At 38.9% G+C, this 288358-nt stretch overlaps 3 protein-coding genes across 4 annotated transcripts; 2 read left to right on the top strand and 1 right to left on the bottom strand.

The window, feature by feature from the left end:
* The first annotated feature begins 31833 nt into the window (after positions 1-31833).
* On the top strand, positions 31834-33083 carry LOC149258204 (uncharacterized). The gene is made up of 3 exons (XM_089406427.1): positions 31834-31893; positions 32254-32840; positions 32948-33083. The coding sequence occupies exons 1-3, from the start codon at positions 31834-31836 to the stop codon at positions 33081-33083; spliced, it is 783 nt and encodes a 260-aa protein (XP_089262553.1).
* A 24307-nt stretch (positions 33084-57390) lies between these two features.
* LOC149258203 (RAD3-like DNA-binding helicase protein) lies at positions 57391-192575 on the top strand. 2 transcript variants are annotated; one of them, XM_089414906.1, is made up of 10 exons: positions 57391-57693; positions 64880-65467; positions 85493-85581; positions 151574-151777; positions 152049-152369; positions 152462-152719; positions 152844-153065; positions 190823-191393; positions 191804-191959; positions 192140-192575. In XM_089414906.1, exons 1-10 carry the CDS (start codon positions 57552-57554, stop codon positions 192223-192225), a joined length of 2637 nt encoding a protein of 878 aa, XP_089271032.1. In that variant the 5' UTR covers positions 57391-57551; the 3' UTR covers positions 192226-192575. The 2 variants fall into 2 exon arrangements, with proteins under 2 accessions (XP_089271032.1, XP_089271029.1); XM_089414903.1 differs by having other exon boundaries at positions 57392-57693; positions 151574-151924; positions 192140-192574.
* Positions 192576-220274: 27699 nt separating this feature from the next.
* Positions 220275-221642, bottom strand: LOC149258202 (uncharacterized). The gene has a single exon (XM_089414899.1). The coding sequence runs from the start codon at positions 221534-221536 to the stop codon at positions 220343-220345; it is 1194 nt and encodes a 397-aa protein (XP_089271025.1). The 5' UTR covers positions 221537-221642; the 3' UTR covers positions 220275-220342.
* Between the last annotated feature and the right edge of the window lie 66716 nt (positions 221643-288358).

Below are 288358 nucleotides of genomic sequence, written 5' to 3'. Positions count from 1 at the left end.
GAGAGTATTGTTTCACGAGCACACAATGCGTCATAAACAAGCATCAGTTGAGAAGCTTTTCATCCTTTGGAGATTTTGCATCCATATATCAATGTTTCCTCAAACCTTGCCTTAACTCCCTTGTTGAAGGAATCCATGATCAGAATGAAAAGAAGCAAAGATAGTGCACATCATTGGCGAAGCCCCCTATAAATTTTAAAGAAATGATTTGGCACCCCGTTGATGAGAAAAACCATAGACGTTGATGTTATGGAAGATATTATCCACTTCACATGCTTGTGCAAAAAACCATTTTTATACAGGATCATTGAGAGAAATTCCCTATCCACACAGTCATACACCCTGTGGAGGTGAACTTTCATGTTCCATTTTAATTTCTCTTCGATGGGAGAGTTTATAAAAAAAAAATGAACATAATAGATGTTGGTACATAATTCAAACTTCTTAGTTTAGTTGTTTCACTTGAAGTAATCTTTAACAAGCTTTTTTTTCCTCCATTACCAACCATAGTATTATCAAATTCTCTAGCATTGCTTTGTAAGTTTATATGAAACATGTTTTAAATAAATCATTTGATTTTAACCTACATGTTTGAGGTATATATTTCTCATCTTCACATGTTTGTATTTCTTTCATTGTCTCGAGTAACATCTCTATCAATCTCATCAACAAATGTTTTTTTCCTTCTAGAACCCTGTGTTAGGGAGAAAAGTGTGCAAAGATAGATGATGTATATGACTGCTTATGAGTGACCATCCTCTCCAAGAAATCCATTTCATACCCCAATGTATGTCCAAATGCATATTGGATTTGTTTGAAAGATGGACCAATTGGATGGCCCAACCTTAAAGTTGTTAATTTCAATGTTGTTTTGAACTCATTTGTGATGTCTTCCATCCATTTTTGTAAGATTGGATATGTTTGTTTGTTGGGATATATGTTTCAATTATGAATAATTCATTTGTTTTGAATAAAAAGAATGCAACAATAGTTTTGAGAAATAATTTATGTGTCACTCAATGGAATTTATTATTGTGATTTTGATTAACGTAAAAAGAAAAAAAAATATTAATGTTAAAGAAATATTATCATGACATTATGTATTTATGATTTTCTAGATCATTGTAAAATGTAAATTATACTAGAAGTATATTTTCGAAGGATAAAAGTATATTTTCCTTGGATGTGAGATTTTAGTGACTCATTTTTTTTTTACATATAGAGAATGAGATATGGATTTTTTAAGATCAAAGAAATCTTGATTGAAAAATTACTTGTATAGTGTTAAAAAAATAGGATTTCAAATTTATTCAAGTAATTTTTATTTTATATATTTTTCTTTAAAGGAAATTATTATAGTCTTAATTTTTTGTTAAAATTCATTTATTTCTATGTACAACTGTGAACTAACAAATGACATGATTATTTCAAAATTTAACATAATTGTAATAAAGTTAAATAGGGGTTAGTAGAATCATAGAGTATTATAGCCAATAATATTTTTAAGAGAAAATGGGTTGTAACTAAAACACTAAGGTTTTGGATTAGTATTTCAAGATATTGCAAGCCCAACTTAACAAACACTAAGCCTATTGTTGAGAACAAAAATGTACCATGGAATCTTTAGGATATAGGGTGGCTAAAAAAATAGATACTTATATAAATATAATACTCAATGCAAGAAGAAACACATAAATGTTGTAGCTTACAAGACATGGAATAAAAATGTCAACTTTTAATGATATTACAAAATTAGGGGAGAGGCATTTCGAGAATAAATATTTGGTAAATTATCTACAATTATTAGGAATATGAAAGGAAACTCATTGAAATAAATATGTATAGAATGATGTTGTCTACATTATTTTGTGTGGCATTTCACAATGATATGAGAAATCCCACTCATGATATGAGTTTTTATAAATTAAATGTTAAAATGAATTGTTATTAAGAAAATGAGAACATTAAATAACTTTACAAAAGAAAAGATACCTCCAAAACATTAGGAAGAGAAAGAATCTATGAATGTAACAAATTAAGGTTTAATTCATAATATGACATCAAAACTCATAATGATTTTTTTTTTGTAATGACTAAGTAGTCTAGAAGGCCTACATATTTTATGTAGAGTATACTTATGAGTGTGTAGCTTTTTTCGTCAATACTTCATAAAATTTAATTATTAATAAATATTATCTATTTATAATATATTTCATTAATTAGGTATTATGATTAGCTTTATTCTTAAAGTTAGGTATTTTAAAATAAGATTGGAAAGATGATGTACTAATTCTTATCCAAAATAAAATATCTTCTAAACATTATAATACTTCATTTACTAATTTTTGTAAACTATTATAATGGATAAAACCAAACTAAGTTAACATTTTAATCAAAATGTTTCCAGCCAAGTAAAAATTATTCACATATTTTTTAGATAAAATATTCTAACTTAATTTAACAATGAATAAAAATACAATCCTAGTATACATAAACTCATCAATTATAATTTTCCCATTTAACATTCAGCTTATAATATCATAATATATTATATGAGTTTGATAATAAATAATTTATTATTAATTACCATATATGTTTAATTATAATGTATACTCTATACAAACATAACTCAATGTTGTTGCAACCACAATTGTGTTAGAGAAAAAAAATTGTGATGCTTTAAGGACTAGCTAATTCACAATTTTCTTTAAAACAATATACATTAAACCCATAAGTTATCCTATTCCGCTATAAAAGATGATATTATGGTATTCCGACCTTGTCACTATTGTGATATTTCCACAGCCGAAGATAATCAAGCTTTTATAGTATACTGGGAAATGTTAATTAAATTAAATTGAAGTTACACTTAAATAAAATATGTTTTTAAATATCATTACCTTTAACAAATCCTTTGATGACATATAAAATTGCTAAATTTGGAATTTAAATAATATTGATATACTTATAATTTAATATAAATAAATAAAAATAATTGATATTATCAAATATCATGATAAAAAATTACACCCGTGATGAAATTTAAACATATATTTCCTTACTTTTATTGAAATGAAAATCCAAAAATAATGCCCAAAAAAAAACATCTGAAGGAATTAATTCATATAATTCAAAAATCAAATTAACTTTAATATAATAGAATTTTTAGAAGTTTGCATTTAGATTCAAGGCCCACCAGATTCACACAAGCTATCTTGAGATAAGATAATTCTCTCCTGCGAGATTTAGAGTTATAAGAGAATCTCCAAACTAGCATGTCTATTTTTAATTTTGGATTACACTGGATGGAGATTGTGTGGAATATAACTCGGGCCTCTAAATCAATCTAACCAATGAGCAAAATAATTACTTAACCAACAAAATTGAAAAGTAGGGTGTTAAAACACTCAATCTTCCATAGCTTTAATCTCTCCCATGCTAGCATTGCAAAGAAATAAAAACACTAAGAAAATTAATGAAATTAAAATACTAAGTAAATTAATGATATCTTTGTGCACATGCTACACTTTAATGAGCCCCAAAAATGGATAATTATTTGGGCTCATTCAACCTCCTAATTTGACTTAATCCACCATTCTCATTAGTTTATTGCATGTTTTTTATTATATTTATGCTAATAGAGTGAATTTGGTTAGTCATTATGCCAACAAGTCTAATGGGTGCTTTGTGTAGCCTTTTTGGTCAATTTGGAGACAAAATTGAAGGTCTTAATGAGCACTTGGCAGCCAAATTCGTGGGAGAACAAGGGAGAGGATTTGTAGGAAGGTGTCCCCTTCATTTATGGGCCCTTACCTCGAATTCTCCACCATCAGCTCGGAGTTCAAAGGCCACCAAATCAATTAGCACAAGGGCAGCCAAGCAAGTCAAGTAGGACTGCTGTTAACTACAAGTTTTGGGCAGCCGAGTCCCTAAATTTTAGGAGGACTGTTGGGGTCCTCAATTTGTATAAATAAGAAGGCTTAGGGCCTCATTTTGGGTTAGCTAGTGGTTAGTCATTTTGTAGCTGGTAGTTAGTCATTTCATATTCTTGTTGTAGTCATTTAGTAGTTCGATTTTTAGGCAATAGATTAGTTTTGCTGTCAGCTCATTTTCAAGTTCTCCTTGTGGACAGTTTTGATGTAACTCTTCATTTCTTGATCAATAAAGATGAATCCAGCTTTGCACCAGCTCTAAATCTCCCTTAGGAGGCTGTAGCTCTTGGGGTTGCGCCCATCTCAAGCGCCCAGTACCTCCTTTGTTTACTTTCATGTGTTTTTGCTGCATTCTTAGAATAAAATCTGCTATTTAGATCTAACTCTTGTTTTGTTATTTAGTTTGTTTTTTTTTATGTGTAAAATAGCTTTTCATGCTCAGATTTAGTTGATAGGTTGTTAACAGAAAAAGCTTCAAGAAAAGGGCCAACAAACATCTGTGGTTTCACCTCTCCCTTAGTGGGATCAGGAGCTGTGACTAGGATGACTTTGCTGCCCACAAAAGCACTGACTTTGCTTTGCCATACAATCATTAGTGTTTGGTTTTCATTTGCAGAAGTTGGTTACATGTTCAGATATTTGAATGCTTCATTGCACAGTTAATATACATGGTTTCCTTGCAAATAAAGCTGTTGTCCATTCTTGTTACTGTTAGCTAGATCATATTAGGGTAGCATAACTAGATCTTTGTTTTCTTGCATGTCTTTGTTGGTTCAATTGGAAACATAACTTGCAGAGCACCTGTTATCCTTCTCTATCTACCCATAATCCATCATATAATCTGCTCCAACCCTTAGTCCATGATTCGTACCCTTCATTTGCCATACTTTCCCCACCTTGCCCTAATTCCTACATTCTTGTGCATCATCGCTTCCTCCATCCTTGAACAAATCCAATCGCTCCTTAGCCTCATCCACCAAGTCCTAGGCCTCTTCACACCCCTATTTCACCTCCATACTCATTCCTCCATCTTTTTCCCTCCATCCATGCTCCAAAATCCCATTTCGAAAAATCCTGTAGAAGAATTACAGAACATCCTGTAGAAATCCTAAACATCCTGTAGAACCCCTGCAGACTTCCTGTAGAAGCTCATAAACACGGTTTCTTGGTAGCCAAACTTTGTGAGACTCTCTGGAAGGGTGTTAGGGACCCCTTAGACCCTCTCTGAACCTTCCCAACCTTTTCCAAGCATTTCTCCTCCTTGATCCACCTCTGCACAGTAAAAAATAGTTAGAAGCACATGCATGATAATTCCAACAACTTAAACAAAAATACAAAAAGATGTTTTCTTCAGATAGAGGTAGTCTAGACACACGTATTTTACCTTCATAGAAGTAATGGCATCCCTTTTAGTAGGTTGCATGCTCTCCTTTGCGTCAGTAGGACTAGCTGGTAGAATTAGGGTTTGCTAGGGTTTGCATTTCTTTTTGGCTTTCAGTTTCTTTTTGCAATTAGATTAGCTTCATTCGAGTTAGCTTTCATCCATCAATTAAAAATCTTCTTCTAAGAGCTCATAGAAGTTGGCTTAAGCTCCTAGCGGACTTGTGCCAGCTGACCAAGTGACAGCTGCGGCAAGAGCTAGTACTTGTGCATACAGCACCGTCGCTTCCAAGTTTGTTACGAACTACCGGGTTGATAAAATTAAAGAAGGGAGTTCCAGGAGTTGTAGCATTATTGCTACAATACTGGGGCCCACCATCTTTTTGGCGCCGTTGCCGGGGAAGCGTCAGAGTATTGGTGATTGCTGCTATTCTTCTATTTTCTACTACAACCTTCTGCTAAGTAGTTTATTTCATTTCCATTCTGCAATTTCATTTCCGTAAAAGTAGCGTAGACATTTCCTGCTTTCATAGATTAGCATTTCAATTCCGCAATTTCATTTCTGCAAGCGTAGATTAGCATTTCAATTCCGCAAGCGTAGACTAGCATTTCATTCCTGCAATTTCATTTGAGCAAAATAGATTAGTCCTTTCCTGCTTTCATTTCAATTCCGCATTTTCATTTAGCAAGGTAGTTAGTTGCGGTTCAATCTATTTCAGTTTTGCAAGTAGAAGTAGAAAAAAACAAAAATCAACCAAAAAGATTTCATTTCATGCCTTGTAGGAGTAGAGATAAGTTAGAAAAGTGATTGCACAACACCCCCCTTTGCTTCACACAGCCAACCTTCTCTCTTCTTCGATGGCTGTGACTAAGAAGAACCCCTGGGTGGACATCAAGACATATCTGAAGAACCTCTAGGGGAGAAGAAGAAGAAACCATTCCTTTGGAGCAAATGGCTACAAGCAGAAATGTTGAGAGCAGTCCCTTGTCCAAAGACGAATTTGAAGATCAGATAGAAGATTTCAAGAGTGATATGAGGCAGTTTCTTGCCATGCAATTGGATACCCTGTGGATCCAAAAGAAGCAAGAGGAAGCCAAGAGGGCTTTGGTCATCTTTTGTCCTAGGTGGACTAGAAAGCATCCTAGGAACGAATGTCCAATGCACTCCCTAGAAGTGTGTTTTGTCTGTGAAGAATACCATCCTACGAATCAGTGCCCTTCCTTGCCTGGACTTAAAGTTGCACATCAAAGAGTTAAAGGAGCCACTGAATCACTCTATTATATGAACCAAAGGAGGCCACATGAACCTAGATCTTATCAGCAGGAAGTGCAAGGGACATCCGAGACCTATTATGACCCCTATCAAGCCACTTTCATGCCTTCTTGGGGTTCCCCTGCTCATCCTTCCTGGTTTACACCTCCTCCTTTGTCATATTCTCCTTGTTCCTTCACAGATCCATATTATGCCCTACCAGTTGCTCATTCATTTCACTCTTATGCTCAGCCACAGCCTCAGTGGAATGCACCTTATCAGGAGTGGAGGCCCCAGTACAACTCTCATCCCGCTCATTTTCCTCCACCACCTGCTCATCCACAACCATCGCCTCCTCCTCCACCAAGGCAACCCCAAATGCCTACCCAACCACAATGTCATCCATCTCCATCTCAATTTCACACCTCCACTCAACTACCCGTACCATTTCCAAAGCCATACCATGGAGTAGCTCAACCCAATTGCAAAGCTGAGGAACAACATGTGCAAATGACTCCTCTTGAGCTCAATGATGTTCACCAAAGCTCAGGAAGAGTGTTGCAAAACAGAGATTATATTGACAACATTGAAGGACCAAAGGAAAAACAAGATTCAAAAGAGGAGATCAAAGAACCATGGGCTGCACTTGATGAAGAGAATAGATCAGAATCAAAGATCGAGAGAGTTTCCTCATGGTTACCATCAAATCTTCCATGTATTCAAGAGAAAGATCAGCAAAAGGAGGAAGATGAGAAAGTCATGATAGAAAGTGACATGAAGAATGATCCAGATCAGCAAAAGGAGGAAGATGAGAAAGTCATGATAGAAGGTGACATGAAGAATGATCCAGATCAGCAAAAGGACCAAGGATATCAAAGCTATATTGAGACATGGTTCCAGACAGTCACTAAGTTGCAGCGGTACTCTCTTCCTCAGCTATGTTTGATCCCTTCAAGGTCAGATCATTTGGTCTCTGAGATCTGGATACCTATCAAAGCATGCATTTCGAGCCTTCACATCATTTTTTCTCTAATCTCGATGTGCACATGGCTCCATTGGAAGTATTCTTATACTTGAAAATGATTTTGTTTTTTAAGTAGGGTAGGGTAGAGAAAAAAAAAAAATGAAAATAAGAAGAAAAAATAAAAATCTAAGGTGAAAACCTCCTCAGAGGCGCCTTAGATTGGCTCATTGATTGAAAACCTCCATGAGGCGGTCAATGGGTTGGGAAAAAAGAGAATAAGATCTCTGGGTGAAAACCTCCCTTGGAGGCGCCGAGGGCAGGCAATTAGGGTGAAAACCTCCATGAGGCGCCCTAGTTGTTTTTCAAAAAAAAAAAAAAAGAGAAAAAGAAAAATAAAAATAAAGCTAATCTCCATTGAATAATTTCATGTTGCAGCAATGACATTGCAGGTCAGGAGGATCACTCAAAACAAAGACAAAGGAGTTTTTGTGCCTTCTAGAGGAAGTTCTATATTTCTACAGGAAACATCCTGTAGAACCTTCAAGCGAGCCAGGTTTGATTTTGGAAGGGGATCTAAAGCTTGGAATCCATTGGTTATGCCTGCAAGCATCCATGTTCCCATTCCTCACCCTTTTCCATCATCTTTTCCACCTCCTTGTGCTTCTTCATTATGCTTCTACAGGAAGTTCCTGTAGAAATTGTGGGAAACTAGACATGGATTTCAAAAAGGCGGTTTGGCGAACATGGTAGCTTCCTCAAGGGTTCAAAAGTCCTCCTGCAATCTTCAAACTCCTCCTCCATCATCTCCATACCTACATCACAGCCCAAGCTCAGTTTTCCTTTCCATGCAAGAATTTGCAAAATGCCTTGAAGCAAAAATACCTAGAACAAAATTTGTTTTTGCCATAACTTGAAAACCATGCATCCATTTGAAAAACTGTTTTATGGGGAATTGTACAAGGGTGATGGCAACATGCCTGAGCAGTTTCAGCCAATTCCGGTGCATGGTTTCCAAGAAATCAGCCTCCATCACCATCAGCCATTTTTGCATTTTCTCCATATCCGTGCATCTGTTTCAAAACCTGTTTCATGGGGATATGCATATGAGTGATGGTAACCTACCCAAGTAGTTTCAGCTGATTCTGATGCACGGTTTCCAAGAAATCGATCTCTGAAATCTTCAGCCATTTTCCATTTTTCTCGAAATCCGTGCATCCATTGATCACGATTTTGCTATGGGAGGTGCATAATGATGATAGGAACATGCTCAGCAAGTTTCAGATTGATCCGGTTTACCGTTTGGGATCAATGGCGAAAATAAGTTCTGGTCTGGTGAAAATTCAGCAGCAGCAGCTTCAAGGTGCAGATCTGAGCGTGGAAATGGACTCCTGCAGCATGCATCTGGTCAGAGGACACCTGCACAAGGAAAACAACCAAAAATCAACATCCAAGCCACATGCAATCACAAAAACAAATGCATGCAGCGAATGAAAGATCTCAGCTTCAGAGCAACCATGCACGACTTCAGGTACGTGACTAAAACTTGTTCCTCTGTTGCATGAATCTAATTGAAGAAATGCTTAAACAAATGGAATGGTGGAATTAAAGCACGAATATAGCAAGATTGAGCCAATAAGTTCCTTTTCCAATTCTCTAGCAATCAGCCAAAAATCACGCAGCATACGTGTATGGTCATTCACGTGAAATTTGAAAAAACACAGACAGTTGTGGATATTCCAAACTCCAGTGCAACTAATGGTAAGTGATTACAGGCAGAGGACTACAGTTCATAATTACACTACAGTGGGGACCAACAGTCTGCATGGGGCCAACGTGCAGTTGGCCAGCTCACCCTCCATCAACAGAAATCTTCATAATGGCCAATCGAACTCTCACCAATGTTGTTTCCAGTTTATCACATTCCTTGCAGCTGCAACAAGCTCCATACCAGCCCCATAGCAGCAAACCAAGCTTTCTCAGCCATTTTTTTCTTAAACCCACCTATGCAAGGGCGTTCTACAGAAAACGGGTGGGTCTTCTACAGGAAGTATGACACAACGTTTTGGAACAAAGAAACCTGAGCTTTCCCTCATCAAATTTGGAGTTCCGAGAAGGGTAGGCTCGAAAGCACTCTTCCACGCATGATATATATTTTGAAAGGTGGTGAATTGAACTATCTGGAGCAGGAGAATTAGAGACCAGTTTGCCTGTAAGTCAAAAATAGCAGTGTGATTGTGTGCTGCATGGAATTTCTCAGTTTTTCTGCATCTCTCCACGTTTCTGGTCTAAAATTCTCTTATAAAGAAGGCATATGCAACTGTGAGAGCTAGCCTGTGGATGTAACTTTTAAAATTTTCATATCTGAATTTGTCCTGAGAAGAAAACTTGGTCTCTGTCCTCTATCTGTAGAAGCAAACTCTTCCTCTCATAACCAGATAGCTGAAGAATTCTTAATGTCCTTCAGATCTCTTTCTACCAAAAAAGAAGAGAACAGAAGAAAAAATGTGGTTAGGGTCTTTTGCATGCACGAACATAATTGTTAAAACAGAGTAAGGTATCATATCAGAATTTTATGCAGGTGATCCAGGATTGTAAAGGGATTATGTCACAGATCCAAGCTAGTTTGGAGCTGTCTAAATCGAGAACAGGGGAACACTACTTTGAGAGTGCTTATAAAAGCGATCAGGCTGGGAATGAAAAATTTATTTACTGTGACAGATCAGGTTTGGCAGCTGACAACCAGTTACAGCAAGAAGGATTAATTGAAGGTGGCCAAAATTGCACAAATGAAGAGTTAACAAACATTGGTGCGACTTAAAGTTGACCATAAGACTAATGAGATGAAATAAGTGTAAGGTGGAAATCAATCATAGGTTGGACCATTCAAGGCATGTAATTAACCAACCAAGAACAGCAAGTTTGTGTCTTGTCATAGTACAGTCATACAATGAATAGGTGGGATCTTTTACATGATCAAGAGAAATACAAGGAGCCAAATAAAAGCGAGAGGGGGAGGACAAGGCTGGATACTCAAAGAACTAATGTTGATGAGTTAGTGGAAGTGCTGAAGAAAAATAAAGGATGGCAAGGAAGAAAAACACATTGAAAAATATGAGAAGACCAATGATGAAGAAATGCAAGACATTCAAGCAAGGCAAGAACAGAGAAGAAAAGGAGCAAAGGCCAAAACTGTGGGAGGAATGAAGGCACTAACACCCAGGGAGAAAAGACTACAGAGCAGGATGGAAATGACTGAAAAAGCCCACATCAGTGAGGGCACCTCTAAGGCAGCCACAGCCAAGCTGAAAGGAAAATCACCCACAGCCAAGCATGATACAGTGGTGCTGTCTGTTCCTACAGGAAGTATAGAAATGGCTTCTACAGGAAGCCAGAACTCAGCTACAGGAATTTCTACAGGAAGTTCTGTATTTTTACCAGAAACATCCTGTAGAAGCCCTTGGGTAGGCTAGAATCAATTATGGAGAGGGATTTGAAGCTTGAAGACTGTTGAGGAGACATGCAACCACTCTTTTCTTCCATCCTCCACTGGTTTCATCTCCTTTCGCCACCATTGCTGCCATCAGATTGAATATACTTGCACACTCAGGCTGAGAATTCACTAGGAAAAGGAACAGGCAGTGGGAAGAAGAAAAGAAGCATGGTTTCATGACAGAAAAGAGGACATCACTTCAGAAGCTTGGCATGACAAGGAGGCCACCAGGGCCATCAAAGATGAGGAGAGAGATTGGTTGCTCAGAGGATGAGCAACACTTTCAGTAGGGGGGTGATGATGAGCCCCAAAAATGGATAATTATTTGGGCTCATTCAACCTCCTAATTTGACTTAATCCACCATTCTCATTAGTTTATTGCATGTTTTTTATTATATTTATGCTAATAGAGTGAATTTGGTTAGTCATTATGCCAACAAGTCTAATGGGTGCTTTGTGTAGCCTTTTTGGTCAATTTGGAGACAAAATTGAAGGTCTTAATGAGCACTTGGCAGCCAAATTCGTGGGAGAACAAGGGAGAGGATTTGTAGGAAGGTGTCCCCTTCATTTATGGGCCCTTACCTCGAATTCTCCACCATCAGCTCGGAGTTCAAAGGCCACCAAATCAATTAGCACAAGGGCAGCCAAGCAAGTCAAGTAGGACTGCTGTTAACTACAAGTTTTGGGCAGCCGAGTCCCTAAATTTTAGGAGGACTGTTGGGGTCCTCAATTTGTATAAATAAGAAGGCTTAGGGCCTCATTTTGGGTTAGCTAGTGGTTAGTCATTTTGTAGCTGGTAGTTAGTCATTTCATAGTCTTGTTGTAGTCATTTTGTAGTTTGATTTTTAGGCAATAGATTAGTTTTGCTGTCAGCTCATTTTCAAGTTCTCCTTGTGGACAGTTTTGATGTAACTCTTCATTTCTTGATCAATAAAGATGAATCCAGCTTTGCACCAGCTCTAAATCTCTCTTAGGAGGCTGTAGCTCTTGGGGTTGGGCCCATCTCAAGCGCCCAGTACCTCCTTTGTTTACTTTCATGTGTTTTTGCTGCATTCTTAGAATAAAATCTGCTATTTAGATCTAACTCTTGTTTTGTTATTTAGTTTGTTTTTTTTTATGTGTAAAATAGCTTTTCATGCTCAGATTTAGTTGATAGGTTGTTAACAGAAAAAGCTTCAAGAAAAGGGCCAACAAACATCTGTGGTTTCACCTCTCCCTTAGTGGGATCAGGAGTTGTGACTAGGATGACTTTGCTGCCCACAAAAGCACTGACTTTGCTTTGCCATGCAATCATTAGTGTTTGGTTTTCATTTGCAGAAGTTGGTTACATGTTCAGATCTTTGAATGCTTCATTGCACAGTTAATATACATGGTTTCCTTGCAAATAAAGTTGTTGTCCATTCTTGTTACTGTTAGCTAGATCATATTAGGGTAGCATAACTAGATCTTTGTTTTCTTGCATGTCTTTGTTGGTTCAGTTGGAAACATAACTTGCAGAGCACCTGTTATCCTTCTCTATCTACCCATAATCCATCATATAATCTGCTCCAACCCTTAGTCCATGATTCGTACCCTTCATTTTCCATACTTTCCCCACCTTGCCCTAATTCCTACATTCTTGTGCATCATCGCTTCCTCCATCCTTGAACAAATCCAATCGCTCCTTAGCCTCATCCACCAAGTCCTAGGCCTCTTCACACCCCTATTTCACCTCCATACTCATTCCTCCATCTTTTTCCCTCCATCCATGCTCCAAAATCCCATTTCGAAACATCCTGTAGAAGAATTACAGAACATCCTGTAGAACCCCTGCAGACTTCCTGTAGAAGCTCATAAACACGGTTTCTTGGTAGCCAAACTTTGTGAGACTCTCTGGAAGGGTGTTAGGGACCCCTTAGACCCTCTCTGAACCTTCCCAACCTTTCCCAAGCATTTCTCCTCCTTGATCCACCTCTGCACAGTAAAAAATAGTTAGAAGCACATGCATGATAATTCCAACAGCTTAAACAAAAATACAAAAAGATGTTTTCTTTAGATAGAGGTAGTCTAGACACACGTATTTTACCTTCATAGAAGTAATGGCATCCCTTTTAGTAGGTTGCATGCTCTCCTTTGCGTCAGTAGGACTAGCTGGTAGAATTAGGGTTTGCTAGGGTTTGCATTTCTTTTTGGCTTTCAGTTTCTTTTTGCAATTAGATTAGCTTCGTTCGAGTTAGCTTTCATCCATCAATTAAAAAGCTTCTTCTAAGAGCTCATAGAAGTTGGCTTAAGCTCCTAGCAGACTTGTGCCAGCTGACCAAGTGACAGCTGCGGCAAGAGCTAGTACTTGTGCATACAGCACCGTCGCTTCCAAGTTTGTTACGAACTACCGGGTTGATAAAATTAAAGAAGGGAGTTCTAGGAGTTGTAGCATTATTGCTACAATACTAGGGCCCACCACACTTAAAACAAAGAGTTGCAACAAGGAAAGAAAATACAAATGCAAGGAAAAACATCATGTTTACCAAAAAAAATGAGCATGATAGATTTTGGTACATAAGTCAAACTTCTTAGTTTAGTTATTCCATTTGAAACTATTTTAAGAAACTTTTTAGATCCTACATTACCAACCATATAATAAATAACTTCCTTGGCATTTCTTTGCAAGTTTAGATTATACATGTTCTAAATTAAAACATTTCAAACTAACATTCACATTTGAGATATATAATTCTCACCTTCATATGTTTGTATTTCTTTCATTGTCTCTTGTAACAGCACTATCAAGCTCATTAGCAAATGTTTTTTTCCTTCTTGAACCTTGTGTTGGAGGAGGAAATTGTGCAGAACTAGATGATGTATATGAGCGCATACGAGTGACCATCCTCTCCAAGAAATCTCTTTCACGCCCAAGTGTATATCCAAATCCATCTTGTACTTGTTGGAAAGATGGAGCAGCTGGATGGTCCAACCCCAACGTGGTTGATGTCAATGTTGTTTTGAATTCACTTGCAACATCTTCCATGCGTTTTTCTAAGAAGTGCAAATTTGACTCATCACCATGTAATTGCATAAGTGACTCAAAAATATGCCTAATATTTTGTGATATCTTTTCTTGTTTGTGACTTGGATCAACATTAGTGGAAGAATCCATGGAATAATTAACATTATCATTTACCTACAAAGAAAAAACAAATAGTCATAACAACAATCAAAGAGTGATAAAAAACATAATAATCATTATCATTTACCTACAAAACAAAATAAAAAATAGTCATAACAATAGTAAAAGAGTGATAAAAAACATAAAATTAACCAAGTTATGAAATTATTACCATGACATCAACATAAGAATCCATGGAAGCATTAACATTATCATTTACCTACAAAGAAAAAAAACAACTAGTCAGAACAATATTAAAAGAGTGATAACAAATATAAAATTTAGAGAGTTATTAAATTATTACCATGACATCAACATCCAAGTTATCCACACTTTCAAAGTCATCATTTTCACGTATCTGTGAACAAAACATTGTATGGTATTAGATCACAATGACTATTATTTATTATTATTGATCTACATATTCAATGAAATACTCAAATCACCTGGTTTTGGGTTGTTGCATTGATTCTTGCTTCTAGGTTTTCTTGTTCCAACCTTATTTTTTCCCTCATCATGCTAACCTTGATGACATGTTTGCAAAGATATCCATTTTTCACCCAATCACAATCACACATAGCAAAACTTGAACTTGAATGGCATACCATATATGATTTATCTATATGATGTTGGCTTTGCACCCATGCTATTGAAGAATCTGAGTGGTGCAGTGTCACATTACAATCTGGAATAGATTGTGCCCTTACCCATGAATGAGCTTCTATTTTCTCCACCTTATAGTTTCTATGGAAACCATTTTCCTTTGCACATTGACGCCACCAATAAAAAATGTGGACCATTGAACACAACTGATACACCAACCAATCCACTTGACGATGTGAAGCTACTCGTATTGACTTCAAAAGAACTTGTTTCAAATGTGAATGGTAGGACTCAATAGCGCCATTTGTTTCTTGTCCGGCATGCTTTAAGTGGCAACAACATTTTGCCCACATTTCTGATTAACACAAAATAAAGTATGTCAATAGTCAATACAATTATACCAAAAATATGAAAATTAAAGCTATAGAAATCAAACCTATTATGTCCAACCATCGTGCTCGAAAGTAGTCAACAAAGGTGGTTTCCTCTTAGAAGTCATTTAGAAATTTGTTGGTCTCCTCAAGTGCAGAATTTGCATTTTTGTGGCTGTGCATAATGTCACCTAGACGCTTAAACATGGCACGTCTTGTAGTATCATCTTTCACTTTCATTACAAGATTTTTTAACCATGCCCTTCTAACATGCCAAATGCATAAGTAGACTTCACATTGAAATATCGCCCTATTACACATAAATGTCATACAACGTTAAATATATATTTATATAGTGAGTCTACAATTATGTATATAACATTTCATTTTGAGAAATGAAGAAAAAACACACTCATATCTCTATACCTAATTGCACCAATCTCAACCGCTGCATCATCTACCATGAATGCATTTAACTTCCACTCCAACATACCCATGTGAACTTTAAGAAGTAGCATCTCCATCCACTTGGTGATATCAGAAGTCATAGATCTTGACATGAGAACCCATGCCACTGGAACACCATTATGTTGGGAATCAAATGCCAATAATGTATAAAGTTGAAACTGCATAAAAATAAATAAAAGATTAGGTATATCCTTGGATTATCTTATAAATAACAAATGATGGTAAGAAAATATATAGCAATGTAAAATAAGAAATTAGCTATATACTTGGATTATCTTATAAATAGAAAATGATAATAAGAAAATATATAACAATATAAATATACCTTAAATCACTTATTATGTTTCTGTAGAAGCTACACTGTAAAATATATATATATATATATTACAATAAGGCACCATAATCTCTTGAGCGAAAACACTTTATTTGAGGGAATTTTCACTCATAACTATTTGTTTTTTTAATGGAAAGTTAACTCCGGGGATTTGATTGTAAAAGAGTAAAAACCACACCGTAGAAAAAACATATTACAATTGCTTCAATGACGGCACTTAATTTTAGGGAATTTTCACATAGTACTATTTTTTTTAATAGAAAAGTAACTTGAGGCCTTCTGTTGCAAAAGAATAAAAAAAACACCGTAAAAAAATATTGTAATATATGGGTATAAAAATTTAAATACCGTTTAAAGCCGTCTGTGTTCTACGTTTAAAAATGTCTGTGTTCCGTATGTGTTCTACGTTTAAAAATGTTTGTGTTCGATGCAAAAACATGGAAATTTTGTAGAGGAAAACGTAGCAATAAAGGAGTTGCTCCCAGGGAACATATCGCCTTGACTTCAACCGTTCCAGTGTCTTTTGAATGAATTTTGAATTTAAAATTGGTGAATTAGCTCACCACTTTCGGCCACTTTTTTTTCAGACAGAAAAAAATCATCATAGATTTATATTAAGATAATATAAAGATCTGCATTACATTGTTTCGGGACAGTGAGAGCTGCCCATAACCAACACAACGTATGGAACGGATTTGACCGTTTCAGGGAAAACAGAGACAAAAAAGCTACACATGTATTCAAAAGTTTAGTTACTACACCTTCTGAGAACAGGAATTAAAACACAATAAGTCACAATAAGTCACATTTCTATGGTGCTGAAGATCAATGAACTGGCTTTCTAAGCAATAGAAAGGAGTCACATTCCCTTGATACTGAAATCCTGAATAAGAAAGGAAGATCCATCATGGATAACTGTCAATGACCACAATCCCGGCTTCATAACAAGACCCTCCTTGGAGAGAGAGTCAGCCTGGACATTCCTGGAACGAGGAATATGCTGGAAAGACATCTGGTTCATGGTGTTTCGAAAAAACATGATTCTGCTTAGCCAACCGAGGAGATGTGGACTGCTAATGTGGCCATTCCCATTAACATGATCAATCAACGATTTTGAGTCACCATAAATTGAAATTCCTTGGATGCCTAAAAAGTCACAAAAAGCAAGCAGCCCAGAAAGGGCCCGGGCCTCGGCCATAGTGTTAGAACCATGCCCTCCATGCCAGGATAGAGAATATTGAAGGTTGTCGTCCATTACGATGTAAACTCCACAACCGCAGCTGTTGTATCGTTCAGCTCCATCAAAGAAAGCCGCAGGTACCTGGAAAGAAGAGGCTTCCGGCACTTTCTTACAGTATTTTTTTGTCTGAACATCGTCCTGATTGAACGAGTCATGGCATGCCAATATGCGATGCAGGATTGACTTGAGAGGTTCCTTTGAGTCTTGGAAGATTTGAGCATTTCTCCATTTCCAAAGAAACCAACAGGTTATGATAAACAAGGATCTCCAGGATAGACTTTGCTCGCTCCACCATTTAAACACAGCCTGTACAGAGGGAAAAATAATGTGAGGAAAACCGAAAAACAAGGATAGATCATACCAGATCTGGAGAGACGGGACACATTGGAAGAACATATGCAGGTTTGTTTCCTCAGCACCAAGACACATGGCACATCTACTCGGACCCTGCCAGCTTTTCCTTCGGAGGACTTCCCATGATAGGTTCCTGTTGTAAAAGACCAACCATGAAAAAATTATCATTTTGAGAGGGCATCCTGCCTTCCAAAAGCAAGGAGGGAAAAGCGGGCTGGAGCATGGAGAAGGAGCTGAGATCATGTTCGCATAGATGTCCTTTACACGAGCAGGAGACTTGGCTTTAGGCACTGTCCAAATCAGATGATCACTGGTCCCCGAACGGAAAATTCCCAAGCTGTTAAGATCTTCTTTTACAGAGTTCCAGAGCGGGAGCAGAGCGGTCGGCAAGTTCAGGTCACATCCATCCTTCCACACTGGAATAGGACCTCTCCATGAATCGATCAACTTGTCCCAAGTAAACCAGCCCATTCTATGAAGGAAGCATAATAGGGATGGAGGAAAAGAAATATCTTGACCGTTTAAAATAGGATCAATGCCAATTAGCATTCTGGAACCCGAGGAGAGGTTCCATCTTAGATTTTCCAAAAAGAAGAGCTGGATTTTCCTTAGGCTGAGCCATATAGCCGAGCCTTTTCTTGCGCCAATAGATCTTCTTCTGTACCAGAATTCTAAGTTTCTAAAGGAGTGCATGTCAAGAAGGCCCCATCCGCCTAGCTTCCTGGGCTTAGAAATTGTTGCCATCTTTATAAATGAAACTTGTTCTGTATTGATTTCCCTCGCCAAATGAAATTAGCCGCAAGACTGTTCATTTTGTTTATGATACTTGCAGGGAGAAAGAAAATATGAGCCCAGTAGACCGCCAATTGAGATAGGACTGCCTGAACTAGAATAAGTCTGCCTGCTAAAGAAAGAGACTTGAACTCCCAACCTGATATCTTTTTATAGAATCTGTCCAATAACCATTGCCAGTCAGCTTTCGAGTAGCCCTTTGCCTTTAGATTGAATCCCAAATATTTCATTCCATCCCTGATCAAAATCGGAGCAATGCCCAGCAGCTCAGCAATCCATAAGATCATTTCCATGTTTGTGTCATTATGAAACAAAGAAGATTTTGCCTTATTTATGACCAAACCTGTTGCTTTCTGGAAATTTTCAAGAATTTCATTAAGGCATATCCAGGAGGCCCTACAGAGCATGGCGAAAATGAGAACATCATCGACGAAGAGATTGTGTGATAAAGAAATGTCCTTGCATATCTTGACTGGACTGCATCTCTTTTCATCTACAGCCTTGTTAATCTGTAGACTGAGAGAGTTCATTGCCAAGATAAATAGCAGAGGGGAGAGGGGACAACCTTGTCGAAGTCCCCTCTCAGCTGAAAAGAAAGAAGAGGGGATTCCATTTATGATGACCAAATATCTGACATTCTCAACACAAGACATTATCCAGTCGATGCCCTGAGTTTTCAACCCAATTTTTGCCAGCATAATTCTTAAAAAACCCTAGTCTAAGCAGTCGTAGGCTTTTTGCAAATCTATCTTGAGAATAATCGCATCCATCTTGTTAGAAATCAATGAAAACAGACTTTCCTGGGTCATGGCCACTGCATCCAGTATGTTACGACCTTTTAAGAATGCATGTTGATCCTTTGAGATGAAGGAGGCCAGAATGGGCTTCAGCCTTTCAGCAATAATTTTAGAAATGATTTTGAACAGGATATTGCAGAGCGATATTGGTCTAAAATCTTGGAAGGTGTCCGACTTGGCCTTTTTAGGAATTAGGGCAATCAGAGTAGAAGAGATGATGTTATGTATACTTCCTGACATCCGGGATGCCTCCACCATCCGCAGCAAGTCCACTTTGTTTTCACAGAGTATGATATTATGACCCTATTTTCACTGAGCGTGATATTACAACATCTGTTGCAGGTTTATTCACTGCGTATTATGTAACACTGATTACGAATTTCTTGATGAATGAGAAATTTGGAGGGGAAAATGAATAATTTGAATTTTTTCAAGATGGCAGGCACGCTGGAAGAGAAGGGACAGACCACCAAGGCGAGCATTAATTTAAATAATCAAATCAACTTTAAATGACACTTACCCAGTTCGGAAGTTTTAAAACATTTCAGTCACGACATCCGGAGGGTTTATAAACGGAGACGTTAACGGAGATGGAGAGACCCAGTGAGCCAGGTAGACAGGTCTTTGCAACCTGTAATCGAGATAAGCTCGGCGCGCCATCACCGTCGCCCACGCTGAAAGGTATAGCCGTCCACGACGGACGCAACCGAACCTACCACACCGCCCACATTAATTTTGCATGCATAATTTTAGATGTTTCTTCTTGTTCTATAGATTTGTTTTCTCTTTGTCTGAGGAATGCAAGCCAAGGCCAAAGCCAAAGGATGTCGTGTAATAGAAATGTGGGATTTATGTTCTCCACTTATTTGTTTGATCTCTGTTCTACTGTCTGCGAATATCTAGTCTCAACAACTGTCATCGGAGCTAACAAAAGGGCTGTGAGGGATCGAACCCTGTCCACAAAACTTTCTGTCTGCTGGCTTCCACAAAGGGTAATTCCCGGTATTCTTCTAATTTCACCCACCTGTAAGGAACAGTTGACACCCCTCTTTCCAATTCAGGGAAGGGATGTACCTCTGGTCTCGGATGTCGCTGTCTACAAATTTGGTGTGATTCTGTCCTGGAAACTTTTCCATCACGGGGAACAAAAGCCTGCAATATTTTTTCGGCAACGAGGGCGCAGAGTCCACCAAGTGTCAGAGGCTATTCGCAATGGCTCCTGGCCGAGCATTGGGAATTAGGGACCGCGGACAACTGTGAAGAGGTGGAATAAGACCGTCGTTCATGAAAATGAAATGTTCGATGGTCGTTGATTTGGAACACGAAATTGAGGCGACAAGCCTTAAATTCTAGAGCTCGAGCACAAATGATCGGCACCTCGAGAGCCATTTGGATTCCCTTTAAGTTTTGTCGTAAGGGTTCCTTTAACTTTTATTAAGGAAGTGGAAATGGGTATGTTTTATAAGTTTAGATCTTTATATGTTTAGATTTTTAAAAGGGAAAGAAACGTCTACTTAAATTAAATAATTAAAATTAAAATTGAAGAAAAAAAAAATAGGAGGATGATCCGGATTTAAACAGGAACACAACAAATTACAGAGATAACCATATACACAAAGATGCAGCGGAAATAATACTTCATTTCATTAATGGAAAATACTGAAATATGCTTACAACCAGAAATGGAAATAAACCAGCTAGGGCGATGGTAGCTTATCTCTGAGAAGAGATGTGGTGGCTACATGCCTCTGAACTGTGTTACAATGAGGCTCGAAGGCCTATTTATTGTTGAGAAACAATAGAAAACCCTTAACATTCCAAAACCTAACCCTAGGAGATGAAACGCCAAACTGTGGGCCCCGTTTGGGTAAATTGGTACATCAACTTCCCGGGGTCATAACTTTGGCATACGCTCTCCGTTTGACGCGTACAATAGCTCGTTAGAAAGATCTATCCGAGCACTACCACTTTGGGAAGGGAAACATCAGTCCATGGACCCATGTTGCCCCTAGATTTCCCAAAAAAACGTCGTTTAGGGCCTCAAAACGGCTCCAGAAGTTCAGGACCCGAAAAACTGCTAAAAATAGTAAGTTGTGCTACAATTAAGGAAACTGAAAATGCTGAGAGAAACAATGGTGGGGGTCCAGGTGGACTTGGCAGGTGGCCACCAATATCCACTTGGATCATTCCTCCCCCCTTAGGAAGCAATGGTCCCCATTGCGTTGAGTTCCTCCATGAGATGAGGAAACTTTTGCTGAACTTGTTCCTTGGTGAGCCACTTGCCCTGCTGAAGGAGTTGGCCTGCTTTGACAACTCGATACAGTTGGATATTTTGTTGGCGAGTGTTCTTGATCTGTGTGTCCATGATCCGATCAGTTGCAGCTTGTTCCATGCAATCTGGATTTAATTCTGTGGGTTTGAGCTGTTCTGCAATGTCGGATGTGTCTAGCAATGGTGGAAAGTATGGCCGAAGGCGGTCCACATTGAACACTCGTTGCAGGCCAAGGAATGGGGGAATGCTGAGCTCAAATGCATTGTCTCCCATAGCCTTAGTAATGGTGTAAGGACCATATCGGAGTGGTCTCAATTTCTGATAGGCTCCAGTAAGGCTTTCCTTTTGCAAATGCAACCATACTTTGTCGCCCACCTGAAACTTGTGTGGCACCCGATGTTGATCATGTCGTTGCTTGTACTTGGCATTTGATTTCTCAAGAATGTCATGGACCTACTGGCGAATATGTTGGATGCGCTCAATGAAGCTGGTGGCCTTATCTGTTTCGGACTGGACATGAGCTGAATTTATGTGAGTAGCTGCAAGTGGCATGGCCACATCAATGGGGCATAGTGGTTGGAATCCCAAACCCACCTGAAAAGGGCTATGGCCAGTGGAGCTGTGAAGAGCTCGGTTGTAGCTGTGCTGAACATAGGGGAGGCTCTCGTCCCATGTGCGTGGATGCTTTGAGTTATACATGCGCAGAATGTGCACAATCATCCTATTGACAACCTCTGTCTGGCCATCAGTTTGAGGATGGAAGGCTGTGGACTTCGTGAGTTTGGTGTCCAGCATTGACCAGAGACTGGACCAAAATGTGCTGAGAAACCAACTGTCCCGATCTGAGATGATAGACTGTGGGATCCCAAAGTGCACCCACACTCGTTCAAAGAAGAGTTTAGCAGTGGCTTCTGCTGTGATATTCTTCTTGCAGGCCGCCATGATGGCCATCTTCGAGAACCTGTCGACGACCACAAAAACACAGTCATTTCCATGCTCAGTGGAAGGAAGGCCTGACATGTAATCCACGGATATAGATTCCCAATGTCGACTAGGGGTAGGCAACGGGGTATAGAGGTCGTGCTTCTTAATGGTCGGTTTGGCAATGGCACAGGCAGTACATGATCTGATGTACTTCCCAACATCCTGTCGAAGATTCGGCCAATAGAAATAATTTTGCAGTACTGCCACTGTTTTCTCGACCCTGAAATGCCCAGCAGCCCGACTGTAGTGTGCTTCCCAAATCATCTTGGCACGCTCGCTTGAAGGAACACAAAGGTGACCCAGGTGGCATAATAGGGCATCCTGGAGGTGAAAATCTGGAACATGTCGACCCTCCAAGAGTATCTGGTATGTGTGGCCGAATTCTGGGTCACTTTTGTAGAGAAGTGGCCAATCAGAAGTCTCGTGCCCACAAGAGTTGAGCACGGTGGTTAACGCCATGATCGGTGGTCGACTGAGGCAATCTGCAACATTATTGGTGCTGCCCTTCTTATACTTAATATTCAAGTGGAACTGTTGCAGGTATGTAGACCACTTCTGATGGCGATCATTTTGCAATTTCCCTTGGGTCTGTATGAACTGCAGGGGTCGGTGGTCTGTGTGGATGACCGTTTCCTTCCCCAAAATGTAATGCTTCCATTGTCGGCAGGCCTGTATAATGGAATACATCTCTTTATCATAAGTGGGGTACTTCCGGACTGTGTCTGAAAGTGTTTCACTGTGATATGCCACTGGATGTCCATGTTGAGTAAGGATTGCCCCAATAGCATAGTCAGAGGCATCTGTCTTGACCTCAAATGGTTGTTGTAAATCTGGTAACGCGAGCACTGGTGCCGTGCAGAGGCGATCCTTCAACTCCATGAATGCCTTCTGTTGAGATCCAGACCAAAAGAATTTTGCTTTCGCCTCTCCCTTGGTGACTTGACTCAAGGGCCAAGTAATATGAGAAAACCCCAACACGAACCTGCGGTAGAAGTTGGCAAGACCTAGAAAGCTGCGGAGCTCTGTTAGAGTGGTTGGAGATGGCCAATCCCGAATGACTTGGATCTTGGCTGGATCGACATACACCCCCCGTTCATCAATGATGTATCCCAGATACTGAACCTGGGTCATGCCAAAAGTGCATTTCTCCAAATTGGCACATAGCTTGTATTGCCACAGTGTTTGGAGAACCTGTCGGATGTGGTGGAGGTGCTCTTCCCAACTCTGGCTGAAGATCAGAATGTCATCCAAGTATACTACTACAAAGGAGTTGGTGAATGGCCGCAAGATGTCATCCATTAGCCTCATGAAGGTTGCAGGAGCATTCGTCAATCCGAAAGGCATAACCAACCATTCGAAAAGGCCCTCCTTGGATTTGAAGGCAGTCTTCCACACATCAGAGGGTTCGATTGGTACCTGGTGATATCCTGACTTCAGATCGATCTTGCTGAAATATTTCGCCCCCTTTAGTTGGTCCAGGAGGTCATCAATCCGCGGGATCGGGTACCTATTGCGGACAGTGATCTTGTTCAGTGCCCGATAGCCAATATAGAGTCTCCATGTCCCATCTTTCTTCTGTACCAACACGATCGGGCTCCCACAAGGCGATGAACTCGGACGGATGTGACCTTTCTGTAGGAGCTCCTGAATCTGCCTCTTGATTTCATTGTTCTCCAGAACGGAGCGCCGATAAATCGGTCCATTGGGTAGCGGCGCACCTGGGGTCAGATCGATGGAGTGCTTGACCTGACAGTGCAGAGGAACCCCTGCAGGGGAGGTGAAGATGTCCTCGTACTCCTCCACAACCTTGTCCATCTGTAGTTGTTGTGTAGAGGGACCCCGTCTGGAGGCCGCGGCCACCGTCTTCTTCTTTCCTTGAGGGTGTATCATCAGGAAAACAAATTTCCTGGTTTTGGAAATGATCTTACTGCATTGTTTTGCAGTAATCAAAGAGATGGCAGTAGGTGGTGCTACCTCTGGTATCCTGTACAACTTATTTCCCAATGTAATAATAACAGCACGGGGCCTTGATTCATACACAGCATGTCGCTTCCACAAGTATGGATGTCCTAATAATACATCACAAACTTCAAGGGGAGCAATGTCACACAATACCTCATCCGTGAAGGGCTTGATGTTGTATGGAAGGCGACACTGTTGGCTCACGCGAAGATCTCGTCCTTGGTGAAGCCACCCAATCGTGTATGGTTGTGGATGTGCTGTGGTCGGTAAGCCCAACCGCTTCACGACCTCTGCCGAAATGAGGTTCTTTTGACTCCCGCTATCAACAATGAACTGTATCGGGGAGCCCTTTACCCACATCTGGGAGTGGAAGAGACGCTCCTCCTCCTCTGGATCTTCGGGTTCATTTTTTTGGATCTTGGCGGTAGCAACAGTGGCGTTGGGATCTGCATCAATGATTTGCTTCCCTTTTTCATTCCCCTTATCGGGTTCTGACTCAGAGTCGGAACATGCATCTGATTCTGAAACCTTTAGCTCAGCCACCAGTGACTGCTTGGCCCGACACTCACTTGTGTTGTGAGTGGAGCTCTTATGGAACTCACACCATTTTCCAGTGTCCTTTTTCGGCTTCGCGGCGTTGTTCTTTGCTTGCAGCTTCGGCGGGTTGTCTTGGGTTGTCCCTCCTTGGCTTTGTCCTTTGTTCTGTGGTTTAGGGGCACCTTTCCCCTGCTTTGGATTCGCAAATCCAAAGTCTCGCTTCTTTTGTTTAAACTTTTGCTCGACCTTGACGGCATATCGGTATGCTGCACCAAGCGAGGAGATGTTCAGGAATTGTATTTCTTCCTGGATGTACTTGTGCAGGCAGCCACGGTATTTGAGTATCAAATGTTGCTCTGAATCCTTGATACCCAAATTTGTGCGAAGGGTATGGAAAAGATTGGTGAACTCTGGCACGTCTTGGTCCCTTCCTTGCCGCAGCGTGGTCCACTTTATGTATTCATCCTCATAGCTTCCGACAGGGTAGTACTGCTCCTTGCTGGCATCCCAGAATGAATTCCAGGTGGGTGCGGCTTAAAATAGTGAGCCAGTAATTTCATCCTTCTGCTCGCAGTAGGTTTCCCACCAGTCCTTGACGTGGGGGGCTGCTTTGAGAAGAGTGAAAACAATCTTTTCCTAACTCGAAAATTCATGAACAGAAAAATAACCCTCTAGCAGATTTAACCATTTATCTACGGCATCTGCGTCTATCTGACCCTCGAATATGGGGATTTCAAAATTAACTTGTACCTTAAAGGGCATGGCGTTTCCAGAGTAGCTGCTAGAAGCCGATGCATCGCTTCTGGGTAGCCGCTGAAGGATCTGGGCAAAGTTGTCCATCATCGCGTTCCGTTGTCGCTCAAGGGCTTCTTCGAGCAAGATTTTGATGGGATCTCCTGCCCCCTCGTCTTTCTTCTCATCCGCCATGGGAGGCCATCGGGATTTGCGAGGCTGGTCTTGCAAAGGTTCGACCAGTTCAAGCCCCAACTCCTTATATCCCGACCTTGTTGGGGACATGCAAAGAAAAACAGAGAAAAAGCAGACCGCTCTGATACCACTGATCCGGATTTAAACAGGAACGCAACAAATTACAGAGATAACCATATACACAAAGATGCAACGGAAATAATACTTCATTTCATTAATGGAAAATACTGAAATATGCTTACAACCAGAAATGGAAATAAACCAGCTAGGGCGTGGTAGCTTTTCTCTGAGAAAAGATGTGGTGGCTACATGCCTCTGAACTGTGTTACAATGAGGCTCGAAGGCCTATTTATTGTTGAAAAACAATGGAAAACCCTTAACATTCCAAAACCTAACCCTAGGAGATGAAACGCCAAACTGTGGGCCCCGTTTGGGTAAATTGGTACATCAACTTCCCGGGGTCGTAACTTTGGCATACGATCTTCGTTTGACGCGTACAATAGCTCGTTAGAAAGATCTATCCAAGAACTACCACTTTGGGAAGGGCAACATCAGTCCATGGACCCATGTTGCCCCTAGATTTCCCAAAAAACGTCGTTTAGGGCCTCAACACGGCTCCAGAAGTTCAGGACTCGAAAAACTGCTAAAAATAGTAAGTTGTGCTACAATTAAGGAAACTGAAAATGCTGAGAGAAACAATGGTGGGGGTCCAGGTGGACTTGGCAGGTGGCCACCAATATCCACTTGGATAAGAGGAGGAAAAAGTTGTGAATTTTATTTACAATCGCAGTAATTATTAATATGGAGAAGTTGACTGGGGCTAATGTTGTCTTATGGAAATCATAAATGGAGGATATAATGATTTTAAAGGATCAATATTTGTTGATTGAGGGTGTAACAAAGAAACTGTCATCAATGACAGATGAGGAATGCAATCAGATAGATAGAAAGATGATTGCGACAATCTGCCAATATCTAACAAAAAATGTGTATTTTAATGTGTCTGGAGAAAAGACGACAGAAGGATTATAGAAGAAGCTCCATGATCTATATGAGAAGAACACGACATCAAACAAAGTGTTCTTGATGAAGAAGCTTTACAATCTCAGGATGAAGGAGGGTGCTTCAATCACTGAGCACTTGAATGAATTCAATATTATTACTAGCCAACTTACTCTATTAAAATCGTTCTAGATTATGAAATTAGAGTTATTTTGTTATTATGTTTTATGCCAGACAACTGGGAAAATTTAATTGTGGCTATGAGCACTTCAACACCTGCAGGGACCCTAAAGTTTGATGATGTCAGCAACAATTTAATGAATGAGGAGCTGTGAAGCAAATATATTGCAGAAAACCAGGGAAGAGAATTTCTAGCTCTAGCTAATCGTGTTAGGAGAATTGATCGAGGCCGACAAGGGAAATCAAGACCGAGAGGTTTATCAAAATCAAGGAGGGTAAGATCATTTGATTTCATTGTGGTAAACCTGGGGACATGAAGAAAGAATTTCGAGTCTGGAAGAAAGGACAAAAGGATCAGAGACCGACCAGTACAAATCACAAGTCATCCAGCACAAATGAAGGTGAGACTACTGCTATAGCCACAGATAGTGACGTGTTGTTTATTGTTTCAGTAGAGGATGCATATTTATATACATCTAGGAGTAGCTTTGATTGGATCCTTGACTCTTGGGCATCTCACCATGTAACCCCATGCAAAGATAGTTTTGTTGCATATAATCTTGGTGATTATGGTAGAGTGCATTTAGGGAATAATCATTTTTGCAGTATTGTTGGAGTGGGAGATGTCTAAATCAAGATGAAGGATGGACAAGATATATTGTTGAAACAGGTCAGGCATGTACTAGAAATGTGCATGAATTTGAATAGGACGGTTGGATGATGAAGGATATTCCACAAGCTTTGGAAAAGGAGGTTGGAAAATTAGAAAATGAGCATTGGTTGTGGCCAGAGGACCCAAGACAGGAACATTATACACATTAAATGAAATGATACGATAAACAGATTTGGCTGTTGTCACAAAAGAATGAAATTTAGCATATCTATGGCATAAGTGCTTGGGTCACAGGAGCAAGAAGGGCTTAAACATCCTTGTTGGTAAAAATTTATTGCCAGATTTGAAATCCTACAATCTTGATCTTTGTGAACATTGTATATATGGTAGACAAAGAAGGGTTTGATTCCTTAAAGGTGGCCATGACATAAAGAAAAATTTGTTAGAATTGATACACTCATATGTGTTTGGTCTTGTTAACATCAAGTCATTAGGAGGAGCGTCATATTTTGTAACATTTATAGATGATGCACCCAAGAAGGTTTTGGCCTATCCTATGAAAAGTAAAAGTGTAGTGTTTGAAATATTTCAAAAATTCCATGTTGTTGTTGAAAGAGAGACTAACAAATTGCTCAAGTGTTTGAGAACAAATAATGGTGGAGAATATTGCTCAAATTCATTCAAGGAATATTGTAACAGGTTTGGCATAAAGCATGAGAAGACTGTGCATGGTACTCCTCAACAGAATGGTGTCGCAGAAAGGATGAATCGCACCATTATGGAAAAGGTGAGAAGTATGTTGTCCAATTCTGGTTTGGAGAAGAATTTTTGGGTAGAAGTTGTAAGGACAACTTGCTACCTTATAAATCGATCTCCAACTACAACCTTGGATGGCGGCATTCCTAAAAAAGTTTGGATTGGTAAGAAGTTGAATTATTATCATTTGAAAATCTATGGATGTGAAGCATTTATACATATTCCCGAAGAAAATAGAATTAAGCTAGATGATAAATCTATGAAATGCATTTTTATGGGATATGCGGATGAAGAATTTGGTTATCCTCTATGGGATCTAGTTAAACATAAATTATTAGAAGCGGGGATGTTATGTTTAATAGGACTATAGGTGAGTTGGAGGTCAAGAAAGTTATTGACAAGTTTGAAGAGTAGCATGAAAACATCCTACCAATGCAAGAAAATGGACAACATATTCCAGAGTGGGAAGAACAACAAGTGGAAAATGATGAACATCAAGAAGAAGGAATCTTGCAGGAACCTTTACAGGAAATTCAACCTGATAGTGCACCACCACAGTTGGTTCGCGGATCTTTTAGGCCTTATAAGCCTTCACAAAAGTATCCTCCTTCAAACTATATTTTATTGACTGATGAAAGTGAACCTAGTTGTTTTCAAGAAGCTTGTAAAGTTGAGCATAGTAAAGAATGGAAGAAAGCAATGGAGGAAGAAATGAACTCTTTACTGGAAAACAAAACTTGGGAGTTGGTAAATCTTCCAAAAGGTAGAAAGGCTCTACAAAACAAATGGGTTTAGAGGATTAATCACGAAAGTGATGAAAAGAATGAGAGTTATAAAGTAAGGCTTGTGGTGAAAGGATTTGCCCAAAAGGAAGGTATCAACTTCACTAAAATTTTCTCACTCGTTGTCAAAATGTCATCCATCATAGTCATTCTTGGTCTTGTTGTTGCTTTAGACTTAGAATGTGAACATTTAGATGTAAAACTTGATTTCCTTCATGGTAAATTGGAGGAGGAAATTTATATGGAGCGGTGAGAAGGCTTCATAGAAAAAGGCAAGGAAGACCTAGTTTGCAAGTTGAAGAAGAGTCTCTATGGGTTGAAACAGGCACCTCGATAATGGTACAAGAAATTTGATTCATTCATGTTGGAACATGGTTTTCACAGGTTGGAAGCTGACCATTGTGTATATATTAAGAGGTATGATCAAGGAAAGTATATCATATTACTATTATATGTGGATGATCCAGGTGGATCTTCAGATACAATGGCATGGAAAAACTCAGAAATCAAAGTGAGCATAATGAAGTCAACTCAGGACCAGAGCAGAGATCTCGTCTTCATGATTCCAACGGCGCAAACGGTACTTCAATCTGAGTCTGGATGATGAAGTTGTCGCACAAAAAAAGATTCTTTGATCCTTAAGAAAATGAAGATTTTCTTTTGAAAATGGGTCTTAAGCTTTTAAGGCCAAATCGAAATCGGAGGATGCATAATGGTGAAATTAGGAAAGACGTTGAGGAAACCCCGATCGCCGATCTCTGATTAAATCGGATCGGCGAGCAAATGGTTCGGAGGCCTTACATATCGGCAAGCGGACAGTGCGATCGGCGATTAAACCAATCCGCATAACCGTTATCGGGACATCGGAGCAGTATATAAACAAGACATCGATATCGGCAATCGACGGTTGGCACTTCCCTGTGGAACAAGACCTTGGCAACAACGATGTGCCGATTGCGACTATAGGTCGGACCCGATAATCATATAAGCCCAATTTAATGATTCTTGAAATCCGGGTAATTGGTTTTGGGGCAGTTTTCTAGTGTTTTCCAGATTTTATAAGGCCTTATCGCCTCAACGATAAAAAGGCCATTTAAAGAGGTGGTTGCACCCGCCGATCATTCCATGACACCAGCTCCTATTATGAACCCAGAAAGCCCCGATTCAAAAGGGCTTCTGTCCGAAACCCATTTATAAAACCAGATCGATGGAAAGATGAGGGGCATTGGTGGCAACACACTATTTCGTTGGCAGGAGGCCGAGAGAGAGCATTTTTCGTCTATTTTAGACAATTTATATGACTCCAGCCCCTTCCATTGCTGAGGGACGCTTTGGTGCTGCTTACCTCTCCATATCAGGCATCCATTTCATAGGCCATCTTGCATATTAGAGATATAAGCCTCTTATGGACAGTTGATGATTGTAATTCTCTTTTCTTTAATGCCATTTAATAAGAAAGGCCTCCCCATTGTTGAGCTGGGCCCGAAGACGTAGTCCGAATTGAACGAACTCCGTTATCAAACCTTGGTGTCTTCTTTTGTGCCTTTTATGTGTTTACTTCTTCTTTTCTTATGTGCACATTTTTGTGTTAAACTGCAATTTTACATGTAATTCTTTTCTATACATCTATAAGCGAAAACATCCTAGATCAAGTGGTATCAGAGTAGGCCTTTTTAGATGTGAATTGCATGTTTGTATGCTAACAAGAGGTAGGCTTCAAAGAGGCGAAGGGAATCTAGAACCTTTCGATCTAGAGGCAGCGCATGCATCTCAGAGAAGAAACATGGCTGAAGAGGAAGCTCGTATTGAAGAGGAGTGCAATTTCAGAAATACTTTCTATTCAATGGCCAAAAATATCAGTCAGCTGGTTATAAGACTGGAAAAAGTAGAGGAGAGAAATCCAGAAGGACAAGGTTCAGCACATGGGAATGGTGGAGAAGACCCCCCTCCTTCTCCTTCTGGTAGTGAAGGTTCTTCTTCCTCTCACCACTGTAATTAGAGAAATCCAAAGGATGCATCTAAGAAACCTTTTTTTAAATTAGATGTTAAATTTGATATTCTTGTGTTTAATGGTGAAAGTAACGCATAAAAGCTGAACAATTGGATCAGGCAGATTGAGGTTTACTGCAGGATTCAACAAATCGTAGAAGATGAGGCAAAAATCCAGCTGGCCTCTCTACGGTTGGGCAACATAGCTCTCGTTTGGTGGGAGAGAAAATTGCAGAGCAGTAAAAATGTGGGTAAGCTCTTTTCCTCATGGTCTGATTTTACTTCTACGATAAAGGAACAGTTTTATCCCTTAGGATACAAACAAAAATCTTTGATGAATTGGCAATATTTAAGGCAAGGCAAAGGGCGGGATGTTCAATGTTTTATAGAAGAATTTAGGAAGCAAGCACTGAATTTGGGTATTGCACTTGATACACCTGAAGTTGTAACTAAGTATATTGGCTCACTGCATAGTTATATTTGGAATTCATTATTGTTGTTTGAACCAGCCACTGTTGACATAGCTAGTGTGAAAGCAATTCATATTGAGAACAGGGGCAAGAATGAAAGAGAGGATCAGTCTAGAAAGCCACCGTTCAAACCTCCCAATGGAAAATCCAAAGCGAAATGGAAAGGGAAGGAGAAGAAAACAACAACAGCCAAAGAGGGAGAGCGGCCTTATTGCAATCATTGCAAGAAAGAAGGCCACGATGACGATCATTGTTGGAAGCAACACCCAGAAAGGCGTCCAAAGAAGTATGGAGGAAAAGGTAAGTAGAAAACAGTGGCAGCGGCACAGCAAGACCTTGGATCAGATTTGGGAGATGAAGCACTGGTCACAACAGTGGGAACAAAAGGTACACTTTCACCTGCTTGTGGATTCTAAAGCGCATGAAAGCACTAGTTCTGTAGATGAGTCCCTTTCGAATGATAGAAAAAGAATTGAATTATTTCATATCAGAGTTGTAGTAAATGACACCAAAGTAGAAACTCTATTTGATACTGGGTCCGAAGCAAATTTACTTGCAGAATCCTTGGTAAAGAAGCTTGGCTTAGAGACAAAACCACACCCAAAGCCTTACCCGCTAGGATGGATACATGATAAAGCTAAATTGAATGTAACCCAACAGTGCAAGGTAAAATTTGTGATTGCGTCTAAGCTGGTAGACGAAGTAGAGATGGATGTTATACCGCTGGATATCTGTGGCATGGTATTAGGGAGCCCATACCTGTATGACAGAAAAGCGGTCTTTTTCTGCCATGAGAATAAATATCACATCACCAAGGATGGGATAGAATACATAGTGCGGGCTCATCAAAATAAGATTAATGCCATCCTCGTAAGTGTTGGGCAGATGAAACCACTGGTGAATTTCAGTAAAACATGCATGCTTATGGTCGTAAGGGAGAAAGAGGTCAATTTAGTTGATGTGTTCCACGGTTGCGATGGGAAGCATAAACAGGGATTAATGGAATTGATTTCTGATTATAATGAACTATTTCAAGAGCCGAAGGGACTACCTCCGAAGAGGGAAATCCAACAATTGCATGACGCCCCTTTGCCAAATATCAACATGTATAGGATGTCGGCAGTTGAAATGGAGGAGAACAAGCGACAAGTGCAGGAATTGCTGGACCAAGGCATCATCAAGCCAAGCTCCTCTCCATGCGGTTCGTCGATTGTTCTAGTGCCAAAGAAAGATGACAGCTGGAGGATGTGCGTGGACTACTGCGTATTCAACAAAACATCGGTGAAAAATCACTATCCCCTCCCATGCATAGATGATTTATTGGATCAATTAAAAAATGTTGTTTATTTCACAGAGTTGGATTTGTGCAGTGGCTATCATCGGGTCCGAATTGCGGAGCAGGATGTGTGGAAAACTGCGCTGTTCGAATGGATGGTGATTCCATTCGGGCTTTGCAACGCTCTAGCCACCTTTATGCGGATTATGAATAATATATTTCAGCCTTTCATTGATGAGTTTGTTCTTGTATATTTAGATGATATACTAGTTTTTAGTAAGAGTTGGTTTGAACATATGAGTCATGTAAAGAAAGCGCTTGATGTGCTGAAAAAGGAAAAACTCTTTGTAAAATTGTCAAAGTGTGAGTTCGGGAAAACCTCTTTGGGTTACCTAGGTCATATTGTTGGTCATGTTCAATTAAAAATTGATCCCTCTAATGTTGAAGCAATTGTAAATTGGCCTAAGCCTACTAGTGTAACTGAGGTCCGTAGCTTTGTTGGTGCAGTCCAGTATTGAAGGATATTTATTGCTAATTTCTCTATTATTGCAGCACCTTTGCACACATTGACAAGTGTGAAACAGATCTTCCAATGGGGAGGAAGACAACAGAAGTCCTTCAAGACATTGAAGGAAAAAATTAGCACCGCGCCAGTCTTAGCCTTACCCAATCTCCAACAACCATTTGAGATCGAAACCGATGCCAACGGTTATGCCATGGGAGCTGTACTGATGCAGCAAAAGAAGTCGATTTGTTACCATTCTGAGAATTTTTCTCAAGCTGTGATAAACTATCCCACCTATGACAAGGAGCTCTATGCCTTGGTACAGAGTGTAGAAAAGTGGAAACACTACCTAATCGGCAAGGAGACCATCATCCATGCAGATCATCAGCCCTTGCAGTACCTTCAGTCACAAACCAAGTTGCAGAAATCTCGTCATTTCAAGTGGATGGGCTTTCTTCAACAATTTCATCTGGTAATAAAGTATAAGAAGGGCACTAGCAATAAAGTGACCGATATGATATCTCGCCCTCCTATTTCTGCTTCTATTATTTTGCATAATGCTTCGTTATCTTTTGAAAGTTATGCTGAACAATATGCTAACGATGATGACTTTAAGGAGGCTTATGCAAAACTAACCCATGGTTCACAAGTGGACAACTATCACTTGCAGGGGAAATTGTTGTATCACCTTGGTAAATTGTGTATTCCTACAGGAGAAAGAGTGCATGTAATTCGAGAGGCCCACACCTCTCTTGTGTCTGGACACTTTGGTGTCGAAAAGACTTTATGTCATGTACAAAGATTTTTTTTTTTGGCCTCATATGAAAAAACATTGTGACTCGCTATGTAAAGGGTTGTGTGATGTGTTCTGTTTCAAAGACCTCTAATAGAAAACTTGGGCTCTTCACACCACTCCCTATTCCGAGTCATCCATGGGAAAGTGTGTCAATGGACTTTGTAGGAGGTTTACCTTTGTCTAGGAAAAGTCACAACTATTTGTATGTCGTCGTTGACCATTTCAGCAAAATGTGTGTTCTTATGCCTTGTAAAAAGCAGATTACTGTAGAGCAAACTGCTTCTCTTTTCTTTCAACATGTTTGGGTCCACTTTGGATTACCCACATCAATTGTGTCAGGTCAGGACTCTCGCTTCCTTGGAGAGTTTTGGACCAGCTTGTGGAGGATGATGGACACCAAACTGAAAAGAAGCACGACAATTCACCCGCAGACCGACGGACAGGCAGAGGTTGTTAACCATACCGTGGTACACTTATTACGAAGCTATTGTGGGAAACGTCCCAAGTTATGGGATGAACATCTCCTCTATATACAACATTCCTACAACCGAGCAGTGCATTCATCGACACAGCGTTCACCATTCGAGACATGTTTTGATTACTTGCCAAGGGACCCTTTTGATATGGTCTTTCGAAGGGAGGATGGCTCTAGTGGACGTAATGATAGAGACAAAGCTCAACAGTTCATTCAATGAATCCAACTGTTTCACCAAGCAGTGCAAGAGCAGTTGGAGAAAAGTCAAACCCGTTACAAGGCTCGACATGGTAAACACCGAGTCGACCATCAATTCCAAGTGGGCGACAAGGTGTGGTTCCACATCAGCAAAGATAGGATGAAGGGAGAAGGAAAGAAGTTGCGGCCAATCCGGTATGGACCATTCACCATATTGGAGAGGATTGGGAACAATGCCTTTCGTCTTGACTTGCCGGTATACATGCAGATGTATTCAATAGTGAATGTGGATAACCTAAAGTTGTATGAACCACCTTTGATCATGGACACTGATGAGGTGGGCACAGTCCCTACCGTCGATGATTTTTCACCAGAATATCTCGATTAGTTGCCCAAAGACATCATCCTCGACAGAAGAATACATTCGAGTTGGATTCAAGGGAAGGCATCCCAGCAAGGCCAGATCACTGGAGAAAGAGAAAGTGAGGGAATAGTTCCCTCACTTGCCAATTGAATAATGAAAAGCTTTTGGCAGTCCAAAAGCTCCTCAATGGGGAGGATTGATCCAGGTGGATCTTCAGATACAATGGCATGGAAAAACTCAGAAATCAAAGTGAGCATAATGAAGTCAACTCAGGACCAGAGCGAAGATCTCGTCTTCCTGATTCCAACAGTGTAAATGGTACTTCAATCCGAGTCTAGATGATGAAGTTAGCACACAAAGAAGGATTCTTTGATCCTTAAGAAAATGAGGATTTTCCTTTGAAAATGGGTCTTAAGCCTTTAAGGCCAAATCTCAATCGGAGGATGCATAAGGGCGAAATTAGGAAAGGCGCTGAGGAAACCCCAATTGCCGATATCCAATTAAATCAGATCGGCGGGAAAATGGTTCAGAGGCCTTACATATCGGCGAGCGGATAGTGTGATTGACAATTAAACCAATCGGTGAAACTGTTATCGGGACATCGAAGCAGTATATAAATGGGACACCGATGCGATCGGCTGATGCCAATATCGATGATCAACGGTTGGTACTTCCCCGTGGAACAGGACCTTGGCAACAACAATGCGCTGATTGCGACCGTAGGTCGGACCCGATAATCATATAAGCCCGATTTAATGATTCTTGAAATTTGGGTAATTAGTTTTGGGGCAATTTTCTAGTGGTTTTCAGATTTTCTAAGGCCTTATCGCCTCAACAATAAAAAGGCCATTTAAAGAGGCAATTGCACCTGTCGATCATTCCATGATACCGGCCCCTATAATGAGCCCGGCAAGCCCAGATTCAAAGGGGATTCTGTCTGAAACCCATCTATAAAACCAAATCGATGGAAAGAGTTGAGGGGCATTGGTGGCAGCACGTTGTTTTGTTGGCAGGAGGCAGCGAGAGAGCATTTTTCGTCTGTTTTAGACAGTTTATATGACTCCAGCCCCTTTCATTGCTACGGGACGCTTTGGTGCTGCTTACCTCTCCATATCAGGCATCCATTTCACAGACCATATTGCAAATTAGAGGTATAAGCCTCTTGTGGACAATTGATGATTGTAATTCTCTTTTCTTTCATGCCATTTAATAAGAAAGGCCTCACCATTGTTGAGCTGGGCCCGGAGACGTAGTCCGAATTGGATGAACTCCGTTATCAAGATTTGGTGTCTTCTTTTGTACCTTTTATGTGTTTACTTCTTCTTTTCTTATGTGCACATTTTTGTGTTAAGCTGTAATTTTACATGTAATTCTTTTCTATAGATCTATAAGTGAAAACATCTTGGATCAGTGGTTGACATGTTGATTGTTGGGAATGGTAAGAATATGATCAATAGGCTGAAGAAGGATTTGGAAACAAATTTACAATAAAGGATTTGGGACCAACACAACATATATTGGGCATGAGGATTATGCATGATAGGAAAAACAAAAGGTTGTGACTGTCACAAGAAAAATATATCAAGAAGGTGTTTGACATGTTTAATATGAAGGATGCTAAGCCAGTTGGTACACGCCTTGCAGCCCACTTCAAGCTGAGTACTGAATTATGTCCTAGTGATGGCAAGGAGAAGGAAGAGATGAGCATAATTCCTTATGCTTCAACTGTTGGGAGCTTGATGTATGCCATGGTATGCACACGGCCAAGCATTGCATATTCAATGGGAGTAGTGAGCAGGTTCCTTGCTAATCCAGGCAAACAACATTGGCAAGCAGTAAAATGGATTTTGAGGTATCTCAAGGGTATAGTCATTATTGTCTATGATATGGTCACAATGAGATTATGCTTGAAGGATTTACAGATGCAAATATGGTTAGAGATATGGGCACCAGAAAGTCCACTACAACTTATTTGTACACATTTGCAGGGGCAACAGTCTCTTGGGTGTCAAGACTACCAATAATAACTCTCTCTATAACAAAAGCAGAGTACATCGCTACAATAGAAGCTTGTAAAGAGATGTTGTGGATGCAGCGATTCTTAAGAGAGATAGGAATAAAGCAAGACAAGTATGTGTTCTATTGTGATAGTTAGAGTGCCATTCACTTGGCGAAAAACCCAACATTTCACTCAAAAACCAAGCACATTGACTTAAAGTACCATTGGATTCGTCATGTATTGGAGGAAGGATAGTTATCCTTGGAAACAATCCATATAGATAGGAACCCTGCTGATATGTTCACTAAGATTCTACCAAGAAATAAACATAAGCTATGTAGAGGCATGGTAGGACTCATTGTGACTTGATTCATGACTCTTATTTGACTTCAAGTGGGAGAATGTTAAATGTGAAGCCAAACCGATGCACACTGCTCCAACGCTGACACCGTCACCAACCACCGCCATGCCGAAACGTATCGCCGTCCACGATCGACGTAGTCGAACCTACCACACCGCCCACATGAATTTCACATGCAGAATTCTATATGTTTCTTCGTGTTATATAAATTTGTATTTTCTTGCCTGAGGAATGCAAGCCAAGGCCAAGGCCTGTTGTGTAATAGAAATTTGTGATTTATGTTCTCCACTTATTTGTTTGATCTCTGTTCTATTGTCTATAAAGATTTTATCTTTTGTTGCGAATATCTAGTCTCAACAAAAATAACATTGGTTGTGAGAAGAAGTGGTAAGACCAAACGGTTGTAACACTAATGACTATAGTAATCGTGTATCAGAAGAAACCTCAAGGTTGTGTAATGATAAAGAAAACATGAAGTCTTCTTGGCATGATATACTTGTGAAAGGAAGGTGATTATTAAACTCTTAAAATATAATAGTACTAGCATACCTCGAAGTTTGTGAAGCGAACCTCAAACAAAGACCAAATTTTATATGTTGTGAAATATTGAGCTTCTTCTTTCAAATTTATCATATTAAAATTTTTTTTCGATTTTTAGAACCAACCATTGCGGCCAATAAAAAAATGTCAAAACCCCCTTCTCATTCAGGAGTTAACTAAAAGCTAATCTTTTCAACTCCTTTGACTACATTTAAATTAATTTTAGAAACAAACTATTTTATTTTCTTAGATTAATTAAATGAAATTCATCATGTTGATTCCTTAAAATTTAGGGTTCCTTCCTATATATTATCTTGGCTTGATTATATTTTAATTATCTACTTTTCTCATAATGAATGCTTGGTTGAGTATTGGCACAATTTTTTTTAATGTGATATGATTTCGAAAAAGAATCTCAACATAATTCAAATTACACTAGTCTTATTTGTAAAATATTTTTGGATTTTAAAATAATCTCTCTCTCTCTCTCTCTCTCTCTCTCTCTCTCTCTCTCTATATATATATATATATATATAACATAAGAAATATTACATACATTTTAAATACAATTGTATTTCAATATAGCCGCAATATATCAACAATGAAAAAAATTACATTTATTTATATGAGAAGGTAGCATAATTCAAAACCATGACATCCAAGTATATGTCAAGTGCATTTTATAGCAATTATAATAGTAAGTACATGTGTGTAAAAAATGGATAGAAAATATGGTTGTCACGTAAATAAATTAACTTAGAAAAATAATAAATTGAATAAAATTTGGGTCTCCTACAAGTTGAAATTGTATATTTCAAACTAAACTATTAATGATTTTTTATTAATAACAATATATATTTAGTTTTGTCTTTACAACAAAATCATTATTAAATATTTCTTCTATATCAGATAATAATAAATTTTATATAAATTAAAACAAAAATTATGAAATTTAATTCTAAACTATTTATTACTTTATATTTTAAAAATTATAATTATTTATATATATAAAAGATTCTCATAAATTCTCCTAGCCTCGTCTCTCATACCTTCTCATACCCTTCTCATAAATTGTAATTTTCTATTTATATGATAATTCATATGCATTCTACACATTGTCTAATATGAGAAGAATTTTTTTCTTTTATAGAGTTGCATACAATCTCATCTTCCTTTTTTCATTATTAGAATTTTCCTTTATATTTAATCTTAGTTTCTTAGCAATAGAAACTTGCAACTCCTTAATTAAAGTTCTAAGAAATAGTAAATCAAAGAGCGACATCAAAGATACCACTAACTACTCCTTGTAGGTGTTGTACATGAATTTCAACAATGATGTCTTTCCAATGCCCCCATGTCGTACACGACAATGACACGAGCTTGGAAACAAGGATCGTTGAGCCAAGTCTATATCTAATCATGAGCAGTTCGTATTCTTAACCCTTTGAAACTAAAGTCTAACACAAGTTGAAGCAACAAGTATGCCCGAGGTGCTGCAACGGACACAATTTGTGGAGTCGTGACATTTATTAAGTAGACCGTACCGAACTCTTGAAGGAGAGAATCATATGTGGCCTTCCAAACTCTAATTTCCATGGGAAGGTTGAGATTACAGTGGAGGCAACACTAATGCTGATACCACACTCTCTCTCTTTGTCGATTAGCCTGCTTGATCAAATCTTCAGCCTCATTAAGGGCATTCTATGTCTTTGTTAACCATTTTTTCAATGGATTTTGCTACCTCTTCTACTAATCTTGATGTTGGTTGTGAATATTGTTCAACATGTCCTGCGTAGTGCTAAAGTGGGTTTCCAGAATTTTGTTGTTTCTCTCCAACATCTTAACATCTTCCAATTTTTGGAAAATCACATTAAAACTATTGTTTGCAACATTGGCCTCTGCTCCCCCCCATAAGCTCTTCTATTATAGTTGGTAGAGATATTGCAAGTTGTAGTGGAGAAAGAATTGTAATGTGAATGGCTAGAACAAGTGAAAGGGGTGAAAAAAATTGAAGGGTGTGGAGCAAAGTTATGTCCTCGACAACGAATAAGTGTGATTTATAGTTATTTTATTTATTGTGATTTAATTGATTTTAATCCAATATAAGTCAAAAAAATTAGAATAACTAAACTACTCCATCCAAATACATTGCATGCACCTTTTTCTTTCTTTTGTCTGAGAGAAGAAGACACACTAATTAAAGTAGGTAGCCATTATTGTACCACTTTGACCCTAATTTCCAACCATGTTTCTACATTTTTCTATTTATTCATAGGCCGAGTCAATAAAATATTAACCCTTATAGCAAGGGAATCTCAAAATTATTATTACACCAAAGGTGTCTCCCTACGAGGTTGAACTAAGGAGACATTGTCAATCCCAGCCAATAAGATCCATCCTTTTTCATCTCCCTCCATCAAACCATTTTTGACCATGTGGCACTCTAAAGAGTGAAATACATCAACCTTACTTCCAACAACTCTTGGCACCATGAATTGTGTAAGTTATCAACCTCACCACTAACAACTCTGACCTAGTCAATGTAGAACTTTCCAAGAATGCTTGAAGAAGGCAAGTGGGAAGCAACCTCACACATTGGATATAAAGATCCTAATTATAATTTGAATCCATGCTCCCTCCTATAATCCTCTGAGGCATGATTCTCTTATAAAGTATCTAGAAAATTTGCATGAGGTCCTCCAAATGCCATCGAAACCCTAAACCTTTGGGTAGATCCAATAGCCATATGTACTATGAACTCCCGTGGAGACTTCAACATTAACTAAGCCAACAAATGTGACCATGACAACCTTATCACCATTGGCATGTGCATTCCCCACAAAATCAAAGTAATCCCATACCTCCCCTTTGATTCTAGGATATTGGACTAGAACCCCAAAAACATCCTTGGAATTACTGTAATCAAAATCCTTCAAAACAACCTTCAAGACCTTCATATCAAGGGCACGTACCAAAATTGACATGGCCTTTGTTGCCACAATCCTTTCTTTGTGAATAGAAGTGTTTGACATGCGTAAGCTGATGAGATTTGTAATCATTATTTGGGAAATCAAGAGTGGCTCCATCGTCCCATAGACAATCTTTTCCTGGTCAATTTTTTGTCTAGCTCTTTGAAGTTGTCCTCTGAGTTGTATTAACCTGACTGATAAAAGAACCAATGTGAAAACTGAGCCATTTTTTCTTCATAATTTTCCCTGACCAACATGGCAACGTAATAAACGAACAATTTCCTCATCACTCAAATAATAAATAAGGAATTATATAACTTTTGTGGTTATTTAGCTATTTACCTATGTAATTTTTCATTAGTCATCTTACTCTGGAGATAACCAAATTTTGCAATGAAAAATTTCCATCGACTAGTAAGCAACCACTGAAATAACAAGTTTCTCTTTGTAATCCAACAATTTTTGTACTTTCCTTGTAATAAGAACATAGCTTCATTCCTTAAGTAATGTCGAATAGATTATTGGAATCTCGTAGGAGGACCCATTATGTGGCCTTGAGAATGAGTCACTGACCTCTAGGACCTCGATGAAGATCGCTATGCATTCTACACATTGTCTAATATGAGAATTTTTTTTTCTTTTGTAGAGATGCATACAATCTCATCTTTCCTTTTTCATTGGTACACCTTTCCTCTATATTTAATCCAAGTTCCTTAGCAATAGAAACTTGCAACTCCTTAATTAAAGTTCTGAGAAATAGTGAACCAAAGAATGACATCAAAGATACCACTAACCACTCCTTGTAGGTGTTGTACATGAATCTCAGCAATGATGTCTTTCCAATGCCCCCCATGTCGTACACGCCAATTACACGAGCTTGGAAACGAGTATCGTTGAGCCATGTCTATAGCTAATCATGAGTAGTTCGTATTCTTAACCCTTTGAAACCATAGTCTAACACAGGTTGAAGAAACAAGAATTCCTGAGGTGCTGCAACAGACACAATTTGTGGATTCGTGACATTTATTAAGTAAACTGTACCGAACTCTTGTAGGAGGGAATCATATGTGGCCTTTCAAACTCTAATTTTCATGGGAAGGTTGAAATTCCAGTGGAGGCAACACTAATTGTCGATACCACTCTCTCTTTCTCTTTGTCAATTAACCTGCTTGATTAAATCTTCAGCCTCTTGAAGGGAATTCTACGTCTTTGTTAACCATTTTTTCAATGGATTTTGCAACCTCTTCTACTGGCCTTGAAGATGTTTGTGAATATTGTTCAACATGTTGTTATGCAACCAACTCACAAAATAGAAGAAAAGATAGATCAATGACTTCAAAATCAGCCCCTTCGAGGTGGCAACCTCCTTCACATTACACAAATGAACAATTATTGGATGATACAAATGACAATACCTCCTTTTTACATATAGGAGTCTAAGGGGTCACAATATAATCAGAACCGACATAATAATAATAATGTAAGGGCAGAACAATAACAATAGTGGGCTTCTATGGGGCATAATAATAACAATATGGGGACAACATGGGCACAACAATAACAATAAGGGGCTACAATGACAATAATAATAAGGGAATACACCAGTATTATAGGGACCTAACATGCCCCTCTCCTTCAAAAAAGTATTGTCCTTAACGCTTGAGTAGTTATGGATGCTTCTGTATAAAATTCTCATCCTCCCATGTGGAATGTTTAGCGGGTAAGTTCTTCCACTTGATGAGATACTCTGAAATTGATCGATTTCATTGCTGTCGAGTTCTTGTTTAAGTGACTGCTTCAGGTTCCAATATGATTTTTCCTTCCTCGTCAAGTTATGGAAATATTGTTTGAACTAGGAGCTTGTCAGCTATAAACTTCTTTAAGCATGAAACATGGAAAACTAGGTGTACTCGGGAAGATGCATGAAGTTCCAGTTTGTATGCCATAATACCAATATTTTGCAACACCTTGTATGAACCATAATACTTTGGTGATAATTTATTATCCTTCTTAGCTTGCTTGAGGGACATTTGTTTCTATGGCTGTAGTCATAGAAATAACCAGTCATCTACATCAAAACTTCTTTTGCTGCGATGTTGATCTGCCTGTTGTTTTATTCTATTCTGCGCCAAAGTGAGGTTATCCTTTAAGAGTTGGAGAAATTTTTGTTGATGCTCGATGTGATCTTCCACTGCTTGAACCTTATAATTTTCTGTTAAATATGATGTGATGGGCAATGGATGATATCCATAAAGTACCATAAATGGGGTCATTTTTGCTAGGCCATACCACCATTCAGCCAGAGGCAACCATTTGACCCATTGTGTCTGTTTATCAGATACAAAGCAACGAAGATATCCTTCCAAACATTTGTTCACTATCTCAGTTTGCCCATCAGATTGAGGATGATAAGATGAGCTATGAGCTAACTGAGTATCGAGATAAGAAAATAATTCTATCCAAAAATTTCCAGTGAAAATAAGATCTCTGTCGCTTACAATAATCTTTGGGTTTCCAAGTAGCTTTTGAATTGTTTCCATAAAAGTAGTAGCAACTGTACTAGCTTTAAATGGATGAGATAATGCACAAAAGTGTGCATACTTGGTAATTCTATCAACTACCACCATGATGACACTCCTTCCTTTGGACTTGGGTAAACCTGTGATAAAATCCATTGAAACCTCCTCCCAATGTTGACTTGGAATGGATAAAGGTTGCAATAGATCTGGGGTCTTAATTGTCTCAACTTTATTTTGTTGACAAACCAAACATTCCGCCACAAACTTTCGAATATCAAATTTAAGGCCATCCCAAAAAAAGTCCTCCTTAACCGAGTGGTAAGTTTTTAAAAATGATGAATGTCCTCCTAAGGGACAGGTATGCAATTCCAAAAGAATCGTTTGTTTGAGTTGGGAATTCTTACAGAGGTATAAGCGATGTTTATACCATAACAAATCATTTTTCCAGCTAAATGTATCAGATGTACTGGGATCTTGCTGCAACTTTTGAATGAGTTCCCACACTTCTTCGTCATTCTTCCATTCATCCCTTGCTTCGTTTATCCAATCTGGTTGGATAATAGAAATGACACAAAGCAATGCTTCCACAGCCTCATCCTTTCTTGAGAGTGCATCTGCAAGACAACATTTTGCTTCCCTTTTTTGTACATGATTTCAAAATCATAACCCAACATCTTTGTGACCCATTTTTGCTTCTCTTCTAAAGATAATCTTTGTTCTAAAAAGTATTTAAGACTATCATGATCTGTTTTTACCTTGAAGTGTCTTACCATTAGGTAAGGTCTCCATTTCTTAAGTGCATGTAGTATTTCCAACATTTCCTTATCATAAACGGCTTTGTGTAAATACTTTCCTTTGATTGGACGACTTTCAAAAGCAATGGGTCTTTCTTCTTGCATTAAAACAACATCGATTTCATTTCTTGAGGCATCACATTCCACAATAAAGGTTTTTGTGAAGTCTGGCGTAGCTAAGACCGGTGCTTGACACATTGACTCTTTAAGATGTTCAAAGGCTTTCGTTGCTTTTGGAGTCCAAGAAAAATGCATCTTTCTTCAGTAATGTTATTAGAGGTGCATTCTCCCATAATTATTAACAAACTTGCAATAATACCTTGTTAACCTGAGAAATCCTCGCAGATGCTTTATGGATGTGGGGATTTTCCATTCCTTAATGGCTTTAATTTTTCTAGGGTCTACCTTAACACCTTCATGAAATACAATATGACCCAAATATTCCACCTCTTGTACTCCAAAGAAACATTTGGAGGTTTTTGCATATAATTGTTTCTCCTCCAATAGTTTGAGCACTCTATCAACATGTTGAACATGATCCTTCCAAGACTTGTTGTAGATTAGTATATCATCAAAAAATACTAACACAAATTTTCTAAGGAAGGGTTTGAAAATGGAATTCATCAAACCTTAAATGTAGAAGGTACATTGGTAAGGCCAAAAGGCATGACCAAAAATTCATAAAGACCCTCATGAGTTATAAATGTTGTTTTCAGAATGTCTTTAATCTTCATTCTAATTTGATGATATCCTGGACGAAGGTCCAACTTGGTGAAGTAAATTGCTACGTGCAATTCGTCCAATAATTCATCAATGACAGGAATGGGAAATTTATCTTTAATAGTGAGCTTGTTGAGCTCCCTATAATCCGGACACATGCACCATGATCCATCCTTCTTGTGCACCAATACTACTGGAGCAGAGAAAGAACTTTAACTAGGTTGAATTATACCACCTATAGCATTTCTGTAACATACGTTCAATTTCACTCTTTTGGACATAGGGATATCTGTAAGGCCTGATGTTTGGAGGAACACTTCCTGGAATCAAATAAATATCATGATCATGATCACAAATAGGTGGGAGGCCTTTGGTAGTCTCAAATACCTTGGAATGATTGTCCAAGACGTTTTGGAGATTTGGAGAAATAGATGATTTCGATGTGGGAACCTCTAGAGAACATGTTTGTGCAATTATGCCACATTGTTCTTTCTTTAGAAGCTTTGTCATGTTGTTAGAGTTGATTATCTTTCCCGGTTTCCTTGCGATACCCCTTAATTCAACTTCCTTTCCTTTTGAACAAAAAAAACAAGAAAAGTTTTTGAAAATTAAAAGCTATCGTACCCAAATATTGTAGTCATTGGACTCCTAGTACAACATCAACACCACCAATTGGAACAGAAAGCATTGGACTATTCAACACATATTCTCCCATGGATAGCTTGATATTATGACACTTTCTAGAGCAATTTATGGCTCCTCCACTTGCAACCATCACTTGACACTCTGGTGTTGGATATAGGAAGCAATTCAATTCCTTCACTGTCTTACAATGAATAAAATTATGGGTACTGCCCGAATCAATCAACATTATTACCTTTTTCTTCTTGATATGTCCTTCTATCTTGATAGTCTGAGGAGTGGTAATTCCAGCCAATGCATTACAAGATATGGTCAGATTCATTTCTTCTTTCTAGGGTTTGTTCCTGGTGTGAATCCTCTTCTTTTGATGTTTCTTGTTCCTTTTCTTCTTCCTCTTCACAATCAATGTAAAATAATTTATTCTCAGCACGCTTATGACCTTTAGTGTATTTGTTATCACAACTGTAACAAAACCCTTTTGCTCTTCTTTTTTTTTCCAATTGTTGTAGTGTCAACCTTGTAGGTTGTGGAAGGCTAGGGGCAACAACACTTCCATCTTTATAGTTGTGATTGGTAGGCTTCCTTGTTTCCATAATTTTCCTTTCATTTTTTCTTGCCAAAGTGAATACCATCTCCAATGAATCATGTTCCCAAAGGCGAACCTCATGTTGGATGCTATCCTTTAAAGTCCCTATGAACACATCAATCCTATGCTCTTCTCGAACATCTTTTACCCTTATATTCAATTTTTGGAAGTCCTCAATGTGCTCCACCATTAAACCCTTTTGTTTGAGATTTATCAATTGGATAAAAAAGGTGTTGTCTTTTGTATCCTCATAATGTGCTACCATTTCTTCCGTAAAAATTGCCCAAGTAACAATTTGTTTACTAGATAAAAGCCATCGATAACATACAAACTGATTGGGTTCCAAATATAAAGTCGCAATGTGTACCTTTTGTGTGTTTTGCACATTATGGAGATCGAAATATTGCGCCATCTGTAGTATCTATGTTACGGGATCCTTGTCATCAAAATTCCTCAAATCGATCTTTGGAACATGGTGGGTCTTTAATCCAACGTTAAATTTTATGAAATCATGACAACCATTTCTTTTGTTCTCATTATGAGTTTCCTCTACTACATTTTCATCATTAGGAAGCATTTCTTGTAGCAACTTTGGCAAACCTACTTTCAAACCTTCCATGTCTTTCTTAAAATCTTCAATGTTTACTTATAAACCATCCATCTTAGATTCCACGCCATTCATCTTAGCTTCCATGCCTTTCTTTAAACCATCCATCTTAGCTTCTGTTACTTTTTGTGAGAGTGAAATTTGCTGCACTTGGTCTCATAATTTTGATATATCATGTTGCATTTCTTCCTCTTCTTCATGAGTCATGCTAGAGGTTTCAAGTTGATTATTAAGTGTTTCCATTTTCTTTCTTCAAGGCATCAATTAATGATAATTATGCTTCACTATGCCCTTTGAATTCCTTCAAACTAATTTTTCAAACCAAACTTATGCAAAATTTTAAAATGACTACACACCTTATTCCGCTTTGTAGGAGCTCGATATTGAATCTGTTGTATCTCTGTAATTTCAGATCTCTAAGTTCTAAATTTTCTTCCCGAGGTAGCCCTCTGATTCCTATTTCCAACCTCACAAGTTTGATCAAGATTGGATTCTCCAAGAAAGAATTATTTCAAATCTCCCACGATGTCTTGATTATAGACTGGTTCAGTTGAGCAAACGTGTACAAAGTGCCATGTGTCACTGTTTCGACCTTCGAACTTAGAAACAATACACAGAAAACTACAGTCCATCTTATTTCTATACCTTTTGATGAAATTTCAATTTGATTCTTAGAGAGAAAGTTATGACGTTTTTCCCCAGGTCGCCTTTTTGAGATATAATTTGGGAGCCTGCAAAAACCCTAACTTCCTTGGATCATATCTATGAAAATATAGCGATACAAGATCTGAAATTTGTACCCGAGGTGCATCAATATTTCGGCTCAAATGAATTTTAATTTAAACTTCTGAAACTTTTAGAAAAAAAAAGTTATAGTGAAAATTCCACAATGACTTGTTTGAAGTAGAGAAACCCTGGAATCCAAACCTCTTATACCAAATGTTATGCAACGAGCTCACAAAATAAAAGAAAATATAGATCAACAACTTCAAAATCAGCTTCTTAGAGGGGGAAACCTCCTTTACATTACACAAATGAACAATTCTTGGATGATACAAATGACAAGACCTCCTTTCTATATATAAGAGTCTAAGGGGTCACAATATAATTAGAGACGACATAACAATATTAATGTAAGGGAACAACAATGATAATAGTGGGCTTCTATGGGGCACAATAATAACAATATGGGGACAACATCAGCACAAAAATAACAATAAGGGGCTACAATGACAACAATAATAAAGGAATACACTAATATTATAGGGACCTAACACATGTCATGCGTAGTGCTAAAGTTGGTTTCCAGAATTTTGTTGTTTCTCTCCAACATCTTAACATCTTCCAATTTTTCGAAAATCAAACTAAAACTATTATTTGCGACATTGCCCTCCGCTCCCCCCATAAACCCTTCTATTATAGCTGGTAGAGATATTGCAAGTTGTAGTGGAGAAAGAACTGTAATGGGAATTGACTAAACAAATGAAAGGGGTGAAAAAAATTGAAGGGTGTGGAGCAAAGTTATGTCCTCAAGTAGTTTAGTTATTTTATTTATTGCGGATTAATTGATTTTAATCCAATATAAGTAAAAAAATTAGAATAACTAAACTACTCCATCCAAATACATTGCATGCACCTTTTTCTTTCTTTTGTCTGGGAGAAGAAGACACACCAAATAAAGTAGGTAGCCATTATTATACCATTTCGACCCTAATTTCCAACCATGTTTCTACATCTTTCTATTTATTCATAGGGTGAGTCAATAAAGTATTAACCCTTATAGCAAGGGAATCTCAAAATTATTATTACACCAAAGGTGTCTCCCTACGAGGTTGCACTAAGCAGACATTGTCCATCCCAACCAATACGATCCATCCTTTTTCATCTCCCTCCATCAAACCATTTTTTAACACGTGGCACTCTAAACAGTGCAATACATCAACCTTACTACCGACAACTCTTGGCACTATGAATTGTGTAAGTTGTCAACCTCACCACTAACGACTCTAACCTAGTTAGAGTAGATCTTTCCAAGAATGCCCGAAGAAGGCAGGCATGAAGCAACCTCACACACTAGATCTAAAGATCGTAATTATAATTTGAATTTACACTCACTCCTATAATCCTTAGAGGCATGATTCTTTTATACTCTTGCGAAGTATTCAGAAAAGTGGCATGAGGTCCTCAATGTAGGTTTTCTTGTAGATTCACAGCTCATGTAATGTACTAAAACACAAGATAAGAATCTACTCTACTCTTTAAACAACAAAAACCAAGAATCGATGAAAACAATAATCGATAAGAGGAAGATAATCAAAGACACATAACACAATTGTTTCTCTGGGGAAAGCCACTACTCAAAACCCCGACTATCTATTGCATTAATTAGAAATCTGAGTGATAATACAAAGCTTGTTCTCACAAGAACAATTCCGCACAAGTATGATAAACTCTCTGCCTCACAAGCCCACACTGACCAACACTTAACCAATTTTTGTTGCGTGCTAAGCCCCTATTTCCTTGCGCAATTCTTGAGAGGAATATCCCATATTTAATTGGGAATTCCTTCTTTCGTAATTGCGCAATCCAAAACTAGGTCCTCTTCTAATTGCATGCATGATTTGTACAACTCAGATCATTCTAAAAATGATAGTACATTGTCCCTGCATTCTAGTCTCAACTGGGTCTTTCTCTAAACTGACATGCATGAGTTTCTCTTTAATGAATCTCCAGTTAGCTGGAGTAGCACTGAGGATGCACCAATGCACCAACTCACTACTAGACCTCTATTCCACCAATAGTTAGAACTAGTTTAATTGTCTATAACTCAGTCAAACTGAGTTATGTAATTACAACTCAAATAAACTAATCTCGGACCCCTAAAATTTGGGGAGAACATATACATGACTATATAAAGACTTCCAACTCGAAATTCCTAAGCTAATTAAGTCAATTAAACTTAATTAACTCTTTACAAGTTGCTATGAAAATAGAATTCGATTTTAATTCACAATTTAATTCAAGGACAAATTAAACTAGAATTTCTTGTTTCCATTTCTCAACACTCCCTCTCAACAAGAAAGGGATTATCAGCTACCCCGATCCCGTCTCTCTGAAACTCAAATTTACATCTTGACAATTCCTTTGTCAAAATGTCAGCATCTTGCTCCTCCGTGGGAATGTACTCCAACAACATAATCAGTCTCAATACACAATCTCGAACATGATGATATTAAATATCTATATGCTTGGACCGATCATGAAAAAATGGATTTTCAGAGAGTTTGATACAACTCTGATTATCACAGTAACTCACAGTTGGATCCATCTGCTGACCAAACAAACCAACCAAAATCTTCCTCATCCAGATGGCCTCACATGCTGCCTACCTTGCAGCCATGTACTCTGCCTCTATTGAACTAAGTGCAACCGATCTTTGTTCCCTATTGTACCAAGAAAATGCCACTGACCCAATACTGAGATCCCTCTTGATGTGCTCTTCTGGTCGGATGGACTCCCTGCCCAATTTGCATCAGTGAAACCTTGAAGCTTCACTCCCTCTGTCCGTATGTACCACAATCCATACTGAGTAGTGCCCTTGAGGTATCTCAACGCATGCTTTTTCGCCTTCCAATACATCTTGGTAGGCCTACCCATCACTTGACTAAATTGGCTAACTGCATAGCACATTCAGTCGTGTGTTCACCAAATACATGAGTGAACCCACAAGCTTCCTATAAATAGTGGCTTTCACTACTTCCCCTGAAGTAGCATCCTCCTTCCTCTAGTTTCCTGCTAGAGGAGTCTCCATGGGTTTGTTGCTCTCCACGTAGAACCTCCTGATTATCCCATTGGCATACTTACCTCGAGACACAAATGATTCCCTAACACCCTGCCACGTTTCCATGCCCAAAAAGTAATGCATGAGCCCCATGTCCTTCATCTCAAACTCTCTTGCAAGGTCCTCCTTGCAAGACTTGATCAGTTGATCATCACCTGTCAAAATCAAATCGTCGACATATAACACAATGATCAACAATTTACCTTCCACCACTATGTGGTACAGGTTCACATCTGCTTCACTCTTGGTGAAGCCCAACCTAGTGAAGTAGCTATTGATCCTAGTGTACCAAGCATGAGGTGCTTGCTTCAGCCCGTACAACGCTCTCTTGAGTCGACACACATGCAGCTCACGATTGAAGGTCTCAAAACCTTCAAGATGCTCTATGTACACCTCTTCCTTAATCATTCCATTAAGGAAGGTTGTCTTTACATCCATCTGATGTATCTTCCAACATATCTACGCTGATATTGCCAATGTAGATTTGATCGATGAGTACCTTGCAACAAGAGCAAAGGTCTCATCATAGTCAATCCCCTCTACCTGTGAAAAGCTACCAGCCACAAACTTGGCCTTACGTTTCTTCACACTACCATCTGCAGCTTGCTTTCTCTTGTAAAGTCATCAGGAGCTCACCATTGACTTGTCCTTCGGTCTCAAGACCACATCCCAAACATTGTTACGAACTATGGAGTCATACTCCTCCACCATGGCATCAACCCAAACCGGTTTTTGCACTGCTTCCTCAAAGGAAGATGGCTCTATCTCAACACATCCGCTCATAAGAGCCATTTATCCAGTGTACCTCTTAGGTGACCTCCTTTTCTTGTGTTGAGGTGTGGGTGTTTGCACATTCTGTCATGCATCATGCAATGGCTTATGAGCCTCTCTGGTGTGCTTTCTCCCATCTCTGGAAGACTCTACCTGAGTAGTTGCCTCCACTCTCGAATCCTCTGCATGTGGCTGCTCTACATCAATCTAAGGCTCCTCAAACTTAGGAGCCAAAAGCTCCTCAACCCCATGTAGCTCAAGCTCTCCCTCAAGGGAAACTCACATGGCCTTCCCCTCATCGAATATGTCATCCCTGTGAACCACTGTCATCCTGTTGGTAGGCAAGTACACCCGATAGTTGTGAGGTGTATCAGTGTACCCCACAAAGATCCCCAATTATGTTGTCGGCCCAAGCTTCTTCCGTACATATTTGGTCACATGGAAATATAGTGATGACCCAAAAATCCTAAAGTGGCCAACATCTGGCCTCTTACCGGAATAAGTCTCCTTTGGTGTCTTCATCCCAAATATCTAATGCGGCCTATAGTTCTACAAATAAACCGTTGTGTTGCATGCCTCAGCCCACAAGTGTAGTGATAGCCCCTGATCATGCAACATTGCCCGTGTTGCCCCAATACTTCTGTTCTTCCTCTCGGTCACTCCATTCTGTTATGGGTTATGGGGAGGTGTAAACTCCCGTTTAATCCCTTCTGCTGCACATAAGTTCTTAAACTCATTTGAGACATACTCACCACCGTTATCACTCCTCAAAGCTTTATCCTTATTTCCAGAATATTTGTCGGCCAATGCTTTAAATTCACAAAACTTTGTGAAAGTTTGATCCTTCTTCTGCATGAAAAATATCCACCATTTACGAGAAAAGTCGTCAACAAATATAACATAACACCTATTTTTGGCCGTGGATGCTGTCGAGAATGGTCCACAAACATCTGAATGGACTCGATCTAGAATTGCTTTTGCTCGACTGTCTCTGTCGTGAAAGAAAGCCTTGGTGTATTTCCCCAAACTACACCCCTTGCATGTATCAACTTGCTCTAGTGTACCTTTAGGAAGACCAGTAGAGATATGCTGCATGATTTTCAAAACCCCATGATGCAAGTGGCCCAATCACTTGTGCCAAAACTTGCCAACGTCTCAACTATGCATCTTCTCTGCTTTCGTGCTCAAAGCAGCACAATCCTCTACCTCCAACTTATAGAGATTCTTAACTCGAATCCCTATCTTCTTTACTTGACCTATGGCTATGTGTCGAAGGAACACCTTTCCTTTTGAGAAAATCACATCGTAGCCTCTATCCTCAAGCATGGCGACCGATACTAAGTTCTTCTTCAACCTTGGCACATACATAACATCCTTCAAGGTGAGAGGAGCACCTTGCTTGCTTTGAAAAGTAACCGTGCCCAATCCAGTAGCACTATACCTCCCATCATCACCCATCTCGATATGCATCTGGAGATCCTTCTCCTCCAGATCACTGAACAACTCCTTGTCACCAGCCATGTGGAATGAAGCTCGATTGTTAATGTACCATATACTACCCATCATTGATGACACCATGCATGCAATGAGAGTAAAGTCCAATTCGAATTAAGAGGCCAAAGCCTCACCCACCTCTCCTCCTGAGGACTTTTTCTTAGACTTCTTGAGCGAACAATTGGTAGCAAAATGGCCTAGCTCGTGACAATGAAAGCACTTAACTTTTGTCATGTCTTTCTTCTTATCTCCATGGCAAGAATTCGATTTGGAATGGGACACCTTCCCTTCCCCTTCCTTGACTTACCCACTTAGGCACAATTTTCCTCATCACTAGTCTTTGATAAGGAACCATCTTTGGTGTTCCTTTTGATCTCCTCCTACATCAAATCCGACCAGAGTCGTTCCCAATTTGGTAGATTCTCCCTCCCATTGATAGAGTAGTAATAGCTATTCCAACTCTTGGGAAGGCCTAGGAGAGCTAGGCTCACCGTATCATCCTCAACAATGATTATTCTCACACTTCTAAGCTCATCACGACAATGAGTGAACTTGGTCAAGTACTTTAGAATGGTCTCACCTTTCTCCATCTTGATTTTTCGAAGTTTGTGTTTCAGTGCCAACTTCCTATGGTCGCTGATGTTTTGGAATAGGTCCGTCAATGCTTTCCACATAGCATACAGAGTTTCCTTCCCATGGAGACTCGAGACAATGTGGTCTCGAACTCCGTCGAGGATTATCCGCCTCAACTTTGTCACACACTTCCTCCATTCAACCAGATTCTATGCATCCAATGCTGTTGGCTTATGAATGTCTTGATCAACGAATTCCTGCAAGCCATTATCCTCTAGCACAACCTCCATTCTGTCCTTCAAGGCTATATAATTCAAGCTGCGTTCCAAGGCATACTCGAGCCGCAAACCCTAGAACGACATCTGCTGATCCTAAAGTATGTATTGCAAATTCGAATTTCACCTATAACCCAAAACTCAAAACTTTGAAATCTCCTCTAGGTTTTCCTGTAGATTCACAACTAATGTAATGTATTAAAACACAAGGCAATAATATACTCTACTATTTAAACAACACAAATCAAGAATTGATGAAAACAATAATCGACAAGAGGAAGATAATCAAAGACATATCACAATTGTTTCTCTAGGGAAAACCACTTCTCAAAACCTCGACTATCTATTGCATTAATGAGAAATTTGAGTGATAATACAAAGCTTGTTCTCACAAGAACAATTTCGCACAAGTATGATCAACTCTCTGCCTCACAAGCCCGCACTTACCAACACTTAGCCAATTTTTGCTGCTTGTTGAGCCCTTATTTCCTTGCGCAATTCTTGAGAGAAATAACCCATATTTAATTGGGAATTCCTTCTTCCATAACTGCGCAACCCAAAACTAGGTCCTCTTTTGATTGCATGCATGATCTTTACAACTCATATCATTCTACCACTGATAGTACATTATCCATGCACTCTAGTCTCAATTGGGACTTTCTCTGAACTGACATGCATGAGTTTCTCTCGAGTGAATCTCCAGTTAGCTGGAGTAGCACTGAGGATGCACCAGTGCACCAACTCACTACTAGACCTCTACTAGTTCCACCAACAGTTAGAACTAGTTTAACTGTCTATAACTCAGTCAAACTGAGTTATCTAATTACAACTCAAATAAACTCAGCTTGGACCCCTAAAAATCAGGGAGAACATATACATGATCACAGAAAGACTTCCAACTCGAAATTCCTAAGCTAATTAAGTCAATTAAACTTAATTAACTATTTAAAAGTTGCTATGAGAATAGAATTCGATTTTAATTCATAGTTTAATTCAAGGACACATTAAACTGAAATTTCTTGTTGCCATTTCTCAACACTCCAAATGCCATCAAAACCCCAAACCTCTAAGCAAATCCAATAGCCATATCTACTCTGAACCCCCCTGAAGACTTCGATATCATCTAAGCCAATAGATGTGGCCATGACACCCTTATTGCAATGGCATGTGCATTCCCAACAAAATCAAAGTAATCCCATACCTCCTCTTTGGTTCTAGGATATTGGACTAGAACTCCAAAAACATCATTGGAATTATTGTAGTCAAAATCCTTCAAAACAACCTTCAAGACCTTCATATCAAGGGCACATATCTGAATCGACATTGCTTTTGCTGCAACAATGCTTTCTTCATGAATATAAGTGTTGGACATGGGCAAGTCGTTGAGATTTGTAATCATTATTTGGAAAATCAAGAGTGGCTCCATCGTCCCATAAACAATCTTTTCTTGGTTAATTTTTCGTCTAGCTCTTTGAAGTTTTCCTTCGAGTTGTATTAACCTGACTGATAAAAGTAACATTGTGAAAATTGATCCATTTTTTCTTCATAATTTTCCATGCCCAACATGACAACGTAATAAACCGACAATTTCCTTAATACTAAAAAAATAAATAAGGAATTATATAATTTTTGTGGTCATTTAACTATTTACCTGTGTAATTTTTCATTAGTCATCTTACTTCGAACATAACCAAATGCTCCAACAAAAAAAATCCATCAACAAGTAAGGAACCACTAAAATAAAAGGTTGCTCTTTGTAATCCAACAATTTTTGTACTTTCATTGTAATAAGAACACTAGCCTCATTCTTAAAGTAATGTCAAATAAATTATTGGAATCTCACAGAAGGACCCATTATGTGGCCTCGAGAATGAGTCGCTAGGCTCTAGGACCTTAATGAAGATCGCTCTCATGCCTTGGCAAAAAATCTAGGTTTTGCGGCATTATGTGGCATAGAAAAGATAGCTAGCAAGGTGTGACACACATGTGGCAAGGTTTGTCAACACTTTGTGCTCATGCATAGGTTGTGAATAGTGGGCTCACCTCATGGCACTTGCATTAGAGATTTTGGTAGACCTTATGCGCGTGCATTTAATAGTGGGATCTATTCACATCACTTAGAATGGAGAGTTTTGCATTAATTTATATTATAAAACAATTTTATTAAATTAAAAAATGCTCTCTCTACAAATTTAAATGATGTGTGAGTGATGTTGTTGGCAATTTGGAAGTCATCTAAATTTGATGCCCTTTGTTGAAAATGCCCCCATTTTTGTTCTTTTACTTGAGTTTTGGAACAACTAAACGTCAGCTGGTGTAAAGAAATAGAGCTAAGAATCACTGCCATTTTCGAAGACTATGTATTCACCAATGCAATGAGATAGTAGTGCTGCTAGGTGTGGAACATCTAATATTTTTGGAGAAGCTTGATGCATCTAGCTATCCTAAAATCAAGTGGGGTGTGGGAGTAGTGGAGCATAATAAATCCAGGATCAAGTCGATTCACTATTAAATATACACCATATGAAGAAAATCCTTGACATGAGTGAAAACAAAAATCGTCATCCTCACGAAATTTGTTGTCGCTACACATTTATGAGGTTGATTATTTAGTTTCCACTTTGAAATAAGGTTAGCATTATCTACTAGACATTGTCATTCATTTAATCAACTTTACATTAATGTAATACATACTACACCAAGTTGAACCATTAGATGTACATGCACTGGTACATTTTATATATCTCAAATTTTTTCCAAATACTCATTTTATAATATTGATTATATTATAAATAAGAGTTTTTATATTTAGTGATTAATTTTTTCAAAGATGATCTTCTCAAATCTTCTATAAGAGATAAAAACTTTTGTTATGGATAAGTTCCTCAAGCATACTTGGGATAGGAAGCTTTTTCTATAAGAGATAATTTTTTTTGTTATGGATAAGTTCCTCAAGTATACTTGGGATAGGAAGCTCAGGAGAAAGAAAAAATACTACATAAAGGCCAGTGTTTTTTGAAGAGCCAAAATTCTTATTACTCAGTTAAGGACTAATTCTCATCAACTCCGTTGTGAAACAGGGCGTTGGAAAAAGCCAAAAGAAGTGTGGGAGGAAAGAGTATGTATTTTTTGTTCTTCCGGAAAAGTGGAAACATAAAATCATTTCATTTTAGAATGCAAGGCCTTCAAAGACAACACAAAAAATTATGTAGATGTTCTCGCAGCTAGCTCTTGAGATAATCTATTTAGTGAGGGGTTTGTCGAAAAGTTGGAAGTGTTTATTGTGAGGCTTCACAGGAAATGGCTGAACACATCAACCAAATGAAGAAGTGATCTCTGCCATAGGCTATCTTTGACGTTAAAATAATTTTCTTTTTTTCTTCCATTTAATATACTTTACACCTTTAGGAAAAATTGCTAGTAACTACTTTATTCATCTTCAAATATAGTATTCTGACCCACTCTACAAATATGCCCAGTCTGCCCTGTCACGTCAAGGTACTCATAGGATACACGCCAGATTGAAATGCCATGCTGTACAGTGCAAATCATGTTGATCGCCACGTAAGATATAGCGCGGGAAAGAGAAGAGAAAATGGACTAAGAAGATTAAAGCCAGGAAGGACTTACAGCATTGCAGTGGTGGAGAGGGTATGAAGGAGGAGCAAGGAATGGAGGATGAACACCGATTTCCTGCATTCCCTTTCAAACCTTATACCATTCAATTAAATTTCATGAACACGCTCTACAATGCTCTGGACAAGGGCGGCGTCGCCATTCTCGAAAGCCCCACAGGTACATAATTCTGTTCTCTTCACTTCATTTGGATAAAAATTCCATTGCAAAACGTTAACTTAATCTTTAAAAACGATTAACCCGGAGAACTCATCCTCATCATTACTGGTCTTTATTTATAAGTGTCTCATTAAAATTCAAGAGAAACATTAGAATTAGTTCGAAGAAGCTGGGCACTATACCACCAGATCACTGAAGACAAATACTTTCATTTAACTAAATTGCAGGAGAGGGGTATTTGTCCGTCGCAATCCTCCGAAAATTACACATACCCAACCCACTTATTCATACATGCAAGAGCGTAAATCCTTGTGAGCGACCTGCCATTCTACCATCTTAACCACGTGCCCACGTAAAGGTTTCAATCTCCTTCTAAGTCAATTGTTTATCTCGAAGGGTATTGCTTTACGGAATGCAATCCAATACTGTAAATAGATTAAAATTTCATCGAATCAACGCTGCAAGAATATAGCTGTCCTATTAGCGACTTCACACTCTGAGATAAACCAATGCAAGTTTAAATGCTTTTGGAAGGTTTTTTAATCCAGGTCGGCAATTGCATTTTGTCCGGCAATTCTGGTGCGTGTATATTTGTCTGGCATATTAAGAAAGCTGATGCCAAAAATTATATTTTGTTGTAATCCAATTGGAAACTAATTCCTAATTCTCAGAAATGCCCGTCAGTCAGATTGGAATTATCATGATTTGGTCAGTTACATTCATACATTTGGTTTTTGAAATAAAATGCTTTGGTAATTTATGAGAGTCAAGGTCATTCTGCACTGGTAACTACATTAATTTTTTTTAAATAGAGATTGGTCTAGAAATCGCATCTTCAGATAGTAATCTGTTAAGCTTTCCGTTTTAGTAATTGACATAAAATGAAGTAAATCATGTATTGACAATCCATTTATCCGTAAATCAGTTCTTTAGTAATTGACATAAAATGAAGTGAATCATGTATTGGCAATCCATTTATTGAAGAGAAAACTTGTCAAAATTTATTTTGATTTCTAGAATTGAAATCTGTTGTTTTAAGCTTCCACATCGCATTGGATTGTTTTTATTGGTTAACGGATTCATGATGTTATAAAAATCATGGTTGATTTGTAGTTATAATAGGTTACCGATCAAGAAAGAAGGTTAAATTAACCAAGAAGGGGAATGCAACTGAACACAACCACACAAGTAAAAAACTCAAGATTTACGTGGTAAAACCCTAACAGGGTGTCAAGAAAACATCCACGGGGCAAGGGATTGGAATCTCTATTCAATCAATAAATGATTCTCCTTACAATAGTTCGGGCATTCATCAGTTTTATATATGAGCCTCCTCAGTTACATAACTACTGATTCGGTATGAAACTAACTTGTCAATAACTAATACAATTTACCCAAGTTTACATTAATTAGTTGTCAATTACCAACAAACTCCACCTTGACAACAATTTTCCCAATCCCTTGCCCATGCCCATTCACCATCTCTTCTGCAAGCCAAGAAAAGCTAAACACCATCACACCTTCTCTACTGTAACTAGCTTTGTGAATATGTCTGCACAATTCTCCCGTGTATGCACCTTTTGAAGAGCTACTTTTCTGTCATCGATCACATGTCTCAGAAAATGATACCTTACACCAATGTGCTTGGTTCTACTGTGATAAGCAGGATTTGTCGCCAAGTGAATAGCACTTTCACTGTCACAAAGTACATTCACTTTCTCCTGCGTCCTTCCAATCTCATCAAGTAGACCCTTTAATCGGATTGCTTCTTTACTGGCATCTGAAGCAACTATATATTCTGCTTCGGTAGTGGACAAAACAACTGTTTCTTGAAGCTTTGACATCCAACTAATTGCTCCACCTGCAAGAGTAAAGACATAACCTGTAGTAGATCATCTTTTGTCTAAATCACCTGCATAATCAGCATCTACATATCCGCAGACTGATCCTTCACTACCATTAAAGATGATGCACTGGTCACTTGTGGCTCTTAGATATTGAAGCACCCATTTCACTGCTCTCCAATGTTCTTCACCTGGATTTGCCATGAACCTGCTGACAACTCCAACTGCATGTGAAATGTTAGGTCTTGTAGATACCATCACATACATTAAGTTGCCTACAACATTTGCATATGGTACATGAGACATATACTACTTTTCTTCATCAGTTCTAGGACTCAAAACCGAAGAAAGCTTAAAATGGGAAGCTAATGGAACATTAACAGGTTTCACATTGTTCATACAGAACTTTTCAAGTACTTTCTCCACATACTTTTGCTGTGATAACCAAAGCTTACCATTTTTCCTGTCTCTGTGTATCTCCATGCCCAAGATATGTTTTGCTGCTCCAAGATCCTTCATATCAAACGTCCTAGAGAGCTGAGCCTTTAACCTGTTGATCTCTTCCATGCTTTTGCTTGCAATAAGCATATCGTCAACATACAAAGCTAAGATAATGAATATGCCATTGAAACTTTTGAAGTATACACAATGATCATACTCACTTTTAATAAAGTTTTGGCTCACCATGAAGGAGTCAAACTTCTTGTACCATTGTCTGGGAGACTGCCTCAGACCATACAATGATTTCCTGAGCTTGCAAACTAATCTTCTGCTGCGACCTTGTACAAAACCTTCTGGTTGTTCCATATATAACTCGTCATTCAAATCACCATGTAGAAAAGATGTTTTAACATCTAGCTGTTCTAACTCAAGGTTAAGTAATGCAGTTAGTGCCAACACAATACGAATAGAAACAAGTTTTACAATTGGAGAAAAAATCTCATGAAAGTCGATACCTTCAACCTAAGAATACCCTTTTGCTACCAGTCTCGCCTTATACCTTTCGATACTTCCATCAACTTTCCGTTTCAGTTTGAAGACCCATTTGCATCCAACAACACTTCTCCCTTCAGGAAGTTCTACAAGATCCCAGGTATTGTTCTTGGCTAAGGAATCCATTTCTTCTTCCATAGCCGTTTTCCATTTTTCGCTATCCGTATCATCTACTGCTTCCTGATAACAAGAAGGTTCCCCATCTTTAGTAATCAAAGCAAAAGATGAAGCAAAATCTTCATACCTTTTGGGAGTTTTTATTTCCCTTGTAGACCTTCTTAGAGTGATTGGTTGTTGAACTGGTTCAGAAACTTCAGTAGTTTCCTTTGTATCTTCAACATTTTTTTCTCCAGAAGTCTCTTCTTCCTTTTGACTGTCACCGAAAGGTCTAGCCTCCAACTGAATTTGTTGATTTGGCGATACCTGTTCCTGTTCAATTCTTTCAACATTTGATTTTAAAAAAGAAGATTCATTAAATGTTACATCTCTACTAATGATTATCTTCCGCGATGTAGGATCCCACAACCTGTATCCTTTCATTGCATAGTCATACCCAACAAAGACATAACATTTCGATTTTGGATCTAATTTTGAACGCTGATTTTTAGGAATAAGAGCATAAGCATCACAACCAAATATCCTTAAATGTGAATAATCACAAGACTGACCTGACCAAACTTCTTCAGGAATTTTACAATTAATTGTCACTAAAGGTGATCTGTTAACTAAATAACAAGCAGTGGATACTGCTTCTGCCCACAACTCCTTTTGCAAGTTAGCATTGCTGATCATGGTTTTGGCTCTTTCCATAAGAGTATGATTCATACGTTCAACAACACCATTTTGCTGAGGAGTATAAACAATAGTTTTATGTCTAACAATTCCTTCATCCTTACAATATTGTTCGAATTCTATTGAAGTGAATTCACCACCATTGTCAATTCTTAAACATTTAATTGATTTGCTTGTTCTTTTCTCTACCATTGCTTTAAATTGTTTAAAGATATTGAATACGTTAACTTTCTTTTTAAAAAATATAGAGCACCTTCATATGATACAACATGAGATGGTTCCCACAGATCAGAATGAATATAGTCTAAAATATCTTTACTATTATGATTTCCAGTTTTAAATCTCTGTTTACACTGTTTTCCATACGCACAATGTTTACAGAAATCCAACTTCAAATATTTCAGATCAGGAAGAGATTTACGTTTCATTAGTATCTGAAGACCTTTCTCGCTCATGTGACCCAATCACTGATGCCATAGGCGAGTACTTTCTTCTTCTTTTTTCTGACACAATCGTTGCTTCACTGACCTGAGTACTTCCTTTGAGTCTGTAAAGATTTCCGACCTTTTCTGCTTTCATAACAACTAGGGCGCCTTTAGAGACTTTCAGCACTCCATTATGACCTATAAACTTATAACCATCTGAATCCAACACTCCTAAAGAAATCAAATTTTTCTTCAATTCAGGTACATGTCTAACACTAGTTAATGTTCTAACTATGTTATCATACATTTTAATCTTGATATTTCCCATCCCAACAGTCTGACATGTTACATTATTACCCATAAACACAGAACTACCATTTACCTCTTCATATGAAGTAAACCAATTTCTGCGTGGACACATGTGATGAGAAGCACCAGAGTCTAATAGCCAGCTTTCAAAACCCTGAGAGACATTACATACAGGTGAAGTTTCATCTATCATACATAATTCTTCAGCAGATAAAACTTCATCTATCATACCTGAATCAACCTGATTTGCTTCCTTCTTCAGGTTATCAGACTCTTTTCGTTTCCAACAGTGTTTCTTGAGGTGTCCAATTTTATTGTAGTGCCAACATTTTTCCTTACACTTCTTTCCCTTTGATTTAGATCTGGAAGACCCCCTTGTTTTTTCTCCTCTTTCCTTTGACCATCCTCTAGCTATCATGGCTTTTGATGCAACTGTTTCAGTACTGGATTTCCTTCGTACTTCTTCAGACAAGAGAGCTCCCACAACTGATTCAAATTTCAAAGAATCAGTGGTGCTCAAACTGATTGAAGTTACGAAGTGGTCCCATGACTTGGGCAGAGAACACAACAAGGTTATAGCTTTGTCTTCTTCCTGAATTTTAACTTCCATATTTGATAATTGACATATAAGTGTATTAAAAACATTTAAATGCTCTGCAAATTTTGAATCTTCCTTCATTCGAAGACTGTACAATTGTCTTTTCAAATAAATTCTATTGGTTAACGACTTTGTCATATATAGTTTTTACAGTTTTTCCCATAAGTCTGAAGCTGTACTCTTTTCAACAATGTTGAAGAGAACTTCATCCGTCAGGCATAACTTGATGGTACTGAGAGCTCGGGCATCCAAGTCCTCCCAGTTCGAATCTTTCATGCTTGCAGGTTTCTTATTTGCCCCGTCCAAAGCTTTGTGCAACCCTTGTTGCACCAACAAATCCCTAACTTTTAGTTTCCATAGAGCAAAGTTGCTCTTGCCGATGAATTTCTCCACCTCGAACTTTGCATTCGACATCTTGGCCATTTCTTTCCTCCTAGGGTTTCAGTCTTTCAACTAGGGTTTCCAAAAAAAAATTACTTGGATTGTCTTCTTCCAACAAAGGGTTTTCCAAGTTTTAAAATTTTTTTTCCTACTTCAATTTTCCGGAAAAATTTCACAAATTCCCCAATAAAAATTCAGAATCTTACTTTCCCAAATTTTCCAAATTGACTTAGAAAACCTACAACATTTTTTTTTGAAAAAATCCCTTTTGTTTAATTTCAGTTTCCTGAAAAAAATCTTTGTTCTTCAATTCAAAGAAATCTTTCAACAAACCCTGAATTTATTCACAAATTTTGCAAAAAAAAAAATACCTGGCCTTCCAAGATGATCTCTCTTAGACGGGTAGTTTTCATGCAGCACAGCCTCTGATGCAATGGTAACATGTAGGTGGCCAGCAACAGGTATGCAGCCTGGTCCACGCTTCTCCTCGTCGACACGCAGGTTCTGGACAACGAAACCATGCAGCCATTGGACAGGTTCTAGAAGGCACGAGGGCCCCGGCCAATGGAACCACGCAGCCCTTGCTCCACTTCTGGACAAGCAACGGGCCTCCACGATTTTGCTACGCACTAAACGGGCAGCAACGGTGGTCTTCACACAGGCTACGCAGTAGCATGACGACCTCCTCAGTCCACGTAGAGAACGACTCTGTCTTCCTCGACTAGCACGCACAGGGCAGAGGGTTAGGTGGTCTGGTAGCGTAGAATTGGGCCTCAGGCAGCAAACGGCCTCCCCATCAGTCCATTCCGTTCCACGCTCCTCATGGGTTCTCTTCCTCAACTAGCACGCAGAGGGCACTCCGGTTCTGCTCGACGGATGGCAATAGGCGGGCCTCCTCGCCAGTCCACGCTAAAGAACCTTCCTCGACGTTGCCTTGTTGCCACACACACGCAACCTTTGATGGGCATGAATAGCACTCTTGGTTCATACGCACTCTAGACTCAACTCAAAACCTTGCTCTGATACCATTTGTAGTTATAATAGGTTACTGATCAAGAAAGAAGGTTAAATTAACCAAGAAAGGGAATGCAACTGAACACAACCACACAAGTAAAAAACTCAAGATTTACGTGGTAAAACCCTGACAGGGTGTCAAGGAAACATCCACGGGGCAAGGGATTGGAATCTCTATTCAATCAATAAATGATTCTCCTTACAATAGTTCGGGCATTCATCAATTTTATATATGAGCCTCCTCAGTTACATAACTACTGATTCGGTATGAAACTAACTTGTCAATAACTAATACAATTTACCCAAATTTACATTAATTAGTTGTCAATTACCAACATGATCCATCATTAGGACAAGGGACGAGAGAGATAGAGAGATCAAGGATACTTCAGGAATGTTGGGATTCATGAAGTTCTTGAAGTGTTCTTGGTCTCTCTACCTCTCTCATCCTTTGTTCGGATCATCCTTTGTTTGGATGATGCATCGGTTACTGCTTCGTGAACGTTAAAATAATTTCTTTCTTTCTTTGTGCAGATCTAAAACATCGACCATGATTTCTGAATCTCTAGATCCTTCTATTTCTCTCCTTTTCCTGATCACCTGATAATGGACCCCATACCATGGAGCTGAAACGTCGACCATCATTTTTCTAACACAGCGAGTCCAGAAACCAATAAAAACCATAGAACTAAAATATCAACCATCTTCAAGTTGTCCTCAGCCAATTTATGATAAAGAGCCCCAAATGTTTCTTTGCTTAATACTTTTGTCAGAACAAAGTATCCCTTACTGATATGATCAATGTTTACATATGCTTTGCATGCTGTCAGGCACAGGGAAAACACTCAGTTTAATCTGTAGTACACTGCAATGGTTAATTGATGAAAAATTGCGAGCCCCAGTAGAACAGTCGAAGCAACCATCTGACTGTGCTGATGATGAACCAGAGTGGATGAGAGATTTTGCTGCAAAGAAAGAGGAGAAACAGATCAAATGCACTACAGATAAGAAAGAGAGATGGAAACCCTCTAGGAGGATAAAATCTTCTATGGTTGACACGCTTTTCTTTGGAGACAAGAATCTGGATGAAAATAGAATACAAGAAAAAAGTGCTGGAAGGGCCTCTAATCTCTCAGAAAAGTTTGATGATGAATCAGATTATTTGATTGAGGAATATGAGAGTGGAGAGGATTGTGAAGATAGCAAGAACGGAAAAAGAAAATCTGGCTATATGTCTTCTAGCAGCAATGAAGACTCAGGAGATGAGGGTGTGGAGGAAGAGCCTATAAAGGTTTTCTTTTGCAGTCGGACTCATTCACAGCTGTCCCAGTTTGTCAAAGAGCTGCAACGCACAACTTTTGCTTCGTCCTTGAAAGTTGCCTGTTTAGGCTCTAGAAAGACATTATGCATCAATCCAGGTATTGTCTCCATCAAATGTTTTATGTTTCCAGTGAAATATTTGCTGTGCTCGGACCCTCTAGCACAACATCATCATGTATAACATATGAAGTAATCTTAATGATCCATTAAATTTACTTATATGTCTCAAGTTTTAACTAATCCTCGAGGACCGTTCCAGGGCAGTCATTGTGTGGCTCATCACTTTGGAAGCAGCGTGCTTCCCCAATGTTTTGTATTTTGTGCATAACTGATGATATTTAAATTTCTTTCTGAGCTTTGCAGCTCCTTTCTGCATATTTCATAACATTTCTGTTATTTTGGTATATTTTGCTGTAATGTCAGTTTTTGTACAATCTGGAGCACTAAAGTTTTTATTGTTTTGACCATGCCATGGAAAATTGTTTTTGGCATGGAATAGTTTCAAACTGATTCGCTGTTATAGGTGTCATGTTTTCTGTCCTTTTTATAGGACAAAATAAACTTTGTACTCGTATACTTGTTATCAAATAACCTAGACAGTGAAATATAAAGTCTTAAAAATTTAGATATTTTACAGGAAGTTGCTTCACTAGTTGACCTTTTATTTAGAATGCAGGATCCATGGGACTACAGATTTAACTATGTTGGATTGCCACTGAATATTAGTTTAAAAGCCTTTAAATGCTTTGGAGTTCTTATATTTTATCAACAAGACTGTATGCTTTGGTGTTCCTGTTTTCCATCAACGAGAATCTATGCCTAAAGCAGACCAAGATGAGGCTTCTTAATCCCGAGGTCTAGTAAAGAAAACACAATCTGTGAGCTCTATAAAATGCTTTTCTTATTGCTTTCCTGTCAAGAATAGACTCTGCTTTGCATTTTAATACTCAATTATAATGGCAAAGTTTGAAAAAGTGTTAAGTTCAGGGAAGAAAATGGTTCATTACTGAATTTTGGTAGGAAACTAAATGTTTGCCTTATCCTATCTTAGGTGCTACGTAGTCTTACATGTTTAAATTGAGCAATACGTAATCCTATCACTATCCTTTCAACATCGACTTTTATTTGTTCTTTCCCAGTTGTTCATATCTTGCACAAATATGTAAGGAATTTCTTATATATGATTAGTCATTGGTAAAGATTATGTATAGTATCTTATATATGAAGAAATGGCCCGTACACGTGTCCTTTGTTGCATACATGTACTGTGTGGAAGAATCACACGGGCTTGCACCCCAAAACATAACCAAATTAAGGAGTATCAAGGCCCAAGTACACTTAGCTTACAAATACTCACTATAAATCATTATTCTGCTACATTCAGACTCTATTTCAATAATTTCTTCTTCACCCTATGCTATCACTATCCTCAAACTAAAATCCAACATGAATTTCGAAAGCCTATCCAAAGAAATTGTTAAGTGTTTTCTGCTTTCCTATCAAGCTATAAATAACTCTTACCTAGCAAAATGATCTTTTATCATTTTTGGGGTGTTTATTGCTTAGCTTAGTTGTGCTTGTTGGAACATCCCCCTGTACCTCTAATTTTGCCTTTAGGACTCAAACAATGGTTGGTACTATGCCTACCCTTGTTACGAGAAACCCTACACATGGAACAAGGGAAATAGGCCCAATGGTCAAGCCACTTTGGTAGATGTTTCAATTCACAATGAAGCTTTTGAAGGTATAGATTGACAAGCATGGGAAGGCACTGTTGCTTCAGAATCTAGTAGGCCTTGTGAGAGGCCCCACAAGACAAGGGCCAAACCTTGTTGCAACAATGAGGGAGATTGCCATTGTCACCTTAGCAATCTTCCTCCTGCTCTTTAGTGGAATTGTACCATAAAGGAGGCTTTCCAGTGAGCACCTAAAAGGTATTCTATGTTATATGGCTCAATGTGATGTAAATGTAGACTAGGCAAAAGATCTTCAAAGGACAAAGACCCAATTCTTTTTGTATGAGAGCAACATATCATATACCAAGTTCTAAAAGAGGCATGTGTAACCCTGAGTTTTAAGATGATGATCAACGAAGGAATATCAAGGCGTACAAGCACCCAAGAAAGGGTTTGCTAATGATATAACTAACAAAGGAACAACAAATCCTCAAATTAAGCCCTAGCTAGGTAGGGTTTTCCTACGACACAAACTAGGGAAAACTATGTTAGCTCTTCTAGGGCAAATTTAACCATGTAAAATGCTATATTTTGAGTTGAAAGGATCAACAAGGTAAAATCCAAGGCTATTAAGCTCCAACGTCTATCCAAAAAGGCTCTAATTGAATTTGGCAACACAAAATAGCCCAGAGGCTTACCTTGAAGGTCTTGGAAAAATAAGGAAAGGAGAAAATATTGAAGTTTTTGTAAATTTTTTACCAACACAAGGATTCCTAGTGCCTATTCCCACTTGGGTGATCGAGTCTTTAGAGCTAGATTTAAGAGAAAGTGAATGAATGCTTGGAGTAAGGGGAAAACCCTAGTTTTCACTTGTAAAACCCTAGCTATCTTCTTTGTGAGGGGAGAATTGAATAGGGGAAGCTCTCTAGGAGGTACCCTATGGATTTCAAGGAAGATAAATTTAACATGCAATAATAAACTAAAATTTCCCATAAATAATATGCATTTAGACATGAGTTTCATCCATGCCCTGCGTCATCTCCAAGGGGACCATCAAGGGAACATGTAGAGATTCTCAAGCGTTGGGGCTCCATGAGGTGGCACAACCCCTCCTTAACCATCTTGTGGATGACCATCATCATCTGGACTTTGGATAAAGCCATGTCCATCAAATAGTGTCAAGGCCAGCCTGGGGGCATGTTGGTTCATAGGAGGTCTAGTTAGTAGGTTTGGATCCTCCATAGGAGGTGCAATTTATTTGCATGGATCAACCATAGGGAGGGAAATTCGCAGGCATGGATGAAACTCTCTACAGGTTGTGACAAGCCCTAGAGGTCTGGTTCTTGCAGTATAGTATACTTTGTTACCTATGTGTTAAGATTTGTAGCTTGGGAGGTACTCCAAGCCCTAGGGTTCGGAGTTTGGAGGTTGGAGCACCACAAAAGTGCTTTGTGGGCTGGGAACCCAAGATGTGGGCTTTGCACCCAAGCTTGTGGGCGTGAATCCGTGAGGAGATTTCAACATGTGATGATTTGAGTTGATGGAGGACTTCGAGAGTAACCAGACACAACAAAAATCACTTGAATCCGAATTGTAGAAGTGAAGATATGAATTTTTGAAGTTAGAGTGTGGGTTTGTGGCTCATTTATGAGGTCGGCTAGAGTCATAATAGGTCTTATGACAGCTAGACAAGCCCACTAAGGAAGCCGCATGAGTTAGTATAAATTAGACTCATGCCTGAGGTATAAATGATAATCCAATAAGCATCTAACATCATAGCTTAGCTCTGAAATTGGTGCGGACCTGAGGCAAGGAGTAGGAGGCATGAAGGACGAGTTTTTGAAGTTTTTCTTTGTGGTTTGGAGCGGACTTCTTGTAGACTTGGCCACAGTTGTCTTAGGCTTGTTCCAACCAGCATGGAGGCTTGAAAGGGCAGTGAAAGGCAGCGGATCCCTTCAAGACCAAGCCGTAGGAGCAAAGGTGAGTTTAAGTGGTTTTCAGTGCATGTTTTATAGTGGTATGGTATTCTGTTTGGGCCGCAGGTGTAGTTGATGCTACAACAACTTGTGGAGGACTATTTGGGAGAGCGAGGGGGGCTAGGAAGGGCCATCCAACCCAGTTGTAGTCATCTCTAGGAGGCCGCAACTCAAACATAGTCTCATTCCTTGGTTTTGAGGGAAGATTGTCTTGCTGTCATGGACATCCACCTATAGGGTGCCTTGTGTGGAGTTTACAAGGGCCAAAACATTGTTTGTGGAGTCTACAGTGGACAACAAGTAAGAGCAGACCAGTGGGAGAAGAAACACAATGATTGGAGGATTGTTGTAGCAGATATTGGAGGGTTGTTGGGTGCCCTAACCAGTGATAGGAAGCTAGAACAGTGTGCACATAATCCTAGGCAAGAGGGCAGTAACAATATGGTTGCAGATGGTCTCTTGATGATGAATGGATGTTGGTGGGTGGTGTCCTAGCAGAGGAGACGTGTATTGGACAACTCGAGGTCTGGTGGAGGGTAGTGTGAGAGGGTCCAAGTTTGGAGTCCTAAGTGCAACGTCCTAAGAAGGACTTTAGGCCTGCTATGAGTGGGAGAGTTGGAGTAGCTTAAAGACAACCTGGACGATTGTAGAGGCTTGCTTCAAGCCCTATGTGCACCATCTTGATGGACAAAGGTGGTTGCTAGAGTGGCAGAAGATGAGCTCAAGGTTCTGATCAGCCAGGAGCAGTTTGAGTTTGCCTTGTGGGGAAGGACCTCTACAACAGAAGTTGGGTAGTCCTCATAGCCCGTGTTCATTGTGGGAGGACATCTTGCAGTGATAGGTGGAAGCCCTCTGTGCCCCATGTTAGTCTTCATTGGAGCAACGCAGGAAGACTATAGTGGGCTGAAGTCCCTGAGTAACTGAGGAGCAACAATGGGCAGATGAGAGTTGTTCACAAATAGAGTTGTGAACAACTCGAAAGGAGTCTTGAGGTGTTGATGCGTTGAAGGACAAACAATCAACGAGAGAGCAGATTGTTGAGCCGAGATTCAATGGCTAGATGGACTTGGTGCATTGATAGAGGTGGATCCTACATATGGGAAGACAAAGGACTAGGCAGATGTGTACAGGGTATGACCAAGGCACCTGTGAGGAGCTCTACATCAACTAGACAGTTAGAGTATCTTGTTCAGGGTAGATTGGTGGTCATCACGACAGACACCAAACCCTAGTTGTTGTATATATTGTATCAATGGATGTATGAAGGTCATTATCCCTGGTATGGGAGCCCTAAACTGTTGTATTATATCAGTTGGATTAATATAATGAAGATTGGGTTATTGTACGTATTTGTGTATATTTTGTGCACTAGTAGATTTACTGTTGTTTATATTCCGCTGTGCAAAGTAGCTTCGTTGTGATTCTTGGTTTGATAGCGTTAGTGATTTAAGATTCTATCCTAGACACCAGGATCATGGAAAAACAACATGGTATCAGAGGTACTTTGAAGGGCCAATGAACAACAACTCAGAAGGAGTTGGGTTGTCTAGATCATGGAGCAGAGGGTTCAACTGAAGACATGGAGATGTGGTCTTGATAGGTTACATGGTGAGATGGGATGGGAGTTATGGTGGATCGGTGGTGAACCTGGTGCACTACAATATGTTGTGTGGCGTTTTACAGATCATAGACTTCCTATGTCCTGTCATGGATCATTGGGACAACTTGAGGATTGCTTTGGCATGGACAAGATCAGGTTGATCGAGATTGCTTCATGTGATGGGCTGCAAATTGACAGGCTAGAGTCTTCATCAGATCGTGATGTTGTATATCCGAGATTGGAGGGATTTGCACATGTTGTGTTTGATCCAGGAGGATGAGTGCTTGTAGGACTGGGTTGTGGTGAGGTGATGTTCCATGTTCGACCGCAATTCGGACTAACGTTGTAGGACATGAGATCTTTGATAGGTTGAGCCACTAGAGATCATGTAGACTCAAAATGGAGTCTAGCTTTAGAGGGAGCAACCCTATGGAAGTGTTGAGGTCTTCAGGTTCAGATGAGATGAGGTAGAGGCATTACCGAGATTGCAAAGTTCATTCTACAGAGTATGCTGCAGTGACCGACGCCAGATGGGCTAGTGTCGCCAGGGATGATAATGATGGAGACTTCCTAGTGTTGGAAGTACCTCCCTTGCTAAGAGGGAGTGTTGAGATTTGTAGCTTGGGAGGTGCTCCAAGCCTTAGGGTTCGGGGTTTGGAGGTTGGAGCACCACAAAAGTGCTTTGTGAGCTTTGTACCCAAGCTTGTAGGTCTGAATCCATGAGGATATTTTTACATGTGATGATTTGAGTTGATAGAGGACTTCGAGAGTAATTAGACATAATGAAAATCACTCGAATCTGAGTTGTAGAAGTGAAGATATGAATTTTTGAAGTTAGAGTGTGGGTTTGTGTCTCATGTTTGAGGTCAGCTAGAGTCATAATAGGTCTTATGATAACTGGACAAGCCCACTAAGGAAGCCACATGAGTTAGTATAAATTAGACTCATGTGTGAGGCATAAATGATAATCCAATGGGCATCTAACATCATAGTTTAGCTTTGAAATTGGTGTGGACCCGAGGTAAGGAGCAAGAGACGTGAAGGACAAGTTTTTGAGAAGTTTTTCTTTGTGGTTTGGAGCGGACTTCTTCCAAACTTGGCTGTTGTTGTCTTAGGACTGTTCCAGCCAGCGTGGAGGCTTGAAAGGGCAGTGAAAGGTAGTGGATCCCTTGCAGACTAGGCTGCAGGAGCAAAGGTGAGTTTAAGTGGTTTTTTGTGCATGTTTTATAGTGGTATGGTATACTGTTTGGGCTGCACGGGTAGCTGATGCTACAACAACTCGTGGAGGACTGTTTAGGAGAGCGAGGGGGCTAGAAAGGCTCATCCAACCTTGCCGCAGTCATCTCTAGGAGGCCGCAACTCAAACAAAGTCTCCTTCCTTGGTTTTGAGGGCAGATTGTCTTGCTGTCATGGACAACCACTTGTAGGGTGCCGTGCGTGGAGTTTATAAGGGCCAAAACAGTGTTTGTGGAGTCTAGAGTGGACAACAAGGCCAGACTAGTGGGAGAAGAAACAAAGTGATTGGAGAATTGTTGTATCAAATCTTGGAGGGATGTTGGGTGCCCTAACCAGTGATCGGAAGCTACAATAGTGTGCACAGAATCCTAGGCAAGAGGGCAACAACAGTATGGTTGCAGATGGTCTCTTGATGATGAGTGGATGCTAGTGGATGGTGTCTTAGGAGAGGACACATGTATTGGACACCTTGAGGTCTAGTGGAGGGAAGCGTGAGAGGGTCCAAGTTTGGAGCCCTAAGTGCAGTGTCCTAAGAAGGAATTTAGGCTTGCTATGAGTGGTAGAGTTGGAGTAGCCTAAAGACAATCCACATGATTGTAGAGGTTTGCTTCAAGCCCTATGTGCGCCATCTTGATGGACGAAGTGTGAGAATTTCTGAATCTAACACATAAGAAACCCCTACTGCAATTATTGGTTTACAATCTCCTACTTGTTTTTTACATTAGCAAATTATTTAATTGCATAAACATCGAAGTAAACACTATTGCAGCCTTCACAAATATATAGATCATGCACTGAAATAAATTGAGACAATAACACAAGGGACACTGTTATTTTTGGACAATTGTCCCCGGAAAACCCAATTTGGGAAAACTGGTGCAGCATATAGAGGGTTTGTATTATTAAGTAGATTTCTTGAATACAACTAGGGTGCCAAAAATGGCTCACCCAATAAAGAATATCCTCGGCAGTAGTACTTCTATCCGGAGACGAATATTCCGGCAAATCAACAACAGAATGATCAAACTCCACAGCGACTCCAACTGTTCCCTATGCCGGACAGCGAAAGATGCTCCAAGCACTGCTCTGGAACTGCTTCACCCCTCTCCCGGCTTAGAATCTGCTGATCTGTTCCCAATCTGCCCCACAAAATCTCCCTAGCGTTGCCTCTAAGGCCTAGCGTCAGCCTCTGTGACTTCTGCGTCTCACTGCGTCAGCCCTCTGTGTCCTCTGCGTCAACCCTTCTATGACTTGCGCTGCCTCTCCCGGCATTGCGCTGTCTCTCCAGGCACTGCGCTGCCTCTCCCGGCACTGCGCTGCCTCTCCCGGCACCGCGCTGCCTCTCCCGGCACTGCGCTGCCTCTCTACTATGTATTCTTCAGCCTCAGATGAAAATCCCTTGCTGAATTTCCCCTCGCTGCAACTCTGATCACTAACTCGATCTCCTCAACAAACCTCGCCCCAGAAAATCAAATTCTTTGATCACTTGGTGTATCTCCAACTGACCCTCAAGCCTCCTCTTATACTTTTCCTATTGATGAATCAACGATCGAGATTAAGTCCCTAATCAACGGATAAGATTAGAACTAGCTTGATCCTCGTCACTTAGAACTTTCTCACCCATATTTTATTAATACACATTAATATTTTTATTTTCCGAAGTTTAGACTTAGGAACCCATTAAAAATATTATCTATTTTAATAACTCCTCATTCGGGTGGAATTTCTCCAAACGATTTCTGGGTCTTGGAGATCTCATGTGCCTTAGCCTCTCCACCAATTGTGAAGGCTAGAGCACATCCGATGCTATCCAAAATCAACACGAAGGTGGATGCTAGAGTGGCAGAAGATGAGCTCAAGGGTCTGATAAGCCAGGAGTAGCTTGAGTTGCCCTAGACTTGCCTTGTGGAGAAGGACATCTACAACAAAAGTTGGGTAGTCCTCTTAGGCTGTGTTCATTGTGGGAGAAGGACATCCTGCAGTGATAGGTGGCACCCCTCCTTGCCCTATGTTAGTCTTCATTGGAGTAACACGGGAAGACTATAGTGGGCTGATGTCCCTGAGTAGCTAAGGAGCAACAGTGGGAAAATGAGAGTTGTTCACAAACGGAGTTGTGAACAACTTGACAGGAGTCTCGATGTGTTGATGCATTGAAGGAGGAACGATCAACGAGAGAGCAGATTGTTGAGCCGAGATTCAGTGGCCAGATGGACTTGGTGCGTTGATAGAGGCAAATGTTGTAGATGGGGAGCCAAAGGACCGAGCAGATGTGTACAGGGTATGACTAAGGCAGTTGTGAGGAGCTCTACATCAGCGAGATAGTCAGAGTATCTTGTTCAGGGTAGATTGGTGGTCATCACGACAGTCACCAAGCCCTAGTTGTTGTATATATTGCATCAGTGGATGTGTGAGGGACATTATCCTTGGTACGAGAGCCCTATACTGTTGTATTATACCAGTTGGATTAATATAACGAAGATTGGGTTATTGTACATATTTGTTTATATTTTGTGCACTAGTAGATTTATTGTTGTTTATTTTCCACTGTGCAAAGTAGCTTTGTTGTGATCCCTGGTTTGGTAGCGTCAGTGATTTAAGATTCTATCCTAGACAACAGAATAGTGGAAAAACAACATGTGTAACAATGAGTAATTTTTTGGTATTGATATGAGCTTCTACATTTGTAGTAGGCAGGTTGTAATTTTTAGCTAACATCAACTCTCATCCACCTGAAGAGTTAGTGGTTAATTAGGTGGTTGGTGAGGTGATTTACTCGACATTGTTACCTTACAAACTAGCTCTTTAAAGTTAAAATCTAAAAGAGCATTGTTAGCCTATGGGTAACCTGGAGAGGTTATCCATTGTCACCATAATAAATCTCCTCTCACACTTTAGGTTGGCTCTTCTCCAACTTAAAGGGGGCTTCTCTAACTTAGGATTACTAAAACTTAATCCAAGGAGGCTCTGGAAAAGATAGCTTTAGTAACAAATAATTTTTAGAAGAGATTTAATTAAAGGGTGATGGAAAGATCAAGACTAGTGTTAAGTCCATTGGGCAAGTGGACTCGAAGGATTAACCATGAGGGCTATTATTTTATGTGATTATGTGATTATATTTCTCAAGTGAATAACCAATCATAATCCTATCTTGCTGTCCACTAAAACAAAAATAAATTTGTAGGAATGTAAATTAATAAAGACCTCCAAATGTATAGTAGGTGGTACCAACTAATTGGAAATGTAGAATGTAGCTAATCCGAATTAAGAAAGAAGATACATAGTGACATTTCCCAGAAATAGACACAAGGATTAAAGGGAGATTGAATCACAATGAAATTTCTTCTTAACAAAGGCACAATATTCTTCATCAGAAATTGTTAATTTTCCATGAAACTTTGCAACTACTTAGATGAATAACTGAAAACTAGGCAATTGAAAAATGAAACCAAATTTACTTTCACCAAGATACATAGTTTCTTAATAAATTAGAAGCAATGGAATAAAAACACCAGAGATAAAAACACATCACACAAATTGACAGGTTTGTTTACCTAGGAAACCCAAAAGGGAATACTTGCTATCTTTGTTGTGGTATTTTATTGATTGTTCTTGATCAATTGATCTGTTACAAAGCAATCTGTCTCAAAAAGTGTTTTGCTTCTTCTCACTAATCTCGGCTGATACAATTGATCTCGCCCTCCCTTGATCTCTGCTTGATCTTGATCCTCTAGAACACAACTGATCCCTTACTGAACTAACTTGACTTGCCCTTCCAATCCTTGATCCTACTCCTTGATCTTTACGCACTAGCAGCCCCTAATTCCTTGCGCACTAGGTTCCTATTTCCTAGCACACAAGAGGCTCCTAAATCATTGCGCAAATCTGCCCCTATTTCCTAGCGCACAAGTCCCTATTTTCTTGTGCACTTGAGGCTCCTATTCTCTTGCGCACTTGTGACTTCCTATTCCTTAGGACACATGCTCTCAATTCTACACACGCACAACCAAAGAATAATCTCACAAACTTGTGAACGAACTTGTAAATTCCTATATCTTCGTCCTCCTCTTTATAGACCCAATTCAAGCATGCAAGGGGATCCAATTCAAATTTAGAAGCTTGAGTTCTGATTGCAAGTTAACTGAGAGTGTTACTCTTTCTCTCTCTAATCAACACTTGGAGGATTAACTCGTTCTTCCTTCAAATAAGACTGAAGACTAACTCGGTCTAACTGAATTTGTAATTGCCACCTCGTTCTGTACTCAACTGATGAAGACTCCACTTAACTGAGGCTCCAACTCTATGCATGCCATCTTGATGATTATTCCAATAAACTGGAAATAACTCATCCTAACTGAAGTCTAACTCTTGAGATTGCACTCATACTGAGAGAAAGACAAATTGAGGTCTTCACTGGCTAAGGCACAAGCCAGAAGACCTTTACTCATTACATTTTCAACGCTCCCTCTTAGCGAGGAAGGTACTTTTGGAAGAACCTCTGCCACCTAGATCTTCCTCCTACACCACCACGTTATCCACTGTTGTAGTTGCTCCCTCTAAACTAGAAGACTTCCCTCCTTCTTGCTGTGGAATCTGATCTAAACACCTGTTCCTTCCAACCATGCTCTTAGGCTCTGAGTCTATCACCTCAGTCATAAGTGCCATGTACCCTATATATCTCTGTGGCTATTTACTTTGTCTAAATGTAGTACTGGTATGTCCAACTCTCTCCTGATCCCCCCCCTAAACAACTAATCTGCCCCCCTGGCTCGAACTCTCCCTATACTGGAGTCACTGACTAAGTGGTTGCCTCCACTTGTCCTGGTCTCTCCTCCTCATCATCCTGCTAGTTGGCCCACTTGTTACCTGGATGAGACTTAATCTATGATATTGGCTAAGGCTCCTTCTTAGGAGCGAGTAGCTCCTTCTCAGGTACCCTAACCTGCTCTTGCCCTAAGGTTTCCCTTAGAGCTTTGCTCTCCTCAAACTTCATGTCTCTACTTTGCACACTTCCTGCCTTGTTGCTCAAGGCTGCGCCTGTCTCAACCTGCAGCAAGTACAAATTCTTCATCCTCACACCTATCTGCTTCACACATCCCGAAGCTAAGTGCTTGAGGTAAGCCTTACCTTTGCTGACGATGCCATCATAACCCTTGTCATCTAGGGTAGCTATTGAAACAAGATTCTTCTTTAGGCCAGGCACATATAGGACATCTCTGAGATGGAGAGAGCTGCTCGACTCCCTCTTAAAATTGATAGTACCAACTCCCCTGATTGCATACTTGCCATCATCTCCTAGTTCAATGTGAAACTACATGTCCTTCTCCTTCAACTGGCAAAAAGTTTCCTTGTTCTCGGTCATATGGAAGGATGCTCTTGAATCTATGTACCATACATTGTTACTTACTGAGCTTGCCATGCAAGCTATCAATGAAAAATATTTCTTGAATTGAGAAGAAAACGCATCTACCTTAGTTGATGCAGCCACATGATCCTTATTGGACTCCTTCTTCCGATTAGGACACTTAGTGGCATAGTGCCTGAACTCATGGCAATGGAAGCACTTGATCTTGCTTAGATCCTTCTTCTTCTTCTTGCCCTTCTGGCTGGACTCGGCCTCTCCTTAGCCCTTCTTGCCCTTGGCTTTGCTACCTTTGCCCGCGAGGGAAAAGTTCTCCTCGTCCTCTGTTGGAGCTGATCTCCTAGCTCTCGTCCCTCTGTGGATCTCTTCTTGGATGAAGTCACTCCATAGCCTTTCCCAATTGGGAATATTCTCCCTGCCACTAACTGCATCCTGGAAATTCTCTCAAGATTTATGAAGTCCTAGAAGCGCAAGATTCACAAGGTCACTGTCTGCCAATGTTTTAAAACTTGGACTTGGACTCAGAAACAACCGAGGGTCAACTCCGACTCAATATCGACTCAAACTAGTTGATTCAAATGACTCTGTCTTTGTAAAAAGTACATTAAATATTTAATTTTAATGAAAAACATATTTTTAAAGATTTTCATTCATGTTTCCAAACTCAAAGCATTAGAATAATAGAGAGAAGACAACATATGATCAAAGTATGCTCATGAATATATCTATTATATCAAAATGGCACCCAGTGCACTATCCAATACATGTAATATATAGAGATCAGAACAAAAACACATAACCAAGGAGGCTCTAAATGGCCTCTACAACAAAACAATACAACTGTAGGACTACAAGTCACTAATACATAATACTATCTAGTGATCACTAGTCACTACTACTAGACAAGGCAACATCATTTGGCTCAGACTTTGAATCAGAGTCAGAGGGGGAAACCCATGGCTCCTCCTCCTCTTCATCAAGATATCCAACTGCAACTGTAGAAGTAGTAGCGCTAGCACTAGCTGCATGTTGAGATAGATGAGCTATGCACTTGCGTCGTGGCTGAGTAAAGAAAGTTCCTGCAGCTGGAGCACTTAGGGATGGTACTAGTGGATCTGCATCTAGCGAACAGTCCCCAATGCATCCAACTCCATATCAACATCAACATCAATATCCTCGTCAGGGTCAAACTTTGTTGGTTGAGTCTCCAGTACCTAATTTGATGTTGGATCAATATCTTCCAACACAATGGGATGTGTATTAGGTCTTTTGTTCGATAATTGGTTGTGTCTTAGCTGGAGGTTGTATTGGACAAAGACTAGATTATTTAACTGTTTTTATTCTAAATGGTTTCTCTTCTTCGTTTGAATCCTCTCAAAGACAGACCAATTGTGCTCACACCCAGAAGCACTGCATGTTTGACTCAAAATTCAGATTCCAAACTTTTGCAATTGAGGACCCTAGCTACCAAATGCCTCCCACTAGTGTGCTGCAAAAACCATAGTTGTGCAATGAGTTAGTTCAACAAATTATATCCAACTTTCAAATTATAAACAATTTAACAAAATAAGCATTTGAAAATTGAAATTGTTTACTTGGCTCATCTGCTTCCCTTGTAATCCTTGCTAGGTTTTTTCCAAAGGTACTTATGGCTCTACTGAAACAAGTGATTTGTCGGTGTATCTCCAGCTGCACACTTTCATCAAGGACCATGTGCTCAAGGCACTCATACAATCCATCTTTCACTTCCCCTGTCAAATCTTCTCCCAGCTAAGCTTTATAATGATACCTTTGGTTCAGGAAATACCCAGCTACTTGTATAGGACGATGAAGTTGATTGTTTCATCTTTGATCAATGATCTCCCAAATAGGTCCATACTTAGCCACTCTATCCTTGTATTTTGCCTTTATTTGCTCCTTTGCCTGATCCATAGCCTCATAAATGAAACCCATAGCCAATCTTTCCCCATCCACCAACCGCAACACCTTAACTAGTGGCTCAACAATTTTCACAATCTCTGCTGCCTTTTTCCAAAATGTGTCATCATTAACTTTCTTTCTTACATCTTTGCCATCCTGTTTGCGGGCCCATTGACATCCATTCCATTCATCACTAGAAAACATCTTTTGCAAGTTTTTATGTTGGGAACACATATATTGCAATGTCAAAAAGTGAGTTGCAAATGTAGTGATGGCAGGCCTAACAAGATCCTTGCCCCCTATGTTTTTCCTCATCAGGTTGAAAATCCATGAGTGGTTGTAGATATACTTTGTTATGATTTTGGCATGCTCTATAGTGTTCTTGATCCAGTTTATTTTACCAACATCCTCAAGCATGAGGTCTATGCAATGTGCAACATATGTGGTCCAAAAGATGGTTTTGTGTTTTTCCTCTAACATTTTACCAGCAAGAACATAGTTATAAACATTATCTGTGATGATTTGAACAACATTAGTCATGCCCACCTCTTCAACGACCTCATCCAAAAGCTGAAACAACAAGTGTGAATCTTTCACCTTATCAGATGCATCAATTGATTTTAGAAACATGGTTCCTTGTGGGCAAAAGATAAGAAAATTTATGATGGTACAATTCTTTTGATCAATCCATCCATTTGACATGATGGAACATCTTGTTTTCACCCATGAGCTTTTGAAATCTTTCAAATATTCCTCAATGGATGTATAGGCTCTTTGTGCAAAAGAGATCCCCCTTAATTCATTCAGACTAGGGCCTTTGAAGCCCTTACCAACAATAATGATGGCATCAAACATAGGTTCATAATACAGTGAATGGGCAACATTGAAGGGGATATCAACATCATACCACCATTTAGCTATGTAATCACAAGTAATTTCTCTCAATTCCCTCTTCCAGTGATCATCTAAAATAGGTTGGATTTGACTTTGATTAGCTTGAGGACCATGTGCACTATCAAAGGGAGAGGAGGGTGAGAAATAACTTTTGATACCACCCTTCTTTTTACCCTTACCCTTTTCTTGAATAGACTCCAAAGAGGGAGGAACAAAGCGAAAGGGGTTGGATGCATTAGTACAAGGGATAGATGAAGAGCCCTCATAATCAAAATTGGGGTTGGCAACCATCATTTGTTTTAGACTCCTCTTCCTCCCTATTTCAGCCTCTATTGCTTTTTTCCTAGCTTTGTCTTCCTCAAACTTCTCAAATTTTTCTAGCAACTCCTTTCTAATTTCCCCAATCTGCTCTAGTGGTGCTGCACATGGGACAATTTGGCCTCTAATACTAGCCAAGTGTTGTTTCAACCTGTGAATCCCCCCCCCACCTCCCTTAATTTTTTAATGACAAAATTTGCAATACATTTGATTGTCAATCATCTCAGCATATGCCCAAGCAATGTCTTTCACTCTAGGAGCCATTTTTTGATAATTGGAATTGGAAATGAAAGGGCAAAAGTATAAAAATGAAAAGAAAGAAAAAACAATGCTTAATTTTTTCTAGAACATTTACTCGTTTCAATTTCCAGATCTGAAAAAAAGAAAAGAAAAACAAGTGTAGATTTGAGAAGTGAAAAAAACATACATGTAGCCTCCTCAATGCTACTCCAAAAACCAACTCCTCAATGGCAAATGCTACTCCAAAAACCAACTCCTCAATGTTGCTCCAAAGATTGCCCAAGAACCTCCTCAATGCTGTTCCAAAAACCAACTCCAACTGCTCACAAACTCCTCACAAATGCTCACTCAAATGCAATGAGATAGCTTCGAGCAAATATGAGGGGGTTGGGTCGCCTTTATAGGTGTGGGAGAGGGGTAGAGGGGCTAGGAATTAGTTTAACCAAAAACATTGGATTTCAAGTCCGCCCAACCCGCCTTTTTTTTCTGCCACCGATCTGACCGGTCCGCTATCGAATCGGCCAAGTCGGTGACCAACTTGGCCGGTTTGGTAACGAACAGGGCACCGAACTTGTTACTTCGCCGAGTCGGTCTGTGCAGGAGTATGGCTTGGTCAACCAGGATGAGTCCGAGTCAGACCGACCTGGTTTTAAAACACTGTTGTTTGCTACAGTCACGCCCACTCCACCTAGCTCATCCTAAGCCTGAGTGAACTTTGAAAGATACGTAATGATGGGATCCCCTTTTCTCATCCAGATACTTCTTAGCTTCTCCTTCAAGGCAAGCTTATTGACATCATTGGAACCCTGATACAAATCTAAGATGGATTTCCACATCTCATACGCTGTCTTCTTCCCATGGAGATGAGGGATAATATGGTCTTTGGTCCCCTCAAGAATGATCCTCCTCACCTTGGTGTCATTCTTGTTATGTTGGATCAACTGTTGGGCATCTTGAGGTGGATTTATTTGATTTGCCACAAATTCTAGCACCCCATTATCTTCCAACACCACTGAAATTCACTCTTTCCATGAGCAGAAGTTCAAGGCTCCCTTTAAACTTTGATCTGCCCTTAGTCCTAGGAACACCAGACTGTTATTGAAAGATATTGCTCTTCAAAACTATAGCTCAAGCCTTCTGCCTAATCTGCGCTCTTAACTGACTGATCAATTTTGTGTTGGTCTTTATGCTAATCTATGTTCTGATAACATGTTAATTTTCCATGAAACTCTACAACTAGTTAGATGAATAATTGAAAACTGAAACCAAATTTACTTTTGCCAAGATACAAAGTTTCTTAACAAATTAGAAGCAACAAAATAAAAACACCAGAGATAAAAACACATCACACAAATTAACATGTTTGTTTACCCAGGAAACCCAAAAGGGGAACCTGCTATCTTTGTTGTGGTATTTTAGTGATTATTCTTGAGCAATTGATCTGTTACAAAGAAATCTGTCTCTGAGAAAGCGTTTTGCTTCTTGATAATCTCAGCTTATACATTGATCTCGGCCTGGCTTGATCATTGCTTGATCTTGACCCTCTAGCACACAGCTGATCCCTTGCTGAACTAGCCTGACTCACCTTGCAAATCCATGATCCCGCTTCTTGATCTTTGCACACTAGTAGCCCCTATTTCCTTGCACACTAGGTCCCTATTTCCTAACACACAAGAGGCTCCTAAATCCTTGCGCAAATCTGCCCCTATTTCCTAGCACGCAAGTCCCCATTTTCTTGCGCACTTGAGGCTCCTATTCTCTTGTGTACTTGTGACTTCTTATTCCTTAGGACACAAGCTCTCAATTCTGCACACACACAACCAAAGAATAATCTCACAAATTGGTGAACAAACTTGTAAATTCTTGTGCCTTCATCCTCCTCTTTATAGACCCAATTCAAGCATGCAACGAGACCCAATTTAAATTTAGAAGCTTGAGTTCTGATTGCGAGTTAACGGAGTGTTACTCTTTCTCTTTCCAATCAACACTTGGAGTATCAACTCGTTCTTCCATTAATCAAGGCTAAAGATTAACTCGCTCTAACTGAACTTGTAAATTCCACCTCGTTTTGTAGTCAAACTGATGAAGACTCCACTTAATTGAGGCTCCAACTCTACACATGCCATCTTGATGATTATTCCAGTAAACTGGAAATAAACTCATCCTAACTGGAGCCTAACTCCTGAGCTCGCATTCATACTGAGAGAGACAAATCAAGGTCTTCACTGGCTAAGGCACAAGCCAAAAGATCTTTACTCGCTAGATTTTCAACAAGAATAGTGTTTGCCATGCTTTTATCCCTTTATAATACATTCGATGCAAAAAAATTCAGCCTTAGCATTCAACAACTAAAGTCCAAATATATTATACCTCACAAGATAAATCTCTTGCTTGCATTACCTGCAAGATCTTTGACAATGCTCATGGGGAAAGTCTCCAAATCTAACCTTGCCAATGAATGAAAGAGCTACTCTTTAAATAGAGTAAACTCCATCCGTTTCACAAATAAACAAGTAATTGTTCCCCTAGATTCATTAGTTCTCCAAGTAAAACAATTAAATAATCTTTTCTCACCTATCCAACTCATGAGCCAAGTCAAACAATAATACAGTAATGAGTCGTTAGTTGTATGTAGCAACTTCCAACAAGATAGGCTTATGCAATGTGCCAATTGTCCTCCTCCTGTACAAAACTCTAGCTTTGAGATGACCACTCTTTGACTAAGGAAAATATGCTTCATGCCATGTGTTTGGCCTTCATGTGGAGCACTTGTCAAGATAATGCACCATAACCACCTCTGAGAAAGATAATATAAATGCCAAGTTCATGAGGAAGAGCTCTCTCCAAGATAAGTGAATGAATTCCAAGTGCACAAGTCTCATGATGTGTGCATTCTCCTAAGTAACCCCTTTCGTGATGCAAAACAAGCTCATGAAGAGGTACGCTCTAGGAAAGAGTGCCATGATAACCCCTTTGACCAAGTCAATATCATGAAGAAGCGATCACGAGGAGTGCGCCTTAGATAATTGTGCAAAGTAGTTAAGCTCTCATGATAAATGTGCTAGATGTATCAAGAGGAAGGGAGCGCTCCAATATTCAAGTAATTTGTCATAAATGCAAACCAACTAGATGCCAAAAACAATCGAGGAGGCTAGGGCACTCTCTCCAATGAAGCAATAGAATCCAACAAGAAGGGATGACCCCATCACCTAGAAATAAAATAATGATAGAAATGTGATGATGCCTCCACATGTGTGCCAACAAGGTAAATGCTCCAACAAACCACAATCTAACCATACAAATGAACTCATAAAGTGTGAACTCAAGTCAAATGCGCCAAGTCACTCATGCACAAGCCACTTAGAGGTCAAAATACTCCCTGAATAGTTGTTAAAAGGGAGCACTCCATCAAAAGGGTCATATCAATAACAAATAAAGTGTAATGTGTGTAAAACCCACCTAAGCTAGGGAGCTCACATAAGGAAGCTCCAACCACATTAACCATGCCAGTTGGACCAATAGATTTTGTTGGAACAATGTGAAAAGGGGGTAAACATAAGAAAAAGGGGACCATGTGGGACTCCCCCTCCTAGAGTTATTAATAATATAACATAAAGATGCTAAATCACTAGGATACTCATCACCACTATCCAACCCCTTCAGTGACTAGAACCATCATACATGAACCAAGGTGTAGCATCCTCTAGTCAAGATGAACAATTATAACAAGAGGGTGATCCATAAATCATCAAGCATGATCATGAAACAAGGAGAAGTGAATTAGCTCAACTAGGAAAAGCATCATCTCCCGACAAAGAATGAAGTGTGTACCCCAATCCATCAAAAACTACATGTTACCACACTGCAAATAATATCTTGTGATGAATTTCAAGTCACCCTCATACAATACGAGGGGTAACAGACATCATCCTTGTCAATTAGATGTTGTGTGGTAAAAATTACTTTTCATTTGTCTACAATTTCAATATTTGAATTTTGGAGTGAATGTGAGAAGAAAGTTGAAGACATCTTGAACTTGTTTCATACAAATAAGTTTGCATTGCAGATAGATGTTTGTTTTCCATGTGATAACTAAGGGAGGGTATTAGAGTTATTATAATGGTCATATGCTAATTATGGTTAAGATGTATTTTAGGTCAATAAAATGACTTATATTAATAAAGTCACATATCATTAGTGTAGCGCAACCATTTACTTAGTTTCTAAGTAAGAGAATATGAACAATCAATCACTCCATTTACCCACATAAATGTGATTTAGAATATGAAGTATGCTATTTGAATTGTTCTTGCTCTCATTGTTGGTGTACTTGTTTTATGCAATTGTTGTATGTGTCTATTGATAGCCTTATTCATGAGATTTACTCTAAATGCAAGGAGATGTTATTTGAAACCTATGTTGATTGTTGGGTCTAATCATGTGGCCTCATATTAATGCAATCTATGTTTTGGGATATTATTTAACTGGTGTATTACTACTCTCATAATATCAATTGTAGCCGTTGGGGCCCCATTCGCTAAGATGGGTCAAAAGAATGATGTGATTAATAGGAAAGGACTAGGAGATCTTCACAGTGTTTGAAGCCTAAAGGCTACCATGATGTTTTTGCTTATTTTTGGATTTGTTTTTTATTAGCTTCACAATGTGAAAGTATGAGTGGAATGAGTAAAAAAATTAGAACATGTCAAGGCATTTTAACATTTGCATTAATTGTGAATTGCTACTTTGCATTTCTATTGCTTAGATGGATCTTATGGGAAATAATTAGTTTTAACGCACCTTTGATAGGATTGGGACTCAATTGATTTAATGGTGCACCAGATATATGCACAAGGTTTTGTCTTCACAATTTAAATAAAGTTCTCCATCTTCATTATTGGCAGATGTTTCAAAGCTTGGAAATTCAACTCGGATCAATGAGCGTTGCTTGGAATTACAAAAGAATAAAAATTGCAAAAGATCTACGAGCAAGGTGGTAGTAGTGTGCCTTTTTCATAATATACTAGCCCATTGTAGGCCTCTTTCTGTCATAATACAAAGTCTTACAACTATGTGAATCTTTATCTAATTTCAAGGCTACTTTTTTTGATATATTTACTAAACATTAACTTGATTAAGTGATTTGCTGCACGACATTTCTTTCAATAGGAGAAGTTTTTTTCTATTAAAATGGTTTTCTGCCCTAAAATATGTGAAAATTTCAAGACTGAAATCCTATTGCAACAACCGGAATTTATTTTTCTGATTGCTATTTATTTAACAATTTATTTGCTACAACAAATATCAAATAAATCACACTGCAACCTGCACAAATAAAATACTACGGAAATACTATCGCTAGAAATTGGGAAAATACTAGCACACACAATAAAATTGACACCGTTATTTTTGGACAATTGTGCCCAGAAAAACCCAGCTTGCGAAAACCAGTGCAATTGTGAGGGTTTTTTATTATTATGCAATAGTGAAATTCTGAGTACAATCTATGGATACTCAACTGGCAATCAAACAGTAAAAAAATATGGGCAAAATACCCTTCTTCCACAAGCAATCCCGACACAACTTCTCTTCAGAAACTCGTCCTCCTGGACCCTTTGTGTCAGCCTATGTGTTGCTCTGCGCAAACCCTATGACGTCTAGCCTTCGAACTGCCTCTGATGAAGTTTTTCTCCCTGTCTCTGCTGAGGAAATCGCTTCTCCGACACTCTGGACCCTCTGCCTAGCCTCTGGAACTGAAAATGAATTTCTCTCTAGCTAAATCGAATTGTTTCTCTGAAGCAATTACGTAGTCCTCTGCACTGCCTCACTGGGAATAACTCGTGCCCTTGCTGCTGCCTCTCCAGATCTGGAAAACTTCCTCTGGATCACTCTCTCTGCCCCTCACTGTCTCTGCTTCAATTTCTGGCTCTTCGACAACTGCTACTGCTCTCTGGAAATCGATATGCCAAGGAAATCAAACTGCTGGTGTCTTCTCGAAGTACCCATCAATCCCTTCTTATATCTTCCTGTTGGGACTCCAACGACCAAGATTAAATCTTAATCGATGGCTTAGATTGTTTTTGGATCGATCCATGTGAGTTTCTAGAGAATTCTCATCTTGACTTAATTAATTTTGATTAGTTAACGAGTTTTCCTAAGTTTAGACTGAGGAAACATTAAAAAAATAGGTTAATAATCTAATTAAGTCATCTCTAGGGGGATTTTTAGAAACGATTTCTAGGTTTTGGAGATCTCATGTATTACCCTCTCCACCAAATTTCGTGGCTAGAACACATTCGATGCTACAAAAACTAACACTCCCTCTTAACGAGGGCTGTGTTCTCTCTAGTGCTGCACAAACTGCCACAACACTCTGTCTCTGTATCACCTCTTGTCACATTGCTGATGTCTGGCTGCTACTGCCCACCAACTACTGCGCAACTCTGATGCTGCATATGTGCTGCTGCTGACACTCCAACCAACTCTGCATCTCAATTGCAACTGCCTCTCATTTACTGCTGCTGTAATTGCAACTACTGCAACTGCAAAGAATCTGAAATACTGAATCAACTGTGTTCAGTATGATGCCGCTATCTCGCGAGTCTCCAACTGCTGCTAGCATCTGCACTGTCATTGAAGAATCTGCGCTGCTGCCAACTCTGTACTGAGCCATCTGCTCTGCTGTTAACACTGCACTGTGCTCATCTACGTCTAACTACTACTAGTTTGCAACTGTCACTCTGGCACTGACTGCATCAATTGCCACTAATCCATCCTGTTACTGAATACTCTGGGCCCCCGTAGTTGGGTAATGATCCATGAGGTGGACTCCTTAAGGACCCTGCCTAGATCTCTGTAGCTCTCTGGAGCTATAACTCCAAGTCACCCCACCTCACTCCTGGAGGTATCGCTGCCATCATCGCGAAGTCTTCCTCCAACCTGGAGGAAAGCCTATCTATCTCAGCATGTGTTGTTGCCTAGTCCTGCTTCTCCTGCTTGTCCTTCTTCCTGAGAGGACACTGGGTATTGTAGTGGCCAAACTTGCCACACCTGAAGCACTTGACCTTAGATAGGTCCTTCTTCTTCTTCTTCTACTCCCCTTGCCCCTGACTGGGACCCTTTGATGCAAGGGCCACATTCTCCTCCTCCTTCACACCCTTCGATCCGCTGCTACTGCTACCACTGATGGAACTGTTTCGAAGAGCTCGCCTCAACTCCTCCTGTTGTAAGTTAGCCCACATTCTGTCCCATCCTGGTAGCTTATCTCTGCCCAATATACTTTGGACAAAGACTTGCCAAAGTATCTAGTGCCAACCGTACTAGCTTTGAAGGTTGAGGTGCTGCCCCAACAACTGCAAGCTGGTCTCGGACCTCTTGAATCCCGGTGAGAAAAGGATCTATGCCTTCCCCCTTCTGCATCTTGATGCATCTCAAATTTTCTTCCAGGAACATCTTCTGTTGCTCGGACATACCCTGGTATAGCGTGGAGAGAGCATCCCACATTTATTTGGCCGTTCCCTTGGCTGCTATATGTGAGACTATATGATCCCGGACTCCATCTAGGATCAACCGCTTTGCCTTCGCCATTTCCTTCTTGTACTCCTTTACTTGATCTGCATCCTGGGGAACTGCCACCATGTTATCTATGTAGGATTTCAGGCCATATTCATTTAGAAGGAAGGACATCCTAGCCTTCCAGATGACATAGTTGGAAGCTCCATCTAACCTATCCTGATCTCTAAGCCCAACATTGGCCATCTCAGAAACTGTCGAAAACTCCCTCTTTCCCTTTGCTCGGCTGCAACTTTGCTGCTCGCACTCCCTCCTAGAATGCAAAAATCTGCTAACTACTACTGCCAATCTGCCTGGAAATTCGAACTTCTGAGATTCGAAGTTCCTTGAGAGAAATTTTCCCTCTGCTGTGTGTGCTTTTCTCTTCCACCTGACGCAGATTCTACTACTACAAAACCCTTTGCGTCCAACCAAAAATTTGCTCAGCGAAATGTGAGCTGCTGCTGCTCCCTCTGACTATTGGAATCACCATCTCTGGCAATCGACTTTTTTGCAACCCTGCAACTGAAAAACGAATTCTTGCCCCAGCAGTTTGGCCTGCCTGTTTGAGCATTACGCTGCCTCTAAGAATTTTGGTTTGCTGCTCCCTCTGAGCAGTAAAATTCTTTCCTTTGCTTCTGAGCTTCTCGGCTGATCACTCATGCTACGATACCATGTGAAAATTTCAAGACTGAAATCCTATTGCAACAACTGTAATTTTTTTTTTTTGTTTGTTAATTATTTAACAATTTATTTGCTACGACAAATATCAAATAAATCACATTGCAACCTTCACAAATAAAATACTGCGAAAATAATGGCGCTGGAAACTGAGAAAATACTAGGACACATACAATAAAATTAACACCATTAGTTTTGGACAATTGTCCTTAGGAAAACCCAGCTTGGGAAAACCGGTGCAACAGTGAGGGTTTTTTATTATTATGCAGTAGTGAAATTCTGAGTACAATCTATGGATGCTCAACTGGAATCCAAACAACAAGAAAATATGGGCAAAATTATATGAGGGAATTAATAGTCTTCCACAAGCAATCTTGACACAACTTCTCTTCAGAAAATCGTCCTCCTAGATCCTTTGCATCAGCCTCTGCGCTAACCCTATGACGTCTAGCCTACGAATTGCCTTTGACGAAGTCGTTCTTCCTGTCTCTGTTGAGGAAATCGCTTCTCCACACTCTGGACCCTTTGTCCGGCCTTTGGAACTGAAAACAAATTTCTCTCCAGCTAGATCGAATTGCTTCTCTGAAGCAACTGCGCAGTCCTCTGCGTTGCCTCATTGGGAATAACTCGGCCCCTTGCTGCTGCCTCTCCGGATGTGGAAAACTTCCTTCAGATCATGTCTCTGCCCGTCACTGTTTTTGCTTCAATTTTTGGCTCTCCGGCAACTGCTGCTGCTCTCTAGAAATCGATCTGCTGGTGTGTTTTGTCCAAGTACCCATCGATCCCTTCTTATGTCTTCTTGTTGGGACTCCAACGACCAAAATTAAATCTTAATCCATGGCTGAGATCATTTTTTGATCGATCCGTGTGAGTTTCTAGAGAATTCTCACCTTGAATTAATTAATTCTGATTAATTAACCAGTTTTCCTAAGTTTAGACTTAGGAAACATTAAAACTAGGTTAATAATCTAATTAAGTCATCTTAGGTGGAATTTCTAGAAATGATTTCTAGGTTTTGGAGATCCCATGTATTCTAGCCTCTCCACCAAATTTCATGGCTAGAATACATTTGATGCCACAAAAACTAACAAAATATACATCATTTGCAGTGATCACTAAAGGATTTGCCCATGTATTAACATCACCCAAAAAATGTCTTTTGGATTGCCAATTTCTATCCATCCTACTAGACATGGATGTTGAAAGAAGTTATCATTGATGTCAAAGACCGTCCAAATGAAAGAGAAAGTTACATATTCAAATAACGCATTTTGAAATATTGTTTTCGGATTTTTGATGCCCCATTTGGATACCCTATATTTGAATGCATTTTTACTCCATTTACCTCGCTCAAATGGATGCATACCATATATTGTTGGAAAGCTTATTTCGAGACCTTTCCAATGGTATATGGCACTCCCTCTAACTCCTCACGGTTGAGGAGAAATGATTTTTCGAATATTCACTATACATTTTGCGAGTTGCACAAGCCAGTCCAACTAGTGGACAAGTCGGCCTAGCTAGGGGACAAGTCGGCCCAATCTAGACCCCGAATGCACTAGAAATCATAAGGCAAAATCCTCGTGCAATTTTTTCCTTTGAATATAGTTTATACAAAATATTGAAATTCTTGATAATATGTCCTTGCAACCAAATGGACACTACCACTACATTGAACTTTGATAATAGCAAGTTTAAAATAAATAAACAACAAAGAGATATAGGATTGGGGACATTTACATACCCAAGAATGTAATGCACTTGCAATTCCTTAAAAGATGGAGGGAGACATCTCCAAATGACACATTGAAATGGGTAACAATATTTTATTTATTACTAAAAGAATGTTGATACAATAGAGAGGAGGAAACCTTTTTTATACAAAAGATGGACTAAAACCCCTATTTGTGGTCAAAATTATTAGCAACTAAGCTTTAATCATGAACACGATATTTATTTATTTTATTGAAATAATGGTAATATTTACTTGTCTTTTCAATTGATTGCACTCATTAATTGTATCATTAGGTTATGGCTAAGAGCTAATCTAGTCAACATTACTTTACATTTCTTTAGGTAAGCATTTATGTGGGCGAATAACCCCCCAATGGAAGGAGACAACCCATCTCATGAATTGTGTATTAATACATTACTATTATATATGTAAATAATAAATATAAAAGGAATAAATAAATAAACAAATTTACAATGAAAGTAATATTTAGATAAGATATAATAAGTAATAATAATTAGACAACACAATTTTGATGAATAGTATCAAGGCATTTTTGGGCCTTCACTGTAAAAGGCAAAACCAATTTTTCATATATATATATTCAATCATTCTAGCAACCATTCTAGCAACACAACCAAATGCACACAATGCATATTGAAACCCATAATCCACATCCTTTGAGCTCAACCACATCATATGCCACTAGCTAAGGCAGAGGTACCACCTACAGGAGAGGAAGAGGCCATTCGAAAGCGAATTAGCAAAAGAAGCACTTGAATTTGGAATGAGCAATTGACATTGTTTCATTAGTATAGGCATAGGCATAAGCATAAATGGGTGAAGGACGATCAACATCAAAGCACATAACATAGTACATGGCAAAGGTAGAAATATTTCCAAAGCCAATTAATGACCTAGTTTCAATTTCACTTGTTATATTATATAGGTAAATAATAAATATAAAAGCAATAAATAAATAAACAATTTTACAGTGAAAGTAGTATTAAGACAAGGCATAATAAGTAATAATAATTAAAGGGCATAATCCTTAATCGAAAGGTCTGAAGGCACCTTGGGGCCTTCTTTTAAAAGGCATCATCAACTATATATATATATATATGATAAGGCGATCTGATATTCAAGATTTTTGGTGTTTGTCGCACTACAATATCAAGCCTGTATCTTTTTCCTTTGTCTGATATCCTCTCTATCTCGTGTTGGAGTCGAGGTTTTCTTGGTAGTTTTTTCCCATTTCAACAGTCTTATTGGTGGCAGGTGTTTTTTTCCTCGGAAAAAGTGTAATTTTGATTAAAAAGATAAGAAAATTACATGTTGTATGATACTGCAAATATGAATTGCTGTCAGCACAAAGGGAGTACTGTTTAGAGCTATTATAAACTTTACAAAAACTATTATGATTCTTACTGATAATAAACTTCTGAGAAGTCCAGTAAGTTTATGAGAATACGAGTTTTGTCAAAAAATATACTGAAAACTGGTAAGTTATATACATAGAAGGAGAAAGTAAAAGAAAATTTGCTGAATGATCTAGAGATCATTATGATAGGAACCAATCATGTCCATAAAAGGACGATGATAGTAACTGTAGAAACTGCCACCCCTGTATTCCTATATCTGCCATTGACCTCTGTTCAGCTGTGCTGCCTCTTTGGATAAACGATCAACGATCTCATTCCTTTCCCTATATATATGTGAGCATGCAAATGAATCAAATTGGGACTTTAGAGAAAGGATATCAGTCAAAATATCTCTAAGTGTGTGCAAGTGACAATGATTAACTTCATTTGTCCAGTTAATTATGAGCTGTGAGTCTCCGAATATTTGAAGTTGTTGGCAATTTTGTTCTTTTGGAAAAAGGAGAAGGTATTTTAGACTGCTCAATTCAGCATAGTTGTTGGTGCCTCTGCCAAGGCCGACCTTGATTCTATAAGACACTATATTATCCATATGCAGCGCCGCCCCTCCACCACAATCTTCAGCTTGTTCTGAGCTGTCAAAATAACCCCGGGGGGAGTTTATGTCTATGGATTCCTGGGTAATGATCCAAGGGGGTCGGATGTCCTAGTCCTCTGGGAGTGAATTGTATAAAGCCAACAACGAAATACTGGAGGAGTCCCAATCTATTTTGGCATTCTTGAAAATGGATTTGTTCCTGTTAAGCCAGATTCCCAAGCAAATTAGTAGTGGAAGGCATCTAGGTTTTTGAGAGTTGGCTTTTATCCACCATCTTTGCCAAGCCTCTTCAATATCTCGTCCCAACCAATCAATATGTAGATTTAGTGAAGTGAGGATCCTTTGCCAGAAGGCTTTCGAGACAGAACAAGTAAAGAAGAGATGAGAAGTATCTTCCTCTTGCATCCTACACAGACAGCATCTAGAAGGCCCGCAGTTTGCACGACGCCTCAGCATTAGTTCAGTGGGAACCTTGTCTGTTAAAATGCACCACATGAAAAGCCTAGATTTGGGAGGGGCCTTTAATTTCCAGATATGACTCCACCACCAAGAGAAATCACCCGTGTGTCTGGTTGCCATTGTATAAGCATAACCTGATTTGGGGGAGTATCTGCCTTGGGGATCCAATGCCCAGATAAGGACATCTTGATTGTCGTTTATATGCACATTGGCCTCCTCTAATGAGCCTATGAATCTCTGCCAATCATCGACCCAAACTGCCGGAATGTTGAGCGTTCTGTGGTCCTTCCAGGTCTGGTTTTGCCACCTGTCCTGAATATCATCTGCTATATGTGATAAGTGGGTGATGCCTGAGTCTTGAAGGAAATTGCAAAGAGGACAGGGGAGAATATGGCCATTCCCACATCCACTCCACGCGTCCAAACCAATCCTCACTTGAACTCCATTGCCAACTTTCCAAGCCAGACCATGCTTGATCAGAGAGATAGACTGAGATAATGCTTTCCAAATTATGGAGGATCCAGCCGTAGGAACTAAAGGTCTACGGATCCATTCCAGAATTGAGAGCGGATATATGTACTTATGATAAGTGATTTCCTGCCAAAGACTTCTGGAATTAATAAGTTGCCAGCCCAGTTTTGCAGCCAAAGCCTCAACGAATAAATGCAATTTTTTTATGCCCCAACCCCCCAGTTTTTTGGGTTTGTCAATGCTGTCCCAACGGACCCAAGCAAAAGTTCTCCCTGGAATTTGTCCGTGCCAAAGGAAGCGACAACATAATTGTTGAATTCTTTTTAAAATGCCTTTGGGAATCTAGGCCAGTGACATCCAGTAAACCGGAATAGCTTGTAGGACCGACTTGAGGAGAGTTAGCCTACCTGCTCTAGAAAGCCATCTCTGTTGCCAAATATTGATTCTGCTTTCAATCTTGGCTATAAGCCAAGTCCAATCTGCTATGCAATAACCATTTGGTTTCAATCTGAAACCCAAATATTTAAGACCATCATCCAGATCTTGACGCTCATATTCAAAAAATTGGCTAGCTAATCTTGCTTCATTCAGCTGGTAGGAAACTATGATAATAGTTGATTTTGCAATATTTGGCTGCATGCCTGTAGCTATACAAAAAAGATATAGAATAGCCTTGAAAGCATATGAGTCTTGAAAAGATCCATTTAAAAAAATCAGAACATCATCAACAAATAAAAGATGGGTTATAGAGGACATATCCGAGAGCCTGACTGCAGCCAAAGAGTCTTCCTCTTTGCGTTTTGTTATCAGTTTGCTGAAGCCTTCCATGATGAGGAGAAAGAGCAGTGAGGAGAGAGGACATCCCTACCTAAGGCCTCGTTCCGCATGAAAGAAACCCGAAGCCGTTCCATTGATGAGAATACTAAAGGAGACTGAAGTAAGACAACCCATGTTCCAATTGATGAAAGCAAAGGGGAAGCCAATGTGAGTGAGAGTTATCCTGAGGTAGAACCAACAGGTATGATCAAAGGCTTTGGAAAGATTAATTTTTAGGATGACAGACTTTTTATGGAGCTTCTTAATCGAGTGAAGAGCTTCCTGAGCAGTACCAATTGCTTCATCGATTTGGCGATGGCTGAGAAAGGCAAATTGGTCCTTAGATATCATTCAGGAGAGAAAGGGTTTAATACGGAGGGCTATTGTTTTGGATATGATTTTGTAAATGCTATTGCAGAGGGATATGGGTCTGTAATCTTCAAAAGAGGAAGGGTTATCAGATTTGGGTATAAGGGCCAAGAAAGTCGAGTTGAAGGCCTCCAAAATTCTGCCAGACTTTCGGCTTTCTTCAATGGTCTGGATGAGATCATCTCCAATTAAATCTAAAAAGGAATTGAAGAATTCAACCGGCCACCCATCAGGACCCGGGCTCTTATCCTTATGAAAGCACTTCAGCACAGCTTCAAGCTCTTCTCTAGTAACCTGAGAGTTTAGTTCTTCAATTTCCTCCGGCTCGATGAATCTGGGCAGAGCTTCAGCAGTGCGAATGATGCTTGGAAGGGTTATTCCAATGGGGGCTTTGTAGATATTAGAGTAATGTCTAATCCCCATGTCAGCCAGTTGTTCAAAATTGCCTGCTTTCCTTCCTTTCGAGTCTTGTAATTCCTAGATTGAGTTAATGGCTTTCCGACCCCTTGCATATTGTTGAAAGAACTTTGAATTTTCATCACCTTCTTTGAGCCAGATTGCTCTGCTCTTGAGCCTCCAGGTTTCTTCTTTTAAGCGAAGAAGCTTTATTCTGTCAGTTTCCAGCTGAATCAGTTGCAACTTTTGTTCTGCCGAGTTCGATCCTGTGGGAGTTGATTCTTCGAAGGCTAGTAGAGCCTTTTCAATTCTTTGAAGATCTTCATCTTCTTTTCTTTGTTTTAATCTGGCCCAGGTTATTGTTTTGCCTTTTAGAACTGCTAGATTTTTTGCAAAGAGCTCCCCTGGGGAGGAGGTTTCATTCTGGGAGCAATGGATCCAAGTGGCCGAGACCAAGTTCCTGAAACTCGGCTCCAGCAACCAGGAGGAGTTAAATTTAAAAGGTGAAGAGGGTTTAGAAATATTACCCTTGAGCTCCAGAAATATAGGAGAGTGATCAGAGATCCCACCACTCCCCACCCATTGACGAAAGAGAATTAAACTTGCCATAAGAGGGGCTTTGATCAAGAATCGGTCCAATCTTCTAGCAAGGGCATCTACCCCCAATCTGCGATTCCTCCAAGTTGGCTTGAGTTTAACAGGGTCAATATTTAGAAATTCGTGAGCATCCAACAAGTTTTCAAAAAATGTTGTGAGATGATCACTTTGACCCCTGAAACCCCAGGATTCCGCTGATCTGAGGGAGAAATTTAAATCTCCACCAATAATGATATTATCTTGATTCATAAAATTAGCCTCCATGATTCTGTTCCAAAAGAATTCTTTGTTCTGGCAAGGGCCATAGATGTTGATGATCCTAAATGGTCTGCCGAGCTCCATAGACCAGATATCTGCACCAAGAAAACCTTCTCCTCCCCAAAAGTTGAGGATTTTTGTAGAACGAGTGTTAAACCCCAAGGCGCAGCCACCAGAGCGACCCTTCACATCCAAAAAATGAAAATCCCAGGTTGGGAGAAAACTTAAGAGAAGCTTATTTATCTGGTGACCTTCCCCCAGAGTTTCTTGAAGGAAAATAGCATCCAGCTTTTCAGACAGACAGAGCCTCTTGAGAGCCAGCTTTTTGTCAGGGTTGGCTAGACCCCTACAATTAAAGGAAAGATAGATCATGGGGGAGAGGAGTGAGGGTTGCTCTTTGCTCTAAGAACCCAGTCGATTGGGGATTGGACCCCGGAGGCTACTTCAGCACTAGCCCTTTTAATAGCCTTAGAAATTTTTGATTGACGGCCTCTCGGAGGCTTGAGAGTAATTGAAGGAGGGGGGTCAAGGTCCAGGCCTAAGACCGAAGAGGGAGTAGCAGGAAGGGATCTGAGGAAATATCGGTGAGGCCCACTTGATAGTGGGCGATCATCGAGTGGGCAGGTGGTCCTATCCACAGAGGGTTGGGGAATGGGGGAGGACAGTGAGGGAGGCACAACGGGAATAGGACAAACCGATGAACATAACTTATTAACTTCAGCTTGAGAGATGACACAGTTCAAAGAAGATGATAAATTTACTGAACCTTCAATAGAATGAGAAAAAAGAGGAAGAGTGGAGAAGGGAGTACCCGCGAAAGCCGTGTCCCGGGATCTGGATTTTTCAGGGGGTCGATCCGATGCCCTTGCGAAATGGTGAGCTACGGCCTGCTGCGGAGTCAGACTAGAGGGCGGAGTACTTTCTTGGAGGTCCAATTGAGAATCGAAATCTGAATCCAGAGTTTGAGTGGAGGCTGAGACCAACACTTTGGCCGGGATCTGATTCTGCCCTGAAATTCTTGGACAGTCTTTGTATAAATGCCCCACTTCGTGACATTTGCGGCAACGGAAGGGAATGCCTTCATAATCTAGAATTTGCCTTCGAGTGATGTCGCCCATCTGAAGCAGGTAGCTCTCTACCAGACCTTCTTTGGTATCTAGATGCACTAGAATACGTGCCAATGCTAGGCATCCTGTGTCTTGGTAGGTTCTATCATGATCTAGATAGACACCCAAATCATCTCCTATTACCTTGAAGATTTCTTCCCCCAAAATTGTAACGGGAGAGCAGGGAATCGGACCCAGATTGGCCTTGCTCCATGATTTTCCTTTTCTGGGTCAAACATTGGCGACCATCGCTTCAATAGCACTGGTGTCATCTCGATGTGCCGGTACCGCGTGAGGACCCAGTCTACTTGGTCCGAATGAGCGAAAATCAGAGCAAACCAGCCCTCGAAAAGCGAGAGGATACCTGGGAGCTCTATGAGGAGATTCCCCCAAATTTCTGTTGTCCACTTTTGAAGGCGTATCGAGGAGTAATTTCGGCCTCTCACCCTTCCAACTAACACCATGCTCTCCGTGAGGGCTGCTTGAGCCATAGAGATTCCTTCTCCGAAGATTAACCGCCTATCCCTTTCTCTGATTTTTGAATTCCTTGATTTTTTTGGATGTTTTGGCCGTGCTTTAGCTGCTTGCTCTCCTTCCTCAAGGCTGGTGTCTTCTGAATCAGAATGATTTCCTTCCGAAGCGTGGTCCAGTCCGGGAATGCCAATGAAGTAGCCTGAAGGAGGGGCTGAGCCGACTGGTTGGAATGCTGTATAGAAGGGGGCAGTCCCGAGGATTCCTACTTGTTCAGGCAGCAATCCTTGTGCTGTTTGACCCAAGTTACTTGGTCCTTCTCTTGAAACACTCGCACCACCTTGGGTATTTGTTGCTACCAGGAAGGCCTGCGACCATATGTTCAGGTTTGACGAGGAAGGAATGGGTAGGAAGGGTAACTCCGGGCCTTCTTTCAGGATGAATATTCCTTTTGTAACTGTCGGGGGCAGAGTCAATTCTAGGGTTCGCGGAGAGACCGCCATATCTTCCATTTGAGTTATAGCTGCCTCAACCCTTGTGATCGTAAACTGGCTATCACCGACGTAGTCAATGCTGGAGCCGGTCGAGAGAAATTGACCCAAATATCCTCAACAGCAAGGGAGTCAGGAGTGTAGTCAAGTAGCTGTTCATCCATCCAGGAGCCAATTGCTCAAGAAAACAGTGCACCATTTCGCGGCGTCTTCCTGTTGGGGTTACACTTGCCCGAGACCACCATTCTTGGCAAAACGCCCTTGTGCTGTGCTTCAAAAGCTCTTGCAAAAAACGGATTTTCATTGGTGGCAGGTGTTGTTTGTTAGTAATTTGGGCATTTTTCAAAACCAATGAAGTAAATGGAGTCGAACTTGGTAGATTATGAACCAGATGGAAGAATACGAAGTGGATTACAATTTGAGCCCTAACACGGGGCAAATATGGTGAAGCTCCTCCGAGTCTTTTCAAAAGCACTCCAAAGTACTGATGGTGACAATAGGTACTTAGATGGAGGAATGGCCATGCGAATGCACTAAAAACACACCTTTGGCAATGAATTCTCTTAAGTAATTCAGCAACAGAAAAATCCAATCAAGTTGCTCATCCACCTCCCCCCACTCCATAGGGGATTGCAAAAATCCGTGGCCCTAAAGGTATTCACTGAGAAAATCAAGTAGAAAATTGGTGTTAGGCGACATAATAGAATTGGATCAGGTGCCATTCTTCCTGCAAAAAGCTGTAGTAGGTAGGTTCTTTGGTAAGTCTTCATCCATTGCGGTGACCAGGAAGTGGATATAGGCATAAGCATAAATGGGTTAAGGATGATCAACATCAAGGTACACAACATAGTACATGGCAAAGGTAGAAATATTTCCAAAGCCAATTGATGACCTAGTTTCAATTTCACTTGTTATATTATATATGTAAATAATAAAATTAAAAGCATTAAATAAATAAACAATTTTACAATGAAAGTAATATTAAGACGAGACATAATAAGTACCAATAATTAAAGGACATAACCCTTCATGGAAAGGTATCAAGGCACCTCAGGAGCTTCTTTTAAAAGGCATCGTCAACGATATATATATGATAAGGCAGCTTGATACTTGGGATTTTTGGTGTCTGTCGCACTGCAGGATTGAGCTTCTATCTCTTTCCTTTGTTGGATATCCTATCTATCCCATGTCGAAGTCGAGGTTTTCTTGATAGTTTTTTACCCATTTCAACAACGTTATTGATGGCAGGTGTTGTTTGTTAGTATTTTGGGCATTTTTCAAAATTGGCGAAGTAAATGGAGTCGGACTTGGTAGATTATGAACCAGATGGAAGACGACATGGAAGAATATGAAGTGGATTATGAATTGGGCCCTAACATAGGGAAAATATGGTGAAGCTCCTCCGACTCTTTTTGAAAGCACTCCAAAGTACTGATGGTGACAACAAGTACTTAGATGGAGGAATGACCATGTGAATGTACTAAAAAACACACCTCTAGCAATGAATTCTCTCGAAGTAATTCCACAGCGGAAAAATCCAATCAAGCTGCTAGTCCACCTCCCCCTCCTCTTCATAGGGGATTGCAAAACGCCGTGGCCCCAAAGGTATTCGCTGAAAAAAATCAAGTAGAAAAATTGGTGGTAGGCAACAAAATAGAATTGGATGAGGTGACATTCTTCCTGCAAAAAGTTGTAGTAGGTAGGTGCTTTGGTAAGTAGCTGTCCATTGCAGCGACCAAGAAGTTGATAAAAGAGAATTGGGAGTCGGCGCTGGGTTATAGGCCCTCCTTTTATCTACTGGTGCATGGATGGTTTTGTTTCCTAATGAACTCACAACCCAACATGGAGAAAATTATGGAGAAACAATGGTTGTGGGGGCTCTCAGGCTTAGTACTCCAACGTTGGTCAGTAAACTTTGATGTAGAGTGGGAGGCTCACAACCTACAAAAGTTATGGGCAATTTCGCTAGGCCTTTCGCTCAGATTTTGGGAGGAATCCACCTTGTAGGTGATAGGGAACAAAATTTTAAAATTCACAAGACTAGAATGAGACTGGGATTCCAAAGTGGACTGTAGGTGGGCATGGTTGCAGCTCCTAGGTTGAAGTGGACACTAGGGATGGGTTGCTTACTGAATTAACGCTAGAAAAAGGTGGCAGAACGTGGGTGCAAAAGCTTGATTATTGGCGGATCCCTTTTCGGTGTTTCAAATGCCATAAGGAGGGTCACCTATTGGTTGGCTGTCCTAAGAAGGAAGTGGGGTGCATGTGGAAAATATGGAGGAAAAAGTAAACGAAGCAGACAAAAGAAGCTCCCTCCAACTCAACGGACATGACAGACCCAGTTTTTGGATCCCTAGAGGAACAACCTCTCCTTGACACATCGTCTCTAGAAGATGGAAATACCTCATCCCCTAACAAAGGTCCTTCTTTTCTTCATGGTGATTCTCTAAATGAACAAGTGGTTGGCAGCTTGGTTTCACCCTCCTCAAAGGTGGGCCCTCCCCAACCTATGCCCCCTCCCCTGTTTTCTCCCGGTGTTGAGGCTAAATCTCTTGCCAACTCTTCTCCTAAGCCCTAAGAAAAATTGCCTCTTGGTCAGAAACCCCATCAGGGCCATAATCTAAGGTTGAAATCGGTTGAGTCCGAAGCTATTGCCTCGTTGTGGGGGTTAAGCCTAGATTCCTCTCTCTCTTTGACTAGAGGGCGAAAACAAACCTCAAAAAAGCTCAACTTCAAGCTTCTCAAGACATTAAGTCTAGATAGAAAAAAAAACTATCTCTCGAGCCCTTGGACCATCTGCTCGTCCAAGGGCCCCGCAATGAAGTGCCTCTCTTTTAATGATAGGGGGTAGGGTCAGTGCCCAAAATTCTGGCCCTAAAAAGGCTCTTTTGAGCTTTAGCCCTTGACATCCTCCTCATTCAAGAGACGATGATGCTAGGGGACTGAGCTAAAGCGGCCCTGGAACCTTGGTTACTAGGATGGTCTTTTCTTACGTGCAATGTTGAAGGTCATTCCAGAGGTCTTCTAATGGCTTGGAGGCTATCTCTTTAGGTTGTGGCCTCTTCTTCCTGGAACTCAGCTAATAGTGTTGATTTGGAGGTCAGGGAGTTAAGGGCCACCATAAGAGTGTTGAATGTTTATGTGCCATTCGTGGGGAGAAAATAGTTCTCGGAACATTGATTTCATCAAGACTCATGGATGCCCCCCTCCTTTTGGGAGGAGATTTGAACCTCACCCTCTCAATTCGAGAGGTTTGGGGTCATCATCCTCGTCCGGAGAATTTAAGCAATTTCTTCATCCATTCTTTCGAGTCTCATAATCTGGTAGATATAGAGTTAGTCAAATTAATCCCAACATGGAGGAACAATCAGAGTGATGGGTAGGGCCTTGCAAAAAGGTTGGATCGCTTTATAGTGTCAAAAGCTCTGAAGAAAGGTTCCTTCCTTTTGAAGTCCTTGGAGGAATTCCAAAGGCATTTCGGATCATCAACCAATTCTGTTAACTATAATCCTCGAAGAAAGGAAGTTGTTGGTGCCCTTTAAATTCATTCCTACTTGGCTACAGGAGGAAGCCTATAGGGCCCTCATTACGGATATGTGGAGAGTGCTGACAAAAGATAGGGAAAGATTGCACATGCAACAATTTGTTGATAATTTGACCCTAGTCAAGAATGTGTCCAAAACATTCTAAAAATGATAGCTGGCCTCCCTTCTAGAGATTGAAGGACAATTCAAGAGCCTCCTTGAAGCATGTAAAGTGTTATCCTCCAAGAAAATCCAGAGGCTAAAATCTTTGGAAGAAGAAAAACCCAAGATTCTAGTTCAAAAAGAAGTAAAGTGGTGACTAAAGAGTCAAGCCCTTTGGATCAAAGAAGGGGACAATTGTTGAAATATGTAACCAGGTTCGGTCTTCATAATGACATATGTAATCATGATTTTATCTATTTAATGGAAAGAGAAAAATAAATTTGTAAATGTTATTCTTGAGGCATGGGTTTCATGCTCAAGGAAATTTATTTTATAGGTCAAGCACCCATTGAGTGCTTCTAGGTTTGTCGTAAAGTCAATTGAGTCAAAATAAAGTCAAATGACCCTACAAGACCTCATCTTGGCACAAAGATCAAGTTGGCCTACATGAAGGGACAAGTCGGCCTAAAGATAGCAATTTGTACCCCTCAAAAGCCTATATATAAGAAGGAACTTGACCTCATTTGGACACACTCTCAAGCAAGTTCAATCTCCTCAAGATAGAAGCTGGAAAAGGACGAAGAATGAGAAGAAGAACAACTTTGAAGTTTTTGGGCCTCTCTCTTTTTCTCTTTTGTTAGGGTTTCTACAGTTACTGGGCAAGACGAAATTCTGACGCTGCATCGAAGCTGCGAAGCAGCAAGGTTGAGGCTGTGAAGTTGCAAGGTCAAAGATGTGAAGCAACAAGGTCGAAGCTGTGAAGCTGCTTCTAGGTCGAAGCTATGAAGCTGCTGAAGTTGCATCAAGGTCGAAGTTGTTGAAGTTGCTAGGTCGAAGTTGCAGAAATTATTGCTGGGGTTGAAGTTGTTGGAAGGTTGAATTTTGTTGCTGGACGCTGTTCAAGACGGAAAGTTGACCTAGTCTTGGTCAAGGGTCATAGGTCTTGGAATTCGTCAATTGAAGTTTTATAAGAAGAGAAACATTCTTGTTGGTTTTTCTCTCAGTTGGAGAGGTTTTGGCCTTGGCTGATCGCCTATATCTTGTGTCCTGTTGTCTCATTGTTCTTTTTGGTAGTTGTTTGATGATAGAGAACACTAATAATAATAAAGGAAAGAAGAAGTTAATCAAGTAAAGTAAAAATACATTACAAGCATTGATCAAAGAAGAGAAATCACCTACACTTGCTGCTCCTTAGATTTCTCAACAACAACAACACGAAATTATTCCACAATTATGCGAACTTAAATACAATATGGGATTTGAAGAATTTAGGTGGGAATGTGACATCCACTTTTGACTAGAAGGAAGAAGTAGGAATAAATTACTTATACCTACTGTTTCAGGGACCATTCAGATGCCCCATTTGGAAATTCTTGAGGTGGTGAGGCTCTTCTCCATAGTTGTTTAAGAAGAAATGAATGCCTCTCTCTGGGCAGAAGTATCTAAAGAAGAGCTCAAGTATATCTTGTTCTATATGAATAAAGGAAAAATCCTAGGTTTGGATGGGCTAATCGTTGAATTCTACATGGGGTTCTATGACCTGATCAAGGAAGATCTCCTAAGGTGGTTAAGGGATCTCAAGCTTCAGGTAAAGTTCTAGGCCAATTCAACTCAACCTTCGGATGGGAGTAGACTATTAGGTGATTAATTGGATCATGGGTTGTATTTAGTCGACTTCCTTCATGGTTCTAATTAATGGGGTCCCTTCAAGGTTCTTCAGAGGTTCCAAGGGGTTTTGCCAAGGCTGCCCCTTGTCGCCTTTTCTCTTTCTCATCATTGCTGAAGGGTTGAGTTTTCTATTGTCCTGTGCAAAAGCTTCTGGAGATCTAAGAGGAGTCAAGGTTTCAAGGCATGAAACCCTCACTCATTTACAATTTGTGGACGATGTTTTCCTATTGGGGGATGGGTCAGATAGAGATGTTATAGCAATAAAATATGCTCTGACTTTGTTTGGTAAAGCAACAGTTATGATAGTAAACAACCACAAGTCATGCGTTTTGCATAATTGGCTCAACCAAGAGCGTGTCATCTATCTTCAAGCTCAACTTTGCTTTTAGACCAAGCTGATCGTCGAGGGCTCCAAGCACCTAGGATTCCATTTAAAATCCAACTCATATCGATTCATCAACTATGGCTCTACAAAAAGGTAGAGGAATGTCTAGCTTGTTGAATGAATCAATTCCTCTTCTGGGGAGGATGTTTGGTTTTACGGAAGCAATAATCCAGAGTATTCCAGTCTATTGGTCCTCAATTGCTTCCATCCCCAAAGGGATTCTCAATAAAATCAGGAGAAAAGCCTTTCAGTTTTTATGGACGGATAGTAGGTAAGTAGAAGGCATTTCACTTGTTAAATGGACTAGAGTAGTTGCTTCAAAGGACATGGGGGGTTGGGAGCTAAAAACGTCCATGTTTTCGCTTAGGTTTTGGTCACGAGAACCCTATGGCACCTTGCAAGTAACACAACTCTGTGGGGGCGAGTAATGAAGTCCAAGTACATCTCGAGCGCCTCTATGATAGGCTAGTTTTGCAATCCAAGAAATACGATAAAGAATTGCTTGATCGTATGGAAGGCACCCATGACCTCATTTCCTATGATTGGAAACTGGACAACTTGGAGGGTGGGAAATGGAAGAAACATATGCATAGGCAAGGATCTGTGGATAGGAGTAGAGGACTCCTTTCGCTTATTAGAAAATTTAGTCAGAGCTCTTGAAGTGCAAGATGTTGTTCTTCTAGTGGATGCAAAGGCTCAGGAACCCCAAGCGTGGGGTAGAGTGCTGGAAATGAGCTATGGATTTGGGTCTCGTAGGAGAACCGATTGATGAATGGGAACAATTTGTCAACTTGCTCTATACTAATTTCATTCACCTTAATGAAGAGGATGAGGATATCCTCTCATAGTCTAAAAACTCGGCAACGAGAGAATATATAGCCAAACAAGGGTACCATGATTTTTATGACTCAAGCCCCCCAAGAGAAGAAATGGTGGTGGGGCACCCTCTGGAGTCTTCCAGGCCCTTTAAAAGGCAAAGTCCACCTATGGTTAGCCCTCAATAACAAAATGCTCACTTGGGATAACAAAATGAAGAGGGGTTAGATTGGGCCCAAGGACTGTATGTTGTGCAAATCTGAAGCAAAGTCAGTTTCTCATTTATTTCTTGCATGTTCTTATGTAGGTAGAGTCTGGGGTCATATGTCACTAGCGAATCTCCCTCTTCGTTTGGGATGGTGCTTGTCAACCTCAGGGGGTGCCCCTAGTCTTTATACTTGTTGTCTAGACTACATATATGCAATAAAACACTCAAAAAACAACAAGACAAAAGCTGTTTGACAAGCAAGTTACTAGCCAAACAAGTGATTGAAAATCCTTAGGTTAGTGTGGAATAGTCCTTTGCAAATCAGGCTTATGTACGGAAAAATAATATGAGAAGAAAATGTATCTAAGTGGATAATTGACCAAATAAATAGCATAAAACTTTTAATAATCTGCACAATATAACATTGAATCAAGCAAACCAAAGTAAGTAGATAAAAACTGAATTTTATTCCGTGGGAGCCAAAAGTTTGGCTGCACCAACATGACTATCATAGAACTTGAATACCATGATGTCCAAACAAAATAATAGGTGCTAGAGGAGAGGGAAGAATGATGGAGAGAAGAAAGTATGGCTGCTTGCTCTTGCTCAAGAAAATTCGAGTTAGAAGGTTGGCCTTCCACCCATTCAAATAGTTTTTCCCTTTGCAATTTGTGGGAATGAGGAAAGGTCAAATTCTTCCATTTCGATATTTGGAAAAGTACATTGACAAAAGGTACGTTGACACGTCGCCTAAACTTGACATTTGAGTAACCTTGTTACTGATCAAAAGTGGGTGACCCCATAGGAGAAATTTCCTCCTAGTTATCTCTTTTGCCGGTAGCCAACAACCCCTGACAGCCACCAGTGTAGCTGATACATTGGGCCATTTGATCTTCGCTCCTTGCATCGGTCATATGTCCCCTCGCCCATTTGTTGAGAGCATATGTTAGAAGGTGGGCGATCCAACCCAAAAGTGATGTTTTTCATTGTGTAATCGGGTGCTTATGCTTGTTTTTCTTGGGCATGGATTATTGGGTGTCTTGGAAGAAAGAAGGGCTTTGACCATGGTTTTGTTCCCTCACTTTAAATGGGGGGTTAATCCTCAATCCTAGTCTCGTGGGATCTCCCCTATTGACTTGTGGTTTTCAAAAGGGCATTACTTGGGAAACCTCGACTTTGGTTGTGTGGTCCCATTTTCTTGTTCCACATTTTTCATTCCCCTTCGCACATTACAAGCCATATTTCATCATTTTCCTTCTTTGGGTCTACAAGGCACTGACACTCCCCCTCCCCTTGTCCACATAGCTAGGTTGGGCCTAGAAATGTTGCCCGAAGGTTGATGCAACTAAAAGAAAGTTAAAAGCATATCATGGCCACAAGCAAAAAATAGAAGAAAAGAATATCATAAAATGCAAAAGATAGCCAAGACATTTAATATAGCACATGGGCAAAAGCCAAACATGAGCTCTACCCTTAATCATGGCCACCACCCCAGTTCCTAGGGCCCCATGAGTGCCCCCACATCATTAAGGAACCCATGCATGTCCCACCCCCTAGTGAATTATAAACTGACTCGCCTTAAGGGGGCAAAAACTACTTTATATCATTCACAACATGCTCTAATTTCCTGGAGCCCGAGCAGTGATACAAAGAAACATTAAGAAAAGGCAACAAACAAATAAAGAGAGGTGGAAAAGCAAACGTTGGGGTAACTCATGTATCCACAATTGCTCCCTCCTACATCTATACACCCAATATGTGGACATCCCTCATTATTGCTATCCTTGTACCCATGGCATTTGGCCTGGAGACCCTTGTAACCCTATCCATTTTATCATCATTCATATGCCACCTATCACTTGAACGGTGTACCAGGTACTTGTGTTTCCCCTTAGGGGCTAGGAACACCTAATAGGGTTGTTTATTAACCACTCCTACCTAGGGAGGTAACACTATTACGAGATTAAATCACCAAATTTGGAAGGGAACCCCAATATGAAGTCCTAATGTGCCCTTGATTAACATCCTTGGCGCACTTAGATGCACTAATGAATTATTGTAACTGATGGTGTGAATGCAGCATTGGACATTATATGTAATTGGTAGATGGTTTCATAATGGCCTGGGAAACTTAACTAGGGCCCATGTGCACCAAAGGATCATATTAACACCCCAAGTGGAAGTGTTGAGAGCCATGGGACTCCCATCATGTGCATATCATCATTTAATGCCATGGGCACCTTCAGCATCCTCAACAATCTACTCATTTTCCCACTATTCACGAGATGATGCAATTGGGTTAGTGTGCCCTGATCAGCCTAGCATTATGCAACAACTGATCCAAGGCCTAGAGGAGGTTTGTCTCATCCCTTGAGACATGGGAGGGCAAGCTCCATCAGCAGAACCTACAATATTGGAGCATTACGGGCTCTTCCATCATCAGGAGACCCATGATACCAACTTTTGCATCCCAAACACAAGTTGGGGTCCCACATGATGACCTACATGGAGATTGAGAGGTCATCCCCTTGTTCGAGATTTATGGAGCCATCTCACTCATTTTGGCACCAAGAGGACTCAATGTGGCCTTCCAATGGCCCTACATTAGCATGACGTCATCATTTTGGCTACCATATGGTTGTCTAATTCATATTTTGTAAAAGCTACTTGGTCAGTATGTGACCAAGGCATGTATCTTGGTTAATTTAATAATGTTAGGGCACTCTTAGGCTACTAATTCGACGTTCTAGGTCTCATATCAATAAAACTTAACTTCATTTGTATTGAATCATCATCACACTTTGATTCGTTCTCTTGTAAAGAACTCGCACTTGTTTCTTTGGATATTGGAGACTCTTTGGATGCATTTCAATGTGTGGAGGTGATTCACACTTGTTTTTTGGAGCTGCTACTTGGATTTTTGGACGGATATATTGCATGTCATTTTGTAAGTGCCTCATGTTGATGGGATTTTTCTCTTGAATTTGTTTAATGTATGGAATTGTTGCTCTAGAATATGCTAAAATTGTGCCCTAATTGTTGAAAATTAAATTTGAAAAGCTTTCTAGTAGAGTATTGCATATGTTATCCAATGTATGGCATGTAATGAATGTTCCTAGTGGATGAATATCTTTGAATTCTCCATGAAACTCCATTATCTCTTGAAGTAGGTAAATGTTTGAAATTGGTACCTAGGGCATCAATTTTTTGAGTCCCTTTAGGGACGTTTTATCTCATTTTAAACATCCTAAGACTCCATATGCCCAAAGGACAAGGCACTAGTCCAAGCCCTTGGTGGTCAAACTTCCTCTTTCTCCATAATTTTTCCTCTTAAAATTCAGTCCTTTAGGGCTAGGGCAAAAATCTAGGGCTTGCATCAAAATTTTAGGGAGGAGATTTTCTTGGAATTTAAGAGCCTAAACATCAAGCTTTTAGGGTCTAGACTACGTATGCTCCAAGTTTGATGGGCATCCACTTGAGTTTCATCCATAAAACCTCTTGCCTTAGGTGTTGCTCCAAGAGGGAAATCCTAGGTTCTTCTCCCTCAACTTGAGGACTTCCTTGAAGGCTATATGAGCTTGGTACTTGTTGAAGTAAACCATAAAAAGCCTTTTCTCCTAGACCTTGACCTTGTGAATGCCTATTACCATCGAAAAACCTTAAAACCTTGGGTCTTGTGCCTTCTTTTCCAGGGCTTTTCTTACAGAGCGAGTTGCTTCTTTAAAGCCTTGTACCTTTGTTGAGCTTCGCTTTCGAATGAGCTCTAGCTTGATCACTTCATGCTCTATACCTAGCATATTTATTATAAGTGATCTCCTTCCTACTAGGACTCCTCCCTGCAAAGCCTAGAGCACTCTCTCTCCAAAAAGTCCAAGAATTCTGGGTTAAACAACTTAGAACCCTAGTTTTTGGGCCCATCGTACTTTCCCTTTGAGCAACTTGCACTGGGATAGCAGATATCGTAGGATAGCTCTAGCTTGATCACTTCATGCTTTATACCTAGCATCAGTGTTTTAAGATTTCGCTGTTTCAGAACCGACTCGGTCGAGTTGGTCTGAGTCAAGGCCTCATCGGATTGACTTGGCTTGTGAATCGGTTCGGTCGGCCGGGTTATTACTGAGCCGACAGAGTAGTCTAACAACTCGGCTGACTCAGTAATAACCCGACCGACTTGGCCGAGTCCGAGCCTACTCGGCTGGGTTGGATGACAGCGGCCCGTGAACGAAAAAAACAACGATTTTTTTTGAACTTTTTGCTTTTGGGACTCCAAACAGGATTCTAATTTGCTTATAGTGTATTTGGGGTCCATTACCCTCTCCTAAACCCTATAAAACCCACCCAACCCCTCTCATTTCCTCACAACCATCTCATGCATTTGAGTAAGACTTTGAGTGAGAGTTTGTGAGGAGTTGTGGAGTTTGTTTTTGGAGCAGCGGTGAGGAGTCTTGGGCAAGCATTGTAGCAGGAGTGAGGAGCTTCTTGGGCAACCATTTGGAGCAACATTGAAGAGTTGGTTTCTTGGAGCAACCTTGAGGAGGTGCTTTGTGCCTGGAGGTATTTTTTTTCACTTGTAAAAATCTATTTTTGGTTATTAATTTTTATGTGCAGATCTGGAAATTGAAAAGAGTGTTTTTTGTGAAAGAAATGAACATTGAAGCAATGCTATTTTTTTTGTTTTCATTTTCAGATTTTTTGCTTTCATTTCCAAGTCAAAAAATGGCACCTAGAGTGAGAGATGCTACTTGGGCATATGTTGAAATGGTTGATAGTCCAATGCATCACAAATTTTGCCATAGAAAAATTAAGGAAGGTCCTGGGGGCATTAATAGGTTGAAACAACACTTGGCGGGGATTAGAGGCCAAATTACTCCATATGAATCAGATGAAATTGTGGAGATTAGGAAGGAATTGTTAGCCAACTTTGAGAAGTTTAAAGAAGAAAAGGCTAGGCAAAAAGAGTAGAGGCTGAAATTGAGAGGAAGAGGAATATACAAAAAATGTTGGCTACCAACCCCCATTTTCATTTTGAGGGTTCTTCCTCCATCCCTTGTACTGATGCATCCAACCCCTTCCAATATGTTCCTCCCTCTTTGGAGTCTATTCAAGAAAAGGGTAAGGGTAAAATGAAAAAGAAGGGTGATATAAATGTCAAAAATTATTTCACTGTCACACTCTCCTCTCCATCAGATGCAAGTGGTCCTCAAGCTAGTAGAACTTTGCAGCCCACTTTAGATGACCATTGGAAGAAAGAATTGAGGGAGACTTCTTGTGATTACATATGTAGATGGTGGTATGATGCTGATATCCCCTTCAATGCTTCCTGTTCACCATATTATGAGCCTATGTTTGATGCCATACATGCTGCCGGAAAAGGCTTCAAAGGCCTACTATGCATGAGATAAGGGGGTATCGTTTGCAGAAGGAAATTGCCTCCATTAATGAGTATTTGAAAGATTTCAAAAACTCATGGGCAAGAACAGGATGTACCATCATGTCAGATGGATGATTGATCAAAGAAACCATACCATCATAAACTTTCTTATCTTCTGCCCACAGGGAACCATGTTTTTAAAATCAGTTGATGCATCTGATAAGGTAAAAGATGTACAATTGTTGTTTCAGCTATTGGATGAGGTTGTTGAGGAGGTGGGGGTGGCTAATGTTGTTCAAGTCATCACAGATAATTCCTCTAACTATGTTCTTGCTGGTACACAGTTAGAGGAAAAACATAGAACCATCTTTTGGACCCCATGTGCTGCACATTGCATAGACGTCATGCTTGAGGATATTGACAAATTAGATTGGGTCAAAAATACTGTAGATCATGCCAAAAGTATAACACAATTTATCTACAATCATTCATGGATTTTGACCCTGATGAGGAAACACACAGGGGGCAGGGATATTATTAGGCTTGCCATTACTAGATTTGCTACTCATTTTTTGACATTGCAATCTATGCTTTCACAACATAGAAGCTTGCAAAAGATTTTTTATAGTGAAGAATGGAATCAAAGCCAGTGGTCTCACAAATAGGAAGGCAAAGAATTGAAAAAGAAAGTTAATGAAGAAATATCTTGGAGAAAGGTAGCAGAGATTGTGAAGTTTGTTGAGCCATTGGTTAAGGTGTTGCGGTTGGTGGATGGGGAAAGATTGGCTATGGGTTTCATTTATGAGGCTATGGATCAAGCAAAGGAGCAAATAAAGAGGGCATACAAGGATAAAGTGGCTAAGTATGGGCCCATTTGGGCAATCATGATGAAATATGGAACAATCAACTCCATTGCCCTATACATGCAACTGGGTATTTTTTGAACCCACGGTATCATTATAAAGCTAAGGAGATAGGAGCTTTGAAGGAGGAGGTTAGAGATGGATTGATTGACTGTGTTGATCGCATGATCCCATTGGAGTGTGATCAGCTGGAGATACGCCGACAGGTCACAACCTTCAGCAATGCCTCAGGTACCTTTGGGAAGAACCTAGCAAAGATTGCAAGGGAAGCAAATGAGCGAGGTAAACAAAAATTTCAATTTTCAAATTCTTAATACTTATTTTGTTAAATCGTTTATAATTTAAAAGTTGGATATAATTTGTAATTTTGTTGAGCTAACTCATTACACTCCTATGTTTTTTGCAGCATAATGGTGGGAGGCTTTTGGTAGCCATTGTCCTGAATTGCAGAAGTTTGCAATTTGTATTTTGAGTCAAACTTGTAGTGCTACTGGGTGTGAGCGCAATTGGTCTGTCTTTGAGAGGATTCACACAAAGAAGAGAAACTGTTTGGATAAAAAATGGTTAAATGATCTAGTCTATGTCCAATACAACCTCCGGCTCAGACGCAACCAATCGCTGAACAAAAGACCTGATTCAGATCCCATTGTGTTGGAAGACATTGATCCAACATCAGATTGGGTAGTGGAGAGTCATCCAATAGAGTTTGCTTCTGATGAGGATATTGATTATGAATTACAGACGATAGCATCACTCGAACATAATGTTCAGTTGAAGGCAGATCCTGATTCACTTGTACTAGCCTCAACCTTATTAGAATATTTCTATTTAGTATTTAATGCTCATTCTTTTAGCTGTTGCTATTTTTATTCTTTTAGCAGTTTCTTAAGATGAAACTGATTGTTTCCATATTCTACATAGAAACCTGATGTTTCTATTATTGTAAATATCTCTGTATTATCATTGAGCTGTTTGCTCATTTCTAATTAATTCATTCAATATTATTTTATGGTATCAGAGCACAGGGATTTTTTTCGAAATAATTTTTCATAGTTTGAAAAATTCAGTAGTTCATTTCGAAACTGCTCTCAGGGTCTGTAGATTTCTTGATTAGCTATCCTCTTCGTATCCTAATCTCTTGAGTTCCTTCATTCCTTTCTAAGGTCGAGCCCTCTGTAAGCCAGGTAGCCTTCACTGAGTCTTAGCCTCGGCTTTGCTCACTGTGATAAAAGCTTACAGTCGTCAATCTCGATACAGAAAGGGATTCTTCTCCTGCATTGTCATTTTATGAGGAATTAACTTTGTGGCGGAATCGTGAAATTGCCTTGAAATTAAAATCCGGCATTTCGAATCCGGGGGCAGCAGTCTATTTGTCGGCGAGTTGATCAGTTTATTTGTTTGAAGATCTGTTGTCTCATCGTGGCACTTGAAGCCTAGCCACTCTCGAAATTTGCCACCGGAACCCTTCCCTTTTCACTGAGAATATCAGTGTTCGCTGCTCAGCTGAGGATTTGCTTTGCCACACGGGAACGTGGCAACACAGTCTACACGCTCGACGCCCACACAGTCTTCGCTACACGGGAATCGCACGCCCGAATCATATCAAAGTTAACGCCCGACGCCCACACAGTCTTTGCTACACGGGAATCGCACGTCCGAATCATATCAAAGTTACAGTAATATTATTCCATCAGCTATGCCCGTGATTCTGCCAGCGTTTAGATGAAGAGAAGCTTTGCATTTGGATACATTTTTTTCGATTATTTGGTGCAATCGAAGTTTGCGAAGATCCCAGCGTAATTCGATACTGAATTCGAGGAATTAGGCAGGGTCTGTACACTGAAGCGGAGTGCGAAGATTTTGACGTCAGATCGAGGGCCTGAATCAGAACCGGAAGCGTTTGCGTCCAAAGCCGAAGCTACAGTTAAACCGTTTTTTTTCCCTCACGTATTTTTGGCTCACGTATTCATCAGACCGAGATCCTCCAGAGATTTAAGCCCCGCTTGCATCACGTGACGGCATTTTCCAGATCATAGTGACGGCATTAAAAATATCACGCATTTTCCAGTGACGATATTTTCAAGTGACGGCATTTTCCAGATTCACGTGTTTGCTTAGCGATTTGATTAAAGTTTATTGTGATTTTCTTTTGAAGCGGTGGGACCAGAACAACGTATATATAATCGTGGACAGCTTCAGTCTACGTATTTTTTTCTCTCTCTCTTCAAATCAGCTTTAATTTTATGAAGATACAGATCTGAGTTTTTGTGCAAGACTATTTCTTTCAAAGCAGAATTTGTTAAGGTTTGGTACAGTCATCTTGAAAGAGGAATTTTAAGCAGGGAGCTACATTTGTTTTGTGTGTCAAACTTCTGTATTTGGGAAAATGGCCACGCTCACCAATCTGATGTTAGAAGGAAATCAACGCTTTAATGGCAGCAACTATAACATTTGGAAACAAAGAATGCTGACCATTTTTGAATACAGGCGTCTTGATCAGCTCATTTTGGGCAAAGAGCCTCGTCCCGTTACAGCTGGTACCGATCAAGATAAATTTGATGATCGAAATCGAGAGGCTGTTATGCTTCTCAAGCTCTCTGTCGCTGATGATCAGTTACCACAAATTCCTTCTGGCAAGACCGCTGCCGAAATCTGGCAACAGTTGAAAGAACTGCACGAGACATCTGACAAAAGCAGAGCAATTTTTCTCAAAAATCAGTTGTTCTCCATCATGATGGATGAACATATGTCTTTACAGGAACATCTCAACAAAATTAAAGACATTCGAGATCAGCTTGAAGCCATTGGTCGGACCATGGAGGAAGAAGATATGGTAGTCATTACTCTGAAAAGTCTACCGAAATCTTATGAACACTTCATAGAAACACTCAACATTACAACGACAAATGTTGATCTGAAGTTTCCAGATTTATGTACCAAACTTCTGCAGCAGGATCGGTGGAAACAGCAGTTTGGTAGTGATGCGTCATCAGTGTCCTCGGAAAATGCATTTGCTGCAAAACACCAGTCCTCTTAGTTCTTTCAGCAGAAAGGCTCTTCTCAGCCTTTTGATCCTGCTAGGAAGAAAAGTGTGCAGTGTAATTACTGTCACAGGTTCGGTCACATGAAGAAAGATTGCCGACAGAGGATTGCTTCTGAACAGAAGAAACAGGGAGGGCCACATCAGACAGCAAATGTTGCAGAACATTCCGAGCAGACAGAGTCTACCTTTTACGCCTTTATGGCTAAAAGGTCTTCAGAACATGTTCCTTCCTCTGCATGGTACATTGATTCTGGTGCATCACGCCACTTCTCTCACAGGCGTGACTGGTTCATTGACTTCTCACCTTTCAGTGATTCCGTGGTATTTGGTGGAGGTGAAAAGTACACTGTAGCTGGCAGGGGTACAGTTCAAATTCAGTCTGGTGGACGCACGCTCATATTTCTGAATGTATACTATGTTCCTGGTATGGAGATTAATCTACTATCTGTCAGCCAGATTATGAGGAATTCTCCTCAGCTCGATATTGTGTTCAGTGCACACAAGTGCTCCATCATTGACAGGGAGACCAGTCTAACAGTTGCTGTTGGCCTAGAGGACCATGGTCTATACAGGCTACTTGACACCGGTGACTCTCCAGAAGTGGCTCTAGCAGCACGTGTCTCTCCCATCAGCACTCTATGGCATCAGCGATATGGGCATCTAAATATGCAGTATCTCTCTCAGCTCTCTCGGGAGGGACTTGTGTCAGGATTACCTGATATTCAGACTCAGCAGTTGGAGGTATGCAGCGCCTGTCAAGCGGGAAAGCAACATCGGTCTTCATTCAAAAGTGGAGAATCTTGGCGCGCATCTAAGGTACTTCAGTTACTTCATGCTGACATTTGTGGTCCTATGAATACAACTTCTATCACTGCTTGCAAATATTTTTTACTTATTGTAGATGACTTCAGTAGAAAGATGTGGGTGTATTTTTAAAAAATAAATCTGACACTCTTAGTACCTTTCAGAAGTTTAAAACCTTAGTTGAAAAAGAATCTGGGTGTAATATCATGACCCTTAGAACCGACAATGGGGGGGAATTTTGTTCCTCAGCTTTTGCCAACTTCTGTGATATTCATGGCATCAAACGTCAATTAACCACACCTTACACTCCCCAGCAGAACAGTGTTGTCGAGCGTCGCAACCGCACGGTTGTTGAAATGGCTTGTTCCATGTTACAACACAGGAGTGTTCCAAACAAATTCTGGGCTGAAGCAGTATTTACTGCTGTTTACCTTCTTAACCGATCACCTACTCAGGCTGTTAAAGGGAAGACTCCTGAAGAAGTTTGGTCTGGTCGTAAGCCTAAGATCAGTCACCTCAAAGTTTTTGGCTCAGTTGCATATGTTTGGATTCCACCTGCTAAGCGCTTTAAGTTGGATTCCAAAAGCCAGAAACTCATGATGACAGGTTACAGTGATCATCACAAGGCCTATAGGCTGATAGATATAGCCACTGGTCGTCTTAGCTTCAGTCGAGACGTAGTATTTGATGAAGACAGAGGATTCTTTCAGTCTTCTTCTTCTGAGCAGCGTTCTGAGGATCAGCCTCACAGTGTTCTTCTTCCGGTCGGTCCACCTGATGGGAGGGATGATGCAGCATCAGTATTTGATAATACTCTATCTGAGCTTCCTCCAGAAAATAACCCTCCCCTTGCTACCCCTATTGCTCTTGAGTCTTCTCCACCTCCTCCTGATATTGGTTCTTCTACTCTTCGGCCTAAATGGTGGGCTAAAACCATTGGTGATCTTCGGGATGATGAGCTGCTTGAAGGTAGAACTTCTAGACATAAGAACAGACAACAGTCTACAGTCAATTTCGCTCTTATGGCTAACTTACACAGTATTTTTGAGCCTCAAACCTATTCAGAGGCTAAGGGTACATCTGAGTGGGAACAGGCTATGGAAGCCGAATTCCAGAGTCTTCAGAAGAATCACACCTGGACACTTTCTGATCTTCCTGCCGAAAAAAAGCCCATAGGTTGCAAATGGGTGTATAAAGTGAAATACAACGCTGATGGAACCATAGACAAGTATAAAGCTTGCCTTGTGGCTCGAGGGTTCTCACAGAAGGAAGGCATCGACTATGAAGAGACTTTTGCTCCTACAGCCAAGATGAGTACCATAAGGCTTGTCCTTGCTCTAGCAGCTCAGTTCAATTGGAAAGTTCATCAGATGGATGTAAAGAGTGCTTTCCTAAATGGTGATCTCCAAGAAGAAGTCTACATGACGCAGCCTCCAGGATTCAAGGTTGCTGGTCAAGAACAGAAAGTGTGTCGGTTAGCTAAAGCAATCTATGGATTGAAACAAGCTCCTCGGGCTTGGTACATGAAAATTGATCAGTACCTGACAGATCAGGGTTTTCAGCGGAGTCCATCTGATGCAAACCTGTATATCAAGCATACTGGTGGTGATATCTTGTTTGTGGTTGTCTATGTGGATGATCTTATCATTACTGGCAGCTCTGCACATTTGATCCATGGGATCAAACAAGATCTATGCAGAACTTTTGAGATGACAGACTTGGGACTTCTTCATTACTGCCTGGGGGTTGAAGTTTGGTAGACTGAAAATCAGATCTTTCTCTCTCAGTCCAAGTATGCCAAAAATCTTGTGGAAAGGTTCAGAATGCAGGATTGCAAACCGGCCACGACTCCTATGGAACCAGGGCTCAAACTTTCAGCACAGTCACCCTCTCCCGTTGTGGATGAAACTTTATTCAGGCAATTAGTGGGCAGTCTCATCTATCTTACTGCTACCAGACCTGACATCAGTTTTGCAGTAAGCTACATTTCCCGCTTCATGTCAGCGCCTAAAGCTGATCATTGGATAGCAGCAAAGCGGGTGCTACGATATGTGCGTGGTACTTCTGATTATGGCCTCTTATATACTCGCAGTTCAAATCCTATTCTCAGTGGCTACACTGACTCTGACTGGGCCGGTTCGGTTGATGACCGTAAATCTACAGCTGGGTATGTGTTTAGTCTAGGATCTGGTGCTGTTACTTGGACTAGTAAGAAGCAACAGGCAGTGGCTCTCTCCTCAACAGAAGCTGAGTATTGGGGAGCAGTTAAGGCATCCTGTGAGGCAGTTTGGCTTCGACGTATGCTTGCAGATATGCATGTTTTCCAGACAGGGCCTACTCCTTTGTTCTGTGATAATCAGGGAGTGCTCAAACTTGCCAAGAATCCAGTCTTTCATGAACGAACAAAGCATGTGGAAACTGACTGCCACTACATTCGCCAGCTGGTTGAAGACGGCTCAGTTCAGTTGCAATATGTTCCCACAACAGAGCAACCTGCCGACATTTTCACCAAGCCTCTTGGTCCTGATCAATTTGTAAAATTCCGAGGGTCTATTGGTGTTGTAAATAGATTGAGCATTAAGGGAGGGTATTAGAATATTTCTATTTAGTATTTAATGCTCATTCTTTTAGCTGTTGTTATTTTTATTCTTTTAGCAGTTTCTTAAGATGAAACTGATTGTTTCCATATTCTACATAGAAACCTGATGTTTCTATTATTGTAAATATCTCTGTATTATCATTGAGCTGTTTGCTCATTCCTAATTAATTCATTCAATATTATTTTAAACCTCAGAGCCAACAAGTCCTCCAGTTGCAGGCACTTCCTCTGCTCAGCCATGACAGAAGCGCATATCTCGTCTATCTCATCTTGCAGCTGCTGCACAGTCTGCTAGTGCTACCACTTCTACAGTTGCAGTTGGAAATGATGATGATGAGGAGCCATGGGGCCCCTTGTCTGACTTTGATCCAAAGGTTGATCCAGATGATCTTGGCTCCTCTAGCAGTTGCCAATAACACTGGTCACAGTTTACTTTTGTTGTAGAGGCCATTTCTAGCCTCCTTGGTTATGTGTTTTTGTTTTGATCTCTATATCATCATCATGTTTGTATTGGACAGTGCATTGGGTGCCGTTTTGATATAATGGGTATATACATGAGCCTACTTTGATCATATGTTGTCTTCTATCTATATTCTAATGCTGTGTGTTTGGAAACATGAATGAAAATCTTTAAAATTATGTTTTTTTTATAAAAAAATAAATATTTAATGTATTTTTTACAATGGCCGAGTTATTGGAATCGAGCCGGCCGAGTCGATACCGAGTCGGAGTTGGAGTCGGAGTTTTAAAACATTGCCTAGCATATTTAATTTTTGGGCCCATTTCACTTTCCCTTTGAGCAACCTGCACTGGGATAACAAATATCAAAACAACTCAAAACCCTAATTTTTGGGCCCATCGCACTTTCCCTTTGAGCAATCTGCACTGGGATAGTAGATCTCACAGGATAACTGAGCTTGATCACTTCGTGCCCTATACCTAGCATATCTATTATAAGTGATCCTTGTCTTAGTAGGACTCCTCCCATCGGTGAAAGTCCATAAAGCGCAGGGGACCTTGGTTGTGGTGATAGTGGTCCATTGTCCTATTGTTGCCGCTTAGTCTAGCTCCTTGTCCTATAGGATTTCCCTCCTTATGGCTTGCTAGATTGTGTGGTGACAAACCTATAAGGAGATAAGTTGAAATATGACTAAAAAATTAGTTTTCTTTCTCTCTCCATAAATTCTTAACTCTCTATCTTATTATTTCAACTATTAATTTATTATTTTGCTTAGGATATAATATCCCTAATTGGGAAAATAACATTAATTACCAAAAACATGAACTAGGAGCAACAATTGAAATTAAAGAGCAAGCACCCAAATCAGAACACCAGAGAAAATGAGCAGAATAACTGAGCTATTTTATTAATCAATGGAAATCTGGGTACATAATGAGTAAGAACAATGGAACTTGGGCTTGCTATGCAAGCTAGGCAAATCCCTAGTGAAATCTCGTTGACCCAACTGTTGAAATGACTCCAAACTGATAATGTGCATGTTACAGGTCATTTTTTCACATCCAATCAAATGGTCTGAAAACCGGATCAATCAACATCCTTTGACACTTTGCATTCATCCCTTGCAAAGCCTAGAGCACTCTCTCTCCAAAAAGTCCAAGAATTCTGGGTTAAACAACTCAAAACGTTAATTTTTGTGCCCATCACACTTTCCCTCTGAGCCAAATGGAACTGGATGTTCTGCTCAAAATAATGCTTAGAATGCTCTGAAATATCAGCTCTAAACTCCTCTCCCAAAACCCAGAAATAGTTTGGGCTGAATAAAGTAGTAAATAGTAAATAAATTAAATGCTAGCTGCTTTTTACATTTTTCAATTCATCCTTCTACAATTGTCAAGAGAAGATCATCCACATATAGAAGAATGATTACCAACTCTCCCTCCACAACCTTAATATAAAGGTTCAGATCAACATAACTCTTTGTGAAGCCTAATCTCTGAAGGTATGCATCCATCCTAGCATACCATGCCCTTCGTGCTTGCTTGAAGCCATATAATGCTTTCTTTAATTTGAAAACATATGCCTTTCTGTCCTTGACTTCAAATCCCAAGGGTTGTTCTATATATACTTCCTCATCAATTGTGCCATTCAGGAATGCAATCTTGACATCCATTTGGTGGATATTCCATCCCATTGATGCTGCCAAAGAGACCAATGAACATATAGTTGTATACCTTGCTGTTGGAGCAAATGTCTCTTCATAGTCGATGCCTTCTTGTTGAGAGAATCCCCTAGCCACAAATCTTGCCTTATATTTATCAATACTTCCATCTGTTGCATGTTTGATCTTGTAGATCCATTTGGAAGTTACAACAGATTTGTTTTCAGACCTAGGTACAATCTCCCAAACTCCATTCTTCATTATAGATTGATATTCTTCATTCATGGCATCCTTCCATTCTTGATGATTGACAACTTCTTCAAAAGTGGATGGCTCTGCTTCTATTAGTTTTTTCATGTACGCTGCATACCCAGAATATCGTTTGGGCTTTTTGCTTTCCTTGAATGTGCCTTGAGCCGCTCCGTGACCTTCTGCATCAAGTAGTGTAGACTTCAACCAGTTAGGTCTCTTTCTAGTTTCGGGGATAACCACAGGTTGTATAGGTTCACTAGGACCTTCATCTTCATGATTTGGTTCTTCTTCTTCACTAGTGACTTCTTCAAATATTGGAAGTTATTCATCATCAAAATCCATCCTTTGATTTCTTGAATGCAATACTTTCATCAAATATTACATCTCCACTGACTTCTATTCGGTGTCCTTCCTTTATGTAGATCCTATAGGCCTTAGAAGATTTACTGTAGCCAACAAATGTTCCCTTCATGCTTGATGGATCCAACTTCTTTCTTTTGTCCTTAGGTATATGAATATAGACAGGACAACCAAAAAAATTCGGAGATGATCTATGGCAAGTTTCTTCCCAGTGAATACTTCTTTCGGAGTTTTGTTATCTAGCGACCTATGGGGGCTTCGATTTTGAATGTATACAACTATCTTCGTAGCTTCACCCCACATAAATTTCAGTAAATCTTGATCACGTAACATTGATTTTACACTTTCTTCAATGGATTTGTTCCTTCGTTTTGCAACTCTATTTTATTTGGGATTATATGGGACTGTCAACTCCCTCTTAATCCCATACTCCTTACAGAAAGCTATGATTTTCTTGGATGTATATTCTCCTCCATTATCGGATCTTGATATCTTGATTCTTCCTTCTGTAAGGTTCTCTACTTCAACTTTGAATTCTTGTAATTTGGTAAATACTTCATCTTCGGATTTAGATGACCTCCATGAGATTTACGAGTCATAGGACCACAAACATCGAAATGAATAAGATCCAAGATTTCTTTTGACTGTGAAGCACTGCTTCCAAATGGTCTCTTGGTATTCTTACCCAATGCACATCCCTTACATACTTCTTTGTGATCTGCTTTCAGTTCGGGAATTCCATGTACTATTGAATTTAGAGTTGGAAGGATTTTGAAATGGAGATGACCAAATCTTCTATGCCAAAGTTCACATGGGCTGATTTCAATGTGAACCAAAGCTTGAGAAAGAGGAGATAACAACTTTTAAAGTCTTCCTTCATGAATCCCAATTACTCTAGCATTTTCTATGCTTGAGTTTTTACCCCATACTACAACTTTTCCATCAATGAAAGCCACTCTATCACCTTTATCTTCTAGACTTGAAATGGAAAGTAATTTCTTATGTAAACTTGGAACAAATAGAATGTTGTTGAAATGAATATTGCCTCCATTATCTAGTTCTATCGAGGTTGATCCAATTCCTCTCACAGGATAGCTCTTATTTTCACCAAGCTCTACGGAGTAAGAAGACTTTCCTTTTGACAATGTTTTGAGTTGGTTGTGATCGCCAATCATGTGTCTTGATGCTCCACTGTCAATCACCCAAATGCTTTCATCTTGAAATGTACTAGTGAGTGCTGAGAAGAGTCCTTCATCCTTTGTCTTGGTTACTTCCTTCTTTGGAGTAAATAGGAGATTCCATCTTTGATGCCCTTCTTGAGATGACTTGCTACCATTGAGCACTTCTTTAGGATCTTCTTCAATATTGTAGAGATCTTCATAATGCCCTTAGCCAACTTTAGCTCTGAAACCATGTTGAGAAACCTAGAGGGCTATGATGAGAGTGATTTCTCTTTACTTGATAACTGCCTGTGATGTCTTTTTACTTTAATTTACTTATTATTATGTTTGTATATCATCAAACAACTACGAAAACAAGAAGAATAATAACACAGAATATACTATATAGGCTGCAAGCTAGGGCCAAAACCTCTCCACTTGAGAGGAAAATCCGCAAATCCCTTCTCTTCCTTATAGATTCTTCAATTGACGAATTCCAAAACCTTTAGACCAAGACCAATACCCTCAAAGACCAAGTCCAACCTTTTCGGATGATGTGCTCTCCTTGTCTAAGTCAAACCTAGTCAAATCTCTTCTAGTAGCACAATTTCAACCTCTAACTGCAAAATTTCGGCCTCCATTGTAGACCTGAAATTTTCAGCCTTTCTGTAGTTGCTGCTGCCACATGTGTGAGCCTCTTTCAGCCTCCCAGGACTTCCTTAGATCTTCGCTTGGATTCCTCTGACTTCTAGAGCTTGAGGATGGCTTCTTGTGACCTTCGCTTGACCTTCTTGCCTTCTCTTCTTCAAGATCAAACTTGTAGAGGAAAACCTTAGATCTGCTGTAGAAACCCTAGCCTTCCTTCGCATGTGTGAGAGAGAAATAGCCCAAAACCAAGTCTTCTTCGTCCTCTTCCTTCTTCGCTGCCTTCTTCTTCTTCTTCCTTCGCTTGAATGAGTGAGAGATGAATGTGCTTCAAGGAGGTTGAGTTTCCTCCTTTATATAGGCTTCTCAAAGGTGGACATGGCTCCTCAAATTAGGCCGACTTGCTAGCTGCCAGGCCGACTTGATCTTGGAGGGTATTTTGACACTTTTAAGGACAAAAATAATTTTCTTTACAAGTTACAATGTGCCCGATGGGGTCTTCAACTTATGACAATGACTCTTTTGACTTCTTGACCTAGGACAAACCCTAGAAGCACTCAATGGGTGCTTGAACTATAAAATAAAAGACCTTGGGCATGAAACCCATGTTCCAAAAACGTTAATAATAATTTTCTTTCATTTTACAATTTACAAGAATCAAAAGTACGTTTCATATTTATGAAGACTGAAACTAGTTACACATTTTCCAACACTATGAAGAAGGCAATCAACATCCAATGATTAGAGGAATTGACTATGATATCTCCATGGGAAATATATGAAGACCTTGGAAAAGCTTGAAAAGAAAGAAGACCCTTGACTAATGAATATCTTGGAGATGTGTCAATATGAATGCATGATGTTGATGTTGCAACAAGCAGATGTCATGATGAAAAGACCATCATCACAAAGGTAATTTTGATTTAACGTTCATTCTTAATTTTTGAACAACATCTAGATGGGCTAATGCAGGGCTACCAAAGGAAGAGCTGTAGATGTCATCTACAACTGATACTTATCTTGTAGGATAAAAGATCTTGAAGGAAGCATGATGTGAAGAAGGTAGCAAGGTATGAAGGAAGGCCAAATATGGACTAGTGGATCACTTTTCGATGAAAGAAAGGATGACATGACTGACATAATTCATAATTGAAAGTGATGGATGGTCTGTGCCCTACGAAGAAGTCCCAAAAGATGAAGGCTCCATAACAAAGAAGATGAAATTCGTGACATCGAAAGAGGGAGCCCTACAAGTAGCTGATTGTCCCATGATCTCCACCTAAAAGAGCTGCTGGAAGCAAGTCCCTGGTTAAGAGGGAGCTTGGGTACATTCCTTTTATAGGAATGGGTACATTCCTTCATAGGAATGGGTATATCCTCCCTAGCTGAGAGGGAGAGATAGACACTTCATTCTTGTCTTCACTTGGGAAGAAAGAATGGAGGATTGAGTAAGCATATGGCATCCGATACTCTTTGAGGATGTGGCAGAGCATCCAAGATAAGAGTAGTCGTAGAGGACTGATATTCTTTGAGGACTGGGAATCCAAGATAAGAATAGTCCTGATGGAACATACTCTGAGAGAACCTGGGTGGGGTATGTTCCGAGAGAAACAATGATGATGGTGTCTATTAATGATTGGTCTCGCCAGCATTGTGCTCTGATCTTGTGGAGAGATAGAGCTATTAGTCAAGGCCTTGCTATGTGACAATGCTAGATGATATGATACTAAATAGATGGGTTACCAATTTGAATTTTCTTATGAGAATTCTTCAAATTGAGAATGTTCAAGTACCTTGTGTGAATTATGAATACCTCCCTAGTTAAGAGGGAGTGTTGAAATATGTAACTAGGTTCGGTTTTCATAACGACATATGTAATGTTAATTTTATGTATTCACTGAAAAGAGAAAAATAAATAAATTTATTATTATTGTTCTTGAGGCATGGTGTCCATGCTCAAGAAAAAAATTATTTTTAGGTCAAGCTCCCATTGAGGGCTTCTAGGATTTGTCATTGAGTCTACAAAGTCAAGAGAGTCATTGTCCTGTATGAAAGACCCATTTGGGCATGTTACATATTATAAAAGAAAATTATTTGACTCATAATAGAGTCAAGGAACCCTCCAATACCAAGTCAAAATACATGCAACAAGTCGGCCTTCTCAAAAAGACAAATCAACCTATTTTATGTGACAATAAGGCTATTTATACAAGGCTACTCGACCACTTAGAAGGTCATTCATTCAGCTCCACAAAATTTCAATCATTAAGTAAGAAAGGGTCTCACATCAAGCGAAGAAGGAGAAGACAAAGAAGAAGGAAGAGCGAAGTAATTTTTGGAACTGTTTTGGGCTAATTCTGTTCACACGTGCGAGGAGGCTAGGGTTTATCCCACTGCAACAAATCCAAGGAACAATCATCTCAAGAAGGCTGAAACAAAAAAAGAAAGAGTCTATCTTACAGGCCAAAGTCACAAATAGACTAGCACAAGCCAAGAGAAGAAGGAATAGGGCTAAAGTTGCCCTAATTCTGTCACACGTGCGGAATTATAGTCAACTGCAGGAGGCCGAAGATTTCAGACAAGGGTTGTAGGATCGAGGGTTAAAGAAGAAGGAAGAAATTGCAACAACATTAAGAAGAAATTGTTGTGACTTGAAGCAAGGTTTGATTGGGTTTTGGAGGAGTTTTTGTTCAAGGGTCTAGGTCTTGGAATTCTTCAATTGAAGATTCTATAAGAAGAAGAATTATGTGGGTTTTCGTCTCAAGATTGGAGAGGTTTTGGCCCTGGCTGATCGCCTATATCTTGTGCCCTTTGTCTCATTTTTGTTTATGATTTGATAGTTGTTTGATGAAGAAAAACATTAATAATAATCAAGGAAAAGAAGTTAATCTAAAGAAGTAAAAAATATATCACAAATAGTTATCATAGTAAAGAGAAATCACCTTCACTTGCTGCCCCTAGATTTCTCAACACATAACTTCACCAGCACTATGCATGCATGCTTAACACCTCCATTATCTTGCTAGCTTCCCCACAGCTGGCCAAGATCATGCTCTGATACCACTGTAATATCCTTAATTGGGAAAATAACAATAATTACCAAAAACATGATCTAGGAACAACAATTAAAATTAAAGAGCAACCACCCAAATCAGAACACCAGAGAAAATGAGCAGAATAATTGAGCCATTTTATTAATCAATGGAAATTTGGGTACATAATGAGTAAGAACAATGGAACTTGGGCTTGCTATGTAATCTAGGCAAATACCAGGGGAAATCTCGTTGACCCAACTGTTGAAATGACTCCAAACTAATAATGCGCACTACCCAAAAAATTCTACTACAGGCTCCCAAATGGAACTGGACGTTCTGCTAAAATAATACCTAGAATGCTTTGAAATTTCAGCTCAGAACTCCTCTCCCTAAACCTAGAAAAATCTAGAAATGGTTTGGGCTGAATCCCGATGATGAAGAATCTCTCCAAAATGGTGGAAATCTCTCTTTGGCTGGCTATACACCCTACTAGATTTTTGTCTTGTATATTGTTCAGAAAATTTTGAAACATCAACTATGGCCTCTCCTCCAAATACCCAAAAAACCCAGAAAAACCTTGGGTTGATTCTAGCTGAGCTGGAAGTTGCAAATAGTGCGAATTATCTGCCGAGTCTGGCTATGCTCTCCACAGGAAAATCTCTGCTATGCTGTGTTGAGAAATCTAGAGGGCTATAGTTAGGATGATTTCTCGTAAACTTGATAACTGCTTGTGATGTCTTTTTACTTTTTCTTACTTATTAGCTTATTCACTTATTATTATGTTATTCTTATCATCAAACAACTACCAAAACAAGAAGATCAACAGTGCACAGGAACATATGATATAGGCTGCAAGCCAAGGCCAAAACCTCTCCACTTGAGAGGAAAACCCACAAATCTCTTATCTTCTTATAGATTCTTCAATTGACGAATTCCAAGACCTCTAGACGAAGACCGACACACTTCCAAGACCAAGTCCGATCTTCTTGATGATGTGCCTCCTTTGTGCAAGTCAAACCTAGTCAAATCTCTTCCAGTAACACAACTTCGACTCCCAACAATAGAACTTCGGCCTTTAATGCAGGTCTGAAATTTTCGACCCCTGCAACAACTGTTGCCTCCACATGTGAGCAAATTTAGGGCTTCCAAGGCTTCCCTTGATCTTCGCTTGAGTTTCTCTTCCTTCTGGGGCTTGAGGATGACTTAATGGACCTTTTTGCAATTTCTCCAAGTTCAATCTTGCAGCAACAAAATGTTGATTTGGGGTAGCATCGGATGTGCTCTAAACCTCAAATTTTGCAGGGAGGCTTGGGCACAAAGCGTTTTGAGAAATTCCACCCAGAAGTGATTTTATTAAAATAATTAATATTTTTGATGTGGTTCTTAAGTCTAAACTTAGGGAAATTAAAATATTAATGGGTATTAATCTAATCAGGGGTGAAACTTCTAGAAAAAGCCATGGATCAAGCCAAAGTGATATGAGCCTTTGATTATGATTTAATCTAGGCGGTTGGTTGTACAACAGGAAGATATAAGAAGGGGCTTGAGGGACGTCGAGTTCCCGTTGAAGGAAGTCGAAGTTTAGTTGCTGGAAGGCAGGGTGTGAGTCTGGGAGGCAGAAAGTCGATTTCTTAGCCAACTGAGGATCCAGAGGAGAGGCAACGTAATACCCAGGAGAGGTGACGCAGAAACTGCCTAGGGTGACTTAGTTCTGCGCAGAGGCCATGCAGAGCCCCTCCAGAGCAGCAGGATCAGTCACAGATTCTCCAGTGACAGGGTGAGATCATTTCACCAGTATTTTGTTCAATATTCTCTCTGTATTGGATTGCTAGTTGAGCATCCTAGAATTTTATTAAGAATTTTATCCTGCATAATAATAAACCCTCAGAGCTGCTGCATCAGTTTTACTGCATTGGGTTTTTTCGAGGACCATTTGTCCAAAAATAACTGTGTCCTATGTGTTGTATTTTTCTTTCTTACTCAATATTTTGTTTCCGCATATAGCTTCGATATTTACCGTAGAACACAGTAAATAACTTGCATGATTTAAACAAATAAGAGAAGTAACATCAGTTTGCTGCAGTAGGGATTCCGGCTTAGGATTTTTCACAGGTGAGACAAGAAGAGCAAAACCAAAAACCCTAGCATTGAGGAGAAGGGGAAATCGAAAAGCTGCAAGAGGCAGTGAATCGAAACCCTAGAGGGTTTGCGTAGTTCTAGCCAGAGGGTTGAAAATTTGGGGTAGTCTCTCTTCGAGTGAGTTGATGGAGAGAAAGAGCTTCTAGTTTGAATTTTGCCGTGGCAAAGGGAGCATCGTTGAGCCTCAACGTGAGGAGCAGTTGGTGGATGCAGATTTTTCAGTAGGTAGCTTTGCCAGGCTGAAAAGACGTCAGAAGAAAGAAGCAACAACACATAGTGAGGGAATCAACATTTCTCAATTGGTTAGCAGCAGAGGAGCAAAAACTTACTAGCTCCATCAGGGAGTGCATAAGGTAGCCTAGGAGCTACGTTGTAGGGAGAAAGAGGGAACTGTTTGATAGTTTTCGAAGGAAATGGTGACTAGTGGCTTGAGGGACCAGGACAAGTTGGACGGGGCTTCCAACTATGCCATCTGGAAGGCTAGGATGACTTTCCTTCTAGATGAGCATGCCCTCAAGACTTATGTTGATAATGTGGTAGTTGTCCCGGCGGATGCAGATCCTCTGAAGAAGTAGAAAGCTAAGATGGCTAAGGCGAAGAGGATGATCCTGGATGGTGTCAAGGATCATGTTGTGTGACATGTTGCAAGCAAAGGGATCGCTAAGGAGATGTGGGATGCCTTGGCCACATTATATCAGGGATCTTCCGAGCAATGGAAGATGTACTTAGAGCAGAAGCTGAGATTTGCTCAGATGCAGAAGGGGGAGCGAGTGGATCTGTTTCTCACGAAACCGAAGGAGACTCGTGATGAGATGTTAGTTGCGGGATATACACCTCAAGACTCGGAGTTAGTGAGATTGGCTCTAAACTTCGTCTCACATGATTGGCAGATCTTTGTCCAGAGTAACCTGGGTAGGGCAGCATTGCCAAATTAGGACGAGATGTGGGCAGCTCTGAAACAAGAAGAGCTGAGGAGAGACCTGCTCAAGGTCAAGTTTGACGGGAGCAACAACGGCAGTGGGTCGAAGCCCAAAGTGGAGGAAGAGGATAATGCAGTGCTTACATCAAAGGGACAGCAGGGGCAACAGAGACGAAAGAAGGACATCTCCAAGGTGAAGTGCTTCAGATGTGGCGAGATGGGCCACTATGCATCTTAGTGTCCTTTGAAAAAAAATGAGAAGGATGAGAAGCATGATCCTAAGGTTGCAGCAACAATGATCGAACAGGAGCAGGAGTTCGCCATGACAACCAAGATACCTCTAGGAGGGAGGTGGGCTGATATAGAATTGTAGTTTGACAAAGCTACAGATGGGCAAGATCCTTGAGGAGCCCACCTCTTGGATCATCACCTTGCTACGGGAGCCCATGATCAGTAGTAGTGGGATGGTGGAGTATCAGTTGGTGCCATGGAGTGTTGATTCGACAGATGCAGTAGCTAGGAGAGACGAAGACTAAGTAGCGTAGAGCAGAGAGGCCGTAGTGCGAGGAGGCATAGTGCAGAGCTTCAACAAAGCAGTGGCTTCAAAGGAAAAATAGGACTAGCAGCAGTCAAGATATCAACATCGAGGTGTATCCACTGGATACTTGCCCAGTTTTGGGTGTTTTCAGGTGCTTCTCTCAACAATTGTGTTGCAGTGTTGGGAGGAAGGACCAACAACAACACGGATGCAGAGGGAGGTGCAGTACGGATGTAGCATTGGCAGTGTCAAAGGCAGCAGTAGCGCAGTGGTTGATGGACAACATGTCAGACATCAACAACGCAAAGACGATGTTTCAGAGTAAGAGCAATATGCAAAGAGGCAGTGTATTGCTAGAGCACATTCCTCGCTAAGAGGGAGTGTTGATTTGGGTTAGCATCGGATGTGCTCTAAGCCTCAAATTTTGCAGGGAGGCGTGGGCACAGGTATTCCAAAGAACTCAAAAAGTGTTTTGGGAAATTCCACCCATAAGTGATTTTATTAAAATAGTTAATATTTTTAATGGGGTTCCAAAGTCTAAACTTAGGAAAATTAAAATATTAATGGGTATTGATATAATCAGGGGTGAAACTTCTAGAAAAAGCCACGAATCAAGCCAAAACAATCTAAGCCTTTGATTATGATTTAATTTAGGCCATTGGTTGTCCAACAGGAAGATGTAAGAAGGGGCTTGAGGGTCATTTGGAAAACACACAAAGAGATTGAGAAAATCGATTTTCTGAGTTGAGAAGTTCTCAGGAGGAAAATCGATTGAAGAGATCTTGCAACAAAGGGGCAGTGAGAATCCGCGAGAAGGAATTTCCGGAGAGTACCAGGCAGAGAGAGAATAAAAAGATGTCCAGAGGAAGGTTGACGCTAGCCTACGCAGTGCTGGTGCAGTCCTTGAGGGGAAGTCGAGTTCCTGTTGAGGGAAGTCGAAGTTTAGTTGCCGGAAGCTAGGGTGTGAGTCTGGGAGGCAGAAAGTCGATTTCTCAGCCAGTAGAGGATCCAAAGAAGAGGCAGTGTAATACCTAGGAGCGATGACGCAAAAACTGCCCAGGGTGATGCAGTTTTGCGCAGAGGCCACATAGAGGGTGACACAGAGCCTCCAGAGCAGCAGGATCAGTCACTGATTCTCTAATGACAGGGTGAGATCATTTCACCAGTCTTTTGTTTAGTATTCTCTCTGTATCGGATTGCTAGTTGAGCATCCTAGAATTGTACTTAAAATTTTCTCTTGCATAATAATAAATCCTCAGAACTGCTGCACCGATTTTCCCGCTTTGTGTTTTTCCGGGGACTATTTGTCCAAAAATAACTGTGTCCTGCGTTGTATTTTTCTTTCTTGCTCAGTATTTTGTTTCCGCATATATGTAAATTAATTAAAGGCTGTAGATGTATTTGCTTCGATATTTACCGTAGAACACAGTAAATAACTTGCATGATTTAAACAAGTAGGAGAAGTAACATCAATTTGCTGCATTAGGGATTCTGTCTTAGGAATTTTCACACAATACCCTAGCCTCCTTTTCTTCGCACATGTGAAGAGAGAGAGAGAAATAACCCAAACACTTGTCTTTCCCCTTCTTCCTTCTTCGCTAGCTTTCTTCTTCTCCTCCTTCGCTTGAATGATGAGAGGATGAATGATGTCCCAAGAAGGTCAAGTTCCCTCCTATATATAGGCTTCCAAGGTGGATGAAATGCCCTAGTTTAGGCTGACTTCTTCGTTGCCAAGTGGACTTGGTCTTGGAGGGTATCTTGGCATTTTAAAATACAAAAAAAAATGCTTTTTACAAGTTACAATGTGCCCAAAGGGGTCTTCTTCATATGACAATGACTCTTTTGACTTCTTGACCCTAGGACAAACCCTAGAAGCACTCAATGGGTGCTTGACCTCTAAAATAAAAGACCTTGAGCATGAAACCCATGCTTCAAAAATAATGATAATAATTTTTCTTTCATTTTACAAAAAGTACATTTCATATTTATGAAGACTGAATCTAGTTACACATTTTTCAACACTCCCTCTTAACTAGGGAGGTATTCATAAATGGTGCATGGACATTCTCAAACTAAAGAGATCTCATAAGAAGAGTCAGATTGATAAGCCATATCTTTGCAACATTTCAACCAACATGTCACATAGCAAGGCCTTGACTAACAATTCTATCTCTCCACAAGGTCAGAGCACAATTTTGGCGAGACTAATGATTGATAAACACCATCATAATTGTCTCTCAAGGCACATACCCCACTTAGGTGTTCATAGGGAATGTCCTTCCAGGACAATTCCGATGTTGGAATACCACTTCCTCTAGGAATTTCCTCTATGACTACTCTTGTCTTGGATGCCCTACCTCATCCTCAAAGAGTATCGGATGCCAGACGCTTACCCAATCCTCCATTCTTTCAAAGAGTATCGGATGCCAGACGCTTACCCAATCCTCCATTCTTTCTTCACGGAGTGAAGACAAGAATGATATGTCTATCTCTTCCTCTCAACTAGGGAGGATATATCAACCAGTCCAAGCTTGTCTCTCAAATACACAAGCTTCTTAGTCGGAAGAGATTTTGTCAAGATATCAACTACCTATTCATCAGTGGAGATTTACTGTAGCTACAACACTCCATCCTGCACTAGCTTTCAAATGTAGTGATATTTGTTATTTATGTGCTTCGTCTTACCATGAAACATTCAGTCTTCAGACAACCTTATACAACTGGTGTTGTCACAATGTATCACCACAGTGTCCATCGGTCCTTCAAACAAGTTAGACAATAGCATCTCAGCTTACTTCAAACGATGCAATGTATTCAACCTTAACACTACTCAAAGCAACTGATTCTTGCTTTCTATTCATCCAGGATATCATTGAGGATCCCAAACTAAAACATCCTCCAATATTGCTTCTCCCATCCGTCTCACTGCCTCCCCAATCAGAATCTATATATCCAATCAATTGGACATCATTCCTCTTATCATACTTTAGGCAGTAGTGGATTGTTCCTTGTAGATATCTCAATATATGCTTGGCTGCTATCCAGTGATCATGCTTGGGCTCTACCTGGAATTGACTAAGAACATTCATTGCAAAACAAATGTTTGGTCGAGCATTTACCAAATACATTAGCGAACCAATCAATTGTCTACACCTTGTTGGATCCACTGGGCTTGATTCAGAATTTCGTAGCCTCCTCAAGTTCGTGATCATAGGGGTTGTCATAGGTATGCAATCCATCATGTCAAACCTCTTCAGCATCTCGATCATATACTTTCCTTGACCTAGATAAATCTCATTAGGTCCTTGCCAAACTTCCAGCCCCAAATAATCGTGCATTAGCCCTAGGTCCTTCATATTGAATTCTGCTGCTAGTTGCTTGCTGCACTCTTGAATACGACCTTCCACAGTTGTCATGAGAAGGTCATCCACATATAGAAGAATGATTACAGATTCATCCTTCACAACCATGATATAAAGATTCAGATCAACAAAACTCTTTGAGAAGCCCATGTTGAAAATAGCAACAATAAATGCTAAAAATAGAAGTGCTAAAAATAGTACTGCTATAAATAGAAGTTCAGGTACCAGTGTTGGATATAGCAACAAAGAATGAAAAAATAGAAATGCTAAAAATAACATTGCTATAAAGAGTATTTTGGGATAGATTCCAATTTTAGTTAGTCCTTGAACTAAAATTGAGAAGTAAAATTCGAATTTGATCTTAGCAGCTGTTTGTAAAATAATTAATTAATTCACCATGAGTTAATTAGTTGTAGAAAATCAAACATGAAGTCTATGTGGGGACATGCAACAGTTTCTCCATTGATTGAGGAATTTATCCATCAGTTAAAGAGATAAGGATGAGTTGTAATTAGTTGGCTCTGTTAACTGAGTCAAGTCCAATTAGATTAGTTCAAATAGTTTGTTGAACTAATTGTGAGTTCAGTTAGTTAATGCATGCATGCATGTAACTGCTGCACTTCAGATAACTGAGTATTCTCTCATAAATAACTCATGCATGTCAGTTCAGTCAGAGACCTAGTTGAGATCAGAGGAAGGGACAATGTACTATCAGTTGGAGGATTTTTCCTATATAGGAAACTCATCAATGCAAAAGGAAGTATCTCCTTCAGGTTTGTGCAGTTATTTCTGAGCCAAGTGAGCAGTGTGAGGTGGGAATTCACATAAGTGGAAGCACTGGACCCTAGGAAAAACTGCGTAAGGAAATAGGAGGCTTGGAGGGCAGAGGAGAAGGTTTTGAGAAGCCTTTGACTGTCTATGAGCAACATTGTTTGATTGCAGAGGGAGCAGGATAGTTTGAGAGCTGATTCTTTTTGTAACTTGAACATATTTCCACTTGTATGATGATACAGAGATTGGGGTTTTAGGTTGAGGCTTTCCTTGGGTTATTCTTCTGTGTTCATGTGTGATTGATTTCTCTTCATCTGTTATATGTGTTCTATTTGATTTTCTCATATTTGATTAAGCTTCCGCAAGTTTGTTGTAGAAGTAGATCTTGTACTTTGCTTTAGTATATTGCATAATATGTTGATCTACAGTGGGAATTTCTACATGGTATTGGAGCAAAGGTGATCAAAGCGAAGAACAATATACAAGAAGTTCGAAGTTCGAAGTTTGAGGTTCTTGAATATAGAAATCGAGTTATATCACATCTCAATTTCACCAATGGCGTTCAATGGTTTAAGACTCGAGTATGCACTTGATGGCAGCTCGAATTATATAGCCTGCAAGGATCCCAGGGAAGTTGTATTAGAGGACAATGGTCTAAAGGACTTCATTGATCAAGAAGTCCCCAAGCCGACAGCGGTTAATGCTATATAGTTGGCGAAATGGAAGAAATGTGTGGCTAGAGCAAGGAGAATCGTCCTGGAGGGAGTTCGAGACCACATAGTCTCGAGTCTCCATGGGAAGGAGACACCATTTTCGATGTGGAAAACATTGAAAGATCTATATCAGAATAGTAGTGATCAGAGGAAGCTGGTGTTGAAAGACAAGCTTCGGAAAATCAAGTGTGAAAAGGGCGACACAATCTCTACATATCTGAACAAGCTCACCACTTGCAGGGATGAGCTTGGAAGTGTAGGGATCACGACAACCGATGATGACATGGTGAGTCTCGCTCTCCTCGGTCTTCCTAGGAGCTGGCATAGCTACCAAGACTCGGTTATGGAAGAGAAAAATTGCCAGATTGGGAACGACTTTGGTCGGATTTGATGCAGGAGGAGATAAGAAGAAGCACCAGAGATGGTTCCTCATCCAAGGAGGATGAAGAAAACTATGCCTTAGCGAGTAAGGCGAAGAAAAGGAAGGAGAAGGATTCTCATCCCAAATCGAGTTCTTCCCATGGTGGGAAGAAGTTTGACAAATCGAAAGTGCGATGCTTTCATTGTCATGAGGTGGGCCATTTTGCAACAAATTGTCCACTCAGGAAATCCAAGATGGGATCCAAGGAAGGATCTGAAGGTGAATCATTGGCCTCACAGTTCGAGTTGGATTTCACCCTCTTTGCATGCATGGTTTCATCCATGGTGGGATGTGGTTGGTTTCTTGACAGTAGAGCTTCTTTCCACATGACCGACGACAAGAGTTTGTTCAGTACCTTGGAGGAGAAGGATCTCCAGATACTCATAGCGATGGGTAATGATGAAAAGTATAATGTCTCAGGTGTAGGCACGGTTGTTTTTTAGAGGGAGCATGCAGCTCGCATTACCTTGACCAATGTCAAGTATGTACCAGGATTGAAGAAAAATTTGGTGTTGATCGCAATGCAGGAAGACAAAGGCTATGATGTAGTCTTCAGTAAGGGAAAGGTTTTCCTTTGACACATCACCACGAGACAGGTGAAGCAGATCGGTTCATGAGTCAAGAACCTGTATGCTCTTGAGGTTCAAGATGCATGCAAAGCCTTGAGGAGCAAGGCAACTGATGGAGACTTGGTGGTTGAGAGGGAGAGTACATTACCTTTCAACATGCAATGCCAGAAGAAGTCTCAGACAATTGTGAAGGAGCCACAATTGGTGAAGCAGTTTCATGAGGTTGTGGAGCAGCCACAACTAGAGAAGCAGAGAGGAGATCGAGTAGAGACATCTACTCATGCAGAGACCTCCAGTGGGGGGAAATTTCGAGCCAAGTGGGCAGAGGGATCACATGCATCCATACCTCTAGGTCGGAGGTGGGGTGATGTGGAGTGATAGTCCCAAGTAGGCTGGAATAGGGGCAAGATCATTGAGGTACGCAACCTCTTTGATTAGACCTTGCTATGGGAGCCCCGATGAGGAGTAGCAGGACTGACTGAGTGAGTAGAGGCAGATGCGGATGGAGCGACAGAGAGAGCTACAGTGCAGGAATCCCAAGACAGTGCAGAGCTAGCAGGTTGCAACAATGCGAGAGGCACAGGAGTGTTGCACCAGTGCAAGATGGCACAAAGAGGTGTGCAACAGTGCGAGATGCATGGAGTGTTGCAGCAGCTCAGAGGTCACAGAGGGAGCACTTGTCAGCGGCAGAGGAAGCTTCAGCATTAGAGGATGTTTCTAGCCCAACAGGGAGGTCAGTTGGGAGATTTTTTTGTTTCTAGAGTTGCTGGAGTAACAACACTTGGGAGAAGTGTTGCATGCAGAACATTTCAAAGGTTCAGGATTGGGTTTGAGGTGAATGCCTTTCTTGTTGAGAGGGAATGTTGAAAATAGCAACAAGAAATGCTAAAAATAGAAGTGCTAAAAATAGCACTGCTATAAATAGCAGTTTGGGTACTAGTGTTGGATATAGCAACAAAGAATGAAAAAATGGAAATGCTAAAAATAACATTGCTATAAATAGTATTTCGGGACAGATTCCAATTTTAGTTAGTCCCTGAAATAATTGAGAAGTAAAATTCAAATTTGATCTTAGCAGTTGTTTGTAAAATAATTAATTAATTCACCATGAATTAATTAGTTGTAGAAAATCAAACATGAAGTCTATGTGGGGACATGCAACATTTTCTCCGATTGAGGAATTTATCCATCAGTTAAAGAGATAAAGATGAGCTATAATTAGTTGGCTTAGTTGACTAAGTCAAGTCCAGTTAGATTAGTTCAAATAGTTTGTTGAACTAATTGTGAGTTTAGTTAGTTAATGCATGCATGCATGTAACTGTTGCACTTCAGATAACAGAATATTCTCTCATAAATAACTCATGCATGTCAGTTCAGTCAAGAGACCCAGTTGAGATCAGAGGAAGGGACAGTGTACTATCAGTTGGAGGATTTTTCCTATATAGGAAACTCATCCATGCAGAAGGAAGCATCTCCTTCAGGCTTGTGCAGCTATTTCTGAGCCAAGTGAGCAGTGTGAGGTGGGAATTCACACAAGTGGAAGCACTGGACCCTAAGAAAAACTGCGCAAGGACATAGGAGGCTTGGAGGGTAGAGGAAAAGGTTTGGAGAAGCCTTTGACTGTCTATGAGCAGCATTGTTTGATTGCAAAGAGAGCAGGATAGCTTGAGAGCTGATTCTTTTTGTAACTTGAACATATTTCCACTTGTATGATAATACAAAGATTGGGTTTTAGGTTGAGGCTTTCCCCGGGTTATTCTTCTGTGTTCAGGTGATTGATTTCTCTTCATCTGTTATGTGTTTTATTTGATCTTGCTCATATTCGATTAAGCTTCTGCAAGTTTGTTGTAGAAGTAGATCTTGTATTTTGCTTTAGTATATTGCATAATCTGTTGATCTACAGTGGGAATTTATACAGTCCAATCTTTGTAGGTATGCATCCATCCTCGCATACCATGCCCTTGGTGCTTGCTTTAGGCCATATTGTCCTTCTTCAACTTGCAGACATACGTCTCTCTATGTTTTACTTCGAATCCCAAGGGTTTTTCTATGTAGACTTCTTCATCAATAGTTCCATTTAGGAATGTTGTCTTGACATCCATTTGATGTATGTTCCATCCCATCGATGCTGCCAAAGAGACCAACGAATGTATAGTTGTATACGTTGCTGTAGGTGCAAATGTCTCTTCATAATCGATGCCTTCCTGTTGAGAGAAGCCCCTAGCCACAAATCTTGCCTTATATTTATCAATACCTCCATCCGCTGCATATAATCTTGTAGAGGCACTTGGAAGTTACCACAAATTTGTCTTCAGGCCTAGGTACGATCTCCCAAATTCCCTTTTTCATTATTGATTGATACTCTTCATTCATGGCATCTTTCCATGCTTGATGTTTGACAACCTCTTTAAAGGTGGATGGTTAAGCTTCTATTAACTTCGTCATATAGGGTGCATACCCTGAATATCTTTTGGGTTTCTTACTTTCCTGAATGTGCCTTTGGCTGCTCCATGTCCTTTGCATCTAGAAGGGTAGACTTCAACCAATTAGGTCTCTTTCTGCTTTCAAGAATGATCATAGGTTGCATAGGTTCAGTGGGACCTTCATCTTCATGATTTGAGTTTTATTCCTCCCTTGTGTATTCTTCCTCAAATATTGGAAGTTCTTCATCATCAGAGTCCATCGGGAGGTCCTTTGATTTCTTGAATGCAATACTTTCATCAAAGATTACATCTCGGCTTACTTCCATTTGATGTCCTTCCTTTATTTAGATCCTATATGCCTTTGAAGTATTACTGTAGCCAACAAATATTCTCTTCTTGCTTGTAGGATCCAACTTCTTTCTTTTATCTTTCAGAATGTAAAAATAGATAGGACAACCAAATATTCGGAGATGGTCCACGCTTGGTTTCTTCTCAGTGAATGCTTCTTCGGGAGCCATGCTATCTAATGATTTGTGAGGACTTCGATTTTGAATATATACAACAGTCTTTGTTGCTTCGCCCCACATAAATTTTGGTAAATCTTGATCATTTAACATGGATCTTACACTTTCTTCAATGGATCAATTCTTTCATTCAACAACTCCATTTTGTTCGGGATTGTATGGGACTATCAGCTCCCCTCTTTTTCCCAACCTCCTTACAGAAAACTATGAGTTCCTTTGTAGTGTATTCTCCTCCATTGTCGGATCTTAAGATCTTATCCTTCTTTCTGTAAGTTTCTCCACTCCAGCTTTGAATTCTTGAAATGTGTTGAATACTTCATCCTTTGTCTTTAGCAGATAGATCCAAGTTTTCCTTGAGTGGTCATCAATGAATGTTACATAATATAGATGACCTCCAAGAGACGTTATAGACATAGGACCACAAACATCAGAATGAATGAGATCCATAATTTCTTTTGACCTTCAAGCACTGCTTCCAAATGGTCTCTTTACATTTTTACCTAATGCACATCCCTTGCATACTCCATGATCCTTCTTGGGTTTAGGGATGCCATTCACCATTGAATTTAGAGTCGGTAAGATTTTGTGGTTATGGTGACCAAACCTTCTATGCCAAATTTCACATGGACTTACTTCAATGTGAACTAAAGCTTGAGAGAGAGGAGTCAATAATCTGTAGATTCTTCCTTCATGAATCCCAATGATCTTTGCATGTTCGATGCTAGAGTTTTTATCCCATACTACAACCTTTCCATCTATAAAAGCGACTATCTCCCTCATCTTCTAGACATGAAATAGAAAGTAGATTCTTTTGCAAACCTGGAACAAATAGGATGTTGTTGAGATGAATGTTTCCTCCATTCTCTAGCTCCAGCAAGGTTGATCCAATTCCCCTTACATGATAGCTATTCTTGTCACCAAGCTCAACAGAGTAAGAAGATTTTACTCTTGATAAGATCTTTAGTTGCTTGTGTTCACCTGCCATATGTCTTGATCCTCCACTGTAGATTACCCAAATATTCTCATCTTCAAATGTGCCAGTAAGAGCTAAGAATGGTCCTTCGTCCTTTATGGAAGCCTTGGTCATTCTATTCTTGATGGATAATAGGAGATTCCATAATACCTTGATACCTTTCTTGACATGACTTGCTACCATAGAACACTTCTTCAAAGACTTCTTCAAGGATTTATTGATGCCCTTAGCCAACCTTAGCTCTGAAACCATGTTGAGAAATTTAGAGGGCTATAGTTAGGTTGATTACTCTTAAACTTGATAACTGCTTGTGATGTCGTTTTACTTTTTCTTACTTATTAGCTTCTTCACTTATTATTATGTTATTCTTATTATTAAACAACTACCAAAACAAGAAGATCAACAGTACACAGGAACACATGATATAGGCTGCAAGCCATGGCCAAAACCTCTCCATTTGAGAGGAAAACCCACAAATCTCCTCTTCTTATAGATTCTTCAATTGACGAATTCTAAGACCTCTAGACCAAGACCAATACCCTTCCAAGACCAAGTTCGACCTTCTTGATGATGTGCTTCCTTTGTCGAAGTCAAACCCAGTTAAATCTCTTCCAGCAACACAACTTCGACCCCCAGCTACAAAATTTCGGCCTTTACTGCAGGTTTGAAATTTTCGGTCCCTACAACAACTGCTACCTCCACACGTGTGAGCAAATTTAGGGCTTCCAAGTTTTCCCTTGACCTTCGCTTGAGTTTCTCTTCCTTCTAGGGCTTGAGGATGACCTAATGGACCTTCCTTGGACCTTCTTTCTGCAATTTCCAAGTTCGATCTTGCAGCAGCAAAACCCTAGCCTCCTTTCCTTCGCACATGTGAAGAGAGAGAGAAATAACCCAAACACTTGTCTTTGTCCTTCTTCCTTCTTCGCTGGCCTCCTTCTTCTTCTCATTCGCTTGAATGATGAGAGGATGAATGATGTATCAAGGAGGTCGAGTTCCCTCCTATATATAGGCTTCCAAGGTGGATGAAATGCCCTAGTTTAGGCCGACTTCTTAGCTGCTAGGCAGACTTGGTCTTGGAAGGTATCTTGACACTTCAAAATACAAAAATAATTCTTTTTACAAGTTATAATGTGCCTGAAGGGGTCTTCTTCATATGACAATCACTCTTGATGTCTTGACCCTAGGGCAAACCCTAGAAGTACTCAATGGGTGCTTGACCTCTAAAATAAAAGACCTTGAGCATGAAACCCATGTTTCAAAAATAACAATAATAATTTTTTTTCATTTTACAAAAAGTACATTTCATATTTATGAAAACTGAACCTAGTTACACATTTTTCAACATGTTGTACCCAAATCCTTTGCTGAAGTGGCACTTAAATCCCACACAAAATCTCCTCTGGAAATTACCTTTTTCTCCAGTCCAATCTCCTCCAGAACTAGCCTCCCTCTATCCCTATGCAGGCTTTCACTAGTGAGCTTTGCACATTGCCAAAAATAAGGAATTCAGATCACAAATAATGCTAATCTCTAGCCCTGCAAATCCACTGCAAAGTCACCAACATTGAAAGAGAAAGCCACCTGCAAAATATTCGGAGCTCCAACCCATAATCGCTGATCCTCCAATGTGTAAATCGAGTTGCCTTTGCGCCCAAGGAGTGCGCAGAACTGGGTGAACACTTGCAATAAGCTCTGTGGAAATCTTGAATTGGACTCCCCCAAATTACCCCACTAGGGAGACACTCGAAGTTCTTCGAAATGACGGTGGAATTTTGCTTGGAATTCCTGGTGCTAAACAACACTTTGACCTTTGTGCTAAACAACTCTAAGAGAAGATGAAATATGAAGTGTAATAGTCAAAAGATGCTCAACAAATGAGTCCATTCTCCCTTTTATAATTTCTACCCATGTTTCTAGACTTTCTTTTAATATTATTTTATTGGTGAGGGCCACGATAGGAATTCGACACAACACCTGGCACCTGCCTTCCTCCAAATGGCATCAATGCATCATAAATTCCCCACTAAGTGAATAATGTCCTTGTATGCCGGTCCAACTATCTTGCCTGTCAAGCTGGGAAGTATATCTCTTGGCACCATGCTCTACCAGCATTTCATTTCCCTGATTGTCTTACTCGAGGCTCGGTCTCTCAAGCTTCACATTCCTCCCTTTGCACCCTCTGCCTTCCTCGACTCCCGCTCAGCCTTCTGCAACCTCTGTAATCTTTCCATGAATTGAGACAGGGGCTCTTCGCAACCTCCTGGCTCGTCAGCTTAAGGAGAGGGAGTAGGAGAAATTGAGAGCAACAAGGTGGATAACTGAGCTCTCTGCATATCACAACGATGCCTCTTCCTCCCTCAAGCGACTGGTCAAGGACCTAAAAATCAATTTTCCGCTGAATGTGCCATCCCCCTTTCCCGCACTCTCGCCATTGAAATCTCCTCCTGTGGGCTTGTCCTCACCTCCTACCACTCGGGCTCCGGTGGCTTGCCCCTCTCCGTCTCGTGCTCTGCCTCCCTCTCATGCCGCAGATGGCCCCCTATGGTTGCTACATTCTCGAGGAAGTTCCAGGTGACTCGGGCAGTGCTTAGGCTCAAGGAAACGCTCAAGTGAAAGGTTGCGTTAACATCGCCACAATGCAACTCCAATGCGACCCTTCCATAGGCTAGCGTTAGCTCCCTGGTCTCCATGGTGCATTCCAGGTTGGTTAATCTTGGTGTTTTTGTTCGGTTTGTAGGCGCTTGGCATAGAGTTGTCAAGCTCACAGTTTTCATTTTTGATTTTTGTCAACTCTTCACCAGATGTAAGCATGTTCTACAAATCTTTAGTCTTTGGTTTCCCCGTCCAAGGGCAGGGAATTTCTGGGTTTTTTCTTTGGTTTCCCCACTTAGGGGCAAAGGTTCTAGATGGGTGAGAGGCTCAGTCCCCCCATGCTCCCAAGTCTGTAAATTATGTACTTGTTCCATGTTAATATAATGTAAATATGCTTGCTTACAAAAAAAAATACTACCAAAATTGGGCAAAATTCCTTAGTGATTTCCATGCTCACAAAATTGGGGATATTACAGAGGAGGCCCATTTTATGTTGAACTAGTAACTAGGTTCGGTCTTCATAATTATTGTACTTATGTATTTCATGTAAAAAAAGGGAAAATTATTATTATGATTTTATTATCAAGCATCTTCTTCATGCTTTATTTTTGGTCAAAAGAAAAAAGTCAAAGGGCATGTTATTTGTGACCCTGTAAAAGTAGAAAAAAAATTGAATTTTTGTAAACATCTTTTTGTTCTTCCATGTTGCCAAGTTGGCCCTCCAGGATAACAAGTCGGCCTGCCCAATAGTCGTGTCTCTTCGCATGTGGAAACAAATATATATTGGCACCAATCCCTCATCATTTTGGCAACCAATTCATGATCTTCTGTGGCAGCGAGTTAGAGTCTGTTTCTGAGGCAAGTATATACAAAGTTCTGAGGTAATTTTTTCATGCAAGTAGTTCAATAGACCAAAAAAGTACCTCGGGGTATTGCTTTAGTGTTGGATCAGGAATGATATCTTGGTGCAGCGGGAAGAAAAAATTGATATCTTTGAGCTTAGCAGAAGCAGAATATATGGCAGACAACATAACTACGTGCGAAGCTATGGCTCAGTAAATTGCTTGTGAGCTTGTTCAGAAAAAGGTTGGAGGCGACCAGGGTTCACTGTGATAATCAAAGTTGTATCAAACTCTCTAAGAATCCAGTATTTCATGATTAGTCGAAACACATAGATATCCGATGTCACTTTATCAGAGATTGTGTTCAGCGCAGGGCAGTATAGCTACAATATGTCCCCATAGGAGAGCAGGTAGCCGATATACTCACAAAGGCTCTCGGAAGAGCTAAGTTCACTCAGTTCAAAGAGCAGTTGGGTATGGTAGAAAATCCATTTCAATAGCAGCAGTGGTTTGCAGTGCAGGGATAGTTGGCAGTGGCAGTGGCTACAACAACACATATATAGAAATTCAGAGGGAGTTGCTATACGGATGCAATATTGACAGTGGCAATGTCAGCAACAGTACAACTGCAACATTTACGCAGAGGTTGGTTGCCAGCATGTCAGACATCAACAGTGCAGAGGTAGATGTTACAGAACAATGTGATGCTTCAGTTGGAGGCATTACTAGAGCACATTCCTTACTAAGAGGGAGTGTTGATTTCTGGTAGCATCGGATGTGCTCTAAGTCTCAAAATTTGCAGGGAGGCTTAGACACATGCATTCTCCAATACCCAGAAATCGTTTTGGGAAATTCCATTCGGTGATAGTTTTATTAAAATAATTAATTATTTTTAATGGGACCCTAAGTCTAAACTTTGGAAATTAAAATAATTAATGGGTATTAATCTAAACTTTGGGTGAAACTTCTAGAAGAAGGTGGAGATAAAGTCAATATGATCCTAGCCATTAATTAGAATCTAATCTGGGCTGTTGATTGATGAACGAGAGGATTATAAGGGGAGGCTTGATGGGCACTTGGAGAACACACCAAAGGCAGATACTCAGTTACTCGAGTAAGATTGATTTTCTCACTGGTCGAAGTTCGGCAAGAGAAAATCGAATCGGAGGGAGAGTTGTAGGTGAGAAAGGAAGAGAGGGCATCAACATCTTTCGAGACGCAAGACGTGTTGAAAGAAATGTAACTAGGTTCGGTCTTCATAAATGTACTTTTGATATTTGTATTTATTCAAGAAAAGAAATATTAATTTTATAGTATATGTCTATGAGTTTCTTGCTCATTTAAGTAGGTCTAGCACATCTTTAAAGTGCTATAGGTGAGTCAAAGAGTCAAAAGAATTATGTTGAAGACCTTAAGGGAATGTTACACCATGTATATTTATGTATGAGAGTCAAAGAATACACCTCCAAGCAAAGTCAAGCCTCCTCCTAGTAATGGCACCATTAAATGAAGCAAATTGAAGCAAAGAAAACAAGTCGGCTAACAGTGTTCAAGTTGGCCTAAAGGAGGGACAATCCTCTATATATAGAGGTTGTCCACTCCTCCAACGTCCCATTCATCTACCTCTGAAATCAACGAAGTAAAGGAGCCGAGAAAAGGTGAGCGAAGGACGAAGAAGGAGTCTCCAAATGCAACAAAGAAGATAGAAGGGATAACGAAGGTTTTGGGACTGTTCTAGGGCCAATATCAGTGACACGAGTGAAGGAAAAGAGGGCTGCCTATGGTTATGATAGTAATGACTTACAGTTAAGCATATCTCATTGTTTGGGCTTGAATCTAGGCCTACAAGGCCTCCTATCCAAGTGAAGGAGGGTCCTCAAGCGAAAGAGAGAGGAACCATATTACATCAAGCAATCCTCCCACACGTGCAAGAATTAGGGCTGCAGAATAGTCCTACCAAGTCTGCATCTACACCTCAAGTAAGAGCTCATTTGGTCAAGGAGGAGGTAGGGATCATCACAAGGGAAGGGACTCATCACAAGTGTCTCTTCTAGAGCAAGTGCAACAAGGTACATCAACAGTTGAAGGAAGAACAATGTGCTGGAAGGAGGACGAAGTGCCGGAAGGAGGAAGACAAAGTGCCAGGGAAACCAAGTGGAGAGAGGAGGAAGGACTTGACTTGTGCTTGGGGGATATTCTAGTCAAGGATCTAAGGTTTTGTATTGATCAATAAGAAGCTTCAATAAGAGAAAACTTACTGAAGGGTTTTCCTCTCAAGAGAAGAGAGGTTTTGGCCCTGGTAGAGAGCCAACATCTTGTGTTCTTGTTCCAATGTTTTGGTAGCTGTTTGATGAAGCACACACACATGCATTAATAATAAGAAGAAGAAGATTAAGCTAACAAGATCAATTGTAAAAAGACTTCACAAATTGTTATCAAGTCAAGAAGAATCATACTGAACCTAATTGCCCTAGATTCTTCAACATGGTATTGGAGCTAAGGTGACACATCAAGGAAAGGGCATCTCAAGAACACTCATCAAGAAAAGAAATCTACAAAAGTTGATGCATCAAGCCAAGAAGTCTCAATCACTTCAAGAACAAGAATGTCTATCATCTATCATTCATCAAGGAAGACTACAAAGCAAAATGAAGAGCCTTACATAAAGGCACCTACAATGAAGAGCAGATCAAAGAGGGACCTACATCAAGCTACAAGTCATCAAGCAAATCTCATCATTAAGCAAGCCCACTTGGAGAAAGCAACTTGAAGAACATCAAGATCTAAGGAAGGCAAGCCATCAAGTCTTCAAGGAGAAAGCAAGTCTACTACATCTCAAAATCTATCAAGTAAGTATATGTCCCCTTCTGAATATACATCAATGTCTTTTTTGCAAGGAAAGCAATAAATTGGTAAGTACCAATAACTTTCTTGCATGGAAGAAGAGGATTGATTTACTTCTCAAGGACAATGAATTCCTCGAACACATCAAAGGGAATGTTACTATTCTTGCTAAGGAGCCAACTCAAGCCTTAGCCAAGTACAATAAGGATGAGACAAGAGCTCAAAGGATTCTAATAGAATCCATCAAAGACTCTCTCATTCCTTATGTCTTCAAACTTGAAACGTCAAAATAAATCTATGATAAACTAGTAGAGCTATTCTCAATAAGCACAACTGGAGAAGTGATATCTCTACGAAATGAATTGTACAAGATGAAGATATCAAAGGAAGGAGTAGCCCCTTACTTCATGAAGATCTTTGAGATGAGGGATCAACTTCAAGAGCTAGGGGAAGTCATGTCCGACAGAGAAATGACAACTATAGTACTCAATGCTCTACCTGAGGATTCGGGCAACTTCACATCAAGCATATATGCCAAGGAGGAAGCTACCTCACTAAGTGAAATGTGGTCTCTATGCAAGATAGAGGAAACAAGACTCAAAGCAAAAGAGCACGTGGGATCAAAGGAGCAAGCATTTGCTACCATGGCCAAGAGAAAGGGGAAATTTGGCAAATTTGGTCCAAGAAGAACAAACAACAAAGATATGTCCAAAATCCAATGCTATGGATGCCAATAATATGGACACTATGAAAGGAATTGTCCTAAACTAAAGAAGGACAACAACAACAAAAGAAAAAGGGAAGAAGCTCACATGACTCAAGAGGTGAAAGAAGAAGAAAAGAAGCAACAGAAGGGAGATCCTACGGATCTCTACTATGACTAGGTCAAACTCTTTACTTAAAGTCTTCTTTCAAAGTTTTGAGTAGAATAGGAGCATGTAGGAATAGAATAAAATTGCATGGCTAGAAACATCTTCTAGAATCCAGAAGCATGATGTACATAGAGTTCGAAATACTCATGTTGAAGGAGCATTTATAATAGAACAAAATGCATGGTTAGAAATATCTTCTAGAATATAGGAGCATGGTAGATATAGCTCAAGGTATTCATGTAGAAGAAGCATACCTAGAATAGGACCTCATCCACAATGAAAGAAAATTGATCATGATTGAGAATCTTAGGAGACCTCCATCATCAAAAGGAAAGAAACATTTGCAGGGTAAGGGTCTTCAAGATCCTATGATGGAATCTTCAAAAGAAGATTCGTAAACAAAAGCAGACGTCTCATTGGGAATGCCATTCATGGGATTCAAGAAAAGGATGATATGCAGACAAGCTAAGATGAAGCAAGAAGGGCCACACCAAGGACAACCAAATGAAGCTAAGATGATCAAAGGAGAATCAAGATGAGGTATCTATGAATCAAAGTTTAGTCATGTTATCATTTGTATATTATTGAGTCATGGGAATAGTTCTATGACATGATCAAGTAGGAAAAAATCTCTTTCACCAATGACATGCTCGAAGGCATGTACTACAATGCAATGAGGGTCAACAAAAGAAAATACTCACATAAGGAGTATAAGATTGCTGACCAAGAAGCTAGTGAAGAAGAAATTCTGACTAGCACTAGAAGAAAGCAATGAGGAAGTGCTCTCACAAGGAGCAGGAGATGGTTGACCTATCTATCCAAGAAGAAGCAAATGAAGAAAGAGATCAAGCATGTGAAGAACACCATGATCACAAAGAATCACTATTTGACAAAGATCCATTGAAGACATCTCCCGAAAGAAGGCAGGACAACTCTGACTAAGGAAGAAAAAGATCAAAGAACCCTTGACTTTGGAGATATGAAAACTGCAGATAACTGATTCTACTCTACGAAGATGTCATGATGAAGAAGCCATCCAACAAATGTACCATTTAATGTTGAAGCAATATCAAGATGAAGTCATGAAAGGCTACTAGATCAAAGCATGGGAACAAGCAAGTACAAAGAAGCATCCATGTGAAGAGTAGTCCGAAGCATAGACAAGATGACAAGGAATAACCAGATGACAAGAGAACCTGATATGTGACAAGAAGGCCACTTTCCACGAAGGAAGCAATGACATGACAAAGAAGGAAGGAAAGTGATCGATGGATGGTGCCCTACCAAGAAGAAGTTCGAACAAAGACTTCATGACATAAAAGGAAGGAGATCAAGCAGCTGGAGGACCCACGAAGAAGAAGTTGCTGATGAATGGACAAGTCCCTAGCTAAGAGGGAGTTATAACAAGTTCCCAATTACAAAGGAACTTGGACAAGTACCTTGTCAGAGGATACTTGGGCATGTCTTCCTCAATTGAGAGGAAGTGATAGACACAACATTCTTGTCTTCACTTGGGAAGAAATAATGGGAGGATTGGGTAATCATCTGGCATCCGATACTCTTTGAGGATGTGTAGGGCATCCAAGATAAGAGTAGGCAAGAGGACCGATATTCTTTGAGGGCTGGGAACCCAAGATAAGAATTGTCCTAGAAGGTCATACTCAGTGAACACCTGGGTGGGTATGTACCTTGAGAGACAATGACTAAGGTGTCTATAAGTTAGTAGTCTCACCAACATTATGCTCTGATCTATTGAGAGATAGAGCTGTCAGTTAAGGCCTTGTTGTGGAAACAATGTTGGTCACTATGATGCTATAACGGATGGATTGCCAATCTGGTTTCTCTAATGTCAATTCTTCAAGATTGATAATAGCCAAACACCTTGTACTGTTGTATGAATACCTCCCTAGTTAAGAGGGAGTGTTGCAGGAAATGTAACTAGGTTCGGTCTTCATAAATGTACTTTTGATATTTGTATTTATTCAGGAAAAGAAATATTATTTTTATAATATATGTCAATGAGTTTCTTGCTCCGTGAATTAGGTCTAGCACATGTTAAAGTGCTATAGGTGAGTCAAAGAGTCAAAAGAATTATGTTGAAGACCTTAAGGGAATGTTACACCATGTATATTTATGTATGAGAGTCAAAGAGTACACCTCCAAGCAAAGGCAAGCCTCCTCCTAGTAATGGCACCATTAAATGAAGCAAATTGAAGCAAAGAGGACAAGTCGGCCAACAGTGTTCAAGTCGGCGTACAAGTCGGCCTAAAGGAGGGACAATCCTCTATATATAGAGGCTATCCACTCCTCCAACGCCCCATTCATCTACCTTTGACATCAACGAAGTAAAGGAGCCGATAAAAGGTGAGTGAAGGACGAAGGAGCCTCCAAGTGCAGCGAAGAAGATGGAAGGGACAACGAAGGTTTTGGGACTGTTCTAGGGCCAATATTAGTCACAGGTGCGAAGGAAAAGAGGGCTGCTTGCGGTTATGATAGCAACAACTTATAGTCAAGCATATCTCATTGTTTGGGCTTGAATCTAGGTCTACAAGGCCTTCTATCCAAACGAAGAAGGAGGGTCCTCAAGCAAAAGAGAGAGGAACCATATTACATCAAGCAAACCTCCCACATGTGCAACAATTAGGGTTGCAGAACAATCCTACCAATTCTGCATCTACACCTCAAGGAAGAGCTCATTTGGTCAAGGAGGAAGTAGGGATCATTACAAGGGAAGGGACTCATCACAAGTGTCTCTTCTAGAGCAAGTGCAACAAGGTACATCAACGGTTGAAGGAAGAACAAAGTGCCAGAAGAAGGAGGACGAAGTGCCGAGGAACAAAGTGTCGGAAGGAGGAAGACAAAGTGCCAGGGAAACCAAGTGCAGAGAGGAGGAAGGACTTATATTCTAGTCAAGGATCTAGGGTTTGGCATTGATCAATAAGAAGCTTCAATAAGAGAAAACTTACCGAAGGGTTTTCCTCTCAAGAGAAGTGAGGTTTTGGCCTTGGCAGAGAGACAACATCTTGTGTTCTTGTTCTTATGTTTTGGTAGCAGTTTGATGAAGCACACACACATGCATTATTAAGAAGAACAAAAATATTAAGCTAACAAGACAAATTGTAAGAAGACTTCACAAATTGTTATCAAGTCAAGAAGAATCATACTAAACCTAATTGCCCTAGATTCTTCAACAAGACGCAGAGAAGGACCAAGGTGACGCTGAAAGAGGCAATGCCAGTGTTGCAGGGGAGCCCCCCCCCTCGATCTCGCTCCCAATCCGCGCTCTGGGCAGGAGCGACTCGGGAGCGTGCTTCGTAAATTTTTTTTCGCTCCCTGCCTTTTCGGGAGCGTTTTGCCATTTTTGCAATTTTTTTTTTGTAGTAATGTTCAAAATGCAATTTGTTTTGAAAGAAACAAATAATTTTTTAGTGGGGCAACTTAATGATCAAGTCTATGGCCCTAGTATTGATATGCTATTCATGGTAAAAGTGACATTCTCCTTGATTTTCATTTTCATCCTTTTACTTAAATTTTTAACATTACCATGAAATGACTCAGGATGTTTGAGAGTGGTTTTGGCCTCATTGGATTTCATATGGAGAAAGTAGAATTTTAGATTTCATTCAAAATCCAACAGACTTATCAGTTTTTCAGGATTTCAGGATTGGGGGATTGCAATGTTTCCATTGAATTTTGTCATGTATTAGGGTATGGAACTCGTATTTAATCAAGAGCACCAATCCCTCTATGTACCTTGATGTTAGTGACATTGGTTGTCAAACTCCTTTATCATGACCCTCCTAAAAATGTACGCATCACTCAAACAAAACCTTGACTTGACATGCTATGCTTTTTCTATCTTATGTTAATGCTTAGAGGGTGATATTAATGACAAAGATCCTGATTTTCCAACAAGACTAAAAAATTAGACATTTCTCGTGGTGGCAAGAGGCCCAAGCACATGAAATAGATAATAGATTTACTTCTCTTTTCTAGTTTGTAGTAGTTTTTATAACTATTGACTCTTTCATATTTATTATGATATATTTTTAAACAATATATGACAATTTAAGTTTGAAGTTGGCATTTATAACTCATTAGTAATGAATTATGAATATGATGCTTCATGAAAGTTGAAAGTTGTTTCATTTCATTTCATGTTAGATATTATTTGTTGTAATGGTTACACTTAGCTTACAAGTACAACTTTGGTGATCAATGATGATAAATGTTATATATTGAATTTTGAAAGCTTGAAACTTTAAGATTGATGAATCATGAGACTCAATATGTTGTATGTTACTATGTTACTAACTTGTGGATGTGGTTGATGAAGATTATAACTTCTAGATGATTGTTGTTATATGGTTCAATCTATGTTTTTTTATGTTTTTGATATTATTCTACATGTTTTTGTTGACATATACCTATCAAAATATAAAAAATATATATATTATATAAAAAACGCTCCGGGATTCACTCCCAAACCGGGAGCTTTTGAAAATGTCACTCCCGCTCCCATTTTCGCTCTCGCTCCCCACTTTCGCTCCCGCTCCCAAGTAACACTGTGCAACGCATAGGTAGATTGACGAGTGCGTGGGCAGCGAGACACTGGGCTAGTGTGAGAAGTTTGATGTAGAGGGACGCAAAAGGATTTCGGGGAAGAGGATTACTTCACCTGGATTAGAAATTTGTCAGGAAGCGTGTGTAAAATTTCTCACTCCTGTTTTGCTAGTTGTAATTTGTACATTAGAATTTGTTGAAGAATAATAAAGAAACCCTCATTTGCTGCCGCGGTTTTCCCACATTGGGTTTTTCTGGGGACAATTGTCCAAAAATAACCGTGTCATTGTGATTGTATGTGTGCCAGTATTTTTCCTTACATTTACTTTCTGCAATATTTTAATTGTGAATGCTGCAGTAGAATATATTTCGATATTTGCTGTAAGAACACTGTGAATAACTTATTTCTGAGATAATAAGTAGAAGAAATAATATTAATCACTGCAGTAGGATTTCTATTTAGAAATTTTCACATAGTGGGCATACCCTCATATACATTTTGAGGTCTCTGGCCTCCAATCGTGGTCCTTCCACTCCCTTATATAAAGTTCTCCTAACCTATTCTTTCATCTCGTAAACTGTTCCTTCATTTCAAAATGCATCTTAGTATTTCCTAGGGCATTTGTCAGATTTATCCAACACGAAGTCCATAATATAAAGGAAGAAAGATACATATTATAATATGTTTTACCCAATATTTTCTCCCACCCTCACCCTCACCCTCACCCTCACCCTCATTTCATCTATATATTCTACCCAATATTTTCACCCACCCCCACTCAAGCTCATCTGTATGTTTTACCCAATATTTCTCCTGACCCTCATATCATCTATATGTTCTACCCAATATTTTCGCCCACCCCCACCCCAAGCTCATCTATTTTTTTTACCCAATATTTCTCCCAGCCCTCACCCTCATCTCATCATGAGTTGCTCTTACAATATAGCAAGATCTAGGAAAAGGAAGACACAAGTATACGTCCTTTCCTTATGGTTAAATGATAAACTCTTTTCATGCGGTTGCATTGTAGCTAAAATTTCGGCTCCGATGGTCAACCAGGAAATAAACATGTGTGCTGTAAAATCTCACCACATCCCTCATGAGGATTATCGTTTCTTGTTGATTATTCTTGTGGCAATCATGTATTTCATACCTTGGCAATCTTTTGTTATACTTGTGGAGTAAACTCTGCACGAATGTTGAATATAAAAAGTATGTAGTCCCTATGCTCTACTGTATTTATACAACATTAAAATTGTTTGGTGAAGGTCATAATGTTTGGAATCTTATATTCTTTAAGGTGACACTAGAAAGACTTATGGACGTCTCATTGTCTGGTTTTGCTTCTCTGTTTGGTTTTCTCAACATCTTGGTTTGACTATAGCATACTGATTCCCCAACACCATGCCCCCCACAACCGTCAGATCTACATTGTATAGCATTGTGTTATAGACCTTTCTGAAGAACTTTGGAAGCCATCATAAATTGCTTATTATTTGAATGATAAGACTGTTGTTTTTACTTGGCAGATGGTACTGGATGGAGAGGCAAAGATTAAGAAAACAATAACGTCTGGATGCCCCTTCTTAAGGAAGCAGAAACTGCAGAAACAGTTCAAAGAAGAAGTTAATCAGCAGGCTTTAGATATTGAGGATCTTCTTCACCTGGGACGCAAACTTGGCACCTGTCCTTATTATGGTTCTCGAGCTCTGATACCATCAGCTAATCTTGTGGTACTGCCTTACCAGTCTTTGCTTCTCAAGTCTGCTCGCGAATCTCTTGGAGTGAACTTGAAGGATAGCATTGTCATTATAGATGAGGCACACAATCTAGTTGATGCACTCACTAATATGCATAACTCACAAATCACAACCTCACAGGTTAAATTTCTTTGTCAGTTCTTGGCATTTTCACTTTCTGAGTTGGACGGTGATGTTTTCCAACATGTATCAAAACTAGTGTTGAAAATTTGTTAAATTTCTGAATGTTACATGATTGCATCAGCTTCAACTTGCGAACTCTCACCTTAAAGGTTATCTGGAAAGGTTCAGGAACTGCTTGGGAGCTGGCAATAGACGGTATATACAAATGCTTATGGTGCTTATCCAAGCATTTCTGCAATGCTTATCAGGCAATCAACAGAAGGATATGTGTGGTCCATCTTCAGATATTCATGTTAATGGTATAATTTTTGAATTGGGTGAAAAGGAGACAAGAAATGATGTAGTTATGACTATCAATGAGTTCTTATTTTCGCTTGATATTGACAATATCAACTTGGTTAAGTTGCAGCGTTACATGAAAGAAAGCAATATCATTCATAAGGTATGAGTTCAGAGACTTGTATTGAATTTACTATTTTAATCTATAGATCCAGTTATGTTGAACAGATTCTTTGCCTGTACTTTGGCTTCTAGGTAAGCAGCTATGGGGAGAAACATCTTCTTCCAGAGGGTGAGCTTTTGCAATCTCAGCATACTGCAGGTTGGAATATTGGAGTGGGAAGCAGTGCACTGTCTAGTTTTCACACGTTGGCAGATTTTCTTCTTGCATTAACAAATGCTGACAGTGATGGAAGAATTATTGTTTCAAAGACAACCACAGCTAGTCTAGAGGAACATAAAGAAGGATCCCTTAAGTTTGTGATGCTTGATGCAGAGAAGCTTTTTGCAGAGGTATGGTAATTGGATGACTTCTCTTCATGTTTTCTGTTATCACCACATGGATCATAGTTTTTCTCTTTTGAATGTGATATTTGTGCATGAATTGGAGTTGATTGATTTTTATATATTTTGGCAGATTGTAGATCAAGCCCACACTGTTGTTCTGGCAGGTGGAACACTACAGCCAGTAGACGAGATAAAGGAACGACTATTCCCTCACCTACAACCAGATCGACTGCACTTATTTTCTTGTGGCCATATTGTTCCACCTGAGAGCATTTTACCTATTGCCATCTCACGTGGACCTACAGGAAGATCTTTTGATTTTACTTATCAGTCCCGTAGCTCCCCCCTTATGGTAAGAAAAACTCTACATGGATTGGGATGCAAGTCTATATTCTTCTTTGTTCCTAAGAAAGCAAGATGGCTACTATATCGCTTCTCCTAATCAATCTTTACAAGTCTGTGATTATCATACAGGGAGTTCCTTTCAAGCTATTTGTTGCTTAAGTATGCCCAAAATAATTCTACCTTGATATGGCCCGTTTAAAGTAAAAGACAAAACTATTTAGGATTAGACTACATTTGTGTAAAAATCAATGATGTTGGAACCATTAATCAAACTAGTGATGCATGAATAATCTTGATTTGAGATCAAACATGGGTGAGAATCAGAAAAGCAAGAGTGACAATGAAGAAGTTGTAAGAAAGGAAATGTTATGAATTGGTTTCCCTATCACCCTGCAACTACAACTTCATATGCACGTGCGTATATGGAAGATCGATGGTTAACATGTGACACAACCTATTTAGATTCTAATGGAAAGTAGTGATCAAAAGGCAATGTAAAATACTCTAATAAAATTATCATGGAAGATCATTTATTTAGGATCCCTTTATACAGGGAAGCTCAAGTGGGCAGATGAAGCATGCCCAACACTAAACCTTCCATGTGGTTGAAACATCCGGTGTCATTCTTCACGTGTTTGAAACTATCATGGAGTTAGCTCACTAATTTGTTGATGTGACAATTTTATTCATCTTCATTCAATTTTTTCCCAAGGAAAATTTTGTAGGGAAACTCATAGGTACTTTCTTGCATTTTGTGGATGTGACCTAGTGTAAACCCATTGGCGTTGATTACAACACTTAACATGGTAGGGATATCGAGTTAGGCATGCAACACAAGTAGTTAGCTTGAGGGATCAACCTCGAGACCTCTTGCATGAAGCTCAAAGCACTCAACTACTCAAGCCAGCCCATCGGGCTTTTGAAAATGCGTAGGACATTTTATTCCACATTCAAGAACTTAAGTGAGAGTGAGATTGTTGGTACCTTGATAGCACTATGTAAAATGAGGGTTAAATTGCACGCACCTCACATGTGTTCCCAGATGGGCTTAAACTTAAAGACTACCTTGCTTTCTTATTGGAAAAAACCTAAATGAGATTTGAACTAGGATTGGTAGGGGAAACGTCCTCTTACTTTCCTATTGCACCACATGCTCATGTGCAACGAAAAATGTTCAGAACACATTATCCCACCCTCAAGCATGTAAGCGACTGTGAGATCAGTGGTACCTTGCCAACTCCATATAAATTGATGGGTACACCCCTTACATGTGTTCTTAGATGGGATTTATTACAACAAAATATAGCACCACCTAGTGCAAATCTTCACTATGTGACCTAGACAATGTGCAACACATGGGAGTGCTACCATTGTCACCTCAACAATTAATCCCCTCTCTTTAGTGAAGGACACAATCCAACACAAGGGAGGCTTCCTTTGTATTTCTTAGGAATCAAGTAACCCAAGGATCTCAAGCTATATGCCCCCTAAGGATCCTACCAAAAAAATCCATTGGATAAAGGTATGAAAAACTAAGGTTTGCAATGGATGAAGGGGTAAGTTCATGATTTGGGTTCAAAGGATCTATGGGTTAATCTAAAGGCTAGAGTTAGCCGAAGGATTCTCAAATAGGTCCCCCAAACACACCAAATCAAGGAAAGCTCAAAGCTGCAATAAACTAATGTTTTAGGCCAACGAATTGCAGCAAAACAATAGTTTATGGCAACAACAAATTTAGTCATTAAAATTGTGTAAAAAATATATGAAATGGAAGATAAATTTGAGAGTAAATTAAGGAAAAAATTGCAAATTTTTTTGACAGTTAATAAAGCATTTAACAACCAATGTTGCGAACATCGACTTAGGGATAAAATCAGCAAGGCTCTGGAAAACCAAACAATCATAAAAATTGGCAAAATATCAGCAAAAATCGGCAAACATCGGCTAGGCCAAAAAATCGTGATTTCGAGATAAAATCGGGATTTTATCGAGATGTTCGCAACACTGGTAACAACAAATGAAGATTGATGTCGGCCCTAGAAAATGGTTGAAAAGTGCATGAAAAATTAAAATTGGCTTCTTTAATGCACTTTTAAAGAAGACCTAATCCTTGGGCACACATCAATAAGTTATTAAATGCTAAAAGCACAAGATTTTGCTACAATTTAACCCTAATTTACCATAAAACAAAAAGAAAAACGATTTTTTATTTTTTAGATGAGTGTCACAAGTGAAGACTAGTGCCTTCTCTATTTAGGGCACATGGATCAAGGATACAAACTATTCTAGGGTTTCATTGGAGTGATTCTAAATCCAAACAACACTAGGGAAAATAAACTAACTTACCCTAGGGGTTGTAATTTAGGTTCTCAATTTTCTAGATGATTAAGGGAAAGAAAAACATATCTCTATTCCCCAAATACATGGAGGAAGGGTTTAGCTCAACACGGGACAATGAAACAAATGTGAAATAAACTGACTTAGAACAAGAACATTTATCCCATGGAACATAATACCAAGTTAAAACAAATAAGCTAACTTACTTTTCCATGCAACATCTAAGATGCACCATAAACATCCATGAAAAGAGATCACATTGATGGAAACACTGAGAGAGTGGGGGGGTGAATCAATATTCCTTAGAATTTAGCACTTTTAAATATTTTCAGAGCATTAGTTAATCTTCAATTATTATTAATGTTAATGTAGTAATAACAGAAAAAAAGAACACAATAGGCACAAGAATTTTAGGTGGAAACCCCCCTTTGGGTCAAAAACCACCAAATGCTTTTCTAATAAATTTTTAATCTTTAGCCCCAACTGAAATGAAAGCAACAACTTCCTATAATTCTAGAAAAGCATTCTTCTCCAGCTCCCACTGGCAGGACGCCCCAACTCCCTGGTTTCTTCAGTAGTCAACTGAATGGATGCCCCAACACCCTAGACCAACCTACCACCTTGAAGTGTTCACAGGCTCCAACCTATAGGCGACTTCATGCACCAGCCTAGCACCTCCCTGCCACCCTATAATGACTGAAATGAGACAATAGTGTGGATTCCCATACCAAGGACAACGATCCACGATACAATATGATTTACAATGATTTTGACCGAACACCTAATCACACTATGCCCTGTAACCCAACTGTTGAGTCTCAAAATTATCATCCATATTTCCATCATTTCATAACTATTTAGCCCTCATTTCATAACTATCTAGCCTAAAACCCTACATCAAGTGACCATCTTCATGATTATATGGGTTAGGATCCTTGTTTTCCAAATTTATTTATTTTATGTATTTAAAGTGAATTCATGATTAAAAACTAGGAAATTAACATGGTTTCATATATCTATATATGTGTTATGAGTTTTGTGACATGTGTAGGCTTATTTGGAGGTTCTAGAAGGGTCTTACTTGGCCTCCCAAGATCAAATTCGAATTTCAACTCAAGAGGTGGACCATATTCCAAGGAGAAGGATCTTGAAGATGTTGATGTGTCATAGGATTTGTATCTAGCATTTAGGGATGAGTTGAGACAAGTATGGATCTAGTAGATATTTAAGGGATCTACATTTATTGAGTAGATATCCCTAATTCATGTATAAATAGGAGGAGCATCCTTCAACTTCAGTTTTCACAACTCATCCACATTGAAGGTAAATGAAGGTATGTGGTTTTCTAATTTTTAGTCATACAATTCCTTAGAATGCTAAAATTGTAACTTTGGAAAATTCCTCACTCTCTTTTTCACATTGTCATATCTTTAGTTGGGGGGAAGGGACATCATTTCATATTCACATGCCATACACTATCACACATTTTCATTTCATTCCAACTCACATATACTTCCCAATCGAATGTTCTTGCAGTATGATTCCAAAAAATTATATGCTTTGCAAATTATCAATTCATTGATAAGATATTATAGGACTTGAAAAAACTCTAAATGTTTTCATAAACTTTGATGCAACAAAGAAAATAAAGCATTGTTACACAAGAACCATTGCTAAAAAAAATTCGGTTGTCACACAAGAACCAACCATCAAAAATATATGTTGCAATCAAATCTATTACACTTTGCAAAAAGAAAAAAATATAATCAAGCAAAGTTTGGAAAGAATCTATACAAGTCAAAGCTCATAAAGAAGCAAAGTAGTTCAAAAAAAAAAGATCAACTCATGGACAAGTGAATCAATGCAATAGTTGCATGAGGACATGCAACAACTTCAGTTGGGGGGTATGTTGAGTCTCAAAATTATCATCCATATTTCCATCATTTCATAACTATTTAGCCCTCATTTCATAACTATCTAGCCTAAAACCCTACATCAAGTGACCATCTTCATGATTATATGGGTTAGGATCCTTGTTTTCCAAAGTTATTTATTTTATGTATTTAAAGTGAATTTATGATTAAAAACTAGGAAATTAACATGGTTTCATATATCTATATATGTGTTATGAGTTTTGTGACATGTGTAGGCTTATTTGGAGGTTCTAGAAGGGTCTTACTTGGCCTCCCAAGATCAAATTCGAATTTCAACTCAAGAGGTGGACCATATTCCAAGGAGAAGGATCTTGAAGATATTGATGTGTCATAGGATTTGTATCTAGCATTTAGGGATAAGTTGAGACAAGTATGGATCTAGTAGATATTTAAGGGATCTACATTTATTGAGTAGATATCCCTAATTCATGTATAAATAGGAGGAGCATCCTTCAAAGGAAGCTAACAATTGTCAGATAATCATTAGCATCAGATTTATGATTGTTCATTCAGCATGAATAATATCATTTTCTCCAAATCATGAGTTATGAGTGTTGTTTGATTCTTAAGATGTGATAGCTGTTTAGGTGTACTCGTTGAGGAATGGAGGGCCCCCATACCAAGCCAAGTACACTTTATTGTATGATGTTTATATTTGTGCATATGCTAGTTTAGTTCTTCATGTTTATTATATTCATTTGTTGTAAATATTTGTAAGGACAAATCTCTCACGTTCATAAAGTAGTATTCTAGAAAGAAGAAGGACAAAGGTGTCATCATCCAAAGGGCATGTATCTCCATTAAAAGGTTCAAGGAATAACATAAGGGGCATGTATCTCCATTAAAAGGTTCAAGGAATAACATAAGGGATGTATCTTATCCCATAAGTTATGAATTTCTACCCAAGTGAGATGGCATATCATCAACATAGCTCTCCAAAGCCCACATTGTTAATTTTTAGGGCTACATTGTTCTCTGCTGTAGACAATTTTATTTTTAAACCTTTTCAACATTTTCACATTACATTCAACCCAAAACATCATATCATCATTAGCAAATATGTAGAGAGAACAAAAAAATCAACAATGCAGTGGAGTGTTGAAATTTGGTACCAGAGGACAGGTGGTTCCCTAAGGCTTTGATCTTTGGCCTAGGGAAAAGTGTCCAAAAGAATTTAATTTTTCTCCTAAAGTAACTTTATAATTTTTATAAAGTTAAATCTAATTTGAAAGTGACTTTAAGTGATAAAGTTACTAAGTCTAATTTTAAAGTGACTTTATAAAGTCAATGAAAAATTAGAAAGGAAAAGTGACTTTGGAAATAAATGACTAAGTGGGTCTTTATTAAAGTGGGGTGAATTAAAAAATAGAAAGTGAGATTTAAATGAGCATTTAATCTCAGCCATTGATCTAAATCTATTTCAGCCATTGGATTTAGGGATCACCCAAAAGTCATTTAGGGTTGGGTTAAGGGAGGAAAAGGAGGAAAAAGATCATTCATTCTTTCATGAGCAGATTGGGAGAAGGAGAGCAAGAGAGCAAAGGAGATTTCTGGACAAGGAGGAGAAAGAGGCAGCAGTTTGGCACACATACCAAGGCAGCACTTCAGCAAATCCGTACAGCTCAAAGAACAAGCAGAAAAAGGCAGATTTAGTGAGCAAAACAGTGAAAAAATTGATTTTCAGCACGAATATCGAGGAGGCGATTTTCTGCACGAATTTCGAGGTCTGTCCGTACAGTCCGTACATCCGTACGGTCCGTACAGCTCGTACAGCGATTTTCCAGATTGTCTGTTAGCTGAAAAACAGATAAGTTTGCTTGCTGGAAAAATTTCTGTTTTGCTGATTTTTTTGCTGAAAATTTTTCTCTGTAAAAGGCATTTTCCAGAAATAAAGAAGAGCTCTCAAACTGGTTTTCCCCAAGAGTTGTAGGGGGTTTTTCCAGGGTCAAGTTGACCAAAAATCACTGAGTTTAAATGTGTTTTTATGGCTGTTTTTAATTGCTGATTTTTATTTCTGCAATTTCCAGCATTCTGAAAAATTTCCAGAATTTGTGTTTTCAGCAATATTTATTTTTTCAGTCTGTTAAATGTATGGTTATGGGAATGAGCATTTAACTACATGGGAGAAATAAGGTGAAACTGAAAACCGAGGTGGGAAACAGAAAATTTTACATGGAGTAGTAAGGAACAATAGAAGAAAAGCATATACAACAGAGACACCAGAATTTTGTTCGGAGACCAAGGCAAAACCCCACAAGGGGGAAAACCCATAAATCAATTATTCTTTTCTATTAGACATTCATCAAATGTTCAACTGAGATACAATGTACAAATATCATGAGACATAAGGCATTCATCATCAATCACATTAGGCCACCTAGGGCCAATCTTGGATCATACAAGATCCTCATGAGATGGCATCTGTCAAGAAAATCAAGGAGGCATTCAGGCTGCCTTCAGATCTCTATAAGTAGCATAGATCTCTATATTCAAGAAGAGGACAAGCAACATTGCCATACATCACACTGAAGATATCACTGCCTTATATCTCACTGTCACAACCCATGTATCACTGTCATAGGGTTACTACCATACATTGCCATACATCACACTATCATAAAGGCAATGCCACATAATATTGTCATAGAGTATACTGCCATACATTATTGATGATACACATCACTGTCATAAAGTACAACCACACATCTTCATAGAAGCATTGCCACACATCATTAGATCACTGTCTGATAACATAGTCAAATATATTGTCACATATCACTGTCATATATATGTTGCCATACATCATTGTTATAAATACACTGTCAAATATCATGCTGTTATGCACATCTTTGTCAAGAGTCAATGCCTTATACTACTGTCAAGAGTCAATACCATATATCACTTTCCAAACACAGAAAATGACCTTTGAAACTCCATACCCAAATCTGACCTTACACAATCACAAATAGATTAATCTAGGGCAAGATCCATAGACCATTACTTCATTTTTGTCGCTTCAGATTGCGTAGAACTAGGGCTCTTTAGTTCAGTCACAATAATACATGGCCCATTACCTCATCATTTTGCCTCTTCAGATTGCATAAAACTAGGGCTCTTTAGTTTAGTCACACTAATACATGTTGATCTTAGGCTACCAACCATTCTACTTCAATAATCATACATACCTCTTCAACTTGATAGAATGGACCTATGTACATACCTTCTAGAGGTTTTTAGGGTATCTGAACAATCATGGATCAACCCTTATCATACTCACAACATACCCACAAATAGACCTCAACAGATCCACAAATAGGCCACAATAGTTTTGATGTTAGGCCGCATTAGGATGCCACATATTAGGTCGCATAGGAGTTGATGTTAGAATGCAGAGAGGCCACTGATTAGGCCGCATATAAACTCAGAGATAGACCACATACAACCTTGAATATAGGCTACATATCCAGAGAAGAATAGGTCGCATGTCCACAGAAGAATAGGCTGCAAAACCACAAAGTATAGGTTGTATATCCATAGAAGAAATAGGACACATAACCATAGAGTATAGGCCGCATATCCACAGAAGAATAGGCCACATGTCCACAAAAGAATAGGCCTCAAAACCACAGAGTATAGGACACATATCCACAGAAGATCACTAAATAGGTTTCCAAAATGATCGAGGCTCGATGACTATATATAGTTGTTTCCATATGTGAAAGGTCACATCTATTGGGCATATCGACTTGAAGATGACCTTATTAAGTTGCTCTTAATAATATTTAATCAAATTTACCCATTGGCCAGATGGGTGGCAATCTAAACAAGCCTAACTTGTGGGTAGGATGCATACTGGGGTATACTTGACAATAGGGGAGATAACACTTACCATTTATGGTAAGGATCAAACATGTCCTACTTTGACAATAGGGGAGGTACCGTTTACCATTCCTGGTAAGAATCATACACATCCTATTATCCATGGCTTACAAGGAGCACCCTCAACCCTAGGAGCTCCTCGACTCCATTCCCCCCCCCCCCCCCCCCAAATTAATGGAAGTCAAAACACAGGGGGGAAGAGCATAACTTAGTGTTCTTTATCAGCCATGACCCATTCCCGGAAGGGTCACATCTACTAGTCCAAGTTGCTCTTTGAAGACCAAGAACTTCCCTTTTGGCAAAGGCTTGGTAAGAATGTTGGCTATCTGCTCATCAATTGAGATGTGGTGGAGCCCTGCTACTCCTCTGTGCACCATATCCCAAATATAGTGATATCTAATCTCAATGTGCTTGGACTTGTCGTGGAACACAGGATTCTTTGCAAGTCAGATCCCACTCTCATTGTTGCGGTATATCATAGTCGTATCCAACACTGTTGAGAATTCAATAGGGCAATGTATATGTTAATTCTCTTAACTTGATAAAGGTTTGTGTTACCTTTTTTCTTATTAGCTTTGATCTTTCTTATTCCAATGTGCAATACATCAAACAACTACCAAAACAATAAGAACAATGACACAGTATATACGCTGCAAGCCAGGGCCAAAACCCCTCCTCTTGAGGGGAAAACCCATAAAATCTCTTCTTATCTTTCAGATTTTCCAATTGATGAATACCATGACCTCTACTCAGACAAATACCCTCCAAGATCAAGTCTTCCTTGGTCTCCTGCTTAAATATATTCGACCTCCCAGTAGATCCGAAATTCTGCTCCCTAGCAACTGCTACAACTACTGCTGCTTCTCTAGGAGACTTTGATCTCCCTCTAATTGCCTTCCCTTTGACCTCGCTTGCCTTGACTTGAGTCTTAGGGCTAGTAAGATTCCCGAAGAGACCTTCGCTTGCCTTCCTTCTCTCTTGCTTCCAAAATCGAACTTCAGGCTAACCCAGTGCAAAAACCCAAACTTCACACTTCGAATTTTTCATCCTTCTCTTCTTCGCACTTCCTTCTTCTGTGTTCTTCGCATAAGATATGAGTGAATGAATGATCCAAGTGGAGGACGAGTTCCTCTTATATATAGGCTTTTTCAAGGGTGGACGTGGCTCTTCATGTTGGCCGACTTGACAACTCATTACGCCGACTTGATCTTGGAGGTATTTTGACTCTTTCAAAAATAATTTTTTCTTTACAATATACAATGTGCCCATAGGGTCTTCCATATATGACAATGACTCTTATACCTAGGACAATGCCTAGAAGCACTTAATGGGTGCTTGACCTATAAATAAAAGAACTTGAGCATGAAACCCATGCTTCAATAATAATAATAATTTCTTTTTCATTTTACATTTACAAGAATACATTTCATACTAATGAAGACCGAACATAGTTACACATTTTTTAACAAATACATGCTCAAACAACTCTTCGAAGAACTTCCTCAACCATACTGCCTCACAACTAGTCATGCGAGCAACAATGTACTCAGCCTCAGTCGTGCTAAGGGAAACAAACTTTCGCTTTTTTCTCATCCATGATATCATGGCAGGCCCCAAGCTAAAACAACACCCAGATGTGCTTTTCCAATAAACCACCCTATTAGCATAATTAGCATCGACATATCTTTTTGGTCACAATATTGTCTCAATCCTTGTTAATACCAACTTTGCAGCTTCTAATATGCATGTCTAGGCTCTATCTAGCTCAAGGAACACACTATAAAGAAAGGATCCATCTGGTTGCCTGCTCATTGTGGGATCCATTAAAACTAAATTTGAAGAGGAGTCTCTCTCAGCTACTTCAGTGTAATTCATCATGCCAAGTCTCTGTCAGTATACTTCCCTTGACAAGAAATTTCTCATCATCTCTCTATTACTTTTCTAGTTTAAGATGTGGATCACCTTGGGCTCAGAGGTCAACCCCCTCTGAAACTGAACGCCTGAGATGATCTAATTCTGTCAGGAATAAATTATTAGCATATATGAAACCAAATATCAAAGACATACCTTCAACCTTGGAGAGACATTGGAGTCCACATCAGATGTCCATCAATCCAAGCATGCGAAGTCCAATGGACTTGCTTGAGTCCATATGGGACTTTCCTCAATTTGAAATCATGAGACTATTTCTTATGTACCTCAAAGCTCCGAGGTAGCTCCAAGTATGCTTCTTCCTTAAGTATATTTAACAATATTGCATTTCGCTACAGGTGCTAGGATCTCATAATAGTCCTCTATCACTGTTGCGGAAGCATCTGATGCTGTTGCTTTTTTGTCATCTAGAATGGTCCTTGCATGAAGGACATATTGCTCCCAACATCTCTTCTCACTGTTGCATTCAATTTGATTGTCTACTCCCTCTGAATAGGAAGCCTCGTCAATCATAGTTATCAACCTGGGAGACTGCATTCATTCCTTCAGGGTTTGAGCTCTTGTCCATTTTCAAACGTCACTCTAATTTTAGCATGGCTCTGTATCCTTCTCAATCTCGATATTGAGGACTAGGTCCTTACATCCATCTCATGTACCTGTTGACCCCAGGACAAGAGAAAAAGCAATAATAGCAAATTAAATAAACTTAATGAAGGTGTACCTGATGATGAGGCAAGACTGTCGTTCTTCTTCTAAATATGAGAGTGGCTCTTTCACTTTCTTGCTCTAGCTCCCTCTTGGAGCCAACTCTTCTCGCATTACTCCACATCTTGATGGCACTCAAGATGGCTCTACTTTCCTTGATCACACTCTCATTCAAGAAGTTAGGGAAAGAAGCATTTGGTTAGCCAATTACTCATGCAAGAAGAATAAACAATAATCTAAAAGGATAAATCAACACTAACAATGTCTCAGAGAAATAACATAAGTCTTGAAAGTACTTGTCTTTAATGAGGGTTGTAGGAAGCTATCAACTCCCTCTTTATCCTACCTCCTTAGCCATGAGGCACCACTGTCCCTTAATCATATGCCAGTGTCATCTACAAAAGAAGAAATGCTTCCTCTTGAACACCACCAATAACCTTAATCTTCTTCATTAGTAGCTAAGCCCAATTTTCAATGTTCAAGAAGACCATCGGATCTGCATCACATCATCTCCTATAGGGAGATAGGCCCATCAAGGGTTACTCTGAATCTGACATAGGTACTTGAATAGCTCAATAGCTTCTCACAAATCATATCATGAAAATTCTGAATCACATTAGGGCTCTAATGTTATAGAATCCAAGCCCAAGGCCACTCCTAGGGTTTTCTCTCAAACCCTAAATTTTATTTGTACAAGCAAGGGCTCCCTAAGGTTTCCTTCAAACCCTGGCATTCTTTTATGTCTCCAACATCTTCATCTTTTTCACTCTGCTTGATCATGAAATCCATCATAGGTGTATTCATGGGGGTGATCTCAATGACTTTTCTTCAGCCCATCTCTGATCCCATGTTAATTTTTAGGGCTAGATTGTTCCCTGCTGTAGATAATTGCATTTTAAAACTTTTTCAACATTTTCACATTACATTCACCCCATAACATCATATCATCGTTAGCAATTATGTAGAGATAACAATAACATCAACAATGCAGCGGAGAAGTAAATAACAATAAAAGAAAAAACATATACAATAGAGACACCATGATTTTGGTTGTAGACCAGGGCAAAACCCCACAAGGGGGAAAACCCATAAATCAATTCTTCTTCTTCTATTATATATTCATCGAATGTTCAACTTGAGATACAATGTACAAATATCATGAGACATAAGTATTTCATCATCAATCACATTTGGCCACTTAGGGCCAATCCTAGATCATACAGGATCCTCATGAGATGGCGGCTGTCAAGACAATCAAGGAGGCATTCAGGCTGCCTTCAGATCTCTGTAAGTAGCATAGATCTCTATCTTAAAGAAGAGCACAAGTAACACTGCCATACATCACACTGAAGATGTCACAGCCTTATATCTCACTGTCATAGGCCATGTATCACTGTCATAGGGTTACTACCATACATCGCACTATCATAAAGGTACTGCCACAGAATATTATCATACAGTATACTGCCATACATTACTGATGATACACATCACTGTCATAAAGTACAACCACACATCTTTATCATAGAAGCACTGCCACACATCATTAGATCACTGCCCAATAACATAGTCAAGAATACTGCCATATTGTCATAAGGATACAACCTCAAATATATTGTCACATATCACTGTCATAGATATGTTGCCATACATTACTGTTATAAATACACTGCCATAAAGACACTATAAATATCATGCTGTTATGCACATCTCTATCAAGAGTCAATGCCTTATACTACTGTCAAGAGTCAATACCATATATCACTTTCCAAACACAGAAAATGATCTTTGAAACTCCATACCCAAATCTGACCTTACACAATCACAAACAGACTAATCTAAGGCAAGATCCATTGCCCATTACTTCATCATTTTGCCTCTTAAGTTTGCATAGAACTAGGACTCTTTAGTTCAGTCATAATAGTACATGCTGATCTTAGGCTACCAATCATGCTACTTCAATAATCATACATATCTCTTCAACTTGATAGCATGGACCTATGTACATACCTTCCACAGGTTTTTAGGGTGTCTGAACAATTATGGATCAACCCTTATTATACTCACAACAGACCCACAAATAGGCCTCAACAGATCCATAAATAGGCTGCAAGAGATGTCACTGATAGGCTGCATAAGATGCCTTAGACAGGCTGCATTAGGATGCCACTGATTAGGCTGCATATAAACTCAGAGATAGACACATACAACCTCAAATATAGGCCACATATCCACAGAAGAATAGGCTGCATGTCCATAGAGGAATGGGCGACAGGACCACAAATTATAGGCTGTATATCCATAGAAGAAATAGGCTGCAAAACCACAAAGTATAGGCTGCATACCCACAGAAGAATAGGCCACATGTCCACAGAAGAATAGGCCGTAGAACCATAGAGTTTAGGCTGCATATCCACAGAAGAATAGGCCGTTGTTCACAAAAGAATAGGCCGCAGAACCACAGATTATAGGCCACATATCCATATAAGAATAGGCCACAAAAGATCATTGAATAGGTTTCCAAAATGATGGAGGCTCGATGCTTATATATGTTGAAACGTGTAACTAGTTTCGGTCTTCATAATGTCTAATGTAATCATGACTTTATGTCCTTGATGAAAAGAGTAAAATAAATATTAATATTATTATTATTATTATTATTTTGTAGCGTCAGTTTCATGTTCAAGATCTTTTCATTTGTAGGTCAAGCACCCATTGAGTGCTTCTAGGTTTTCAATTGAGTCATTATAATATGTATAAGACCCATTTAAGCATCATGTATTATGTAAAATAAATTTATTTTAGTCATAAAAGACCCTTCAAGACAAGTCAACCTTGCTGCAACAAGTCAGCCTATCAAGCAATGAAGTCGGCCTATTCTGGCTCCCTAGAAGCCTTTATATAAGATGGAAGTCGACCACATTTGAGGACATGGATTCAGCTCACAACAAGTTCGATATAGCAAGCAAAGAAGAGGAGAAAGTGAAGGAAGGAAGAGGAAGAATTCAAAGACTGTTTTAGGTCACCTTCATCTCACAAGTGCGAATTGCCTAGGGCATCTTCTGCAACAGCAAAGACCAAAAGTTGCAGTCAAGAGCGCAGGTCCGAATTTGTGAAGCTGAGGCAATTTTGAAGCATTTTGACTTGAGTTGACCAAGTGAATAAGCAAGTTCATCAAGAAAAAGTTTGACTTGGTTTTGGAGGAGTCTTGGTCTTGGCTCATAGGTCTTGGTATTCGTTATTTGAACATTCTATAAAAAGAAAGAGTTCTTGGGGGTTTTCCTCTCAAGAGGAGAGGTTTTGGCCCTGACTTATAGCCTACATTTTGTGTCCTCTAACCTCATTGTTCTTCATTGTTTGGTAACTGTTTGATCATTAAAGAACACTATAATAGTCAAGTAAAGAATAGCTAACTACAAGTACATCAAGTTAAGTAAAAGAACATCACAATCAGTTATCAAAGTAAGAGAAATAATCTAATCTAGCTGCCCCTAGATTTCTCAACAATATATAGTTGTTTCCATATGTGAAAGGTCACATCTATTAGGCTGGCTGATTTGAAGATAACCTTATAAAATTGCTCTTAATAATTTTTAATTAAATTTGCCAATAACTTTGATGATTGCTTGCCGAAATAAAGTTGTCACATCAAAGAGGAGTGCCAAGAACACATTAATAATAATATTTCTTTGTTTATTTTGAATTCTTCTTTTGGGGCAAGATGGGCTTCTTTTGGGGTAGTTGGGTTTCTCATGGAAATTCATCCCATAGTTACCCCAAATTTCAACACACATCATCCTCCAAAAAGCTCACTTCATCATCGAATGAGGAACTAGGATGATGCCATCTAGCTAGGCATGAACATCATCAAGGTAGAAGGAGCATCTACCCCTCCAAAGGGGTCCAAGTGACCAACATCATCAATCACCGTCAAGAGAAGTGCAATGCCCATCAAGAAGATACAATGCCAACCTAGGGGTGTCTAGTTGTCTCAATAGTGCACCATCTCCCAAGTTGACATCCTAGCACCGAAGCTCCATGTCCAAGGTCTTGGGGTTGGAGGAGGGTCAGATCATCGGTGCTAAGTCCTCATAAAGGCTAATGCTCCTGAAAGGGGCTCCAACGTCCTTCATCAAGTGTCTTGCATCATCATGGAATGTAGCTGGACATGCTCTACAAAGTGCTTGAGAAGCATCACTTATCCCTTAAGGGATCTGGGTTGCCCTTGTAAGAGTCTTCAAACACATACTCAAGGAATCAAGTGAGATCAACATCATGGGTACAAGAACCATAAAAGCATCAAGGTGGACCATATTTAATGTTAAAGCCATCAAAGTACTTCACACAAGTATCATCTTCAAATGTCCTACTAGCTTATGATTGTGCATAAGTTACCTCACTTAACTATGGAAGGGTTATCATATGACCTTATTAGGTGCTTCCAACCATAAGAGGAGGAACAATTCCTAGGTTGACGCTTTCAAATGATAGGTGCAAGTGACAGGTGTAATGACCTGGGGTTTACTTCCTGAAAGGAGTCATATTCTTGTACTAGGTTATGTAAAACCATTGTCCATGAACACCTTTTTAGAGGGATCACTTAGCTATGTGAGTTACTTTCCCTCACCTTTGTTTTTCTAAACTCCCATATTTGCCTTTCCCTTTTTTGCTTTAATATGGCTTGTTTAATAAGCTTTATTGATTTATCCATTAATAATGATGATATCATCTTCTTTTAATGATGGCTGGTTTATTGCTTTATCTCGTTCGAGATGTTCATTGAGAGTTTCTTTTACTTTGATAGGTGCGGTTTGCATGGATACTCTTGGGGACGAGTGGCTATATAAGAGAGGGTAGAGCTCAAGCTATAATTGGATTTTGTTTGCTTTACGTTCCTTACCATTCTTTTGCATTTTAATAATTGGCTTATGCTTTTTCTTTTCTTATAGCTACATCAATCTTGGGTATATTCAACTCCTCTTTCTCATAGGAGAAGGCCAGTAGGGAATTGATACGAGCAATTGATAAAAACCAATCAAAAGATGAGTAACAAACACAGGGAAATGATGACAAGTGTTAAGTATGAACACCATGGAATGCTACCACCATCAAAGCCTCTTATTTGTGCCCCTCCTAGACATTGAAAGAAAGAACCCAAGGAAGATCACATTATGCTAGGGACATATGATAACCGCCATGGTGAAATAAGGGAACAAGTACACAACCGATAGTGTTCAATAATCCAATTTCAGCTTGTGATCTAATATCTATAATAGAATGCCTTAAACATTAAGTGAAAGCACTTGAATGTGAAAATGGTTAAAGTACCTCATAATAGATGGCCCACCTTCATTGGATGAGTAGGTTAGATAAATGAATGCTTTGATTGAAATGGATGAGAGACATTTTAAGTTTTCTATTTGTGGAGCACAATAAGGGCTGCTAGTAGGCACACTGCATCATAGGAGAAAATTTTTCTCCTAGGGTTACCCATGTTTGGATGGCTATCAAGCTTAAAGGCTTCCCGCCACTTTCTCACTAGAGTAAACCTCGATGAGATTTTAACCTAGGGTAAAGTCCTCTTGCCTTTGCTTGAACAAGCTGCTTACCCCATTTGAACATTTTGGAGCTTCCTATTTTCAATTAATAATTGCTCTGACCATAGCACTTTTGGTTCACAATTTAGACCTCGACCTTCTTGCCGCACCATCTAGCAGGCCTTGGAGAGGAGGACCCTACAAGGCTATCACTAGAATAAGTGACAACAACGGCGTAGTGGCTCGTTGTCACCATAGACAAAACCCCTCGCTCTTTACGGATTTTCACCAATGGGAGGAGTCCTAGTAGATAGGTCACCTATGAAGGATGTCCTAAGTTTAAGGTATAAGGTGACTTGAAGAGGCGGTCTACAAGAAAGACACGGTTTAGGCTTAAGGATTCAATGAGAAGCAATTTGCTTTCTTGGTAGAGGCCTAGGGTTGAAAGCACAAGACTTAGGGCTTGATTGATATGTTGAGTGTTGGGGTGGCCAAAGGTCAAGGCAAGAAGAAAGGGTTTCCAAATGTGTATTTCAATGAGTTCAAGGTTCATGAAACCCTCAACAAGCCCCCCAAGTTGGAGCTAAATCCAAACTAGGGTGAGCTTAGGGCAAAGAAATTAATAGACGAAATTGAAGTGAATGCCTACCAAGAGAAGGGATTTTGTGACAGCCACTATCCTCTTGGCATTTAGACTCTCAAACTCCAGAAATTCCTCTTCCCTAGGAATTCAGACCAAGCCCTAGCTTGGCCGCTTGGCCTTCAAGGGGGTTGAATTAGCTTGAGAGAAGTATGTGGATAGGAAATGAGTTTTATCACCAATAAAGGAGGCTAATGCCTTGTTCCTTGGGAGAATGGAGTCTATGAGTTGATTGGATGACCAAAAGGTTGCTAAGGAGGTAGAATTCCTGGTGCCCTAGCACCAAAGACCCTAACAATAACCTATGCAATGGATCAAAGGGTTTTATTGAAGAGCTACTTAGAGTTCACCTCTAGGATATTCATTCACATGCATTTGATGAGTAATGCATGCAATAGTGACATTTAGATACCATTAAATAGATATTCAACAAATTAGGGCATAATGACAAACCCTAGATTTAACATATTCCATACATTAGACTTTAAGAAAATAGATATTCAACAATAAGTCCACTTACAAGATAACATGCTAGAAATTCCATCCATGATCCAAGACATTAGCTCCAAAGACAAACGATTTGCTCCAAATATCAAAATGTATTCATAGATCCGATTTGCTCCAAAAGACAAGAAGGCCGAAATTCCAAGCATGTGATGATGATTTGCTACAATGAATCTCTCCTCTATTTATATGAGTTTGAATGCCTAATTTAGCGTAATGCCCATTAAAACAATAAAATAATGTCACAACTATAAGTAAGGTCACAAACCGACCTAATATCCAAGAAAAAACATAAGATCTTGCCCACACATGTGAGCCTTAGGGTAGATAATGATGACATCGTCCATGTGTGAGCCCTTCTAGGGCAAGCATTGAGATTTCCTGGTGCCAAGTTGAGAGTAGATGCCTTCTAAAATCACTTCCTAAGGGTTGACCCTTATGTCTTTGTCAATGCTCCTATGTGGACCCCAATTTTCATCTTGGGGAACCAAAGTGGTCTCATGGGTCTCCAGATGGCCAAAGTGCCTGCCTCTGCTCCAACGTTGGGGCTTCCAAGGTGGTGTCGGCCCTCCCATTTCTCAAGGTGTTAGACCATCCTCTGGGCCCTAGGTCAATTGCCATCCTCCATGAAGAGCTAAGTCAGCTCGGGGCATGTTTGGTCTAGGTGCATCATCCCAAAAATTCATCAATGTGGGGAAAAGTGTCAGAGGTGCCTAAGGATATGTATGATGCTCTGTTGTTGCTTGGAGTCCCATGGTTCTCAACGCCTCACCTGTAAGTGTTAATATGCTCTTCTGGAAGACTTGGGCCTTAGTTAAGTTGCCCAAGCCATTTTTGTGAAATCACTTGACAATTACACATAATATCTAGTGCAAGCAACTACACCATTAGGTACAATAATCATTTTTGCATCTAAGTGGTCCAAGACTTAAAGAAATAGGCAATTTGACACTTTAAAAAAGGCTTCATTTCCCAAATTAAGGCTTTGAACTTGCAATGGTGTTACCTCCCTAGGTAGGAGTGGCTAATGGACCATCCTATTAGGTGTTTCCAAGCCCCGAGGGGAAGTGACATGTCCTTGGTTGACCCTTCAATTGATAGGTGTCAGTGGATTATGATGGAACGAAGGGGAGAAGTCTTTATGGTCAATAGCCATGGTCAATGGGACCAAGATGATGGGGAATTCTCATTCGGAGTGTATAGATGTGAGGAGGGAGCAATCGTGGATGCATAAGTTACCAACTTGGCCTTTGTTTTTCCACCCCTCTTGTGTGCCTTTTACTTTTTCTTGATCTTTACTTTGTATTACTGCTCATAGCTCGAAGAGTTAGAGCATACTTTGTTTGATGTATAACAATTGTTATACCCCTTTAATGATGGGGTAGTTCATTGCCCATCGGGGTTGGGACATGCAAAGGTTCCTTTTCTTTTGATGTGATGGGGCAAACATGTGCCCAAAAACTGAGTGATGGCCATAGTGAGTGAGGTAGAGCTCATACTAGGCTTTTGCCACATGCTATGTGGCCATAGCATGCCCTTTTTTGTTCTTTTAGCTGCATCAACCTCCCAGGGTCAGGTTTCAGGTCCTATGCAGGTATGAGGATGTATGGGTGCCAAATCCCAAGGAAGTAGTGGTCAATTGAACCCAAAGAAAGGAGGTGGAATATGGGCTTATGATGTAAGATGGAAAGTGGTAAATATGGAATAGGGAGAGATGGGACTACACTATCTCAATCGGGGCTTCCCAAGTAGTGCCCCTCCTATACCCTTTTGGGCTATTAGTGGAGGTCCCACTAAACCAGGATTATCAAATGCCCACATATAAATAAGCATAAGTGCCTGATTGCAAAATGAATAAAGCACCTTATGATTGGAATCCCACCTTCCAACATGCGCTCTTACCAGATGGTGAGGAACATATGATTGATATAGGTGGTGGAGATATGAATGGCACATCGTCATTGGCTAGTGGTGGCTATCAGGGGCTATTGGTTGGTTGGTTGGAAGCGATGATGGGAGATTTTTTTTTTCCTATGGGGTTACCCATTTTTGGTGGGTAACAAGCCCCCTCTTTTTTGCATGGCCCAATGTTGAAGGCAATATAACTAGGTTCGGTCTTCATAAATGTACTTTTGATATTTGTATTTATTCAAGAAAAGAAATATTATTTTTATAATATATGTCAATGAGTTTCTTGCTCATTGAAATAGGTCTATCACATGTCAAAGTGCTATAGGAAAGTCAAAGAGTCAAAAGAATTATGTTGAAGACCTTAAGGGCATGTTACATTATGTATATTTATGTATAAGCGTCAAAGAAGACACCTCCAAGCAAAGTCAAGTCTCCTCCTAGCAAAGACACCATCAAAAGAAGCAATGACACCATTAAGAGTACCTATTGTAGCAACGAAAGTCAAGTCGGCCTACAAGTCGGCATAAAGGAGGGACAATCCTCTATATATAGAGGCTGTCCACTACTCCAAAGAGAGCGAAGATCATCTTGAAATAAGCGAGCAAGTGCAGCCAAGTAAAGGGTGGAAGAGTCAAGTTTAAGGAAGCCTCTAGAGCTGCGAAGAAGGAGAAAAGATAATCGAAGTATTAAGCACTGTTTTAGGATAAGCTGCAGCCACACATGCGAGAAATAGAAGGGCTGATTGCGGTCACTATAATAGCAACATTAAGGTTGCTCATCCATCATTGTTTGGTCTTCAAACTAGGTTTACTAGGCTCCTATCCAAGCGAAGAGAGAAGGACCTCAAGCGAAGTTAGAGGGAGCCCTATAACTACAGCAAGAACTCTCACACGTGTGAAGATTAGGGCTGCAGTGTTGTCACACTTAGCCTACCACCATACATCAAGAAAGAATTGAGATGATCTAGAGAAGGAATGAGTATCCTTAGGTGAAGGATATCACTAAGTAAAAGTATCTCTCCTAGAAGATCGACTTACAGTAGAAGGAAGAACGAAGTGCCGGAAGAAGGACAAAGTGCTGGAAGGAGGTAGACAAAGTGCCGGGGAACATAGTGCAGAGAAAAGGAAGGACTTGACTTGTGCTTGGAGGATCTTCTAGTCAAGGGTCTAGGGTTTGGCATTGATCAAGAAAGAAGCTTCAATAAGAGAAAACTTACCGAAGGGTTTTCCTCTCAAGAGAACAGAGGTTTTGGCCCTGGCAGAGAGCCAACATCTTGTGTTCTTGTTCTTATGTTTTGGTAGCAGTTTGATGAAGTACACTCACATGCATTAATAATAATAATAAGAAGAAGATTAAGCTAACAAGAAAAGGTAAAAAGACTCCACAAAGTGTTTTCAAGTAACGAAGAATCCTACTATACCTAATTGCCCTAGATTCTTCAACATGGGATCAGAGCTAAGGTGACACATCAAGGAAAGGGCAACTCAAGAACACTCATCAAGGAAAGATATCTACAAGGTTGAAGCATCAAGCCTAGAAGTCTCAATCACTTCAAGGACAAGAAGGTCTACAATCCATCATTCATCAAGGAAGTCTACATAGCAAGAAGAAGAGCCTTACTCAAGGGCACCTACAAAGAAGAGTAGATTGAAGCAGGACCTACATCAAGCTACAAGTCATCAAGCAAATCTCATCATCAAGCAAGTCCACTTGAAGAAGGCAACTTGAAGAACATCAAGATCCTAGGAAGGCAAGCCATCAAGTCTTCAAGAAGAAAGCAAATCCACTACATCTTAAAATCTATCAAGTAAGTACATGTCCCCTTCTGAATATACATCAATGTCTTTTTGCAAGGAAAGCAATAAATTGGTAGGTACCAATAACTTTCTTGCATGGAAGAAGAGGACTGATCTACTTCTCAAGGAGAATGAACTCCTAGAACATGTCAAAGGGAATATCACTATCCCTGCTAAGGAACAAACTCAAGCCTTAGCTAAGTAGAATAAGGATGATACAAGAGCTCAAAGGATTCTAATAGAATCAATCAAAGACTCTCTCATTCCCAATGTCTCCAAATTTGAGACATCAAAAGAAATTTATGATAAGCTAGTAAAGCTATTCTCGATATCCACAACCGGAGAAGTAATATCTCTAAGGAATGAATTGTACAAGATGAAGATAACAAAGGAAGGAATATCTCCCTACTTCATGAAAATCTTTGAAATGAGAGATCAACTTCAAGAGCTTGGGGAAGTCATGTATGATAGAGAGATGACAATTGTAGTACTCAATGCTCTACCTGAGGATTGGGGAAACTTCACATCAAGCATATATGCTAAGAAGGAAACAACCACTCTCAGTGAAATGTGGTCTCTATGCAGGACAAAGGAAACCAGATTTAAGGCAAAAGAAGATGTGGGATCAAAGGAGCAAGCATTTGCTACCATGGCCAAAAGAAAGGGTAAATTTGGCAAGTTTGGTCCACGAAGAACAATCAACAAAGACATGTCCAAAATCCAATGTTTTGGATGCCAAGAATATGGACACTACAAAAGGAATTGTCCTAAGCTTAAGAAGGACAACAACAAAAAAAGGAAGATGGAAGAAGCTCACATAACTTTGTTGAAGTTTCTAAGTCTAACAGTTAGAAACCCTCCATGTACTTTCTGATTTATTCCTTCCTACTTGTTCTGATTAATTAACAAAGTATTTACCATGTAAATACTGAAAATAAACAAAAGTACATGGTCAACACATTACAGATCATCAACTGAAGGAAACAAAAACAAGCACATAAATGACACCGTTATTTTTGGACTAATGTCCTTGGAAAAACCCAATGTGGGAAAACTGGTGCAACTATTTGAGGGTTTGATTTATTAAGTAGTTTCAAAATACAATCTGGGTGCCAAATCCGGCTCACCCAACAGAGAAAAATCTCGGCAGTAGTACCTCTCCTTTGGAGACAGATGCTCTGGCTAAAACCCCGGATAAACACTCCGGCAGCGCCTTAGCACCAATTTGCGCCACAAAAAACCCCAGCGTCAGCCTCTAGGGATTGTGTTAGCCTCTTCTGCCCTCTGCGTCAGCTTTCCTGGCAGTTCTGGCTGTTCCGGTTGTTCCCGACTGTTCCTGCTTCTGTCCTCTACATCAGCTTTCCTAGCAATTCCGGAATTTACCGGCAGTTCTGACAGTTCCCGACAGTTTCGACTGTTCTTGACAGTTTCGACTTCAGTCCTCTGCGTCAGCTTTCCCGGCAGTTCCGGCTGTTCCTGATAGTTCCGGCAGTTCTGGCTGTTCTCGACAGTTTCGGCTTCTGCCCTCTGTGTCAGCTTTCCCGATAGTTCCGACTTCTGCCCTCTGCGTCAGCTTTCGCGACAGTTCCTGGCGGTTTCGGCTGTTCTCGGTAGTTCCGACTTCTGCCCTCTGCGTCAGCTTTCCCGGTTGCTGCGTTGATCCTCCCGACACTATCTCTGCTTCTTTGCTTTTGTATTCACTACCCCTCAGCTGCAACTCCAGATCACTCTCAACTTTCTCAGCAAACCCAGCCCCAGAAAGTCGAAATCTTGATCTCTTAGTGTTCTCCAAGTGACCTTCAAGCATCCTCTTATACTTTTCTTGTTGACAGTTCAACGGTCAAGATTAAGTCCCTAATCAACGGCTAAGATTAGATTTGGCTTGATCCATGACTTTTCGACCATTCTGACACAGTTTTATATTAATTCACATTAATATTTTAATTTCCCTAAGTTTAGACTTAGGGACTCCATTAAAAATATTATTTATTTTAATATCTCCCAAATTGTTTAGAATGTTAGGATATTCCGACACATAGGATATAGTTAAGTTCAACTTGGTCTAGTATAGAGTTAGGTAAAGTGTGTTTCTTTACCGTTGTACATTTTGTAACTTATAATCCGACGGTCACGATATGTAGTGATCCGACGGTTCATTCTCTCCTCGGTATTACCGACACTTGATCCGTGGCTTGACACCCGATTGGTCCATGAGTTCTATTTAAAGCGCATGGAGGGTCATTGTTCGGGTAATCCGTGCATGAGAGAAGCCTATGTAAATTTTCATTCTTTGATTAATAAATTGCCTGTAGTAGCCACGTTGGCGCAGGCCGTGGACTGTTTCCCTCTTTGAGGGTTTTAACCACGTCAAAAATACTGGTGTATTGATCTGTGATCTGGTTGTGAGCGGTGTCCTTTTGGTGTTCTTTCTGAGGAACTTACCCTGTAAATTCCTACATGGTATCAGAGCTATTTGAGGGCCGCGTCCGTTGGTGATCCAAATCTGAAGCCGGTAGAATTGCATGCGGCTGTCGTTTCCTAGATCTGCTGTTTCTGACTGCTTTCGGGCCGAGAGGACTGCTCTGTTGCGTTCGGAGCATCTGTTCCAGTGAGGAACCCCTTTCGTTTCACGCGAAAAGGTTTCCGGTAGCCCTAGCTGCGTCATTTTTCAGATCGGGAGGTATACAGTGTTTTTGCAGTTTACTGTTATTTTCTCTCTGCTTATTTCGGTTTCGGTTTATTTACCCCTTTTTTTAACCGGATCTATACCTTTCATTTCTGCGTATGCTCTTTGCCCTGCGACTCTGTGCGATCTGGGCAAATCAGAAACAGAAAGGAAGGATTTTTCTCATGCGTATGCTCTTTTCCCTGCACCTTAGTGTGATCTCGGAAAATCAGAAACATTGAGAAAAATATTTAGTTTTTCGGCTAAAGCTAACTTTGAGATTTTTTTTTTTTTAAATATCTAGTTTTTTTGGCTAAAGCTAACTTCGAGCCGCAAGGTTCGTTTTTCTTTGCATATTCGTGTTGGGTTTTGTGTTTTGTGTTTTGTAGGGAAAAAGAGCTTTCTCAAGGCAAGCACGCAAATCGAGGCCCCCCCCCCCCCTCTCTCTCTCTCTCTCAAATTTTTTGTATAGATCAATTGGTTCAAAGCTATTTTAAGAGAGTAGAGGTCTTGGGTTCAAGTCTCCATTTTGTGGGGGCGGATTTTTTTCATTCCCGCACATTCGCGCACTTTGCCGGCAACTTCAACAATTTTTTTTCAAAAAGCCATAACTTCTTCATCTGGAAGCCTTTTTCAGAGCCGTTTTTTTTAAAACAGCCTAATTTTTCGAGATCTATCCATTGGAACACTTACTTTCAGCATCTTCAGCTTCAGTTTTAAAAAAAAAAAATGGAAAGTCCATGCCAAGTCATTCTTGACAGCACTAACTACTTCCAATGGATAGCCTACATGGAAGATTTACTTAGAAGTAAAGGTCTCTACAGAATAGCCACAGACCAAGAGAAGAAACCAAAAGATGAAGACAAGGCTGCAAAATGGGAAAATAGACAAGATCAAGCACGTGGTTTGATAGGGATGTCTATTTCCCCTGATCTTAGATTCCATATTGCAGAACTTGAGACTCCTCATGAAGCATTGGAAAAAATCGCTAAAGTTTTTGGGATTAAAAATGAAATTAGAGCCCATCAACTTGAAAATGAGTTGCTTACTTTGGATCCTAATAATTTTTCTTGCATTGAAGATTTCTTGTCCAAATTCAAGACCCTTAGATATCTCTTGGAAGGTGTTAAGGTTAAGAAAGAAGATGGTAACCTTATTTATTCCATCCTTACTAAGTTGGGACCAGCCTACTCTGTATTTGTTTCCACCTTCCATTCTACAAGGGAAGCTTTCATTTGTCAAGGAAAAGACTACAAGGCCCCTTCCTTTGACTCTTTTTGTGATTCTTTAATAAGAGAACAAGAAAAACTCTTACACCTTGGTCTTCTTAATCTTGGAAACTCTTCCACGAAAGCGTTAGCCGCCCAGCAGCAACCAAATTCAAAGAATCCTAAGAAGTCATATCCTCAAAAGAATGGTCCTAAACCAACTCAGCCTCAAAATGAAAGATCATTTCAGCAAAATGATAGGACCAATAAAAACAAATGGAAGAAGATTGATAGACATTGTAACTTTTGTAATCGAGATGGCCACTTAGAATCTAAATGCTTTAAGAAGATGGAAGCCTTGGAAGCCGCAATGAAGAAACATAACATCCATGTGGAGCATCCTTCAACTTCAACTTCATCTTCAGGAATGGCACTTTCTGCATGTCGTTGTCAATCATCTCAGTCTGGTTATGCATTAAATGTATCTTCTTCTTCTCATTCTCATGAGTGGCTCATTGATTCTGGAGCCTCTTATCACATGGCCAAAAACCAAGCCATGTTTTCTTCTTTAAATGATTGTAACACCAAAAATATATATGTTGGTGATGATAGATCTCTTAATGTTGTAGGGACTGGAACTGTTCATCTAGACAATGGTCAGTTTAATGATGTACTATGTGTTCCAACCTTATCCTGCAACCTTCTATCTGTATATCAGATAACTCATTCAGGTGAAGGTAAAATTGTTGAATTTTCACCTCATGATGTTGTAATCAAGGATCTAAAAGATCCTAAACAGATTCTAGCTACTGGTCTTGCTGATGATTCCACAAGGTTGTATAAGTTTCACAACTTTGGGTCATCAAATCTTCCCTCAGTATTTGTTGCTCATAATGATGAAGTGAGCAAACTTTGGCATGAGCGATTTGGTCACTTAAACTATCGCTCCCTTCAGCATCTATGTAAAGAAAATATGGTGACAGGTTTTCCTATGGTATCTTGCAGAGATGGTGTTTGTTCCGGATGTGTACTCGGAAAACATCATCGGGACAGTTTTGACAAACGTACCTCTTGGCACGCCTCAGCCCCTTTACAGCTTGTGCACAGTGATTTATGTGGTCCACTTCCTATTGCTTCATTCTCTGGCTGCAAGTATTTCTTAACTTTCATTGATGATTTCTCCAGACGCACTTGGGTATACTTCTTAAAACTCAAGAGCGAAGTATTTAACACATTTTTGGCCTTCAAAGCCTTTGTTGAAAAACAATCTGGACATCAAATTCTTAAGCTAAGAACTGATAATGGTGGAGAATATGTTAAAAACACATTCATCAACTTTTGCACCGAAAATGGAATTCAAATGCAACATACTGTTCCATACACTCCACAACAAAATGGTGTAGCTGAAAGGAAAAATCGCACCTTAAAGGAAATGGCTAATTGTATGCTGCAATCTAAAGGACTCAGTCTTAGTTTTTGGGCCGAAGCAATTAATTGTGCAAATTATATAATCAATCGCACTCCTACTAAGGTTCTAGAGAATATCACTCCAGAAGAAGCTTGGAGTTCCATTAAACCAGATGTAAGTCACTTTCGTGTTTTTGGAAGTGAAGCATGGGCCCATATTCCAGATGAAAAGCATAAAGCTTTAGAACCTAAGAGTGAGAAATGTACTTTTGTTGGATATTCTGAAGATGTAAAAGGTTATAGACTTATTCCATTTAAGTCCAAAAATGTTATCATTAGAAGAGATGTAAAATTTGATGAAAATAAATCGGCCTGCGAGCCTAGTCCGGCGGATGTGCCACCTCTTCCTATCTCTTCTACCTTTGAAAACATTTCTTCTTCAGATGATGAAAGTGAGGATGATAATCCTCCCCCACCTTCTCAGGATCCTCAACTTCCAAGATGGGTCCGTGCTACTCGGGATGCAGCAGGTGATCTTGCCGGTGATCCTACAGATCAGCGACGTACACGTTCTCAGTTTGAAAGAGCCTCTTCTTTACTGGCTCAAGCTCCAGTAAATCATGATCCTGACACTTTTGCAGAAGCTTCAGGCCATCCACATTGGGAAGCAGCTATGAATGCAGAATATCATTCATTGTTGGCAAATGATACATGGGATCTTGTTCCTCTACCAAAGGGACGCAAACTTGTTAGATGTAAATGGGTTTACAGAACCAAGTATGGACCAGATGGGAAAATTGATAAACATAAAGCTCGTCTTGTTGCTAAGGGCTTTTCACAGGTTGAAGGCATTGACTACACTGAAACCTTCTCCCCTGTTGCCAAAATGAACTCTATCCGCCTTGTTCTTTCCCTTGCTGCCTCTTTAAAATGGGAAGTCCATCAGATGGATGTTAAATCTGCCTTCTTGCATGGGGACTTGCAGGAAGAAATCTATATGGAACAACCCATTGGCTTCATACAAACAGACTCCAGCCTTGTTTGTCGACTTAAGAAATCCCTTTATGGTCTCAAGCAAGCTCCTCGGGCTTGGTATGCCAAAATGGATAGCTTTCTTTTAGAATCTGGCTTTTCTAGGTGTTATTCTGACAATACTGTCTACACCAAGAAAGTGGGCAACTCTCTTATCATCCTTGTTCTTTATGTTGATGATCTTATTCTTACTGGTAGTGATCCCAACCTTATAAACCATGTGAAGTCCAGCCTTAAAAAGAAATTTGAAATGACAGACTTAGGACACTTACACTATTTTCTCGGTCTTCAAGTCTTGCAATCCAAGGAGGGTATTTTCCTTTCCCAGTCCAAGTATGCTTGTGATATTCTTCGTCATTTTCACATGGAAGACTGTAAGCCAGCCCCTTCTCCCTTTCAGTCTGGAGTCAAACTTTCAGTCTCTTGTACTTCTCCTGAAGTTGATGCTACCTTATACTGTCAACTTGTAGGAAAACTCTTGTATTTAACCCATACTCGTCCTGACCTTTCCTTTGCTGTTGGCCTTGTTGCTCGTTTTATGCAAAACCCCCGTGAAAGTCATTGGAAAGCAGCTAAAAGAATACTTCGTTATGTTCGAGGTACAGTACATTTTGGGATTCATTACAGTGCCAAAGCAGCTCCTCTATTAGTTGGTTTCACTGATTCTGATTGGGCTGGTGACCCTGATGATCGGAAGTCTACTGCCGGTTATGTCTTCACTCTTGGTTCAGGACCTATTACATGGGCTTGTAAGAAACAGGCTGCCATTTCTCTTTCGTCAGCAGAAGCAGAGTATCGTGGTGCCGTGGAAGCTAGTAAGGAAGCCTTGTGGCTTCGTCAGATCCTATCAGAGTTTGGCTTTGAGCAGCAGCATCCAACCACACTTTGGTGTGATAATCAAAGTGCCATTCAGCTATGCAAAGATCCAGTCCAGCATCAGCGCAGCAAACACATTGAACTACACATGCACTTCATCAGAAAGCTCATTCATGACCATGTTCTTGAAGTGCAATATTGTCCAACAGATGATCAGGTTGCGGACATCTTCACAAAGGCTCTCACAGAGGCGAAGTTCACTCAACTTCGATATATGCTTGGAGTTCAGGAAGTTGTCACTAAGGGGGGATAGGCTCTAGTGCCTCCTTCCTTCTCCTATTGTGTCATATTTGTAAATCCTTCAATCCTATCCCAAGTTGTTCTTAAGGGGGGATGTTAGGATATTCCGACACATAGGATATAGTTAAGTTCAACTTGGTCTAGTATAGAGTTAGGTAAAGTGTGTTTCTTTATCGTTGTACATTTTGTAACTTATAATCCGACGGTCACGATATGTAGTGATCCGACGGTTCATTCTCTCCTCGGTATTACTGACACTTGATCCGTGGCTTGACACCCGATTGGTCCATGAGTTCTATTTAAAGCGCATGGAGGGTCATTGTTCGGGTAATCCGTGCATGAGAGAAGCCTATGTAAATTTTCATTCTTTGATTAATAAATTGCCTGTAGTAGCCACGTTGGCGCAGGCCGTGGACTGTTTCCCTCTTTGAGGGTTTTAACCACGTCAAAAATACTGGTGTATTGATCTGTGATCTGGTTGTGAGCGGTGTCCTTTTGGTGTTCTTTCTGAGGAACTTACCCTGTAAATTCCTACATAGAATCTGCACAAACCCTTTTTGGGTATTGGAGATCTCATGTGCCTTAGCCTCTCCACCAAGTTTCGTGGCTAGAGCACATCCGATGCTACCCCAAATCAACAAACTCAAGAGATGAAAGAAGAAGGAAAGAAGCAAAAGAAGGAAGATCCTCTGGATCTGTACTATGACTAGGTCAAACTCTTTACTTCTAGACTTCTTTCAAGGTTTTGAGTAGGATAGGAGCATGTAGGAATAAATAAAATTGCATGGCTAGAAACATCTTCTAGAATGTAGAAGTATGTAGTACATAGAGTTCTAGATACTTAGGAAGAAGTAGCACTTATAATAAAAACAAAGTACATGTTTAGAAATATCTTCTAGAATATAGGAGCATGATGAACATAGCTCAAGGTATCCATGTAGAAGGAGCATACCTAGTATAGGACCCCATCCATGATAAAAGAAGATTGATCATGATTAAGAGTCTTAGAAGACCTCCATCATAAAAAAAGGAAACATTTGCAAGGCAATGGTCTTTAAGACCTTGTGATGGAATCTTCAAAGGAAGGTTCATAAACCAAAGCAGATGTCTTATTAGGAATCTCATTCATGGGATTCAAGAAAAGGATGATACGCAGGCAATCTATGATGAAGCAAGAAGGGCCACACCAAGGACAACCAAATGAAGCTAAGATGATCAAAGGAGAATCAAGATGAGGTATGTATGCATCAAAGTTTAAGTCATGTTATCATTTGTATATTATTGAGTCATGGGAATAGTTCTACAACATGATCAAGTATGAAAGAATCTCTTTCACCAAGGACATGCTCGAAGGCATGTACTACATTGCAATGAAGGTCAACAAAAGAATATGCTCACATAAGGAGTATAAGATTGTTGACTAAGAAGCAAGAAGAAATGCTGACGAGTCCAGGAAGCAAGCAATAAAGGAATGCTCTCACAGGAAGCATAAGATGGTTGACCTATCTATCTAAGAAGAAGCAAATGAAGAAAGAGATCAAGCATGTGAAGAACACCATGATCACCGAGAATCACTATCTGACAAAAATACTTTGAAGATATCTCCCGAAAGAAGGCAAGACAAATCTGACAAAGGAAGGAAGGACCCTTGACACCTATGAAGGCCTTGGAGATATGAAATATGCAGATAACCGATTCTAGTTTACAAAGATGTTGTGATGAAGAAGCCATCCAACAAAAGAAAAAGCAATGTTGAAGCAATATCAAGATGGAGCCATGATGGGCTACTAGGTCGAAGGATGTAAACAAGTAAGTACAATGAAGCATCCATGAGAAACGTATTCCAAAGCATGGACTGATGACAAAGTAGTAGCCAAATGACAAGAAAACCTGATATATGACAAGAAAGCCACTTTCCAACAAAGAAGCAATGACATGACAAACCAGGAAGGAAAGTGATCGATGGATGGTGCCGTACCTAGAAGAAGTTCGAACAAAGACTTCATGACATCAAAGAAAGGAAGGAGATCAAGCAGCTGAAGGACCCCCGAAGAAGAAGTTGCTGATGAATGAAAGAGTCCCTAGTTAAGAGGGAGCTCTGACAAGTCCCTGATCAAGAGGGAGTTTTGGATCACCCCTAATTACAAAGGAGTGACATTTGTGTTTTTCCATATCATGGGTCATGCACTAGACCAGGACTAACAACCGTAGAGGCCATGAATGGAAATGTAGTCACAAGATAGACACAACATTCTTGTCTTCATTTGGGAAGAAAGAATGGGAGGATTGGGTAATCATCTGGCATCTGATACTCTTTGAGGATGTGTAGGGCATCCAAGACAAGAGTAGGCAAGAGGGCTGAAATTCTTTGAGGGTTGGATACCCAAGATAAGAATAGTCCTAGAAGGTCATACTCAGTGAACACCTGGGTGGGTATGTACCTTGAGAGACAATGATGAAGGTGTCTATAAATCATTGGTCTCGCCAGCATTGTAGCTCATGATCTCATGAAGAGATGGAGTTGTTAGTCAAGGCCTTGCACTATGACAATGCTAATTGATATGATGCTATAACAGATGGATTGCTAATCCAGTTTCTCTTATGTGAATTCTTCAAAGATTGATAATAGCCAAACACCTTGTAATGTTGTATGAATACCTCCCTAGTTAAGAGGGAGTGTTGAAGGAAATGTAACTAGGTTCGGTCTTCATAAATGTACTTTTGATATTTGTATTTATTCAAGAAAAGAAATATTATTTTTATAATATATGTCAATGAGTTTCTTGCTCATTGAAGTAGGTCTAGGACATGTCAAGGTGCTATGGGAAAGTCAAAGAGTCAAAAGAATTACGTTGAAGACCTTAAGGGCATGTTACATTATATATCTTTATGTATAAGAGTTAAAGGAGACACCTCCAGGCAAAGTCAAGTCTCCTCCTATCAAAGACACCATCAAAAGAAGCAATGGCACCATTAAAAGCACTTGTTGTAGTAATGAAAGTTAAGTCGGCCTCAATGTAGCAAGTCGACCTACAAGTCGGCCTAAAGGAGGGAAAATCCTCTATAAATAGAGGTTGTCCACTCCAAAGAGAGCGAAGATCATCTCTGAAATAAGCGAGCAAGTGCAACCAAGTAAAGGGTGGAAAAGTCAAGTTTAAGGAAGCCTCTAGAGCAGCGAAGCAGGACAAAAGATAACCAAATTATTAAGGAGTCAAGGACTATTTTAGGGTAAGCTGCAACCACACGTGAGAGAAATAGAAGGGCTGATTGCGGTCACTATAGCAACAAAATTAAGGTTGCTCATCCATCATTGTTTGGGCTTCAAACTAGGCTTACTAGGCCTCCTATCCAAGCGAAGAGAGAAGGACCTCAAGCGAAGTTAGAGGGAGCCCTATAACTACAACAAGAACTCTCACACGTGCGAAGATTAGGGTTGCAGTGCTGTCACACTTAGCCTACCACCATACATCAAGAAAGAACTCGGATGATCTAGAGAAGGAATGAGTATCCTTAGGTGAAGGATATCACTAAGTAAAAGTATCTCTCCTAGAAGATCTACTTACAGTAGAAGGAAGAACGAAGTGCCGGAAGAAGGACAAAGTGCCAGGGAACAAAGTGCCGGAAGGAGGTAGACAAAGTGTTGGGGAACATAGTGTAGAGAAAAGGAAGGACTTGACTTGTGCTTGGAGGATCTTCAGTCAAGAGTCTAGGGTTTGCATTGATCAAGAAAGAAGCTTCAATAAGAGAAAACTTACCGAACGGTTTTCCTCTCAAGAGAAGAGGTTTTGGCCCTGGCAGAGAGCCAACACCTTGTGTTCTTGTTCTTATGTTTTGGTAGCAGTTTGATGAAGTGCACTCACATGAATTAATAATAAGAAGAAGAAGATTAAGCTAACAAGAAAAAGAAAAAAGACTCCACAAATTGTTCAAGTAACGAAGAATCCTACTATACCTAATTGCCCTAGATTCTTCAACACCTAAGGGGTAACAAGTTCCTTTTTCATGTCCAAAGAAAATGTTTAGAACACTCCATTCCACCTTGAGAACTTAAGCGATAGTGAGATTGCTGGTACCTTGCCAACCCATATAGATTGAGGGGTATATCCCTTACGTGCACTTTACATGTGTTGTTGGGATTAAAGACTCTCATGCATTTCCATACTGAGATTTGAACCCATATTGGTAGGGGAAAAGTTTGGTTTCTTTCCTGTCACACCACATGCTCCTATACAAATCAACATTCAAATTTCTACAGTAACAAAGAGAATAATATTTAGTACTAGTATCGCTTGGCATGTGGATACTTGTGTAATACTTGTTTATAGTAATCAGTCATGTATGGCTCAAGATGGTGCCATTTCTTATTGGTTATTCATATTACTTAGTATATCAATACTCATATGATACCTGTTGAAATTCGATTGAAAGATTGAATTTCTAGTCATGATAATTACTTGTGAAGATATTTAGTGTCCTTCTTAGTTTTTCTTAATTATTCATTAAACAATTACCATTTAAATACATGAAAATAGAGATCATAGTGCACAAGAGACGAGACACTAGAGATTAGGTTAGAGGTCGGGGCAAAACCCACAAAGGGAAAACCCATCAATCCTTTCCTTATAGATTCTTCGTCAACAAGAGAAATCCAAGTCAAATTGACCAATGATCCATGTGCCAAGTCAGCCCTCCAAACTCTGCCATGTTTTGTCCACAAGATAATCGACTAGTCTGCTTATACATGCATGCCACATCACAGAGATATAGGTGCCATCAAAAGCTTGATTCATTATAGGAAAGGTGCCATAGGAACTCGTATTAGTACAGAGAAATATATCCACAGGAACTCGCATCTTCATGGAGAGGTATGTCACAGAAACTTGCATCATCATCATAGAAACTCGCATCATATATATATCACAAAAACTTGTGTCATCATCACGAAAAATGGCATCATATATGTCACAGAAACTCGCATCTTATAAGTCACAAAAACTTGCATCACATAGAGCCTTGGATCTTCGTGTATTACAAACAAATGGAGTCTCAAAATCTTCATTGATATATGCTCAGATGATATACTCTTGGAGGAGGACAAGTAGCATTTATTTATAGTCATTTCATGTGGTTGAATGGGTGTCAGTACTAGCTGAGCCGACTTGTTCCTTGGAGGGTCGACTTGGCAAATTGGACAGACAAATGACACTTACAAAAATTCAATTTTTTTCTTCTTTTCATAGGGTCATGAAGAACATGCCCTTTTACTTTTTCATTTGACCAAAATAAAGCATGAATAACATGCTTGACAATAAATAATAATAATAATAATTTTTCTTCTTTTTGTTTTTATATAAAATACATATGGACACATGCACAATGACAATTATGAAGACCGACCATAGCTACACACTTCAACAATCCCATCCTATGTGTAGGTCACTCATACAACTCCCCATTTGATATTCGTATAGTTCTAGTTATATTGTTTATAATATTTCCATAATATGGAGACAAACTGGAATCAGTTTATGATAATCAATTCTAAATTGATGCTTTTATGGAAAAGAAAAAAATCTTTTCTCTTTACATAGAATCCATTCTTGTAGAATTATTCTATTTTTTCAAAATATGGAAGTGAAGAAGTAGATCAATAAGATGCAAGGTTTTGTATCATGCAATAGAGAAGCCATGATCGAATCCTATTTGCATCAGCTTGATGCTCTTTTGGTGGGACCCTATAATAATAGGTCATATGACAGACATGCTTCCAAGTTCTTCATCCGCGGAGGCCCTAAGCATCAAGGCTCTATGGCCCCCATCAATTTGCATTGTATTGTTGTACTAATCATATTTCCCAGTGTTTAAAAGCTAATTACAGGTCCTGAAAATAATTTACAGGAATTGGAAGTAATTGGAGGCAACCCTTGCCTTGGGATACATGAAAATTAAGATAACCTATTGTATCCATTGAAATTGATCTAAAGAGGTTTTTCATTGATTAATGACTACTATTAGATCATATATTGGCAGTCCGAAAGGATTTGCTGGTCTGATCATTGTTTTCGGCCAGGGCAATTTTCAGCCTTCACTGTTGAGGGCTCATTTCTGAATAGTTGTCATGCAGATTTAATATCGTTCAAACTACTTGTCCAAAATTAGTGTTCTTGTGCCCATTGGAAAGCTCTTTGGTAGTACTAACATCTTCAACAAAGTCCTTTGAATTTCAGGTTTACTAAAGGCTATTTTTAAGCCCCTGAAGTGGCCCTTTGTTTTCTGGCTTGCTGCACTCTTCAGAAAAATTAAAGTTATAGGTCCAAACAAGTAATTTGTCTTCTTACAGCCATATAGAACGTGTATAACAATATTTTGTCTTCTATTGTGGTAAGAAACTGTCATACTCAATTTGTGGTGTTTCAAGCTCATTTTCGTGGCATAATGAGTACTTTTTCATCGCTGGTCTGCAATATTAGTTTGCTGCTACATCATAAGTCAGATTAGAATTTGGTTATTTAACTAACTCCTACCTCTTCCATATACTTCATTTTGACATTGGTCTGTTATTTCTTTGGTTGAGTTGCTGTGTATAGTGAATTAGTGATACTGCCCATGGCATTTTGTGGCTGTTGGCCTAAAGCGAGAGGAGTATGCTGAGGTGACAGTGGACATACTTCTAACAATGCTTGATGTGTAGTAGTCTTGGTTGAACCTTTCCAACACCGCTAATTTAAGCAGTAACAAAGTGATAATAGGTTCAAGGTTCAAATCATTTTCTATGTAAAACAATTCAATTTCAAGACCTTTTTCTTCAACTGCAGGGTGAATTCCTCTTCGTCTTTTTTGAGTGCAAGTGCCATCCCCCTTCTAAGACCTATCTGTCTTCCTTTATTTAATTGCAATGGTAAACTCAATTCTCTTTCTCCTTCGAATGCTAGCTAATAATCTCTTTATTTCTCACTCTTTCTTCTTTGAATGCCAGCTAAGAGGAGTGCAGGTGCCATCCCCCTTCTAAGACCTATCTGTCTTCCTTTATTTAATTGCAATGGTAAACTCAATTGCTCTTTCTCCTTTGAATGCTAGCTAAGAATTTCTTTATTTCTCACTCTTTCTTCTTTGAATGCCAGCTAAGAACCTCTTTGTTTCCTTCTCCCCAGATTGTCATGTCTTTGCATACTTAACACCATGTGCTACATGATGGCCATTTCAAGTGTTGGTGGTTTCCATTCTTGAAGGTGAAGGGCCGTGTGTGAATGTGGGGGTGGAGTAACAGGATAATGAGGCAGATGCTTTGCACATTGTGCTTATACTTTGCAGTAATAACAAATGGAGAGCCCGGGGTCATGTGGAGATGTGGAGGCAATGGCTTTGAAGAAATGTTGAGTGGGGAATGGTGGGGTTGGTTATCTTTCACCTCTTCTGCATTAAAATGTTCTTGGGAGTATAGGCCGTACGAAGATGCAGAGCTTAGAATCGTGGGGTGGGTGCTCACCTTTTGCCAAAACCAATGTGGCATGTGCTGTGTGGTCCCATTACTTTCTTTACATTGCACCACTTGCCAAAACCAATGTGGCATGTGCTGTGTGGTGCCATTACTTTCTTTACATTGCACCACTTGCCAAATAAACTTCAAATACTTGAACAAATATTTATACATGGCCTTTTGGAAGGCATATATCAAAGGCTTACAATTCTAGTTTGAAGCTCTTGCAAGTTTCATTAATTAAGATACTCCATAAGCTTTTCTATTCAAGAATTAGCAAAAAACTTTGCAACCTCTTTCTGGACTGCTGTTGGTGAAGACTTGATTTCTGATAGGGGAGAACCTTACTCATTAAGAGAGAGAGAGAAGATGCTCATAGAAGCAATGCCAAGATGCCACAGGATAGATGTAAAAGACTTAATTATATTCCTGGATCCATTTTGGGTCATACTTATATTTTTGTAGTTTCCCAGTTTTTCCCAAGACAAGTTAAACTCTCGATTCTTTTTCCTTGCTGACCTTTTCCCCAAGCTCAGCCTGGTAACATTGCAAGGGAATAGGTTACACATGGGTGCCAACTAATTGAAACCTATATGATGCCCAATGGCACCCATGCCAGTTGATTTAAAACATCAAATGGCAGGAGTGGTTGATGCCATGCATCAAGAGAAATTGAACTTTAGGTTCCTTGACTTGGTTGAGTCATAACGATGAGCTAGAATTCAGATGAGCTATTTATTATGTTTTATTATAGTATGATGATTTTTGAACACTTGAGTCTAGAGGCTATTCAGAGCCTCAATGTTCATATAATTTCATCAGAATTTCAGTTATTTTTTTAGTTGGCTGGTCACTGCTGGTTCTGACTGATCAGCGGAAAGAAAGAATGATGGAGTTATACTACTGATATTGGAGAAGAATGGTGAGGCTATTTTAGTGTATTTTAAAATTTTGAAGGGACATCCCTTCATTTGGGTCTAGGCTAAACAGCAATTACAACCAAACCCCCTGGAATGTCCAAGTTATGACTTTTTATTGGTGGGTGGTGTGCAGTGCTGGACAATGTTTGTAGTACCTGCTGTTAAGATCCTAACCAGTAATGCAAATTAGGTTATATTCAAGTTAAGCTAATGAATAAAGAACACTGAGGGTACAATACTCCACTTTTGAAGTGGTAGCATTTCAATTTGAATTAAAATGGGCGGTATTCACATGAACAGGGTAATGATCCTTGAGCAAGACTAATACGCATGCAGTCACAATGTGGTTAGCTAATCCATAATCTGTTGCTTCTCTAAGTAGCCAGAAGTTTGCCTTAAAAAATTAACAGACAGACTTCTTTCCATTCAAGATTACGGTGAAATTAAATATCATTTCTGCAAATATTTCAGAAATTCTTTTCCTGACCACATTACAAGAAGCTATGGAAACTCGAAACTATTCCACGTACCTTTAATTTGTCGGGTACATGTATTTTATTTTTCTGGATTTATTTTAAGTGCGTACCATACTTTCCAAGGTGCAGCAACTTTAGTGCATCTTTGTGTGTTTTGAATTTAAGCTGTTGAATTAGAAGTACTGTGTTTCTATTTTTATAAAAACTTTTGAGTGGCCTGCCTTAGAAGTGTCTCCGTTTTTTCTCCCATGAACATATTATGTGAGTATTTCTTATATATCTGACCAGATGGAGGAGATTGGACGGCTGCTTTGTAATATAGCATCAGTTGTTCCCGAGGGGATTGTTGTATTCTTTCCGTCTTTTGAATATGAGAGCCAAATTTATGCTGCATGGAAAAAATCTGGGATCCTGGCCACCCTTCAAAAGAAGAAACATGTCTTTCGAGAACCTCGGAATAATGCAGCTGTGGAGCTTACTCTACAGGAATATAGAGCTACCATATTCTCATCTTCCACCAAGAGCACAAAAGAAGATAGATCAGGACAAGGTGCCATTCTTCTGGCAGTAGTAGGTGGCAAAATTTCAGAAGGGATCAATTTCAGCGACGGAATGGGTCGATGTGTGGTGATGGTAGGACTTCCCTATCCATGCCCATCTGACCCAGAGTTGATTGAGCGCATTAAACATATTGATGGATTGGGATCAAGCTCCATGAGGGACAACCTATTACCAACCAGTCAAATTAAAAGTGAGACAGCTGTTGGCCCATCAGGATTTAACATTTTACGTTGTTGCAAGCAAAGGGGAAGGGAATATTATGAAAATCTCTGCATGAAAGCAGTGAATCAATCTATAGGTATGTCAAATGCAAGATTGGCATAATTTTGATTCATCATTAAATGTATTAAAATCATATCTGTAGGCTATAATATTTAAGGGAAGGGGAAGGGAATATTATGAAAATCTCTGCATGAAAGCAGTGAATCAATCTATAGGTATGTCAAGTGCAAGATTGGCATAATTTTGATTCATCATTAAATGTATTAAAATCATATCTGTATGCTATAATATTTAACGGAAGGGGAAGGGAATATTATGAAAATCTCTGCATGAAAGAAGTGAATCAATTTATAGGTATGTCAAGTGCAAGATTGGCATAATTTTGATTCATCATTAAATGTATTAAAATCATATCTGTGTGCTATAATATTTAAGGTTTGCTTGAAGTTACAAGAAGTCTAACTTCTGCAATTAGAATGAATACAGGTCGAGCAATCAGGCATATTGGAGATTATGCTGCTATATTGCTAGTTGATGCCCGCTATGCATCAATAGTGGAATCTAATTCATTCAAGGGAAATTTCTCTACACCAATTTCTAAGCTCCCCACTTGGATCAAGGAGCGCCTTGTTACTGTTACAGGTACTTCTGGAGATGTTCAGAGTCTGCTTCACAGTTTATTCAAATGTAATAAAAAAGTATACACATAGATTATGCTATGTATGAAGAAGTTTCCTTAGCTTATAAAGATATGGGAAAACATTCATGTTTGTACATGTGCTTTATTGCCTGGTCCTGAGGAGTGTCTTGTTACTGTACCAGGTAATTTTGGAGAGGTCCAGAGGCTGCTTCACGAGTTCTTCAAGTATAATCAACGGCAGACAACACAAAGAACATGCTCTAAGTGAGGCCATTTCAAAACTCAAAAGGAACATGAAAATTGCAATTATTGAAACACTGCCTGCAAAAAGATGCAAGACATCTTCAAAGATGTCTTCTGCTGTGGGATTTGTCAGTTGATAATAGTCTTCTTATCTGACCAAAGTGTTAATGGTTATTTGTGAAGTGAGCTGCATGCCTAAAAGTATCATATATGATTCATTTTTTCCCTGTTATATTAAATACCCCATCAATGTCTTTCCATTGGCAATGGCTTCTGCGGACTTATCGTTGGACGTGTGTTGGAAATTGCTCTCAAATATCCTGTATTATGAATGAATAGGATCAAATTCCTCTCAGACCACATTTGTGCATTTTCTTATCTTTACATATCAACATTAATTTGGCCCATGGTCCTAATCAGGTGAGCATAAATTATCTTGGAACAGTGCAAAATTTTAAGGTAACCATATGGATTGATTTCATTGAGGTTTCATAATTCTAATCCAATATCCAAAAGATAAACTTTGTCAAATCATACATCCAATTAAATATAAATTCAGAAACTTGTCTTAGTGTACATTAGCAAGATGGGGACAGTGCAGAACAACCACCATAAGTTGTAATGTTGGCGTATCCCATAGATTGTGCTATCTGAACTTTATAGTCCATTTTTTGAAGTTAGTTTTGTTTTGTGGCAGCCGTTTTCTATATAACAGGGGGACTCTATTTTAACATTTGTTTATTGCTATGCCACCTGAAACAGGGAAAGCGATATGTATTTCTGAAATGGTATTATTTTGGAAACAGCGACACATGTATATGCTATAATGTATCCGTTCTTGCTATTTTACTGGAGCTACAAGAAAGTTCAACTCTAATAGAATTTTATAATGGACCCCAACTTCACAACTTGTAAGCTCATTAGTAATTTAGGCTCACATTACTTTGTAATTTACCTATTACTTGTGTTTGCTTTGGTATCACTTTACAACATTTACATAGTCATAATCTCAACATCTTCATCAAAATCTGGCACTGATACAACTTGTGGAAAGCATCCCTAAATTTACATTCTAGCCTTTCACAATTTCGCATGACTTGCTTTCCATTATAATTTGGTTCATTCTTGGATGCTGAGGTTGTAATGTCGTGCTCTCAACAGTGATAACAAATACGCCTCCACAATCATTCCTTCAAAAAGAGTTTAATGTATCATGATCCCAGTGTTCGATCAACATAGACTAGTAAATTTCTTGGTAAAATTAGCAATGTATTTATATTTTTGGTGAGAACATCAAACTTATCTCATTTGAGGAGTTTGTATAACAATTGAGTCTAAAATTCCCTGTCCAGCTCAATTGGTTTGATCATCTGCCAAAGGCATGTTATCGATGGAGAGAACATGAGTCATAGATTCAAATCTAGTTGAGTCCCTCAGGGTGACTAGGCGCTCATGTAGTGGGTGGTGGACATCATCTTCCTAGATATTTTGAGGAAGAGGGGTCAATCTTGTGGAGTGTTATTCAGAAATAAATAATAAAAATTAGGCCTCAAATTGGTAAATCCAAGGCATAGACTCTTAATCGCATTAGTGAGTTGAGTGTTTATTTGGGGTAACATCGGATGTGCTGTAGCCATGAAATTTGGTGGAGAGGTTGGGGCACATGAGATCTCCAATACTTAGAAAGGGTTTGGGCAGATTCTAAATAGTTCAAGAGAGATTAAAATAATTAATATTTTTAATGGGGTCTCTAAGTCTAAATTTAAGGAAATTAAAATATTAATGTGGATTAATATGAAACTGTGTTAGAATGGTCCAAAAGACATGGATCAAGCCAGATCTAATCTTAGCCGTTGATTAGGGACTTAATCTCGGTCGTTGATATGTCAACGAGAAAAGTATAAGAGGGGCTTGAGGGTCACTTGAAGAATACACCAGAGTGATCAGTCATTCTATTCTCTAGAGCGGACTTTGCTAGGAGAGATAGAATCGGTGACCGGAGTTGCAGTTGAGGGGCATTGAGTACAGAGAGACAGAGAGGCAGAGATAGTGCCGGGAGATTAGCGTAGGAGCCAGAGAGAGTGACGAAGTAGTAGCCAGGGCTCACGCAGGGCCATGCAGAGGTAGTCGAGCGCTGCATAGAGCTTCAGAAAGGCCAACGTTGCTGACGCAGAGGCCTAGAAGGCTGATGTAGGGCCTCCTAAGGCTGGCGCAAACCCATTTAGGGTGATGCAGGGCCAGTGCTAGGGAGAGGGGTTGACGCAGTCCAAAAAGGCAGACGCTGGGGTTTCTGGGGCAGATTTGAGCTGAGGAGCTGTCGGAAGGATTATACGGGGCTTCAGCCGGGAAATTTGTCTCAAACTGAGAGATATTACTGCGAAGGAATTTCTCTGTTGGTAGGCTGGATTTGGCACCCAGATTGTACTCTGATATTGCTTAATAAGAAAACCCTTAGATAGTTGCACCGATTTTCCTACATTGGGTTTTTCCGGGGACATTGGTAAAAAAATAACGGTGTCATTTGGTGCGATTGTTCTGTTTCCTTCAGTTGTTGATCTGTAATATGTTGAGCATGCACTAGTGTTTATTTTCAGTATTTACATTGTAAATAACTTGTTAAGTAACAAAACAAATAGGTAGGAATAAATCAGATAAAGTGCATGGAGGGTTTCTAATTGGTAGACTTAGAAACTTCAACATTGACAAACTATTTGCATTGGCCCATCCTCAATTTTCACCAACATTTAAAGGCAATAAACATTGAAATTTATAACAATGACTAACTCTAATTACTAATACCCACTGGCACACTAAAATCAACAACATATTTCTTCAAAAGTAAAATTCATTAAGCATACAACAATAATGTATTTATAATTTTGATCAAAATCTTGAAACGGGTGTGATTAGTTGGTATAGAAAGGGTGTTGATATTCCCTCCCATCAGGGTTCAAGCCCCCCTAAATGCATGGTATGTTTAGTCTAGGCCCTGTCATGGCTATAAGTTAGTGGGTTGGGTATGGCAAAGGACATAGTTCCTAGCCCTTGTGCCAATGGCAATTGTACCTTGGTGGTGAATAGGAAACACTAATTATTTGGAGTTGTGCCTTGAATGTTGTAAATTAGCTTGTTGCATTTTGATAAATTGAGTCTTTAAAAAATTAAATAAATTTTGATATCATCGACAAGCTTAGACAAGTCAACAATTTTAGTCAAATCTCATTCATTTGAAAAATAATGCCAATAGAGAAGTGTTGGAAAAGACATGATATGTGTAGAAGTGCGAGGATATCATGGATTAGAGCATCGAATGTGGAAAATAACGGATCCACAAAACAAATTGAATTGCCAATAAATAAGTGCTTTCTAGCAAGTGTTGAAAAATAGACAATTTCAAAGACCCACATGTAGTCTCCACATATAGGAGGGGTCTCGTGAACAAAATTTTTGGATCCAACCATGACAAGGGTTGTAGATGTGGAACTTGTGAAAGACACATGAATTTTGTTTGTGGATATATGAAGGCTTTCAAGAAAGGATCCATGTACTTGTAAAGAGACACCTTATAGACAAAGCTCAATAACAACATGAGAACTTGACCAACTACAATGGAATGTTGTGTTTCGTGGAAAATAAAGGTCAAACAATTGTAATGACCATTGGCCACATGTACATGGTTTAGTTTTGTTGGAAATACTGAGAGGGGGGGTGAATCATTAATTTTTTTCAATTGTTACTTTTACCAGTTAAGATCACTTATAATTAGAACACAAAATTAACAATGATAGAATAAATTATTTTATTAATTAGATATAACGAGGACTCCAATCCTCTTCTTTACAATAAATCAGGTACAATATAGTGTAGGGCTCCAACCCTAGATGAAGACACCAATCTCTAATCCACCAGGCTCCAACCCGTACTTTGCCAAGCAACAACTTGGACTTCACGAGGCTCCAACATCTAGGGCTCCAACCCTATCTTCCCAAGGCTCCAACCTTGTCTTTATGAGGTACCAACCTCTAGGGCTCCAACCCTATCACTGGTACATGCTCCAACTTGGTCTTCTTGAGGACCCCTAACCTCTAGGGCCCCAACCCACAACTTCAATTCTTCAATATAAGTTTAATGATTCTTCAGGGCTTCCAATTTCTTCTGCAACAAGCCTTCACAATGTCTTCACCTTCAACAATGCCCTCAATCGATCTTCAAATAACTTAGCTCATCAATGACAACTTTATCTTCTCAGAAGGTATCTCCACAACTCTTCATGCTACCTAAACAATTTTCTTCAAGGTCACATTATGAGGGCTCCCATCAATGCATTGTGATCTCCAAGGGTGCCTTCAACTTTGGCTTAAGTCTTCAATAATTCTTTCCCAATATGTCTTCACAATATCCTCAACAAGCTTCTTAATTTTGACTTCAAGGAGTCTTCGACAATGCTTTGAATAAACCTTCAAAATAGCCTTTCAATCTCAACACAATCCCAGGTCTTCAATGTCCCTTCAACAAGCCTCAATAGTGCCTAACAAGCCTTCAATTTATGCTTCAAGGAATTCCTAAAGATACTCCTTCAAAGACTGCTCATAAGTTCTTCAAATGTTCTCCAACACTGCCCTATTCTGTTCTCAAGAGAAGACTTTAACAAGCTCTATTTGTCCAATCCCAATAAATCAACACTTTGACCACGACAACGTCAACTATAGCAACTACAACAGTTTCGACCATGGAAACTAAGACAACTTCGACCATGACAGCGTCGACCATGACAATGACGACAGTTTCGACCACGACAACTATGACAGCTTTGACCGCGGAAACTACGACAGCTTCGACAACTTGAACCACAACAACTCTGACAACTTGGACCACGACAACTTCTCTGCTCCTAGCTCGAACTTGTTGGTAACTATTTAACCCAAGAACAATTCCACAAACTTGTCTTCCTTGCTTTTCTAGGCTGCCATTGCTTCTCTACCTCTTGTTTTGTCTCCACCGGAAATATGAGCGTGAATGGATGAATTTAGGTTTATATTTATAGTGGTTTTTCCATATTCTGAAGAGACACATTTCTTTGCCAAGGATTATGAGCCTTCTCAAGTCAGCTTGGACAGATTGACAATTTTTGACATATGTTGATTTCAAATATAATAAATTATTATATCAAATCATTTTTATATATAATAAATTATTATTATAAATACCTCTTGTGTATTTTTACATCCAAGCCTACAAGCTATCAGTTTTTATGCTTCAGTGGTATCAGAGCCATGGCGCACAATATAATCATGTGGGTCTTTGAACGTTGTTCACCGAACAATGTGCCATTATGTTCACGCCCTGAATGCGTTGAACAGTTTAGTAAAATTCAAGAAGCATTTCAACGATTAGAAAAATCATGTGCATAAGTTTTTGCATGTCTAAAGAAAAGCTATGCAGTGAAAGACGATAGTGATAGTGAAGGAACGAAACAAGGTGAAGCATTAGATAATTATAATGTTGAAGATGAAGCTAATGTAGAGCAAGATGATGATTCCTAAGAAGCTGGTCTTGATATGGATGAGAATGACATGGATCAAGATGATGTAGATAAGGATTATTTTGAGAAACAAGGAGATGAACAATATCATAGCAATGAGGAAGATGTTGAAGAATAAATTGATGACTTTGAAGAAGATAATTATGATGAAGAAAACTATGATCAAAATAATGAGAATAATGCACAAAACATTACATTTAATAATGGTGAAGGGTCTAAATGTTTGTACAACTCTAGTAAATTTCTATCCTTCACGGAAGAAAAGTTTCCTTGTCAGAAGGCTCAATCTTTGGATGATCTTCCTAAATATCCTAGTGTCTTAGACAGGACTGAGAATCTAAGTGAGAAGTTATCTGCATATTTGGGTAGCCACACAAAAATTATAGGCTTAACTGTACCGATTGATTCGCTAAAAGTGTTGGGCAACAAATTATATCTAGAAGACTTTAAAAAAATCTTATTGTCTTATGTCCATCATACGAGTAGTGGAGCTTGTAATAGACCAATCAATATGAACAATTCGTTGTGGACCGACACATATCAATATGAAACCTTAGAGGAGGTCTATGGGAACTCAAAGTCAGTTATGTTTCTAAATGATTGGCTACATAGTTGGCATGACCGAGTTTTTGGTTCAGATAAGAAAAATAACAGTACTAGTCAGGATGAAGATTTGAATGTCCTCCAGGATGAGTCTAAGACTCAGCAAATATGCGGAACGAGATGGATTGAAAAATGTTTTATTTCGTACTGCACCAGTTGGGTGTGGGAAATCAGTGAATTTTCTCGTCTTGGCAGGCACCTTGCTAAATGCATTGCGCCGTGGACAACACACTATCGACCACCGTGGAGAACAACCTTTCGCGAACAATTGGCATCTCCCTGGCTCCTTAGTAGTCGATGTTTTGCTATTGCCGTCGTCCTGTTTTGTTGTTGTCGTCGTCCACCGCCGCCCTGTGCTACCGCTGTCCACTACCAGTCCTGTGCTGCACTCCAATGACATCAGGCACCAAAGATGGCTAGTCAAACCGGCTATCAAACCCGTCCAACCACCTTTCCGACTCTGCGTGACGGTCAGGCGTAGTTGTTCGAACGAGCACTACGTAAGTTTAGTTTAATATATATATATATATATACATTTTAATTATTAAAAAAAAACCAGTGTTTAAAAAAATCAATAAAAAAAAGAAAAAAAAGACTTAAGTATTATAAAAAAAACAAGCAGTGTTTAAAACAAATATTAGTAAAAAAACAAAATGTTAAAAAAAAGGTTTAATATTGAAAAAAAATTGTAAAAAAAATGATAAAAATAAAATAAAAGAAGAGGAGTTTAGTATTAAAAAAAAATAAAAAAAATATAAAATGGAGATAGAGAAACCCTAGCTTTAAGACAACTATTAAAAAAAATAGAAATTAGAGTTATATAAAAAAAAAAATTCGATAACCCTAGATTCAAGACAGTGTTACCAAGCGAATTATACAAGCAAGGTGCCAATGACGTTGAGTTAAATATGTCGAGATGGCAAATGCAAACTGAAGGAAACTGCCGACAATAAGTTTTAAGGACAAAGCTTCTGAAGGAAGGGGCTATGTTATGAATATAATTCATAACAAGTAAATAAATAAAATAAATGTAGATATTAAATAATCAAATATTGATTAGGTTAAATAGTCATTAGGCTAAGTGAAAAGGCATGTCCCCGTCACGAAAGGACATCTGCTTAAGTATATATATGCGGGTCCTCACTGTAACATTCATCATTTATACAATTTTATATATAATAAATTATTATTACAAATACCTTTTGTGTATTTTTACATTCAAGTCTACAAGCTATCAGTTTTTATGCTTCAGTCAACTTCCTTCTTTGTCTTGTCAAGGTCATGGTCACCATCTTGTGATTGCTTCTTGAGCTCCTCATTTTCCTTTTTCAAACTGCTTATCTCTTCTAGGGTAGCTACAAGTTTTGCCTTGAGATCTTCTTCATTTTCTTCATCTTCTAGGTCCTCCTTGGTCTTGATGTCTTTACTCTTGTTTTCAACTTCCTTTATGGGTTCTAGATTTCCTTCTTGCTTTCCATCATCTTCTTGACTAGAGGTCATGGTCAATGCTCCTTTTGAGTGAAGATCTTGAAGTTTGTCCCACATATCTTTTGCCGAAGAACATTTTTCCACTTTGGCCTTTATAAGATTTGGTAGCCCACTCAAGATTGCTTTTATCGCTCTTGTGTTATATTCCTTGGATTCTTCTTCCATCGTGCTTTGAGTAATCATTGATTCCGAGACTTCAAAAGCTTGAGCCATTATAAAATTCTTTAATCTTTCCTTCCATATATCAAAGTTTCCATTGAACAATGGAGCTTTCCCAATTTGATTATCTTCTATTTTCACGGTTGAAGAAGTGACATCTTTAGAAAGATTGGAGGCTTTCTTCCTTGGGTTTTTCATTTGTGTTCTAAGGATCTACCTTCAAGTCGTTAGGCTTTGAGTGAAAGGGGGGGGTGAATCAATATTTCTTTTCAATTGTTATTTTTACCAGTTAAAATCACTTATAATTAGAACACAAAATGAACAATGATAGAATAAATGATTTTATTAATTAGAAATAATGAGGACTCCAATTCTCTTCTTTACAATAAATCAGGTACAATATAGTGTAGGGCTCTAACCCTAGATGGAGACACCAATCTCCAATCCATGAGGCTCCCACTTGTACTTTGCCAAGCACCGACTTGGACTTCATGAGGCTCTAATTTTTAGGGCTCAAACCCTATCTTTCCAAGGCTCCAACCTTGTCTCTATGAGACACCAACCTCTAGGGCTCCATCTCTACCTTCCCAAGGCTCCAACCTTGTCTCTATGAGACACCAACCTCTAGGGCTCCAACCTTATCACTGGAACATTCTCCAACCTGGTCTTCTTGAGGACTCCTATTCTCTAGGGCTCCAATGAACAACTTCAATTCTTCAAGATAAGTTTAATGATTCTTTAAGGTTTCCAATTTCTTCTACAACAAGCTCTAACAATGTCTTCACCTTCAACAATGCCCTCAATCGATCTTCAAAGCACTTAACTCATCAATGACAACTTTATCTTCTCAGAAGTTATCTCCACAACTCTTCATGTTACCCAAACAATTTTCTTCAAGGTCACATTATGAGGGCTCCCATCAGCGCATTATGATCTCCAAGGGTCCCTTCAAGATTGGCTTAATTCTTCAATAATTCTTTCCCAATATGTCTCCACAATATCCTTAATAAGCTTCTTAATTTTGACTTCAAGGGGTCTTCAACAATGCTTTGACTAAACCTTCAAAATAACCTTTTAATCTCAACACAATCCCAGGTCTTCAATGTCCCTTCAACAATCCTCAATAGTGCCCAACAAGCCTTCAATTTATGCTTCAAGGAATTCCTAAGGATACTCCTTCAAAGACTACTCATAAGTTCTTCAAAGGTTCTCCAACTCTACCCTATTCTGTTCTCAAGAGAAGACCTTAACAAGCTCTATTTAACCAATCCCAATAAATCAACACTTCGACCACGACAACTTCAACCACAACAACTTCAACTATGGCAACTACAATAGTTTTGACCACAACAACTATGACAACTTCGACCATAATAATTACGACAGCTTCGACCACGACAACTACGACAACTTCGACCAAGGCAACTACGACAAATTCAACTACAACTACGGAAAATTCGACCATGGAAATTACGACAACTTGGACCATGACAACTACGAAAACTTCTCTGCTCCTAGCTAGAACTTGTGGGAGACTATTTAACCCAAGAACAATTCCACAAACTTGTCTTCCTTGCTTTTTTAGGTTGTGATTGCTTCTCTACCTCTTGTTTTGTCTCCACCGAAAATATGAGCTTGAATGGACGAATTTAGGTTTATATTTATAGTGGTTTTTCCATATTCTAAAGGGACACGTCTCTTTGCCAAGGGTTATGAGCCTACTCAAGTCGGCTTGGACAGATTGACAATTTTTAACATATGCTGATTTCAAAAATTGATTTCTCTTCAACAATAAGGAATTAGGAGGTAAGTGAGTACTCATTAGAAAGATTATGATCTCCTCTATAAGCTGATATAGTGTTCCCTTCAAGATATGACCTCTAATGATGGAAATCTATTTTTTCTTTCATCATATGCATATTTTTTCATAACAACCCTATTAAAGAATTTCTTTTATGGAATTAGAGCATCAAGTGGATTAGAATTTTTTCACTATTTTGACATGCTAGTGCATGTGATCTTCATGCATTAGGATTGCATACAACTAAGGTTTTATGATGAACATTAGGCATCAATATTCTAGAGCTATCCATTGTTTAGATAGAGCTAGGGTTTCATGGGCATTTTAGTAAGGCTAGGGCATTATGAAGCTAGGGTTTGTCATCAAGGATTGCAAATTTATTAATTGCCCTAGGGTTTGCATAATAGGTTAGGGCAACATCACACAAGAGTTATTCATCCATCACAAGGGTTAGGACATTTTTCATCTCCAACAATGCCATATTGACATCAATGACAACTTTGACCAACAAGTTTTTGCCACTTGTTTCACTAATCTAGTAATTTTGACACTTGTTTGCCTAGATTAGGACAATTAGAAACAATTGGGAAACTGGTTCATTTGGGGTTTATGAGTGAGATGTTTAAATATAATTGCTGAATATAGAACCTTTTATTGAGTTTTTGGTTTCTCACTATCTTTGCATTTTTTGTTATGTTTAAAAAATAAATCTTATATGTAGAGAAGAATATTTACATCAACATAGTAAAAAGATAGGAGGGCACATATAATGGAACTTATATACACTTTCATAAAAGCTACTAGAACAAAATAAAATTATAATACACTTTCTGTATCTAGGGATTTAGCATCATTTATTAGCATGGCGTCTTTGGCCAACAATTGCTTATGTATGTTAATTTTATCAACTCCAATGATTGACAAGTTACTTCCTAGTAAACAACTTGCATTCAATTAATTAAATGCAGATTACTTAACAAATGCACTGCTGGAATTTTCAATAGGTAAACAAATAATTAAAACAACAGAAGTCAAATAGCGAATCTCATACATGCACAGAAGATTATACCCTTCAAATCTGCTGTCCATTAACATTAGTTTTATAGCATACAAGGGCTTTCCATCCTGGGAAATTAAATTTGCATTGAGGGAAAATTACAAACAGCAAAATATGAATTTTTCCAGCTGAGAAAGACCGCATACAACTTGATTTCTATGACCTGTACGGCCTGTAAACCTGCTGCTTGCATGACTGTCCTGTTTTTCCGCTACACGTGCAAACAACATGCATCATGTATGACTATTCTGCAGCATGTGTGGGCTGTTACAATGCTGCCCGCAGTGAGTGTGAGCTTCCTTGCACACTGTATGATGTTGTATAGGCTCTGTTTGCTGTTTCCGTTGCGCAAACAACAACCTGCCACCGTCTGCTACGTGCCAGTTGTTGTATAGCCATCTTTTGGCCATTTACGGATTGCTCTCTTGCTACATATCTGCCTAGAAAACAATCCTTTGCTTCTAGGTTTCTAAGTCCCTCTCTCGTGATGCCCCTTGCTCTCTTCCTATGGAATTGGGATTCACACATTTGGATGAATGTTCTTCACTCAATCGCTAAGATCTTCACTATCTCTTTGGCTTCTCCTCTTTTCACCTAGTCATCCTTTTATGTCTCTCTTCACCTAGTCATCTACCTAGTCATCCTTTTATTTGTTTGAGTTATTGACCCAATTCGCAACCCTAATTTCTCAAAGTGATTAACCATTGACATTAGATCTCAACTTCACTTGGAATCAATGATTGAGATTCATCTAATTCACTAATGCAAATAATCTTTGTGTTTCATTAAATTAACTCAAATTTTTCTTATAAAAAACAATAATAAATCCTTTAATTAAAATAATTTGCTAAGGTTAAATGCCTTGGATGAATTCCACACATCTATGTGAAAATTCCTTGAAAACAATTAATTAGAGATTTATCTTCTAACTGTTAACAATTTATTTGTCATTTGAATTACTATTCGAAAAATAATGGTAAATTCGCAATTTCATTTTTCACAATAAAAATACGCTGCAAAATATTAAAACTGGAACTGAGGAATAAACACACAAACAAAAATTGAGAACGTTGTTTTTGGACAATTGTCCCTCGAAAAACGCCGAAGGGAAAACTAGTGCAACAAATGAGAGTTTTATTATAATCTTCAACAATTTGAGAGGATTATTACAACTCGTTGCCCAATAGGCAAACCTCCAACAATCGACTGGCAAAATATGTTGGAGACACCCAATCTCCATCTGCAACTGATCTGGCCCTTTCTGGCAAACTTGCACTTCCTTATGCTGGTTGCTATGCAGTTTAGAAATGCGCATTGCTTGCGTAGATAAATTCGTACAACGTCGAAACAACCTCTAGGTGAGACGTCTAACCTCCCTCTGCCTATGGAACCTATTCACTCTGCCTCCGGAACCTATTCGCTCTGCCTCCGGAACCTATTCGCTCTGCCTCTGAGACTTTGATCTGGAAACTAAAACAAATCTCTTCTGACAACTTGCAATGGGGAAATTCGTTATTCACACGGCTGTGCATGACATCCTTTGCAAATAACTCGACCTCTCTTTCCTATCTCCCAGACATTGGAAATATTGAGGAAACCTTCCTTCAGGATCTCTGCTCCTAACTCTGTTGATCCCTTGCTCCAATGCTTTTCCTAGCTTCAACTGTGTCCTTGCCGAATCCCTGCAACTGGGTAGTCGAATTGCTCAACTCATAAATGATGCCATCTCCAAGCCCTTCAAATTGTTCTTTTAATCTCTGGTTGGAATCTCAACGACCACGATTACATCTCAATGGATGGCTAAGATCATCTTGACTTCATCCATGCAAGTCTTTAAAGCAAAATCGAACTTCCTTAATTAATTGACTTTAATTAACCACTTTTCCTAAGTTAGACTTAGGAAATAATTAAATTATGGCTAATTAATTTAATAAGGTGTCTCTGAGTGTTATCTCATGACACCATTTTTGAGTTTTGGAGATCTTGTGTTGCTTAGCCTCTTAGACATCATCTGAGACTAGAACACCTATCCGTTGTTGCCAAACCATCAAAAACTAATATTCTAGACACTTAGACCTGTGCAAAAGTACTTGTCCAATGCTATTATCATCAACACTCCCTCTTAGTGGGGAAGGTACTTCTCAAAGAGCCACCTAGAACTGGCTTTCCCTTTGGTCCTAACACAATGTCTCATGCATCATTCTTCATCATGGATTTCCTCAAAACCTCCTGTATTTTGCGTCTTCAATGGCACTACTCATTAATGCCATATAGTTTGGAAACTTCTTTGGAGACCTACTCTCCTTAAATGTGCTCCTAGGAGTCTTAACATGCTCTTGAGCATCCTTTAATGTATGCTCAAACCAATTAGGTCTCCTAATAGAAATTGAAGGAGCTATTACTCGAATGTTGACTCTTTGAACTAAAGTCTGTAATCATTGCTCTCCCTTTAGAGCCTCTTGCTCCTTGTCCTTTGTCACTGCTAGTTGCAACTCATGAAACTTAATAGTTTCCAAGTTCTCCCAGAACTTAACATCTTTGCTCACAATTGTCTTCTCTGTGTTGGTATGAAGATCTTGTAAGCTTTTGAGGTCTCACTGTTGTTATAGCCTATTTTACCCACATTGAGTCAGTAGGACAGACCGTTGACCTTGATGCATAGCTTTTCCTCTTGTTTTTTTTCCTCTTTTACAGTAGGGACCCTAGTTTTACATGGACAACTTGCGTTTTTGCCAAAACTTTTAGATTTTTTCGTTCCCAAGGAGATCAACTTGACCTACTTGTCTATGAGTTAGCTAGGGGTCAATTATTGTAGAAGTTTCTTAACTTATTGAGCCCCTAGATGTCCAGATACATCCTCCCGAAGAGTGCAAAGGGCCTATATAATTTGATCATGTCAAGAGGAGAAGAGCTAGTCAAAATTTGTGAGAGAGCTCTGCCATGTTGTTTGAGTGCTTAGACATTGTCTGGGGAGACTAGGATTGTAAGATGAAGAGGAAGACCCTCATGTTGAAGGTATATTGTTGTATCATTTTGATCTATTAATGAAAGTTGATTCCTTTCTCACCATTTTGATCTCTTTTATCTCTTATATGTTATTCACTAGATTTCATGCTAATAGATTTTGTAAGACATGTGGTTTGGTAGATTTGTTGGTTGAATGTGTGTGGATCTTCGACATTTGAAGGCTAAGAGTGAAATCATTTCTAGTGAATCCCTCAAGCTAGCTACACCAACTAACGTCCTATTTGGTTGAGAGGTACACTTCATTCTCCAACTTTTTCAATTTCTATGGTTGTTTGCATGTGTTAGGGATTGGTTTAATCACACTTTTATCACACACGGTGTGGTGGGTTTAGGGAAAAAACCACAGAGCAATAACTCCTTGTATTAGATTCATTTTGGTTACAACAACTATATCCAACAAATATGCTCTTCTCTCTTGAAGGCTTTATCTTCATTATCTTCTTCTAAGATACATGGATGTATACTAGACAACCAAAGATCCTCAAGAGTCCTATCTCTAGCTTCATCCCTGTGAAAGCTTGGGGACTCTTATTCTACACATATACTACAACATTACACACATTTTCCCAAAGAAGCATAGGAAAATCATGGTCATGTATCATGGCCTTGGCATTAGTGATGATGGATTGGTTCTTCCCCTATGCAACTCCATTATGTTGAGGGTTGTATGAGACTGTCATCTCCCTCTTGATCCCTGTCTCCTTACAAAAATTCCTGGAGTCATTTGAGGTGTACTCACCCCCATTATTCTACCTTGAGACCTTGATCATCTTCTCTACCTAGTTCTTCGTCCAAGCCTTGAACCCCTGGAGCTGATTGAAGACCTCATCCATGGTCTTTAAAAAGAAGATCAAGGTTTTCTTGGAATAGTCATCAATGAACGTGACATAGTATATTACTTCTTGCATTGATGCCACTGACATTAACCTGCAAACATTTGAGTGAATGAGACCCAAGATCCCCTTGGGTTTACTTTTGTTGCTTGGAAAAACAACCTTGGCATTCTTTCCAAGTGCACACCCTCCACACATTTTTGTTCAACACTAAAATCTGGGAGACCAATGACAATCTCCCTTAGGATTGGCAATGCCTTGTAGTGCAAGTGTCCCATCCTCCTCTGCGACAACTCGTACAAGTTGTCACTATCATGTATTAAAGGTAAAACATGTTTTCCCTTCAACCTGTATAACTTACCCTCTCTAACCTTGATAGCTAGTGCTATGTATGGGCTAAAATCCTCTAGATGAATGAACACTTGCCCATTCACGAACTTGACTACATATCCTCTATCCTCCATAAATGATACTGAGAGCAATTTCTTCAACCCTGGTACATGTAGCATGTCCCTGGATTCCAATGCTCGTCTTGACTCAATGGGAACTTAATGGTTCCTCTCCATATTGAGAAATATAGGGGCAACAATATAGGTGATTTCTCTTGCTTATGACAACTGCTTGTGAAGACTTTTTCCTTTTCTTGATTAGATTCTTCTTTAGATTGATTATTATTGTGTTCTATTCATCAAACAACTATCAAAACATAAAGAACAATGAGACAAAAGACACAAGATATAGGTGATCATCCAGGGCCAAAACCTCTCCAATATTGAGAGGAAAACACACAAAATTCTTCTTCTTTATAGAATCTTCAATTTGTTGAATTCCAAGGCCTAAACCCTTGACCAAGACTTCTCCAATACGAAGTCAAGCTAGCAACTTATTCTTTTCCTTCAATTTCATCCCTTCAATACTTGACTGCTCCTTTGACCTTCCTTGCTGCAACTTCGGCTTACCTACAACTTTTGCAACTTTTCGGCCCTAGCTTCGGAAACCCTAGGACACACGTAAGAGAGGAAATGGAGAGATCTTCCTTCTTTTCTTTTTTCTAGGTCTGCTTCTTCTTCTTAGTGAACTCGGTCCTCAAATAGTCCTTCTTGGCATCAATATTTAACTTGTTTGGTAGCACTGCAACTCGACTTTCCTACAACAACCATAGCTCACATGTGTGATACGAATATGGTAAGGGATGTCACTATTATTCTTCACTTGGACAACAGATCTCCCTACAAGAACTCAACTTGATTATTAATGCTTCTTTTATCTTTTACGTGTCTCCTTGATAAAACTATAACTCGGTATTGCTGAAGATGATATGATGCCCTAATTGTAGACCGTATGAGTGAGAGATTGACCCAAAAAAAATCCTCAATAATTTTGACTTTTCCTTCATTCTATCTTCTTCTATATTCACTGAATTCTTTAGTGATTGTTGCAATTCAGATCAAACTCTGGTTGCTTGTTTGAATACACTTCAAAGTGGATGACTAGCCTTGTATATATAGGCTTCTTGTCACATCAAATAGGCCGACTTGTCTCTTGAGAAGGCTGACTTGTTGCATACATTTTGACTTGGTCTTGAAGGTTCTTTAATTTTATTTTGACTCAAATAAATTTCTTTACAATATGTAACATGCTCCAAATGGGTCTTTCATACATGATAACCTAGAAACTCTCATTGGGAGATTGACCTATAAAATAAATTCCTCTTGAGCATGAAACCCATGCCCCAAGAAAACAATAATAAATTTATTTTTCTCATTACATCAAATATACAAAATCATGATTACATATGTCACTATGAAGACCAAACCTAGTTACATATTTCAATAATCCCTTCATTGCATATTTTGCATCATCACTAAGCTCCATATGGATCCTTGAGTATTTCTTCATCAAACTGCTAAATAAATCCCATGCTTTTTGTCATATGGCAAGATGCATCATTGTCCAAGATGCATCACTATCCATGATGCATCACTATCCAAGATGGATCGTTGTCCATGATGCATCACTCACGATGATGGTGTTGTTAGATATTCAAGATACCAATAAGAAGTCCTTTTTGAACTTCACTACAAACTCATCAATCCATACCTTTTCTTATGCTATTTTCCACTACAACTTCCCCTTCCCTTCCTTCTTCTTTGAATGTTGTGATGCATAATTCCCATTCTTGTGGGAAAATGAAGCACTTGAGCTTGCTCAAGTACTTCTTATTACTTGATGTGATTCGTCATCGTTACCTGTGAAACCCTTCCCTTTTCCCCTCTTGGCCAAATTGACTAGGGTTCGGTTCTTCTCTCCATCTCCTTTCCTCTTGGCTCTAGACTTTTCCTGTGTTTCCTCCCAAATGCATTCATCCCAAAGTTTGTCCTAGTTAGCGAAGCATTTATCAAGCATAGAATGCCTTGACAAATGGTTCCCATGGCTTAGTGAACTTTTTCGGTGCCACCTTTTGAGTTCTGTCTCATCCACTTTTCCCCAATGTTTGCATGTTGATATCATATATGGATGATCTCCATGAAATAACTAGTACTTTTATTAGACTCTTCATATCTAGATGGATCTGAATTTGTTTCTCAAGATCATATTTTTGTTCATGTTATCACTCTAAAACAAATCCACTAGAGCATTAGATATATCTCTGTCCAACTACTATATCAAGTGCGACATCAAATGATCCCTTACAACATCCATGATCACTCTTTGAGCTTTGATGTCCTTCTTCTCATGAGCTACCTTGAGTGCTGTATTTTTCAGTATAGAAATGATATTCTATGTATTCTCCCATGACTAATGCTGCTTTTAAAAGCAAGGTCAACATTGCCTTCTAGGATAGGAAGTTAGATGCTCCATTTAGTCGGTCTTCGAATCTGAGACTAACTGTCACAATGCCTAGCACCCACAAGAATAAAATGCTATTGGTTTATAGTTTTCGCAAGATCTCCTTGTAGATCTAATAGATCTGTTGCAACTTTCGATAAATTTGTGTCTTGACCCTGTAAAACACCCCCAAAAAATTACTTTCTACCAAACCCTTGATTGGTACAATCTCTCTCTTTCCCTCTAAAGAATGACTTCCATCGTATCATTGTTGGTTGATCTATGCCAAACCTAGATTTTGGCCTCCCTTTTAGAGTGTAAGCTCTGATACCATGTTAATTTTACTAACCTTGGATATTGGAAAGTTATTTTAATCCCTATATAAGCCTCATGTTAACCCAAAAATCCATTATTAAGTCTTAGATATTGAGTGATTACATTTCTATTGTTATATTGTTATGTAGGCTAGAACCCCTTATGGTCCCATTATATTATAATTGTACCATTTGTCTCTTATATATACACTAAGGAGACCTAGTCTTAGGATCATCATTATCATAACATTTGGTACAAGAGCTCACGATCCTACGGTTTTGTTGCTTCAAAGAGGTCATTGTGGAATTTTTGCTGTAATTTGTTATGATCGTTGCACCTTAAAAATGATAAGAAACCAATAACTATAATCATTTTTGAGGGGGGAAGCTTCTTTACAATAAATACAATGAATAAGGCAATATTTGACGATCTTAAGGCTAGGTCTCTCTCTCTCAGTTTCTATTCAGTGTGTGAGCTGTATTGAGGGATTGTACTAAGAGATGGATAGCTTGTGAACCAAAGCTTTGTGTAATCTGAACATATTTCCACTTGTATGATAATACAGAGATCGGGGTTTTTAGCTGAGGCTTTCCCCAGAATATTCTTTTGTGTTCATGTGTGATTGATTTCTCATTCTCTGTTATATGTGTTCTATTTGATCTTGCTCAAAATCGATTAAGATTCCGCAAGTTTGTTTGTAGAAGTAGATCAAGTATTTTTCTTTAGTATATTGCATTATCAGGTGATCTACAGTGGGGATTTCTACATGGTATCGGAGCAAAGGTGATCAAAGAGAAGAACGATATACAAAAAAGGGAGAAGTTCAAAGTTTCAAGTTCCTGATTATAGAATTCGAACTCTTATCACATTTCAAATTTCACCAATGGCATTCAACGGTTTAAGACTCGAGTATGCTCTTGATGGCAGCGCGAATTATATAGCTTTGAAGGATCACATGGAAGCAGTATTAGAGGACAATGATTTGAAAGACTTCATTGATCAAGAATTTCCCAAGCCAGCCGCAGCTAATGCTACAGAGTTGGCGGAATGGAAGAAATGTGTGGCTAGAGCGAGGATAATCCTTCTGGAGGGAGTTCGAGACCAGATAGTCTCGAGTCTCCATGGGAGGAGACACCATTTTCAATGTGGAAAACATTGAAAGATCTATATCAAAACAACATCAATCAAAGGAAGCTGGCACTGAAAGACAAGCTTTGGAAAATCAAGTGTGAAAAGGGTGACACGATCTCTACATATCTGAACAAGCTCACCACCTGCAGGGATGAGCTTGGAAGTGTAGGGATCACGACAGTCGATGATGACATGGTGAGTCTTTCTCTCCTCCATATTCCTAAGAGCTGGCATAACTAAGACTCAGTAAAGGGAAGAGAGAAACCGCCAGATTGGGAACGAATTTGGTCAGATCTAATGCAGGAGGAGATAAGAAGAAGCACTAGAGATGGAACTTCATCAAAGCAAGATGATGAAGAAAATCTAGCCTTAGTGAGTAAGGCGGGGAAAGGGAAAGGGAAGGCATCCCATTCCAAATCCAGTTCTTCCCATGGTGGGAATAAGTTTGACAAATTGGAAGTGTGATGCTTTCATTGTCATGAGGTGGGCCATTATGCTACAAATTGTCCATAGAAGAAATCCAAGAAGGGATCCTTGAAGGGATCAGATGGTGAGGCACTAGCCTCACAGTTCGAATTGGATTTCTCTCTCATTGCATGCATGGTTTCATCCATGGTGGGATGTGTTTGGTACCTGGAAAATGGAGCCTCTTTCCACATGTCCAGCGACAAGAATCTTTTTAGTACCGTGGAGGAGAAGGATCTCCATATGCGGATCGAGATGGGAGATGATGGGAAGTATCATGTTTCAAGTGAAGGTACGGTTGGGTTTCAGAGGGAGCATGGAGCTCCTCTCACCTTGACTAATGTAAAGTATGTACCAGGTCTAAAGAATAATCTTGTGTTCGTTGCTATGCTGGAAGACAAACGCTATGATGTAGTGTTTAGTAAAGGAAAGGTATTCCTGAGGCATATCGGCACTGGACAGACCAAGAGGATTGGGATTCAAGTAAACAATCTCTACAAGCTGGAGGTAGACGACTGTGTTGCATTGAGTTCCAAAGCTGAGTTGGTGCAGAGCCAAGATGTTGGTGAGCTATGGCATAGAATATTGGGCCACTTGCACCATGGAACCTTGAAGATCATGCCGCAGATTTCTACTGGACTTCCCAAGGGAAAACTGGAGCAGATGGATACATGCAAAGGTTGTACCTTGGGTAAGTATGCGAAATCTTCCTTTCAGGATCGAGACAGTAGAGTTGGAGCAATCCTAGAGCGAGTTCACACAGATGTGTGTGGACCATTCTCTACAGCCTCCACCGCTAAACAAAGGTAATATGTTATTTTTATTGATGATTTTTCTCGTAGATGTTGGATCTACTTTATGAAAAAGAAGGATCAGACCTTCTTAAGGTTTTGTAAGTTTAAAGCCTTGGCAGAGAAAGAATCTAGAAAGAAACTAAGGGCCTTGCGTAACGACAATGGTGGAGAGTATGTCTCCCAACAGTTTAAGGACTTTTGCGCAGCAAAAGGAATTAAACAGGAGTTGACGACACCCCATAACCCACAGTAGAATGGGGTGGCCGAAAGGAAGAACAGATCGATTGTGGGAGCAACTCGAGCGATGTTGCATGACCAAAGCCTACCACTTCATTTGTGGGCTGAGGCATGCAATACAATAGTATACTTGCAGAACAGAAGCCCGCACCGTATACTGGGGATGAAGACACCAATGCAAGCCTTTTCTGGGAAGTGACAAGATGTGAGTCACTTCAAGATCTTTGGATCATTGGTTTATTGCCATGTGACCAAAGATGCCCGGAAGAAGCTAGATCCAACAATTGAGTTGGGGATACTTGTGGGGGTACATTGATCCACACCACAACTATTAGGTGTTCTTGCTTACCAGTCAGAGGACAGTGGTACGTAGAGATCTGAAGTTCGACGAGCAGAATGCCATGCGAGTATCACTTGAGAGGGAATTCAAGTTTCATGCAGAGGAGGAACTTTCAGTTCCTAAGGAGGAGGAGCCTCAGACTGATGTGGAGCAGCCGCACGTAGAGGATCTGGGAGTGGAGACATCCACTAATGCTTAGTCTTCTAGAGATGGGCGGAAACGCTCAAGGGAAGCTGACAGGTTGATGATGGATGCATGAGAGAATGTGGGATAGCCATCTTCTCAGCGCAGACAGAGGAGGTCACCCGAGCGGTACACTGGTTACATGGCCTTGGTTGGGGAGTGAGTAGAGACTGAACCTTCTTCTTTTGAGGAAGCAGTGCAGCAACCAGTCTGGGTTGATGCAATGGTGGAGTAGTACGACTCCATCATTCGGAACTATGTTTGGGATGTTGTCCCAAGACCTCAATACAAGTCAGTGGTGAGTTCCCGATGGCTTTACAAGGTAAAGTAGGTAGTTGATTGTAGTGTTGAGAAACATAAGGCAAGGTTTGTTGCTCGTGGTTTCTCACCAGTCGAGGGGATTGAATACGATGCGACTTTTTCTCCTGTAGCAAGGTACTCATCGATCAGATCGATGTTGGCACTATCAGCTCAGATGGGTTGGAAGATCCATCAGATGGATGTGAAGACAACGTTCCTCAATGGGAAGATTAAGGAAGAGGTATACATTGAGTAGCCGGAAGGTTTTGAGACCTTCGATCGTGAGTTGCATGTGTGCCGACTCAAGAGGGCTTTGTATGGGCTGAAGCAAGCACCTCGTGCTTGGTACACCAGGATCAACAACTATTTCATCGGGTTGGGCTTCACCAAGAGTGAAGTAGATGCGAACCTTTACCACATCATGGTAGAAGGTAAGCCGTTGATCATTGTTCTTTATGTGGATGATCTGATTTTGACAGGTGATGATTAGTTGATCAAGTCTTGAAAGGAGGACCTTTCAAGAGAGTTCGAGATGAAAGACATGGGTCTTATGCACTAATTACTAGGCATGGAAGTGTGGCAGAAATATGGGGAAGTGTTTGTATCTCAAGGCAAGTATGTCAATGAGATACTTAGGCGATTCCACATGGAGAAGTGCAAGCCCATGCAGACTCCTCTAGCTGGTAACTAGAGGAAGGAGGATGCTACTTCAAGTGAGGTAGCAGCTGCTACTATTTATCGATAACTTGTGGGTTCACTGATGTATCAAGTGAACACACGACCAAATCTGTGCTTTGTAGTGAATCAGTTGAGTCAAGCTATGGTTCAACCTACCAAGCTATTTTGGAAGACAACGAAGCATGTGATGAGATACCTCAGAGGCACATCTTAGTATGGATTGTGGTACAGATGGGCAGAGGGAGTGAAGCTTCAGGGCTTTATAGATGCAGATTGGGCAAGAATTCCATCAAACTGGAAGAGCACTTCTGGAAGAATCTTCAACCTTGGTTCAACTGCAGTTTATTGGTACAGCAGGAAACAGAAGTCAGTTTCACTTAGCTCAGCAGAGGCTGAATACATGGCTGCCTGTCAGGCAGCATGCGAGGTCATTTGGATGCGGAAGATTCTAGTGGGATTGTTTGGTCAGAGGATGGATCCAATTGTGATCTACTGTGATAATCAGAGTTGTATCAAACTCTCTGAGAATCCAGTTTTTGTCCAAGCACATTGATATTTGGTATCATCATCTTGGAGACTATGTTGTGAAGAGGGTCATGTTGTTGTTGTATGTTTCGACCGAGGAACAAGATGCAAATATTTTGACTAAGGTATTGTCAAAATGAAAGTTCGAGTTCCACAGAGATAGGATTGGGGTGACTGATAATCCCTTTCTTATTGAGAGGGAGTGTTGAAAATAGCAACAAGAAATGCTATAAATAACATTTCAGAATACATTCCAATTTTAGTTACTTCCTAAAGTAAAATTGAGAATTAAAAATTGAATTTGATCTTAGTAGTTGTTTGTAAAATAATTAATTAATTCATCGTGAGTTAATTAGTTGTAGAAAATAAAACATGAAGCCTATGTGAAGGCATGCAACAGTTTCCCCTTTGATTGAGGAAGTTATCCCTTGATTAAAAGAGATCAGGATGAGTTGTACTTTGAGTTGTAATTAGTTAGCTCAGTTAATTGAGTTAAGTCCAGTTAGATTAGTTCCAACAGTTTGAGGAACTGATTGTGAGTTCAGTTAGTCAATGCATGCATGCATGTAACTACTGCACTTCTGATAATTGAATATTCTCTCATAAATAACTCATGCATGTCAGTTCAATCAGAGACCCAGTTGAGATCAGATGATGGGACAGTGTACTATCAGTTGCAGGAATATTCCATTGAGGATATCTCTTGCATGCAGAAGGAATTCATTCCTTGGAGATTGCACAGTTACTTCTGAGTTTGATGAGTGTGTGATGAGGCCAATTCACACAGGTGGCAGCATTGGACCCCAGGAGAAACTGTGCAAGGAAATAGGAGGCTTGGAGGATTGGAGGAAGACATATCTTGTGTCTATTCAGTCTGTGAGCTGTATTGAGGGATTGTACTGAGAGTTGGATAGCTTGTGAACCAAAGCTTTGTGTAATTCGGATATATTTCCACTTGTATAATAATACAGAGATCGGGGTTTTTAGCTGAGGCCTTCCCCAGAGTATTCTTTTGTGTTCATGTGTGATTGATTTCCCATTCTCTGTTATATGTGTTCTATTTGATCTTGCTCATAATCGATTAAGCTTCCGCAAGTTTGTTTGTAGAAGTAGATCAAGTATTTTGCTTTAGTATATTGCATTATCAGGTGATCTACAATGGGAATTTCTACAGGTGCAGTTGTATGAGCTTCATTCGCCTAAGGACCAAGGTCTGCCCAAGGGCCCGAGGAGTCATGGCCCTAGACGAGTGGAGTTGCGTGAGCTCCACTCACCCATGGCCGCGGCCCCTCAAGCCCCGCTTAGGTGCCCAAAGGGCCGCAACTTTTTAAAATATTCTTTAAAATTATTTTTTTTAATTATTTTTATTTTTTTTTTTTATTTTTTTATTTCTTAAATTTTATAATTTTTTATTTCTTTGTTTAAGTATTTTTTTAATGTTTTTTATTTTATTATTATTATTTTTATTTTAATGGTTTTTTTTAATATATTATTTACTTATTTTTATTTTTATTTTGTTTGTTTTGTTTTTTAATCGAATAAAATATTATTTATTTGTTTTTATATTTTTTTATTCTTTATTAAATTTTATATATATATTAAAAGTTAATTTTGTTTTTTACATATTTTTATATTTGATTTTTTCGAGTATTTTTTTACATTTGATTTTTTTGGATAATTTTATTTTATTTGTTCTAATATATATTTGTATTTACTTATTATTATTATTATTATTATTATGTAAGCTTCGTAGGACTACATCTTCATCATGTTTACTATATCACCCCGATCGGGGTAGGGAATTGAATCGGTGATTTCACATCAAGGAATGCCTTAACAGAACACCCGATCACTGTATATCCAACACTGAACACTTGTTATTGTTTTTTGTTTTTTTTTTTTTTCAATGTTTTAATTTTGTTTTCTTTTTGTATTTTTCATTTTTCATTTTATTTTATTTTAATTTTTTGTGCAGGGTCTGTGTCAATCCTCGACTAACAACTTGATCTCATTAGGTGCCAATTTGATAGTTTATTTTAAAGTTTTAGTTATAATGGATTGAGTCTGCCTCCATAATGTGTCAATTTCAGTTTTTAAGTTTTTATTGCAATAGGTTAAGTTCGTCTACAAGACGTGTCTTAGGCTAAGATTTTAAGATCACTATACTTTTAGCATTTAAAAAAAATTTACTCTTAGTATAATGACTATTTCATTCGGGTGTTTATTTTTAAAGGTTTTTTAGTTATAATATTTTTTTATAATCCATGGTTGAAATATGTTGAAAACTTAAGGTTCTATGTAGTCATGATCTTTGGTTTTAATTCTATGATTGAAAATTTGTCAAAATTTTAAGGTTTTTTTAGGTCATTATATTTTATCTTTAATGATATGGTTGAAAGTAGTTATAAATATTTTTCCTTTAACACTATGATTGGAAATTGTTGGAATTTTAAGGTTTTTCAGAGACGTGATATTTTATCTTTAATGTCATGTCTGAAAATCGTTGGAATATTAAGGCTTTTCAGGGACGTAATAAAATCCTTAATGTCATGTGTGAAAATCGTTGGAATATTAAGGCTTTTCAGAGACGTGATAAAATCTTTAATGTCATTCTTGAAAATCGTTGAAATTTTAAGGTTTTCGGAGTCATGATATTTTATCTTTAATGCTATTATTAAAAAATGTTGAAAATTTATCCAAAAACAAAACATTTTAGCTTTAAATTTTTTATTTTTTATTTATTTATTTTTATTTTTTTGCAGGGTGTTTTTATCACACAAAAAATTGGTTTTCACTGCTATTTTTAAAAAATATTGAAAAAGATATACTAAAAAAAATAAAATAAACAATGTTATTCTAACATCAACATTTTTTGTTTTTAAAGTGTTTCAGAAAAACTTAAAGACTTTGCTCCACAACTTTGTTGGTATATAATTTGGTTATTGTTGAGTATTTGTAGCGATTGTTTTTATGATTGTTTTCAAAATATTTGCTCTTTAAGTCATCTATATTTGTACTTCTAAGTTTTTATATCTTATTGTTCAAATGTGTGTGTTGAAACATTTATAAAAACAAATAGAAAGTGAATAAGAAAACATATCTCTATGCTCAAATATTTATAAAGTATTACTTAAACATGTGTGACAATGCTAAAAACGTATGTCTATCCATGCTCAAAGATTTATAAGAACAAATAGGTCCATGGATAAGAAAACATATATCTATACTCAAAGATTTATAAAAGTATTACTCAAACATGTGTGTGGTTATGTTAAAGAATTTATATAAATTTTTTATTTTTATTTTTTAAATATTTCATTTAAATTAAAACTAAAAACTTAGTAACATATATATATATATATTTTTTTGCAGAATATATAGAACTCATTTCTAAGAAATCTGGAATGTATAAGTATCTAAGTCCTTTTTATATCCTTTGAAAACGTGGAAATGAAGCAAAATTACATTCTAATAAGTTTTATGGTAGTTTGCATTGAATGATGTGGTACTTTTATTTGTTCTCTTACATTTTCATTTTCACAATGGCCACAATAGATAATATGATTTTTTTCCCTCTTTTTGTCACATTTCTAAATTAATAGTTATTACATTCATTTCGAAGAGCCACCTTGCCTTTTATAGATTTTGAGTTAAGGTTTCTTTGTCTTCAAAAACTAGATTGAAATTCAATATCATTGCAATTGTGAAATCATACATTATTCATTGGGGGATCAAAGATCTATTGCAGCACTACATAAACTATCCTCAGTTGTTTCACTATGACTTTTCTATTGAATTGAAAGGAAGTCCTTCCATAAAACTTCCACACCTTTATAAAATTATGGAAGAAAGTTATTGTCCCTCTATCCCTCTTAAGAAATGCAAGAACATAATTTTCTCTAATTTTTTCCACATTTCTCTACACTAACAAAAATTACCATTCGAGGCATTCATGGGGTTGGAAATTTAATATACTTATATCAAACTTTTTAAAGTGATCCCAAGCAAGTTTATCATATAATTTTAAAAGTAGTTGTAGCTGGAAAACATTAGACTTTACTGACATTAAAACTTGTCGATTATAATGTTATTGCTTAAAACCAACATTTAATACTATTTTCCTTTTATTTCTTTGGAAAATATATAGTCAATGCAATTACCGTGCATTAATAATAACCAATACATTAATATAAAATATGGTAGTGTTTTAAATCAAATGTTCCTCTACCTTATAAAAACATAGCAAATGATACCATGTATATCACTAATTAATGAGTTGGCATTCTATTAGGGATGGTTCGTAGTTAGAAGTATTCAGAGAAAAGTTTGTGTACTTACAATATAACACTTGCAAAGTACTCATGAGGTGTATATTAATGGGTTCATGTGGGGTTTAGTCCTCATCATGAGGAATGGTTGAGGATGTGAGCCAATTATGGGGATTATATTGTCCCAAGGGGTATCCAAGCTCAATCAAGTTTTGTACAATATTTGTGACAATGTCCTGCTATTGGGTAGGTCATTATTCTACCTAACATGTGGGCGAGTCCCGACTTAGGCACATCCTGATAGTGGAAAAAAAAAAATAACACCTGCAAAGCACACAAATCTGACCATTGCTTCAAAACCTTTGGACCCAAAATACAACAATTAACCTTTATCACATATCTACTAATGTTGTCATGAAAAATCCATGGATACTACAATTTGTGTGATTGAGAGTACAAGGTGTTGTGTGTTTCCATTACTTTGACTTCTTGCCTAACAAATCTGAGAGGTGTTCATACATAGAGAATGGTGACTATCATAAAATTTTCGATGTTTTTCATATCACATTTAATATCATTATACGAGTAATTTTTTGAACCAATGAAAAACATATTCTAAAAACATGCATATCAACCCATCCATTTTACATTATCATTTGTCATTTTATTAGTGAACATTTTCTGTCTTAAAGAAACTAAGATATGACTACACAATTATTTATGCCTTAATTTGCATGAGGGATATATTATCACAATATTTTATCCACATTCTTAAATATAAAACAACTTCAAAGAGTGAAAAAATCTATCATAATTTAGTGATCCTCAAATATAGATTGATTTGATATTCAAGGAAAACCATACCACTTAAAATAATCTATTGATGATCTTGAAAACAATAGGGTTTCACTCATGCAAAATACCTATGGATCTTAGACCATTAACATGTTTAATTATATGCAAAAAAAAATAATTCTTGTTAAAATGAATAGAATTTTTAACTTGTACTCCAAAATCAAACTAAATACCAACATAGATCTATCTTAATCCTAAATCTACCAAGTGCTAAGAGGGATCAAATCTATTTTCACTCTAAAATAGATTTGCACTTCAAGAGATTTGATCCCTTTAGGCGCTTTGTAAATCTAGAATTAAGATAAATATATTAATCACTTATAATTATAATTATTTATTTTATTTTCATGTAATTTCATGAAAGTAAAAATATTTTAATTAATAATTATTATTATTTTTATTTTTTTAATTATATTTTATTAAACAAAATCACATGAAAGAATATTTTTAATTATATTTTATTATTATTATGTAATTTAACCAAATCAAAATATTTATATAACATAATATCATATAATATAATATTAAACCATCTTATAACACATTTTTTCTATATTAAACTAGAAAACACCCAAACTTTATTAATTCAATAAAAACATTTTTATATATAAAAACACTATATTCACTTGCTAATTACAACCAAATTAATTCACAACACATCCCATTTTTATTTTTATTATATCAGATTTAAAATTAATATTCAAAGTAATATTCATTGGCCATATCTCCGCCACAGGCGAAAATTAGGTCCATCGCTAACAGCTAATCCAATACCTTGCTGACTCATCTCCTCTCCCTCTCGTTTCCCAACCCCTAAATAATACATCCGGAAACTGCCATCTGGCATCTGCAACACGTAAGGAGTGCCCACTATCAAATTATCCCACACATCCTCACCTTTCCGAGCGGTCAAAATCGGTCCACCTGGCTCTCTCCCTACGTACTCATCCTTCTGCCACGTTAGCCCGTCTTCCGAGATGGCCAAGCCAATAGCAAACTCGAACTTGAAATTAGACCCCTCGTAGAACATGAGAAATCTCGGGCCCACCTTTAAGACGTGGCGCACCGACACTCCGCCCTCGTCCCACGACCCTGCATCTCCGCACGACAGAATTTTGCCGAACTTCTGCCAGTTTTTACCGTCATCGTAAACTGCCATGCCCGCCGAGAAAAACCCTATCCCGGCCGCCCCGCCTGATTCTCTGGTGTGATACGTCATAAACAGCCGCCCACCATCGTCGCCGGGAAAAATCCTCGGCCAAGAGACGCCGTTCTGATCCCAGGCACCGGGCTCCCCGACGTCGAGCAGCGGCCCTTCTCTGCCGTCGATGTGGATTCCGTCGCCGGAAGAGGCTAATCCCGGCAACAGCCGCCTCCCCTCTCCCTCCATCCCGCCGCCGAAGTAGTAAAAAAGAAAATTTTCACCGTTACAGACGGCATCGCTGATGGCGACGTGGACACAATCGAAGGCATCGGGATCGTTGGAGGGATCCATGACGGCGCCACCTGGCAGCGGGCCACGGTGGCGGTGGAAGGCAAGGCCGTCCGAGCTGAGCGCCACTCCGATTCTGCCGGTGGGCAACGTGTTGTTGAAGGGCTGAACGCCCATGTTCCACATTTCCTCAGAACGCCCGTAGTAATACATCCGGTAACCACTGGCGCCCTTGGGCTCTTTCACGACTACAGCGCCGGAAAAGAGCTTTCTGTCCCACCAGTCGGAATCCGGAGGCGCCGGGCCTAGAACACGTCCCGAGTTCCATTCCATTACAGCCACTGGGAAGAGGTGTCTTCTTCTTATTCTTCTTGTATTTGGGTATAAAATGACACACGCACAGTCAGATCCAGTGGTTGTTTCACAGGGCCTGGGGATCGGGATTGGGCTCGTGTTGATGTAAATCGCCCTCATCGGTCGGGTCGGCTTGGAGTTGGATTGGAAATGCCCACTTCCTTCCTCACGGCCGATCTTGGTACCACTCAATTCAATTGTGTGATACAGGTGAATATGGAGGATAAGATTAGTCGCCACCTGTTTTACAAAAAGGAGGATAAGATTAGTCGCCACCTGTCTTACAAAAAGGAGGATAAGATTACATCGAAACGTATAAACAAATAGATTATTTATGACCACTACTTATAATCAAAGATAAGACGTTTGACCTTGATTTTAGTAATAGCTAGCATTTTTTTTGCTACAAGGCAGTGGCGGAGAGGAATGGTATTTTGTTATGGAGTGTGTACTTTAGGAGGATATTTGTAATTATTGGAAAACAATTTAAATGTTGATAACATCTATTATTTATTTGAAGAAAATAAGATCAATTAGATTGTTAGTTTTCTAGTCGAGACTCATAGCAAAAGATCTGACAAAGTTGTTATTCTTTTAGTCTTTTAAGCTTCAGCATTGTGAATTCATTAAAATCATTCATTCTCTCTTCTTTCTCATAATTTTCATGCCATCTATTTGACGAAGATAAGATCAATCAAATCGCTAGCCTTCTAGTCAAGACTCAGCAAAAGATCTAACATCGAAAAGAATATAAAGATGAGTAAAAGTTGTTATTCTCTTAGTCTCTTAGACTTCAAAGTTGTGGAGTCATTAAAATCATTCTCTCTCCTTTTTCTCATAATTTTCATGCACATCGGTAAATTTCCCTACAACATAAAGATCGAGAAAACCATATTCACAATCATGAATAAATCCATTGAAAAGATAGATTTCTATTTTTTCATAAATTCAACATTTTTAAAAATCTTTCCTGAAATCTATTCATTTAAATATATAATTTCAAAAACAAAAATATTATTTTTTAATAATTTTTATTAAAAAATAATTTTATAAATGAATAATATATCTATTTTTAACACTATCTCAATTCTGTATTTTAGATAAATCTTTTCTTTTATATATAAAACTTTAAAAACAATTTTTGCTTTCAATTTTTCCTTTTTAAAAAATTATTATCTTATGTCTTTATATATTTATTTATTTATTTTTACTTTAGTCCCAAGAAAAATGAATGATGTGAAATCTCAAATAAGTAAATAAATTAAATCTAAATACAAAAATTCCTAAGTAAGTTTTTATTTAAAATTATAATAATTATTTAAAAATTTTACCAAAGCAATTTAATTAAAACTCTTAACTAAATTTAATTTTTTACACAAATCTATAATAACGATTTAAAAATTAAAACTTGATGATATATGACAAATCAATGAAGTCCAAACTAAATTATCCAATAATGTTTTACAAAATTTAAAAATTATACTATAATTTAAAAAAAATAAATTATTTTTTCATCTATTAAAATTAGTTCAAGATCATAGCATTAAACAAAGGTAAGTGGGGTTCAAATCTTTTTCAGTTTAAATTATATTTAAAAAAATATATATATCACCTTATTTACTATAATTATTTCAAAATTATAGTATTAAACACAAGTAAGGATAGGGATTAAATCGATTTCACTATAAGTAGTTTTTAAAATGTAAAATTATATATATATATATATATATATATATATTAAATTTTTATTTTTAATGTCAAGTCTTATTATTAGTACAATTAGTTGAGAATAGGCCTCCTTAACAAGGTGACTCAAGATCAAACTTTATGGACAGACGTTGTTGTGTTCGTGTGTTGGGGGGAGGAGACATGCTAAAATCCAGTTAGTTTAGGGCTGGTATGGCAGGTCGGGCAATCCAGTTAGCTTAGGGTTGGTATGGCAGGGTGGCATCCCCGGGCCATCCCCAGGCCAATCCAGTTAGCTTAGAGCTAGTATGGCTAGGTGGCATCCCCGGGCGGGGTGCCATGGTCGAGATTTGTCAAGTGACAGGTTGACAAACAAAACAAAATGTATTTTTAATATAAAATGCTAAGACTATTAAAATGTTTAGTATTATAAATATTTTTAAATGCCACATATTAATTTCATATTAGAAATTGAATGAATTACACATGTTTCTCTTATTATTGTTATTAGGAAGTACTTGATATTTTTTATTTTTCATTTTTTTTTTTTTTTTTGTAAGTTTAGCAATGGTGAGGCTACATCATAGTCATGTCCAAGAGTAACACTCCAATAGGGTGGGGGAATAAGGTGGGGAATTGAACTAGTGATTTAACATCTAGGAGTGCCCTAAGTACCTGGTCAATGTTTATCCAAGACCAGTGGACAATGTTGAATATTTTATTATATACAATATTAAAACATTTTATTTTTATATATTTATAAATATAGAGGAAGTTGATATAAATTAGTTAACATAGATTTTCAAGTAATTTATTCAAATCTTGTGTTGCAATATTTTTGAAAAATAAAATGTTTAAAGAACTTATTCACATTTTTTTTACGTGTAGTTACTTTTTTTTTAGTATTATATTACATCATGTGGATATCTAAATATTTTAACTTCTAATTATTTTTTTTAAAAGTATTATATTGCATCATGTGGATATCTAAATATTTTATTTATGACTAAGAGTGAGTGAAATATTTTTACCACATTATGTTGTAATATCAACAACAAATAGAGTGAATGTAGTAACATTAGAATTATTGATATTATATTGTAATATAAATAACAAATACACTGAAGATAGTGACATTAAAATGATTGATGTTTTATAATACTTTTAATTAAAACTAATTAAACATGCATATTCATTTGTGTTTTTAAATTATACTAGACATTATACTGAGCTGTAAAATTGCCTTATAAACTCAATTGAAAATTATAATTATTTATTTATCTACTTTATTGATAAAATTTATAAACTAAATTATATAATAAAATTTTATATTCGTATGATATAAATAGTTGTATAACTTAATGAGCCATTCCACGTCTTGGCTCTAAAATGTAAATTTATTTCAAACACCAAAATTCCAGAAGCTAAAATTGGTGAAAAAATAAGAAAGAGTGTGTAACCTTCCATTTATTAACTGATATCGACTGTGTGACTACCCTAATTAACTGATAGTGTCCCATAGAGTAATGGCGTCTACCCTCGTTTTAATTTGATAAAGGGTCTTTGGATGGCACCCAGTTACAGATCTCTGGTTTCTTAACACATTGCAGTGTACCAGTGATTATAATTATTCATGAACGAGCAGATTTCGCATTATTTCTTACAAGCCCGCAACTACCTGGCCAAATTAGATTTCAGGTTGTAATCTCTGTTTCTTTTTTTAGTTTTTACAAGTTGAGGATGCTTAGGCAAAATTGTACCTTATAAATGATAAACCATTAGTCGTTAGATAAGGTAAATATTGAACGACTAAAATAAATATTGAACGAGTATTTAAACCATTAGGTAATTACATAATCAACTCACCAAAGTTGATTCAAAGTATTGAACGTCCTCATCTAATGATGTAATACAAGAGGGAGGATGTTGTAGTAATATAAGAGGAAGCCAAGTTGACGGTGAGATATATTCAAGAATGCGTATGGACAAGTTGACAAGCCCTTGTGTTCTCACCCTGTTTTATAGGTAAATTTGTAAAGGTTTTCGAGAGTTTAGAAAAAATTGTAAGTTCCTAAGGCTAATTCAAATATCAAATTGATTAGAAATGATAACTTAATTTGTTAAGAATTTCGATTTTTGTTAAATCAAAATAGGCAAGTGTTAGTCAATAATTCCAATGCCTAACAATTTCTCTTACCAAGATGTTTTCCAATGTCTAATAATCTCTTCCCAACGAGATGTGTATCAAACTTTTGACCTATACTGTGATACCACTTGGTTGGAAACATACATAGAGAGTTGGTTTATTCAATGCCCAATAATAAACCTATATTCGGATACCACTTGTTTGGAAACACACACATAGTGTTCGTTTATCCAATGCCCAACAATAAACCTATACTCGGATGCCACTTGTTTGGAAACACACACATAGTGTTCGTTTATCCAATGCCCAACAATAAACCTATACTCGGATGCCACTTGTTTGGAAACACACACAGAGGATACCACTTGTTTGGAAACACACACACAGTGTTCGTTTATCCAATGCCCAACAATAAACCTATACTCGGATGCCACTTGTTTGGAAACACACACACAAAGGATACCACTTGTTTGGAAACACACACACAATGTTCGTTTATCCAATGCGCAACAATAAACCTATACTCGGATGCCACTTGTTTGGAAACACACACACAGAGTTCGTTTATCCAATGCCCAACAAATACCACTTGTTTGGAAACACACAAAGTTGGTTTATCCAATGCCCATAAACCTATACAATGATACCACTTGTTTGGAAACACACAAAGTTCGTTTATCCAATGCCCAACAAATATCACTTGTTTGGAAACACACAAAGAGTTGGTTTATCTAATACCCAACAATAACTTTTGCTACGCATAAAATTTGCAAAAAACTACACATGCACCAAATATAATAAAGCTCAGAGAAGCCCTTATAAACCAATAATAATAAAGAAAACAATAATATAATAATTAAAAAGAATAATAACTAAATAACTATGAGAAATTATTAATTAATTAAAATGTCATCTATAAATGGTCATCACTACTTAAGGTACGTGGCTACATTAACTGGGCCCATTCATTGTAACAACATTTCCATTCATTATTCATTCATTCTTTAATATATTAATATTTATTTTCTTGAGCACTCAAAGACTTCATGTATCATTAGAGCCTCTGGTTTCAAAAATCCATTATTCATTCATTCTTTAATATATTAATATTTATTTTATTGAGCACTCAAAGACTTCATGTATCATTAGAGCCTCGGGTTTCAAAAATCCACATTGTTTGCCCATGGGATTGGTAAGACATGTTTAAAAAAAGGGAATGAAGGGTAAATATTGATTTTATGGTTTATGATTTACAAGCTCTAAACCATTGACCCATGATATTTCTTATTATTTAAAAAAATTATAGAGATTTTTTTTTTTAACATGATAAATTTTTCAAGGTAAATAAATAAATTTAATTAAAAATATTTCAAAAAAATAGCACTTAAAAATCAATTAAAATAGATCGAAAAACCCCACCAACCAAAAATTTTCAATTGTTTTTTTCTTTTCAATAGGAATATATGATTTTCCTTAGGACAACATATCTAGCCAACAAAAAGAGTGGTTTTGTAGGTGAATACCTTACAACAAAACACAAAATTTACCATACATAATGCTACTATGAAAGTTTTTTTAACAGACTCCATATGTCATTAGAGAATTACAACAAACCTGATTTGGTCATTAATTTATTCATACTTGTGTGCTTCTCTCTTAAAGTCTCTTAAGACATGGAAATATGCTTTGGATGGGATATCTTCCACAATTTTCCTGATTCTTTTCATAATGTTTTCTATAGATTTCTCCTTTGGGAGAAAACCTTTGACTAGATGATGCAGAATTAGGAGAGAATAACCCATAACCATAAGTGTGTCCATCTGATGTTCTTTGGCTGACAAAAATCCCTCAAAGAGATGATATATCTCTCCTTGATTATTTGTCATATGAGCAAGACCCCATGAGTACTTGAACACTTCGTCCTCCTCGGGGCCATAAATTACCCCTCCCTCTGTTAGGTCCCTCTACTACTAGTGTAACCCCTTATTGTTATTAGTACAACCCCCTTATTATATTGTTGTGCCCATGTAGTCCCCATATTGTTATTATTGTGCCCCATAGAAGCCCACTATTGTTATTATTGTGCCCTTACATTATTATTGTTATGTCAGCCTTGATTATATTATGACCCCTTAGACTCCTATATATAGAAAGGAGGTCTTGTCATTTGTATCATCCAAGAATTGTTCATTTGTGTAATGTAAAAGAGGTTGCCCCCTCGAAGAGGCTTATTTATAAGGCGTTCATATATCTTTTGTATCTTTTTGTGAGCTGAGTTCATAACATTTGGTATCAAAGCTTTGGATTCTAGGGTTTCGCTGCTCCAAACAGGTCATCGTGGTATTTTCGCTATAATTTTTTTGCTGCGATGTTTGAGACGCTAAAAGAAAATCCATTTGAGAAGAAATCTTGCTTAACTGCGCTTCCGAATTTTAGATATTGTCTCACTATATTGTCGGAGATATGATATGAGAAAGTTAGGGTTTTTGCAAACTCCAGAATTTCATTTAAAACAGGTCATCATGGTATTTTCTCTATAACCTTTTCGCTACGAAGTTTCAGAATATAAAGAAAAAATCCATTTGAGAAGAAATCGTTTTGAATCTCGGTTTCGAATTTCATATCTTGTCTCGCTATATTTTTGGATATATGATCTAAGGAAGTTAGGGTTTTTGTAGACTCCTGAATTACATCCTAAACAGGTGACCTCAAGAAAATCGTCATAACTTTCTCTCTGGGCAACAAATTGAAATTTTGTAAGAAGTTACAGAAAGAGAACAGACTGTAGTTTTTTGTGCATAGTTTTCAGATCCAAAGGTCGAAACAGTGACACGTGGCATGTCGTACAATTTCGCTCTACTGAAACATTATATAATCAGGTCACTTTAGGAGATTGGGCATAACTCTTTCTTGGAGAATCAAATTCTGATCAGACTTGCGGGTTTAGAAAGAGAACTCGGAGGGCTACTGCAGAAGACAATTTCAGAACTTTGAGATCGGAAAGTACAGATTTACAGACATTTCAAGATTGAGCTCCTGAAATCAAGAAAAGGCGATATGAGGAAGTTTGATGGAAAGGATCTAGTAAATTGGATACTACAGATGGAGCAATATTTTGATCTACATGGTGTACCACTATTACAAAAGGTAGGTATTGCATCTTCATATTTAGAACCAGATCAATTTTTATGGTATAAAGGGCTTTGTTCTCGTAAACAACTTGTTACATGGCCAATTTTCACGGAGGAAATGATAGCACATTATGAGGATACCAAGAGCAACACCTTTAGAGAAACACCACAACAATTGAAAGAAAAAAGAGAAAAAGGGTTTTGTTACAAATTGGAAAGAAAAATTATGGCAACAAGGAAGTCTGCCCTTCACAACTATAAATATGGAAGTGTTGTTTCTCCTAGCCTTCCACAACCTACAAGGGTTACACCACAACAATTGGAAGAAAAAAAGAGAAAAATGGCTTTGTTACAATTGTGATAACAAATACATTAAAGGTCATAAATGTGCTGAGAAGAAATTATTTTACATTGATTGTGGAGAAGAGGAAGGAAAGGATCAAGAAACGTCAAAATAAGAGTATATACACCAAGAACCAACCCTAGAGAAAGAAGAAATGAATCCGACCATATCTTGTAAAGCATTGGAAAGAATTACCACTCCTAAAACTCTCAAGATAGAAGGACATATCAAGAAGAAAAAGGTTCAATAAGTGAAAGATCACATCGAGAAAGAAGAAATGAATCCAACCATATCTTGTAATGCATTGGACGGAATTACCACTCCTCAAACTATCAATATAGAAGGACATATCAAGAAGAAAAATGTTCAAGAATTGAAAGATCGCATCGAGTCTCAAGAAATCAATCCGACCATATCTTGTAATGCATTGGAAGAAATTATCATTCCTCAAACTATCAAGATAGAATGACATATCAAGAAGAAAAAGGTAAGAGTGTTGATTGATTCGAGCAGTACCCATAATTTTATTAATTGTAAGATAGCCAAGGAATTGAATTGCTTCCTATCCAGCACCAAAGTGTCAAGTGATGGTTGCAAGTGGAGGAACCATAAATTGCTCTAGAAAGTGCCATAATATCAAGCTATCCATGGGAGAATATGTATTGAATAGCCCAATGCTTTCCATTCCAATGGGTGGTGCTAATGTTTTACTAGGAGTCCAATGGCTACAATCTTTGGGTACGATAGCTTTTAATTTTCAAGAACTTTTCTTGAAATTTTTTTGGGAAGGAAAGGAAGTTAAATTGAGGGGTATCGAAGGAAAACCTGGAAAGATAATCAACTCTAACAGCATGACAAAGCTTCTAAATAAAGAACAATGGGGTGTAATTGCACAATTATGTTCACTAGAGGATCCCACATCGAAATCATGTATTTCTCCAGATCTCCAAAATGTTTTGGACAATCATTCCAAGGTATTTAAGACTTCCAAAGGCCTCCCACCTATTCGTGATCATGATCATGCTATTCATTTGATTCCATGAAGTATTCCTCCAAACATCGGGCCTTACATATATCCATATTCCCAAAGGAGTGGGAACTCATTCAAAAGTTGCAGAAGATCCTAGTTCAAACATTATTACGAGAACTTGACAAGGAAGGAAAAATCATATTGGAACCTGAAGCAGTCATAGAACCGAGAAATCGAAAGCTACAAAATAGATCAATTTCAGAGTATCTCATAAAGTGGAAGAACTTACCCGCTGAAGATTCCACATGGGAGGACAAGAAGTTATACAGAAGCATCAAGAACTACTCAAGCATTGAGGACACCACTTTTTGAAGGAGAGGGGCATGTTAGGTCCCTATACTACTAGTGTAACCCCTTATTGTTATTAGTACAACCCCTTTATTATATTGTTGTGCCCATGTAGTCCCCATATTGTTATTATTGTGCCCCATAGAAGCCCACTATTGTTATTATTGTGCCCTTACAATATTATTGTTATGTCAGCTCTAATTATATTACGGCCCCTTGGACTCCTATATATAGAAAGGAGATCTTGTCATTTGTATCATCCAAGAATTGTTCATTTGTGTAATGTAAAGGAGGTTGCCCCCTCGAAGAGGCTTATTTCTAAGGCGTTCATCTATCTTTTGTATCTTTTTGTGAGCTGGGCTCATAACACCATTCCTACCACCCCTGGGTTTTGTTTAGATGCCCCATCAAAATAAAGAATCTAGCCTTGTCGCGATCTCTTCCATGCTCTTGATTATACCTTTGTTAGTCTTAGCTTCCAGGGTTCATCTATTTCAAGCTTGTTCCATCCTACATTTTGGGAAAATTTGTCCAAAAGTATAAACTTTATGAGCCAACCTTGTTTCATTAGGTCTAAGGTTTGTTGAGAAGAGTTATGGTCTATCTTTTGAGCTCCAAACTCAACACACAATGAGATTTCCTTCATTGTTGTGTTGTGGGGAGGAGTATTCATGTTATTAATGATTGCATTATTCCTTTTTAACCATACTTTCCAACATATAAATTTTAGGAAAGATTCCCAATAATTTTTGAAGATAGGTTTGCCTTTGCTCCTGAGGGGTTTTCTCTCGGGCCTGTGGCAGGCCCTGTTACAGTGGGAGATTTGTGGGATTGATTCTTGCATGAAAGAATATGGTGAACAATGGAAAAGTAGAGATCGATAAATTCAATGGGTAAATTTTTGAGTTGTGGAAGCTGAAGATGGAGGATCTATTGGTGGACAAAGATCAGTGGATTGTTGTTGATCGAGGTATCGCACAAACATGAATGTTGACATAAGACTAAGTGAATTTAGATTAGAAGGCAAAGAGCACAATATGATCATGTCTCTCAAATTCAGCATTGTTGAATGTATCAAGGGAAACTACAACAAGGCTTTGTGGGACAAGTTATGGACTTTGTCGCAATCTAAGTACCTGATGAACAAATTGTTCTTATGGAAAAAGTTGTATAACCTGAGGATGAAGGACAAATACTTAGTGACAAAGAATTTAAATGCCTTCAATATTGTGTTAAGTCAGTTTTCATCTGTTGGTATTAAAATTTTAGATGAAGATAAGTGCATTAGTATGGTGTGTTCTTTAGCAGACTCGTGTGATAGTTTGGTTGTTGTTATAGGTATCAATACAACCTCCTTGAAGTTTAATGAAATAGTATCATCCTTATTGTCAAAGGAGATGAGACAAAAAAATATGGAGACCCAGAATGAAGATGCCTTGTTTGTAAGAGGATGGTCCCATAATAGAAATAGAAATAATCTCTTGAGTGGGAAATCTAAATGTAGAGGGAGATCTAAATCTCCAGGAAAATATGTGAAGGTATGACGGAAATGTGGAAAAGAAGGGCACTACAAAAAGGACTATAGATCTAAAACACTTGAGAAAGGAAAGGGATTTGATGATGCTCCTTCTGCAAAAGTGAAAACCACCTCATATCAAGGTGGGGATGTGTACATGGCTTCTTCTTCAGGTACACATGTAGATCATGAGGCATGATTGATTGACTTAGGTGCATCCTTTCACATGACTCCCCATAGGGAGTGGTTCTGTGAGTACGACAAATATGATGGTGGTGATGTCTTCCTAGGTGATGACAGGAAGACCATAATCATAGGAAGCGGAAAATTCAAGTTGAAGCTTCAAGGTGGAAGGATTAGAACACTTGCTAGTGTTCTACAAATTTCTGCGTTAGCCAGAAATCTAATTTTTGTAAGCAAGATGAATGATACAGGTGTAAAAACAGTGTTCGAGAAAGATACCTGCAAAATGGTTTGAGGAGAACTAGTATTGATGAGGGGATTTTGGAACAAAAATTTGTACAAGTTGTTAGGAAATATTGTTATTGATGAGTGCAACAATTTTGCAGTTCCTAAAAGTGGAGTAGAAAATATTATAGTATCTATTGAAAATACTATCTTTTAGCATCAAAGGTTGGGATTAGAGAGAAGGGCCTTCAAATATTGCATGGAAATGGTATGGTAGAAGGTATGTCTAATTTCTCTCTGATTTTTTATTTTTATGAACATTGTGTATATGGTAAGTAGAATTGGGTGAGTTTCCCTTCTCGTGCTAACAGGGTAAAAGGGACATTAGAGCTTGTGCATAGTGATGTGTTTGGACCTATGTCGGTTCCATCACTAGGTAATTCTATGTACTATGTCTCATTTATATATGACTTCTAGAGGAATACATGGATATATTTCCTCAGGAGGAAATCTAAAGTCTTTGACAGGTTTAAAGAATTTAAGGCTCTGGTGAAAAATCAGACAGAAAAGAAGATTAAGGTGTTGAGGATCAATAATGGTGGAGTGTTTTGCAAGAAAGAATTTGAATAGTTTTATAAGAAGTTTGGTATAGCATGGGAGAGGGCTACTCCATACACACCTCAACAAAATGGATTTGCAGAAAGAATGAATAGGACGTTGATGGAAAAGGAACGAAGCAGGCTTAGTGTTGTTGGATTAGGGTATAAATTCTAGGCAGAGGCAGTGGATATTGCATCTTACCTATTTAATAGAACACCTTCATCAGCATTGGAGGATAATAGTCCACATGAGGTATGGATTGGTGAGAAACTCCCTCTCTCACATCTCAGGGTATTTGACTGTGATTCATATATACATGTTCAAAATAAGAAAAGAACCAAGTTGGATAGTAAATGTGAAATGTGCATCTTTATTGGGTAAAAGGATGGTTTAAAAGGTTACAAGATTTGGAACCCAAAAAAAATTAAGGTTGTGTACAGTCAAGATGTGGTGTTAAGAGAAGTAAAATATGTTATTAAACATGAATTCCTACTAAAGGAAAAGGAACCAAAGAATATAGATTTTGAACTAAAGGAGGAAGAATCAGACTCTACAGAAGAACAGGAATCAGAAGAGGAAGAGTTGCGCACTCCAGTTTTGAGGAGAACAGTTTGAGAGAGAAGGTTGCTAGAGAGGTATAGTCCATCTACTTTCTATTCAATTTTTTCTTTATCTATTACTGATGATGATCCTAGAACTATCAAGGAGGTAGTGGATTCAAAGGATGGAAAAGTCTTAAAAAAGGCCACAGTTGAAGAAATGGCATCCTTGGACAAAAATGAGGCTTGGGATCTAGTGGAGTTGCCAGCTGGAAGGAAACCCATTGGAAACAAATGGGTGTTTAAGAATAAGATGAATGCAAAAGGCAAGGAAGAGAAATACAAAGCTTCATTTAAAAAAAAAGGTTATTCCCAATTTCCAAGAATTGATTTTGATTACATTTTTCTCCCGTTGCCAAGTTAGCTTATATTAGATTACTTTTATTTGTTGTTGTTGCTTTTTATTTTGAGGTAGAATAAATGGATGTGAAGACAACGTTTCTTTGTAGGGATCTGGTAGAAGAGGTCTACATGAAGCAACCAGAAGGATTTACAATGAAGAGTAAGAAAGAACTAGTATGCAAGTTAAAAAAGTCTTGGTATGGGTTAAAATAGTCGCCAAGGATGTGGTGTCAAAAATTTGATACATATATATGGGGACTTAGCTTCACAAGGATAAAAATGGATCATTCTGTATTTTAAATTAATTGGTGACCGTGTTATTTATTTGGTCTTGTATGTGGATGATATGTTGTTGATTGGAAATGACAAAGAAATTATCCAGGATTTAAAGACCCATTGGTCCTCTAAATTCGACATGAAGGATCTTAGTGCTGCAAACTATATTTTGGGCATGGAAATTAAACAATATTGGGAAAAGAGGAACCTTTGGTTAAACCAGAGGAAGTATTTTAAGACAATTGTATAGGTTTAATATGTAGAATCGAAAACAGGTGAAGTTCCCTATCTTGTAGGTCTCCCAATACACAAGAAGTGGAATAGGACATGTCATGTGTTCCATATGTGAGTGTGGTTGGTAGCCTAATGCATGCAATGGTTTGTACCAGACCAAACATTTCACATGCAGTAGGAGTATTGAGGAGGTTTATGTCAAAACCAAGGAAGGAGCATTGGACAACAACGAAGTGGGTTTTCAAGTATTTGCGTGGCACCAGTGATTATGGTTTTTTCTACCAAGGAAGACCAGGATTGGACAGAGCATTGGACATACGTGGCTTTTTTATGAAAACTGGGTAGGAGATCTAGATGAGATAATATCTACAAGTGGGTATATGTTTAACCTATTTGGAGGAGTAATCAGTTGGATGAGTAAGAGATGGCCTATCATGGCACTTTCAACTATAGAGGTTGAATACATGGCAGCAAGAAAGGAATAAGTTTGGCTGTAGAGGTTGTGTTTAAGTATGGGGTTGGTACAATGGGAAATAAGGATAGACTCTAATAGCCAAAGTGTACTTTTCTTGGCAAAGAACCCTACTTATCATTCGAAGACAAAGCATATTGATGTTAAGTATAATTTTGTGAGAGATATGGTTGAAGAGAAAAATGAGGTGTTGGTAAAGGTGGACGCTTTGAAGAATGTTGCAAATGTATTGATAAAGTGTGTGAGCATTGAAAATTTTTCTTGGTGTAGAAAAAAAATGGGCGTTGCAACCCAAGACCAAAGATTGTGCACTCCTGCACCCCCCTGTGTGGAAAGAAAAAAACAAGTGGGAGAATGTTGGGTATGTGTTATATTCTTTCCATTATTAGTGGAAGGTGTTGTTATGTTTTGTCGGACGCAGCAGGGGGTTTGCAAGGGGGTAGTAGCCCCCCTACACGGGGTCCAGGGCAGTTCCTTGGGAAATTTATTTATTTTTATGTGGACCCAATAATAGTTGGGAAAACCCAAGGATGGGGGGAAAACCCAAAGACGGTGGGCAGACATACCCATGGTTTTGTTCATGGTTTTTTCCCATGGATTTTTAAGAATATTGGTTTTTCCAATGGTATTTTGTAGATCCGGACAAGGGAACTATGGTTATGTTCTAATCCAGGGTTAATGGATTGGGCTTTATGAATGCTTCAACATGTATATAATGTATTGTAACATTGAAAGGAATATAATGAAAAATCAATTTGGTTTTTTTGGTTTCGGGTTCCAAGAGGAAATCTCTGTGTATATTTTTATCTTCTTGCCATTGTATATTTTTCTGTTTTAAGAATTTGTTTGGTGGTAATTTCTGGACAGGGTTAAAACCTACACTCTCAATTCCACGTGTATACATGTTCCCCACAATGTTTCTCCAATAGGGAATATAATAAGTTAAATTAAACATAAATTTGGTGAAAGAGGGGAAATAGAGTAATAGGAAAAAATTTACTTGTGGCATGGGTAAATATCAAATGTTGCATAACCTTAGGAGGAACGGGTTGAGAATAATGGACCCTTTTCAAGGAATGGGTGCAAATATCCTTCCTTTATAACCTAGTTAGTGGTAAGGATATTTGGTGGAAGCAGATAATGAAAATGTAAATTATAATAGTATTGAGAAGCATAAACCCAAGGTTTGAACTAGTAAGTTTTAAGGTAGAGATTGTTGAGAGGTCATGGGTTCAAGTTTGGGAGTACCTTTGGGTTATTACATGTGATTTACGATATTTTACCCATGTGTCATTCACAGAATGTGAGGAAGGCCCTAGAGTTCTTCCTTAACAATATTTTCCATGGAAAAATATTGAGAGGCATAAAATTGTTTGAACCCTATGGGCAAACAACATATCAGATCTATATATTGTCTCCATTGAGGCTACTCCAATAGGAACTTTAAATAAAATGAGTAAATTAATCAAAAAATTATTATAGAAAGGGGTGAAGCAAAATGAGAAAAAAAATTCGTTGTTACAGTGGAAAAAGGTCAAACTCCCAAGGTTTGAAGCAACCAATTTCAAGCTGGAGATTGTGCAGGGGTCTGATTCAAGTGCAACAGAGTCCTTTTAGGTTGGCACATGTAATCTGGTAACATTTACTCTATGTGCCCTTCATAGAATATGAGGAAGCCCCGGGAGGGTTTCCTTAAAGAAATTTTCCATGGAAAAATGTTAAGAGGCATACAACTATCCAAACCTTGTGTCCAACAAAATTTTAGATCTATACATGTTCTCCACAATTGTTGTTCCAATAGGAACTTTAAATAAGATTATTAAATTATTAAAATATTTCTTATAGAATTATGACGAGTGGGCGAGGAGTGATATGTGCAAAATAATAGGGAAAATTTTTCATTGGTGACATGGGAACCCAATTCCATACACTAGCCAACATGTAGCAGGCCGCAGTAGAGAGAAAACCGCTTTTTCAGGAGGGTAATCTCCGCGCAAGTGGGCCACTAGAAAATACTGTCAGCTGTCGTATTAGAGATCGCGGATCAACGGTGGATATTGAGTGGACTGCTTGTTGTTTCAGGTTTAGTGCGAACCGTCAGATTAAACGGTAAATCGACAGACAAGATTAAGTCATGATGTTTTAACCAAAGGCCGAGGGCATTGCGATATGCAATAGGCCAATTGTGATGAGCACTTCGAGTCGTCGGATCAGAAAAGGAATCAATGGTCAGGATCTAATCAGAGATCGATGATCGGGAAAACTTAAGGGTTGCGGACCATGGAAGCAGCAACCGCTGATATGCCGAAACAATGATATAGCGATGAGCCGATAACATTGATCGGAGCGATCGGAGATCGGAGATCAGATCGCAACAATACAAAGGAGAGCATTGGGCCATGCGACATGTGATTTGTGATGAAGGCATGGACCCGATAGGATTAAAAATGTGATTGAATTCTATTTGAGTTACGGCTTAAAGGCTCATGTTGTGTTTTTGTGAGTTTTTCCTGTGTATTCTGTTATGTGTCTATTTTGGGATTAAGGCAGAAGGAAGGCCAAACGATCGGGTTACCCGCGCCCACTGGTTCCTTTTCAATTATGAAACCATTTCTAATTCAAACATCATTGTTCCCCACCGTAAGGAAATGTTGAATAGAACGTGTCATGAAAACACAAATTAAAATGCAGAAGGAGGCGAAGAGACGGACAGTCAGTTTCCACGCTTTAAGCGATTGTGATAACAGAACGTGTGATAAAACGCGATGAACCCAGAGATGTTGGGGATAGAGGATAGCCACCAGAGCCGTAGAGCCAGAGTGCTTGACAGAGACAGAGCCACCAGAGGTTGGACGCAGAGCTGCAGAGCAAGAGAGCTCAGAGTAGACTTCTAAGAGCCATGATGTTGTAGTGAAGTTGTAGAACAACAAAGATATCAAATGATCAAGCTATTGCTGATGTCCAAAGTGTGTTGAAGACAGAAGAAGGAGTTCCAGAGACAGTTAATAGAACTCTGAGGGAGTTGGTGCAAGCTAGAGCTCAAGATAGCTCAGAGCACTAATTAAAGGAGTCCAGTCCAGAGAAGCCTAGATATGTCTGCAGAGTAAGGACAGCCAGGGGTAAGATGGAATTATAAGCCCATTGGTTCAGTTGTAAACCTATGGAGTTGAGTCAAAATTTTGTAAAATAATTCAAGCCATAATCCCAAAGAGCCTAGTCGAGTTGATTAGAGCTCAAGGAGACGTAGCCCAAGATATCAGGGTGAACTCCATGTTATATTGTTGTCTTATGTGTTTTCTTATTTGTTGCATCGTATTTACTGTCATATGTTTTAATATCAGTTTAAGCAAATGAACTCAATCACTTGAACAGTTAAAGGCAAACAAAGCATACACCTATTTCCAGTTCTTTTAATTCCACAAATTATCAATCATAAGCATAGATCTTGGAAATTAGTTAAGCTTTGGAGTGGGAGAGGTTCTTGTAGGTTGACAAGAAGCCTTTAGGTCCCCATTTCAGATCAGGTGCTTTCAAAGCTGGTTATATCAGAGCCCCAGGTTAATTAACCCCACCTTCAAAGAAGGTGGTATCAGATCAGGTTATATCAGAGCCCAAGTTATACTAGAGCAGGTGGTATCATGAAGCAGATGGTATCATGATGCAAGTGGTATCAGATCAGAATGCTTGGTTGACTTGAAAGGTGTTTGATTGTTTTGTAAACCAACTATTGTTTGAGTTTGCAGAGATGAAGGGAAAGCTATTGATAGCTAAGTCCAGGAGAGGACAAGAAGGAAGAAGGGTTGAAGGAATTCTTCTTATCCCAAAGGACCTCAAAGAAATCCTTGAAACGCAAGAGGTTTGTTGCAAAGGGTTGCTTGAATAATATCTTTGTTAATCTTATTTGAAGTTCTTTTGTTCATTTTGATAATGACAACTTCTACAAGTGAGTCCTCAAATTCTTCTTTCTTCACAAGAGTCTTTGATGAAGACATGAAGCAAGACTTGTTCATCATGATGGATATGGTGAGAGAAATGTATGAGGATGGAAGGAAGAGCATCATACTTCGAGAGCAGTTGAATTTCATGAAGGAAGAGAAGCAGTTGCTTTCTAACAAATTGCAAGAAATGGAGAGACAACTTCATATTACAAATATGGACCTGGAAAGGATGCATGAGTTGGAGACACGACTCTTTGTTTCCAAAGAAGCCTTAGTCAAGTATCATCTTGAAGAAGAGGTAAATAATTCCATTTTGTCTTCAATTTCCTCTAAGAATGGTTATATTGGTTCTTTTGAAAAACATACCAGAGGCATAGGTTCCAAGTTAATGTCCAAAATGGGCTATGAAGGAAAAGGATTGGGCAAACATGCACAAGGTATTGTTGAGCCAATAATAGTTGAGGAAAGGCCTAAGTACTTGGGTCTTGGCCATGGAAAAGCTTATGGAGAAAGTTCCAAAGCTACCATGAAGGCCATTGAAACAGTTCCAAGGAGTTTCATTTTAGGTCTTCTACCTCAAGAGTGTAAAGATTGTATTCTTGGGGAATGCAATAGCTTGAAACATCATTTTCAGGAAGAAGGTGTTCATAAGCATACACTTGAACCAGAGAGTTGTGGAAACTCTGAAACCATTGAAGAGGTTGATGGTGTTCCAAAGGGAGCTACTTCTTCATTTGATTCACCTCCTCATGAAGGCAATAAAGGTGAAAGAGAAAAGTATAAATCTGGTTTTGACCATATTCCTTTTGATAATGTTCAACATGGTAAATTTCCATATAAGCATGGGAAAAGAATTGCATGTTCCTTTTGTGGTTTGAATAACCATAATGTTCCTAGATGTTGGAAGAGAATGGCCACATATGTTAGAAAATTATATATTACGGAGCAATGGAACACATAAAATATTGCAGAAATATAAACACAGAAAACGCACAAAACAAGAGAGACACAGATATACGTGGTTCACCCAGTTTGGGCTATGTCCACCCCGAACAACCAGTCCTTCCTTTCTATTATCCAACAAAATGAAGAGACACAACCTACAGCAAATCCGCTGTAATATCCTCTGTTTTCTCTCACAGTATCACCTCTCTGTTTCTCGCTCACAGAATACACATCTATCACACAGCCTCAAATACAATACCCTCATACAAAGAGGGGTTGCCTTCTAAGGCAAAAAACCCTAAACTAAACATAAGTTCTACCGTCAGATCATCCGCCAAAGGTCCACTGGACAAGGAAAATCATGCTATCAAGAAGATGCACATGTGTTGCACTTATTTCCATAAGTAAGGACACATTGCTAAAAAGTGTTGGACTCTGAATCCAACAATGCTTCCATGAAACTTGAAGAAGGTGGAAAGAGAGAATGGTAGGAATGGAAAGAAAGTTTCCATAAATGATGTGTTGCAGCATGATTCACATGTTGTTGATGTGCAGACAAAGGAAGGACCTTTGAAATGGATTGGTAAGAAATGGTTAGAATTCTTATCCAATTAAGATTGCATGTATATTGATATAATGCATCTATTTGCATTTCATTGTTAATGAGATGCAAGTTGCAGGTTTTTACCAAGAATGTGAATGGAAAAATTCGAGTAGGAGACTCACTTTATTGTTGCAACATTATATTAATTTCAGCTTCGAAAGTACAATGTGCTTAAGCGAAAGTTGAAGGATGAAGTGCATGCATAAGCATGATATGCGTGAACACAGGGATGTTAATGATTTCCTTGTATTTAAACATGTATGTGTGATTATCTTGAAGGGTTGATTACTTTGTTGTAAACATGCATGTTATGTTAATGTTGAATTGGAAAAAGTTGATTTGGTCTCCAAGATGGAGATGATGATGAAGTGTTTCATCTTTGAAAAAGAATTGTAGAATTCTTTTTCTACATGATTGACTTGAAGAGTCAATTGTTTTAAAGGCGTGTTTTGTTGGCTTGTTATCTAGTCAATCATTTGTATGCAGATGTAAAGACATGGAGGCATTCACAAGATGTGAAATCTATTTCTTTTGTTGAAGCAAGAGTTTAGGCCATCCAGTTGTTGTCTTTAATTCTGTTGTTGTTAACAATTGTTGTTGACAATATGTCAAACAGATACAAATGAAAATTTTGTGAAGTAGATATAACTTCACATTGGTTTGAGCCACCTTGGATCAATGATCAAGGTAGATAAGTTCAAACTACCTTCTATGACCTTCTCAGTAGGAGTTCTGCAGGAAGTCAAGGAGGAAGACAGTTCTTCCTAGGAGGACAAGCACTTCCAGGAAGGGAGTGTTCACAGGCTTTGGTTCAGAGGCACTATGCAAGGCAAGTGTATGGAGTCTGAAAGAAGAGGGTGAGGTACTCTCATTTACTGTTCAGATAAGTATATTAGTCTTTTGGAGTCCAAAAGCTTTTTAGTGGGAAGGCGTGATCCAAAATGGATCTAACATAGACTTCTAAGTCTATGAACTTTCCTCACAGAGGAAAAATGAAAATCATTGGATAATCTTGAAAATAGTCTCATTTTGTAGATTGTTTCATTTTGAATCCAACGCAATTTGAACGAACCAAAACGGACTCCGGACGAAGGAGTTATTGTAAAAAGAAGATTTGCCCAATGTCCTTAGAAAAGGAGGAATTTCTTATTAAATTTGGCCTAGGGTATAATATTAGCATTATGCACTAAAATCCTCTGTTAAGCGCTAAACCTTTATAAAGTGCATTTTGCATTGAAAAAGATGTGGGCAGTCTCGGCCAGGTGGATCCGAAGAATTTATATAAAACAAGCTAAAACCTTTTGAGTTCTGGAAGGAATGCGGTAAATGGTATTTCGGGCAGGCTCCAGGTGGTAAATGGTATTGGAAGGGTTGAACCCAATTCCATACACTGGCTGACACGTAGCAGGCTGCAGAAGAGAGAAAATTGCTTTTTCGAGCGGGTAATCTCTACGCAAGTGGGCCACCCGAAAATACTGTCAGCCGTCGGATTAGAGATCACAAATCAATGGTGGATATTGAGCGGACTGCTTGTTGTTTCGAGTTTAGTGCGAACCATCAGATTAAATGGTAAATTGACGGACAAGATTAAGTCGCGATGTTTTAACCAAAGGCCAAGGGCATTGCGATTTGCGATGAGCACTTCAAGCCATCGGATCAGAAAAGGAATCAATGGTCAAGATCTGATTGGAGATCGCTGATCAGAAAAACTTAAGGGTTGCGGACCATGGAAGCAGTGACCGCTGATATGCTGAAACAACGATATAGCGATGGGATGATAGCACCGATCGGAGATTGGAGATCGGATCACAGCAATACAAAGGGGACCATTGTGCCATGCGACATGCGATTTGAGATGAAAGCACGGACCTAATAGGATTAAAAATGTGATTGAATTCTATTTGAGTTCCAGTTTAAAGGCTCATGATGTGTTTTTGTGAGTTTTGCCTGTGTATTCCATTATGTGTCTATTCTGGGCTTAAGGCAGAAGGAAGGCCAAACGATCGGGTTGCCTGCGCCCACCGGTTCCTTTTCAATTATGAAATCGTTTCTAATTCAAACATCATTGTTCCCCACTGTAAGGAAATTATGAACAGAATGTGTCATGAAAACACGAATTAAAACACAGAAGGAGGCAAAGAGACGAATAGTCGGTTTCCATGCTTTAAGAGATTGTGGTAACAGAACATGTGATAAAACACGATGAACCCAGAGATGGTTGGGACAGAGGATAGCCACTAGAGCCACAGAGCCAAAGTGCTTGACAAATGCAGAGCCACCAGAGATTCGAGGCAGAGCCGCAGATCCAGAGAGCTCAAAACAGACTTCTAAGAGCCATGATGTTGTAGTGAAGTTGCAGAACAGCAAAGAGATCAAATGATCAAGCTATTGCTTATGTCCAAAGTTTGTTGAAGACAGAAGAAGGAGTTTCAGAGACAGTTAATAGAACTCTGAGGGAGTTGGTACAAGCTAGAGCTCAAGATAGCTCAGAGCACTAACTGAAGGATTCTAGTCCAGAGAAGCCTAGATATGTCTGCAGAGTAAGGACAGCCAGGGGTAAGATGGCCTTCTAAGCCCATTGGTTCAGTTGTAAACCTATGGAGTTGAGTCAAAGACTTGTAAAAGAATTCAAGCCATAATCCCAAAGAGCCTAGTCGAGTTGATTAGAGCTCAAGGGGATGTAGCCCAAGATATCAGGGTGAACTCCATGTTATATCGTTGTCTTATGTGTTTGCTTATTTTCTGCATCGTATTTACTGTCACATGTTTAAATATCAGTTTAAGAAAATGAACTCAAGCACTTGAACAGTTAAAGGCAAACAAAGTATACGCCTATTTCTAGTTCTTTTAATTTCGCAAATTATCAATCATAAGCATAGATCTTGGAAATTAGTTAAGCTTTGGAGTGGGAGAGGTTCTTGTAGGTTGACAAGAAGCCTTTAGGTCCCCATTTCAGATCAGGTATAAATTTGATGGGCACTCCTACCCGTTAAGTAAATTTATATGACATGTTTCTTTTTAAAACTGCCCTTTATTTGATGTTTTATTTCTTTATTCCTGCCATTTAAATATTATGTATTATATATGTTTTTGTTGTGAATGCCAAAGTATTTTTTTATAAGTATAAGTTTTGTGTTTATTTTTATCAATTCTTTTATTCCAGATTGAACATAAAGTAAATGAAACCAATTAAAATCATAGATGTACATGTTTTATATTACTTTGGAAAGAACCAACATATTCAATCTCATTTGTTGCTACAAAACTAGCGAATGATTTGGTGCAATTATGTATAGTCATTGTTTATGTAATTTTAAAGCTTTTGCGAGTCATGTTTAACTATTCTCAAAAGCAAATCAACTATCTTTCTCAGACTCATTAGGTGTAATGTGTTTTTAAAAGGAGAAATTGATCTCGACTTTCAACAAGATGAATTAGATTGAAAAAAGACTTTATAAATAATAATAAAAGTTTGAACCCACCTTTAAATAAGAAAATAGGAATAACCTAATATTTCAAGCAATAATAATATGCAAGGCATGAGTTTTGAAGAAATTCATGATTTGTCAACAAGAAGGATAGAGCTCTTCTACTAGCATCCTAAGACCTAAAAGGCCCAAACCTAGTCATGTTCAGATTCAATTATGAATTTATGAAACACATAGGATTTGTGGTAAACACACATTTGATATTTCCATTTCTAACCATGAAATAGTCCCACTTTATAAAAATTGGAACTATCATTAGCATACTAACAATCAAGAGACACCAAAAAACCTCTAAAAATCAAATAAAAATTTAATGTCACTTCTATTGTTTTTATTTAACAACTAAAGGACCCTTCAATCTAAATAGTGTCTCCCCATAGGTTAGCATTTTATGTAACGTACAGACGGCCCATGGGTGAGTGTGTTGCATGAGTCTAAGACTTTGAGATTTAGGCTTTAGGTTTTAGCCTGCATGGTGTGGTATTACACGATGTGATTTAGGATGGAGACAAGGTTTTTATAGCATGCCTAAATACCCACTGTGGGCGTAGTTTGTGCTTATCTTAGATTCTCAAATTTCTGGTGTAATCTATATTTATCTCAGAGTATGATCTTAGATTTTTAGCACCATGCAATTTGTGCTTATCTTGGAGTTTCTGTTGGACACAGATTGTCATTGATGTCAATATGGAAATATTCAAGGAGTAGACAGAGCCAAAGAAGAGGAGAAAACAGCAATCGGAGCCAAGAGGAGCCAAGAGAAGCAGCCGGAACGGAGCCAAAGGAACTAACAAAGCAAACAGAGCCATCGGGAGGATTATAGTGTATATGGTATCGGACGGCCAGGTTTAACTTCACGATTTTTTGACTGATGTGACAAGTAATCGTACGCGGACCCGATGCGGCAATGTGTTATGGTTGAATGCTATATCGCATCCACTATGTCACTAGTCTCGAAGGGATGTTAAATCCGCCGATTGCGATAGAGGTATGGATCCGATGGACTTATCAAAAACAGTTTATATAATATCGCGTCCAGCAGGAGGATCAGCCATTGACCATCAGCTATGCCATGGGCTCAATGTATAAAGGACCCCCGAAACCTTGATTTCCGATTGCGATATATGTAGCGGACCCGATACGGAATAGATGCGAGTAAAATAACTCTTGAAGCCCGCCCTTTAGCCTTTTCACCTGTTTTTTCTCATACTTCCTGTGTGTTTACATATTTGCCTTGCACGCGGTTTGAAGGGCCAAAATACATATGATAATGGTTTCGATAGTTCATAATGCTAGAATCAAGCCGATTGCAATTGCGATAGGACGTGGCATGTCCATTAAACGAAACAGTCTTGGTGGATGCCTGTTATTATTGAAAAAAAGGGGCCTGAATTACAGTTTTAACACACACTGATCGTAAAGCCAAGAAGTTGAATGGAAAGCCAGCACAGAGGAAGCCACAACGACCAAAGAGGGAAGCTGAAAGATCAAGCGAGTCAGAGGAAACGATAGCGACCGAGGAGGAAGCCAAAGAGTTGGTGGAAAGCAGAAACGAATGGACAAAGGCATGAGAATGTATAAAACAGTGAAAAAAAAGAACTGTTAGTGCTGTTGTTGTGGTGAAGAACCATAGGGTGAGGTAGTAGAAGCAACAGAGGAAAAAGGGGCAGAAAAAATAACAGAGGTTGTAAAGGCAACAGAAGCAGCAGAGGCAGGAGAGTAGGAGTGAGTGAACATCAGCTGAATAGAGTGCAACAACATACTAGTGTATACCAAGATTGGGTTGGAGCCCAAGAGGTTGGAGCCTCAAAACTGAACAGGATTGAAGTCATTGGGGGTATGTGCTCCTAAGTGCAGAACCACTGCAAAACAGAGTTGGTGCTCTGGAGGTTGGAGCCTCACTGAGGTTGGAGCTTGGAAACTATTCACAATCAGATTTATACTTATATTGTATTTATTTCATTGCACTGTCTTGAGTTTGAATAAAAGCATTAATTCCAGATGTTGATCTCTGTGTTCTGTGTATACATATACATATCTATATATGCTTTTGGCAATCACTAGAACAATTAAAAAATAATAAGAAATACTTATTCACCCCCCCCCCTCAGTATTTCCAACAATTGGTATCAAAGCAGGCTTCTTCATACTAGCCTAACAACTTGAAGAAGGATCCGCAGCCATGATGAGAAATCACGAAGCATCAGGAAGACCTCCTTTGTTCGATGGCACTAACTTTGGTTTCTGGAAGAAAAGAATGACCTACTACTTAATGTCCCTTGGACCTGAAGTCTGGCATTTTGTTCAAAATGAATACAAAACTACTTCCACTCTTCCAACAGACCAAGACGAGAGGAAAGCCTACATCGCAAATGCAAAGGCCATGAACTCCATCACTAGTGGAATCACTGATTCTGAGTTTACAAAAATCATGCACTGTACCTCTGCCAAAGAAATGTGGGAGAAGCTAGTTGGCTTGTATGATGGAGACTCAAAAGTCAAAAAGGCAAAACTTCAAACTCACAGAAGAAAATTTGAAAGTTTGAGGATGGAAGATGAAGAAGATATTGCAGCATACCTCCTCCGAGTAGCTGAAGTGGTAAATTCCCTGAAAGGATTGGACGAAAAAGTGGAAGAAAGTACCATTGTTCAAAAGGTATTAAGGTCTCTTCCAGACAGATTTGACTCCAAAATAAGCGCTATAGAAGAAGAAAAGGATCTAGATACCCTCAAAATGGATGAACTCCATGGAATTCTCACTGCATATGAAATGAGGAAAGGTGGCCCAAGCTCCAAAGATGCAGCATTCAAGGCCTCAAAGTCAAACAAGGGGAAAGAAAGGAATGACTATAGTGATGAGTCAGATGTGGAATCCGAATTGGCTCAATTTGTACGAAATCTGAAGAGAGGATCTAAGCTTAAAGGCAAGTATCCTCTTATTTGTTTTAAATGTGGTAAAATAGGTCATTATGCAGCAAAATGTCCTCATAAACATGACAGTGATGATGAAGGAAATTCTAAAAGAATGGCACATAAAAAGAAAGGGTTCAATAAGAAAAACTTCTTCTCCAAGCAAGATGAGTCTGATGAGGATGAGTTTATGGTCATCAAAAAGAAATCAGATGAGGAAAGTGATCATGATGAAAGCCAAGAAGCATTATTCATGGCACTCGCAGATGATGATGACTCAGGGCTGGAAGGAAATGTAGATGAACTGTTAATAAGTGCCATTGAAGAAAATGAGAAATTACGGAACAAAATCATTTCTCTCAAAGTGGAAAACAAGGAAATAAGAAGGAGAGAATATCTCTTGGAAGCAAAGCTTAAAGGAAAAGAAGAGACTTGTGAAAAACGTGAGGCCGAAATAGTGTCCCTGAGAAAGGAGTTGGAGAAAATTAAAAAGGGTTGTAAAAGCTCTCAAATACTTGAGACTATTATGAAAAATCAAAAACCTCAACATGACAAGTTTGGAATAGGTTTCAAAGGAGAATCCTCAACCACTAAGAATAATGTGAAAAGCTATGCCGATGCACTTTCCTGCAATCCAAAAGATGAAAAAGTATGTGATCAAAAGTGCATCCCAGATCCCAAGAATGAAGAGAGAATTACTCCAAAGAAGAATGTGGAATCGAATCATTGACACTACAATAAATACAAACCTGTACTCCACCAAGGGCCCACCGCAAATCCAAAGAATGAGGGAGGAGTGATTCCAATGAAGGAAATCGACTCAAACCATGGTTGCTTCAACAAGTACAAAAACATCTTTCTTGGACACTGCTTTCACTGTAAAAACTTCGATCATCAAGCCAGACATTGTATGGTTCACAAAAGTGAAAAGACAAAGCTAAAGGACTGAATAATCAACTCATATGCCCCCAAAAGGCAAGGATAAATCAAAACCTTCAATTCATTTGATCCCTTGACCAAATTTGATCTGATTTTCTCTTTCTGCTACAATAATGGACACTATGAACAAGACTGCCCACTCAAAGGAAGAAAGACGAGTAGCAAGAACTCCAGCATGGACAAATGCGGCCTAGCTCTATATGCTCAAAATAATGAAAACCAGTGGTTTGTAGATAGTGGGTGCTCTAGACACATGACAGGAGACAGAAGGAAGTTTGTCTCACTAAGTAAAAAGGAAGGGAATGTGTCCTTTGGAAGCGGATCAGGCAGAATTATAGGAAAAGGAACAGTTACTCTGATCAATGAAAAAGGAAAAGCTGAAGATGCTCTGCTAGTTGACGGGCTCAAACACAACCTCCTGAGTGTTAGCCAAATCTGTGATCAAGGACATAAGGTCGTTTTCAGCACCAAAGACTGTGAAATAAGGAACTCTGCCTCAGGGAAACTTGTAGCAAAAGGGGTGAGAACACCAGACAACATTTACATTCTGAACAAGATTCAAGAAAATAAATGCTACTTGAGTCAGACAGATGAGAGTTGGTTGTGGCACAAGCGACTTGGACATACAAGCTTCGAAAATCTGATCAATATCAGCAAGATCAAAGCTATACGAGACATCCCAAGGTTGTCCAAACCAAATCAAGCAGTGTGTGGTCCATGTCAACATGGAAAGCAGACCAGAACCAGCCACAAGACAAAGGAGCTCTATACATCGAAGCCCTTGGAGATCATCCATGTTGATGTGTGTGGGCCAACTAGAAATCAAGCACTCCAAGGAGAAAGGTACTTTGTGTTATTTGTTGATGATTATACTAGAATGATGTGGATATATTTCATAAAGTATAAATTTGAAACTTTTGAGTGTTTTAAGAATCTAAAAGCCCTTGTAGAAAATGAAAAAGATTCAAAAATTAAGTGACTCAAAACAGACAAAGGAGGAGAATTCACATCAAACGAGTTTAGTGAGTTCTGTAATATTCATGGAATTAAAAGGGAATTCTCGACTGCCAGAACACCTCAGCAAAATGGGGTAGTTGAAAGAAGAAATCGAACAATCCAAGAAATGGCAAGAACTATGCTATTAGCAGCAGACTTACAACCTAAATTATGGAGAGAAGCAGTAGGAACAACTATCTATACACTGAATTGAACTCAATTAAGACCAAATTGTGAAAAAACTCCTTATGAGCTATGGAAAGGAAGACCTGCTTCGGTGAAGTACTTCAAGATCTTTGGAAGCAAGTGCTTCATAAAAATAAATGATGGCTCACCCGGAAATTTTTATTCTCGGGTTGATGAAGGGATATTTCTTGGATACTCTACACAGAACAAGGCTTACAAGTGCTACAATTATCGACTGAAGAAAATAGTGGAAAGCATTGATGTAAAGGTTGATGAAGATCTTCTAGAAAGGGAAATTGAAGAACATGAAGATGACTCTCTCATTGAAGAAGAAGAACCTAAAGAAGAAGTAATAGATGAGGAAGAAGAAGAAGAAGAAGAAGAAGAAGAAGAGGAAAGAGAACCACCTAATACCCCTTCAAAGATGAAGTATGTCCAAAGACATCATCCAGAAGAGCATATCATTGGCGATAGAGATGAAGGTGTGCAGACCCGAAGAAGGATATCAATCACACCCAAGAGAAAATTCATTGCCCTCCTATCTATGATAGAACCAGAAACATTTGCAGAAGCAAGTAAGGATCCTCATTGGGTAAAAGCCATGGAAGAAGAATTGTCCCAAATTGATAAGAACAAGACATGGGAGCTGGTACCTCGTCCAAAGGACAAAAACATAATAGGAACCAAATGGGTGTTCAAAAATAAAATGAATGAGGAAGGACAGGTTATCAGAAATAAGGAAAGACTTGTCTGCAAAGGGTATTCACAAATTGAAGGAATTGAATTTAAAGATACATTTGCACCAGTGGCCCGTATGGAAGCTATCAGGATGTTCTTGGCATTTGCTTGTTCAAAAGGATTCAAAATCTATCAAATTGACGTGAAATCAGCAGTTTTAAATGGGGAACTCAGGGCGGAAGTCTACATGGAGCAGCCAAAAGGTTTCGATCTAACAACAGGAAAGGAATTAGTTTGTAAATTGAAAAAGGCTTTATATGGGCTGAAACAAGCTCCTAGAGCTTGGTATGCAAGACTGGATCACTATCTACAACAACAAGGCTCCAAAAAGGGAGTGGCTAGAAGCAATCTATACATAAAGATAGATCAAGGTAAGTTACTAGTTGCTCTTGTTTATGTTGATGATCTGATTTTTGCTAGTAATAATGATGAAATGAGCCATGAATTTTCTCAAAACATGTCAAAAGAGTTTGAGATGTCAATGATAGGAGAGCTGTCCCACTTCCTTGGAATTCAAATATCTCAAACCAGAGCAGGATTGTGTTTATCTCAAACCAAATATCTAAAAGACATGCTCAAAAAATATGGAATGGAGGATTGTGCACCCATGAGCACACCTATGACCACAAACTACAAACTGAGCAAAGATGATGACTCCCCTCTAGTAGATGCAACTCATTACAGGTCAATGATTGAAGCCCTTCTATACTTAATAGCTACATGACCAGACATAATGTAAGCAGTAGGAATGGTGGGAAGATTTCAATCTGCTCCCAAACAATCCCATTTATTAGCTGTAAAAAGAATTCTCAGATATCTAAAGGGAACTTCTGACTTCAGTCTTTGGTACCCAAAGAACTCAACACTGATTGTAACTACATACACCGACGCTGATTGGGTTGGAAGTTTAGATGATCAGAAAAGTACTAGTGGAAAAGAATTCTTCCTAGGAGACTGTTTGATAACCTAGCTCAGCGAAACATAGTCATCCATATCATTATCCACAGCCAAAGCTAAGTATATTGCTACAACAGACTGTTGTGCTCAGATAATATGGATGAAGGAATCTCTAAAAGATCTCGACATATGTACAGATCAACCAATTACTGTTTATTGTGACAACACAAGTGCTATCAGTCTCAGAAAAAATCCAGTGATGCACTCAAGAACCAAACACATACCAATCAAGTATCATTTCCTCCGTGAGCAAGTAGTTGAACAAAACATCGTCCTGGAATATATCAGTACAAAGGAGCAGATAGCTGATATTTTCACAAAACCTCTTCCTCGAGAAGCATTCGAACATCTGTGTCAAAATATGGGGGTTATTTCTTTATCATCACCAAAGTTCATTCATAAAGATGTAGGAGGACAAGGGGAGCAGTTGGATAAGGGGAGTCCATATGCATCCCTTTTCCATTGATGTCAAATGGGGAGAAAGCAGAAGAATATTGCCATCAATAACAAAGGGGGAGATTGTTGGACACAAATTGTCATTGATGTCAATATGGAAATATTGAAGGAGTAGACAGAGCCAAAGAAGAGGAGCAAACAGCCATCAGAGCCAAGAGGAGTAGATGGAGCCAAGAGGAGCCAAGAGGAGCAGCCAGAATGGAGCCAAAGGAACTAACAGAGCAAACAGAGCCATCGGGAGGATTATAGTGTCTATGGTATCAAACGGCTAGGTTTAACTTCACGGTTCTTTAACTGATGTGACAGGTAATCATACGCGGACCCGATGCAACAATGTGTTATGGTTGAATTGTACATCACATCCGATGTGTCGCTAGTCTCGAAGGGATGTTAAATCCACCGATTGTGATAGAGGTATGGATCTGATGTACTTATCAAAAACAATTTATATAATATCATGTCCAGCAGGAGGATCGACCATCGGCCATTGGCTATGCCATGGGCTCGATGTATAAAGGACCCCGGAAACCTTGATTGCCGATTGTGACATATGTAGCAGACCCGATACAGAATAGGTGCGAGTAAAATAACTCTTGAAGTCCGCCCTTTAGCCTTTTCGCCTGTTTTTGCTCATACTTCCTGTGTATTTACATATTTGCCTTGTGCGTGGTTTGAAGGGCCAAAATGCATATGATAATGGTTTCGATAGTTCAGAAGGCTAGAATCAAGCTGATTGCAATTGTGATAGGACGTGGCATGTCCATTAAATGAAACAGTCTTGGTGGATGCCTGTTATTATTGAAAAAAATGGGCCTAGATTACAGTTTTAACACACAGTGACCCTAAAGCCAAGAAGTTGAATGGAAAGCCAGCACAGAGGAAGCCACAGCAACCAAAGAGGGAAGCTGAAAGATCAAGCGAGTCAGAGGAAACGACAGTGACCGAGGAGGAAGCCAAAGAGGAGGTGGAAAGCGAAAATGAATGGACAAAGGCATGAGAATGTATAAAACAGTAAAAACAAAGAACTGTTAGTGTTCTTGTTGTGGTGAAGAACCAGAGGGTGAGGTAGTAGAAGCAACAGAGGCAAAAGAGGCAGAAAAAGCAGCGGAGGCTATAAAGGCAGCAGAAGCAGCAGAGGCAGGAGAGTAGGAGTGAGTGAACATCAACTAAATAAAGTGCAGCAGCATACTAGTGTATACCAAGATTGGGTTGGAGCCCAAGAGGTTGGAGCCTCAGAACTGAACAGGACTGAAGTCATTGGGGGTAGGTGCTCCTAAGTGCATAACCACTGCAAAACAGAGTTGGTTCTCTGGAGGTTGGAGCCTCACTGAAGTCCAATTTGGAGCTTGGCAACTATTCACAATCAGATTTATACTTATATTGTATTTATTTCATTGCACTGTCTTGAGTTTGAATAAAAGCATTAATTCCAGTTGTTGATCTCTGTGTTCTGTGTATACATATACATATCTATATATGCTTTTGGCAATCACTAGAACAATTATAAAATAATAAGAAATATTGATTCACCCCCCCAGTATTTCCAACAGTTTCAAGTCGTTGATGGGCTCTTTTATTTTCTCCAATCCAAGGAATTTCTTATATCTAATATATTAGTTATAAATATTCTCTCTCTCTCTCTCTCTCTCTCTCTCATACATATAAATGGATATGGGTAAATTTTCAACTCATATGTCAAGTTCATGCTCTCTCTCTCCCTCTCTCTCTCTCTCTCACACACACACACACATAAATGGATATGGGTAAATTTTCAACTCATATGTCAAGTCTCTCTCTCTCTCTCTCTCACACACACACACATATAAATGGATATGGGTAAACTTTCAACTCATATGTCAAGTCTCTCTCTCTCTCTCACACATATAAATGGATATGGGTAAATTTTCAACTCATATGTCAAGTTCATGGTTTTAGAAAGTAACTAGATGTCAATGATGACGTGCAAATTTTAAAATTATCAATACTTTACAATTAAAAAAGGAAATTGTGGGTAGATACTCATAAACTTTAACCATCTCTCTCACACACACATATAAATGGATATGGGTAAATTTTCAACTCATATGTCAAGTTCATGGTTTTAGACAGTAACTAGATGTCAATGATGATGTGCAAATTTTAAAATTATCAATACTTTACAATTAAAAAAGGAAATTGTGGGTAGATACTCGTAAACTTTAACCATTAGCTGGAAGTGTCTCTCCAACATCCCCTCTCATTTGTCACATATATGCTCTAACATAATCTTAGATCTTAGTGGTGTATCCCTCATTGATGTAAGAGAGAAAGACCATTTTCTTTGGGGGCATTCTTTACCTATTACACTATGAAAGAAGAATATGCTACCCTCCTCGATATCAAAGATTTCGATCATGTTATGTACCTTATTTGATTTTTGTAGCTATGGTAGTCTTCATCATTGGTCTTAGCCCTCTAAAATGACAAATATGACTTATACTTCAAGTCGGATTTAAAAAAAGTAAAATTTAAATTTTCAAATTATGATTTTTTTTCCTCCAAAACATAAGGTCGGCTCGAAGTCGAACCAGCCCAAGGCACGTGTCCATTTGAGCTCCTTTGATCACCATATAAAGGCCATTTGACCTCCTCCAGTGGGCAAAATTCGGATCACATAAAAGACATATTATGAGGCAAACTTTTAGGCTTATCTAAAGCAATACAGGAGGATGAATATAAGGCAGATCTAGAAGGACGAATCTTAAGCATAATGAAATTTAAGGAGGCCGAGATTTTAGGGGCTTGAGATTTTAGGAGGCTAAATTTGTCTCTATTTGACCAGGTTTAACCTGGGTTTGGGTATTGGTCAGTTTGAATTTATTTTTGACTAGGAAATCATATTGTATCTCTTCTTGAAATGGACAAATTCTCGAAGAAAAGGTTGTTGGGATTTTCCCCTGATTTTGGGTTTCCCTGGGGTATTTTTGTGTCTCTTTTGTTTGGTTGTCTCTCTATGTTTCTACTCTTATTGTTGTTTTAATGTTGAATATTTCCTATGTATAATTGCTTAATGATAAAGTGACACAAATTAACCTAATGAAGAAATCATTGGAAGTACTTATCAGTTGAGGAAATCACATAAATTTAACATGGTATTAGAGCTTGGGTTATATAGCAACCATTAAAGTAAAAACCAAGACTAAATCCTTAATTATCATCTAAATCCCAAGGCTAAAGTTCTGCAGCAAGAAGTTGAGAATGCCTCAGTGCACTGATAAGGCCTTAGGGGTTGTTACAGTGGACCAAGAAGGCCTCAAGGCATGTTACATTGGATTGAAAAGGTATCAGGTCCTATTACAAAGGGACCGAGAAACCTCAGGAGGGCCAAGGAACCTCAGGACTAGGCCACGGGCCTAGTAGAATTTGAAAAGAGCCTTAGTTTGAGCATAAAAGGGACAGGAGCCTCATAAATTGGCAAAAAGAAGAATGAAATATTTGTCTGTGGAAAAACCAACAATTTGAATATTTTGCATAAGGGTTATCAAAAATTTGTTTGCAAAAGATGATTAGTAACGCTTTGATTGTGGAAGGAACTGTACATGTAGGCCACAAAAAGGAACGCATATATATTGAAGATCGCATACTTGTTCTGCCTACAAGGGCTAATAAAAGTTGCATTAATGAGCTCCATATGTAGGAGGGTAATGATTTGGTCATACTAAAAAAGAAAAGGGTTTGAGGATTGTTTAATGATTTTGGCAACCAACCTAAGCCTGAGTTTGACAGAAAATAAATGATTTTCTCGAAATATCTTAACCTTGATTTACTCAAAGAGTACATCTCTCTTAGGCTAGAGGGGTTTGAGAACAAAGGCATCTTACCCTGACAATACAAAACAATGATGCCTTAGAAATGATGTTGCAAGGAGAAGCTCATAGTTGTTAAATTTAAAGAAGACCTTTTGAGGTCACTTGTTGAGACTGAGTGGACATTGGACCCGCTGAAGCATATTTTTTATTGAATTCATACTATTAGCCTCATTAAAAAGCAAAAGAATTCATATGTTGACCATGCACCAGGGCAGAGTTCATTTTTTGACATGGTAAAGGAATTCAAAAATGTTATAGTGAAGAAGGAGGATAAGGGACCTCAAAATTTTATGGAATAGGGGTCCGAAGTTAACTTATTTGTGAAGTCTCATAGTGAACATCTATCCCTTGAAAAAGCATTGGAGGATAGTCTTATAAATTTTATACAAGGGAAAATTGCAAGCTACGAAACTATAGAAATGATTTTTCTATCCATTAAAATACTTTAAGAGGCTTCCTTATTGGATTATAATGCCTCTATCTTTGCTTGAATTTAATATTTTTAAGCATGAAAAGTAGTAATTTGAAGACCACTGTCATGTTGTGTAATATGTGGTGGAGGATGATTTCAATCTTGATATCTCTGATTGTCAACTCTCCTGCTTTGCCACTAGAGGATGTGTTTCTTGCTATATATAAACCTTTGTACTAATTATATTTCCATTGATTATGAGAATATGGTAGACATGGTGTAGTTTCTATAACCCCATCCAAAAATTTTCCTTCATTTAAATTTTGGAGCCCCTTAATGATCATATTAATTGTCATTCTAGGTCAACGAAGTCATCCTTGGTCATACTTTTCTAGGTGTTCAAGTCTTCTTCTGAAAATCCTAAGTGTCGAAACTACTTGTTTTCACATGCCTAGCTCATGATGCCTTTATAGAACACCTCTTCCAAGTAGGCCTAGTGCACTTCTTGGAGACAGTGGAGCACACTCCTTGCCATCAGGTAGAGACCACTTCTTGTTGATAGTTAGAGCACAATATTGGAATACAAAAAATCGCACCTCTTATTGATAGACAAAGTGTAGTTCCTAGAGAAAATTATAGCGCATATTTCGGAGATAGTGATAATGCACTCCTTGTTGACAGTCAGTGCACACTTCTTGTTGATAAAGAGAGTGCACTTTCCCAAGTCAATGTTTTTTCACTTCTTAGTGATAGTCAACTCACTCTTATCTCCTATTTTTCTGCCATGCATTGAGCACACTCACAAACCTTAACCCTAATTGCATGTGTGCTCTCCCTATATAAGGAGTCCATCCCATAACTCATTTCATTTTCACCTTTCACTTTGGAGCTCTGCGCATTCTTTGAGCACAAGGAGCATTCTCTCTCTTTGTGGCAAGCGCACCGTTTTCTAGGTAAGTTTCTCAACTGTCACTTTTTCTTGCTTTTTCTTTTGCATGGGTCGCTTTTTCTTTCGCGTGTGTCACTTTTTCTTTCTTTTTCTTTTGTAAGTGTCACTTTTGATTATTTTAGATCTTGCATGTGTTTCTTTTAGTGTCTCTTTGAATTCTTAGACCTTTCACATTCCAGTCATGATTACCATTGTATATATGTATGAGTCAATGACATTCATTTCATTATTATGGTCTTCTTTCCTTGCTCTTGTTTAACAAGTCTTAGTCAATTTTTGAGTTGATCCTTGCTTCCATGCACTGTGTTGGCTTCAAGCTCTTCAATCCTTTCACTAGCACATTGTGTGCTTCCAAGCAATAAAATTTCAAACCTTTCTCACTACAGATGTGACATGCGCTCATCAAAGGATGTGTCTCTCTGCAAAAGGGCATTGTGCACTCCTAGTCAGCAGTCCTGACCCCCTTGCTCATTGTGCCTGCGATATGCACCCAACCTAACCTTTAGTAGCACAGAGCGCACTTCTAGTTAACAGCATGCATCCCTCTACTCACTGCTAATGCGACCTACGCTCAAAGAGAAGCCTCTTTGCCAATAAGAGCATATTGTGTAGCTCCAAGACTTAGGACCCTAACCTTTGTGACTTGTTGATCCGGCATGCTCTCAAACTAAGTATCTCTTCCTTGCCTTAGTGTATAGTGCACTTCTAGTGACTGGTGACATCAACTTTGCCTCAAGCTTGTGTTCTCGTGCTCAGAACTAGCACAATATTCCCTTATGGTGACTTATTTTTGCATTAATAAACAAGATAGAATAGGTGATTTTATGGAACTGGTTTTTTTTTCCTTTGTGAATTTCCATCCCCAGGTAATGCAAATCTAGAGCATATTAGTCTATCAAGCTTCCACCGACACTATGCCTCCATTCACACGCAAAGGACCAACAAGGGAGGCTACTGAAAGTAATTTCGAAGGTGTCATGGACAGCTTTAGAGAAAAAGTACCCATTATGTTAGATACAAAGTGCTTCATTGATAAGTCTACCACCATAACATGGAAAATGATATACAAAGCTTTTATTAATAAATATTTCCCAGAAGACTTGGAGGAAAAATAAGTATATATCAATAGCAAAAGGTTTAGATTCCACAAGGTAGCTAGCAGATATCTATTTTACCTTGTGCAAAAGTGATATGGTGGATACTGCAGCATCTAAACTCCAAGAACGTGATTCTCAGCAGTGAAAGTGGTCAAGAGCTCGCTACGCATATAGATGAGTATTTAAATTCAAAGTTATATGTTTCTTGTTCTAATTTAGTTACAAAGGATGTTCCTAAGACATGGTGCCAAGAACTAGGAAAATTTCACTAGAAGCTTGAGGGAATTTATAGAACAAATTCATTAAAGAAAGTGTATCAATACCTCATGGCTATGTGTTGCAGGTTGTATGAGTGTGAAAATACAAAGTTCTTTAAAGAAGGATACATTTATATGGCCTACCCAGTCGCTGTAGAAGGAAATATCTTTAATTGATTAGACATACTATCCCAACAACTACAGATGAATGTGTCAAAGGTGAAACAAGTTTCACAAGGCCCAACAACTTGAGTTCTATATGTTTTCATACTTGTTTGATGGGATTTGTGCCCAAAATTGGTTCTCAGGTCTAGAGTGGAAATGGAAAGGAAAAAACTCTTTATCAACATCTATTACAAACAACTGTTAGAAGTCAGATATAGGGGATTTTATGACAAGATAGTCAAGCAATTCATTGTCGTGTTTTGGTAGATGATATTTGAGGTTGAGCCACCTTTCCTGACTGATAAGGCAAAAGAAGTTGTTATTGAAGTTTCATATTGGTTAGCTTCTTCTCAAGGCACATACATGAGATTCTTCGGGACTTATAAGCCTCCACATCTTATGTCAAAGTACGTGACATACATAGTAATGTAGGACATTGGTTACTAGCTATGCTTAGGATTGTAGTAGTAGTTAAAGAAGTCTAAGAAGTCACTTTGGCGTATCGTCCCTTTGCAAGTAGGGTCATATGAACTAAAGAATCTGAAGGTAGTAGAAGCATAGATTGGGGAAATTAACCTACTTAGGTTTGAAGAGATGAGTGTCCATCAATATGACCCTAAAGGTGTATGTAAGTGACACTATGCAAAGCTACATTACACCTAGTCACATGATTTTTATTCCTACTAAGAAGAAGAGAATATTAAGAACCGATATAACTCTTGCAGAGCAGTTGCACCGGCTGATGGAGTCGACCCTTCTCACACTGCTCATGTACCAAATACTGATCAATAATGGACCCAACAGGAAGTGGTTTCTTAGGTTAATGTTGGGCAAAAGAGGTAGTTGAGACATGATCCTGAAGAGGAGAAGAGTAGGAAATTCAAATCTGATTTGCATACCAAGGGCATAATTGAAGCATAGAAGAAAAGGAAGGATGGGAAGAAGGTAAGGAAATGGAGTATGATGAAGAATGTAAACAGAAATAAGAGCAAGAAAATAATAAACAAGAGGACATGCAAAAGACAAAAGAAGAGTTGAAGAAGAGAAAAGAAGAAGAAGTAGAAAGAAGAAGATTTTAAGATTCAACAAAGGTAAGAAGAATATTTTAAGAAACAAAGGGAAGAAGAGGAACAATGGAAGCTATTAGCAGAAGAATAAAATAGGAGGAAATAGGAGGAGGATTTTTCTAGGAAGTTGGAGGAAGATTCACAAGTCCAAAATATAGATGATGAATAAGAGGATAGGACAAAGCAGCTGACATTGAGTCAATTGCAGAACATCCAAATATTCAGCCCATGGCTCCTCTAACTAGTGGCCATATCCCATTCAGTTAAATGGGGATTCATCCTCCACCTGATGATAGGGTCATGGAGATCTCCAATTTCACCTTCTAAGAGCTGAAAAACAAGATCATACAGGAAATAAGAAGGTACTTTTTCCGTCCGCAAGGGGTAGCTCAAGTGGCAATGGCCGTGGAAATGAAGTCTCATCGAACCGGAGATCTTGGGTTCGATTCTTGTGCTACCCTCCCCAGAAATGGGGTGAATAACGGACATGTAAAAACTAGAAAATGAGAAGGTCCTACCTAAGCTTACAAAAAGTACTTTTTCCATCAATACAGAAAAGGTGATTGTGTCAAACACTAGGACAAATATTAGAGAAATCACTTCAGCCAATGCAACTTTTGCAATGGCCACACAAAATAATACAGACTTCCAAATGAAAAGAAAGGAGAAATTGGAGAAGGATTTGGCTATTGCAAAGCATCTAATTGATCATCTCAATGTCAAAAATCAAAGAATGTCTTCCACCGGTGCTATTAGATAACGATTACATGCAAGAACTTAAGTAAATGGAAGACATAATGAAGCAGTTATATGAGGAGATGATCACTTTACATAAGGAATTCGCACTCTTGTATGAGGTATAGAAAGGATCACAGTAGAATTTGAGAGTCTTGAAGACAATTTATGCAGCTATAGATGTGATCTAGGAATGGGGCTCCAAGTATTTGAATGTACATGCAGCATTGGTTAGAAAAGGAAGGCATGAAACTAAAATGGACAAAGTAGAGATAAGAATGTTTATATGGGGTTTATGAGCAGCTTGGCACTCATGTAACAAACACTATGTCAACATATGCATCGTTGTACAAGGGATTGGAGGCCTTGGTGTGAATGCACAAAATACCTTTTATCGGTGCACTTGGGGAGATAAAAGGAAGGAATGTTATCAGGCGGGAACTTTGAGGAATTCTTGATCCATATCAAATAGGTGTCCATGTAAGATGACTTAGAAGTGACAAAAGACTTTGTTCTGCAATATGTAACTGAACTTGTAAATTTACATATGAATTTAGTCATGTTGTGGAATAATGTGAAAATAGGCTCCAAAACTAATTATTCGGACACTTTGGAGGGAAAGATCAGATATTACCCAGATTGACCATAAAAGGTCAAATACATAGCAGCATAATAAAATCTTGGTATCAATACATCACAATGGAGCTCCATGTCCCGGCCGTCAATTTTCAATTCCCATAAATGTGAACGTTTTGTATTTCATTGTATTTTGTGGAATTTTGCCACAATTTTCAAAATATAATTTTGTAATTCCAAATATAATAAAAAATGTAAATTGTGCATGTGGAAGTGCATGATTCACATGAGGAATGAGAAGATTCATTAGGAAGTCCCAGAGTCACATGAGGAATGTGAAGAATCATTAGGAAGTCCAAAGTCCATAGAGGAGCTCAAGAGTCACATGGGGAGGTGAAAGGTCACTTCACTTGTTATTGTTAAAACATGAAACTGTAGTCAAATTCCACTTCGGACAACTCACTTGATGGAGATAATGACTTCATTGAATACCTCTTTTTTAGAGGACCAAAATTGACCTAAATATCACTCAAATTGGATAAGGGAAATTGTACTTATGAAGAAAAACCACATGTGCGCATTTAACAAGGTTGCCCATAAAGCAAAGTGGACCACCTTAGAAGGCTATAAATATAACTGACCTCTACATCATTTATACACAATGATGATACACTCTTCTATCTTGTTTTCTAGCTTGCATAGGTTTGAGGCTCGTCCGTGGAAGAATAGGTTCGCTCTGAGGTAAAATTGCAGGGTCAGATGCTTGCATTTTAGATCTAGGGTTTTGGGCCACAGTTGCAGGCACAACATAGAAGGATCCCAACCATAGTCACTTCCACATAGGTTCATGCATGTGAATGGAGCCTTCTTGTCGCATAGACAACTCACTATGAATGTGACTGGGAGTTAGGGTTTCTGCAATCCAAATCTGACCCCAGTTGCTCGCTTACTAGGCTTAAGGGAGTGACTGGGCAACTATAGTTGCTCATATGAAAACCACCTCATATGAAGGTGGATGATTGAGTCAGTGAAAGAAGAGTGACCTACATAGCCCTATACTTGTCATCTTGGAGCAGCAGTAGGGAAAAAATTTGCAAACCAAAGAGTTGTTCACAAACAAGGTTGTGAACAGTTGATCGAAGACCCTAAGTGTTGCAGAAATTGAACGAAAAATGAGGTAGGTAGAGGGAAAATTTTGTTAAGTCGATTTCAATAAACTAAAGGATTTGAGTTCATTGATAGAGACAGATTGAGGAGTTGCAGAATGGGAGGCGAGAGGACCTGCCAGATGTGTTCAGTTTACATGGATTGAAAGGGTTGTGTATGGCCACCATTAGTAAGTAGGTCACGTGTTGTCTTGTTTAAGGTAGATTGGTTTTCAAAGGAATAACACCAAGCCATAGTTGTATTCCTTGTATCAGTTTGATTTTGAAGGGCCATGATCCCTGGTACGAGAGCTCTAGCATGTTCTATTATAGTTTGTAATATGATTAAGAGGGGTTTGGAAAAGTTAAAAATTGTCATGCGCACTAGTTGATTTCCTGATGTGTGTAGATTTCGTTGTGAAAAGTAGATGTGTTGTGGCACTTGAGTATGTTTGCATCAAAGATTTTAAGACCAAACCCATATTCTCATGTGTCGTGGAAATTCAACATATGCCTTGTTCACCTAAGAACTACTTGTAACTCATCTTGGGCTACTCATGTCCAATCTCAACTCATCTCACTTAACAAGTTACTAAGACAAGGCTCATCACATCCAAGTGTGGCCATAAAACAACTAAGAAACATAATTTGTATCTTGACATGCCATAGCATCTGACCAGTCGTAGAATTCCTTAGCACTATGTGGCATGTGTTAGTATCCCCTACATTCCTTAGCATGCTTTGACACTCCCTAGCACACCTTAGCACTTCCTGACATGCCTTGGTATTTTAGCATACCTTGGCACTACCTAGAATATAACCTTGTCACTCCCTCCTTAACACACCTAGAACTCGTTGATACTCCCTATCACACACTCTTATTCATTCATTTCCATGAATTTTGACCTAATGCTTCCTTGTATTTCTTTGACACTCCCTAGCACGCATTGGCACACCATAGCACCTAACACATCTTTGCATGTTGCCCTAGAACTTGAGCATTCCTTAGGACTACCTAGCATACCTTGTCACTCTCTCCTTAGCACACTCAGATCTTGTTGACACTCCTGGTCAAAAACTCTTATTCATTCATTTCCATGCATTTTTACCTATTGCTCCCTTGTGTTTCCTTAGCACTCCTTAACACTTCTTGGCATGTACTGGTACACCCTAGCACCTATGACATCTTGGCATGTCACCCTAGCCTCTAGAATTCCTTGTCACTCCCTCCTTAACACACCTGGAACTCATTGACACTTCAATCGCATACTGATATTTGTTCATTTCCATGCATTTTGACATAGTGCTCCCTTGTGTTTCCCTGCCACACCTAGATAATTCTTCCTTGCACGCATTAGCACATCTTGGCTGCATGTCACCCAAGCACTCTAGCATTCCTTAGCACTACCAAGCATGCCTTGTCGCTCCTCCTTAGCACACTTGGAACTCATAGACACTCCCTATCACATGCTTTTATTTATTCATTTCCATGCATTATGAACTAGTGCTCCCTTATGTTTCCCTAACACTCCCTAACACTCCTTGGTACACATTGGCACACCCTGGCACTTGGCACATCTCGGCATGTTTTCTTATCACTCTATCATGACTTGGCACTACCTAGAATACCTTATCACTCCCTCCTTAGCACACCCATCACCTGCTAACACTCCCTATCACACAATCTTATTCATTGATTTCCATGCAATTGAAACTAGTCATCCCTTGCGTTTCCCTGACACTCCCTAGCATTTGTTGGTGCCAAACCCTAGCACATCTTGGCATGCCTTAGCACTTGGCATGTCTTGGAATTCCTAACATGCCTTGGAACTTTCTAGCATGTGTTAGCACTTCCTATCATTCCTTGCACACCTTAGCACTCCCTAGTTGTCATGCCCTCATAGATAGCCTTACTTTTTTTGCAAATTGGGAACCTAACCAAGTCATCGAAAAAATAGTGTTGTCCCTAGCTAGCCCAAAGTCTCCCTTTGTTTAAAATTTCTTTGTTCATCCGCTTATTGAAATTGTAGGCTTACCTCTTGCAAGTCCTATTCTGAAATTCCCCTAACACACTTCGTCCTTAGGACACCTGGAATTCACTAACAGTTCCTGGAAGACACTCTTATTCATTTGTTTCCATGCACTTTCACCTAGTTCTCTCGTTTTATGCCCTGAAACTCCCCAACACTCTTAGAAATGCATTGAAATTGTCTAGCATGTGTTAGCTCGCATTTTCATTCCTTGAAATGCCCTGGCACTCCTTAGCTATCATGCCCTCATAACTACCCTTATTTTTTTTAAGACTTGGGAACCAACCAAGTCCTACCTCGACTACAACATCTTGACCAAGTTACAATTACTACAACTATATTATTCCTTTTTCACCTAAGAATGTCCTATAACTCGTCTTAGGCTACTCATTTCCAATCTTAACTCATCCCACTTAACAAGTTACCAAGTCAAGGCTCACGTCCAACCATGGTCATAAAACCACTAAGCAACATATTTTACATCTTGACATGCCATAGCACCTAGGACGTCTCATACTCCCTTGAAACTATGTGGAGCATGTTGTCATCCCCTATATTCCTTAGCATATTTCTTTAGTAATCCCTAGCACATTGTACCACTCCTTGACATGCCCTGGCACTCTTGCATGCCTTGGCACTGCCTAGCATATAACTTTGTCACTCCCTCACACACTTGGAACTCACTGACACTCCCTATTACACACTCTTATTCATTCATTTCCATGCATTTTGAAATAGTTCTCCCTTGTGTTTCCATCGCACTCCCTAACACTCCCTAGCACCTTTGGCACACCCTGACACTTGGCACATCTTGGTATGTCGCCCTTGCACTCTAGCATTCCTTGGCACTAGCTAGCATACCTTGTCACTTTCCCCTTAGCACACCTAAAACTCACTGGCACTCCTTGTCACACACTCTTATTCATTCATTTCCATGCATTTGAAACTAGTTCTCCCTTTTGTTTCCCTGGCACTCCATAACACTCCCTGGCATGCATTGGCACACCCTAGCACCTTGCACATCTTGGCATGTTGTCCTGGCCTCTAACATGCCTTAACACTTCCTATAATACCGTACCACTCCCTCCTTTGCACACTTATAACTCACTGACACTTCCTGTCACAAACTCTTAATTGTTCATTTTCATGCATTATTTTCACTTATTGCCCCCTTGTGTTTCCCTTGCACTCCTTAACACTTCCTAGCATTTGTTGGCACACCTTGGCACTTGACACATCTTGGTCACATGCCACTCTGGCATGCTAGAATGACTTAGCACTACCTAGTATACCATGTCACTCCCTCTTTAGCACACCTGGAACTCGCTGACACTCCCTTCCACACACTCTTATTCATTCATTTTCATGCATTTTGACCTAGTGCTCCCTTGTGTTTCCTTGGCACTCCAAAACACTCAACACACATTAGCACACCTTGGCACTTGACACACCTTGGTATGCTTCCTTACCACTCTAGCATGCCTAGAACTATATAGAATACCTTGTCACTCCCTCCTTAGCATGGAATATTTTAGGGGCTAATGTTCGCCCAGTGGGTTAATTTTCCATGATTTTTCCACAAAAAAAATCGCCAATTTCCAATTTTTATAAAAGATGATTCGCCCAAATTTTAGAATATAAAATTATTTTACCTTAAAAATCGCCAACATTATATAGAGACTATATATAAAATCATTATAAATTTGAATAATTTTACAAATATATCAATAAACATTTTATAGTTTGCATATTAGGGATTAGTGAGATTCACCAATGTTTTTAAACTTCAAGAAAATTTTCCATCCTTAAAATTTTCCTTGCTCCTTAGCAGACCTGGAACTCATTAACACTTCATTTCCGTCAATTTGAAACTAGTGCTCCCTTGTGTTTCCTTGAAACATAGCCCTAACATTCCCTAGCATGTGTTCACCCCACACCCTCACACTCAGCACATCTTGGCAGGCCTTAGCACTTGGCATGTCTTGGCATGCCTAACATGCCTTGGAACTATCTAGCATGTCTTAGTACATCAACATTCCCTAGCACACCTTGGCACTTCATAGTTTTCATTCCCTCACAGATAACCTTACTTTTTTTCTGGCTTGGGAACCCAACCAAGGCATTTGAAAAATAGTGTTGTGCCCAACCCAAAGTCTCCCTTTGTTTGAAACTACTTTTTTTAGCCCCTTATCGCAACCATAGGCTTGCCTCCTGCGAGTCCTATTATGAACTTCTCCTCACACACTTCGTCCTTGGGACACCTAGAATTTGCAGACACTCCTTGGCACACACTCTTATTCATTCATTTCCATGCATTTTGACCTAGTTCTCCCTTGTGATGCCCTTGTTGAAAAGTGTAACTAGGTTTGGTCTTCATAATGACGTGTAATTGTGATTTTATGTAATTGATGTAAAGAAGAAAATAAAATTATTTTTGTAATGCTTGAATCATGGGTTTCATGATCAACGAATTTTATTTTTAGTTAAAGCTCCCATTGTGAGCTATTAGTTTTGGTCATCAAGTCATAAAATTCATAGAGTCAATGTCAAACATTGAAGACCCATTTTGGGGATGTAATCCATCGCAAAAGAAAATTTATTAGTCCTCAAAGACCATGTCACAACATTTAGACCAAGTTACGGTTGCTACAACTATACTATGCCTTGTTCGCCTCATAACTAACTATAACTCATCTTAGGCTACTCATGTCCAATTTCAACCAATCCCACTTAACAAGTTACAAGTTATAAAGTCAAGGCTCACGTCCAAGTGTGGCCATAAAACAACTAAGCAACATAGTTTACATCTTGACATGCCATAACACCTTGCACGTCTAACAATCCCTTGGCACTATGTGGCACGTGTTAATACCCCCTGCATTCCTTGGCATGATTTGGCACTCCCTAGCACACCCTACCACTCATTGACATGCCCTGACACTCTAGCATGCCTTGGCACTGCCTAGCATATAACCTTGTCACTCCCTCCTTAGAAAACTTGAAACTCATTGACACTCCCTATCACACATTCTTATCTATTCATTTCCATGCATTTTGAACTAGTTCTCCCTTGTGTTTCCATGGCACTCCCTAACACTCCCTGGCACACATTGACACACTCTGGCACCTGACACATCTTGGCATGCCACCTTGGCACTCTAGAATTCATTGTCACTACCTAGCATACCTTGTCACTCCCTCCTTAGCACACCTAGAACTTGCTGACACTCCTTGTCACACACTCTTATTCATTCATTTCCATGCATTTGAAACTAGTGCTCCCTTGTGTTTCCTTGGCACTCCCTAACACTCCCTGTCATGCATTGGCACACCCTGGAACCTGACACATATTGGCTTGTTTCCCTGGCCTCTAGCATGCCTTAACACTGCCTAACATACCTTGTCACTCCCACCTTAGCACATATGGAACTCACTAACACTTCATGTCACAAACTCTCATTCATTCATTTCCATGCATTAATTTGACTTGGTGCTCCCTTGTGTTCCCCTGGCACTCCCTGACACTTCCTAGAACACATTGGCACACCTTGGCACCTAGCACATCTTGGACGCATGCTTCCCTGGCACTCTAGCATGCCTTAGCACTGACTATCATACCATGTCACTCCCTCCTTAGCACACCTGGGACTCGTTGACACTCCCTCTCACACACTCTTATTCATTCATTTCCATGCATTTTGACCTAGTGCTCCCTTGTGTTTCCCTAGCACTCACTAACACTCCTTATCAAGCATTAACACACCTTGGCACTTGGCACATCTTAGCATGCTTTCCTAACACTCTAGCATGCCTTGGCATTGCCTAGCATACCTTGTCACTCCCTCCTTAGCACACCTGGACATCACTAACACTCCCTATTATGCACTCATATTCATTCATTTCCATGCATTTGAAACTAGTTCTCCCTTGTGTTTCCCTGACTCTTGGCCCTAACACTCCCTAGCATGTGTTAGCACCACACCTTGGCACCTAGAACATCTTAGCATGCCTTAGCACTTGGCTTGTCTTGGCATGCCTAGCATGCCTTGGAACTGCCTAGCATGTGTTAGTACTTCCTAGCATTCCCTAGCACACCTTGGCACTCCATAGTTGTCATGCCCTCATAGATAGCCTTATTTTTTTGCATCTTGGGAACCCAACCAAGTCAATTGAAAAACAATGTTGTGCCCAACCAAAATTATCCCTTTGTTTGAAATTGTTTTTTCCAACCCCTTATTACAACCATAGTCTTGCCTCCTGCAAGTTCTATTCTGAACTTCTCCTAACATACTTCATCCTTGGGACACCTAGAATTCGCTGACACTCATTAGCACACACTCTTATTCATTCATTTCCATGCATTTTGACCTACTTTTTCCTTGTGATGCCCTGGCACTTCCTAACACTCTTCAACATGCATTGACATTTTCTGGCATGTGTTAGCATTCCTTTTCATTCCTTGGTATGCCTTGACACTCATTATCTATAATTCCCTCACAACTACCCTTACTTTTTTTGGGACTTGGGAACCCAACCAAGTCCTACCTCGACTACAACAACTTGACCAAGTTATGATTACTACAACTAGACTATGCCTTATTCACCTAAGAACTGCCTATAACTCATCTTAGACTACTCATTTCTAATCTCAACTCATCCCACTTAACAAGTTACCAAGTCAAGGCTCACATCCAACCATGGCCATAAAACAACTAAGCAACATAGTTTACATCTTGACATTCCATAGCACCTGGCATGTCTAATAATCCCTTGGCACTATGTGGCATATGTTAGCATCCCCTACATTCCTTGGCATGCTTTGGCTCTCCCTAGCACACCTTAGCACTCCCTGACACGCCCTAACACTCTAAAATGCCTTGGCATTGCCTAGCATATAACCTTGTCACTCCCTCCTTAACACACCTAAGACTCATTGTCACTCCCTATCGCACACTCTTATTCATTCATTTCCATGCATTTTGAACTAGTTCTCCCTTGTGTTTTCATGGCACTCCCTAACATGATACTAGTAAGAGGTTGGCTCATTTTATTTTTCAACAAGTCTAAAGAGGTTCATTGGGTCTGAATAAGGTTTGGAGTATTGACTCCACCCCTTTCATGCTTAATCATTGGACCCTTATTTTTTATCCCACTCAGGAGAGACTAGACAAGGCCCCTATCTAGGTTTAGCTGCTAGGAATAAATGTACAATTCCGGTCGAAGCAGGCTCTCAGGGAAATTAGAAACAAGTTGGGGGAATGATTGGAGGTCAACCTAAATTTCAAATACTATGTGGAGATGAAGTTGGTGAGGGTATTGGTAAATTCACATATCAAAGACGAGTTATGGGGTGAAATGAAACTTCAACATCAATGCATCACTTCTCTTAATACTTTAGACTGTGAAGGCATCTCATTCAAATGTCGTAGATGTCACAACACGACCAAAATTCTACGAACTTTCCATTGGGGTTCCATGGCAACAAAGGCTAGGAATGATCACCTAAAAAGTCAACTATTTAAGAATCATTCCTACACTAAGTCACACCTACCTTCTAATTTTTAATATTTTAGTGAACTTTCACCTATGATCCTTAAATTAAATGCCCTCTAGCACCTTGCATGGTGGAATAGAAGGCGTTGCAGTAAGAGGTAAACTCCATTCCCTTTCACCTTTGTTAAGACCTCTATATACACTTATAATAGATACTCCTCCTTGACTCAACATGAAGTTTTGATTTTTTCCATTTCCTTTGCATACCCTCCCTTCAATGACATCCTCACAAGAGAGCTCATGGTTGAATATTACGACAACAAAATATGGCACACCATCTTCTTATAGTGTTTCAAAGGAGGGGTATTGAAAATAACCATTTTATCCCCTATAGCCCTTAAGATCTTCTCAACACATAATGAAATGACAAATTAATAAATTGACCCAAAGATAGATCTCATCGTTCAAGGCCAAACCCAAATAGAAAGAATCACACCATGGATTAAACATTGGCATTGAGTTTTGGTGAAATCAAGGACCTCCTTTCAAGATTATGACCTTGTTTTTAGCATTCTCAAATGGAAGGTTTAAAACCCACATTAAAGAGGGGAGATTTTCACCTTAGCCTTTGCAACCTTTTCCCAAGGTGAATCTATCTAATGGACTAACTTAGATATGTTAGGTCTTGGATTTCTAGAGTACCCAATCAATGATTTTGAGGCCAACTCCCTAGCCACAACTAAAATTTAGTTATGTTTGAAGAGACAACTTGAACAATACTCCTAAAAAGAAACATTTCACTTCCTTTTGATTAATTTACGACAAACCTCAACGCCTTTTCCTCTTCCATTCTCCAACAAAAAATCATTAATCTTATATCATAAACACTTTATATAGGTAATTATTGTAATCATTTTCCTCAACTCATGGGGTGCCTTTACACCTCAACACATGTAAGTGGACCTAAGTTGATGGCACAACCCATCACACTCTAATATGGTTCCAGTTGTCTGCTTCAAACTAGGGCATAACACACCTTGCGATGTTAAATGGTTAAGTCATCTCTAACTTGTGGGTTTTTTTCCTTCATGGAACACATTCTAGCTAGTGCTCATTAAACACAATGCACTAACTCCACTAACACACACCAAAAGTCCAAGATACCATTAAGATGTGGCATGAACCCAAGTGCTTAGACTGCACATAAAATGCACCTTCAACTTTGGATATCCCAAAATAGTAATATCCTGACCCAGTATGACCTATTTGTTGGATTTATATAATTTGCTCCTTATCAGATCCTTGCACCTCCTTGGAACTCCATGAAAAATCTACTCCAATGGTAATCTTACAAGCTCCAACACCTCCTTTTGAAACACGACATAACCATCTATATATGTTGCAACAACCTTGCCAACTTCTTTAGTGGGTCACACATGTATTTCACATTTCTTCTTCATCTTGCAAAGTGGTTGTGCCAAGGAGAGGGTATCAACATTGATCAAGGAATGTTCACTTAGTACCAGTGCCAAGTTGCCTTCATGTAACTCATCAAATGTCTTAAGTTTGCTTCACAACTATTCCACCTCTTCAACCCTTGTTAGAGTCTTCCTAGACGTGCACTCTTGCCTCAAGTATAACATAACACTAGCATTCCAAATGTGCATGCTCGATACATCTGTTAATGCCTTGCTGAAATTGTTTTATCACACTGCTTAAAATGAAATGTTCACAACTTAAGGCAAAGAACCTATTTTTCTTATGATAGCCTAAAATATGCAAGTGACTAGGAGAGGACTCCATTTTCTCAAGATGAAAAAAAAGGGTCTTACAACCCCATTCACACAACAATTTGAATTTATTTAACATAGAGAAGGATACATACCCTACCCCTTCCAAATTTGTCCTATGAATTTTAAGAAACTAACACTTGTTTTTAACTATTAAATCCACTTACTATATACTCTATTTTGCTTTCACCCACCTAATATGCAAGAATACATAAATGTTTTCAGTACAACCAAGTTAAAAGCACTTGTTTCCTTTAAGAGATCTCAAATTTTGTCCACTAAACTTTAACAACAAAATCATTGCATATAAACCCCAACCTTAAAATTAGATAATTATTGTTATTATGATAAATACCACTATGTGATAAATGTTTTCAAACATAAACCAAAAAAATATGTAAGAGTAGTTAGTTTCTCAATTAATACAACTAAAATTGTATCATTTTTTGGCAAGGGAGAATTTCAACATTTTTTAAAGATATGATCATTAATTCATTTGTGTTCTAGGACAATGAGGATTTGTTTAGTTTTCAAAATGCAGGAGCCAAAATGATATTGTAGAGAGTTTCCAATGAGGGTTTTACCAGTAGTAGACCCATCGAACCCCACCATCGGATCTTCAATCTATTGATGACGCCAAGGTATGATCCATTTGTAACTTCAATGAATTTTCACCCACATTTAGTCTTCCACATAGAGAGTACACGCATGCTAGGTTTCTGATTCAAAATCCATTATTTTTTTTGCAGCCACGCTTGTATGTTTCATATTTAATCTATGTGCTACATTCTGTTGCTATTTTCACGGATGACATTGGCATTTAATGAGTTCAAAAGGCCATTTATCATAGTAAAGGAGAAGGAGTAGAAGATCTAAGTAAAAGGATGCTCAAAGGGCTAACATTGTGGCCACCAGGAATGTTGCAAGAATCCTGCACTCCTTAGTCAGCCCCAAGGGAATTGACAAGATGCTTTAGAGCCTCGATGACAATGTCGCCATTAGTAAGCTCATGTTCCATCTACTCATTCTCTATTTTTGGATCCATGAAACCCCTTAAAATTATGAAAATGAGTAGAATTTAATTTAAAACACGTATGACTCTGTTGTGCCCTACAACAACCCCCCATTTCATATCATGTTTATTTACAAAATTATCATATGAAATGGGTCCCTTTAGAGTTTAATTGGTATCAATATTATATTGTTCAAAAAGGTCCGATAACCAAATGAAAACATTATTAAAAAGCCTTTTGAAAAATCCATTTGATCAAATAAAACAATCCTTTATCATTGCGATAAAGCGATCGCAAGATCGCATATCGCAATGACATAAGGTACATAAATAAGTGGCACATTGGTCTCCGCCGATGCGATATCGCTATCGGCTATCGGCAATACTCTATGCACATTTTAAAGCGCCCCCATGCCATTAGCCCCGATGCGATGCGGGATCGGCGATCGGCGATCGGCGATACTCTATACGCAGTCTTAAATTGCCCCAAGCCTTTCACCCCGATCCGATGCGATATCGGCGATCGGCGATATATAATGCATGTCTTATATAATTCCTATGCTCCCAACGCGATGCGATATCGGCTATCGGCGATCGGGGGTTTTAAATGGTGCCAATACAAGAGGTTAAGCTCTCCCCGATCGCTTATTGCGATAAAGCGCAGATTTCAAAAAAGCCGTTAAGTGGAGGAATATTACGATTCATTCATATTTAAAGCTTGATTTGTTAAGCAATCATTCACCTGCGCTCAACCGCCAAAACATCCACAGCACGCTTAAACAGGTCATTCGGCCGATTAATGATATAATGCGCATTTAAGGGGTGGCAGGTTTTAAACGACCATTTAATGTAATTGAAAGATCTTCCCATGGATTGTATCCGCAGCCATTTTTAGAGTTAATCTCTCAGCACGCTTTGATCAATATATCTTTCCCATATTGGATTTTCATTGGCATATCTATGTGTTACGTTTATTTTCGCCTCTGTGCAGAATTCATCCAAAGGAGAAGGCTCAGGCAAAATGGGGAAGAAATCCAAGAAGACCACAGGCGCTTCCGCTACACCAGCTGCAGGACAAGCTGTCGTGGACAAAAAGAAGGGATTGATATCTGATACTACATGTACGGGTCTCGTTAGAGTTACTTGGCAAGGTACCTACAACCTGATTGAAGCCGAAGAACCAGAAGTGACAACAGTAGAAGCTACTGTGGATTTAACTCGGAAATCTGAGGGTACTCTCAAGGACTTAGCAGACTCTTTCCTTCACAGGATAGCAGCCAGGGAGCAAATTATCCCATACACAGACGTAGTGCGATGGGCGATTGAAGAAATCCCAATCCTGGATAGAACCTTCAACACCAGAGACGGGAGAATTTTCGGGTCATTCAGGGCGGATGATCTAAGGCAAATGTATCATTTGCCCGAGCCAGAGAAGATATATAATAAGGCGTTCCTGGAGAAATTCGCAAACGAAAATGAAGTTGAATCCGAACCCATCCGGGATTGGAGACAAAATCCGGCCAAGCACAAACATGAGTCGTCTGGTAAGTACTCAGTTGATTCCCTGTCCTCTCCTTATTGCTATGCTGGAATAATGATGTGTAGATTATGGGGATTGCATGACTCTACTAATTTTACCATAGAAATGGTTCCCTTAATGGAAGCAGCATGCAATAGTGTAATTATGGATTGGGCCACTATCCTCTCAGACAAATTAGCAACAGTTGTGCTTGAGTTTAGAAGCAAGACCCGTATTTCTGAAAGGGTAATTCCCCCATTTTACTACAGTGCCTATATTCTAGATACCCTGTGTTTTAACTCTGAATTCCCTGTACTCGGCTGGAGGTGGACTGCACAAGACCCCACGCCTATTCATATATATCATCAGAAGTTGTGGAAATCTTCTTATAAACATCATCTATACCAAGTCTGTAATGGCTTTATGTTGCCTATTTATTATTCCATTTTCGATAAACCTGCTCCCAAGATTTCTTATCAAGCCGAATTTGATTTAACCGCAATAGGTAGATGGTTTGGAGAGGAGAGATTTACCTACATAAGAGTTTTCGGCAGCCAAGCCAACCCCCATGTCCTCCCTTTATACATACCTGATAAACTGCTGGCAAGGGAAATCGCTTACCAGATTATGGCTGAGAGTGTTACACAGACTCTCAAGAAGGAAAAGAAGAAGGGCTGGCCCTCTTTTCCCTTGAGGTGTGGTGTCTATACTCTGCATGATCTCAAGCATGCAGAAAAGGAAGCCACAAAGATTCAATCCTTAACTCTGGCAACTCTCCCAAATAGGCCATTTGATCCAAACAAAGTTGTCTATAATGCACTAGAACAGGCCAAATTGACAAGATTTGACCATAAGGAAGATATGTTTGACGACCTGTTCTCTTCAGCTGAGTCAATATATCAGGTTAAAGAATTCGCCAAAGCGAAATATAATGATGAAGGGTTGACTGAATTTAATAAACTTAGAGAACAGAGGTTGCAAACTCTGCCTCTAGATTTACTAGCAACAACCCCAGCGACATAATCAAGCGAGCCTGGTCGGCAACAGTCAAAAGAACCTCCGGTTATAACAAATGATCATAAAAAAGAACAGGAGGAAAGGCAGAGAAAAGAAAAAGAAGAAAAGCAGAAGAGAGCACAGGAAGAAAAACAGAGAAGAGAGAAAGAGGAAAAGCAAAAGAAAGAGCATGAGGAAAGGCAAAAGAAAGAAAAAGAGGAACAACAGAAGAGAGAACAGGAAAAAGTGCGGAAGGAGTCCCAAGCCGAAAAGCAAAAACAAACCACCATTGATGTCAATATAGATACTCGTATTGACCCTAAATTTCTCCAGGAATGGAAGCAATTTGATTCCATCATCAGTGGGTTGGAATGTTCAAAAGATACAGACACTTCCAAGACAACGGACACACCGGAAATCACTTCACCTCAGGTTCTAAGTGGAACCAGCGGCCCACCCATTTCTAAAGACGTTGAGATAATACCAAAGGACCCCTCCGACCAAATCATTTTGCAGGTAGAAGATATTCCTCCCCTGGATGTTTTCTACAGCCCAAGGCATAAAGCAATGGTTAAGCGACAAAGGAAAAGAAGAAGGACTAATCAACCTTCCCTTTTCCCAGAACAAACTGTTACAGGCAATGTGGTTTGGAAGGAGGAATTTGACCCCTCCGATGACCTGACAAAACTGTCACAGTATGCGGGAGCCTATTCAGCAGCGACAATTGATAAGGCATCAGAGGTAAGTCTTCTACTGAAAACCAAGGATCAAGAGATTTTCTCATTACAGGCAAAGTTAGCTGAGACAAAACAGAAGGCAGAGCAGCAATTGTTGACACAACAGCAAGCGAACAGTCAACTAACTCAACAATTGCAGGCAGAAAAGCAAAGGGTCGACCAAAGCGCGATCCAGAAACAGAAGGAATTATCAGAGGCATTGGCACAATTAAAGGCCGCGAATGAATTAATGCTGAAAACAAAGGATGAGCAAATCGCTCAATTATCAGCACAGGTTGAAAAAACAAAGGGCGTTCCACAAGTGGTTGAATTTAGAGCAGAAGCACTACAAATAAACACTGCATTAATATCTCAAATTAAGCTTCTGCGTCAACAAATCGCCCAGGCAAAGCCACTGTGTGAATTAACGGCATCCATTAATAAGCAGGTAGAAAAGGCCAGAACTGAATTGGATCAAGCCGAGGAAACCATAGCTGCATTTCTTGACTGGCAAGATTCTGATCAAGGACAAGCGGCGAATTTGCCCAGAATCCTAGAACCACATAAAGATATACTCTTCACAGTATGGCAGTCCCAGTTGATGAAAGCAGAGAGAGCAGCTTCAAGATGTAAATCAACTTCTAGCAATTTAGTTGAGTTAGTTAATAACACTCTCTACTTATCAAACATGATCTCCCAATGCACACCAGGACAGTTGACAACAACGAACACATTGGAGCAATCATGTTATCCTGATTTAGAGGAAAAAGGAAGATTAATCGCTGGGATTAACAGTTTAACCTGGGACACATATTGGTTCTTCCTGGTAAAGCCACATACAAAGAGAGCCTCCCTTAAGTGCCTAACAGATGCGATCGGGTATATGATTCCCGATATTCAGGATGCCACCTATGCCGCCCAGCTCTGTTCACGCCTCAACAAACCTCCTGAAGTAGAGCCAATGCTTGCGATAAGTCAGCTCAGATTTAAAGGCAAGCAGCCTACTTGATGAATCATGCCGCCGACTGCCAGATCGCTGAGGAAAATAGGATCAAGATTTATTGATACCGATTTAGTAGGATTTCATTTTAGTAGATATTTAGATTAATTTAGTATTTATAGACCCTTTCATTGTTTTGGAAAGGGTCGTAAAGTTTTGTACCATATTTAAAGACTGAAGTTTGCACTATTGTGCTTCAGTCAATATTCTTTTATGAAACTGGACCAGTTGTTCTTAATTCAACAAGGAAGTTTTGATGCAATTGTGCACTATTGTCTTTGTTGAGAATGTTTCTGCGTTGAAGGAAGAATTACAAGTAGCGATTGATATTGGGAGTGTCAAGCAGCTCATATGGTATTTCTATCTATGTCTGAATTCATTTCTTTCATATGAATTGTTATGTGATTATTCTTGCTATTATTGATTATATGCATGCGCTGTAACAACAGATCTACATTCATTCCACTATTGGATGTTTTATGATGTGCCTTTCTTTTTAATCATGTATATGTCAATGATATAAATGATAAGTGTGGTAATATCGCTTCAATCGCTTTGCTTAACTATTTAAGCATAGTAATCATGAATGAAATAATGTCTATGTCTGTTAAATAGAGTCATCTATATGCCTATTTATAGACACAGATCATCAAGCGCTGCACTTTAAAGTTCAATAAGTTCCCGGGACAAATTATAGTCTATGTATTCGTGTTAATAGTTTTAGTTATTCGCTCACCGTTAGCTTAGTTTATAAATCATCCATTCATCCCGTTTACCCACTTTTGGGAAACTGGTCCCATTATCCCCAGTCGGAGCCACTATTCCAAACGGAAAAGGAGCTGTACTAAGGTCCGGACCGGGTGGTTATCCCCAATGTTGTTGCAGCGATTTTCGAGGCATCAACAGACTCATAACTATAAATTACTTTAAAGAAATTAGATATTCTGCAAGTAGTGAAATAAGAAAATACTATGTGTGACCTGCTCACTCTTTCTCACAAACTGTGAGGCCCACTAACCTAGATGCTCTACATGCGTTGTTTCCTGCCTACAAAATCTCTCAAAATTGGTAAATGTGTTGATATGTCACTAACATTGAGACATAGACACTTTCCAGGGATCTACTTCGTATAGAGGTATTTTTCAAAGGGATCGGTCCCTTCAAACCATACCAATTTTTACACTTTCACAAGTCAACCTTGTTCCTATCAGTTTATATTTTTTATTGAATAGCCAGTACTGCTTTACTTGTTCATCATCTTCAAGAAAAATTATAGGTCAGTTCCAACAAAATGTCAAAAAAATTCTGGGTTAGGTACTGTCAGAGTTGGAGGTGCTTTTAAATTATATTTGGGTTTGCATATCCATAAATAAACAAGGTATGCCAAATTAATTCCAACACATGTATATAAAATATTAATCACATATTTTCATTTCCAGACCTTGATCTGTTGAACAAAAAGGTTTGTTGTTTGTATAATTTTGTCCCGAGCCTTCATATCGGCACTCATAGACAACAATATTCTTTATTATTCATCTGTGTGCAGCTTAGGGTCCCTGTTGGTTGCTATTTCGATGGAGAAACCTCTGATAACACACCTTTTCCCACAGAGATGTTGTTGTGGATAGAAATCTCCACAGGATTCCTACACCAACCATATAAATCGTTGGTGTATATCACAACAAGAAGCATTAACATATGAAGATGTGGTAAACCCTAAAATTCATGCATTCAATCCATTGCGTGTTATTTCATGGAAGGATTCAACAAAGGGTCAAACATGAACACATCAAAGGTAGTAATTAGGTTCATCCTTACTCCTGTAGCTTCCATTTTTTTTGTTTATTTCTGAAGAAAAGATACCCATAATTTTATTCATCATGAAATAAAGAACAAAATTACATTTTGCATATGCTAAAAGCATTACAGAGATATGCCTCATGACTATGAGGGAAAAATAATAAACTATAAAAAGAACTTATAAAAGTAAATATGTGAAAATAATTACTTAATTTCTCTTTCTTGCCTTTTTTTTTTTCACTTTCATTCATTCTTCAAAGTTTGATTCAACAAGAACCATTTCCAGTTCTCTTCATGATTCCTTTGGTGGGGATTCTTTGTCTAAGTCTAAACTCTCATATGCATGTGCCCTTTTTGTGTCCCCCCATCCCATCAGATGTTGAAATATCATCAAATATAGTACCCTTCTGTATAAGGGTATCATTTTTGGAACCAAGAGGAAAATTAGGTTGTTTGGATTACTTGACATGAATGTTGTAGTGGATGCAAGTCACTTCTTTGGAGGCATATACCCATCCTCTACACTTCCTCTATTGATACAAACTAAGCTTATATGTTGCAGCCTCTAATAGTCTTTTAAATGCTTGCCTGAAAATTTAGATCTGGGCCAACAATACCCTGAATTTAAGAGTAATGCTAAGCCTAACACCTCCATAATTGATTGTTACACTTGGTGTAGAATTTTATAGTTCCTGGCACACCTTTTTATTTTTTTATAGAGTAACCCTTGTGACCTTTTTGTTGTTCTGTTCTTAGAAGATATAGTGAGGAAAATTATATCCTAGACAGTGCCTAGTGTAACCCTCACACAAAGTTCCAGGTCAATCTCTTACCACTATCATCTGCAAAGTGTAACATATAATGGAGAGTTCCATTGCCAAGATATTCATAAACAAGAAGGAATTTCCCAAGCTCTACATAGTTATTGTATTTCCCATACTGTAAATTTGTTATATAACTCAATAAGAACACTCTGTTCCCTCAACCTTTAATTTAATCAACATGAAAGTTGTCCAATTCTAAATTGCTCCATTGTTCCACTATTCTACGACTGTGTATTTTCATCCATATTCACCAATAAATATTACAACCACTTGTTGCATTGACATGGTTTTCCTTAGCAGAATTGAGCCAGTGGATTGTTCCAAAGTGCCTCCGATTTCAACCTTCATAAGTGATTCAAGGGGTGGAGAGGAAAGTGCTTCCCTGTTCAGAACAAGGGTATTGTTGCAGCATCCAACCTCTAAATTTTCTTCAATTTAAACTAAATATCAAATCATGCCCTCATACTCCAGAGCATCTAAGGCATCACCCTAGAGAATATCCAAAGTAGACCGACGAGCTTTGACAAGCCAACTCCAACCCCATGTCACCATACAAGTGTTGACATCACTGCTACAAAAATTATTCTGAAGTGCTGCATCCTAAACCCATTCCTAAGATGGATGCCCAAAGGGGTTCTAGAACGAGGCTCAACCTTCATTGCCACATTTAAGAGTTTTCAAAGGGATCGGTCCCTTTAAAACATTCCAAATTTTACACTTTCACAAGTTGACCCTGTTCCTGTCAGTTTATATTTTGTATTGAAAGATCATTCCTATTTTATCTATTTATTAACTTCAATAACAAATATAGGTAAGCTCTAGCAAAATTTCAACAAATTTCTGGGTTAGGTTGGCATTGCTCCAAACACTATCACACATGTATATATAATCACACATTTTCCTTCTTAGATCTTGATTTGTTGACCAAAAAGGTTTGATGCCTGTATAATTTTGTCCCATACCTCCACATCAACACTCATAGATAACAATCTTCTTAATTCTTCATTTGTGTGCATAGTAAGATCCCTTTTGGTTGCTATATTTTGATTGAGAAACCTCTGACAACACACCTTTTACCACAAATACGTTTTTGTTGGATAGAAATCTCCATATGAGTCTTACACCAAACATACAAATGGCTATTGTATATCACAATAAGAAGAATTAACATATGAATATGTGGTAGACCCCAAACTTTGTGCATTCAATCCATTGCTTTTTCTTTCATGGAAGATTAAACTAAGGGTCAAGCATGAACACATCAAAGGTAGCAATTTGATTCATCCTAACTCTTGTTATTTCAAAAGTGATAGTAAATAATTTCTTCAATCTAAGAATTAAATTAATATTATTGTTGGTTATAACTAAATCATCAATATATACAACAATAGTCAAAGTATCACCATGATCATGTAATACATAGATATTGTGATCAGATTCACAATGTCTGAATCCAATATTGAAAAAGAAATGGTTAATCTTTGCATACTAGTCCCTGGGGGCCTACTTCAAACCATATAAAGACTTGAACAATCAACAAACAAGGTTGGAATCTTCAACAAGGTTGGATACTTCAACAAGCAACAAACAAGGGCCATGTCTTGTAAGCGCAAATGGATCCAACCTCGAGCTAACAGAGACACTTATGGAGGACATTTGATAATAGGCTAGATTTCCTTGTTTTTCCATGATTTTAGGGTCAAGGACCTGAATTTTCAGCCCCATACTCACCCCACAATGTATTTTTGGGACATTTCCATAGTCTTTTGAATGGCGACATCGATTCCCAACACCAAAGAAAGGAGGACCCTTTTCTTCTTCTTCACACTACGATTTTTTTTCCTCTTCCTTACATTCTCATACTAATTTCTAATCACAACTCCTTGTTCACAAGAGGGTTTCTCCTCGAAAACCTCAACACCATTCTCAACATCAATTCAACCTTCCTCCATCACTAGGGCAAGGCTCTGCTTCCTTTTCACTACATAAGAGGATCTCAGCCTGATGTAGTTTGTGCAAAAGACTTCACAGAGGGGCTGCTCTCATTGTATCATATAGGGATGAATCCTCTAAAACTAAGGATCTTTCAACTCAGGCTCTTGGCCTTATCAGCACATCCAAAACTTTTTCTTCAGAGAACAACAAGAATATCAGTCCATTCAACAATCCTTCTCAGGTCGGATTTCTTAGAAGATAGGGATTGAATATATATATGAATGAGTCCATATTATATCTTCTTGGATGTCAACCATATGAATGCTTACAGTGGCTACTTCAGACATAAGGATAGTCTTAAGATCACAGGGAGACTCGGCTCCATGGCATAATTTTCCCAATTTACTTGGTTCCTCCCTGAAGAGCTTAATAGAACTGCAACAAAACTCGGGGTCTAGGACAAAATTTGACCACTTTGTTTCTATATATTTATCAGAAATTAAAGGCATGTATTGCAATAATTTTCTTGATCCAATTTATGATATCATGTCAAATAATTGGCAAATTATGTTGTACCAAAATTGATACCTAATGTCAGATATGTTGAGCATATAGATCATTCGAGATTACGGTGCTAGGACTACTATGACCTATCATCATAATTCTTTCGTCTTGTAATAAAGTCGTAACATGTGAATATTGATGCCATACATAACATGAATCCTATAGTTGTGACATATAACATTGATGGCTTGTAGTTGTGCAAAAAAAATTAACTTTGTCACAGATATCTCTATAGTGAAAGACACAAACCTATAGAGGGTGGAGGTCTCCTTCTGAGGTAAATGAGCCATAGACATATGTGAGTTGTAGTCCATTATCTAATGAATATTTGTCACCCATGCAAGCTTGAATCACTCCTTATGTCTGAACAACTATCTTTGATAAGATGTTTTAGGTGTCTTGAAGAAAGATATGGGTGTCATTTCAATACTTCTTCTAATGTTGACTGTATCTATGAATATATGCCAATATTGATTTGCCTGCAAATATGATGCCATCTCAATTTTGCATAAGAGCTAATATAGGTATCCAGCCCTCTGGCTAGGGCTTCCTATTTTCACAATATATTACTTACGATGGATGGATTTTCCTTTTGAGACTTCAACTTTCATATGAGAGAAATTTCAAATCAGGTTTAGGACTTGTCCAAGAGTCAAGAACTTGAATTCCTTCAGGATGAAACTCTTTTACTTTGATTGTGATGCATGTCGCTTAGTATTCTCCTTATGATGATAAGACGCCTTGGATTTTTCTCTTTGCAAACTAGGCCCACAAACTTTCAACAAGCATAAGAAATGTCTCTCAAGTAGATCTAATTCTTCTTCAATATATGAGGACTAGTTTTTCTTTCAGGGTGTCATGACTCATAACTTAAGACAGAGAGGCTGCTATAGGCCTTCTCAAAGATATATATCTATAATCCTCAGTATTCTCCCTTGATTAGAGCTTCTTTAATTAGTGAAGTAGAAATTTCAAATTGTCCCTCTATACACAGAGATCCTTTTATCTTTCAAAGTCGGCTTCTAGGATACTTGTTAGGACTTGGATCTCTTATTTATATATACCCATATCCTTGTAAAATTAGACCACAAAGATAATGCCTTCTAGGTTCGTTCTTCGATATTCAAGAAGACTCTTTGTAGGTTCACAAAATACACAGAGATTAAAGATGATATTCGTTTCTTTGTCACTATTAAGACTCAGATTTCAGACCTTGAAGATAACTCCATTTATAAGGACTATCTCTACAAAATATGATTTGGACAAGTACAAAGTGTTAAACTCACCCATAAGAATCAGTCATGTTGTTACTAACTCCTTGATTAGGCTTTCGGCTTTCATGCCCAACATTTGATTTAATGTCTCAAGGAGCTTGCTCCTGGGAATGCTTATGATTTTTGAAGAGATGAAGCCTTGAATGGAGAGTTGTCAAAAAGTTTCTTGGTGATTGCATTCTTCTATTACTTGGGCCGATATTGATTATTTGGTAACTTGGTAGTAACAGTTTCCCCTTACATTAGGATGATAGGAGAGAAAAGATCAAGTTTCATTGACTATATGATTGGAGCCGAGGAATAGAAGGCCGAAACAATGGATCTCTATGCACTTGGAGCATGCGATATAAGATATGTATAGGTGGTCATTACTTTTACTGGGGAAGATAGAAGAGGAAAAGGGTTTTAGCCTTTTAAGTATCTACTTTAATGGAATGTTCGTGCTATAATGCTGTGTGAAATTGGGCCTCAAACAAACAAAGGACCACTCAAACAACTTCAAGATTTGGGTTGATTTCTGAAAGTCCTGATGTATCCCACATGTTTATACAGTAAGGAGAGTTGACTCCACACCATGTCACACAAGTTTTGAAATCATATACAAATCCAAAACAAGCACTGACTTTCTTCACATGGCTAGCTCATAAACCAAAATTCCTGCACCACATAGAGGTGTACAATTCTATGCTAGAAATTCTTGGGTCAGCCCACATGTTCAATTCAATGACAGAAATTTTGGACCTGATGGAGAAAAAACATTTTAAGCCTAATTCCCCGACTTTTATAACAATTTTTTTGGTTCTTTGGGTTCAGATGATTTATCTAGCAAGCTCCTCTAGCCCTAGAAGAGATGAAAGGATATGGGTTTGTGCTAAATAGCATGTCATACAATGGTCTGATAACTCTACTGTTAAAATCTGGATTTCAGAGAGAATCCATGGATGTATACAAGAAGATGATATTAGAAGACTTGTACCCAGTATGAAATATTATTCTGCACTTATGAGTTCCTAGGGAAAAGGGGAGAAACAAGATAGGTATCAAAACTTTTTTATAGAAATGGAAATGTTGGGCTTGAAACCCAATGTTTACACCTTCACAATATACATCAAAGTTCTAGAGATAGATCGGAGAGTGGATGAAGCATGTGGTATGTTGAGACAAATGAAGACAGAGGGCTGTGAATTGGATGTCATGGCCTTCACTGCATTGATGGATTCTCTTTGCAATGCTAGTAGATTGAATGAGGCATGGGAATTTCTAAGTGAAATGAGGAGAATCAAATGTAGGCCTGATTTTGTCACATACAATACTCTAATCCACAAGTATGGTGATTTTGGAGGCATCAGTGTTGTCGAGGAGCTTTGAAAGGAGATGGAGGATAATGAGTGTGTGCCAGACATGATTACCTTCACTACTCTTATCAATTCCCTTTGTACAGCAAAAATTTGATGAGGCCTTTGGAGTGTTGGATAAGATGGTAAAGAAGGGCAACTCTCCCAATTCAATTACTTACAATTCTTTGATTATTGGGCTTCTCAAGACTAACAGATTAGAAGAAGCACTGAAACTTTTGCAAGTAATCCATACCAATGAATGAAAGCCCACTTCTTTTACCTATAATTTCTTCATGGATTACTATGTTAAGGAGGGAAAGTTCAATGAAGCATATCCAGTATTTTTGTAGATGAAGTCAAATGGCATTGCTCTTGATGTTGTTTCCTACAATCTTTGTATCGATTATCTTAGAAGAGCAAGAAAAGTTAGAGAAGCGAAGGACCATCTTGAAGAGATGAGACAAGTAGGCTTTTCTCTTGATACGATTACATATAACATGATGATAAGATGATATTGCAATGTAGGGAAGGTTGATAAGGCCATTGAGCTATTAAAAACATTAAATCTTATGTAGATACCATTGTCTCCATTACCAGCCCAAATTCTTCCTTGATGCAAAGTCAGAAACTTATTGGTTGCATGGCTAGAAGTCCTCTATCTCACATTTTAGGTTATTTGGATCAAGTGCATGGACCCACTTGTATCATGAAAGACATGATATATCTCCTGTCCATTAGACTCCTCATAGGACTTTGGTTGCCTACTATGAAACTTTTCAGAGGTATCATCTTTATGACCCTACCTCTCACCAAGTGACTAAGCATCATTATGAGCCTTTTCATGATGACTGCTAAGATCTCTTCTATAGCTCCTTTCTGGTGATGACTCTCAGCATGTATCCATGGAACATGCCTCTTCTTCTCTTGTTGGGTTGCTTGTTGATGACTCCCAGCTGGTTGTAGTGAACCTTTCCACATCTCCATCTTGTGTTGGTCCACCTATACAAACTCCTCTAAGTTAATTCTTTGTAGTTATTAAATAGTCTATGGGGAGTCGATATTAAAGGAATTACTTCATCATCTATTCCATCCTCTCCTTTGGATGTTTCTTCCAGCCTTCCCTTGCTAGATGAGGTCATCATTGTTGTGAAATTTGGAGCATATTTTCTACTCACTCATGATAATACTTGTTGCTTGGATGGATGATGGTTACTTTCCCCTAGGAGCCATGTATTGGTGGGACTGCAGACACCTATCTTGTGATTTCTATGAATTGAATGCTTTTGGTGAAGGTTACACTTAGCCCTCGACATTTTGAAGTTGGTAAGGGAACCCATTTAGGTTACTTCAGTGCTTTTGTTCACGGGATCCTAGTGGGTGTGTATTGTGCATTCACTTTAACTTTAACACCTAAGTTAAATATCTCAATAAATTAAATGGATTACCAACATCCACATTAAACCAAAATGTAAAATAACTAGTTCCTATAATCATTTGAGACATCAAATCTCTAACTGGTAAATTCCTAGCTCGCTACATTCAAGGCTCACTACAATCGGAAATAACATTGTTCTCCCCATGGCAATTAAAATGGTGTGATGATCTACAAACATTAAATCTTTTTTAGATACCACTGTCTCCATGACCATTCCAAATTCTTGCTTGATCCAAGGTCAAAAACTTATTGGTTTCATGGCTAGAAGTCCTCTATCTCACATTTTAGCTTCTTTGCATTAATTGCATGGACCCACTTGTATCATGAAAGACATGATATTCTCCTATCCATTAGACTCCTCATATTAGGACTTTGGTTGCCTACTATGAAACCTTTCAGGGGTATCATCTTTATGACCCTACCTCTCACCAAGTGACTAAGCATCATGATGAACCTTTTCATGATGACTTCTAAGATCTCTTCTATAACTCCTTTTTGGTGATGACTCTCAGCATGTATCCATGGAATATGCCTCTTCTTCTCTTGTTGGGTTGCTTGTTGATGACTCCTAGCTTGTTGTAGTGAACATTTCCACATCTCCATCTTGTGTTGGTCCACCTATACAAACTCCTCTGAGTTCATTCTTTGTAGTTATTGAATAGTCTATAGGGAGTCAAGACTAAAGGGATTACTTCATCATCTAGTCCATCCTTTCCTTGGGATGTGTCTTTCATCCTTCCCTTGCTAGATGAGGTCATCATTGTTGTAAAATTTGGTGCATATTTTCTACTCACTCATGATAACAGGATGAATGATGGTTACTTGCCCCTAGGAGCTATGATATTGGTGGGACTATGGACACCTATCTTGTGATTTCTATGCATTGCATGCTTTTGGTGATGGTTACACTTAGCCCTGGGCATTTTGAAGTTGGTGATGGAAGCCATTTAGGTTACTTCAGTGCTTTTGTTCAAGGGATCCTAGATGGTGTGCACTGTTCATTCACTTGAACTTTAACACCCAAATTTAATATCTCATTAAAGTAAATGGACTACCAACAACCATATTAAACCAAAAAGTAAAATCACCAATTCCTATAATCATTAGAGGCATCAAAACTATAACAGGTAAATTCTTAGCTCACTACATTCAAGGCTCACTACAATCGGAAATGGCATTGTTCTCCCCATGGTAATTAAAATGGTGTGATGACCTACAAACATTAAATCTATTGTAGATACCACTGTCTTCATGACCAGCCCAAATTCTTCCTTGATGCAAGGTCTAAAACTTATTGGTTGCATGCCTGGAAGTCCTCTATCTCACATTTTAGGTTCTTTGGATCAAATGCATGGACCCACTTGTATCATGAAATACATGATATATCTCTTGTCCATTAGACTCCTCATAGGACTTTGGTTGGCTACTATGAAAATTTTCAGGGGTATCATCTCTATGACCCTACCTCTCACCAAGTGACTAAGCATCATGATGACTACTAAGATCTCTTCTATAACTCCTTTCTAGTGATGACTCTCAGCAATGTATCCATGGACCATGCCTCTTCCTCTTTTGTTGGGTTTCTTGTTGATGACTCGCAACTAGTTGTAGTGAACCTTTCCACATCTCCAACTTGTGTTGGTCCACCTATACAAAATCCTCCGAGTTCATTCTTTGTAGTTATTGAATAGTCTATGGGGAGTGGATACTGAAGGGATTACTTCATCATCTAGTCCATCCTTTCCTTTAGATGTTTCTTCCAGCCTTCCCTTGGTATATGAGGTCATCGTTGTTGTAAAATTTGGTACATATTTTCTACTCACTCATGATTATACTTGTTTCTTGGATGGATGATGGTTACTTGCCCCTAGGAGCCATGATATTGGTGGGACTGTGGACACCTATATTGTGATTTCTATGCATTGTATGCTTTTGGTGATGGTTACACTTAGCCCTGGGCATTTTGAAGTTGGTAATGGAACCCATTCAGGTTACTTCAGTGCTTTTGTTCACGAGATCCTAGTGGGTGTGCACTGTTCATTCACTTGAACTTTAACACCTAAGTTTAATATCTCATTAAAGTAAATGGATTACCAACAGCCATATTAAACCAAAAAGTAAAATCACCAATTCCTATAATCATTTGAGACATAAAAACTCTAACTAGTAAATTCTTAGCTCGCTACATTTAAGGCTCACTACAATCAAAAATAACATTGTTCTCCCCATGGTACTTAAAATGGTGTGATGATCTACAAACATTAAATATTTTGTAGATACCACTATCTCCATGACCAACCCAAATTCTTCCTTGATGCAAGGTCAGAAACTTATTGGTTGCATGGTTGGAAGTCCTCTATCTCACATTTTAGGTTCTTTGGATCAAGTGCATGGACCCACTTGTATCATGAAAGACATGATATATCTCCTGTCCATTAGACTCCTCATAGGACTTTGGTTGGCTACTATGAAACTTTTCAGGGGTATCATCTCTATGACCCTACCTCTCACCAAGTGACTAAGCATCATGGTGTTATATTTGATGAGCCTTTTCATGATGACTGCTAAGATCTCCTCTATAGCTCCTTTCTGGTTATGACTCTCAGCATGTATCCATGGAACATGCCTCTTCTTCTCTTGTTGGGTTGCTTTTTTATGACTCCCAACTGGTTGTAATTAACCTTTCTACATCTCCATCGTGTTTTCGTCCACATATACAAACTCCTCCGAGTTCATTCTTTGTAGTTATTGAATAGTCTATGGGGAGTCAAGACTAAAGGGATTAGTCTCATTTGGATGTTTCTTCCATCCTTCCCTTGCTAGATGAGGTCATCATTGTTGGTACTTCATCTTGAGTTGTACATCCTAGCGATGCTTCTCCTTCCGAAATGTAATGATGCCCAGCTTTGAGATGATATTGTTCATGTGGATGTACAGTAGTTTGTTGATGATGGCAACTGTAGGTTTTAACCCTGTATAGAAATTACCTGCATATGAATTCTAAAACACAAAAAAATAAACAATGTGAGAGCATAACACATAAAACACATATACACAGAGATTTTCCCACTGGATCCCAAAATCGGGACTACCAACTTGATTTTTCATTATGTTCTTTCAATGTTACAATACATATTTATACATGCTGAAGCATCCAATACCATGGACTAAAAACCATCGCGTCCAAAAAACATGTGCGAAAATCATGCACAAAACCATAGGTGGGTCCGCCCAACCTAACATAGGGGCCAAAACCAAAATTTTCTGGGGCGCTACCCCAAACCCCATAAAGTGGGGTTACGGGTGCCCTTCAAACCACCTGTTAACTACGTGGAAAGAATATAACACAACCCAACATTCTCCCACTTGTTGTTTTCTTTCCACAGAGGGCCACAAGAGAGCTTAGTCATCTTCCCAGCCCTGAAAATCCCATTGTCTCTCTACACCAAGAGAACTTCTCAGAGCTCATAGATTTTGTCAATGCATCTGCAGTACTCTTCAAAGTGTCCACCTCTACCAGCAACACCTTTTTGTCTTCTATCATATCCCTCACAAAGTGATACTGAACATCAATGTGCTTTGTCTTTGAATGATATGCAGGGTTCTTTGCCAACAAAATTGCACTTTGGCTGTCACAGTCTATCTTTATAGCTTCCTGTACTAACCCCATACTTGAACACAATCTCTGCAACCAAACTTATTCCTTGCTTGCATGAGTGACTGCCATGTATTCTGCCT

The sequence above is a fragment of the Pinus tabuliformis genome, chromosome 6, assembly GCF_031772625.1.
Source record: "Pinus tabuliformis cultivar Carrire ecotype Pingquan chromosome 6, CPIR1, whole genome shotgun sequence".
Taxonomy (NCBI): Eukaryota; Viridiplantae; Streptophyta; class Pinopsida; order Pinales; family Pinaceae; genus Pinus; species Pinus tabuliformis.
Note: the sequence above shows the minus strand (reverse complement) of the source record. Positions and strands in the feature narration are given on the sequence as shown.

Excerpts from the sequence above, each read along its gene's own strand:
- LOC149258202 (XM_089414899.1), bottom strand. The coding sequence starts at position 221,536 with ATGAGGGCGATTTACATCAACACGAGCCCAATCCCGATCCCCAGGCCC.
- LOC149258204 (XM_089406427.1), top strand. The coding sequence starts at position 31,834 with ATGACGATCATTGTTGGAAGCAACACCCAGAAAGGCGTCCAAAGAAGT. Across the intron at positions 31,894-32,253 it reads AAAGAAGTATGGAGGAAAAG|TGCAAGGTAAAATTTGTGAT; the intron begins GTAAGTAGAAAA and ends GTAACCCAACAG. Across the intron at positions 32,841-32,947 it reads AAAGATGACAGCTGGAGGAT|AGTTGGATTTGTGCAGTGGC; the intron begins GTGCGTGGACTA and ends TTTATTTCACAG.
- LOC149258203 (XM_089414903.1), top strand. The coding sequence starts at position 57,552 with ATGAAGGAGGAGCAAGGAATGGAGGATGAACACCGATTTCCTGCATTC. Across the intron at positions 65,468-85,492 it reads GACATTATGCATCAATCCAG|ATGTTTCAAAGCTTGGAAAT; the intron begins GTATTGTCTCCA and ends CATTATTGGCAG. Across the intron at positions 153,066-190,822 it reads CCCGTAGCTCCCCCCTTATG|ATGGAGGAGATTGGACGGCT; the intron begins GTAAGAAAAACT and ends ATATCTGACCAG.